Source organism: Pelodiscus sinensis, chromosome 9 (assembly GCF_052426305.1).
Source record: "Pelodiscus sinensis isolate ZL-2025 chromosome 9, ASM5242630v1, whole genome shotgun sequence".
NCBI lineage: Eukaryota > Metazoa > Chordata > Testudines > Trionychidae > Pelodiscus > Pelodiscus sinensis.
Genome location: NC_143060.1, coordinates 25,568,274 through 25,817,790, shown reverse-complemented (window position 1 = coordinate 25,817,790; position 249,517 = coordinate 25,568,274). Strand labels below are relative to the sequence as shown.

The 249,517-nt window shown below is 44.4% G+C and overlaps 2 protein-coding genes across 4 annotated transcripts; both read left to right on the top strand.

Moving 5' to 3' along the window:
* The first annotated feature begins 12,118 nt into the window (after positions 1-12,118).
* On the top strand, positions 12,119-246,922 carry SLC44A5 (solute carrier family 44 member 5). Of its 3 annotated transcripts, none has more exons than XM_075936275.2 (22): positions 12,119-12,459; positions 150,335-150,383; positions 182,719-182,792; positions 194,659-194,743; positions 198,653-198,737; positions 201,313-201,441; positions 204,616-204,676; positions 206,623-206,746; positions 208,338-208,421; positions 212,477-212,589; positions 213,348-213,479; positions 215,089-215,188; positions 218,842-218,934; positions 220,143-220,230; positions 222,303-222,565; positions 223,478-223,572; positions 224,000-224,103; positions 227,905-227,978; positions 233,794-233,864; positions 235,466-235,554; positions 237,232-237,316; positions 240,246-241,877. In XM_075936275.2, the coding sequence occupies exons 1-22, from the start codon at positions 12,423-12,425 to the stop codon at positions 240,356-240,358; spliced, it is 2,148 nt and encodes a 715-aa protein (XP_075792390.1). In that variant the 5' UTR covers positions 12,119-12,422; the 3' UTR covers positions 240,359-241,877. The 3 variants fall into 3 exon arrangements, with proteins under 3 accessions (XP_075792390.1, XP_006130469.1, XP_006130470.1); XM_006130407.5 differs by lacking the exon at positions 12,119-12,459 and adding an exon at positions 129,169-129,338; XM_006130408.5 differs by lacking the exons at positions 12,119-12,459; positions 240,246-241,877 and adding exons at positions 129,177-129,338; positions 245,335-246,922.
* On the top strand, positions 21,876-26,102 carry LOC142830565 (uncharacterized). The gene is made up of 2 exons (XM_075936273.2): positions 21,876-25,279; positions 25,475-26,102. The coding sequence occupies exons 1-2, from the start codon at positions 24,730-24,732 to the stop codon at positions 25,957-25,959; spliced, it is 1,035 nt and encodes a 344-aa protein (XP_075792388.2). The 5' UTR covers positions 21,876-24,729; the 3' UTR covers positions 25,960-26,102.
* Positions 246,923-249,517: the final 2,595 nt, after the last annotated feature.

Genomic DNA, 249,517 nt, shown 5'->3' with positions numbered 1-249,517 from the left:
CTGTATACATGTGGTGGATAATTCTACTAGCTAGAGACAGTAAATGAAGTCTGCATTCACAATAAATGTGGCATATTGCCTTATCCCCGAACAAGAATCTGCTACAGTTTGAACATTTCTGGTCTGGCCTCCTTTGGGACCTGACCAGTGCCAAACCACAGAATTTGCTGAACCACATGCGGTCAATATTGTCTAGCACAGGGGTGGGCAATCATTTTTAATGGGGGGGGCACTCCAAGATTTTGGCAAGTGATCAAGGGCTGTGCTTCTGTGGAGAAGGTGTGCGGTCTGGGATGGAGTTTGGGTGCAGAAGGGAACTTGAGATATGGAATTGGGATGCAGGACGGGGTGAAGGGTCTGAGAGGGAGTTTGGGTGAAGGAGGGGGCTGTGATCTGGGACAGGGGCTTGAGGTACACAATCCAGTAGGGGATATGGGAACAGGAGAGGATTTTGACCTGGGGAGGGCTTTAAGCAGGGGTGCAAGTTCTGGGAGAGAGTTGTGACCTAGGCAGGGCCAGCTCAAGCCATTCCTGCGCCCAGGCAGCAGGCGTGCGACGTATGCGTGGCTCCGCCCCAGGTGCACGGTGCATGTGCGGCCCCACCCCCAGCACGCTGCGCATCTTACAGCTGCAATCAGGCATGCGGCTCTTACAGTTGCCATTAGGTGCCCCCCGTAGGTTGGCACCCCGGGCAGCTGCCCGGCTAGCCCCTCTCTTAATCCAGCCCTGGACCTAGGAGAAGGGGGAAAAGGGATACTGAGGGTTTGGGTGGTGGCGTGGGGCAGGGATTCAGAGGGGAGAGGGGGGTGTGGTGCCAGAGGCAGGCTCTGGCTGGGAGGTGCTTAACTGCAGAAACCTGAGTCAGACTGTTGTCTGCAGTGTGCTTGCTGCTCCACGTGCCTACACTCTGGGCACAAGGGGGAGGGGAGGACGGAGAGAGACGGAGAAGGCTTCCCACACTGCCCCTGCTCCCAGCAAAAATTCTCAGCTCCTAGTGGCCGGAAACTGAGAGATTGGCCAATGGGAGCTGAGATATTTTGCAGGGAGAGGGGAACAACATAAGAAGTCTCCCTCCTCCTTCCCCAGCCATCCAGAGTGGAGAGCAGCTGGCTTTTTAAAGTGTGAGCTGTTCTCTGCCTAAGGGCTCCAGCAAGGCAGCCATGGGCTGGATCTGGTGGCGTGGCAGACTGGATCTGGCCCATTGGCAGCCTCTTGCCCACCCCTGGTCTAGCAGAATTACCAACATTTCCACAGCTTGTTGAGTTCTTAGAAGATATTTGGGGTAAATTAGAGCTAAATAACAGCACAGAACACTGAAATCCAGGACTGGGGGTAACAAACTTTATGGGATCATGGGAAACTTGGCCACACCCATGATACATGGACGTTCGGCTAACTAAAATTATGATGGAACATGGATGTTGCTGGACCAGACTGCCAGACTTGAGAGGTTCAATCTGTAGTTCTGTGTCTCTAAGTGCAACATTTTGGTGGAGAATTGCGGTGGGGAGGGAGATGTATTGGTGTATATTTTGGTTACTGTGAACCTGATGTGCACACCATTAAGAGATTTAAAAGAAATAGACCCCATTATGGTGGCAGATTGTATCCAAGATAAACCTCTTGTTCAGAAATTATTTTGGTTTGCTTGTTGAACAGCGTGCTGTCATACTCACATGCTGATTGTTATTTATTAGCACAATAGGAGTTCACCTTAGGGATGTTAAATTGCGGGTAATCAGCTAATTGGAAATTCCATCGACTACTCAATTAGTTGATAAGGGGGGAAACTGCGGAGCCACGGTGGGGTTAGCTCCCAACCCGAGAGCTAACTCCTCTGTGCGTCTGCTTTTTAAATGCATTAAGAGTCACTTGGCTCTTAATACATTTAAAAGGCAGAGGTGTAGCAGTGGGGACCAGGAGCGAGCCAGGACAGCTGATTCCCAGCTCACTCCCAGTCCTCTGCTATGCCTTTGCCTCTTGTGCCTCCCCCCAAGACTGGCTTTTAAGCTGCCTCCCCCCAGTACCGACTTCTGCTCCCCCTCATTGCTGCCTCTCTCTGATAGAGGCAGCTGAGGGGCAGGGAAGAAGTGACTAGTGGAGTCACTACTCGACTACCTAATAAGCATATGCATATTGGGTAGTTGACTACTTGCTTACATCCCTAGTTCACCCTGAGCATGTCAAACACAGCAGCATTATTTTGAAATAACAAAGTGAGTATCTACACAGCAAGCCCATTATTTTGAAATAATAACAGGCTTCTTATTTCAAATTCTGTAACCCTCATTTTATGAGGAATAATGCCTATTTAGAAATAGCTATTTCAAAATAGGGCGTGTGTAGACAGGGCAGCTGGAGTTATTTTGAAATAAGGGCCTCCAGGGCTTCCCACAGGTGCCCTGCTGGCTGCTCTGTCCACACTCTTCAGAACTCTATAGTTCCCGTTCTCTTGCAGCCCTTAAAGTCGCAGCCACAAGGGAACGGGCTTGTGGCACAACGCAGGCCCTGACAGCCTTGTGCCACATTGCAGCAGCCATCATAACTGTCCCTGCTGCCATGAGTGACCCCCACACTCCGTCCAAGCCCTCTACACCTGCAATTGAGCTGGCAGCCAGCTCCCAGGACCCTGCTTGGGGATGAATGAAGTGTGCACCTTCCTGGTCTGGAGCAGAGATCCTGGACCTCACTGAGGTCTGGGGAGAGGAGGCAAACCTCCAGGATCTCTTCACCAGGTGCAGGAATGCAGATATCTATGGCCGGATGGTTTGCAACCTGGGCCACAAGGACCACATGAGCACCCAGGAACAAGTGCGCATAAAGATCAAGGAGCTTAGGCAAGCCTATGCCAAGGCCAGAGAGTACAGCTCCCGCTCTGGGGTGGCACCACAAACCTACCCCCATTAACACCGGCTCCAATGCATCCTGGGGGGGGGCAGGAGCAGTCTTTCCTTCCCCCTCATTGTGGACTCTGGGCTAGAGATGCTCATCATTGCCCTCCCAGGGTCAGAGCTGGTGAGGAGGAGGAGGAGCTGGATGAGGCCAGGACCAACTTGATGCCTACCAGCCAGGAGGTCATGCTCACCCTGGAGCTGGTACCCCCCTCCCAGGATGTCTCCCAGGCTTTGTCCAAAGGTGGGGAGGCCCATCAGGTGAGTGCCATTACTTTCCCTAGACACACATGGGTGGAGATGGTGGGTGGCGAGAGGCTGCTGTGCTCTCCTTGTTCAGCCTTCTCAGCCTGGGGATTGTGCAGCAGCCTGTGTACGTGGGTGCACGTGGAGTGCCAGTCTGGGCACACAGCCCCAGGAGGCTGCAACAGAGGATCCCTGTGCTTTTGCTCACTGGGTGTCTGGAGAGGCCTGCCTTACTCCTGACACCAAAATGGACACCCTCCCCAACACCAGGGTGGGATAGTCTGTGAGCAGGGGTGGCCGCTCACTGACCCTGAGGAGGAAGAACCCCTCTCTGAGCCCATGTGGGCCAATACGGAGACTGCTCACAGAGGCCTAAGGGAGGGGCAGGATGTATAAAAGCCCAACCCAGGAGCTCAGTAGGAGGCCCAGTTGCTGGAGGGAGCAGAGGCTTCTGCTGAGCTCTCATGCTTAGACTCTGAAGATCTGGATGACTGGCCTGGACCACCAGGTCCAGGCATGGAAGAGGAGACTTTCTGTCCCCTGTCCCCACATGCAGAGTACCCGGACCCTGCGAACCCACTGCTGAACAGGAGTCAGGTACAGACGGAGGGGGAGTTTGGAAGTGGCCCTGGGGAAGCAGATGATGGTCAGGCGGACCTGATAGCCCTTTGACATATGTCAGCATGTTTTGGATTGGATTCCCCGCTGACTCCAGTGGCTGCCAAGGCTGCCACTGGTAGGGCCCTGGGCCGGAATGTGGAGGAGCAGGGAGGGCCTGTGTCGTTCTCCCCCCTTCCCTTCTCCTCCCTCACTCCACCCCACATACTGGGTGGCAGTCTCCACCTCTGCACTTGTGCTGGGAACTGTTTGTTTGTCTGCCTGGCCCTGAACCAGGGCCTGGCTGTATTGGCTGTGGACTGGTGCGAACGTTGCAGCCTGCCCCCCCCCATGTTAAAGGGGGCATCGGACTAGAAGATATAGGTCCGATCACCAGTCAGGGGCCCAGGACTAAGCAAAACCATTTACAGACACCCTCCCACCACTATAAGGAGGCTGGGGACATGGAGATGCGGGCGTGCATACACACAGCAGTGCTGCACACGGGTATGCCTGCACTCCCAGGACACTATCCACTCCCAGGGACAGCACAGCGAGGCAGAGGACACTGAGCCCCTGCCAGGGGAGCCTGCTGGGAGGGGAAGGAAGTGGAGGGGACCCCTGGAGCTCCATCACTGGCAAATGGTGTCTGCCTCTCATACACACCTCCCCCCAACACCCTGCCTCCCTCTCCTCCAGTGGGCAGGGATACAAGTCCTCTCTTTGTGCGGGATGCTGCCACTGCCAGACCCCGTGTGTGTATGATGGAGGGAAGCTGAGCCACCCCGTTTCTCCTGCACCTTCCCATTGCAGGCTCTTGGCCTGGCCCGCACATTCCCATGTCTGCTTGTCCCTTTCAGATGACCAAAGGCACCTTCCACAACAATGTGGGCCTTGCTGAGCCTGTCATTGAAGCATTCCTTGCTTTGGTCAAGGTGTCCGGGGTAGGGCTTCATTAACCAGGGGAGCAGAGGGTAGGCTGTGTCCCCTACAATGCACATCGGCATGTCCATGTCCCCAACCCTGATGGTGTGGTCGGAGAAAAAGGTACTGCTGTGCAGCTTCTGGACCAGGCTGGAGTTGCAGAAGGTTGGGTGCTCGGGGAAGATGCATGATGCCCACATGTTGATGTCAGTGAACTGGCCTCAGTGGTCCACAAGGGCCTGCAGGACTATCGAAAAGTACCCCTTGCAGTTGATGTATTCAGATGCCCGGTGGTTGGGGGCCCACATGAGGATATGGGTGCCATCCATAGCCCCCCTCCACAGTTGGGGAACCCCATGGCGGCAAAGCTGGTGACGATGGGGTCCACATCTCCCAGGCTGATTACCCTGTGCAGCGGGGCAGTGCTGATGGTCCTCACCACCTGGAGGAGACAAACAGAGAATCACAGGGTTGCCAGAGCCCTCTGGAGTTTCCCAAGCCTAACTCCCTCCCCTCCCCCACCTCCACACACCAGGAGCAACCCCAACTTGCCCCAATCCCCCAGCAAGGCTTTGTGAGGGTAGGACTAAAAAACCTCCCAGGAAGGGGGCTTCCACCTCACCTTCTCTAGGGTACCTCATTCCAGCAGTTCACCGCCCTCCTGGGACAATAGCACGAGAGTGCCATATCTGCATGAGCATGGCCCCAAAGATCCATCTTCCCACACCAAACTGGTACCCCACAGAGCAGTAGCTGTCCAGTGTGGCAAGCTTCCAGATAGTGATGGTGACCTGCTTTTGGGACATGTGGGTATCCTGTCGTGTGAGGGCAGGGACAAGCCACTCTCAGAGCTCCAGGAAGATGTCCTTTCACATGATGAAATTCTGAAGTCACTGCTTGTCATCCCACTGCTCCATGACAACCCGGTCCCACCAGTCGGACCTGGTGTCCAGTTGCCAGAAGCAGCAGTGGGAGGGTGGGTGAGGTCGAGCTGCATGTGCAGCACCTGGAGAGAGAAGAGGAGGTGCCCCACAATGGAGCTGAGGATCCTCCTCCTGAAGAGCCTTGAGGGCAACCTGCAGTAACTGCACCAGAAGGTGTAGAATGAGACGTAAGAGCCAACAATTGCAGGTCCTGCTCTATGGCTGGAGTGTTGTGGTGTCTGCAAGGGCAAACGGAGAAAAGGCTTTGCTGTCCCTCCAGGAGGTAGACAAAGGAGAAGAGCCTGAGACATGGCTGCACAATGGGGGGCCCTTTAAACATGAGCCTCAGGCAGCAGATATGGGAAGTGACTGCTATCCTTATGCTCTGCCTAAAGTGCTTCCGGGTGACCTTAAATGCGATTCAGTGTCCAATGAAATGAATAGCTCAGTGCTATTTCAATGGGCATTTGCTGTGTAGATGCACTATTTAAAAATAAGCTGTTTCGAAAAAGCTTATTCTGAAATAAGTGTGTAGTGTAGCAGCCCCCTGTGTGCTGCTGTCTCTGACTCCCTTTTGCTGCTTTGCTGTTTGGACTTATTTGTTAGCACAGCAGGAGTTCAGTCAGTGTGCTGCTGTATTTCTCTCTCTCAGCACAGCATGAGTTAGCCCTACATGCTGCTATCTCTTTCGCCCTTTGCTGTTTTGAATTGTTAGTACAGCAGGAGTGCATCCTTTATGGAGTTTCTTTGAGGCACTGCAGGAGTTCACACTACCTGCTGTTAGATCCCTCACTGCTCTGCTTGTTTGTGTAGCTACTCCTCTTGATGTTCTGTTTCTCTATTGCCTTATCCCCCAAACACGACTGAGAAAATTCTATTTCTCTAATTGCAACAATGGTCTCAAATTTTGAAGGGGGAGGCATGGTTGAATATTAAGAAAAAACAATTTTTTTAGGATTGTAATAAAGCACTGGAATGGGTTACTTATGGAGTTGATGGAATCTCCATCTTTAGATATTTTTAAGGTCAGGTTTGACAAAACCTTTGCCTGAGATGGCTTATTTGGAGCTGGTTCTGCTTCGAGCAGAGGACTAGATGACATCCTGAAGTTTGTCCATCTCTAATCTATGAGTCTATGTCTTTTGGTCACCAGTATTCAATATTGTATTTGAAGTGATAATTTTGAAGACAGTTAGAAGGCTGAATAATGATCTGCATAGAATAATAGAAAAATTAGGGCAGCTTTCATTTTTATTGTATATGAATAAGACTAATTTGCGTTTTTCCTATCCTGTCAGAGAAATCATTTTGTATATACGTACTCCTACTGTGTAAATTCAAATCAACATAGAATTTAAATAGCAAAGCAACAGTAGAGGGCAGTAGAGGGTTCTGTAGTAAGAGACTGCTCTCCGATTTCTAATAAACATTTGTATTGACATTGTCATTAGTTTAAAACAGATAAAGCAACAGATATATTGTCATTTGGTAATAAATATCAGCTACATTCTGAACAGCATAATGTAAATGGATGTTGGCTTAAATGCTGTTTTAAGAAGAATTATATAGTGAACCTCATGTCACATAAGATTATTTTTAGCAGCTGCAGCAAAGGACTGTACACAATTTACACTCAGACACATTCTGCCCTCAGATTCCTAGGTACACTTCTCTTAGTAGTAGACAGGAGTTGTGCCCATTTTTTCAGGAAAGAATGACATGCTGATACTAGAGATGTAAAGATGTAACCAGTTAACTGGCATCCAGCCCAACTGGAGCAGCCCCCTGCCCACCTCATGCTGTAGGCATGGAGTGTTCCAATTAGGCTGAGCCCATAGTGCCGAGGGGAGGGAAGCTCTTCAGTCTGGTTAGGCCCACTGTGCTGCATTGCAGGTGGCAGGCTGCTCCAGCCCAGCTGGGCTCACCACACCGTGGGGGGGCTATTCCAGGGGGCCTCCTCCATGGTGTGACATGGCATGCTGGTTAACCAGTTAAACATATTGTTTAACTGGTTAACATTTTAAATGGGATTTTACATCCCTAGCTGATATTGGTGCTGATTATTATTGTTTTTAATTGTATGACAGTGGTGCCTATAAACCCCAGCAGAGATTAGAGCCCTGTAGAGCTAGATGCTGCAAAAATAAAGAGACAAGCATTATCCAGAAATGAGAGAGAGAGAGAGAGAGAGAGAGAGAGAGAGAGAGAGAGAGAGAGAGAAATGAAGGCTGTGATTTGCAAAAACTTGATGGATACCAGAATCCCTTAGAGCTCTTTGACAATCCCAACTAAAGTGATTGGGCCAAGATCACACTGCACATAAATTAAACTTGTTTTAATAATACAAATGATGTTCCTGGGTTACTCTTTTGAGAAAATCATAGGAGTCCAGTTAAAAGTTAAAAATTAGCAGTTTATTAAATAAACAGCCAAATAATCCTAACAATAAAAGTGCTTTTGTGTATTTTGTCAGTACAGATTTGAGAGATTAAATTACAGAGAGGTGTCTCATTCTGGTAATTATGCTGACTGATATCCATTGGTATCAGATTTTGCTTTCACTTTTTTGCTCCAGCTAGATATTGCTTTGGCTTCTGGTGATGCCCCCGTCGTAGGGCTGTTCTGCAGACCTGGTTTTGTAAATTCCATTACTTCTGGCTCTAACTGTCCTTGAGAGTCAACTCCAATGTCCAGACTGAGTAACAAAAAAACACATGAGGGGAACAGGGAAAGGAATCTTCCCCTGTATTCTGTTAATTAGTGGTGGGGCTGCTCTATGGAGACTATTTCAGCTCATTGGTTAATGTACTCCTTCTCAGACCCAATGCTCTCCACTGCAGTGTGTAGAAAGCCAGAGGATCATTGTGCCATATACTGGATTATATTGAGCTGTCCCTCTCTCCTATACACATACCACCTCTTTTATGTAGCAGATAGTTTTGCTCTTAGGGGGACCTCTGATAGTAGGGTGGGTCTGGATTTTTGGTCTTTAATCATAAAACTCTTCCTGGAGCAAGATTCACGGATGAAATGGATCCTTCTGTTGAAGCTAGTAAATATCTCAATCCCTCTTCTAAAAGCCTCTTAAACAATAAGGCTGAAAGCCTATATACTGTACTGCTACACTTAAACTTAAAATTACAGCAACTATTTTCCATCCTTCTACATCTTCTATTAATTTAGAAAATGAGAGAAGGAGAAACCTGGAAAGAAATCAAACCAAGACAGAGCTATAAAGAAAGAGAGCTACGGTTGCTGGCCAGGCTCTCAACAAATGTAAGTTGTATGTCACTTGTTCTGCAAATACTGTCAGGGCAGCCACATCACTGAGAAATACCACATGCCTGTTTTATGCACTCTTCCTGCATCCCCACTATAGAATTATTGTGTTTGTCAGTTTGAGTGTTGAGTGAATATCTACATTGCCACCGGAAGTTTGCATCCTAGTGGAAGCAGGCTGATTCAAAGTAACTTGGCTCTGGCTTCTATAAGGTTGCAGTGGGGGCTGTAGTTCCTGTTTTCAGGACCCTCTGATCTCCTGGGGCTGAACTCGGGTAAAGCCTACATGCTTCCTGAGCCTCAAATTCTGCATGGCAATTTTTGGTGTTTCAGCTCTACAGAGCTAGTGCCAATCTCTGCTCCCAGGTATAGTGGACATTCATGCTTACCCTTACCCACTCAGCTAAGGTATAAAATACTGGAGTGAGTTAGGTTAGGGGCAACACTTAAGTAAGCATCTGAGTTAACTTTGCATAAAAGACAAGCACTTTCTGATTCAGCAAAGCACTGATGCATATACCCAAAGTTAAGTTCATGTTTACATACTTTAATGAATTTGGGTGACTTTGAGGCAGAGTTTCTCACTTTAATTACCATTGTGGGCTGCACATGCAGCTCTTTACATGTTATGTGGGCTGCATCCATACTATGTATTATCTCTGTGGCCCTGAGGGTGTCACATGGAGTGCAGCTGGGGGGCTGCAAGCAGTCCATACTCTGATGGCTGAGAACCACTGTTCTGAGGGAACATCCTACCCCAAAACATAGGGGTATCAATCCTTACTAACTGAGGCAAGAGGAAGGCAACCCCTACCTCCTTTCCCCTCTATGTTCCAGGCCCGACTCCTTTGAGAGAAGTTCTTCATATTGCTAGAGAAACCCGGCCTGGGCCTAAGCTAAACACACATTTCTGGGAGCTGGAACTCCTACCTGCCCATTTTCTTACCATAAATGGTGATTATACTCTAAAAAGTGACTTTATAAATGGGTATTGCAAGACTCCATGATTATTGTCTCAGTGATAGTCAGACCAACTTTTCTCAGTTTACTTTCAGCAGGCACACAGACAACCTTTTTACTTGTGGGAAGGCAGAAGCCCCCAATTAAAGTCTAAGGCCTGGTAAGATTCCAGTTGTCCATGGTGTAAATAGATGAACTTTCTAATTGCTGGCCCAGAAACAACAACTTAGAGTCTGTAGGTTAGATTGTGATGTGTTTTCTTTCTAGTTTATACATCTGGCCATTTTGGCAACAAGAATTTAGTGAATAAATCTGTTACCTGAGCCAATGAAGAATATTATTTTCCCTTCCAAAGTTGCAATGGCTCTGCAATGCTAAAAAGTAGAAACATCTAATTTGACAGCAATATAAAATGCTAGAATTCAGAATGCATACAAGTATCTGAGCTGTTGAACAGTAACTCTTCTGCACTGTAAAGAGACAACTTTGCCATAACCTGGTGAAACTTGACTCCTTCGCAATGCACAGGGATGAATGTATAGGAATCACTGATTGCAGTTATTACTTGAAGAGAGGTTAAAGCAACTGGGACTTTTCAGTTTAGAAAAGAGGAGACTGAGGGGGGATATGATAGAGGTCTATAAAATCATGAGTCATGTGGAGAGGGCGGATAAAGAAAAGTTATTTATTAGTTCCCATAATAGAAGAACTAGAGGACACCAAATTAAATTAATGGGTAGCAGGTTTAAAACTAATAAAAGAAAGTTCTTCACACAGTGTGTAGTCAACCCGTGGAACTCCTTGCCAGAGGAGGCTGTGAAGGCTAGGACTATAACAGCATTTAAAGAGAAGCTAGATAACTTCATGGAGGTTAGGTCCTTAAAAGGCTATTAGCCACGGGATAGAAATGGTGTCCCTGGCCTCTGTCTGTCAGAGGCTGAAGAAGGATGGCAGGAGACAAATCGCTTGATCATTGCCTTCGGTCCACCCTCTCTGGGGCACCTGGTGCTGGCCACTGTCGACAGACAGGCTACTAGGCCAGATCTTTGGTCTGACCCAGTACGGCCGTTCTTATGTTCTATGTTCTTCAAAATGTGTAGGTAAAATGACTGAAAACTTGTTTTCCTTGTGTTTTTTATTTAGTTTTCAGATGCATATCAGTATAATTATTTGGCACTTCTTAGCAGCTTGAAGGCATTCGGTTTTTTAGGCTTTGGATAATATCCTTACCCAAATGTTTTAGCTTTATAATCCTACAAACTATAAATGTTGAAGTTTTAAGGCACACTTCTGTCAAGAATTACATGGGGATACTGCAAAAGGCAGAAGGGGGACAAAGGAGTAGAAACATACTGCAGTGCTATATCATCTCAATGGCAAGTGCTAACATTGGACTGAGCTCTACATTTCAGGAAGAGATCTGAATACAGGGTCCTTTTGCTGCAGCATTGACTGAGCCATAACCGTTTTCAAAATGGAGCTCAACACTGGATTAAGCCTTCCCCGTTCTTTCCTAGGGACCCCTTTAGCTGTGTATTTCACTGCAGCAAGGGAAGGTTCCTATGGTCATAGGTAAGGCACAGTGCGAGATGATGCGGACACTGAGCTCGGGCATAGCTCCTTTACCTGACTCTGACATGCAGTCAGACCAGGAGACTGGCGTCCCCGGAGAAGTACCGGCTCCCTCGGCCCCGAGGCCACTCGGAAAGCGCTCTCCGGACACAGCGGCCTGACTCGTGCTAAGACACAACCCGGCCTTCCCAGACACGCATCAGCACGCGGGGGAAGGACAGCTCCACGACGGCGCAACAAAATGGGAAGGAAACTTTCCCAGGGCCACTCGCCACAGGCTCAAACAGCAACCTGCTGGGGGAACTCGGCGCGGCGCCTACGCCTGGCGGCACAGCGCAGTGTGTCCATGTGGACAGCGCCGGGGAGAGCGCGCCTGGCTGTCCTCAGCTGACCCGAGTCGCCAGACCAGCGGCTTAGCCCCCGGCCTGCCCCCTGGGAGCCAGACGGGCGTTGTAACTTCCCTCTGCCCAGTGCCACGGCCCGAGCCTGCGGAGGTGTCACGCCGCTACCTGTGCGCCCCGCTCCCCCAGGCAAGGCCCGGCCCGGCAGCCCTGCTCAGTAGTTGCTAAAGTTCCGGTGCCAGCAGGAGCCAGGCTGCAGCAGAAGTTGGGGAGGTTGCGGGGGGGAGGGGAAGGGGGGAGCGTGTCGCGCCCCCTCCCGGGCCGCCTGAGTGGTGCTGCATTGTGGGGGCGGGGGCCGTGTGCTGCAGGAGGTGTCACCCCTCCTCCCCCCGCCTTTGGAAGGGCAGCCCGGGCTGGCTCCCTCGGCACCGCGCTCCCCGGACTCCTTCTCCCCGGCCTGCCGCTGCGGACACGCGCCGCCGCGGAGTCGGCGCAGTGGCTGCTTGGCGCCCGGGCGGGACAAGAGGGGTCAGTGTCGGGCGCAGGAGCTGGGACAAGAGCGGCGGCGGCAGAGCGGAGCCCAGCGCTGGCTGCCTCCCATGCCCGCCCGGCAACAAAGAGCGCGCTGAGGAGCGGGGAAGAGGCGCCCGGGCTGCAGGCTCTGCCCGCACGGCGGGCAGCGGGGGACGATGGCCAGGAAGGGGGAAGCCGCCACCTCTCCCTACGGTAAGCGCCCGCCAGCCCCCGGGAAAGGGGCGCCCCGGCCGCTCGGTGCCGGGGATGGGGCGAGCCGGCCGGAGCGTCCGTCTGGCCTGTTTACATCGCGGCTCCAGCAAGTGACCAGCCGCCGCAGCAAGAGTTTGTTTCCCTCGGCGGCTCCCGGGGGCTGTTCCCCCCCCCCCCCCCCGCAGCGGAGGGGCTCGGGCTCGCCTGCCTGCCCCGGCGCAGGGACTGGGCTTGGGAGCAGCGGCCTCCCCGCGGCACCTCGCTGCCTCCTCGGGGAGGGGGGAAAGTTGGGGCTCGGGAGGGGGCTCGGTGGGCGCCGGGAGCGAGGCCAGAACTCCTCGGGAAGCCGCTGGGGCATCGCCGCCGCGGGGCTCGGCTCTGGCCGGGGCGGAGAGGTGCGGGCCTTGGGGGGCGGGCAGTTGCACGGGAGTGCAGGGGGCTCGGGGGACCCAGAGCTCGGGATGGGGCGGCGGGGTGGTAGCGGGGGGCTGGCTTTGGTGGTCCGAGGCGGGGAGCATGGACCGGGAGCTGGGGCTGGAGCACTGGGTTGGGGCTGGGCGTAGACAGTATTTTGGTGCAGGGGTGCGGGGTTGTGCACACGGGGTGGCCGGACGTGGGCGCGCAGCCTGCGCTTGGGGATGCGGAGGGAGGAGGATGCGGGGGGTGCGGATGGAGCGCGCTGGCCCCGGGCGACTTCCCAGTGGTCGGGGAGGAAGGGTGTAGCTTAGGGGGCTGTGACTGGGGATGCAGAGCTCGGAGCCGGGATACTGGGACTCAAGCGACCAGCTTTTCTCCTTGCCCAAGTCCTGCCAGCTGAAACGTCGCTTCCTCCAGCAGAAGGTCACTGGGGGCACAACTTTATCTCGGTGCTTGAGCGCTGCTTTAATTGCTCCCGAGTAGCTAATTCATTTGCGGCAGAGGAGAGGGTTTAGCAGGCTCCTTAATCTGTTTAAAGGCGTCTCCATGAAACCAACTGCAGTTTTCTTTTTACAATTATGCATGAGATTTCCATGGCAAAATATTTCCCTCTTTAATCTGCAGAATGAGCAGAAACCTCTTAGAAACAAGCCTCCTTTTCTCTGAATCCCAACAGGCTGGTCATTCTCCTAGATAATTTATACTAAGGGGCATCAATGGAACAATAAAACTCTTGCTTGGGTGATTTATGTGTACTGTGTGACATGGCTGTAACCCAATTTTTATGATTTACCTTTGTGGACTGAAACATGATAACTGTATCTGTTTAATCAAAAATTGACAATTTAAGTTATTCACAGGCCCTGAAGGACCAAAGCTGGTTAGCTTTCTTTGTAGACGGAGCTTGATCCTGCCTTGAGGGCAGGGGGCTGGACTCGATGACCTCTCGAGGTCCCTTCCAGTCCTATGATTCTATGATTCTATGAATAAGCACATTAGTGCTTCTCCTGTTGTGGGTATCTGAGAGGATTGCAGGATGAGTCAAGTAAACAGAGAATTGTTTGCCAAAAGGGGACATAAACAAACTTCTAGAGGGGAAAGCTGTGCCAGAAATCATAGCACTTCTGGGGAGAAATGTATATGCTTCCAAAATATTGACTAATGTCTTTAAACATATTTAACTTCTAACAGGCCCTGACTCACATGTCAATAGTTTTACTGTTAACTTCAGTGGTAATAGTCTCCAAAGTATAGAAAAGCAGACAGAAGAATACTCATCTGAAGAATCATAGGAACACAGTATTTAAAAATGGAAAACAGCTAGTAGATAGAATTCAGACTTTTGTAAATGAAGCATACCTCACTTACCAGTTATAATCAAGACATTGATTTGAAAATAAATGGAAAGAAATCTTGGAAATTGTTTTGGATTATCACACAACATCATTTTAGCTTCATTTTCAAAACATTACTTTGGAACATCTGCAGTCCTTTGTCATGCTGCTACCTGTATTTTACATGGAGAAATAGGCATTTTGGAAAAAATGTGTCATGTGTTTCAACTTGTAATTTTTCAGAACTAGAAATTTAAATAGACTAACTAGAATTTTTGCTGTTTTAGCAATTTCACATTTTTGCACATTTTTTACTTCCTTTTTCTTTCTGTTTTTACATGTGTACATTTCCTTTTAAGGAGTCATTAGATATTACTTTACTCTTCTAGTGAAGTGAAGTAAGTTTGAATTAATCTTTCTACCTTATACTGTGAAATAGAGTTTAAAGGAATACAAGTGCAATGCCTTCTAAATTCCGGATCTGCAAGACTGCATGTCTTTTGCATGAAACTGCTATACTAGTCACTCACCATCTTGATTTTATTTCTGACTCTGCGAATAGCTGGCTATTTATCTACCTATTGGTAAATGCCTGTAGCCTCTCTTCTTGGAACCCTTCTTCACCAGACCGCTGGTGATTTTACTATTGTATAAATGACAGAGGCAAACCTTTCTCAAAAGATTCAGTCAATTGAATTCTTGCATCAATGAATGCCTTAAAAGAGATATCTCAAGTCATATTTCTGGCTGACAGCAGACTCCCTGGACAGCTGTCTCTCCCCCCCCACCCCCCTCTGAGCTAACAAGCTAACAAGTTTTTTAACTGATGATGGGTTACTAGGTTTGGATTGGCTGATGGAAAGTCATCATACTTGATAATGCCTGGATGGCTATTGGAATGAACATAGATGGATAAAAGGCTTTAGTAAACATGCAGACTTTGTGTGTATAGGGGAAGGGGGGGGTCATCCTTTTCTATAAGCTGTATTGTTTTAATCATATTGTTTCTCTTCATGTTCATGAAGGGACTGTAAGATCATCCTTGGAAGCAAGCTGCTTATTAGCTTACTAAATCCAGGTAATAAGATTCATTCTTCCCTAGAACAGCTATAAGCTAGAGACAGAGATTTCTTGCCCCCAGAATGGAGAAAATAGGAAGTGATGCTGACTTTATCAAGGCTCTCTTTCCAGCAGAGATTTTTTTCAGTGTGAAAGGGAAATATCTGTTCCCTCTTGGGGAAAAAAAACTTTCAATTGCCTTCTTCTAGTGGAAAGATTAAAATAGAATACATGTTTTCCATGAGTAAAAGGACAATTACTCCTCCCCTCCCCCCATTTTTGTCTGTTTAGATGATTGCCACTGGAAATGAAAAACAAGACATTTTTGTGTACTTGCTTTCACATCATAGCTTAATGTTGAAGGTTAAAAAAAAAAAGCTCTCATTTTAAAATAAATTATTTCTGTCACTTGACTAATTCTTGTCCCTGTTAAAACCAATGGCAGAATTCCCATTGACCTCCATGGTGCATGATTAGGCCTTTAGCAATGCCAAAATTATGTGTTTGTGCCGTCACAATTATTTCCATAGAAACAAATAGTGGTCTAAAACCTAGATTATAACATCATGGAAGGCATAGTCTGGTAGAGGAGGCAGGGGCGGATATAGGGTGGGGCGAGCGGGGCAGCCGCCCCGGGCCCAGTGCTTCAAGAAGCTCTGCGCATGCGCCGTGGCGCCACCGCGCATGTGCCGTGGCAAAGCAGGGCCCCGCGAAATTGGGCTGCCCTGAGCCCCGCAAAATGGTCATCTGCCCCTGAGAGGAGGACACAGAGTTTAAAACAATATTGTTTCAAACAATATTTTAGTAAGTGGCATTAATTAGAATATATAAGGGCCAGACTTTATTATTTTTCAGTTCACTTTGAGTTAGTCTTTTTCTTGCATCTGTAAATGACAGGGAACAAGTCCTCTGAGGCAATGACTGTCATCTTTGTTATTAGTATGAAACTTAGCTCAACATATCCTTAATTGAAGTTCCTCACTGCTGCCTCCTGCAGCCATCCCAGCCTCATGGGTTCCCTCCATGTGTTGCTCAGAGCCAGTGCGTCTCTGAGGAGCAACAGACTTTGTGTACGCTCCCCTGCCCCCCAGGCAAATCCCTCCACTTTGGTCATGCGGTGCCTAGAAGGAACCACCAGCTGTTTAGAACAACTGGTGGTTCCCTCTACACGCTGTGTGCCCCTGGAGGGGGCAAGAGAGAAGATTGTGCACGCTCCCCTGCCCCCAGGCCAATCATTGCAGCTGAAGGCAGGGGAACGTGTGTAGATTAAGCTGCTGACTATTTAAAATGGCTGGCGGTTCCCTCTACGTGTTGCGTGCCCCTGGTGGGGAGCAAGAGAGTTTGTGCGTTCTCCTCCCCCCAACTGCGATGATTGGCTTTGGGGCAGGGGAGTGTGCAAAATCCCTGCCCCGCTGGGGGCTAATGGTAAGTACAGGGAACTGCCAGCCATTTTGAATAGCTGGCAGCTCTGGCTATGTGCCACACGCCCTTGGCAGTGGAGGGTAGGAGAGGCCAATCAAGGCTTGGGGACGGGGAAGTGTGCAAAGTCTCATCTCTGTTCCCCCTTCCAAGGCAGGACAGATTAACTAGCTTGGCATGCCGGATCTGGCCGATGGGCAATATTGTGCCCATCCCTGTCCTAAACGGTAAGAGCTAGGACCACCAAATTTGGTATACAGCTTCCTTTTATTATAACTTAAAATAAGGTAAGGGTTTGGTTGTGCCAGGAAAATGGAATGTGCCTGGAATGTGATTACTTCTCAGAAACCACACGGAAAAGACTCACCAGGCTGGTGAAAGGGACTGGCTGAGGATGTGCCCTCCCACCTCCAGGAGTGCCCCAGTACTGAGCCTCCCATCCCCCCAGGCAACTTTTAGGTAAGGTGGCATGGAGGCTGAAGCTACTGCCCCCTCTCCCCATTCATAGGGAGACATTGCTGGGTGTTGCCCTTTGTCAGGGACTAAAGGGAAAGTGCACAGTTGACTGTGTTTCCCACTCTGGTTGAGGAGTGTGGGGGCAGATGAACCTGGACCTGCCCCAGTTGGGGGAAATGCATCCCTCCGCCAACTGTGCCCACTGGAGCTGTAGTGGTCATGGAGAGATACTTCTCATCTGGCCCCCAGCTGCTGCAGTGAGAGAGGGCTGGGGTTGTCCTCTCTACCCCAGGACAGTCTGCATACTGAACCCCCCTAACCCCAGCCACACCCCAGAGCAATGATTTAAATGAAGCATGTATATTTTCATTTTTTTCCCAAAAAACAAATATTAATTGATTTAAGGGCCCAAGCAATGCTGGGTAAATCTTTTAGTTATTTAATCAATAGCAAATAATTATTTTAATATGATTATATCTATGTTACAACTTTATTCATTGTATAAGATGGTTATAAGCAACAATTTAAGGCTATTTGCAAATTCATTTAATACTAAAATGTCAGATCTGATTACAGTATAATGAGTGTAAAATTGATTGAAATTATTCAAGGAAGAGGAAATACATTGCAGATTTTAAGTGCATTATGTCCAGTTATCTCTGAGTTTCAGAGAAGTTAGGAAAGATAACTTTTCATTTGGACATAGCCACTAGGAATGTCAACATGTAGTTGGCTACACAAATAACCAATAAGCCTGATCTTATTAGTTAATCTGCTTGACTACACACACTCCCCCATCTCCTGCCCTTGCAGCCTCTGTATCAGAGCCCACAAGGGGGAGGAGCTGGAGCTGTTGGCCCTGAGGAGCTGGCTTTAAGAAGGCTTCCCAGGAGCACTGAATGTACCTCCTCCACCTCCGCTGCTGCCTCTGATAGAGAGGTAGCAGCATAGAGGATGAGGGGGCAGGCTGGAGCTGATTTGCATGGGAGCCTGGCTTTCAGGTAGGGTCCCCAGGCATGCCTGCTCTGCAGGCCCGCCTATTCCCCTCCCCCCCTTTGCTCCCTCCTACAGAGGTAGTGAGGGGCACAGGCAGGAGCCAGTGCTGCCTGCCTCCCCCATGCTGCTGCCTCTATCAGAGGCAGCTGTGTAGGGTGGGGGAGGAAGGATCCTCTGTCCTCAGGGAGCTTGGACCCCCACGAACAGGTGCTGCTGCCACCCCATGCTGCTGCTTTTATATCAGAGGCAGCAGTGCAGGGCAGCAGGTCTGCATGGGGAGCTGGTTTTTAAATTGGGTCCCCTGACAGATCGGCTCCTGCCTGGGGGAGCTCCCTGGGAAAGGAGCCGGGAGCACACTGGCTGCCAGCCCCACCCCTAGGGACTACTGAATAGTCATGTGACTGCTAAGACTTAAAGTGGTTACACAAGTATTCAGTTACGCAATATCTGACATCCCTATTAGTCACTACTTCTTGGGGCTTTTCAGAGAGAAGAAAACCACATGTAAAGTGCTGTTAAATTTAATGGGCTGAAATATTTTGATGACTCTTTGCAGAGAAATACTCCCAAAACTAAATCTTCATCTGGTGTAAATCAGTGTAGCTTCATTTAAGATTGGCCTTCAGGTCTTTATACACTTTGTGAACCACTAATATCCAGACAAATGTAAGTCTTTAAAAAGTAACCCAAGGAATTTATTATTTCTAGGCTTGAGTTGCCTCCCACTTTTGCCAGGAATTGTGCCCCGTCTCCTCTCGGTGACCTCAGCCAAACCAGGAAACTTTGGGCACTAACAGTCTGGTGCATCAGTGAAGTGAAAGTGGGCTCCCTTACCTGCTTTTATTCTGCACTGCTCCCAGAAGTGGCCAGAACAATTCTTGTGGCCTCTGGGGGAGAGAGGAAGTGTGTGTGTGTGGGGGGAGGTTTCTGTGTAGTGCCTCTGCCTGCAGGCAGCAGCATGCAGTGCTCCCTGACTCCCCTGCCTAGGAAAAGCTGCTGCCAGAAGGATGTATCTTCAGAGTTACACTGCCTGGGGTAAGTGCTGACCCCTTGCTCTACTCCCACAACACAAACCCTTGCCCCAGCCTAAATCCCACACACCCAAACTCCCTCTCAGAGCCCAACCCCCCTCCTTCCCACACCCAAACTTTCTCCCAGGACCCAACCTCTTCCCTTTGCTGCACCTAAAATTTCTTCTAGAACCTAATCCTCCTGCCTCCCAAACTTCCTCCTAGAGTCTGACCCCCCCCAACCCAAATTCCTTCCCAGAGCCCACAGCTGCCAAGCTTTCTGATCGGGCCTTGGCCCACCCTGCCATGAACCCAAGGCAGGCTGTCTGTGTACTGCAGCCTGAGGCCACTCAAAATGGTTGGTTGCTCCCTCTGGGCAATACAGTGGGAGCTGTGACGATTGGCCTGGGGTGGGGACAGCATGCAAAGCCTTCCCTTCCCCGCCCCGTCAGAAGTGCACAGCGCCAAGCAGCACATGGAGGGAGCCTCCAGCCATTTTGAGTAGCCCCCTTCTTTCCCTTTAAGAAACCCTCATAAGAACAGCTTCCTACGCTGTGCAGAGTCAGTTTGTGCAAACTGCAGAGACTGTCTGGGACCGAGACCGAGATTAACTCTCAGAAGCCACAACCTGCCAACATGCAGGTAAGAAAGTACCTTCCCCTTCACCCTGGCCTCAGTGCATTGGAGGTTGGATCAGGAGTGAGCCCTTCCAGATGGTGTACATGCAGTTGGCAACATGGAACCAGCTGACCTATCTTATTTCTAGCTGCTCTATCTAGTAATAGGAGCTAGAAGCATATGGAATGTTTTCTGGCAAATGGTTTTTCAGTAATTGTTACAGCAGCATTGTGAAATCTTGAATGGGAAGAACCTTGCCTCGGGGCCTCTGTTGGGCTGCTGGCTGGGAGCCGCCTAAGGTAAGTGACTTCCAGCCAGAGCCTGACTCTTGCACCCTACCTCCTGTTTCTGGCATCCCACTCCCCAACTCCCTACCCCAGGTCACCAACCCCTCCTGCCCTAGGTTACCACCCAAACCCCCTGTACTCCTCCACCCCCAGGCAGCGAGCAGCGTGAGCACAGGCTGGAAGGCTTCAGAGGAGCATGGGGCAGCCGCACAACCGGTTGGAGAAAAGCAGCACTTTGAAGCTGGAAAGTGCCACTCCTTGCTGGCTCTGCGGCTACTCAGTGCTCTTCTGCAGTCTTCCAGCCCGTGTTCGTGCTGCTGGCCACCAACTGGTGAGTGGTGGCAGCCAGCGGGCAAGGGGGAGAGTGGCTTGGGGATAGAGTGCCTAAGGCTCTCAGGTGGCCAATGGAACTGTACCCCCCTCACCTTTAGGTAGAGCACGAGTGAGTGTCTGCCCACATCTCCAGGCCAACCAGCACAGGGCCACTGGGGAGCCTGAAGCTGTCCTCCACAGCCTTGGAGATTGTGGGGGGTGTGTGTGTGTGTGTGTGTGTGTGTGTGTGTGTGTGTGTGTTGTTAAGCACCCTTATCCAAAACACTTTATTTGGAAAGATCATTAAGTGGTCCACTGAGACCCTCAGCAATTTTCAAGTGGTCTGTGAAGAAATAGTTAGACTACAAAAACAATCAAGGCACCTCACTTTTTTCATTTATTTTTTATTACTTACAATTTAGAAGGAGGATAGAAAAAAAATAGAATGAAAAATGGGAGGGGCAGGAAGAGAATGTTCTTTTTCTTGGCTGGGTCCCCAGGAGGACCCCAAAAAAGAAGCTGAGCACAGGCACTTACTACCTCTAAATCTGTGTCTGGATTGATGTTAAGTTTTTGAATAAATACAACAAAATCAGAAATAGCTCTTTAATACCATGGAGCTGGTTTCAGTAGCAGCGAGAAAATACTTTTATTGTTGTGTACTGTGCAAGCTTAGCCCAGTTCACTAAAATTTGGTTCATATTTTCAGAATATCATAACTTTAAAACGTTATTAAGTTTTAGCAAATTTATCTATGCCCTGGGATGAGACATGCCATATGACACTTCAGAGAGTTATGTTTGGGAATCTGAAGGGAAGAAATAGAAAATTGACCTCCTAGTATGGTTTCATCAACTTTAGAGCAGCTAGTGCTAAAGCTTTTTATAGATGACTAGGTGACTTAGCAATTTTAATTCAGTGGTGGTGGGGGGAAAAAGGAGGGAGGTGGAAGGTGTATGTTCATGTTGTTCAAAATCATTGCGATTTTATCTCCAAGGGTATGTCTACACTAGCCCCCTAGTTCAAACTAGGGAGGCTAATGAGGGCGACCGAAATTGCAAATGAAGCACGGGATTTAAATATCCCGCGCTTCATTAGCATGTCCCTGGGCGATTGCCATTTTGGAAATTGACTAGCCCAGAAGAACTGCCTGCATCTACACGCAGCAGAGAAGAGCGATTCCGAAATAAACCCCTTACTTCGAATTACCAGTTAAACCTCATTCAATGGGGTTTAACTGGTAATGCAAAGCAAGGGGTTTATTTCAGAATCACCCTTCTCCTGCCACATGTAGATGTGGGCAGTTCTTCTGGGCTAATCAATTTCCAAAATGGTGACCGCCCAGGAACATGCTAATGAAGTGCGGGATATTTAAATCCCGCGCTTCATTTGCAATTTTGGTCGCCCTCATTAGCCTCCCTAGTTCGAACTAGGGGGCTAGTGCAGACATACCCAAAGTTCTGTATGTTTTTGGAGAAAGAATGTTACCTATTTCTAGCTGACCATTAATTTTTAGTATATAAATTATCCATGTCTATGAATTTAATAATTAATCTGATCCATGTCTCTAAGCTTGCATCTAGACTGGCATGATTTTGTGCAAATACTTTTAACGGAAAGTTTTTCCGTTAAAAGTATTTGTGCGAGAAAGCGTCTATACTGGCATGTGCCTTTGCGCAAAAGATTTGCTTTTGCACAAAAGCATCCGTGTCCAGTGTAGACGCTCTCTTGTGCAATAAAGCTCCGATGGCCATTTTAGCCATTGGGCTTTCTTGCTCAAGAAATTAACCTGTCTGTCTACACTGGCCTTCTTGCTCAAGAATACTTGCGCAAGAGAGCTTATCCCTGAGCGGGAGTGTCGGAGTATTTGTGCAAGAACCACTGATTTTGTACAGTACAAAGTCAGTGTTCTTGCGCAAATACTCGCGGCCAGACTAGACAGGTGGCAAGATTTTGCGCAAAAGCAGTTGCTTTTGCACAAAATCTTGCCAGTCTAGACGCAGGCTAAGGGTACATCTACACAGCAGGACAAAAGTCAAATTAAAATACACAACTTCAGCTACATAAATTGCTTAATTTGACTTTAATTTGGCACTGGCTACACAGCAGGAAGTTGAGGGAAGAACAGTCTTCCTTTGACTTCCCTTACTCCTCCTGAAATGAGAGTTAAAGGAGTTGGAGTACGAAGTCCTCTATCTTGGCATTATTTCAAAATAATGCCTTGCTGTGTAGACATGTACTTTGTTGTTTTGAAATAATGTGAGTTATTCCAAAATAATGCTGTGGTGTAGACATAGCCTAAGTGACAGAGTTGTAGATAGTAAATGTTCTCACAACGCAGGGGTGTCCAAACTTTTTTCAAAGAGGGCCAGATTTGAAGAAGTGAACATGCGTGAGGGCCGTCCCCGCACTCTCAGCCCCAAGGCGGAGGGCCCGCAGGGTCGGAGGCGGGCGGAGAGCGCAGGGCACGCCAGCCTCACGGCAGCCCGGGGGCAGGGCGAACCCGCAGCCGAGTGGGGGAGCGGGGCTGCGGACGTGCCCTACAGGGCAGGCTCTAGGACCGCGGAGGCCATGGGCGGCGGCAGCGCGGCCGGAAGCGGGGCGCTGGGCGCGCCAGTTCAAAAGAGCGCCGGGGAGCCAGGAGAGGAGGCGGAAGCGGGGGCCGTATTAAATCGGAACACGGGCCGCAATTGGCCCGTGGGCCGGACTTTGGACATGTCTGCTGAATAGGGGGAAATATGGCTACAAAATTATTATAGAAAAGTGGAATAATACATGATGGGGAATAACAGTTAAACAGGTGCCCAGACAGTGTCATGAATTAGTGTACTAGACTTTTCACCTCTGTGGTGAAACTTTGGACAGTCACAAATGAAACAGAGTTTGATGTGCTATTGCAATTTTGACTATGTAAAAAAAATCACAAAAGTTGTGACATCTGCTCAGGAGAGTCTCTAGACTGGATTAATGGTAGTGCTGCGGTGCTGGTCATGATTCAGGTGCATGTGCTATGCAGGAGCTCTCACACAGCACCTGCCCACACAGTGCCTGGCTCTAGCTGGAAGTTGTTATAATTTCAGCTTCATAAGCATTAAATAAACTCTCTCACATTGGAGAAAGAAATCACAAGACCATAAATATATCAAATGTGGGTTGGCAGATCCTTGAAATTAATGCATGAGTAGGATCCCTATCTGCTACAAGTATGAGAAATGCTTGATCCCAGAAGAGGATTAGCCCCTAGATTATGAGACTGACCGCCTAATTAACACCAATTAACTATTAGCTGGCTGTAAATTGAGTACTCATTAATTTTCTTGTTCTATGGCTGTGTATAATTCTAGTGTCAGGTATATGAATGATATATTACTTAGACCACAGGGGGGAACCTCCAGACTGGGGGCTGCATGCAGCCCCTTGCTTGCCTGGATGCGGCCCTTGAAGTTCAGGGCCCCTTCCTAGCATTGGGTAGCCTGCCCTAGCACTCCAGTCCCCTTGCAGCCCCACCATGAGTATGGAAGCACAGTATCTAAAGACTGGGTCCCCCTAAGTTGTGATGTGCAAAGTAGGGAGTGTCTTTTCTCCTCAGTTGGGGGCTATGTCACTGAAGGATTGTGGGTTTTTGGTGCTTCTCACTTGTGTGCAGCCCTTGACTGATTTTTCTGTGGGTCTGTGGGTCAGTCCCCACCCCTGACTCATACTATGGAAATTCTATCCTTTGTTTGTTTACTTGTGTTTATGTATTCCAAAGTATAGAAGTATGTAGCATCATTCACTGCATCATTCTATATTATCTAGAAGGATTTAATAATTACATTTCAATGTTTAATGTTTTGTGTTACAGTTTTGTGGCTCAAATTTGCACCCCTAGGTGCATTGCCTAGGCACCTGTTTGTCATTTCTCCTGTCATGTATTCTCCCACTTTTCTAAATTAATTTTGTAGTCAATAGGAAATAGTGCTAGAAGCCTCAGGGTATGTCTACACTAGAAAGTTAGTTCGAACTAACGGACGTTAGTTCGAACTAACTTTCCTATGCGCTACACTAGCGCTCCGTTAGTTCGAACTTAATTCGAACTAACGGAGCGCTTAGTTCGAACTAGGTAAACCTCATTTTACGAGGACTAACGCCTAGTTCGAACTAGCTAGTTCGAACTAAGGGCTGTGTAGCCCTTTAGTTCGAACTAGTGGGAGGCTAAGGCTTCCCAGGTTTCCCTGGTGGCCACTCTGGCCAACACCAGGGAAACTCTATTGCCCCCCTCCCGGCCCCGGAGCCCTTAAAGGGCCATGGGCTGGCTACTCACTTTGTGCCAGTTGCAAGGCTGCCAGCACCCGTGCCTGCACAGCCTGCACCTGCCACAGGATGAGCCAGCCATCCGAGGGCTCCCAGCCCTCCACTGCTCCCCACGACCAGCCTGGCGGCTCCCGGGAGCCTGCCCGGGGGCGCAAAAGGCGGGCGCCCGCCTGGTCAAGTGCGGAGATCGTGGACCTCATCGAGGTTTGGGGGGAAGCCTCAAATGTCCACGATCTCCGCACTAGCCACCGGAACGCGGCCGTCTATGGACGCATGGCTGCCAGCCTGGCCGCCAGGGGCCACCAGCGCAGCCGGGAGCAGGTGCGCTGCAAGATTAAAGACTTGCGGCAGTCCTACTCCCGGGCCTGCCTGCCAGGGGCTGACCTGGAGGCCTGCCCCCACTTCCATGCCCTGGACCGCATCCTGGGGCCTCATGCCGTCCCTGCCCCCCGGGACGTGATTGACCCCGGGGCAGAGGGACCGCTCCTGGACACCGAGGAGGAGGAAGAGGGCTCTGAGAGCCAGGAGCCTGCCGCCAGCCTTCCCAGGACCCGGGACCCCCGAGGCACCCCACAGAGCCGCTCGCCTGCATCATCAGAGGCCGGGGAGGCGTCCACCTGTGAGTACCCTCGTGTTCCCCTTATGTGTACGGGGGGCTGGGGCGAGAGGGAGCCCCGGGACCGTGCGCCTGGGCCTTGCCCACTACGGAGCAGCAGCTGGGGATCCTGCAGGGGCCCTGGCCTTGCAGAGGGGAGCTGGGTTTCACACACCTGGGCCCCTGGGGTAATTGACCGCTGGTCTTCTTGCACCACAGCTGCAGCACCGGGGACTGCAGGGCGCACCACACCGCCTGCAGCAGCCGCCCGCGCCCGGGCAAGCAGGACAGCCAGGAACCAGGAGGACTACCAGAGGCGGCATCTCCGGTTCCTGGACCGACAGCTCCGTCTCCAGGACCACTGGGTCCAGGAGGACCTCAGGCTGCGCCAGAGGAGTCTGGAGGCCCTGGAGGAGCAGGGCCGTGCCCTGCGAGGCCACCTCCAGAGCCTGCTAGACCGCTTCCCGTTTCCTCCTCCCCCTGCTCGCCCTGCTCCCCCTCTTGCTCCCCCTCTTTCTCCCCCTCTTTCTCCCCCTCTTGCTCCCCCTGTTCCTCCTGTTCCTCCTGCTTCCGCTCCTGCTTCCGCTCCTGCTTCATCCACACCCCCTGTCCTCTCTGCCCCCCCCTCCACAACCATTCCCCACCGACGCCCCCGGACCCGCAGTGTGGCGAGACGGGAGAGGCACCCAGACTCCCACCCCTGAGCTTTCCTTTCCCTTCCTCCCTTCCCTCCCCTCCCCTTCCAGCTCCCTCGTCCCAGGTTTCCCCCTCCCTTCTCCCACCTTCATTCCTCCCTCCCCCACCCCAGTTCTCTGAAATAAACAGACGTTTTTGTTTGAAAAACAGGTGTCTTTATTGTACAGTAGATAGGGAGGGGAAAGGGGAAGGGGGGGGGGGTAGGGTGGAAGAAGGCCCCGGTGGGGCATGCAGGGAGAGGTCAGTCCTCCTCCTCCTCCACCTGGAAGCTCTCCCGCAGGGCTTCCCGGATCCGGATGGCCCCCCGCTGGGCTTCCCGGACGGCGGTGGTGCGGGGCTGACCGTAGTGTCCAGCCATGCGGTCAGCCTCAGCCATCCAGGCTGGCAAGAAAGCCTCCCCCTTCCGCTCACACAAATTGTGGAGCACACAACATGCCGCCACCACGGGAGGGATGTTGTGCTCGGCCAGGTCCAGACGGGTGAGGAGGCATCGAAAGCGGGCTTTCAGTCGCCCGAAGGCCCCCTCCACCACGATGCGGGCCCTGCTCAGCCTGTTATTGAAGGCCTGGCGGGAGGGATTGAGGTGCCCCGTGTAGGGCTTCATGAGCCAGGGCTGCAGTGGGTAGGCGGCATCCCCCACCAGGCAGACGGGCATGTCCACGTCCCCGACCCTGATGTGGCGGTCGGGGAAGAAGGTCCCGTCCTGCAGCCGCTGGCACACGGAGGAGTTCCGGTACACCCGGGCGTCGTGTGCTTTGCCGGACCAGCCCACATTTATGTCCGTGAACTGTCCCCGGTGGTCACACACGGCCTGCAGGATGACGGAGAAGTACCCCTTGCGGTTCACGTACCGGGACGCCTGGTGTTCCGGGGCACGGATGGGGATGTGCGTCCCGTCGATGGCCCCCCCGCAGTTGGGGAAGCCGAGGGCGCCGAATCCCCGGATGACGGCATCCGGGTCGGCGAGGCGGACCACCCTGCGGAGCAGCACCCGGTTGATGGCCTTGACCACCTGTGGAGAGAGACACAGCAAAGCGTCAATCAGTGGGGCGCCCGGGTGGCTGGGAGCATTCATGCCCTGGCAGTGCCCCGCGCCCCACTCCCGGAAGCAACCCCCCTGGCGGCGTGTAGTACGGCCGGGACAGCCCGACCCCTCCGGTGCGGGGCGCCTTCGCCTCCTCCCGCCCCCCCCTTTGTCCCTGGGGCGGCCCATCCCCTCCTCGCAGCCCCCCTCCCCCCCGGCTCGGTGGCCGACGAGCGCCGTACCTGCATGAGCACTGCTCCGACAGTGGATCTCCCCACGCCGAACTGGTTCCCGACGGATCGGTAGCTGTCCGGCGTGGAGAGCTTCCAGAGGGCGATGGCCACCCGCTTCTGGAGGGGGATGGCGGGCCTCATGCGAGTGTCCCTTCTTTGCAGGGCAGGGGCGAGCCACTCGCAGAGCTCCAGGAAGGTGTCCCTCCTCATCCTAAAGTTCTGGGTCCACTGTCGGTCGTCCCAGCGCTCCAGGACGATGCGGTCCCACCAGTCGCTGCTGGTGTCCAGACGCCAGATGCGGCGGGGCACGCCGGTGCCGGGGCGCCGCCGCGGCTCCTCCACGGCCCCCAGGGCGGCCAGGCGGAGAGGCAGGGGGCTGACGTTCCCCAGGTGGTGCCAGGCAGCCTCGAGCCATTGCTGGCAGGCTTGCAGTAGCAAGTCCAGAACGTGCACCAGAAGGTGCAGGGCGAGCCGTGGCTCCATGTTGCCACCTGCGGCAGTCCCCCCCGAAGGGAAGCACCGACACAGACGGGCACAGAGACCGACGCTTTGCTGTCCCTCGGCGAGGTTGGCAAGCAAGCAGGAAAAGCTGAGAACCGGCTGTCCAGGGGGGGGTCCCTTTAAGCACGAGCCTCAGATAGCCTCAGACAGCAGCCACACAAAGCAACTGCTGACCTGATGCCCTGCCAGAACCGGTTTCAGCTGCCCTTAAATGCCCCCCTGCGTCCAATCAGTGTGGACGCGCTAGTTCGAACTAGCAAAACGCTAGTTCGAACTAGTTTTTAGTTCTAGATGCGCTAGTTCGAACTAGCTTAGTTCGAATTAACTAATTCGAACTAAGTTAGTTCGAACTAGCGCTGTAGTGTAGACGTACCCTCAGTGAGAGCAGGATTAGGCCCACAATTATCCTATTTCCCCATGTGAGTTACATTAAATGATAATATTGAAAAAAAAATAGACACAAATCCCTCGCAGAGCTGTGTATGAGATTAGACACAATGGCTTGCCATTGCTTTTTAGAGAGATTAGTCTATTGTGTAAATATGTTTTTCAGGATTGTTTAAAGTATGGATTATGTAAATATATATTTAAGGACTTTAAAAATGCCTTGTATTGATATATCTCTTTGCAATAGGGTATCATATAAATATATGTACTGGGAATTTAAATACATGCATTATTGTTAGACTGTGGTGAATTGATTATTTAGGATTTGTTTTAAATGCAAATTATTTTCCCAGTAGAATGTAGAAACTTTTTCAAAGGCAATATTGCTTTTCATGTAAATGCAGGCTGAGGGCAATTTTCAAAACATTAATTGCTTGCTAACTGTAACCTTTTTAGTCTATTGGCCAATTGTGGTATTTCAGGATTTTTTGTATCACTGTCAGGGGTATCTTCAGGGCTTTTATAATCTCCATTATGGCCCTCATCTTGTAAATAGTTAAACATGGTTGGTAACTTTACTAATGTGTATTTTCACATACACTTTAATGAGACAACATCCAACTTATGCATGTATGTAAGTGTTTTCAAATCTGGCCTCAAAAGAATTCTTGATATTATATAAACACTAGCCTAAATAACTTATTTGCCATATCAACCAGCATCTCAGACAGCAATCCTTTTAAAGCCAAATTCTGATTGTGTGAAAAAAATGAGCAAATATCCCAGCTGAAGTCCATGCAATTTTTTTTTTTTTTGGATGGGCCAAATCCTAAAAAGCACTAAGTATTGGATTTAAGTAAGGAGAAAGGATTTGGCTCCTATTGCAGAACTTAACATTAGCCCAAATGGATGTTTATTTTGGTTCAAGAAACAAAATTTCTGATGCTAAATTTCAGTCCAGATAAATCATAAAAATTGTATGTGAAAATCTGGGCCTGATTCTGCCACCTTAACTCAGGTTGAAGAGTGAACACTTCTCAAGCAATCTCAGTGGGGCAGAGGAAAGGTACCACCCAATAGAAAATGGGTGACCGTGTCAGAACCCCCTGGAAACTGGGATTTCCAACTAAGAAAGATGCCGTAAATGTCATTACAGTACTTTTGCCTCAATATAAGGACAATGCACAATTCAGTTGTTGTGACTTCTCTGTGGCTTAATTTGTCTCACCAAAATAAGCACAACAGCACTGAAAGATCTCTAACAAGCAAAGAAGTTACTGAACTAGTTTACTTTCTGAGGAAACAGACTTGTCAGAAGTTGTTATATTAACATGTTAATACATATTGAGAGGAAAGAATTCTTTCCTCCAAAATATTATTTAACGGTGATATACTGAAACAAGTCTAATAACTTTACTCACATGTAGTTCTGATACATAGGTTGGAGCAGTTGCTCTCTCTCTGTACACTCTACTTATCAGTGTGGGCAAATGATGTTACCACTCGGAGGGAATTAACAAAATTGCAGCCTAAATGCAGTGGACTGAGGCCTGCTGTACGTAATAGAACTCCTTGTACGATTGGCTCTTTGTATGGCATGTTTCAGCAAACAGTGGCAGTCTTTCTCTTAGATGCATCCCTCTGAAAATAAGGGAGTACATAGAAATGTCAACAGAGACATAACTGTAGCAGAGTTATAGTTAGTACTCCTTTAATAACCCAGTGGATTAATGACTTTCTGTCAAGCTTGGTAAATCCTTCCATTTAGCAATAGCTTGATTATTCTCCCTAGACTCTTTTCTTAACCTCCTGCTGAGATTTCTCAACATGACTGTTGAACATTTTATAGATCAACTACTAGTGAATGAATCATGCTCTGTGTTTGCTACAATATGATCATTTTTACTATTCAAGCCAATACAACGAAACATACAAACAGATGTAATGGCTGCCACTAAGATCAACATGATGATAATGTAGTACTGTCACTTAGAGCCTCATTGATGGCTACATGGCACTGCAGGATAGATGTGGCCATGCTGATCCCAGGATTTCAAAGGGTATGTCCACACTACAATGTTAGTTCGAACTAACGGACGTTAGTTCGAACTAACATTCATAGCCGCTACACTAGCGCTCCGCTAGTTCAAATTTGAATCGAACTAGCGGAGCGCTTAGTTCGAACTAGGAAAACCTCATTTTACGAAGATTAAGCCTAGTTCGAACTAGCTAGTTCGAATTAAGGGCTGTGTAGCCCCTTAATTCGAACTAGTGGGAGGCTAGCCCTCCCCAGGTTTCCCTGGTGGCCACTCTGGCCAACACCAGGGAAACTCTATGCCCCCCTCCCGGCCCCGGACCCCTTAAAGGGGCACGGGCTGGCTACGGTGCCCATGCCAGGTGCAAGCCTGCCAGCACCCAGCCAGCAGACCCTGCACCTGGCACGGATCGAGCCACCCACCCGATGCCCCCAGACCACCCCCTCTTCCCGGGACCAGGCTGGCGGCTCCCAGGAGCTTGCCCGGGACCGCAAGAGGCGGGCAGCTTCCTGGGCTAGTGCGGACATCGTGGACCTCGTCCATGATCTCCACACTAGGCACAGGAAAGTGGCTGTCTAGGGCAGGAGAGCTGCCAGCCTGGCCACCCAGGAGCAGGTGTGCATGAAAATCAAGGGGGTCCACTGAGACGCCCGACCCTGAGCCCTGAGCTTACAATGGCCGTCCTGGTCAGACCAAAGGTCCATCTAGCCCAGTAGCCTGTCTGCCGACAGCGGCCAACCCTAGGGACCCTGGAGGGGATGGACCGAAGACAGTGACCAAGCCATTTGTCTCGTGCCATCCCTCTCCAGCCTTCCACAAACCTTGGGCAGGGACACCACTCCTACCCCCTGGCTAATACCACTCCATGGACCCAACCTCCATGACTTGATCTCACTTCCCTTTAAACTCTGTTCTAGTTGTAGCCTTCACAGCCTCCTGCAGCAAGGAGTTCCGCAGGTTAACTATTTGCTTTGTCAACAACAACAACTTTCTCTTACTAGTTTGAAGCCTGCTACCCATTCCTTTCCTTTGGTGTCCTCTAGTCCTTCTTTATGGGAACTCAGGAAGAACTTTTCTCAATGCACCCTCTCCACCCAACCCCTGCTTTTAGAGACCTCTATCCTGTCCCCCCTCCGTCTCCTCTTTTCTAAGCTGAACAGTCCCAGTCTCTGTAGCCTTTCTTCATCTGGGACCTGTTCCCAACCCCTGATCATGTTAGTTGCCCTCCCTTCTCCCAGCCTTTCTCTTCCCCTCTCCCATCTCCTTTTCCCAGTCTCCCCCAGTTTTTTTCAATAAAGACAGAGTCAATGTTGGAAGAAACGTTATCTTTATTTTGTACATCAATAAGAAGGGGGGCTAGGGAAGGGTAAGTGGAAGGAGGTGAGGGAGGAATGGGGTACGAGCCCCCGATGGGGAGGACTGGGCTGGCTCTGCGGGCTTCTGGGGGTGGAAGCTCTCCTGCAGCCCCCCGATTGCCCCCTCTCCCCAGATGGCAGCCTGCAGCAAGTGCAGCCGGGCTGATGGCAGAGTGGTGTGATGTGCCCAGTGTGGGTACTCCGGGCAATCCAAGCCAGGACTGGTTTTCAAGCGGGGCACCCCTTAGAACTGTCTGTCCGGGGTGGGGGTCGGGACCCTTTAAGTGCAGCCCTCGGCTAGCCTGAGACAGCATCTCCACGCTCTAAGTCCTCCTCTGATGCCCTGCCGGCATTGCTTCCGGCCATCCTTAAGCCCTGTTCAGAGTCCACTCAATGTGGACTTGCTAGTTCGAATTAGCAAAACGCTAAGTCGAACTAGTTTTTAGTTCTAGACGCGTTAGTTCGAATTAGCTTAGTTCGAATTAACTAATTCGAACTAAGTTAGTTCGAACTAGCGCTGTAGTGTAGACATACCCAAAGAGATAAGATGAGTGAGGTAACGTCTTTCATTGGACCAACTTCTGTTAGGGTACGTCTACATTGCCCACCTATTTAAAAATAAACTATTCCGGATTAGCTATTCTGAAATTTCTTATTTTGAAATACCACATCTACACTACAGGGAAGCCTCGAAGTTAGTCTGAGGCGTTTTTCCCTAATGTATACATGCTATCTTGATTTAGAGCCCCAGGAGGCACTGGGGAGGAATATCTTAGAATGGCCCTGGTGAGGGGCTATTTCTAAATAGCAGAAGTGGAGTGTCTACACATGCCTTATTTCAAAATAGCTATTTCGGAATAGGTGTTATTCCTCATAGAATGAGGCTTACAGATTTTGTCATAAGACGTCTGTTATTTCAAAATCATTTCAAAATAACGGAATGGCTGTGTAGACGCTCACATTGTTGTTTTGAAATAACACTTGTTACTCAAAATAACGGTGCTGTGTAGACGCACCCTTAGTGATCGAGACATGCAGAAGGAGTTGGTTTATTTATTACTTCATCTACCTCTTCTGTGTATGATTTTACTGTGGCACACAGCCAGGTGTGGCTTACTCTTAGATAGTCCAGCAAAATCTTTGTTTCCTATTTTCAAAACTGGCAAAAAATGTTAAATAAAAAACAGTTCCGTGTCTCACCCTCTCCCACTTCTACATGCAGTATACTTGTGTTTCTTTAGAAACCTGTTGGAATTCTCAAGACAGGAGAGGAGATTTCTACAATGCACAGGGTGAACTGACAGTGCATGATATAAACATTTCTTCTTTGTGAAACAGCCATTAAAAGAAGAATATTTTTTTCCAGGATCAGTTTCTCCAGACATACTAAGAGTTCTCAGATTTTACTTTTATTTTCTGGGCAGGGAGTGAGTCATTTCAACACCATTTCTTCCTCTTTTATTCTTCCTTTTGCTCTCGTTTCATAAGGTTTCACTTAACAGCAATTCTGTTTGAAATAAAAGAGGGCTAGACTGTGGTCTCTTCCAAGTCCATCAGTTCATCTTTGTGTGCCCTAGAGATGGACCATTAGGTTAAGGTCCTCACTCTCAGAGCCTGAGTTGGCAGGCTTCAATAGCTTTCCTCGCCCCTGTCAAAGTGAGAAAAAGGGTCACACACTGGCCATGAACTCTGATTCTTTGAGTACCAGTGTGTTTTGTTACCATTAGATCACTGGGCTGACTTGCTGCTTAGAAAAAAAAGAAAAACAAACTACACTACTGAAAGAGAGATGAGGTATCTGGGCCGTAAATCCTCATCTTCAGTAATAGTGTTGGGTTTGTCTCATTTACCTCTTCTGTCATCAGAGTTAAATATACGGAAGGCAGTGCCCAGGCATTTCTAGGAAGGCAAGGTTTGACACCTTACCTAAAATTGTTCTGGCTCTAATCTTGTGGCATGGCTCAACTATTGCCTGCCTTCCACCCTTAGATTGCTAAGATCTTCAAAATGGAAGAGTGCACTGTTCTACTTGGGAAATGGATATAGCAATTTTTTTTTTCAGACACAGAGAGTGTTTACTTTTTATCAGTGTTACTACAGATGTAAAGTGTTTCCCCATTACACTTTTGCAAAGTTTTGCATTTTAAAATTCTTTCTTGAAAACACTGCCTTTGGAAACAGTTGATGCAGTTTTAGCCATAACATCTTTTTCCAACTAATATAACCAATGAGACCTATAGAGAAAAAGTGCTGTGTGAAATAAATCCAAAACATTTTGGGTAGGATTTTCAAAAACGTTCAACATTGGCCTAACTCTGCTCCCATGGAAGTCAATGATAAAACTCCCATTGTGCCTATTGAAGTCAGTTAGGCTAATAATGAGATTCTGAATCTCACCCAGTGTACAAAGTTCATATGAAGCCACCCATTTCTCAGTTATAGTTCTAGATACATACAGCATAGCATCTGTCTGTTAAGCTCTTGCTCATACAGCTCCTTTCAGTTCAGCCCACTCTCTTAACATGGCTCTAAACAGTTCAAAAGCCCAGGAAAAAAAATCACATTAGCTAGACTTTTTTCTTAGCACATCTTGATTTTAAATTTAATTCTCACTCAAGGTATTTTAATGGTACCTTCTTAAATAGGGGAGACTATCGGTGGCAGTAGTTTTGAACATCTGTAAAATCAGTTGTATGGCCTATCAGAAGTCCACACTTACATCATCTTCAGTAGAACTCTTAACATATCCCTTTGGGCCTGGTACTAATATTGTCACAATAGCAACAAATATCTTTGAATACTAAGAATACCTAATGACTAATCAAAACATTTTGTAGCATGCTTACTGGCCATATATAGCAAACATTCAAAAAGAAGCTTCAGAAGGTAGCCGAGTTAGTCTGTACAGGATAAACTTAAAAAACAACAAATGGTCTGGTAGCACTTTATAGACTAACAGAACATGTAGGCTGTGTCTACATTGGCACTCTTTTCCGGAAAAGGGATGCTAATGAGACCAGTCGGAATTGCAAATGCCGCGGGGGATTTAAATATCCCCCGTGGCATTTGCATGAACATGGCTGCCGCTTTTTTCCGGCTCGGGGCTTTGTCGGAGAAAAGCGCCAGTTTAGACGGGATCTTTCAGAAAATAAAGCCTTTTCCGGGAGATCCCTTATTCCTCTTAAAATCAGGAATAAGGGACCTTCCGGAAAAGGCTTTATTTTCCGAAAGATCCCATCTAGACTGGCGCTTTTCTCCGGCAAAGCCCCGAGCTGGAAAAAAGCGGCAGCCATGTTCATGCAAATGCCGCGGGGGATATTTAAATCCCCCACGGCATTTGCAATTCCGAAGTGTCTCATTAGCATCCCTTTTCCGGAAAAGGGATGCTAATGTAGACACAGCCGTATATAGTATCATGAGCTTTTGTGGGCATAGCCCGCTTCTTCAGATGACCAGAGTTTTGAGTTTAGGATGCATCTTAAACTCAAAAATTCGGTCATCTGAAGAAGTGGGCTGTGCCCACGAAAGCTCATGGTACCATCTACGTGTTTTGTTAGTCTATAAAGTGCTACCAGACCAGTTGTTTAAGTTTATTCAAAAAAGTCCTTCATGATAGACGTTGTTGGAAATATAGGGCATTCTTTTTGTTTTTTTCCAGAAACAGTGCATAGTACATTGATGCTTGCACCTAAAGGCTGCTATTTGAGATAGGTAGAGATAAAAATAATTCTTTTTATTTATTATAGGTAATTATAGCCCCTTTGTTAAACACTTTTTTCAATTAATATACTTAATTTATTTGGCAGGCTGAACATCTCTTTTCAATCCTTTAATTCTTTTTGTAGTGTCACTGTTAGTAAACAAATCACTAACTAGTTTCTTGTTGGTGTGAAGAAAATCCCAGGGTTAGGAGTGTTATGCAGGGGAAGTGTCTTGTGCTAATTATGAACCCGGAGGCATTGAAGTAGAATGAAAAGTCTGAATTGTTTTAGTCCATTATGATGTGGAAGTTGGAGTTCACTTTATCCTGAATTGCAGATTCTAATAAAGTTCTGTGGAGAAAAACTTGACTTCATTTATGTAAGGGGTCTGCTGAAAACCCAGTTCTACTGGAGTATCTAAAAGAAACTAACTAGGGGTATGTCTACACTACCCCGCTAGTTCGAACTAGCGGGGTAATGTATGCATACCGCACTTGCTAATGAAGCCCGGGATTTGAATTTCCCGGGCTTCATTAGCATAAGCGGGGAGCCGCCATTTTTAAATCCCCGCTGCTTCGAACCCCGTGTAGCGCGGCTACACGGGGCTCGAACTAGGTAGTTCGGACTAGGGTCCTATTCCGAACTACCGTTACTCCTCGTGAAACGAGGTGTACCGGTAGTTCGGAATAGGCACCCTAGTCCGAACTACCTAGTTCGAGCCCCGTGTAGCCGCGCTACACGGGGTTCGAAGCAGCGGGGATTTAAAAATGGCGGCTCCCCGCTTATGCTAATGAAGCCCGGGAAATTCAAATCCCGGGCTTCATTAGCAAGTGCGGTATGCATACATTACCCTCCTAGTTCGAACTAGGAGGGTAGTGTAGACATACCCTAGGCTGATGATGGCAAGGCTGCAGGACACTTAAGAACATTCTGTATCTTTCAACTTTAAAAAAGAAAGCCAACAATCATGATCTGGCTATTCTCCTTATACATTCTACTTCTCTCCTCTGTCCCTGTCCTTGTTTAGCCTTTTTAGAATATAATTTTTTGTGGCAGGGAGTGTGTCTTCTCTTGTGACTATATAGTGACCAGCAAACTATAGATGCTACTGGAAACACATTACAAATACTACAATCAGATGTGAAATGTGGTTTGTTATAATAAATTAGCTTTAAATGGCAAAAGCAAGTGGTTTTCACTGAAGACAACTATAACTAGATTTGAGTTCCTGTCCTATCAAAATGCAAAGCTATGTACTGTATTGGCAAGAAAACAAATTAAACTGCCCCATAAATAACCCACCATGAAACATTCCAGCTATAAAGACCTGTTTCTTGCCTGTTATATCTTGTGTGCCGATGCCTCTTACATCAGAATCTGTTAGAGAAAGAGGACCCTTCAAGGTTTATGCCACTATGCAAATAAGTAATGTCAAAACTGGAATGGACATTATTTTTGGAGACAGCTAAGGACAGGAAGGAATTAAAGTTATCTATTCTGCAGTGTGTTTCTGCCAGTCCAGTTCCCAGTATTTTCTAGCCTTTTTCCATTAATTAATTGACTTGCTTTCTTCTGTTAGTCATTTATGCATCCTTATGCTTCAACAGAAAGCAAGTAGGGTAGCAAGCACAGGGTTCTCATAGATGAATGTGGGTTGATTATGCTGCTTGCTCTTGTAATCAAATCATGCTCAGTAATTCATCTTCACTTGGATATGGAAGCACTCCATTTGCTATGCACTCACTCGTGAAGTGTAAAGGTACATAGCTATCGACAGCTGCTTAGCTCTGTGTGTGTGTGTTTCTTTCTGTTGCTTTGGTACCTGTTCCAGGGACCCACAAGCTTATAAAAGCAACTACCTAGAGTATATTAATTGAGTATTTTTTCCTATCTGGATATTATGCCAAAAAATCCAGGGAGACTGAATATGCTTGATGAAGACCATTATCCTAATACAATCAAAACAGAAGCATTGATCAGGATAACATTCATGGAATTGATGTAGAACTATTAAAACACTTAAGTCTGCAAGGTGGGTGATTAGTCTGTCTCTGATGTTATCTGCAGGCTAGGCTTGAGAAATCATGGTTATTCCTGTGCTTTTAGAAGTGAACATTAATGCTGCACTCCATTTTTTTTACCTGTTGTATTTGTATTAGAGCAAAGACTAATCAAAGCATTATATCTGATTTGGACAATGCGGTGGATTGGCGGTTCCTAAAGTTGATCATACCATGGCCAGATATCAGCCACAAGTAATCGTTCTCCCTTTAGCAGATTCTTTTGCACTGCAGATGTTAGGTGGGAAATTGGATAACTTGCCCCACGGCCACGTATATTGGCCAAACTGGACAGTCTCTACGGAAAAGAATTAATGGACACAAATCAGGTATCCGAAAAGGCAACACACAAAAACCTGTTAGAGAACACTTTAATCTGCCTTGGACACTCATTAATGGATTTCCAAGTCACCGTGTTGTTTCAGGCGAATTCCACAAGCCAAATACACAGGGAAGGATTGGAACTTAACTTCATTTACAAGTTTAATTCTTATGCAAATGGTATGAACAGGGACATTGGCTGGCTCGCACACTACCTTCCACATCCTAATGACTTAACCAACCAATGGAGGCGCTAATTGTTTCAGGCGAATTCCACAAGCCAAATACACAGGGAAGGATTGGAACTTAACTTCATTTACAAGTTTAATTCTTATGCAAATGGTATGAACAGGGACATTGGTTGGCTCGCACACTACCTTCCACATCCTAATGACTTAACCAACCAATGGAGGCGCTAATTGTTTCTTTATCAGCCTCTTGTCACTACTTGAACTATCTATTCTTTCTCTCTCTCTCTTCCCCTCCCCCCCCATTATTTTTTTGGATCTGGACTTCTAATACTCCAGTCATCTGAAGAAGTGGGTTGCATCCATGAAAGCTCATGATACCATCTACATGTTTTGATAGTCTTTAAGATGCTACTAGAGTATTTGTTTTTTGTGTGCGTGCGTGCGCACGCGCACAATTTCCAATAGTTAGTTATATGCACCCACATTGCTGTGTGGCAACTGGCTCCCCAGGAGCCAGTGTGCACTAGAAGCCAGCTTTTAAGCTGTCTCCCGGCATGTCCTGGCTCCTGCGTGCCAGCCCTGATTTGAAGGAGCTGGCTGCCACCCCACACTGCTGCCTCTCTATGACAGCCAACAGCTCAGGGTGGCAGCCAGCTCCCTGGGAGCAGGGAAGGAGCTGGGAGTGGGGCCAGGAGCTAGCTGCTACCCCACACTGCCGCCTGGCTCCTCCTAAATTTAGTTGCAGCCAGGCAGCCCTGCTCAGTCTCTGCTTATGCCAGGCTGGGGACCAAACCCTGCTGTGGCTCTGCAGTTTAAAATGCAGCGGGAGTGGGGGAGCAGGTTGCCAGACTCCTACTGCCTTTTAAATTGCAGAGCCACAGTGGGGTTTGGCCTGGCACAAGCTGGGACTGAGCTGCGCTGCCTGCCCAGCTGGTGGTAGCTCCTGTCCATGCGGGGTCCCAGCTCCCCACTGGGGAGGAGGCCGCTTTACAGCAGCAGCGCTTCTGTGGACGTCCGAGTGGACCCAGCCTCCTCTGCCTACCCACTTTTAATCCAGCTTCCCCCAGAACCGGCTTCTGCTCTCCTCTCCGCCTTGTTGCTTCTGATATAGCGGCAGCCAGGGGAGGTGGGGGGAATGCAAGTAGTTGACTCAGTTACACTCTTGCACCCATAGACCAGCCTTGGTAATAAAGTTAAGCACATGCATGAGTACAGGCGGGGCAGAAGTCTGCATGTAATTGTTCATGGTAACTGATAAGCCCAAGGTTATTGGTTAACCATTTAAATGGTTATCCTATTACATCCCTATTTTGCACTGGTTCAGGAATTGGCACAGCAGTACATGATGCATTTTTGCTGTAGTAGCTAATGGAAAAAGAGGCTGACAGAGTCTTGGGAGAAGGAGAGAATAGGACTGTGATCTCTTAGATAAATGAATGTGGCCTCCTTCAGGGTCATGGTCCACTACAGGCTAAGAACTGCTGCACTGGAAAGACAAACTAAGACAGATGAGGTAATAATTATGGGCAGGCACTTTCTAAGGTTTCAGGATTAGATTCTATAAGTGATGTTTCTAATAAATAGATAATGGGAAAGACTGAAGTTCACCAGAATCCACAAAGCCGCATTCTTCCCTGCCCAAAGTGGTCATTTCAGTGCACCTAATCCTAATCAATCACTCCTGTGAAATGTTCCACAGAAAGGTGAAAACCTGCAAGCTCCTTGCCAGAATACAAGATGGGAAAATTCCTGCAGAACTTTAGATTTAGTAGTCTGTTTAATTGTGTAACAAGATTCAACATTAGTACTGTCTAATCACACGCACTTCTAGATGCCTTTACTGGTTGGACCTCCCAAAACTGGGACACCGTCATCCAGCAACATCCGTGGTCCAGCAGTAGCAGTGCTGGGACGTGGCTGTTGAAGCAGCTGTGGTAGCAGGGTGGGACCAGAGACTCAGCAGCCCCGATAGCGGGGCCGGGGCTGGATGCAGCAGCTACGGCAACACCATTAGCGGGGCCAAGGCTGGAGATGCAGCAGCCTGGTAGCCATGGCAGTTCTAACTGCTGGGGCCACAGCAGCCTGGCATGGGGGCGGTTGCAGTTAGAAGTGGGGAGGGAAGGTGGTCTGGGGAGCTGGTAGCAGGGGACCTCCTCTGGCCCAGCAAATTAACTAGCTCGTTAATTCAAGCTAGGTAGGCAAATCAGGCAACCGGGAGTTGCAAATGAAGCCCGGGATTTAAATATCCTGGGCTTTATTTGCATTTTCCCACCCGGCTGCCATTTTTAAATCCCCCTTAGTTCGAACGAACTGCCCATGGCTACACGCGGTAGTTTAAACTTAATCCGAACTAAGTCCTTAGTTCGGATTAACTGTTACTCCTCATGGAATGAGGAGTAACAGTTAATCCGAACTAAGGATTTAGTTCGGATTTATTTTAAACTGCCACATGTAGACACGGGCAGTTCGTTCGAACTAAGGGGAATTTAAAAATGGTGACTGGATGGGACCATGCAAATAAAGCCCGGGATACAGGCAGTCCCCGACTTACGCGGATCCGACTTACGTCGGATCCGCACTTACGAACGGAGCTTTCTCGCCCCGGAAGTCGGGGCGAGAAAGCCCCGTTCGTAAGCTGCTCCGGTGCCCCTGGTCTGCTGGAGACTGTCTCCAGCAGACCTGGGGCACCGGGCGGGTTCCCGCGCTTCTGAGGCTTTGCCAGAGCAAAGCCTCGGAAGCGCGGGAACCGCTGCTGCTGCCACTTGTGGTTTGCTCTTTTGCCAGAGCAAAGCCTCAGAAGCGCGGGAACCCCCGCTGCTGCCGCATGAGACCCGGTGCCTGTGGTCTGCTGGGGACGGTCCCCAGCAGACCACAGGCACCCGGACTGAAGCCGCAGCCGCGGGGGGGTCCCGCGCCTCTGAGGCTTTGCCAGAGCAAAGCCTCAGAGGCGCGGGGAACCGCCGCTGCTGCCGCTTCAGTCAAAGCGGCAGCAGCGGCGGTTCCCCGCGCCTCTGAGGCTTTGCTCTGGCAAAGCCTCAGAGGCGCGGGACCCCCCCGCGGCTGCGGCTTCAGTCAGGGTGCCTGTGGTCTGCTGGGGACCGTCCCCAGCAGACCACAGGCATCCAGACTGGAGCGGCAGCAGCGACGGTTCCCCGCGCCTCTGAGGCTTTGCTCTGGCAAAGCCTCTGAGGCGCGGGACCCCCCGCGGCTGCGGCTTCAGTCCGGGTGCCTGTGGTCTGCTGGGGACGGTCCCCAGCAGACCACAGGCACCCTGACTGAAGCCGCAGCCGCGGGGGGTCCCGCGCCTCAGAGGCTTTGCCAGAGCAAAGCCTCAGAGGCGCGGCACCCCGCTGCCGCTGCGGCTCTGCTCCCCGTGTCCCTGGTCTGCTGGGGGGGGGGGGGGCGCAGCTAGTGTGCTCCCCCCCCCAGCAGACCAGGCTTTTGTTTTGGACTCTGGGGCAGAGCAGCTGGGGCGCTGCCGATTGGTCCTGCAGCGCCCGTGGGCACTACTGGACCAACCCGGCAGCACCCCAGCTGCTCTGCCCCAGGTCCTGATTCAGCCGCTGCTGGTCAGTTTCAGCAGCGGCTGAATCAGGACGTCTGGGGCAGAGCAGATGGGGTGCTGCTGGGTTGGTCCAGTAGCACCCCAGCTGCTCTGCCCCAGGCGTCCCCAAGTCAGCTTCTGCTGAAACTGACCAGCACTGACTACAGGAAGCCCCAGGCAGAGTTGCTCTGCCCGGGGCTTCCTGGAATCAGCGCTGATCAGTTTCAGCAGCAGCTGACTTGGGGACGCTTGGGGTTCTTAAGTTGATTCTGTATGTAAGTCAGAACTGGCGGTCAGTTTCAGCAGTGTCTGAATCTGGACGCCAGTTCCGACTTACATACAGATTCAACTTAAGAACAAACCTACAGTCCCTATCTTGTACGTAACCCGGGGACTGCCTGTATTTAAATCCTGGGCTTCATTTGCAACTCTGGATGCCTGATTTGCCTACCTAGCTCGAATTAACAAGCTAGTGTAGTCATACCCCTAGAGAGGTCCAACCAGTAGTATCCAAGAAATAGCCTTCTTGCCTTTCTTCCATTGAATACCAACAAAATATGTTTTGCCTTACTTCCACGGGCAGTGGATTCCCACTACCAATTGATTAGCTTCTGGGGCAAAAAGACCCCCTGTAAATTTAAGCTAAAAATTTGTTTTAATTTTCTGGTATGTCCATTTGTTTTTTCCTGTCATTGTTCAGTTTGAATATGTTGGTACCAAGGTTTTTGTGGTCACCTTCTAGGTAGTGTGTTCAATACAAGAAAGCTTTTATCTTGCCTCTAGAATTTACCTTTTCTTATAATAACTACAATTCTTATGAAAAAGCAGAATCTTTTTCTTCCTTATTCACCCTTTCCTTGAGGCCATTTTATGTCAGTTGTTCTGGTGCTAGGAGCTATTAAACTGGGAGATTTGGCCATTGGGGAATATCTCTATCATAGGGGAAATCCCAGCAGGGCTCATACCTGAACTAAAAGTTCCGTGTCATTCCTCAACCAGTCCTGTCACAGTGGGGAAGTAGGGGGCATGAGTGAAGTGCTGACAGGCCTCAACTTTTCCAAGTTGCTGACCAAAGAACCGTTGGGCCATAGGTATCAAGTGCAGCTAGGACATCCCTGACTTTGCTCTAACTTGTACTGGGAATCAAAGCAGCCCCAACAGCAGAGGAATTGCCTGGAGGGGTAGAGTCATTTCTCCTCACTTGGTACCTTGGCTAAGAAGAGCTCAGATGCAGCAATGAATCAAGCCCCTTGGGTGTGTCTAGACTACATCCCTTTTCTCGAAAAAGGGTTGTAAGTTAGACCCTTCGAAATGGCAAATGAAGCTGGTATTTACATTTCCTGTGCTTCATTTGCATAATGGCGGCCGCATTTTTTTTCGAAACAGGGCTTTTTGATAGAAAAATGGAAGTTTAGACTGGGATCTTTTGAAAATAAATCCTTTTTAGAAAAATCCTGTAAACCTCATTTTTTGAGGAGTATAGGATCTTTCGAAAAAGGGTTTTATTTTTGAAAGATCCCCGTCTACACTGCTGTTTTTCTATCAAAAAGTCCCGTTTCGGAAAAAAAACCACGGCTGCCATTATGCAAATGAAGTGCAGGAAATTTAAATCCTGGCTTCATTTGCAATTTCGAAGTGTCTAATTTACATCTCTTCTTTGAGAAAGGGGATGTAGCTTAGACACACCCCTTGAGATGATTCTGACCAGTCACTTTTGACATTTCAGTCTTACTCATGAAGGTAATCTGAAGACATTATAATGTCTCTCATTGATACAATCAGTTTCTGAGTCAAGGAACAAAAGAGAACAAATGGAATAAAACCCAAAACAATCCCTCCCCTCCCAGCCAAATTTAGGATGTTGAACTTGCCAAAGAAGAGGGGAATTCTCATCTGGCAGGAAGCCCAATCTGCTTGTTGTTTAAAACAATTTTCTAAAAAATAATTTATAGTTCTATTGCCCAGGCACATGCTTCCCACATGGTTATAGTGGGAATCTGTTACAGACTGGGACTAAAATAATTTACAGGACTGCAGCTGTTGCAGGCAGGGGAACTCTCATTAACATGAGCTTCCCAAGTGCAACTCCATAAGGATGGCCATATTAGGTCAGAATGATGCTCCATCTATCAAAGAATTCTGTATTCTGACAATGGCCAAAGCCGGGTCCTTCAAAGGGAATGAATAGAACAAGCAATCATCAAGTGATCTATCCCGTTTTGGTCATTCTGGCAAACAGAGGCTAAGGACTCTTTTTGGGGCACAGTTTTGCATCTCTGCCCTTCCTGGCTAATAGGCATTGATGGATCTATTCTCTATGAACTTGTGTTATGAGACGGAGACAATAACATTTCCTTATTTACTTTCTCCACACCAGTCATGATTTTATAGCCTTCTGTCATATCTTTTCCCCTTAGTCATCTCTTTCCAAGTTGAAAAGTCCCAGTCTTATTAATCTCTTCTCATATGGAAGTCACTACATATTCCTCATTTTTGTTGCTCTTTTCTGTAATTTTCAAATTCCAGTATATCTTGAGAGGGGCAGCAACCAGATCTGCATGCAGTATTCAAGATGGGTGTGTCATGGATTTATAAATACGCTTCTACCCAATGTGTGTGCGTGCGGGGAGCGTGTTTCTTTACACAACTTGACATACAGAAGGAGGGAGTCATTTTGCTGAATCAGGTAGCCCACTGCAGAACCATTTGTGTGCAGCTTCTGTGACCTTTAAGATTTTGTGCCACTAAGCTTAGAAATATTTTTGACAGAATTAGGGTCCTTCATAAAAAATGTATTTTGAAATAATTGAATACCTTGAATAATGGCTCTGTCTCTTATTATTTGTAGTGGATGGTACAGTACAACTAATTGGTTTTTCATCACTTGTAGTTTTTCATCAGAGTTAGGATTTCTTGGACGTGATCCGATTATTAAAAAGCAGCTGACTAACAAATATTGTAGTAATAATACAGTATTTATTTTTAGATATTTGCAGTAGAATAAGTAGTTTTTATGCCACTGCTTTGTTGGTAGCTGACAAAGGGCAATGAACTGTATCTGTGAATACCCCCTTCTGTTGGTTTCAGTACAATGTGATATCTGTGCTAGTATCTAGACAGTGGCTACAAATAGCAAGAAGATAATAAATGCTATGTCCCTGTGGCCAACACACTTGAACTCATGTAATGTTTAACTCAGTAAGTAGTTTGAAAGAATGGAGGGGGATTTGTGAAGTATTTCGGTTTGAATATAGTCAATGCTATTTCTTAGGTGCAAATGTTCTTCCAGGCATGCTCCCTTTACTTTTAGAAACTAAAAATTACTCTTGGATATAAAAATGAAGAAAAGTTATAACCATGAAAATTAGTTTATAGGTAGAAAATGATATATGTATGTAGTGTGCATGTATGTATGAATACACCATCTGTATTTGCTTCCCATTTATGCAATTCACATCCTTTAGAATCTTGCTAATTTGTACTAATGAGTGGGAGACCTTTGTGAATTACTGAAAGTTGTGACAAGTAGAGCACGGCAAATATTCCAAGCGACCTACCTATCTGCATGGTGGGAGTTCCATCTGCAAGAGACTATTCCGTTCATATGTCTTAAAGCTAATTTTTCAATAGCAAGGAAATTTAGAAAAAAAAACACAAAATGAATGTGCTGGTGAAAGGTGCTGTTTGATACTTGTACAATGAGAATGAGAAAGACCTCCTCTTTTACAGAGGGGAGGGATTAAAACCCACTGGGATAAGATGAATTGCTTGGCATAAGAAAAACCAAAATAGTAACAGGAGTGGATCACAAGTTCAAAAAATGGACCCAAAAGGGGATAGCATGCAGAGAACTTAAGACAGTACCCACCGATTTTAAAAGGCGAGAAGGGAGTCAGTGGACACTAACAGTGCTTAATTTGTAATGAAAATTGCTATAATCAGGAGTGGCTTGAGGCAGGCTGTGGCAGCTGGTGCCACAGGTGGAACGAGCGATAGCTGCCCCCGCCTGCACAGCCATCAATGGAGTGCATCGTCATCGGGCGCCCCGTTGAAGGCGGTGCTCTAGGCGACGGCCAAGTCGGCCAATAGTCACGGGCCGCCCCTGGCTATAATAATTGATGCAGCAATCCTGCAGGTGACGGGAATGTGCACTGTCAAGTCCAGAGGGGCTGGGTGATTTGAGAGGGCCATGCCATGCTCCTGGAATGGGTGAGGCTTTAGGTGGAACGGGTGGACCCGGGGGGGCAGACAGCCCTCAGTGCTGCCCAGAGCGCACCGTGCTGTCCCCCACAGCCCTTAGAACCACCTGGAGAGTGCTGTGTGGTGCTCCAGTGGCAATTTAAAGGGCCCACAACTTAGAGTGCTGCCATTGTCATGATAGCAGCAGTGGCAGCTGAGAGCTCCAGGCCCTTCAAAACCACCAGGGCCCTGGGAAATTGCCCTCTTTGCCCCCTTCTGTCGGTGGGCCTGGTTATGTCTAGAGGTGCAATTGTTCCGTCCTGGTAAGTCATGGCACAAATTAACCGCTGGACACTGCCCCAAAGAACTGTTCCTAGATATGCAAGTTGAAAAGTGGAAAGAAGTAGGCCCCACAATCACAGCAAATCATACGTCCTCCGGTCCAGCTTCCGCTTCCTGTTTTGATATATGGTCACTTTGGCTAGTGAAAGATCAGGTTGATGAACAGGTCTGTGGATTTAGTAGGCAATTAATAGGGTTTGGATAAATCACACAAAGGGGTGGAGGAAAGTCTAGCTAGAACTTCAGCAAGATGTTCTGCAAATGAAGGAGAAGGGGCTGCAATCTCAGGAAGGATGTGCCTCAGGGTAGGAATGCTAGATAAGTGAACATTCATGAAACTGCATAAAATTTTAGTGGTTACACAACTATGAGATAGTCCCCGGGGGCAGGGCTGGCAGCCCCCGATTTAACTTGCCGCATTGCACGAGGAGTAACAGTTAATTCGAGGGAAGGGTTTTGGATCGGACTACCACGTCTACACATGGCAAGTTAATTTGGGCGACTGGCATTTTAAAATGGTGACCGGCCGCGAATATGCTAATCAAGCACAGGATATTTAAATCCTGTGCTTCGTTAGCAACTTCGGTATGTTTCATTTGCCTCCCTAGTCTGAACTAGGGGGCAAGTGTAGACATACTCTGGGATGTGGAACAGCCTCTGCGGGGAGTGCCCACGAACAGGGGCTGCTGCCACGGAGCAGCTGTGGACAGAGGCTGCTTCACTGCAGCCTCCCCTACCCTCTCTCGCCCCCCACTGCTGCTTCTGAGGCAGCAGCCAGAATGTGTGGGCGGGGAGAGTAGGCAGAGATGGTTTCCCTTGAACGCTCGTTCCTGCCTGTCCCCCTGCCTCTGTAGGAGGCAGCAAGGGGCGGGAGAGGTAGTCCGGGAAGCCAGCACGCGTGGAGAGCCGGCTTAAGTCAGATTCTTGCATGTATTGGCTCCTGCCTGGCCCCTCACTCGCCACACTGCTGCCTCCCTATAGAGATAGCAGCATGGGAGTGGAGGGGGGCAGATGGATCTGGTGCTTGTGGGGAGCTGGCTTAAAACAGAGGCAGCAAGGGGGTGGGAATGCATGTAGTTGACAGGATTAACTGATAAACCCAGGTTTATTGGTTAATCATGTAGTCATCTACATGTTGACATCCCTTCATCAGGGTAACCCTCTCGCCACAAAAAAGGCCAATATTGGCGTTAGGCGAAGGGTGGGGAATTACCCCATGGAAGGTGAGTGAATTGCATCGGTTTTTTGAGGACAGAGTCAGTTATTGAATGCTTGAGAATGGTAATAGTATTTGCCAGTACCAACCAGTTTAGGATTTGGTCCCAATAAGATAAAAGGGTTTGTATTCCATTATCAGTGCTCTGAACCATCCAGCCCCTTGTCATAGAGTCTCAGGGCTAGAAGAGATCTCAGGAGGTCATCGAGTCCAGTCCACTGCCCAAAGCAGGACCAACCCTCATTAAATCATCTATAGTCAATAGTGACCCGAATAATCAATATCCACTTATGCTTTTGCAAACAAAGCTTTTTTTGAAGATTTAAAAGAGCTGTGGGGATTAATTCATTCTGATGAGCAGAACCAAGAACTAGTAATACAGGATTTTGCTGATCACTTGGTGCAAACTCCCTTGAGATCTGTGGATCCACTACACTTACAAAGTGATATAGTGTGTCTCCAAAAACACTATATATTTTAGGGAATGACCTAGAGGGAAAATGAATGGGGATTTGTAAGGAGAAATATGATGATGGAGTATGGAAAGGTATCTTAGGGTATGTCTAAACTACAAAGACTTTTTGAAAGAGGATATGAAAATTCTGCGAGAATTTGCATATCTTCTTCAGATTGCATTTTCGAAAGAGGATCGTTCAAAAATAAAAGTAGTCTGGATGCGTTTTTTTGGGAAAAAACGCTTTTTCGAAAAACCACGTAAACCTCCTTTTTTAGGAAGAGCGGGTTTTTTTCGAAAAAGGGGGTTTTAATGGACAATGATTTAACAAAACATCATGAACTTAATTTCACAGTGAGGTTATCATTATCTGCTCTAATGTGATGGGTTGATATTTTCCTGATGGTGATGTGATTTAGTTAAAATGCACAAGATTGAATTAACAAGTTAATACTTTTTAATTTCTCAAACTAAAAAACAAATGAAAAGACCAGCCATTATTGGAATTTATTTTATCAGAGTGAGTTAATAAGCTTTAAAAGAGCAGGAGATCAATAATAAAACAAAGAAAATAATTTGAGATCGCACAGTTGCATACAATAATGAAAAATTTCCTTCATTACGCATTGTTATTGTTAACATTAATGGGCATCCTCAATTTCTGAAAAATAGAGAACTCAAGAAGGCTATTTATTCAGTGCTCAGATTATCATGAGTGTAGTTTATTCTTTAAAAGCTTTTTTTCTTTTAAAGAAATAAAGCCTTTTTTCACTAAAGGGGAAAATGCTTATCCAGGCCACTGGAGCTTTATTGCTTACTTGAAGATTTTCCTCGCATTCCTTGTATCCTTAACAGGGATGTGAAGGACTAGTCGACTGTCTGATAAGCAAATGCAAATGCTTATCAGATAGTTGACAAGATAGTCAACTAGTTGCTCCCTCCTTGCAGTCTGTATCAGATAGAGGCAGCAAGGGAGGAGCGGAAGGGGGGGGGGGGCAAGAAGAGAGGGTACTTCAAAGCAGCAGCACCATGTGGAGTCTAGGATCAGCTGGGGACTCAGGCTCCTCAGCAGCATTTCAAAGTGACAGCACTGCATGGAACCCAGGGCTACCTGTGGACTCCCAAGTTGATCGAAGGCTCCATGCAGTGCTGCCACTTTGAAATGCCGGGGAGCCTGCTGCCGGGCTCCTCGCAGCTTTTCAAAGCGGCAGTGCTGCGTGGCGCCTGGGGTCAGTGAGTCCCCAGCTGACCCCGGGCTCGACGCAGCACTTTTACCCTAGGGCTTCAAAGCAAAAATGCATCGACTATTCAGTTAGTCAGTTACCCAGTGCTTAACATCCTTAGTCCTTATCTCATTTTCTGTTTTTTTTTTGTTTTTAAAGAAAATGAAAATGCACATGCTTCATTTAAATCATTGCTCTGGGGATGAAGGGTTCAGTATGCAAGCTGTTCTGGAAGAGAAAGGACTACCCCAAACCTCTCTCACTGCAGCAGTTTGGGGCCAGGTGAGAAGCATCTCTCCATAACTGCTGCATCTCCAGTGGGCACAGCTAGGGTAGGGATGAATGGTCCCCCAGCTGGGGCAGATCCAGGTTCATCTGCCCCCCCCCCCCCCACCTTCCAGCCAGAGTGAGGAATGAAGTAAACTGTGCACTTTACCCTTTTTTTGACAAAGGGGAACAGCCAACAATGTTCCTGTACAAATTGGCCCCCTGTGCTCCCTAAAGGGCTTCTGGGGGTAGGAGACTTGGGGCTGGAGCAGTCCTGGATGGTGGGGGAAGTACTGGGGGAACACCCCCAGTCAGTTTATTTCACTCTGCCTGGTGATTGTGTCTGTTGTGCATGGTTTTATGAGAAGCAGTCCCATTCCAGGCACATCCCATTTTCCTGGCACAACCAAACCCTTACCTTACTTTGAGCTATGAAGAATAGGAAGCTGTATGCTGAATTTGGTGGTTGTAGTTCTTACCATTTAGGAGGAATTCTTGAATAAACAGACAGACAGATGGACACAGAGAGACACACAAACAGACAAACTCTCAAATATATCATATATTTTTCTTCAGAAATTTGAAACATGGCACCTGTATGTCTGTGCATAACAATTGTTTTCTGGAAGTATATAGCCATGAAGGAGGAATTTAGGTGAGGAAATGTTTAAAACCATATCATGCCCCCAGTTTGCTGGAAATTCCTATTGTTAGCAATCTGTGGCCTGATTATAGTGTCAATAGTTGATATTTATGTGGGATCATATCTTTAAAAAGACACTGTGCACTAGCTATATGTCTGTTTGAAAGAGCAGTGAAATTAAAGTTATAGATGCCAACACTTTCACACACGAGAAATGTGTCTCAGTGGGACTTCTTACACACATTACATTAAGCATACGTGAAGGTGTTTGTAGAATTGGGGCAACAGTGGCATAGTCTTTCAAAAGATTTGATTTTCTTTTCCTGTACCTCAGCAGAATGGGAGCCTATGAATTTCTATTTATTTCTAGCCCGAATGCAAAACAGAATTGAAGATCAGAGCTGATAACACAACAGGAGGAGAGTAGAGGCAGCATTTGAGAGAAACAGATTCACTGTTCCCAGATTACTGCCTCAGTTTTATTTTAAATTTTTAGTCAATACTGACAGCAGTTCATTAACATAAGGCTAAAAAGCAAATGGGAAAATAGTCTTCATGCATAGCTTGGAAGCATCGTTTTAAAACTACTAATTTGGAGTTGAATATTTTCAAGAAATGGGATATGGGAACAATAGAGACACAGTGGAACTAAGGATGTGAATAGGGGAACTTGAAAACCAAGGTTTGGAGTTAAGCACATGCTTAACTTTTGGTAAAGTGTTGACAGATAGAGGGGTAGCAGTGGGGGGGGGGGAGGCGCAAGTGGGAGCCAGTGCTCGCCGGGAACGTGCTTAAAAGCTTGCTACCCACAAGCAACCGGCTCCCTCCTGCGTGTAAACATGTAACCATGAAAAAAGTCAGAGGTTATATGTTTACACAAATGAACATATTTTAACATCCCTACTCTAGATAGAGCGAGGAAAGATTTGCACTGGGGATCTGCATCACTACTCTCCTCTTGCCTTTCTGTTTCTGTTATTCTGCCCTACCCCCACAAGCTGGGAGGATCCTTCTAGTTTTGTAGGTATACAGGATATGCAATGTGTCTTCCAGCTCTTGGCCAAATACAAAGTAACTTTTGTTTCAGAAGATAACTAATTGAAGGTAGAAGGTCTATTTTTCTAGTCCTCCATGCCAGGAGGATACTGCCAGTTATTACAAAATTTTCTTTTACGTTGTGAGGTTGGTTTGCTTTTAATCCCAGCCCCACTCAAGATTTTTTTACAAAAGACAACAGCAAAGCCAAACATTCCCTCAGGAAGAGTGGAGAGACTGACCTGCCTCTTTGGATCCATTTTACCTTCTGAATGATAATTGCTCACAAACTATAGTTTCTTTCCTTTCACTACTTTTTAAATTTCACTCCAGTGGTAGCAATAAGTTACATTTGTGGCTTTTCTCAATTTCCTCCTAACCGTCTAAGGGGAAAACTCTAGTTGAGTGTAGCTTATGTCACTGACATAGGGGGTGTCTCAGTAATTCTGATGGAGGACGCCTGTAAGAATAGAAAGAGGTATAGGTGGAGATCTTAGTAGGGAGGACATTGTAGCTTGTACTATAACTATTGTTGCTACTTCATCTTTCGTTGCCTCTTTTGTTGCTGCTGTAGATAGGGTTACCAGATGGTTTTAAAAAAAAAAAAGACACACTTGATCTCAGTTGCGGGTGGCGAGAGGACCGACCGGGGGAAGCGGGGCTGGCAGGGGGGAGGAGACAGGCCGGCAGGGAGCAAGGCTGGCCCGGGTTCATGCAGATCCTGGGGTGCTGCCTGTCCTGTTCATGGTCTCAGCGAGTCCATCACGCCCTGCTCCCGTCCCCCCTCTCTACTGCAGAGTTGCGCACTGCCTGGCTGGTAGACATGCTCATGCAGCGTGAGCGTGTCTACCAGCCAGGCAGTGCCCAACTACGTACTGATACTCATGATAATAATAAAAACGTAATTAGAAAATACTGGACATTTATATGTCCGGTATTTTCTCAATTTGTTTCCCAGAAAGAAAGCTCAAATACCGGACTGTCCAGTTCAAAACCAGACACCTGGCAACTCTAGCTGTAGACTTTGCATCTATAGTACATCTGCTTTGACTACTAGTCTTATAAATAAAAAGGTGGTTGTCCAGAGCAGTGAGGAGCAACCTAGGCTAATGAGTGTGCTGCATGAAGCGCCCTCCTTCATCTCAGTAGGCCACAAGATTGTCGTAACCAAGACAATCTCCTAGGATTGGGTAGTTTTGCTAACTGTGTTTGCAGGCTAGAATTTTCAGGGTGTGCCAGCTGGACCGTAGCAACAGTTTGACTAGATGCAGAGGGAGTGTACGGCTCTCACAATGTTGCATGCAATCAGCACACCCCTTACTTCATGCACCCTTGCTTTAAGTGTGCATCACTTTTGTAATACTGATAGGAAAATAATTATGCAGACGAAAACTGATGGACAAACAAAATGTCTTGTGGGCCACACGTAGAACTCCAATGGGTCACATGTGGTGGCAGGTTGCCAACCATTGATCAAGAGCTACAAAGGTATTTAGGCTCCTAATTTCATTGAAATTCATTGAAGGTGGGAGCCTATATAGCTTTGTGGATTAGGACCCTGGAGCTAATAAAAGGGATTCATTCCACTTCCAAATAAGTTCTATTTCTGTCATTTTTAACTGGGGGCAGGGGAGGAGATTTGTACACTTCACCTCCATTACTGTTTCCAACTCTCCAAAATTGACTCTATCTCCAAACACAAACTAATTTAAAATTAAATAGCCTTGGGGAGAATGGAGAATAAGATCTGGTGTCTTGTCCCATGTCCCTACCTATCACCCCCGCATCATCTGTTCCATGTCGTCATTGCCTAAGCGATCACTGTTTTGTTTGTAGTGATTGATGGTCACAGGGGTGAAAACATAATTAAGTTTAGGGAACAAGAGTTGTATCAAGCTGATTTTACCCTTTTATATCCAACTCTGAATTCACTGGGATGCATAACTTTCATGTATAGGGAACTCTCTTTTTGCTTATAGGAGAACTTCAACAACAAAAAATGATTGTGGGTGGGCTATTTTTGTTTTGTATCTTTCATAAAACTGGCAAAAAGCCACATTTTAGCAGATTGTCTTTACAGTTGAAAATTAATATTTGCAAACTCTTCCAAGCTCTGTTGGTGAGTAGTGATATTGAATCTGCAGAGAGAAATAATAAATATGTTGGGGGAAAATCTTAGTACAAAAGTAGGCACGTGATTAATTCATCATAGACCTTGATATGGATTATAAAAGATAGATCAGCAAATGTTTTCATAGATAAGAGAAGCCTTTAAGCACTTTGTTGGATTTCAGTGAGTTTGGTGATCAGAACAACGAACTTGCAGAGTATATGGAGGGTAGATCATATTTCAAGAAATAGAATTTCGATACTTAGTTTAGAATATAACTCTCAATACTATTCTACACTGAATTCTAGGACTAGAGATAAATTATGACAAATAAGATTGAAATTGGATGCATCTAGCTGCTATCTGGTGATCACAATACCATTTGATTTGGTATGCAGTACTTATTGGCTATAAAAACACCAACATTTTTTTACATTGGGAAAGATGAATGAGGGATAATATGAAGAATGGTTAAAAAAAAGATGCCTGAATTCTCTGAGTGGGACATATTTAAAGGGACAAAATCCTGGAGGGGCAAAATTCAAGTTTGTGTCTTTTTGTATGCATGATGATTTTTTATGTGTATTTTGAAAACTAAACTGCTTCAGTGCTCCAGTGCAGGTTGGATGGCGAGTAAGGCAGGATTTAACATGGAAGGCGACTGGGTCACATGGTTGCCAACTTTCTACAGGTTGAAATTCTCTGGTCCAGGATTCTCTGGTCTGGGAACATCTGTGGTCTGAGGCTGGCAGCAGAGCTGGGCTGGTGGCTGAGGCCCAGTGACCAGTAGGGGAGCCTGGCTAGGAGGCTCCCCTAATTTGGCAAACTCCCTTGATTATAATTGGTCTGGTCCTGAGGGTGCTGGACCAGGGAGGTCCAACCTATACTGACATAAAACTGGTCACCTTTGCCTCACTCCCTTAGCCCGCCCCTTCCCTGAACCCACATACCTTTTCACTCCTTCCCCCTGCCTCTTGTGGTTGCTCTCCCAACCCTCACTCACTTGCTCATTTTCACCCGTCTGGCTCAGAAGTCCAGACTCTGGGGCTATATCTACACTAGGGGTGTGTGTGTGTGTGTGTGTGTGTGTGTGTGTGTGTGTGTTTTGTTTTTTGGGTTTTTTTTACGGAAGAGGCAATGCAAATGAAGCACTCATTAGCATTTTCTCATGCTTCATTTGCATAATCTCTTCCGATGCTTTTTGCGCAAGATCTGTATACCTCCTTTTTTGAGGCATAAGTATCTTGCGCAAAAGGTTTTTTTGTGCAAAATAGATCCATCTGCATTGCTAGTTTTTGTGCAAAGACCTCTTAACTGTGTGCAGTTCTAACAAATGCCATTCCTAATCCATAAGGTTCTACTGGAAAGTCACCTAGGGTGTATCTAGGCTACACCTCTCTGTCGACAGAGATGTAGATTAGGCACATCGAAATTGCTAACGAAGCAGGGATTTTTCTAAAAAAACGGCAATCTAGATGTGGATCTGTTGAAAATAAAGCCTTTTTCAACAGATCCTGTAAATCTAATTTTTTGAGGAATACAGGGTTGTCGAAAAAGGCTTTATTTTCAACAGATCTGTGTCTAGACTGCCATTTTTTCGGAACATTTCCCCCCCCCCCCCCCCAAAAAACCAAAACAAACCGTCCATTTTGAAAAAAAGCGGCAGCCATGTTTATGCTAATGAGGTGAGGGATATTTAAATCCCTGCTTTATTAACAGTTTCGATGTGCTTGATTGGCATCCCTCTGTCAACAGAGGGATGCAGTCTAGATGTAGCCCTAGAGAACTGTATATTTCTTTGCAAACATTTAGGGATCATTTCATTAGTATTTATTTCCAGAAACCAGAACAAGTAATTATGCATTCTGTCAAACATATTGAATTCTTGCGGATACTGAATTTACCAAGTTATAATCTGGCATAATAGGATTCTCTTGATGAGAAAATAACCATTAGATACAAAAATTAGTATTTGCATAAGCATACATTCCTGTTAGATTATTACAGTTATGGTTAATCTCAAATAATATTATAGTTTGTCATGAAATATATCTTCAAGTCATGCCTGGATTTTATGTTCCCTCTTACTTTGTAATTCATACCATCTGTATGCAGAAAGTATCAATTTTCTACATACAAAGTGTTAATCCAGATTTTGGAATCTGGAATAATTCATCCTGTTCCTCCGCATTGCTTGCTGTCAGGATGACAGAAATACTATTTTAGTTTGATGCATCATAGCCAACTTCTGAGCATAACTGGTGGGAAACTTATTTTTTGTGATGGACATATGGACAAGCCTGCTGTTGTTCTTGGGCGCAAGATAACTCCTGTCTATACTCCTACACTTACTTTGAAATGTGTCCCCCAATGTGTCCATAGAACAAGTCCCTAACTGCATCATTCCACCACAATTGGCTGCATGAATAGGTCTTGGTTTCCAGCCATGTTGAGATGCATCCAAATCTCTTTGTAAGAACTTCTTCTCTCCAGTTAATCACACTGCACTAATTGCAGTTTAAAGGAAGGCCCAGTGTTGTCTTTCTAGCCTGAGGGTAAGTACAGTACTGAAGTTGCTGCTACAGTAAGGGAAAGAGGCGAGGGGATTGTACAGAAACATGACAAGATACAAGCTGCATGGGGAGGATTCATGTATGATAAACACACATTTACATTTAAAATGTTTAATTTAAAAACTAAATATAATTCATAAAAATAAGTGAAAAGACCTGTCTGTGCCATTCTGTAAGCAGTAGATTAGGGAGAACAGAAGCACTAACACTGTAAAGACCACATCTCAGTAGGGAAAATGTCTGACTTGTTCATCCATTCAGATTACTCAATTAACTGAACATTTGTAGTTGCTTCACAAGATTAAAATTCAGGTTGCATGAACTGTATCTTTTCCCCACAGTCAACAGCTAATGCACCTAAACTATCTTAATCAGAACATTTATTTCCTCCACCTTCTCTGTAAAGTCTTAAATTCCAGGCATAATTTTGTTCCCACTGTATATTTTTTTATGTGTAGCTTCAGTAGCCTTCAAAGACTCTGAAATAAGTGAATGAAGTTGTGACTAGGAGTCTGGGACCATCCTGATAATTCACATTCATTATAGACTAAAAGAAATAGGGCAGACAATCCTCAGACATAGTGGTTTACTCTATAATTATGTAGTAGATTCACCAGCCACAGAACAGCTTCTGCAGTACCACTCTGGTTAACCAGAAGCCAAACTTGAGGCATTCCAGCCTTTGGCTCCCATCCAGATAACCCAATCTAATATAGTGAGAGGTTATTGAAATCCCATTTCACCAGGTGTGAGTTTCTTTCTAATCCAAAAGGATTAGACATACGTCCCAGATAAAACACTGGTTTTGGGTTGAGTGAGACAGTTTTAAAAAAGTTTTTTAGAAAACATTTTGTTTTGGAAGCCCCATTTCCATATATGTTTCTTGCATGCCTATTATAATTCACAGAAAAGTTACTTCTTATTTGGGGCTATTTAGAATTTGTAACCACAGAAATTCCTTTATTTCATTAAGGATTCTTTAATTTGACACTAGAATTCCCATCACGAGGATTTATACTGATTTTACAGTTACTAAATTAATCTGAGAAATTTCAGTAGTCAGCTGACAATAGCTTAACACTGAAGTTTTCAAACATTTTTCATTTGTAGACCGTGAAGAATTTTGAATGGCGATGCAAACCCTATTTGGAAATTCAGCCTGTGGTCCCCAGACTTCTACCATAGAAGTTTTAGTCTGAAAACGGACTAACCAGAAATCAGCTATAAATGTTGCATGTATTTGGCATCACATTTGACACAATGTGAGAGAGGGCACTAAACTTCTGTGGCCCTCTACGATAATGACAGCACTTCTGGGTTTGACCTGTAGGTGGGTTAGTCACATGAAAAAATGAATGCCTTTTCTGGGAGCTGAAACTTTATTTTTATAATCACTTTTGACAGGCAGGGGTGCCATTTCAGATTTTGGTACGGGGAGACTAACCTGTGCATGCTGTGATCGGTGGGGAGTAGAGAATGAGAGCGTGATGGGGGCAGACTGAGGACAGAGGCTTCAGAAGTGTTACTGAACATGCTCAGTACAAGCCAAACACCAAATGGGGGAGGGGAGGAAACTAACCCATCCGCCTTCCCTCCGCACAAACACACATCATCTCTATCTAGGGGCTACTAAGGCACTGGAAAACTACTTTTTTTGGCAGACAGCTTAGTAGTTAGCTGACAGGATCACTGTATCTAATTTTTATATAAAAGAAAGAAAATTAAATAAATATTAAACCCACTCAGCTCTAGCACTAGCATGTACTGACATCTTTTGGCAAGTCACTTAAGGGACACTGGTTAGCCTTAAAATTTGAATATATATTCTTATTTTGTTACTAACTCTGTGGAGGGAAAGAGACCCTGTCAGGACTCCTGGGCTCTATCTCAGCTCTAGAAGGGGAATGGGGTCTAGTGGGTTAGAGTAGGAGGCAGATACATTTCAGCTCTGTATAAGAACAACAGAATGCCCATACTAGGTCAGTGTTGTACTTAAAAAGATCGCATGCAGTACTTTTAGGGGGAAAAGGCAAAACAACAAATTTATTGGTAGCACATATATCAGTCAACACTTATCATGTGCATGTGATATATTACACTCTTTCTCATATACACACACACACATACATACAAGCACACCCCGTCGTCTTGTTGTTACCAATAGTTGCTCCCCCTAACTGCACTGGCCAGGTGAGTTAAGTGGGGGAAGGGTGGAGCTGGGCTTCTGCCGATCCGGATTGATGCTTCCATGTTGACAAGATGAAACCTGGGGTTCCCCCTGCAAGATGCCTTTGATTTATAGTGTCTTCCCTCTCATGCAGATCTACACCAGTTAGTCATCACATGCATATGCATAATCTGTGAGGGTATGTCTAGACTTCACCCCTCTGCCAGCAGAGGGATGCAGATTAGGATGGGCAAAATTGCTAACGAAGCAGGGATTTAAATATCCCACGCTTCATTAGCATAAAAATGGCCACCGCTTTTTTTCGGCACTGAGCTTTGTCGGAGAAAAGCGGTAGTCCAGAGGCTGATTTAAAGAAAGCCTTTTCCAATAGATCCTGTATACCCTGTTTTACGAGGCATAAGGGATCTATCGGAAAAGACTTTCTTTAGCGATAGATCAGCCTCTAGACTGCCGCTTTTCTCCGACAAAACTCTGTGCCGAAAAAAAAGTGGCGGCCATTTTTATGCTAACAAAGCACGGGATATTTAAATCCCCGCTTCGTTAGCAATTTCGCCTAGCCTAATCTGCGTCCCTCTGTCGACAGAGGGGTTCAGTCTAGACATACCCTGAGAGTCATCATATGCATATGCAGTTAGACATCTGTGGTGCTTTCTTCTGGGTGGTGTCTCAATGCTGCCACATTCACCTTCAAAGAGGGTGCTTCTGAAAGCACGCACTTGCTGCTGATTCCCAAGGCGCGACCATATGTCTAGTCTTCTTTCAATGAGTCCACTTCACAGGTCCCATCGTTCTTGGATCTGGTTTCCATCCCCTTGCCAGCAAGTGCCCAGAGGTGCTTGCCTTTCATGCGTTGTCCATTCACATCTCATTCATTCATCAGGACAATCAATTAAGCAAAAGGGAGTACAAAGTCTACAAGGTACAAAGTTTCTATGTAAAAGGATTTAATACAACAAAACTAAAGACTTATTGAATGCTAAAATGACTTGATACAAAGTTAAAATAAAAATTTCAATGAGAAAATCATTAATACAGAGATTTATGATTAATACAGAGATTAATTAGATGTATCTACATCAGACCAATGGTCCTTCTAGCTCTGTAGTCTGTCTTCCAACAGTGGCCAGTGCCAGGTGCTTCAGAAGGAATAAACAGAAGAGACAATCATCATGATCCATCCCCTTGTCGCCTATTTTATTGTTTTAAATCTGCTGCCTGTACATTTAATTGGGTCAGTTTCTTGAATTATGTTAGTGAAGGAATGAATAACATTTCCTTATTCTATTTTCCCACACCATTCATGATTTTCTAGCCCTCTAACATATTCCCCCACCCTTTAGTTGTTTTCAAGCTGAAAAGTCAGTCTTGTTAATCACTGCTCATATGGAAGCTGTTCCTTACCCCCAAATCATTTCTGTTCTCCTTTCTGTACCTTTATGAAATACATATATCTTCTTTTAGAGGGGGTGACCAGATCTGCATACAATATTCAAGATGTGGGCATACAGTGAATTTATATAGAGGCAATATGGTATTCTGTTTTTTTACCTTTTCCTTTCCTAATGATTCTAATATTGTGTTAGATTTTTAGTTTTTAGACTGCCATCGCACATTTAACAGATGTTTTCAGGAAACGATCCACAAGGATTCCAAGATCAATTTGAGTGGTAACAGCTATTTTAGACCCATGATTTTTGTATCTATAGTTAAGATTATATTTTCCCATGTGCATTACTTTGCACTGATAAGTCCATGTTGATAAACACTGAATTCCATTTGCCCTTGTGTTGCCCAGTCACCCATTTTGTGAGATCCCTTTGTAATTCTTCAAAGTTAGCTTTGGATTAGTCACTGTTTATCCCTTTTTCAAGAACATGTATGAGAAGTTTAACAGCAGTTGTCCAAATGCAGATCTCTGCAGCACAACACTCATTCCTACTCTTTCCCCTCCCCCCATCTTTTAAGTGGAGTGTGTGTCAATGTTTTCATAATGATCTAATGATCCTTCAATTGCTTGAATGCCCAGTCTTTTGTTGTTCTTAATCACCCTGCCTCCCTCTTTTTATAACAAACTACCTGCCCCAAAGGCAACAAACTCTGTTGCATTTAAGAATGGCCTCTGGAATCCGGACACGGGCTTTAAGCAGACCGGAAGTATGAAATCCAGGGGTTCAGACTCAGGAGGGGGGGCTACTGCCCCCATCCGATCATAAATGGCACTCTTGTTTGCAGGTCCCTTAGACGTAGTCTGTAGATCTCTATGGGTCCATGGACGACAGGTTGAAAATCGCTGGCTTAGTATGTTTGCAATTCTACTGGAACATTTATTATACATTGGTGATGAGATCTACAGAGAATTGCTTTAAATCTTCAATCTGCATTGGAATTATAGATTTAAATTAATATTGCTATTCGTTTACTGTAACAAAATTCTGGTGGAGTCTGCTAAAAGGTGTCTAGAACTGACTGGACAATCTTACCTAAAGGTGATTCACACCTAATCCATTTTCAATGTGGTGGGTTTTTTTTTGTTTTTTGATTTGCTGAGCTTTTAGGTCATACCAGCAATATTTGGTTTTGGTCTGCTTTCCTGTTTCTCTTCAGATAGTTTCTCTTTGTCGCTTCCCTCATTGTTAAAACTGTCCCAGTGTGAATACTCTTAGAAGACTGGCTCCCAACCTTTTCCAGCATATGGACACCTTTTCAATCCATTAAAATTTTATGGACCCCCAAACAATATAGTTGTGCCTGCAGCCTGCACATCCCTCAGCCTGTGCTATTTCCAGAGCCACGTCCCCTCAGCCTGCTCGGGGAGCAGTGCAGGTTGAGGGACTTGCTGGCTGCCGGCACGGAGTGTTGTCCACGGCAGCACTCTCCTGCTAGTATAGCTTCTGCCTCTCATGGAGGTGGAGTAATTATATTAACGGGAGAGCTTTCTCCCATCAGCATAGAATATTTTCACCAGATGCACTATAGTGGTACATCTGCATTGGGTGCAGCGGTGACAATGTAGTGCTTTTAGTGTAGACTAGCCTGAACCTAAGTCATTTGTGTGCCTCCCCATTCCTGTGGCTGGCTGGCTGGCTGCTGAACCAATTTCAGGCATAATTTAGAGACGCTATGGAGACTCCATCATGCTCCTGGGCTTGCCCTTTCCCAGAATGCCTTCTGCATATGGAATGATGCAAGGGGCCATAAGGAAACACAACAGAAGCCTTGTTACCAACTCCAGTATAGGCAGTCGGTGTTTATTTAATGAGGAGAAAATTTAGTGCTCAAAAGCATGAAGAATTAGATACCGTTAGAGAGCGCTCTCTTTCCAAATACATTAAGAATGAGCAGTCCTGTGGGACCTTAAAGACTAACAAGTATTGTGTATCATGAGCTTTCATTGGTAAAACCCTCTTTATCTTTATCATCATCATCATCATCATCATCATCATCATCATCATCATCATCAGATGAAGTGGTTTTTACCCACAAAAGCTCATGATATAATACATTTGTTAGTCTCTAAGGGCACATCTAGACAGCAGGGCAAAAGTTGAATTCAGATTTCAACTTCAGCTATGTCAATGGCGTTGCTTAAGTCAAAATAACTTATTTCAGCTTTTGGTGCTGTCTACGCAGCAGAAAGTCGAAGGAAGAGCACTCTTATTTCTATTTCCCTTACTCCTTATGAAATGAGGGTTATAGGAGTCGGAGTAAGAAGTCCTCCAGCTCGCCATTATTTCAAAATAAAGGCTTGAAGTATAGACACGCTGTTTGTTACACCTCTGAGACTTTTTTCAGATACATATTTTTTCTGTTTTCTGGACTGTGAATTATTTCAAATCATGGCTAGAAATGTGGTATATTTAATTGTTTTTGAACTCTGCAAAAGGTGTGGGCTATTGTTCTGTCAATAAATAAAATAAATGAAGGTTTCAAAGAGTCACAACGTACAAGTCCCACAATGCCACACCTACTTCTCTCTCTGTTTTGCACATCATAATGCTTTTCAAGAACCCTACTCAAGCACCAAAACCCTTGGAATGAAAATTGCTCATAAATATTCCCTTGTTAAATTAAATTTCTTATTTCTTTATAGCACTGGTAGCTAGACAGGCTACTTCACTGGTAAGAATATTGTGCTTTGCTATGCTAAAATCCCATTGGTGCTGATGTTGATCCAACAGATTTTTTTATTAGACTTTTGAGAGCACTGACTGTAGCTTAATATCTCTTTGGTATAAGAACAGTTATTAATCTAAGAAGACCTAATTGCTGTATGAGATTAAAACTACAAGACTGAGACTTATACAGATTTCTTTCTTTCTTCAAGATGTTTTGGGGATTTTCCTTTCTAGACAAAATGTTAGGAATTGTTGATACTGATTTTTATCATCACTCATCAACATTTTGCCTTCTATTATGATTATAATGATAGCTACTTATGACAGAGAAAATAGGAAAAATATCCCACTAGAAGATATAACCAGGTGGCTTGCCTATGGGTGGGAGAACCTACTATTGTTGCAGGGTGAGCCCCACTTAAACGGGCTCAGCTGTTTCCCCTGTAATAGCAATTGGAAGCTTAAGGGGGGAAATGCTTGCAGGGACAGGGAACCTCAGACTCGGGGGCCAGATGCATCCCCCGACTTGCCTGGATCCAGCCCCCACGGCTCAGGGCTCCCCCCCAGTTTTGGGGTGCCTGTGATGGTGCTCCAGCCCCCTATGGGGCCGGAGCATACCAAATCTACTAGCCTGGGCCCCTAAGGCTCTGCTGTGTGAGGAGAATATGGGGAGTGTCTTTCTCCTTCTCAGTCGGGGGCTATATCAGTGAGAGGCTGTCTTCGTTTTTGTTGCTTCTTGCTTCTGTGTGGCCCCTGACTGATTTTGCTGTGGGTCAGTGGCCCCTGACCCAAAAAAGGCTTCCCATCCCTGGAGAACAGAGACGGCTAGGAAGTGAGCAGGCTCTGGTGTGGGTCTGGTATTAAGACTCCAATAGGAAAGGTTGTGAATAGCCTGCTAATGCAGTAGAGACTCTGACTGGTCATGGGAAAAAGTGCAAAAGATCTACAGGTGGGGAGACATGGGAACAGAAAGAAATGCTGCTTTGTGGGACTTTAATTTGAGACTTCAAGTTTTATTTTAACTATTTTCTGTTAATAAATGCAAACCAAAGTAAAGGTATTTTGACCTCTGGAAAAAGTGTGGAATCTGAGTGAAGAGCCCTTTGAAGGAGAAGTTATTAACAAGGCAGCTCAGGGACACGCCTAGTCAGCAGGGGATACATGGCAGCCAGCCAAACCCTTTTACAGAGGGAAAGAGAGGATCAAAGAAATGGTGTATCTTGTGGGGTGTCCATGTGTATATCACATGGTAAAGGATTTGGAAGGAGGGACCTGTGCAGGCGGCTGAGATGTGATGTTCTGGGGAAAGGAAGTGCTGTAACCTTGGGGATAATCTCCTCTTTTGTGCTGCCCTTCATGTTGACTGTATTTGTTCTACCCTATACAGCAGCATGGCTCTGTGAGGAGCTGCTCTGTTAATGGCCCCAGCTTTGCCTTGCTCTGCCCCATGCAGGAGTGATACAATATTTGGGAGTTCATATTTCTAGTGTTTCTATCTGCCCCAGCTCAGCTGGAAAACTTTTTTTTTACAGGGGTAGCCTGTGATTCTCTAGCATAACTGAAGTTGATAGAAAATGTTCCACTTGCACTTCAGATCCTTGTGCCTATTTCTCTGCCCTCTTGCACCTGGTGTAGTTATTTGCACTTGTGCAAAGTGACTGTAAACGTAGTTCCCTTTAAAGTGCATGCCTGTGCAGCCATGCACAAACAATTCTAGACCCCTCCCCATCTCATTTGCAGAGCCATGCAGCACTTCTCATTTTTCTGCAGGACCTTGGACGTGAGTGGCGTGGTGGGTTCTAGCTCCTATGGAAAGTGAGTGGCAGGGGCGGCAGCTGCTCCAGTTGGGGCTGCTTAGTGGGTAGAGATGGGTGGCTGCTCTAGCTCACTGGGATTGGGACCATGGCCGTGTGGTGAGCAGCTGCTCCGTCAGCCAGAGCTGCTCCAGCGGCCTGCGCTGCATGGTGAGGGAGCTGCTCCAGTGGCCCAGGTCATGTGGTGGGGTGGCTGCTTCGGCGGCCCAGGCTGTGTGAGTGGGGATGGGGGGGGAAGGGGCTGCTTTCATGGCCCAAGCTGCCTCAAAGGAATGGTATACTGAAAAGCTATCAGTACATCAGGATTATAAAATGCCCATATGATGAACCAAAGTAACCTTAATTATTTTTGGCAAAGAAATGATCAGAAGTACAGATAAGTTAATAGGTTACATGGGAATGGGAGAGGGGGAAAATACAAGAAAAGCAGAGGTAAAGGAGAAGAACTGCAGATAAGAATAAGAACAACGCCTTTTAATATTACAAGTGCATGAGATACAAAAGGTCAGTGAGTGTAGGAGAGAGGCTTAGTGACAGGGTATTGCACACATTGATTTGGAAAAAAATAGTAAACGAATCCTTTGCCTCAGTGCTCACAAAGGAGAAGAAAGGTGAAAATGCCTGCAGCAAGCAGGGCTATAACAGAATAGTGTGATTAATCACAATTAATTTTTAATTGATAGCCCTACTATGTTTGTCTTTTTGTTACAGGTTTGCCATTAGACAGAGGCAAAAGGAAAGAGATAGGAGGGTGAAAAATAAGGTACGGAAGGAAAAATTGTGTGTTTATTGGGGAAGGGAGAAGGAGAACAACAAAGTCTTAAGTCATATTTAGGATTTAGCAAGAACATTTAGGGTTGTCATCTAGGTCCTTTGCTCTGACCCAGTTTGGTCAGGACATTTCTCAGGATTAGGATAATGAAAGCCTGTCGATGTCACAGTGGATCCCGGAGTCCAAGGAAATGGTAGGGGGGATACCTATGAGTGTGAAGCTTTCCTCTTTGCCTTCTTTCAGTTAGCAATTGTTGCATTTATTTTTGTGATTTTTCTCCCAAACACGTTTAAAAAAAAAAAAAATAAAAAAGAACCCTACAACAAAGGAATGATGGATGGAACAGCTTATTCTCCCTGTGATGATTTTTTCACCAATTAGGACTAATTTCCCATGCACCAGTTTTGGTTTATTAATTTTTGATCCCACAACTTTCTTGTTTATCAGATATCATTTGTACAAACAGTCCTTGAATTGATTGTATCAGTAGTCCTTTTTGTATGGACTCATTCAGTCTTTGTCTCCCTTTTGCACTTTTTCCCACCAGCACTTAACATTCTAGATTATTGTGAGATTTTATGAACTTTCACTTAGTTTTTACAGTTTAACTCAATAGTAGGGTAAATTTGTAGACCTAATTATTACAACAGATCCCTCTGACCAATTAGGAGAGGCATTAATGGACTCCCGGTGCTCCTTGGCAGGAATTATAGTGACCACAACTAGATGCTTCAAAGTTGTTTGGTGGAGAGTGTAAAATATGGAAAAAAGGATATGGGGAAATCACAGAATTGCACCAGGAAATGTAGGTAATGTTTGCTGAGAAGAAAGGGGAAGGAAGTCAGTGGAAGGGTAGGTACCAAAATACTTTAGAGCCTCTGGGTCTAACTAAGTGGTTAGATAAGTATTTAGAAAGCAGTCTGGGAAATATACCGGTAACTGCCAAGTTTTTATAATAGATATGTCTTATTGCTGAAAAGAAAGACAGCGAAAAGCAACACAGATGGGGAAAAAACTTAACTGAGGCATGATTGTAGTCGTTCTTCATAAATGTTGGTACTATGCTTGTAAAAATCATTTCTGATTCTCGTGGCTTGATTTTCAGGAGGGTGAACACCCACAACTTCCTTAGAAATCACTAGAGCTGCAAATGCTTCATACCTCTGGAAATCAGGCCACTTTTCCCCAACATCACATGTGCAGCTTCACCTAGGATGGCATGAATGGTACTGTCAGCTTGTTTTGTTCTGAACTGAAAGCTCAACTCTGATGAAATTTTGCTGAGCTGTAATTTGCAGAATTTACTCGCTGGCATTCCTCTCATGCAGATAGGAACACTTCAAAGTATTCTTGGGCATGCAGCAATGTGGACTTGAAAGAGCACGTTTTAGGTGTTTTAAAATATATGTACTATAGATGGCTGAAAGACTGTTAATTAATGCTAAAGATGTAATGGCTTTGTATCCTACTGCTCTGATAGAATATTTCTGTGACACTAGCATAAGGCTCAGAATTTGCTATAGTTGCCAGAGGTCTAGCTCGCCTTTTTTTTTTAAACCAATGTTTCTTAATTATAGGTAGGCTAGGGAGCTGTGCCTGATCATTAGAACACACTGCCTCTTAAGGCTAGGACCAAGAGCTCTTGGATTCTCATTTAAGTTCTTAACATGTGTCTTGGGCAAGGCACTTAAACTCTCTGTGTCACTGCAAAATGAGGGTCTCAGTAGTTATCTAATATGGAGGTTGCGAGTGTTAATTACTGAAGGCCAGATCCTGAGGTAAATTAAGGTGCAATAGCATTACAATTAATGAGCGTAATCTCATTTACAAAGGTAAGGAGCTGGCCCAAAAGGTCTAAGTATATCCTCTCTTAATTAGTATACCTCTGTCCCAAACAATTGATAAATCAGAAAAGCTGGTACACAGAGAAATAGATTAAACATTTGCAAACCCCTTGAGTCCAAAGGGGATTCACTGAGTGAGTCTAGATGGTGTTAGGTGTTAAGGTAAGTTGAAGAAGAGAGGAGCCTGTTCTAAACCTGGTGGAGGAGAGAAAGCTCTCCATCTGCCATTAGCAGAGAAGAGGGAGCTGTGTTTTTCTCTCCTCCCCTTCACACCTCGTCCTTTTAAACTCTTGACAGAGTGTCAGTTAACAAGCCTCTCTTAGGATTTCCATTGCAGGGCAGTACTAACTTCTGCCAGACTCCGGAAGAACTATGTTGAAGGGAACCACTAATGGCATATTCAGCTCCTGCCCTGATCATGCATCCTTCTTAATAGAAAAGTAACTTACTTCACTGCCCTCTCCCCTGATCCAGTGAGCTACTGCATCCTCCTCCCAGAGGCTTTTCACCACCAGACCTCCTCAGCCAAAGTGGGATTTTCAAAAAGGAAGTTAGATAACCAACTCACATTGAAAGGCCATGGGAGTGAGATGTCCAACTTGCTAAGGTGCTTTTGCTAATCTCAGAGGTTATACTGGTTTGTCAGTGTAACAAGGGTGAATTCTCACATTTACTATTTGCTGTTTAACATCAGGGATGATAATAAGCAACAGTGTTAATAAAACATCTAATACTATAGGGTACTTTAAATTTATTATAAGAAACTTAATTTCCACATCACTTCAAGCATCCTGCTCTTGCTCTCTTGGAATTGATGTGCTAAGCTCTTTCATTCATTTTAAAGGGTAGCATCTCTCATTTGGGTTTTTGCAGAGTAGGATCTATTGAGAGGCTTTGTTAAATCACAAATGAACTAAATAAAGGAAGCAGGTTATCTTTGTCACAAACCACTTCTTCTAGTACTAATCACTGTCAGAATGGGATTAAAAAAACACCCCTGAAATTCAGAACAAAAATCTGAAAATTACCTTCATTGGCTGGTAATTTTAAAATGACACTGCCTGCTCCACTGACTTAGTTATATGCCTAATGGCAGAGAGTTAAACCAAGTCCAATAATCAGCAGCACCAGACATTGTCCTACACTAGAAGAACTATGAGATGTCTTTCAAAAACATATTGAAAAGATGTAGGAGGTAATATGTACATGTTAAAACTCAATTAATTTAGTGGCTCTGGGTCTCATTTCTTTCCTTTTGTTTTTCTTTCTGGGCCCAGCTCTCCTTTTTATCTGTTCTCACTAATGTGTTCCTCTATATATCAGCATCTTTTATAAGGCAGCTACACCACTTCTACTGGTGCTCTCATTTTTCCTTTTCTCTTCCTCCTCTTGCACCCTTTTCTGACTGGCATCCTCATCCCCCTCTATTTCTCTTTCTCATGCTGGCTTTCTTCTCTGGTTAACTCATACACCTCCCCTTCCTTCCTGAGTATACAGCTCTGCTATAACAATGAGGATTCCTGTGGCACTTTAGGGCACGTCTGCACAGCTGGGCTAAAGTCGAATTAAGCTACGGAACTTCAGCTATGTCAATTGCAAAGCTGAAGTCGAAATAGCTTAACTTGGTTTTTGGTGCTTTCTACACAAAGCACCAAAGGAAGAGCACTCTTCCTTCAGCTTCCCTTACTCCTCATGAAATAAGGATTACTAGGACTTGGAGTAAAAAGTCCTCCAGCTTGACATTATTTCAAAATAAAGGCTTGTAGTGTAGACGTGCACTGTTATTTCGGAATAATGTCAGTTGCTGTATAGACATATCCTTACAGACTAACAGATTTATTAGGGCATAAGCTTTTGTGGGTAAAACCCATTATCTGATGAAGTGGGTTTTACCCACAAAAGCTTATGCCTAATAAATCTGTTAGGCTGTAAAGTGCCACAGAACTATTCATTATTTTTGCAGATTCAGAGTAACATGGCTGCCCCTCTGAGACAGCTTTGTTATGTGAGCCAGTACGTTTCGGAGTGAAGGCTACAGGCCACTTATAGCCAAGTGGTGTTGGACAGCTAAGAGAGAGTTTTATAGCTACTGATGGGTCAGCTACTGGTGGGTCAGCAACCAGGAAAAGGTACACATTGTTAGGGGGCCATAGAGCAGGGTCTCAAAAAATCATCCCTGCTCAATAAAGTCCATAATTCATATGAACTTTAAGCGGTGAAAAATGCTTAGAAATTTGCATATTTTCTAGCCAGAGGTGCAGAGGATTGAAGTTGATACAGTTTAATCTTTATATTTGCTGGGTGCTAGCCTCATTTGTAACTAGGGTTATGAAAACCCTGCAAAGTTCAATTCGTGAAAAGGGCAGGAGTCTTGCACAGAGTCCGCCAGTCACTGAAACAGCCACAGATCATGTATGTCAAACCTTAGTAAGCCAGAGCCAAAGTTTGTGGAGTGACACAAGACTCATTTTAAGTGCTTTTGCCTGATGTCCATGATTTTGCTTAGCACTGGTTATGACAAAGGGGCTGATGGAAAATCTATGTTCAGAGGCTCACATTCTGGTGGACAGCATCACACATTTCTTTTTTCCTATCTCCAGGTTTTCCTACCGTGGCTTCCAGTCTCTACTAGTCTGGGGAACAAGGGACTCAAATTCTGATACGCTGCATGGTGCTGTAGGCCCTCAGTGTCAAGTCAGCGAACTGCATATTGCTTACTAAAGAGACTGAAAACACACAAAGTACCAATGTGGGTTTGTTTTCTAGTTAGCTCACAGGTCCTGTTTAGCCATGCAAAAGCTATTTTACAGATGATAAAAACTGTAACTCTATTTCTGTCTGTCAAATTGTGCACACAGAATTTTTAGACCTACCTGGGGTGATGTCTGCAATTTATATTGTTACTTTGGGCTCTGCCTCATAGACTGAGGCAGTTTGTTTGGTTCAATATATTCTCTTCAAGACCAATCAGCCTTTATTCATAATCAGACAGTTAAATCAAGTCTGTAGTTGTTTTTGTCACACACATACTGAAATGAAATGCTTAGTTATTACAATCAGTGTGTTTTTGCATTGATATGTGAACGTTTGCAAATACGAATTACCTAATTAGGTACTATAAAAATAATCCAGCTCCAAATCAAACTCCTGTTAGTAGAAGAAAGAGATTAATGTGCTTATCTTAGATCAGCCTGGGGTGGAAAGCAAAAGAGAGAGATTTCTTTTGCCATATTTTAAGTGCTGCTTTAGGGACTATGCACAGATTCCCTGTGTCACATGTTGTTAATTCTTCACATGCCAGCTGCACTGACTCATCTTGAAATATAACACATCCATAGAGATTGCTGTTACCTTCAAAGTCTTGGTGTGATGGGCAGCTGTTGTCTGGAAAGCAAGCATGCGAAGAGCAGATCTGGCCCCCAAGAGCATGGAGATCAGTTTCTAGGCAGCATCAGGCAACCTAGGTGTCCCCTAAAGAATTTCAGCTACAAGTTTTCAACGCTGTCCAGGAAGAGGAAAACAGGCAGCACCAGAGAAAACAAACTAGTTCCAGAAAATACCTCGGTAATACTTACAATATGGGACTGTGTGTGGTACAGCAGTTAAAAGAAGGAACGGTGTCATTTTGACTCTGATTGCAGTCCAGGAAAGTATTGAAGTAGGACTACTCATGTGTTTAATGTTACATGCTGTACTGGAGTGGTATCTCTGGGTATGTCTACACTACAAAGTTAGTTCGAACTAACGGACGTTAGTTCGAACTAACTTTCATAGGTGCTACACTAGCACTCTGTTACTTCGAACTTAATTCGAACTAATGGAGCGCTTAGTTCGAACTAGGAAAACCTCATTTTACGAGGATTAAGCCTAGTTCAAACTAGCTAGTTCGAATTAAGGGCTGTGTAGACCCTTAATTCGAACTAGTGGGAGGCTAGCCCTCCCCAGGTTTCCCTGGTGGCCACTCTGGCCAACACCAGGGAAACTCTATGCCCCCCTCCCGGCCCCGGAGCCCTTAAAGGGCCACGGGCTGGCTACACAGTTTGTGCCAGTTGCAAGGCTGCCAGCACCCGTGCCAGCACACCCTGCACCTGACACCCATGAGCCAGCCACCCGATGCCACCCAGCCCTCCCCCTCTTCTTGGGACCAGCCTGGCGGCTCCCAGGAGCCTGCCCGGGGCCGCAAGAGGCGGGCGCCTGCGTGGTCTAGTGTGGAGATCATGGACCTCATCGAGGTTTGGGGGGAAGCCTCCAATGTCCATGATCTCCGCACTAGCCACAGGAACGTGGCAGTCTACGGCTGAATTGCTGCCAGCCTGGCCGCCAGGGGCCACCAGCGCTGCCGGGAGCAGGTGCGCTGCAAAATCAAGGACCTGCGGCAGTCTTACTCCCGGGCCTGCCTGCCAGGGGCTGACCCGGAGGCCTGCCCCCACTTCCAGGCTCTGGACCGCCTCCTGGGGGCTCATGCCGTCCCTGCCCCCGGGACGTGATAGACCCCGGGGCAGAGGGACCGCTCCAGGAGTCGGAGGAGGAGGAGGAGGGCTCCGAGAGCCAGGAGCCTGCTGGCAGCCTGCCCAGGACCTGGGACCCCCGAGGCACCCCACAGAGCCGCTCGCCTGTGTCGTCTGAGGCCGGGGAGGCATCCACCTGTGAGTACCATCGTGCTTCCTTTGGCTATGTCTAGAGTGCAGGCTTCTTTCGAAAGAGCAATCCGCTTTTTCGAAAGAGAGCACCCAGCGAGTCTGGATGCTTTTTTTCGAGGAAGCCCTATTTACGTTGAAGAACGCCTTCTTTCGAAAGAGGAACTTTCGAAAGAAGGCGTTCTTCCTCGTGAAACGAGGTTTACTGCCATCGAAAGAAAAGCCGTGTTCTTTCGAAATAATTTCGAAAGAATGCGGCTTGAGTCTGGACGCAGGGGAAGTTTTTTCGGGAAAAGGCTACTTTTCCCGAAAAACCCCCTGAGTCTGGACACAGCCCTTATGTGTACGGGGGGCTGGGGTGAGAGGGAGCCTTCCTTCCTTCCCTCCCCTTCCTGCTCCCTCGTACCAGGTTTCCCCCTCCCCTCTCCCACCCTTCTTCCTCCCTCCCTCCACCCCAGTTATGTAAAATAAGACGTTTTTGTTTGAAAAACAGGTGTCTTTATTTGACGGTAGGTAGGGAGGGGAAAGGGGAAGGGGGGTTGGGTGGAAGAAGGCCCCAGTGGGGCATGCAAGGGAGAGGTTAGTCCTCCTCCTCCACCAGGAAGCTCTCCCGCAGGGCTTCCCGGATCCGGACGGCCCCCCGCTGGGCTTCCCGGACGGCGGCGGTGCGGGGCTGACTGTAGTGTCCAGCCATGCGGTCAGCCTTAGCCATCCAGGCTGGCAGGAAAGCCTCCCCCTTTCGCTCACATAAATTGTGGAGCACACAACATGCTGCCACCACGGGAGGGATGTTGTGCTCGGCCAGGTCCAGACGGGTGAGGAGGCATCGAAAGCGGGCTTTCACTTGCCCGAAGGCCCCCTCCACCACGATGTGGGCCCTGGTCAGCCTGGCATTAAAGGCCTGGCGGGAGGGATTGAGGTGCCCCGTGTAGGGCTTCATCAGCCACGGCTGCAGTGGGTAGGCAGCATCCCCCACCACGCAGACGGGCATGTCCACGTCCCCGACCCTGATGTGGCGGTCGGGGAAGAAGGTCCCGTCCTGCAGCCGCTGGCACACGGAGGAATTGCGGTACACCCGGGCGTCGTGTGCTTTGCCGGACCAGCCCACATTAATGTCCGTGAACTGTCCCCGGTGGTCACACACGGCCTGCAGGATCATAGAGAAGTACCCCTTGCGGTTGACGTACCGGGACGCCTGGTGTTCCGGGGCACGGGTGGGGATGTGCGTCCCGTCGATGGCCCCCCCGCAGTTGGGGAAGCCAAGGGCGCAGAATCCCCGGATGATGGCGTCCGGGTCGGTGAGGCGGACCACTCTGCGGAGCAGCACCCAGTTGATGGCCAGCAAAGCGCCAATCAGTGGGGCGGCCGGGTGGCTGGGAGCATTCGTGCCCTGGCAGTGCCCCGCGCCCCACTCCCAGAAGCAACCCCCCTGGAGGCGTGTAGTACGGCCGGGACAGACCGACCCCTCCGGTGCGGGGCGCGTTCGCCTCCTCCCGCCCCCCCTTTGTCCCTGGGGCGGCCCATCCCCTCCTCGCAGCCCCCCTCCCCCCCGGCGCAGTGGCCGACGAGTGCCATACCTGCATGAGCACTGCTCCGACGGTGGATCTCCCCACGCCGAACTGGTTCCCGACGGATCGGTAGCTGTCCGGCGTGGAGAGCTTCCAGAGGGCGATGGCCACCCGCTTCTGGAGGGGGATGGCGGGCCTCATGCGAGTGTCCCTTCTGCGCAGGGCAGGGGCGAGCCACTCGCAGAGCTCCAGGAAGGTGTCCCTCCTCATCCTGAAGTTCTGGGTCCACTGTCGGTCCTCCCAGGGCTCCAGGACGATGCGGTCCCACCAGTCGGTGCTGGTGTCCAGACGCCAGATGCGGCGGGGCACGCCGGTGCCGGGGCGCCGCCGTGGCTCCTCCACGGCCCCCAGGGCGGCCAGGCGGACAGGCAGGGGGCTGACGTGCACCAGGTGGTGCCAGGCAGCCTCGAGCCATTGGTGGCAGGCTTGCAGCAGCAAGTCCAGAAAGCGCACCAGAAGGTGCAGGGCGAGCTCTGGCTCCATGTTGCCACCTGCGGCGGCCCCCCCCGAAGGGAAGCACCGACACAGATGGGCACAGAGACCAACGCTTTGCTGTCCCTCGGCGAGGTTGGCAAGCAAGCAGGAAAAGCTGAGAACCAGCTGTCCGGGGGGGTCCCTTTAAGCACGAGCCTCAGATAGCCTCAGACAGCAGCCACACAAAGCAACTACTGACCTGATGCCCTGCCAGAACCGGTTTCAGACGCCCTTAAATGCCCCCTGCGTCCAATCAGTGTGGACGCGCTAGTTCGAATTAGCAAAACGCTAATTCGAACTAGTTTTTAGTTCTAGATGCGTTAGTTCGAATTAGCTTAGTTCAAATTAACTAATTCGAACTAAGTTAGTTCGAGTGTAGACGTACCCTCTGTCACTAGCTTACTGTTAGCCTTGGGCAAATTGTTTGGTCTCTTTGGGCCTCAGTTTCCCGGTAAAATGAGAACAATGCTTGTCTACTTGCATGTATTGGGCTATTTGAGAAAGTCACATGAAGTGAGGCATATAAGTACAAATTGTTAATAATAATAATAGTCAAGAGATTTTATCTGAATTAAACCAATTTCAGACTCTGAAGAATTCCAGGGATCTCTTTCATTTTATGAGAAGACAGTAAAGGCAGAGAATCTGATGGGAGAAATAATAATTTTCTGTGTTGGCCCATTTGTATGTATTTAATGGAAGATAACACTGCAGAGTCCTAAACTCAACTAGTAACATTTAGAAGGCCCCTACAAGCAGTTATATCACCACATCCAAAGCTTGTGGCCATCTGACTGACCCCCACTGCTATATAATGGAATCAGGGCACAAGGTTGGGGTGTGGAGCGTGTAGGATTGTTATGGCAGGAGGCTGGGGATGTGGAAGTTTGAGGGCCTCAGGGCAGGGGGTTCAGGTGTATGATGGGCTCAGGGTTGGTATGTGAGGGGGTGCATGAGTGTTATGATGCTGTGGCCAAAATGGGGGCTGGGCCCCAAGCAAGGGCTTGTTGGCCAGGCTTCATTTTTAAATAAAGTAAAATATTATGTCCAACATACAAAATTTCAACATTGTCTTTATTTATGGCAGGGGTGTGGAACCTTTTTTTTGGTCAGCGGCCACTGACCCATGGAAAAATCAGTTGGAGACCACACAAGTGAGACCTCACGTCCCCAGCGCTCCATCCCCATGGGTGGGGATAAGGGAGGACTGAGGTTTAAGGCTTCAGGCCAGATTAACTCTTCTGGGATTCTAGGGTTAGTGGATTTTGTGGGCCTCCCTCAGGGCAAGACAGTGTGCAGAACAGAGCTGCTAGTGAATGGGATAGGGATGGGAGTGCAGGATCTGGGTGGGAGGTAGGGTGCAGGAGCAGTCTTGGTATCTGACCAAGGGAGAGGGGGCAGGAGCAAGCTGAGGGGTAGGTGTCTGGCCAGGGGAGAGGGGACAGGAGCAGGGTGCTGGTGCTGGTAGGTGTCTGGCTGGTCAAGGGGGCAGGATCAGGCTGGGGGTGCAAGGTCTTGGTGTGGGGGAAGGAGGGTCTGGGTAGCACTTACTTACTTTTTGCGCCTTTGCTGCTCTCAGGGTCCCTGTCCCAGGCATGGTTTCTCGCTGCGCCATTGGCTGGATTCTGGCCAATGGAGCAGCAGTGGGATCTCCAGCTTCGGAGTCAGCCATGAGCAGAACCTGAGTTTAAGGCGCCTCGATGAGACTGGGCCTGAGACAGCTCCAATGGTCCCCCTCAACCTTGCACACATGGCCCTGTGGCAGCCCAGGAGCAGCAGCAGCATCCCACTCCCATTGCCTCCCCAGCTTGACTGGCACCTGCTGGTGTCTAGGGACAAGTATCTCTCAGGCAGGATCTGCAGGCAGCGCTGGAAGAAGCACACGTGCTGCTCCTTCATGAAATCCAGCTACTCCTCATCTCCAAAGCCTGGATCCTCTGCCGCCATCTTAGCCACCATCTCCACTAAGGCCTGGCGCATTCAGTGTGCATCACCACCACATCCAGCGCAGCTGGATATGCTCGCTCACATGATCTTGGCATTCATATCTGCTGAGACGAGAGACGCTTCCTAAACTAAAAGATTATTTTAAAGTCTAGGAAAGCTCGAGGCTTTTTCCACCACTTCCTGCCTCTGCAATAAGCCGGTGTTGGTTCCAATCTTTCAGGATTCGATTGCCAGTACGAGTTCTCCATTGCAGCAGACATGGGGGGGCTGAGCTCAAGGTGTAAGCCATATTTATCTCCTAAGTGAGCCATAGATTACCAACCCCTGCTATAGATGATACAGACAACCCCCATTTATTTATCTGGGGGTATGTATACACTACAGCGTTCTTTTGAAATAACTTATTTCAAATTAACTATTTCAAAATAAGATATTTTGAAATAACGTGTCTACACACAAAATGCATTTCGAAATAGTGTTTTGCTATTTTGAAATAGCGCATCCACACTGAATGGATGCTGAATCGCATTTAAGGCCGGCCGGAACCAGGTGCGGAAGGGCATCAGGTCAGGAGTTACTTTGTGTGGCTGCTGCCTGAGGCTATCTGAGGCCTGTGCTTAAAGGGACCGCCCCAGATGGCCGGTTCTCAGGTTTCCCTGCTTGCTTGCCTACCTCGATTAGGGACACCACAGCACCCTGCAACATGGAGACAGAGCTGCCCTGGGGCACTCTGGTGCTTCTCGTGGATGCATTGCTGTGAGCCTGGCTGCACTTTCTGCAGGCTACCATCAGGGCACTGTCAGTATCCAGGAGGCCCTGCGGGAGAGCTTCCACCCTGAGGAGCACTAAGAGCCTCCCTGGTCTGCCCCACTGAGGGCTTCTGCCTCATTCCTCCTTCATGTCCTTCCACTTACCCTCCCTGACCCCCCCTTTCTGATGTCAAATAAATTACACGTATTTTCATGAACACAAATTCTCTTTATTTAACAAAACGGGGGCGGGGGGAATGAAACTATGGTAAGACTGGGGAAAGAAGGCGGGAGAGAGGAGAAAAGAGGGTGGGGGAGGGAAGGGAGAAACCTGGGAGGAGGGAGCTGGAAGGGAGAAGCAAGAGGAAGAAGAGAGAGGGAAAGCTCAGGGCTCAGGCTTGGGGGTCTCGCCAGACCAACTTGATTTTCATGCAAACCTGCTCCTGGGTTCGCATGTGGCCTTTGGTGGCCAGGCTGGCAGCTATCCTGCCATAGACGGCTGCATTCCTCCATCTAGTGCAGAGATCACGGACATTGGGGGCATCCCCCCCAAACCTGAATTAGGTACATGATCTCCACCCTGGACCAGGAAGGCGCCCACCTTCTCCAGCCTCTGGTAGGCTCCTGGGAGCTGGCAGACTGCTCCTGGGGAGCAGTGGAGGGCTGGCTGCCAGTGGCTTGCTGGCTTATGTTTTGGGGCCACTGGGTCAGGGGCAGTGACTGCCGGCTTTGGGCTGGCAGGCTTGGAGCTGGCACAGGCACTGTGGCCAGACTCTACCCATTTAAGGTCTCTGGGGATGGGGGGAGGGAGAGGAGTGTTTTTGGTTGAGGCTGGAGTGGCCACCAGGGTACCCTGGGAAGGGCTGGAGGCCCCCTATTTCGATATAAGTGTCTACACCACACTTATTTAGACATAGCTATTTCGAATTTGGCATTATTCCTCCTGGAATGAGGTTTACCAAATTCGAAATAAGCACTCTGCTATTTCAAATTAATTTTGAAATAGCGGTTTGGCTGTGTAGACACTAGTAAAGTTATTTTGAAATAACAGCTGTTATTTCGAAATAACTTGGCTGTGTAGACATACCCTAATTCCAACTTCAGCTTCCATGATGCTCTTCTTTCCTAGTTCACTTCCTAGCCTGCTGACTGCTCCTGAAAAATTTTCTTTCTCTCTACAACACACCTAGGTTTCCTATCTCTCTAAGTATTCCATGATCCCTCAATCCCCTCATTTTTTCTCTTAGCACTTGTCATCAGAGTGAATTTATCTGCTTTTGTTGCTTCATGAAACACTTTTATTCTCTTGACTGTCACATCTAGATTTCTGCCATTGAGCCTAGATTCTCAGCCCTATTAAGGGCCTAATTCAAAGCCTGTTCAAGTTAATAGACTTCCTCTGATGTCAGTGGACTGCAGATCAGTCCCTCAGTCCTTTTTGAGACCCTGCCTGGCTGTCTACATCATGGGTCTGATTTCTAAACCTTGATAACGTGGTGCACATTAAATGATTAAAAATATAAATCAACCCCGATATTAAAGCATACCAAAATTAGGGGACACTTTTGCACGTTTTATTGCTAATCTCTGTGTTTCTGTTTCCAATCTATAAAATATGAAAAATGAAACCACTCTGACTCATTTGGCACTTGAGGATAAATTCACAAACATGTGTAATGTACTCAACACTATGAGGAGAGTCATGGGAAAGCCCACGAGCATATTAGTAATTTAGTGCAGCAGATAAAACTTGGGACCACACATTTCAGGCTCAGTTGTGAAACTTGCTTATGTGTATGTACAAGTATGTGGTTAAAACTGTATATTCTTAAAGTGCTTTCCTGGATTGCATCATTAATGAAGATGGTAAGAAAATATTGCAACAGCTGCCTCATTCACTGAATATTTCCCTCTGGTGAACTAAATGAAGCAGGGTCTTGTTAGGGAAAACAGTATGTTATTATTATGTATTTAAAGATGGTATCAAATGCATATGCATAAGAGAGGCTGGATAAAATTGCAGAGGCAATCTTACTTCTGACATTCCCTAATTTTCTGTGCTTGTTTTTTTTAATCTGAAGTGTGTTTTATGACATTTTAATATATATACATCTTATATGGTTGTGTAAACATTATAAACAAGTCAATTGATTTTTTTTTTTAGTAAGTCTAATTTTATTAAGTGTTCCTTCAGACACCAGGAGCATGATTCATTGGCATCAGTTTCTCAGAGCCATGGCATCTGATTAAGTCAACAATTGATCAGTTGGGAGAATTATTTAACAGGGGCTTTACTTAATAACATCTGCTATAAGTTATTTCTTGCCAGAAGAATCATGTTATGCAGTGCAGCTGTGTAAGGTTGTGTCTAGATTGGCAAGTTTTTCCGCAAAAGCACTTGCTTTTGCGGAAAAACTTGCCAGCTGTCTACACTGGCCGCTTGAATTTGTGCAAGAACATTGACAATCTAATGTAAGATTGTCAGTTTTCTTCCACAAATACTATGATGCTCCCACTCAGGAAAAAGCCCTCTTGCGCAAATGCTTTTGCGCAAGAGGGCCAGTGTAGACAGGTAAAAACTGTTTTGCGCAAAGAAGCCCCGATAGCGAAAATGGCGATTGGGGTGATTGGGGCTTTCTTGCGCAAAACCACATCTAGATTGGCACGTATGCTTCATATCAGCGGATAACTGCATCAACGGATACAGATATCTGTGGACCATTTTCATGGATAGGAGAGCAGACACCCTGTTTTGATTATCCCTCTGCATCTGGCACCAGCTTCCAGAAACCAGGACATTTGGCTTGATGGACCATTAGTCTGACCCAGTATGGCCATTCTTACGTTTGTAAGAAGGATTAGTGTTTGTCTTACTTTCAGTTCTTCAGAATTGACAGGCGTGAAAACTTACTATTGTAACTGAAGTTGGTAGATATGATTCTAATGCACACAAAGATCTTGGGAAGGGGTCTGTTGATTAAAAAAGTGCATTTTAATACAGTGGATCCATGTTTAAAGATCTCATAACAATTAAATAAAATGCTGAAGACTGCAAAATATTAAATAATTGTAAAGTTATATGGAATCATGTGAAAGTTTTATCCCTCCCACACATTTCCGTTTAGGAAGACGAATTGTAGTTAAAAAAGGAAAGAAAGGAGAAAGGCTGGCTAGTTGATCCTAGTGTTCTCCAGATTTTCAAATTAAAACTGGCTGGTCTGTAAATGTACAGAATTGACATCGCCTACGTTTGTTGCTAATTCTTTGTTTCAATACTTTAGGAATAAACATTTTTTTCTATTGCCAGGTTTTCTGATTATTCCTGATAATCAGACTTGCATTGACTCACTTAACCCCCTCATATTTGGTACAAAATAAAACATCTCAATGATTGTTCTGTCACTCCTTGTTTCCATGGATACTCTTTGAATGCAGTTATAATTAGCACTCTGCAGCCACAGTAGTTTGTCCTCTGAAAGAAATAAGAACATCCTAGGGAGGATATGCTGAACTGTCAATGCCAGCACACTTAAACTTAAGTAATTTTACCACTGCAGGGTTAAACTATGAGGTTGAACTATGAGGTCAAGCTATTAAAAAGAGTGCTGGGGCTTAGGAGTTTGGGTGAAATGTTAAATCAGCTAGAGCCAGATAGACCAGCTACAGTTGTTGGCAATACTTGCTAAAAGTGATTTGGTGCCTTACAGAAAATAGGATCAAGCTGAACCCCAAGATCCTCTTGTCAGTTTCCAGGATTACCACAAATGGCAGTTTCTGTAAAAAGCTACTGCCATGGTGAAATAGTGATGTCACTATGCAAGACCACATTACAATATTGATAGATAATTTAAACAGTCTTAGCTATTAAAATACGTAACTGCACAAGTAAATTACTGCTGCATGACTGCTGAAAACCCTGCAGTGGTAAAGTATTATCTTTATTTATTAAATAGAGGAATGTGAGGCACAGGATAATTAAGTGATTTCTCAATTTTTGCCGGGGGGGAGGGGGCAGAAGAGGAGGAAGAGTGTGGTAGAGTAGGAAACAGAGTCCACATCTGTTGACAACCAATCCTAACCCTATGTCAGTCCTGCACAGAAAGTTCCATTCTGAAAGTTTTTGAATGCTCTTAGCTCCCATTGAGAGAAATGCTAGTGGGGGCTTTCACAGTGTCATAGAATCATAGAACTGGAAGAGACCTCAGAAGGTCATCAAGTCCAGCCCCCTGCTCTAGGCAGGACCAATTCCAACTAAATCAACCCAGCCAGGGCTTTGTCAAGCCGAGACTTAAACACCTCTAGGGATGGAGACTCCACTACTTCCCTAGGTAACCCATTCCAGTGCTTCACCACCCTCCAAGTAAAATAGTTTTTTCTAATATCCAACCTGGACCTCTCCCACCACAACTTGAGACCATTGCTCCTTGTTCTGCCATCTGTCACTATTGAGAACAGCCTCTCTCCATCCTCTTTGGAACCTTCCTTCAGGAAGTTGAAGGCTGCTATCAAATCCCCCCTCACTCTTTGCTTCTGCAGACTAAACAGACCTAACTCCCTCAGCCTCTCCTCATAAGTCATAAGCTCCAGCCCCCTAATCATTTTGGTTGCCCTCTGCTGGACTCTCTCCAATGCGTCCACATCCTTTTTGTAGTAGGGGGCCCAGAACTGGACACAGTACTCCAGATGTGGCCTCACCAAAGCCGAAGAAAGGGGAATGATGACATCTCTGGATCTGCTGGCAATGCTCCTCTTAATGCAACCTAATATGCCATTAGCCTTCTTGGCTACAAGGGCACACTGTTGACTCATATCCAGCTTCTCATCCACTGTAACCCCCAGGTCCTTTTCTGCAGAACTACTACTTAACTGGTTGGTCCCCAGCTTGTAACAATGGTTGGGATTCTTCCGTCCCAAGTGCAGGACTCTACACTTGTCCTTGTTGAACCTCATGAGATTTCTAGTGGCCCAATCCTCCAATTTGTCTAAGTCACTCTGGACCCTATCTCTGCCATTAAGCGTATCTACCTCTCCCCCCAGCTTAGTGTCATCCGCAAACTTGCTGAGGGTGCAATCCATCCCCTCATCCAGGTCATTAATAAAGATATTGAACAAAACTGGTCCTAGAACTGAACCTTGGGGCACTCTGCTAGAAACCGACCGCCATCCTGACATCGAACCATTGATCACTACCCGCTGGGCCCAGCCTTCTATCCATCTTTCTATCCATCTTACCGTCCATTTATCCAATCCGCATTCCCTTAACTTGCTGGCAAGAATATTGTGGGAGACCATATCAAAAGCCTTGCTAAAGTCAAGGTATGTAACATCCACTGACTTTCCCATGTCCACCGAGCCAGTTACCTCATCATAGAAGCTAATCAGATTGGTCAGGCACGACTTGCCCTTTGTGAATCCGTGCTGACTATTCCTAATCACCTTCTTCTCATCCAAGTGCCTCAAAATGGATTCCTTAAGGATCCCTTCCATGATTTTTCCAGGAACCGAGGTAAGACTGACCGGCCTATAGTTCCCTGGATCGTCCTTCTTCCCTTTTTTGAAGATGGGCACTACATTTGCCTTTTTCCAATCATCCGGGATTTCTCCTGATCTCCACGACTTTTCAAAGATAATAGCCAAAGGCCATAGCAGATCTGTGTTGGTGCTTGGTTCGATAAAATGGCAGGAGTCCCAGAGGCTTTAGGCCAAATACCCAGTGAAAATACAGAATGATGGCAAGACAACAAATTTTGCTAAAGAAGGAGTGATTTATTAAGCTGAACAACTTCCTAATATTTACTTAACATTTACCTAATATAATGAACAACTACCTAATATTTACCATACAACAACTTTTAAACCCTACCTAAGTTACAGCTAAGTCAAATATATACACACTTAAAAAAAAAACTGTTTCTTTAACAGTGACAATAGCAAGGGTAAAAGTTACCACAGAGCAATATTTTTTCTAACCTGGCTCTTTTAAACAACTTAACAACAGTGGGGGTAAATTAAATACTTACAAACTCAGCAACAACAACACAAAGACACACAAGGAAATGGAGCCTGCTCAGATTTGTACACCCCTTTTTAGACTTTTTAGATTCGGTGGGTGGGAGGGGGCCTTTGGGTGATCAGTCCTAAGCCAGACTCAGATTCTGTCTTCCAATATCCGGGAGTCCTCCCCTAGCTAAGGGCAGATGTTCTTGCCTATTACCATATTTGTGTTGTTTGTGCTCTGGGAGTGGCATGGGAGTGGTCTGGGTGTGGTGTGAGGCCCATATATGGTGTTGAGTGCTGGACTCTGACAAGCTCCGTTTTATTGGTAGATAAGCCTTGTTGCTATCCATGTGACGTGGTGAGATTGCTGAGGTAGAGCTGCTATAAGCTAGGCCTGGCCAAGAGAACCCATACTTGACAATCTGTTATAGCAAATCAAAAGCTTGGGAACCAGAAAGGGAAAGCCTGAGGTTCACACTCTTAATTCAGTCATTTTCTTAAAGAGCGAAGTCACTTGCTTCTAACACTAGGTATTGTCAGAATTATTTTTCTTTTCTGCCTGTATCAGTCTCTTTGCAGCTTTCTTTGAAATTACCCCTGTGTATACTGATGGCTACATGAGTACAAGTTTCTCTATAAGTACTCTGTGTTTTAGTTATTAAAAAGAGCTGACAGAATGTAGGAGTTCTTGAAACAGCTGAAGTTTATCAACTATTCTCTTGGGCTAAATCCAGCTCTCATTAAGTCAATGGCATGGCTGTCATTTACTCCAGTTGGAACAGTCCATGCACTCCTCTTTTAGAACTGAAGTAGAAATATATCCTTTAAATTAAAGCTGCAATTAGCTACAAAAGAAACAAGACCATTTTTACAGAATACTTGGTATGCAAACATGTAAACAGCATTACTAAGAATAAAGCATATTAAACTTAGAAAAGTGCTGACAATTTTTAAGGTCCAAATGTTCAGCCTGTGTAAATCGGTGGAGCTCCATTGAGTGAATAGATCTATGCTGATTTATACCAGCTAGTTTCTGGCCCTAAATCTCTGAAAAGAAGCTAAAGATAAAATAGGTCTCAACTCAAGGGTAGTTATTCCAAATCACATTGGGAGCATATTTAAAAACATAAGAATGACCATACGAGGTTAGAGCAAAGGTCCATCTAACCCAGTATTCTGTCTTATGACAGTGGTCAATGCCAGGTTCCCCAGAAGAAATGAACAGACAGATATTCATCAAGTTCCTTCCCCTTTTGCCAATTCTCAGCCCTGATAAACAGAGCTAGGGACACCATCCCTGCTCACCCTGGCTAATAGCCATTGAAGGACGTATTTTCCATGAACTTACTCAGTTATTTTTTGAACGCTGTTAAAGTCTTGGCCCTCACAGCATTCTCTGGCAGGGAGTCCCATGAGCTGACTGTGCATTCTTTGAAGACATATTTCCTGTTTGTTTTAAACCTGCTACCTATTAATTTCAGTTGTTGACCCCTAATCCTTTTGTTAAGGAAAGAAGTAAATAACTTCTCCTTATTTACTTTCTCCATGTCAGTCATGCTTTTATTGCCCTCTATCATATCTCCCCTTCCTTGTCTCTCTTCTAAGCTGAAAAATTCCAGTCTTACTAATCTTTCCTCCTATGGCAGCTATTCCATACCCTAATCATTTTTGTTGCCCGTATATCTTTTTTGAGATGAGGTGACCACATCTCACACCGTATTTAATGTGGGTATGCCATGGATTTATAAAGCAGCAATAAGATATTTCCTGTCTTTTTAGGCATCCCTTTCTTAATGATTCCCAACGTTCAGTTTGCTTTTTTGACTGCTAATTGCACATTGAGTGGATGTTTTCAGAGAACTATGTGTAACCCACACACCTAGTATGGTTACTGAGTACTGCAAGTGGCATCTAGACCACTGCAACAGTTAAGATCAAGAGACCTCTACAGCATGGGCTGGGAGCCAGCTGTTTTTTAGCTCAGAGGGTAGAGGTTCCTATAGTCAGCTCCCGAGGTCCCAGGTTCAAATCCACCTTGGTGGTGGTTACAGATGCACAACTATCTTTCTTGACTGGTAAAAGCTAATTCAGACCCCATTATTTTATATATATGTATAACTGGGATTATGTTTTCCAATGTGCAGTATCAGTATTTTGTATTTATTAAAATTGAATTTCATCTGCCATTTTGTTGCCCAGTCATTCAGTTTTATGAGATCCCTTTGAAGCTTGTTGCAGCCTGCTGTTGACTTAACTATCTTGAATTATTTTATATCTGCAAATTTTGTTAACTTAACTGATTACTCCTTTCTCCAGATCATTTATGAATATGTTGAATAGGATCAGCCCCACTTTGGAACCCTGGAGGACACCACTAGTTAACTCTCTCCATTCTAAAACTCACAATTCTGTTCTTTACTATAGTTTCAACCAGGTTTCCCGGTACTGAAAATAGATTTACCAGCCTGTAATCGCCAGGATCACCTCTGGAGCCCTTTTTAAAAAATGGCACCACATTAGTTATTCTCTAGTCATTGGTACCGAGGCTGAATTAAAGGATTGGTTACAAATCACAGTTAGTAATTCTGCACTTTCACATTTGAGTTCTTTCAGAACTCTTGGGTAAATACCATCTGGTCTTGATGACTTATTACTGTTTAGTTTATCATTTTGTTCCAAAACTTTCTTTAATGATACCTCAATCTGGGACAGTTCCTCACATTTGTCACCTAAAAAGAATGGCTCAGGTTTGGGAATGTTCCCCACATCCTCAGCCATGGAGACTGATGCATAGAACTCATTTAGTTTCTCTGCAATGACCTTAATCATCCTTGAGTGCTCCTTTAGCATCCATCCAGTGGCCGCCACTAGCAGTTTAGCAGGTTTCCTGCTTCTGATATGCTAAAAAAAAAATTGCTATTGATTTTTGAGTTTTTTTTGTCTATCTGCTCCTCAAATTCTTGTTTGGTCTTCTACATTATATTTGTACACTTCTTTTGCCAGAGTTTATACTCCTTTCTGTTTTCCTCACTAGGGTTTACTTCCACTTTTTAAACTATGCCTTTTTGTGTCTCACTGCTTATTTTACTTTGTTGTTTAGCCATGGTGGCACGTCTTTGGTTTTCTTTTCATGTTTTTTAATTGGGGAATATATTTAAGTCGAGCCTTGATTATAGTGTCTTTTAAAAGTTTCCATGCAGCTTGCAGGGATTTCATTTTTGGCACTGTGTCTTTTAATTTGTTTAACTAACTTCCTCATTTTTGTGTAGTCTCCCTTTCTGAAATAAAATGTGACAATGTTGGGCTGCTATAGTGTTTTCCCCACCAAAGAGATGTTAAATCTAATTACATTATGGTCACTATTACCAAGCAGTCCAGCTAGAGCCACCTTTTGGTGGCTCCTGTGCTCCACTTATAACCCCCAAGAGGAGAGGCAATTATTGATTTATTCCTAAGACTAACTTGTTTGGACAGAGTGGTATAGCTTTCACTACAGCTGCCTTTGAGTCCCTTTTAAGTGGCCAAATAGAGGACTTCAGTCTCTAGGGCTTCCTTAACTACAACATTTTTATTTTTAAAAAATAAAAATAATAAAAAAAATATTTGAGTATAGCATTATTTATTTTATATTCCATGTGTCATTATAATAACAATGAAAGTTCCTTGGTTTGCTAGCCAATCCTTAACATATAGGCTACGTCTACATTGGCCCCTTTTCCGGAAGGGGCATGGTAATTTTTGAAATCGCAATAGGGAAATGCATCGGGGATTTAAATATCCCCCGCAGCATTTAAATAAAAATGTTCGCCGCTTTTTTCCGGCTTTTAGAAAAGCCGGAAAAGAGCGTCTACACTGGCCCCGATCCTCTGGAAAAAGCGCCCTTTTCCGGAGGATCTTATTCCTACTTCAAAGTAGGGGCCAGTGTAGACGCTCTTTTCCGGCTTTTCTAAAAGCCGGAAAAAAGCGGCGGGCATTTTTATTTAAATGCTGCGGGGGATATTTAAATCCCCCGTGCATTTCCCTATTGCGATTTCAAAAATTACCATGCCCCTTCCGGAAAAGGGGCCAATGTAGACGAGCCCCTACTGACTCACTAGTTCTCTAAAATAAGAAGGCTATTTTGTGCTGTTTCGAAAGAATAATATTGTATTATGTTATTAAAGTCACGAGGAGCTGTAAACATTCACTTCATTAACATATGCTGTAATTTCAAAGGGGCTGGAGTGGAAGTGATCTTTCAAAATATTGCAACACTCAGGTAGGGAGAGATTTAAGTAGATTGTTCCAAAATAGTATACACCAAGCTTTTTTGATCTGAACTCACTGTGTGTGTTTGAACAATGAAATCAATACAGTGAGGCCTCCATTTTAGCTTGGGTTTCTAAGTACTTCCATGATAATATGAAATGAAGCAAAAATAGCTAAGTGAGCCAGAAAGTTTGTCCAAAGAAGTGGAATCAATTGTAACATCATCATTTCATTAAGTCCTTTGTTATAGCAGCCAAACTGATTTTAGATTATATTTTAAAAGGTATGGGGACGGCAGCTGTTAATTAATGGCTTTTGATGTAAGCACTTCAGTGAACCAATAAGCAGATTGTATAGTATGTGTATTTGTATACATTTATAAACATAACATTTGGTCTTAATGATGTGCAGCAGCAGTAAGCTAAGCTCTAATTCATACTACTGTCTCTTCAGAAAAACGGAACAAGCCCCTAGTTGGTATTTCTTTAGCAATGACTAAGTGCAGTCTGTTTCCACGAAATTACACAAACTTAATTAAACCAGTGGGTGTTTCATAAACAAATTAAACAAATTTAGGGTCAAATTTTACTCATAGCTAAATAGGCTTAAATCTGTAGCAAGTCAGTGGCATTCATGCATAATTATACCTAGAGCAGACTCTGGCTTTGAGTGTTTAAACTAGAATGTTAAAACTAGATATGGGCTTGAATCATACTCCTGAATCTATACACATCCTCATCTTATAGTTGCCAGCTTTCCAGACTTGTCCTGCAATCTCCAGAAATTAAATGTTAATCTTTAATTAAAGATTGTCCTGTGATGAAACCTTCAGGAGCACATCTAACCAAAACTGGCAACTTGATCCCAGTTTTTGATACAGATTTAAAACTCAGTGGCTTGGAGCCCATCACTTGCCATGAATATGAAGAGTGCTCACTGCAACTCTGTGCAGTGAGGCTTTGGCTGGCCAGAAGAAAAGTGGCCGTTGACCATTGCTTGTGCAATTGGTAGCATGGGTGGAGGAAGGGGGAAGTTTATCTGGAGGGTGTTAGGTAAGAGCAAATAGTGGGTGTACCAGATGAGGGTGCTCTCCCCTTTGAGCTGACAGGAAGGGGGGATGGCATTTGTACCCTGTGCAGTCCTAGGGGGTCCTCTTTCACTTAGATCAGGTCAGCAGCATCCATTTTCCTGCCAATTTTGTCTAAAAAAGGTCTAAATGGACCAACTTCCTTTGTGATCCACTGTGGAAATCACACTAGTTTCTGTTTTTCTTTTGGGCCTGGGAAGGAATGTTTCTCTCACTGCCAGATCAGCTAAAATGTGGTGGTATCTTTTTTTTTCTTTTGCATTCCTAACAGTAAATCAGTAAATTTGGGACCCAGTGGCATGGAGCTGGGGCTTTAGGTTATAATGCTGCAATGTAGTGTATTAATGCAGGTATTCAGTATGGAGGGGCTATCATTACTAGATATAAAGGAAGCTGAGGAAGGGGATTTGGGGCTCCTACATCTGGTACAGCAGGGAGTTGACCCTCCCCCCCATATCTGTATAACTCTCTTGCCCTTCTTAAGAGAAAGGGACAGCACTGTCCCAACTATTGGGTGGCTGGAACCCTGTTGGGGATTATCTGTAAATTATAAGGAAGCAATGATAATCTGTATTGGACAATTTATTGCTGGTTACTGTCAGATACAGAAAATGAATAAAGTTGTGGCCAGATTAAACCATATCCTTTGCCTCCTGGCTTTCCTCCAGTGTGAATGGACAATTCCTGTATATGATTTACAGATCAAAGGGGAAAGGCTGGAAACTGAACAAAATTCAAAGGAATGGTTAGTTAGATTAAATAACTGAACCTTTGCTTTGAAATTGACTGGCCAGCTGTGGGGCTATTCCAAAGTAGAGGTTTGCAGTTGCTTCAAACTCCAGAGGAAGAAGAACAAGACAGCATGATTTACATATTTAGATCACTGACATTCTGCTCTAGGATGGGACTGAGGCATTCACCATTTGACAGTTCTTTCAGTCCTTTAAAATTGTTCTGTAAAATAATATTCATACGAATACATGTTTGGGGTGATGATCAAGCTAAAATAAGGAAAAGCAGGGCCCTTAGATTTATTCCAGACACTGGGAATCAGAGACTTTGAACAGGAAAATGCCTAGTCTGTTTAGGTTAAGTTAACTTGATCTTGAGAACTCTCTAAAGCATTAGATTAGACTTCTGATGTTTCAGCCTTTTTTCTCCTTCAAAGAAAAAACGGGCCTTACTCTGCAGATCTAAAAAGATAGAACCACCATACAGATTTCTGCCGCAGCCACAGCGTACACAGGAAATGCCACAGTGGACACAGGAAATGTTGGCCTTGTTCCTTCAGCTGCAACTTGGTCTCAATGGAGGTTTTTTTTTCTCCTACATCTCTTCATTAGAGCTGGAAAGTTTCCAAACATAGTATTTTGGCTTGTCTGCATGGAGACTTAGTGCACGGCAAGCCACATTGAATGCATAGTGCAGTAGCCTGCTAGGGTTACTAACCCTCCTAGTTTCATCAGGAGTCTCCCAGATTTGGGCTCAATCTTCCAGAGGCTAGTGCAGCCAAACTAAGACATTTTTGACTACTAAAAGTCCAGCTCTGCAGCGCAGTTAAAGCAGACTCCCTGCTTGTCCTGTCCCTGTACTGCTCCCAGAAGTGGCTGGCACATCCCTGCAGCCCCTACTCAGAGAGGGAGAGGACTCTATGGACTGCCCCTACTCTGAGCACCATCTGCACAACTCCCATTGTCCGGGAACAGTGAATTGGGGTCAGTGGGAGCAGTGGGGCTGGTGCTGGCAGGGAGGGGTAGCACACAGAGCCATGTGCCACTACAGGGAGGTGCCAGCTGCTTCCAGGAGCAGAGTGGGGCCAAAGCAGGCAGGAAGCCAGCGTTACCCTGCTATGCTGCTGACTAGGAACCAACTGAGGAAAATACTGCCAAAAGGAGCCCACATCCCTCACCCTCTCCTGTACCCATCCTGAGCCTGCATCCAGAACCTCCTTCTAAACCCCAGCCTTGAAGCCTCTCGCAGAGCTCACACCCCATACCCTCCTCACTCCAGCCTCCTGTCCCAGCCTGGAGCCCCCTTCCACGTCCCAACCTCCTGCCCCAGCCCAATGAAAATGAGTGAAGTTGTAGGAGAGCAAGTGATGGAGGGAGAGGAGATGGAGTGAATAGGTTGGGGCTTCAGGGAAGGAGACATGGCAAGGGTGTTTGGGTTTAGGTGATTAGATAGTTGTCAGCCCTTTGGAATACCAGAACACTAGAACTAGAAGGGACCTTAAAAAATCGAGTCCAGTCCCTGACCCCATGGCAGGACTAAGCACCATCTAGACCATCCCTGATAGATGTCTCTCTAACCTGCTCTTAAATATCTGCAGAGATGGAGATTCCACAACCTCTCTAGGCAGCCTGCCACAAATTAAATTACCGCATGGAGCCTGGTATCACATATTAAAAGTTCACATAGTAGAACAACTGTCCTGATTTGCTGTAAGTGCACTTTGGAACGGTTAATGTATGATTGTATAGTCCACCCAGGTAGGGTTGCCGGGTGTCCGGTATTCCCCCGGACAGTCTGGTACTTTCGGCTCCTGTCCGGTAAAAAAAATTCAGAGAATACCGGACACCTAAAATGTCCAGTATTTTCTGAATTTTTCCCCAGCCAGGAGGTGAAAATGCCGGGCCCCTGGCAACCCTACAAACACTCAGCTTATGGCAGTAATGACTTTTACAATACAGTTGCCTGTCACTAGTTGTTGGTGTATAGTTCATTTTTCACTGCTCTGGAAGCAAGTATATTAACAAAACTGGTAAAACTCTTTGTCTTTAGTTGGAGCCCAACATAATTTACATTTTTTTTTACAACTAAATACAATTTTATTTAGAACTTTTCCATTTAACAATGCATATATAGCTTCACATTATCTTGAGTGTGCTGAAAAATGCTTATGAGTGATTTCCATACAGAATAAAAAAATATATATATATTTAAACCTATCCATTGTGTTACTGCTTTACTATATGGCAGTATTTTACTTCTTTTAATGTTTTGCTATTAGCCTTATTGAATTATTTTTACACCTGTCATATCTGGCCTGAAAGGAATGTCATGTTTAACAATCGATATAATCCATTGTTCCTGCTCCCTTATCCTCCATAGATTGCTATGACAGAAACAATTAAAATTCACACTCCTGACTAAGATGATATGAATGGCTTCTACATTTATTGCAGACAGGATCAGTTGTTACAATCATTGTTCTTAATGATTAAAATTTTAACTTTTAACAACTATGGTGGTGTTGTGTGCTTACATTGTTGAAATAATTGATTTTCCACAAATCTGTCTTCTGAGGCTGTTTAGTGTCATGTGATAAAATTAAATCAATTAGTATCACAGTTAATGTATCTTACTGTTACAGTGGTATAGGAACTCCAGAACAAAGAAATCAAAGAAGAAATAACTCAAAGTTACTTGAAGGCAGATTTGTCTTAAACATAAAAGACAATACCAGAATCTTGCTTGGAGATCTCTGGATTTGGATTGGGTCTGCAGTGTTTGCATCCCTCATGGACTTGCCAGACAATTAGAATCATTCAAATCAATGCTCTAGGCTTTGGGGAGAGACAAGATAGGTGACTATTTCTAGTTAGTGAGAGAGACATGCTTTCAAGTTGCACAGAGCTCTTCTTCAAGTCTGGGACATATACTAAAAGTGTCTAAGGTTGGAAGTCAGCTATACTATTGCAGCTAGCTGGTATGGAAGGACTGAATTCCCATGGAAGATATATGATCGTTCCAAGGGCTTAGTTTCAATACTGTTTTTAAAATCTTTTTATAAGGCTTTGATTACAGATACTCCTCTTCGGTTATAAGCATTTTTGATACACTGTCTGTAAAGCACTACTTTTACTGCAAGCTTCACATTATCTTGAGTGTGCTGAAAAATGCTTATGAGTGATTTCCATACAGAATAAAAAACCACTAAATAGAATGCAAAATAGGAATTCAATCAAGTTGTATTCTAAAGCTGAAAAGTACAGTTTGAATGGTTTATGAATAGCACCACAACAGACATTAAATTACAGCCCGTATAACCATGGAGACTATGAATGAGTAGATGCATAAAACACTTTTATTGACAGTTACCTATAAGGTTGAGCAAAATGAAAATCCATCTTACAGGAGCACAGCAGGATTATAATATATATGTGGAGGAGAAGAGTTTGAGATTCAAAATGGAGGAGGATTTCAGGGCATGTGATTTAGGAAAATGAGGAGGATTACAGGAACATATGATACAGGAGGAAAGGGATTACAGTGCATGTGATGTTGGAGGACACAGATTACTGGAACATAAAACATAAACCCTCACACATTTTATTTATACTTTAAGCAGTGGAACTCCCTGGAGATCTGTTTTTTAATAAGGGAATGTTATCTGAACAGAACAGTCATTTTAGCAGAGTTAGAAAGGAAGCGTGTAGAGTTTGTTAGCTAAGGTATAATGATGGAAGTGTTATCATGCAATAACACATGGACACATGTCACTCTGGGGTGTAAATAGCCTATATCCCAATGTAAGTGCCAAGAACCTGACTGCTAATTGCAATTTTTACAAAATTACAGAAACCAATTATGTTGGTAAAATATGACCACTGTAAAATTGCTAGTTAATAGTGATTTTTTAAAAGTTGGCAGGGATTACTGAACTCTTTGCAATACTTAATGCCTCTCCAGAATGATTTTTTGCTTTTCCTCCCCTTTTTAGAGAAAGTGGGTTAATATAATGCTGAAGAAGGCAGGCCTAGCATACATAGGCAATGTGAAAGCTTCCCCTCACAACCTGGCCAATCCAGACAGGCAAAGTTCTTTGCTATCCCAGACCAGAAGCTCTTCCGAGCCAAGACTGCATTGCGATGGTTTAGCAATGAAGAAAAATTCTTACTTGAGGCTACCAAATTTACTTTAATGTGGAACCTTGGGTCCTTTATTAGCTTTTTGCGGAAGAGATCTTCTGCAAAAACTTCTTGCACAAAAGCGCATGCACACCTCAAAAACACATCGCAAAAGCGATGTGCTTTTGCACAAGAGCGCGTGCACACTGCATGGATACTCTTGCGCAAGAAAGTTCTGATTGCCATTCACAGATTGGCCATCAGAGCACCTGTGCTTTTCATGATAGGCTCTTTTTGCACAAGAAACCCTGCTGCGTGTCCACACACACTTTTTTGCACAAGAACTCTTGCGCAAAAAGGAGTTATGCCTCATAGAAGGAGGTATACCTACACTGCAAAAAGCCCTGTGTTCTGTCAATTGACTGTAGATTTTCTTGTGCAAAAACGCGCTTGAGGTATGGACACTCTGTGGGTTTTTGTGCAAAAACCCTGTAGTGTAGACATAGCCGTGTATAAGAAATTGGAGGCTAAAGTAGAATGTGATCTTTAGGCTTCCCATGCAAATATTAAGCCTTTTAAGCTAATACAGTAATACCAGTAGTTTCAGCCAGCAATCTCATATATATTATCATTTTATTGCTTAGTGTTCTTCTTCAAGCATAAGGGATTATATATTGTGCATAAAATTGAGACGGGGGGATATAAAAGGCTTATTTCCTGGGACTTTTTAGTTAAGTGCACTTCATGAAGCATGTTTCATTTCTAAAGATGGGAAGGAGCTGTCTGGTCTACTGATAGGAACATAAGTTTTATTTTTCTTTGTTTTCATCTTCTCTCATCTTTTCTCTCATTTAAAAAAATCTTTTAATTGTCACTTAAAAGACTAATTGTTCTTAAAATCTCCTTACCCACTCTTGATTTAACCCAGGCTTGAGCAAAATACGGCTTGTGGGTCAGATCCGGCCCACCAAGCCATCGGATCTGGCCCGCGGACACTGCAGGGAGCCCCAGGCAGGCTCCCCACTTGCCTCACCCTACCTGCACGCCACTCAAAAATGCTGCAGCAGGGTGGTTTCACTTTAAAAACTATGAGCCCAGAGGAGAGGGGGGGAAGCTTTAGCAGTTGCTCCCTCCCCCAGCACAATATCACTGGCCAGCTTCTGGCCAGAAACTGACCAATGGGAGCTGCCTATTTCAATAAGGGGCTCGTAGTCATTCACAGATCGCATGGATATAGCCTATGCAGGATTGGGGCAGGCAGGAAGGCTGATTCACAAACGGGCTGCTGGCTGGTGTCTCCTGGCCAGAGCCTGCCTCTGGCACCCAAGTTGCTCTCTTCCCCAACCATCTGCCCCCCACTCCTATCCTCTACTCCTCATACCCAAATCCTCTGCCCCCCTCTTGTACCCATATCCTCTCCCAGATCCAGCCTCCCAATCCTCTGCTCCAGATCACAGTCCCCTTCTGCCCTAGACCACAACCCAACCCCCTGAACCCTCTTCTGTACTCCAATTCCCTGCCTTAGGTCACAATCCAACCCCCTGCACTCCAGTCCAGTGCCCCAGGTCACAACTGCCCCCTTCACCCAAGCTCCCTCCTGCACCTAGACCCTGCACCACATCCATTAACATCATGGAAGAGTGCGGCCCTCGACCACTTTCCAAATTTTTGGAGTTGAACCCCATCAAAAATTATTGCCCACCCCTGATTTAACTTTTTGGGGGTATGTCTAAACTATGCTCTATTTTCGAAAGAGGATATGCAAATTGCATGGGAATTTGAATGTCTTCTTCTGATCTCACTTTCGAAAGTGAAAGGATTTTGGATGCATTTTTTTCCAGGAAAAAACCCTTATTAGAAAAAAAACGCGTAAACCTCATATTTTAAGGAAGAGATCTTCCATGAAATTTGCATATTCTCTTTCGAAAATAGAGTGTAGTCTAAACATGGCCTTGGTCTTTTCTCTGGAGGTTTCCTCTACTGCAAGTCTTATCTCTGAGGGTATGTCTACACTACAGTGTTATTTTGAAATATCTTATTTTGAAATAGTTAATTCGAAATAAGTTATTTTGAAATAACGCGTCTACACACAAAATGCATTTCGAAATAGCATTTTGCTATTTCGAAATACCGCATCCATACTGAGTGGACACTGATTCGGAGTTAAGACCAGTGTCCACTCAGGGTTAGGGCATCAGGTAAGGAGTGTCTTTGTGTGGCTGTTGCCTGAGGATAGCTGAGGCCTGTGCTTAAAGGGATACCACCACCCCCCCCTTCCCCGGGCAGCCGGGTCTCAGGTGTCCCTGATTGCTTGCCTGCCTTCCACGTACCCCTCCCTAACCCCCCTACCTGATGTGAAATAAAACACACATATTTTCAAAAGTATAAACTCTCTTTATTTAACAAAACTGGGGGGGGGGGGATGAAACTCTGAGGCGTCTGGGGAAAGGAGGTGGGAGAGGGGAGAAGAGAGGGTGGGAGAGGGAAGGGGAAAAACTGGGAAGAGGGAGCTGGAAGGAGGAAGCAAGGGGAAGAAGAGGGAGGGGAAGCTCAGGGCTCAGGAGTGGGGGTCTTGCTGGGCCAACCCTTGGCGTCTCTGGGGGGATGGGGAGGAGGGTGTGGAGGTTGAGGAGGGAGAGGCGGGAGGGGGAGAAGGAATGGGAAGAGGAGCAGGCGCTGGGGCAGCAGCAGGTGCTGGAGCGGCACGAGGCAGCATGCTCTGCACCAGGGTCTGCAGATGGGCACAGATGACATGACCCTGGGCAAGCAGCTCCTGCCGGAACTCCCGGTCGTCCTGTACCCTCTACTCCATGGTGCGGTGCAGGGTTTGCAGGGCCCCCAGCTGCTGGTCTCGATATCCCTGCAGTGTTCGGGTGGACCTGTTGAGCCCCCAGGTGCAGGAGGATGTCCCGGGCGGGGTGGTGCACCCTGCACGCACAGCTGGTGCGGCTGTGGAAAAAGAAGAGAAGTGGTCAGTTCTCCCTGGGGACACAGTGGGTGAAGCGCAGCCCCCCCTGCGAGGTGAGGATGACCGTGCCCTGCACCGTCACAGCCACTGTGCTTGCACAGAGACTATGGTCGGAATGTCTGGCTATCCCCAGGAGTGGGAGCTGCCCCGAGACGGCACCCATGCCCCTGTGCTGTGTATAGTGCGGACGAGGTTGGGGGGAGATGTTAGAGCGGGCTTGTGAAGGGAGGGCGTCCTGCTGTGTCCCGCCCCGGGGTCAGGAGCATATCAGGTCTCTTCACACACACACATGTGGCTATCAGGCCATGGCCCCTGTGTGGCAGGCAGCTGGAGCCACCTGCCCAGGGGTGGCACGGCATGTGCTTGCACATGCACAGGTTGCTGCGTAATGCGTAGTAAGCAAGGGCCACATCGGCGGTCCCTGGTCTCCCTCCCCGCTCCCCCCCCCCGGGAAGGGGACAGTGACGGCACTTACGTGGTGTGGCCTCCCTGGACAACCCTGCTGACTCCTCTCCTGGGACTGCTCGGGGGTCTTGCTGGCGTGGCAGCTCTTCCTCCATGCCCTGGTCAGGGCCCTCTGGTCCCGGCTCGCTGCCCCCCAGGGTGGCACAGACCACACCGCCCCCCAGGATGTAGTCCAGGGAGTCAAAATATGGGCAGGTGTCTGCCCCTGCTGCGGAGCTGCCCCAAGCGGCCCTGGCATATGCCTGCCTCAGCTCTTTGACCTTGAGGCGCACCTGCTCCTTGGTGTGCCTGTGGCCTTTGTTGCCCATGGTGGCGAGTTCCTCCCTCTAATGCGGAGATAATGGACATTGGGGGACTGCCCCCAAACCTCAATGAGGTCCATGGTCTCCGCACTAGTCGAGGAGGGCATCCGCCATTTACGACGCCTGGCTCGCTCCTGGGTGCTGGGGGACTGGGCAGGGGACTGCTGACTGGCTCTGGCTGCCTGGCTCATCCTGGGGCCACTGGGTCAGGGGCAGCGACTGCCGGCAGGCCTGGATCTGGCACGTGCAGTGTGGCCAGAGTCTACCCTTTTAAGGGCTCCATGGCTGGGGGAGAGGAGAAGAGTTTTCCTGGTTTGGCCCAGAGTGGCCACCAGGGGAAACTGGGAAGGGCTGGAGGCCCCGTATTTCGAAATAAGCATCTACACAGTGCTTATTTCGAATTAGCTATTTCGAATTTGGCGTTATTCCTCATAGAATGAGGTTTAACTAATTCGAATTCAGCGCCCCACTATTTTGATTTTATTTCAAAATAGCAGTTTGCCTGTATAGACGCTATTAAAGTTAATTTGAAATAAAGGCTGTTATTTTGAATTAACTTTACTGTGTAGACATACCCTGAGACAGTGTCTACAGTGTGCTTTGCAAAATGTGTGCTATGCAAAATGCGTGGCCTATTTTGATGTTATTTCAAAATAGCTTATTTTGAAATTCAGCGCTGAATGCACAAGACTTATTTTGAAATAAATTGCTATTCTGAAACATCCTTTGCTCTTTGTATAGTGAGCTTTATAGGGACATTGGACTAGCAAGCCCATTATATTTCAAAATATTGGGCATGATCAAAAGACAAGAAACAGCTGTTTCAGGATACCTCCTGTCTCCCGAAATAGCACTGCTGTGTAGACATTGCCTGAGAGGTGTATTCAGGCCACCTCTCAATCATTTAACATCAATTTGTTCATCTAAACAGAGAGTTAAGACTTCAGTGAGAACAGGATTGGACTTTTTTTGTGTCATTCGTATAAAAAGTTGGGAGAAGCTGTCAGAAGTGTTTATAGCACCTCGGAGAAAGAATTTCTTCCTGCCTAGATAATATCCTAAATGCGCTTTAACCAGAATGTCAGAGCTGACAAATTCTCATATTTTGGGGCAGTCAAACATCTGAATTTGGTTCCCCATTTTACATTTTCAGCCCTTGTCTGATCCCATTCCCACTAAAGTGAGTAGCAGAAATACCACAAAGGGAAAAGAACTGGGCTGGATTTGTAAGCAGCTGTCCCGAATGAGATTTTTTTTAGCTTTTCATTCATTCCTTATTGTAGAAAGATAGTTTATGTGTAATTTTCTCTTTACCAATTCTATATAATGTTTTTTTAAAGTACTCTTACTATATTAGTTTGGAATCCCATAAACTTTTGAGAATAAATTAAATGTGTATACACACCATTACACTGCAGCAATATTAAGGTAGTGTATTGCTTTAAATATGTCAGTTTTTAAACCGATACAACTGTTCAAAAATTGTGTTCAGACAAGCCCTACTTTGCACTGAACAGACTCTAATGTAATCTGCAAAGTGTTTTGCTTCCGAGATCACCTGAATATTATAGAATAGATGTAGTGTATCTACTTTGATGTCAAAAAGTAGATCATCACCCAGCAACAAATGCTTAGATAAGTAACACTGCATCTGCCACTGTTAGAGGAGCAGCTGACATTTTGGCATGAGGTAATGTGGATCCTTGTATGTACAGCTTAGCCTTTTGGAGAGTCTATAGGTTAAAAAGCCTCTCGTCATATTAAGTGCACCCTACATGAGCTTTAAAAAACTTTACGTGCTTGATATTATTAACTCCACCCAGTCAAAACAATATTCAGATAACAAGGACTTTTTTATTTTGAAACCAGTAACAATGTATAATGACATTACTTCCTAGAGCCAGGTCTACACTAGGAAACTATTTCAAAATTAGTAAATTCGACTTAATAACTCCTGATTTAACAGATTTGAACTAGCATGTCCACACTACAGGGAAGCCTCAAAATTCAGTCTGAGGCAGACTCTGCTAATGTGGATGTTCCAGGTCAGACTTAGAGCCTCAGGAACCACTGGGGAGTAATTAGTTTGAATTACTCTGGGGAATAATTATTTCAAAAGAGTGGAACCGGAGTATCCACACTACCATTATTTCAAAATAACTATTTTGGAATTAGCAGAACTTCTGATGAAAAGCAGGACAGATTTCGAATTCTGCGGCCTGTTATTTTGAAATAATGGGCTTGGCAGTATGGATGTTCTGTTTATAAATTCGACCGGATTGGGGGGGAGGAAGGGACAGGTTATTTCGAAATAAAATTTTACTGTGGACCAAGGCTATATGACATGATACTGGTAACTTGGTAATTGTTTCTGTTCTAAAATGCTTTCCTGGTCGGAAAGAAAACTTGTGTGATGTTGGACTATTTAACTTTTAATAGTCACATGTCCCTGTAACTGAGCCTGGTTGAGAGATATATGGCAAACTACACCATAGAGCTTTTTCTGAAATAGCAGTTATACTCAGTGGGAGAGGGGCCTAGCCAGATAATGGCAACTTTAACAAGATGTTTCATTTCTATAAACACACAAGTTTTGTTTAAATTCAAGCTTCTTGTTTTGGGTGAACTTTATTAAAGACGATAGGGGGAAGGCAGATTGAAGACTGTTTTTTGTTAGAGTTTAGTGAATGGAAAATCTTGGAATAAAGGATCATTTCTGATCATTACAGTGTAACTCTAAAGGTTTTATTTGATCAAGCAGATATTTAAATTCAAATTAGTCTGTGTTATCATTTTGTGAACGCTGTATTCACTGTTACACTAACAGAAGAACTGTGTGGCTAAGACTGTACAGTACATCTTTAATAAATAGCAACCTTTCAGAGATGAAGGCAAAATAAATGTAGACTGTGTTCTAATATGGCTGCATTAAAATATTAGAACAAATTAACATAATGTTACAAGCTCCACTTGTAACTATATGCCTAGCAGTTCAAGCACAACCATTCAGAACCATTCAGTGCACTGTTCATTGTAACGGACAATGTGTTGCACATGCACCATTCAGAAAGGCTAATGCTCATATTCATGCCATTTGTATGTGTTATAGAGACATTAATTTTAATACAGTTGCCCTCATTTTTAAGAACATCTGTTAAAAGAACAATAGACTTAAAGTCCACACATCTCCAGAGAGCCATTATCTGTATGCATGGTGGTAATTCCATTTTTAAAGAACTCTGCCTGCTTATAAAAATATATTGAAATGGTAATTATCTAATGGTAGACCTTTTTTTTTAACTCTTATGATTGATCCATCGTTTCCCTAGTCTGAATTTCAAAATTCTACACAGCTTTGGATAAAAGTGCATGTGCAGTTGCATTCCTAATTTGCATGTACAGTTACTGAGTACGCAAACAGATGTATTTACATATGCAAACAGCCAGTATGCAATTTGAATATAGCAACAAATAATGGTAACTAGAGGCAAAACTAGGCATATAGTTGTGCACATGCAATTGCATATGAATTGACATTTGCAGACTTTAAAAAATCAGGCCCCCTAAGAAAAGTACAGGGACAATAAAGCATTTTAGAACTTTTAGGAAACCCGTCCGGCCATCAGCACCAACACTTTTGCAATTTGAAAGCTGTCCAGACTCCTATTGTGTAATTTACTAGACAGAGGTCTGCATGCAAGATTTAACGGTTTTTCATAACTATCCAGGCAAAGCAACAGTTCAAACGCTTGTGTAGCATGTTCTTATAAGGGAATATAATTGTACTAATTCTAATTTAAATAAACTTGAGTTTTCATTGTGTAGTTCTGTGGAAATTAGTTATACCCTGTGTAATTATTTTGCATTGCTTTTAGTCCAGACACAGGGAAACTAACACAGCACAGCACAGATTATCCAATAAGTCCTTGGACTACACTGGAGACAATTTCTTTTTCAGAAGAAAAACTTAAAAAACAATGAATAGTCTAGCAGTATCATGGGGTATGTCTACACTGCAAAGTTAATTCGAAATAACAGCCATTATTTCGAATTCACTTTAATAGCATCTATATATGCAATCCGCTATTTTGAATTTAATTTGAAATAGAGGAGCCCTTAATTAGAATTTGGTAAACCTCATTCTACGAGGAGTAACGCCAAATTTGAAATAGCTATTTCGAACTAAGTGCTGGGTAGACCTGGTGGCCACTCTGGGCACAACCAGGAAAACTTACTCTCCTCTCCGCCAGCCCCGGAGCCATTAAAGGGGTAGACTCTGGCCACAGTGCCTGTGCCAGCTCCAAGCCTGGCAGCCCAGAGCCAGCAGTGGCCACCGGGGCCCTTGATCCAGTGGCCCCAAAACATGAGCCAGCAAGCCACTGGCAGCCAGAAATCCACTGCACCCAAGGAGCAGTCTGCCAGCTCCCAGGAGCCTGACAGGGGCTGGAGAAGGCGGGCGCCTTCCTGGTCCAGAGTGGAGATCATGGACCTTATTCAAATTTGGGGGGGATGCCCCCAACATCCGTGATCTCTACACTAGATGGAGGAGCGTGGCCATCTATGGCAGGATAGCTGCCAGCCTGGCCACCAAAGGCCACATGCGAACCCAGGAACAGGTTAGATCAAGTTGGTCCGTCGAGACCCCCATCCCTGAGCCCTGAGCTTCCCCTCCCCCTTCAAAAGCAAACTATAGAAAAAGATAGAAAGTATGGCAACAGATCACCTTGGCTTAATGAGGAGATCTTACATGATCTAAAAATCAAAAAGAAGTTCTATTAAAAAGTGGAAACTAATTCAAATTACAAAGGATGAATATAAGCAAACAACACAGGTATGCAGGGGCAAGATTAGAAAGGCAAAGACAGAAAACGAGCTCAATCTAGCTAGGGATATAGAGGATAACAAGAAAACATTCTACAAATATATTAGAAGCAAGAGGAAGACCAAGGACAGGGTAGGCCCATTCCTCAGTGAAGAGCGAGAAACAATAACAGGAAATTTGGACATGGCAGAGATGCTTAATGACTTCTTTGTTTTGGTTTTCACTAAGAAGATTGATGGTGACGAGATGCCTAACATAGTGAATGCTAGTGAAAATGGGGTAGGTTTAGAAGCTAAAATTAAAAAAGAACAAGTTAAAAATTACTTGGCAAAGTTAGATGTCTTCAAGTCACCAGGGCCTGATGAAATGCATCCTAGAATACTCAAGGAGCTGATAGAGGAGATATCTGAGCCTTTAACTATCATCTTTGAAAAATCTTGGTAGTTGGGAGAGATTCCAGAAGACTGGAAAAGGACAAGTATAGTGCCTATGTATAAAAAGGAAAATAAGATCAACCCAGGAAATTACAGAGCAGCCAGTTTAACTTCTGTGCCAGGGAAGTTAATGGAGCAAGAAATTAAGGAATTCATATGCAAACACCTGGAAGATAATAAGGTGATAGGTAACAGTCAGCATGGATTTGTAAAGAACAAATCATGTCAAATCAATTTGATAGTTTTCTTTGATAGGATAACAGGTTTTGTGTATAACGGCGAAGTGGTGGACATGGTATACCTAAACTTTTATTAAAGCACTTGATATGGTCTCACATGACCTTCTTATCAATAAACTAGGGAAATACAACATAGATGGGACTACTGTAAAGTGGGTGCATATCTGGCAAGATAACCCTTCTCAGAAAGTAATTAATGGTTCACAGACATGCTGGAAGGGCATAACAAGTGGAGTTCTGCAGGAGTCTGTTTTGGGACTGGTTCTCTTCAGTATCTTCATCAATGATTTAGATATTGGCATGCAGAGTATGTTTACAGATGATACCAAGCTGGGAGGGGTTGCAAGTGCTTTGAAGCGTAGGGTCATAATTTAAAATGATCTGAACAAACTGGAGAAATGGTCTGTAGAAAAAAGTAGGGATGTTAAAATAATTTAATCAACTTGACTTCTGATGATAGGAGAAGAAGCAATGGGCTTAAATTGCAGCAAGGGAAGGTTAGGTTGGACATTAGGGAAAACTTCTTAACTGTCAGGGTGGTTAACACTAGAATAAATTTCCTAGGGAGGTTGTGGAATCTCCATCACTGGAGATATTTAAGAACAGTTTGGATAGACATCTTTCCGGGACAATCTAGATGATGCTTGGTCCTTCTGTGAGGGCAGGAGACTGGACTTGATGGCCTCTTGAGGTCCCTTGCAGTTCTAGTAGCCTACTTTGAATAAGAGATCCTCCGGAATAGGGCTTTATTCCGGAGGATCGGGCCAGTCTAGACGCTCTTTTCCGGCTTTTCTACAAGCCGGAAAAAAGCGGTGGACATCTTTATTTAAATCCCACGGGGGATATTTAAATCCCCCGCGGATTTCCCTATTACGAAGTTGAAAATTAGCATGCCCCTTTCGGAAAAGGGGCCAGTGTAGACGCAGCCTTGTGTGTTAATACGCCAGCAAACAGTTCTTGGTAAGACTTTGTTGCTCTGTAGAGGCTGTATGCTTGGTGGGTCTATGTGGCTAAAAGTCCTAAAAGAGAAGGAGCTGTGTGTGTCTTTATAAGGAAGCAAAGGCTAAGAGCCAGCAGCTTCTTGGGCACTGGATTGTCTTTTTCAAGAACAGGATTTTATATCTGTTTCTGTCAATAAACAGATTACATCAGGGAATACTGCAGTCCATCTCACTGGTTCCTCATCCAGCAAATAGTCCTCAAAGACTGGATTCCAGAGAGGTTACAATATAACATCTGCAAGGTTTTGTTTGGACCACATTTTACATTGAATCAGTCAAACAGGAGACCTTTGATTGTGCTAAATATAATATAATATAATGAAGATGATACTGTACAGAGCAGAACTACAACTATAAATACTTTCTGATACTTCTTCCCCCCACCCTCCCCAGGATTCGGTTGAGGGCAGGGAAGTAGGGGCAGGTGGCAGCCCCTGCTGCAGCCCTGCTCCTGGTGGCCCTGGCGTACGCCTGCCTGATCTCCTTTACTTTCAGGCGCACCTGCTCCTGGGTGCACCTGTGTCCCTTGTGGGCCATGGTGGCTGCTATGCGGCCATAGACGGCGGCATTCCTCTGACTGGTACGGAGATCATGGACATTGGGGGCCTCTCCCCATACCTCAGTGAGGTCCATGATCTCCGCACCAGTCCAGGCAGGTGCGCGCTGTCTACGGGACTGGGTGGAGGACGGCTGGCTGCCACTGGCTGCCATTGTGCGGCCATTGGGTGAGGGGCTGCAGCTGCTGGCAGCCCTGGCTCTCGCATGTGTCCAGTGGCCAGACTCTACCCCTTTAAGGGCCCTGGGACTGGGGGAGAGGAGAGGAGTTTTCCTGGATTGGCCCAGAGTGGCCACCAGGGGAAACCGGGAAGGGCTGGAGGCCCTCTATTTCCAATTAAGTGTCTACACAGCACTTCGAATTTGGCGTTACTCCTCATAGAATGAGATTTACCAAATTCGAAATAAGCGCTCTGCTATTTCGAATTAAATTCAAAATAACGGTTTACATGTGTAGACCCTATTGAAGTTAATTCGAAGTAATGGCTGTAATGTAGACATACCCGGAGTCTCAGATGTAGAGAGATTTAAAAAAAAGTACAGATAAGAAAAATAAGTTAGTTGGTTGAAAACATTTTTGGTTTTGAGATTTCAATCTGAAACCAATTACTGTAGGAAAACGGGAAAAAGCAGGTTGTCGTTTTCTTGTTTTCACTCCGGTGAAGAGGGAAATTGATCAGTGCTCATGTAACACTCCCTGTCAGTACCCAGCCTGGGCTAGGGAAGCTAATGATTGAGCTGGTGGTCCAAATTCAGTGATGAATCCTGGTTTTATGTTGCCTGTGACACATGGTGCATACACTAAGAAGAAGACTTCTGTGAATCGAAAATGTACTCATTTTGGGAAATTAAACATTACTGACATATTATGGAGCAATAAGATACAAATGGTGATTATAACTATTTTGCATCAGACAGTCATGCACCATTTATCTTTTATGATGTCTAAAGTCTAATTTTCACAGAGGATCCCTGCTGGTACAGCTCATTGAGAAGGACTGAGGACAGGCATTGCAGACATTCTTAGTCTAACTTGCTTGTCCTTAGAATAGACAAGCAAACATAGACAAAGTGTCAAGGTTTCCCATTTCTGCCAGATTCTTACTGTCTGATGCTGGGTAAGTAGAGCCCAGTTATTCAAAATTGTGCATTCACATTTGTGCACTAGGCTTCTACATGTAATTACTGAGATGTTTGTACTTATGAATCAGGTAACTGTGCGTTCAGATAGTTATGGCTCTTGCTGGCCATTTGCTGGAACAATTCTGCAATGTACATGTGCAAATGCAGTAATGCCATATGCATTTTTGCACATTTAGTTGTGAACATCTGGCCTTGATGATATATCCCGCATGCTACAGTATAAAATAAACTGTAAAATAAAGTAGATAGGAAATTACAGCACAAAGAAATTACGTCTACACTGCCACGCTATGGTATCCTGAAATAGCTATTCTGCGTCTTTCGAGCACTCCCAATATTTCAAAATATAATGGTCTCGCTATTCTGACATCCCTGTAAACCTCATTCCATGAGTAGGGGACATTTCAGAGTAGCGATTTATTTGGAATTAAGTCCTGTGTAAACAGCGCCAAATTTTGAAATACGCTATTTTGAAATAACATCGAAATTAGATACGCAATTTGTGTAGCTCAAATTGCGGCTCTTATTTTGACCTATGGTGCAGTGTAGACTCACCATAAAATGTGGATCTGCATCTGACAGGCTATGTCTACACTTCAGAGAAAAGTTGGAAAAAGATACTCAAATTGCAAATTGCAATTTGCATAATTTTTTCCGCTTTTTTTTTTTTTTCCAAAAGAGGCTTTTCTGAAATTTGGCCCATCTACATGGGGCCATATTTTGGAAAAAACTCCTTTTTTGGAACATCTCTTATTCCTCTCACTGAGAGGAATACGGGGATGCCAAAAGAACACGTCCGCTTTTTTGGAAACTGTTCCAAAAATGCGGACGTGTTCCTTGGATGTGGCAGAGCCCCGGAAAAGCTCTGCAGTCTAGACATTATAACACAACCAGGGCCAGAGACTCATATGAGGGGTAAAGGTGTAGGGATAACATATTAATGTATTGAAAATGATTCCTCCAAATGGAAGTGACCCCCCATAATTTGTTCCCCACAACTTAAAGTGTTTAGATTTATTATTAATTCTGTTCCCCACAACTTAAAGTGTTTAGATTTATTATTAATTCTCCTTTTTATTATTATTTGTTAAGATTGTTAAATGTTTAGATTTATCATTATTATTGCCCCTTTAGAATATAATGTATTAGCTCATGTAACTTAGAACTGTTAAGAATATAATCCTATGTAGCCAGAAACAGCCCCCCCCCCCCCCCTGTGCTCCAGGGCATGCTCAAGCTTGTGCAAGGGGCTGCTTGAAATTGACATTGCAGAGATACATTGTAAGGATGCATTGTCAAGCCACTAACTCTGCTATGGGAGCCAAGCCCTGTAATTAACTAAGGGCATTGTTACATAATTCACGCCTGTTCTCTTTAAAACTTTGTAACTTTATTCAGCACTCAGAGAATGTTTTAAGCAATACCACCCAGAAACTTTCTGTAACTACAACTTTTATTATTATACAAAATACTGTATGAATGTATGTAAGAGAGAGAGAGTGCTTGGATGATGAGTGAATGGTTCTGAGAGGTGCCAGCCTGAGAATACAGCAACAAAGGGCTGAAGAAGGCGTCAGGTGCCAGTGCAACCAAAAGGTGTCAAGTGGAGAAACTGGAGGTCCACCCGATGAGATCACTGATGAGCACCTGGCAGCCACCCTGGAGACATCAGCATGATACAGCAATTTCCATAGACTGGCATAGGAAGAAATTCCTATAAGAACTGGACTAAAAAACTATGGAATCAGAGTCCAAGGTTCTGCTGCCAGCCCACCAGGAGCTTCAGATGCGCATCTGATCAGGACTTCGCTCCCCACTACCATCACTTGTGTACAGAGTACCTGGCCAGTATTCTGTCACAAGCAACTTCCAGGCTGGTAACTATACACAGAACTTGAATGAATGGATGTATGAATGAATGGTTTTATATATATATATATATATATATATATATATACACACACACATACACATATATATATATATATATATATATATATATATATATATATATATATATATATATATATATATATATATATATATTACACAAGTGTATAAGGGTTAAGTAGTGATAGGAATAAGTAGTTAAACAATGTTGTTTGCTTCTATCTTTTCTTTATTTTTATTATTATCTTTACAATAAATGTGGCTTTTTGCCTTATCCCCCTCATAAGATCCTGCTTGCTTTTATTTGGTACAACATTTTGGTGGAGAATGCGAAAGGGGGAATATTGGTAAAAAGCCTCAGGTATTGTGAACATTAGTGTGCACACAGCTGACTCTACAAAGAGCAGTTCTATTTTTTTTTTCTTCTTTTTCTTTCTTTTTATTTTGGTTAACCAAAGCCTGCTGACCTCCAGAGGGTAGAGGCTTCACAAAAGAGCTCATAGTAAAAAGAAGCTACAATTATTGAAATAATTTAGGCTGTAAATAGAAGCTATGGTTATTCATTGAAATAATCTAGGCTGTGTAAGAAGCTACGATTATTCATTGGAATAATCTAGGCTGTGTAACTAGAAGCTACAATTATTGAAATAATTTAGGCTGTAAATAGAAGCTACAACTATTATTGGAATAATCTAGGCTGTGTAAGAAGCTACGATTATTCATTGGAATAATCTAGGCTGTGTAACTAGAAGCTACAATTATTAAAATAATTTAGGCTGTAAAAAGAAGCTACGATTATTAATTAATAGTCTAGGCTGTGTCACTCGCTGCAAGGGTTCAGGGGTGATAAAGGAAACTACACAAGTATTAAAGATGTTTAAGAAAAGTCCAGGGAAAGCGGTCTCAAAGGGAGGAATAAAGTTTGAAGGAGCTCAAACCTCACCTTTTATAAAGAAATAACACCCTTTAAACAAATCCTTCAAAAATATGGGCACAGTCCTTGGACAAGCCCTTGAAGATGTTTGTAATATTTTGGACCTAGAGGATAGATTGGCACAGTATATCCTCATGTACAAACCTTCTAATGCTGCCAAAGGATATGCAGCAGCAATTTGGCTATTATGGGAGGCATGTAATAACAGTTACCTCCACTTAGCTACCTGCAAAGAAGAAAAAAAAAAATCTCTCTCTGCAGGAAAAGCTAAACCCAAAAGAAAAAGGGAAAAGAAAACCCCACAGATTCAGTTTGGCTCCTATAAAACCTGTAATAAGGTGTTCCTCAAATTAACTAATTATAAAAATTAAAATATAAAACTGCAAAATGTAAAAGTCTCTGCTGCAAAAGCAAAAAGGTGGAAATGTCTGTCCCTCAGTACCCAGACACAGTTAGATTCCCTTAAGGATGGGTACTGAGAGTTAAAGTAGCACTCTCAAAGTTTTCAGGGATATGCTTAAGGAAAAGAACCAGGAGGTGTGGGGTTTAGTGAACAAGGCCACCCTCCTTGCTAAACTGGTAATGGGACAAAGCCTGTGTCCATGGAAAAGGGCCATTCAGCAAGAAAAACAGGATCAGGCCCAAACAAGCAGGCAGGCAAAAGATAGATTAAAGGCCTTGTGGTAAAACTGGGAAAAAGCAGTAAGTACAGGCACTGAAAATCTAAATTCTTAAAACAATACTTACAAGAAGTAATATCTGAAGCAAGGCCAGTTTTCATTTTAAGAAACAAGAAAGTGTTTTAAGAAAGAAAGAAAAAAACACAGAAAAGTTAACTCTACAGAGTCTGGAGGAAATTGAGCAGTTGTGAAAATGCTAAAATGTTATAGGAAAAGAATTCTTGGTTTCTTTGCAGCCATTCTGAAGGAAAAAGGGGCCCCTTTCCAAAAGAGTGTCTGTAAATAATCCAAGCAAATTTAACTAAAGAACTTCAAGAGGGTACTATTGGGAACTTAACTACCCCCAAATAAATAAAAGTGAATGTAATCTTTGTACAGGTATGTAAAAATAGTGTTAAAAATATTCAGAGAATATATGCATGTATCTGTGTGTAAATATAGTGTAAATAGTAGGTGAAGTTTTTAAAATCCAGAACTCCTGTTTTGTAGGTTAGTAAACTGTTTTGTATGCTTAAAACAAATTGGTTTGTTTTGTTTTCAGTAAAGCCATTTCATACCAAGTGGTTTAATAAAAGTATAGGAAAACTCAGTGAGCATAAAAGAAATAGTTACACCCAATGCAAAAATTAATATGGCTAAATAACATTATAAACAAAGAATGCACATTTTCCTGTAACATGCAATGTATATTGTAAAAGGAGGTAAAAACTGCAAACAAATTAAAATCCCGGGAGGGCTCCAGGAGCCACAACAGGATGTAATTTCCTTTTCAGGTTGCTGTAAGAGAGAGCAGGACTTAAAGTAAAAACTCAAAACTGTAAATCTCTGGCAAAAGTTAGTGTGTCCCTTTTTAAAACAAAGCTACAAACAGCTTTTAATCTAAAAGCAAGCCAGAAAGTGTCTGTGGTGCAAATGCCCTAGCTGGCAGCACAAAAAAAAAAAAAAAAAAAAAAAAAAATGTTTGCAGGTAAATAAATAGTTTGATTAGCAAACTCCCTGAGACCAGAACAAAAAGGGATCTGCATATGGAAAAATTTCAAGATGGTTTTAAACACACTGGTCTCAAAGCTAAGTTGTCTAAATAAAAGGCATGCTATCACAGGATACTTAAACACCTATTGGTAAGATCCACAGGGCTACTTGTTATTTAATGCTAATGTTCATAAGTAACCCTGTAATATGTACATGATTTTCTTTTTTAAAAAAAGAAAAACCTTTAAAATGTTAAAATAATCATTGGAAACACATCTCACACTTAAAACCCTCCCAGCATTATAGTAATAATGCTTCTTGGCTACTCTCTATTCATAAACCTAACACAGCAGAAACTTACTAACTTAGTCTGCTGTATAAGAGGAAAACTAAAGTACACCTCCTAAATTTAATAATTACACAGTGGGGTAATTCACCCACAAGAAGGGGTAAAAACCATTGAAACCTGTTTTGCTACAAAACAAAAATATTTAACTATAGGAGTAATTGTAAGCAAAGAGACATGAAAGCATATTTGTAAAATAAAAAGAGAAAGTATGTAAATAATAATGCCACCCCCAAAGGGGTAGAAGTATGTTCTTGTTTTGTCTTTCAGAAAATCAGGACAAGCTGGTACCAGCTAAATACCCTACAACACCATGGATGTATTGTTGCAACAAAGAATGTTTTGTGTTTGTCTCATGTCTGTCTGTCTAACTAGCTAGTATACTGTGTTAAAGATAATCTGCAGTAGGCAGGAAAGGTTCAATAAGCATTAAACATGTTAACTGCATTTAGAAAAACCCAGTGTAAATGGCTGTGGAGAAATCTCAGAGGAACTGAGGGTTGTTTCAGAAGAGGCAGAATCAGCCAGGGAATTGGAGCAGTCTGGCAACCAAGTGACTGGGTACGACCAGCTTGCTGGGAAGTCAGTGTGTTTGGGACAGGAGTGTTCCCAGGCAGGGGAGGCACACCCAGCCAGGCCTTTTGTCTTTGAAAGAGGGAGTTTTGCATTTGAAACCACAGGGCAATGGGGCAAGACCTATGTGGCCAAGGAAGGCTGCAGATTTTTCAACCTAAAAACCCAAAATTGTCAGCGTACATTTGGGATGGATTTGTTCCTGCTACTTATGCTAACTTTCATAACCACTGTACTGCAGTTACTAAGAATGTAACAATGTTCAATGTGCAGGATTTTGTACCAAAACCCTGGAAATGGTTAAAAAAAATGTACCCAAGAGCACATTGTATGTTCAAAAACCTTGTAACACTGGTATTTTACTGTTAGTACTTGTAATTAGTGTTGAAGCTTCTCACCTGAGAAAGGGGAATTCCAAAATTGGTGTGTGATGTGAAAAGGGAAACTGAGGCACACCACCAATTTTGTTTTCAGGGCTAAATGCAAGGATGCCTACACTATATGGGATGAGAGCACATAAATTCATGCACTGTTAATTGGGTTTCAAACTGTTGCCCAAGCTGCCCTGGATAAAATCACTATTTTCTCTCGCTCTGGGCAAAGTCACCTAACCTGGATAAAAACAATATTTGTTACATTACAATCACAAACACATGTTGCCTCACGATACCTTCTCTTAAACAGATTAAATACAAAGTGACACTACGAGTATACCAGATATCGTAGTGTCAAAAGGGGGAGTATGTAGGGATAACATATTAATGTATTGAAAATGATTCCTCCAAATGGAAGTGACCCCCCATAATTTGTTCCCCACAACTTAAAGTGTTTAGATTTATTATTAATTCTGTTCCCCACAACTTAAAGTGTTTAGATTTATTATTAATTCTCCTTTTTATTATTATTTGTTAAGATTGTTAAATGTTTAGATTTATCATTATTATTGCCCCTTTAGAATATAATGTATTAGCTCATGTAACTTAGAACTGTTAAGAATATAATCCTATGTAGCCAGAAACAGCCCCCCCCCCCCCCCCCTGTGCTCCAGGGCATGCTCAAGCTTGTGCAAGGGGCTGCTTGAAATTGACATTGCAGAGATACATTGTAAGGATGCATTGTCAAGCCACTAACTCTGCTATGGGAGCCAAGCCCTGTAATTAACTAAGGGCATTGTTACATAATTCACGCCTGTTCTCTTTAAAACTTTGTAACTTTATTCAGCACTCAGAGAATGTTTTAAGCAATACCACCCAGAAACTTTCTGTAACTACAACTTTTATTATTATACAAAATACTGTATGAATGTATGTAAGAGAGAGAGAGTGCTTGGATGATGAGTGAATGGTTCTGAGAGGTGCCAGCCTGAGAATACAGCAACAAAGGGCTGAAGAAGGCGTCAGGTGCCAGTGCAACCAAAAGGTGTCAAGTGGAGAAACTGGAGGTCCACCCGATGAGATCACTGATGAGCACCTGGCAGCCACCCTGGAGACATCAGCATGATACAGCAATTTCCATAGACTGGCATAGGAAGAAATTCCTATAAGAACTGGACTAAAAAACTATGGAATCAGAGTCCAAGGTTCTGCTGCCAGCCCACCAGGAGCTTCAGATGCGCATCTGATCAGGACTTCGCTCCCCACTACCATCACTTGTGTACAGAGTACCTGGCCAGTATTCTGTCACAAGCAACTTCCAGGCTGGTAACTATACACAGAACTTGAATGAATGGATGTATGAATGAATGGTTTTATATATATATATATATATATATATATATATATATATACACACACACATACACATATATATATATATATATATATATATATATATATATATATATATATATATATATATATATATATATATTACACAAGTGTATAAGGGTTAAGTAGTGATAGGAATAAGTAGTTAAACAATGTTGTTTGCTTCTATCTTTTCTTTATTTTTATTATTATCTTTACAATAAATGTGGCTTTTTGCCTTATCCCCCTCATAAGATCCTGCTTGCTTTTATTTGGTACAACAAAGGCATCAGCAGCTCCCCTTTTCTGTTGGATTAACCAAAGAAAAGCAGCCTGGTTCCAGAAGTAATCCCTGCTTTCACATCCTGAGCTCCTTCCCAGTTTACCAGCAACTGCGTCTTAGATCTGTAAAAGTGCTTTCTCTTTCAGAAAGGGAGAATGTGCTAACCCATGAATTGGAGCAGATGACATTTTGGAATAAGATTTAAGATCTATATAAAGTATGTATACAAAAGAGACATCCCTGTCCTGCTGGATTAACACTTAAATACATTGGAACAAGGAGGAGATGTAAGAGTGGCTTGTAAAGCAAGAAAATCCCTCAAATGATCAGCCTCCCACACAGTTGCAAATGACCAAGACTCATACCCTCTCTAAAGTGCAACATTTAGATAGACTTAATGCCACTGTCCTCACTTTGGCTATACTCCTCTTGATGGTCTCTTTCATGTTCTGTTGATGCTCAATTTAAATTTTGATAAGAAGTGATCCAGAAAAAAAAAAGAACACTGGAACATGTGCAGATAATTTGGGTGCTCTTTCCACCTCCACATCCATGTTGTTGAATGCAGTTTGGCCTATGTCAAATGCCTAGTGCAGTCTGGTGCAGGTTCATTAGCAGTTTTTTGGTAGTTATCCAGTCTTCTGGAAATAGCTTGAATTGTTTCATGCCATAAATGAAGAATAGGAGCTTCTGTTGGGGCAAAGAATAGTTTACATCCCAAATCCTTTTTTTCAGAGTGACAGATGAGGCATTTCAAGGTTACAAGGTTCTGAGGCACTGGTATTTTGAGTACTCCTTTTCTTTGCTGTTACAATAATTCTAAAGATTAAATTCCAGCTCTTGTGGATCCACATGGGCTTTAACCTTCACACAGTCTCTGGCAGAATATTTATTTAATGCTAGGCTATCCACTTTAGGCAGGGAAGAGTTCTACTGCTCTGTTGTTCCAACATGGGGGGACCTGCAACACCATCCTGATCCCAAATATTCAGTTTCCCTTAGGGGAACTCATTGCACTTCAAGGTGTCCCTTCTCCCACAGGAATCTTTCCTGCAGACCTCTGTAAGAAGTTAAATTAAATTAAAATTAATGGAGATTGCCCATCTCCTAGAACTGGAAGGGACCTTGAAAGGTCATTAAGTCCAGTCCCCTATCTTAACAGCAGGACTAAGTACCATCCCTGACAAATTTTTGCCCCAAATGGTCTCTGCAAGGATTAAACTCACAATGCTGGGTTTAGCAGGCCAATGCTCAAACCACTGAGCTATCCCTCCTCCCACATGGGTACTGCTAGAGCTAGCTATTACTCTCAGCTTCACTAAGGAGGGATCATTTGACATTCTGTTTGAAACTCTGCTGCTAGGGCAGGCAGAGTAACCTGTCCATCCTGACGGGCTGGAATCTGCGTAACAGTATGGTGTCACCATGCCTCAGTTTCCCTACTTCTGCAAGAAGTCTCAGTCTCAGCTCTGTCCAGCTCTTACCCAGGGAGTTCATTCCCCCAAGCCAAAGGTAGCAGCTTTTTAGCCCCATGCTTGCTGATCCGTGACGCTAGATAAAGACTAGGTAATGTTCTGTGGCTCCTGGTAAGAAGTAAGTTGCTTCAGTCTCTGCCAGGTTAGTCATCCAAATCATTTCCCATTAGCACTTCCATAGGTAACTGATCATGTACCCAATGTGCCTCTTCTTGGTACCTCATTTCAAGTATATTTTTGGGTCAGGCACCTTAACTAGGGATCCACACTCCTCCCTCATGGTTAGATATTCATTGCGTACAAACTTATTGGGGTCTGCTATGTCAGGCTGTGTCAGCTATCTCAGCACTCATGTCCTACAAGCCCGGGACCCTTGTTCCATTCACCTCTATGCCCTGACCCCACATCCCACCCCCAAGATTCCCATCCACACCTGCTACTTGATCTGAGGAAACCTTGTGAATTTGGTATACTAGAGCCTAATCCCACTACCCTCACTTTGGCTAAACTCCTGTTGTTGTTCTCATTCATGTCCTGTTGTTGTTCAATTAAGCTTTGTAGTCTGAACATCGTATCCCGTAGAGGAGCTAGTGGGGAGCCTCCCGCTATCTGGATTCTCCATTATATTGTGAGTACCAAAGACCTGAAGAGCTGACATTCCTTCCAGCTGGATTTTTACTCAAGTAACCCTTTGTGGGCCATGGTCAGACCCCTGGCATCTGGACCTGAGGCACTCTGCCCACATATGTCCAGGCCCAACTATGTGGCATGGCAGCTGTCAGGGAGTCTGCTAGCCCTGCTTCGCAGTGCAGTGGCGCCTCCAACTAGACTGTCAGGCTACGTCTACACTGCAAAACTTACAGAGTGACTACACTGCATGTGTGTTTTTGTGAAAGTAAATTTACAGTAAAGCATCGAAACAGAGGGCTTCTTGAGCAAGAGTTATTCCTCTGCCCACGAGGAATAAGCCCTCTTGCGCAAGAAGGCAGTGTGGACGGGCAACAGGGGTTTGATGCCCAAGAAACGCCTATGGCTAAAATGGCTGTCAGAGCTTTCTTGTGCAAAGGAGTATGCAGACTGCCACGGATGCTCTTGCGCAAAAGCACATGGCAGTGTGGACGCACTCTTGTGTAAGAACTCTTGTGCAAAATAGTTTTTGTGCAAGAAACCTGCAGTGCAGAAATAACCTCAATGTCCTGGTTAGTGATGCTGACTGGAGCTTCTAGGATCTCTTTTTGATTGGTTGTTCTGGTCCAAAACCTGACATATCATCACTCTGCTTTTGATTTAAGCTTGGTTTTAGTGTTGTGGTCACTTTCTGCAAAACACTATTATTACAGAAAGCATCCTACTGCTACCACCAGCTGTCATCAATTTCTGGGCATGCTTTGGACCCATCTCCATGAAATGTTTTGGCCTGGGCAAAGGCTTCAGGCAAATTGCCATGGATCTTTAATGGTGAATAGAGCCTTAAGTAATGAGTGACAAATGGGTGATAGCTGTGATTCAAGCTGACATTTTAAGACCTGAAATGGGGCCTCTTTAAAACAGACTTGTTTTACCATTTGAAATCATCCTAGAGGCCCAAATTATTGGGGTGCACCAACAGAGCTAATTAAACAATTGCTTTATAACTGAGATGTGAATGTTGAAGGTTAATGATGATGAACACTTTCATTCTGCAGTACGCAGAATTTTATTCTGAGTTGGTAGGCAAAGAGAAAAATGGATGAAATGTTTTACTCCTGAACAAGAGTATTGGGGAACATCTGATAAGCAAGCTCAGAAGTAGTTCTAAGGAAACTCTGTATATAACCCCTATCCTTAGGTTGTTATTGCAAACACTATATAATTTCATGTTGAAAAGAATTTTGTAAAACCTGCACTAGCTCTTGATGTTCTTGCTAGCCTTATGGGATTACTATTCCATGTTCAGTTATATTGCAGTTTATGAAATGCTTTAATATTCAGTTCTGTGCTTCCTGTGGTGTCAGCAGTTAAGGCGGCATGTTAAAAATCTGGGTGGTATCCCATGATGTCTTTCATTTCAGAGGAATTTTAGTGTGGGAACTTGGAACTTTGGCCACATGGGACTGGCCACGCAGGATGAGGCTGAAATCCTGCTCAGTCTGATTTGAAAAGGGCATAGATCCATGCAAGAGGATTGTCTACTCCTCATTTATACAGCAACTAGGTGGGGATATGATTATTTGCTGTCATTCACTTTGCCTTGTGACTGAGGTGCAGAGGGTGACACAGCCTATTGCAAACATATGATTCATGTAGGACAATACAGTGAAATAATACACTGATACACTGATACAGAGGCAGCAGCATAGAGTGGAAGGGGGCTCCTTGGGAGTGGGGCCAGAGCACACTAGCTGCCAGCCCTGCCCCCGGGGACTATAGAATAGTTGAGTAACCGATAAGAATTCATGAGGTCACTTGGCTATTCAGTTAACCAATATTTAACATCCCTAATCTGAGAGCAGCAATGCCTAGGAGCTGAGATGCCAGAGAGCACAGGGAGCTGTACATAGCAGCCACAGAAGAAAAAGGACTTTAGTTCAGATGGCCCTGGCCTCCTAAAACCTCTGCTAGATCATGGAACTTCACCTGTTTTTTCCCTCCCTTACCACTCCTGCAGGCTCTATTGCAGAAAGTGCTTTTTCTCCCCCTTAGGGATGCCAAGCACCCTCAGCTGCAGTTAAAGTCACTCAGAGCAGCGAGGGCACTCAGCATTTTTGAAAATCAGGTACCAAAGCATGGACATAGGAGTCTAAGTTTAGGTGCTTATATTTGAAAATCCAAGCCAAAATTTGTCAAATGTACAGCTTGACCCTGAGGAAGACTGAGCACCAGTAACTGCTGATGTGGCAGGCACTGTAATACCAAAGAGGCTGTGTCTACATCGCTCTGTCGGCAGAGGGATGTAAATGAAGCACTTCGAAAGTGAAAATGAAGCCGAGATTAAAATATCCCACGCTTCATTTGCATAATCACATAATGGTGCTCTTTTGAAAAAGCGCTATTTCGAAATTGAAACCACAGTCTAGATGCGGTTCTTTTGAAAATGGGGTGCTTTTTCGAAAGATCCTGTAAACCCAAGGGGCTTTCGAAGTGCTTCATTTACATCCCTCTGCCGACAGAGGGATGTAGTCTAGACATAGCCAGAGACAGAAACTGCTCACCCTGAGGTAGCAGATGGGCAGCATCTTACAGCATGGTCTCAGTGCCACTGTTATGTGTACCATATTGCACAATATGCTGCAGATAGCCACTGTACAGAAATGAAAATGAACTGGTGTTGGCTTGTGTTTTTGACACATCTAGTTCGTACTAGATGACTTGCACAAATAACTTGCAAAATATTTGTCTTAGGAAACTAGATGAGGCAGCATTGTCATGTGAGAGGAGTAAACAGCTTTAATCATTGCTGACAATTTACCTTTATACTTGTTAAGTCAGTCTATAGTGGTAGCCAGTTAGATCATTTAAAAGCATGGAATGTTAGGAGGTCGCAGCAAGAGGCATAAGAGAAAGTGCTTTTGAGTAAACTTACTGCAATTGAAGGAAGCTCAGTGTTGAAAGGAAAACTTAACCTTGAGATGTACTGCATTATGTAAATTGCTTGCTTAAAAATTAAGAGGAGGGGAAAAGCTAGTTTTCACTGTTAGACAATATTAGCTTGACATTGAACCATTTTGTGTCTTTCTGTTATTTATAGATGGACAAGTAAATAATGTCCATCATGTCAGCAGCATGGAAGAAGAGCCACTACTAAAATCCAATTTAAGAGCTGAGAGTTTTTAGCAAATATTGAGCATCATGCTACCTTTATTTTGTAAATAATTAAAATATCATATGACTGAACTAGGGCCTTGATCTTTAGAGCCCTGCGCAAAACAAAAATGAGGCATCCATATCCATATCCATATCCATATCCATATCCATATCCATATCCATAGATGTGGATACCCTCAGATATAAAGCGGATATGCATGGATTTGCAGGGCTCAGTTGATCTTGCAGTGAGTTCTACAGGGACAGACCCTCTGCATTCACATGGATCTCCTTGATCTCACTAGATCACTAATTCTCATCTTGCCATTTTTGCTCTTTTACCCCTTCTTCACAACTCTTGTACATACCATTTGTTGAGCTGAAATAATTAACATTTCACCCAGCACATGCAATGCTATTAAATTTCTGTAAAGGCAAACAGCATACAGTACTTCAGATCACTATATTAAAAAGCTCAATTTATTAATTCTTAATGCATAAACCAACCACACCACGTGGGGACCTGTGGGAGTATCAGGAAACAAGTGAAGTACCTAATTAGCCACAGCATCATTCTCTACAACAATTTTAATTAACTTTTAGAGCAATAATTCATTAGCACATTCCATAACAACATATTTTAATGATCTTTAAAAAAAATGCATGGTACAGTCTGCAGTACTGAGATTGGAAACACAAACTTCAGACATTCAATGACTACCTAGATTGGGGGACAAGTGGACTCATGGCTTTTGCACCAAATTGAAAGCCTCAGCCATTGGTTCTTTTGGAAAATCTCCACCAGCTCTGTGTAGCATTAGGGCTGACACCCTTTGTCTAAAGGCTTGAGCAGATCTGTTTACTTCCAGTAGAAGGAATCAATGTGCATATGTACTGGTTCTACTACATTTCTCATTCATGTGTACTTACAGGCAGTACTTTTTCTAGCCACATAGTGGTGTCATGAGAGTGTCATTGTGACTCAAACTTCAACAAACCAATAAGACATTAATAGAAAACATCATTCATTAGGATTGGTTAGTAGCTTACTGGTAAAATTCTAAGCTAGTGTATATTTGTGCTTAGCAATGTCTGTTCTGTGATTTCCAACATGCCCCTCAGTATTCTAAATTTACTTTGACAGCTGGTAAAATGTATGATTTGTGCATAAATAATGACAGTGCAATGTATGATTTGTTGAAGCAGACTTTGAATGAGAGAATGGAAACAGAGCCAGGCATACATAACAACTGCAATTGTTTGACTACCCTGCTTCTTTAATTCCATTCTCCCAAAGCAAAGCATAGCAAAGAGGTGGGGAAACTGGGCACTTATGGTTGGTATAATGAAGAGAACTCACTCATAATGAGTTTGGCTCACATGCAATGACTGCCAGATGCAAATGATCCTTGCCCTCCTAAAAACTGCTAGATCTTGGAACTTCACCTGGGTTTTTCCTCCCTTAACCCTCCTGCAGATTTTACTGCAAAAAGTGCCATCTTCCCCCCTTAAAGATGCTATTTTAAAATAGTTAAAAATCTTAGAAAATTTCCAGTGGCTTACCTGGTAAATCATAGTGTTCAATATAGTTTAGACAGCCTGGATAAATGATAAGCCACTTGATTAGTAAATATTACAATGCTCTAATAAATCTGTTAGGGCATGTCTACACTACCCCGCTAGTTCGAACTAGTGGGGTAATGTAGGCATACCGCACTTGCAAATGAAGCCCGGGATTTGAATTTCCCGGGCTTCATTTGCATAAACTGGGCGCCGCCATTTTTAAATCCCTGCTCGTTCGAACCCCGTGCCGCGCGGATACACGCGGCACAAACTAGGTAGTTTGGACTAGGCTTCCTAGTCCGAACTACCGTTACTCCTCATTCCACGAGGAGTAACGGTAGTTCGTGTCGCGTGTAGCCGCGCGGCACGGGGTTCGAACGAGCAGGGATTTAAAAATGGCGGCGCCCAGTTTATGCAAATGAATCCTGGGAAATTCAAATCCCGGGCTTCATTTTCAAGTGCGGTATGCCTACATTACCCTCCTAGTTCGAACTAGGAGGGTAGTGTAGACATACCCTTAGACTGTAAGGTGCCACAGAACTCCTCATTGTTTTGGCAGATACAGGCTAACATGGCTGCCTCTCTGAGACAGTTCTGTTATGTGAGCCAGTAAGTTTCGGAGTGACGGCTACAGGCCACTTATAGTAAGTAGTGTTTTCAGTGGTAGAATGGGTTGTGGTTTCATATAGGGATGTCAACGTGCAGTTGACTACATGATTAACTGGTAAGCCTGGGCTTAACATTTAATTGTATTGACTACATGCATTCCTCCCCCCCTTTCTGCCTCTGCATCAGAAGCAGCAAGTGGGGGGAGGTGGGAGCTGGTGCTCATTGGGAGTCAGCTTTTAAACCTGCTCCCCATGAGCACCGGATCCTACAGAGCAGCAGTGCAGAGGGTGAGAGGAGCAGGTGAGAGCTGGTACAGGCGGGAAGCTGTCTTTCAAGCTGGCTGCCTGCATGTATCGGCTCCCGTGGAGCCGCTTCCCCCTCCCCCCCTTGTTGCTGCCTCTCTCTCAGAGGCAGCAGCGTTGTGGGGACAGGCAGGAGCTGATACATGCAGGGAGCCAGCTCCGTGGAGCCACCTGCCCACCTCCCTGCTGCATCCCACAGAGGCGGGAGGGGCAGGTAGGAGCTAGTGCTCAGGGGAGCAGGTGTAAAATCTGGCTCCGCACGAGCACCAGCTCCATGGAGCCGCCTGCCTCCCCCTTCCTGCACACTGCTACCTCTATAAAAGGCAGCGGTGCGGGGTGGGGGAGCGTGGGGGAGACTGTTGCGGAGCAGTCTCTGTCCATGGTGGGCCCAGGCTTGTCGCAGACAGAGGCTGCTCCGTGGGATGCTGGCACAGCCTCTGTCCGTGGGGAGCTCAGACCCACCCAGTTGACAGGGGCTGCTGCCATGGACAGAGGCTACTCCATGGGATGCCGGAGTTTTCCAAAACTTGCACGCGCTGCCTTCTTTTGGTTATCTTCTTTCCTTTCACACTAAGGGTACGTCTAGATTACATGCTTCTGCCAACAGAGGCATGTAAAATAGGCTACCCGACATAGTCAATGAAGCGGAGATTTAAATATCCCTGGCTTCATTAAAATAAAAATGGCTGCCGAGCTGTGCCGGCTCAGCTGATCTTCGGCACAGCGCGCGAGTCAAGATGCAGATTGGTCAACAGCAAATGCGTTTGCCTACCACTCCTGTAACCCTGATTTCACGAGGTATAAGGGAGCGGTCGACAGAGACGTTCCCTGTCGACCGATCCACGTCTTGACTCATGCGCTGTGCTGACGATCAGCTGAGCCGGCACAGCGCGGTGGCCATTTTTATTTTCATTAAGCCGGGGATATTTAAATCTCCGCTTCATTGACTATGTCGGGTAGCCTATTTTACATGCCTCTGTCGGCAGAGGCATGTAGTCTAGACATACCCTAAATGAAGAGGAAAGGAAGAAGTCATTAGATTGACAGTGTTTTCCCTCTGTATCAGAGGCAGCAGTGCTGGATGGCAGGCGGGAGCCAGTCTGCACAGGGAGCTGGTTTTTAAACCAGGGGCCTCCCCAGGAGGGGGGCCAGGAGTACAGTTTTGATGCAGTTACACGATTATTCCATTAACTGATATCTAACATCACTAGTTTCATATAACATGCCATGTTTAGCTTTATTCACATGGCTCTGGTGAACAATAAATGAGATGGTTTTGCATCATTTACCCCAGATTCAGGCAATAAGGTTGACCTTATTAAGCAGTCTGTTAGCATTTGGTTCTGTGTAGTTTAATCCAGACCTGTTGTGTAAAATTGTCATGGGAATTAACAGTGCTGTGTGGGTGTGTTTTACAACAGAAATTCCAGAATTGGTGTTTTAATCAGATTCACTACAAGTAAAACTGAAACTAGATACCACACAGAATTGCACATGGGGAATTTACTCTCAAGTACAGAACATGCCTAAAGGGAGGTGGGGCTAGTTTATTTAAAAAAAAAACAACTTCAAGCATTTAGATTTGCCACAACAGCTGCAATTTCACACAACAGCTGCAAATTCTTTTGCTCATTTTCTAATGCAGATATGACAATCCCTAGCGCAAACAAACCAGACATATTTTCAGTGGCTGCTGTTCACAGGGCATTTTGTATTGTATTTTACATCTGTGGGAACATAGTGTGAATTTCAACCCTGTTTTGTGTATTTTATGTGTTTCACAGAAATCTGAAATGCCCACTACATAAGAACAGCCAGTGTTGGTCAGGGTAGTGGTCCACCTAGCCCAATATCCTCTTATGACAGTGACCAATGCCAGATGTTTCAGAGGGAATGAACCAAATAATTACTAGGCAGTCAATGAGTGTATGTCTACACTGCCACCCTAGTTCGAACTAGGGTGGCTAATGTAGGCATTCGAAGTTGCAAATGAAGCCCGGAATTTAAATATCCCAGGCTTCATTTGCATCTTGCCGGGCGCCACCATTTTTAAATCCCCCTTAGTGCGGATTCCGTGCCCGCGGCTACACGCGGCACGGAGTAGGTAGTTCGAAATAGGCTCTCTAATTCGAACTACCTACTCTGTGCCGTGTGTAGCCGCGGGCACGGAATCCGCACTAAGCGGGATTTAAAAATGGCGGCGCCTGGCAAGATGCAAATGAAGCCCGGGATATTTAAAACCCGGGCTTCATTTGCAACTTCGAATGCCTACATTAGCCACCCCAGTTCGAACTAGGGTGGCAGTGTAGACATACCCTAAGAGGCTAGACACACCCAGAGCATGGGGTTGCACATGCATGACTATCTTGGCAAATAGCTATTGATTGACGTTTTCGCCAGGAATTTATTAAATTGTTTTTTGAATCCAGTTATGCTTTTGGCCTTCACATCATCCCCTGGGAATGAGTTCCATAAGAACATAAGAAGGCCATACTGGGTCAGATTAAAGGTCCATCCAGCCCAGTATCCGATCTGCCAACAGTGGCCAATACCAGATACCCCAGAGGGAGGGAACACAACAGGTAATGATCACATAATCCGTCCCCTGTCATCCATTTCCAGACAAACGGAGGCTAGGGACACCATTCCTACTCACCCTGGCTAATAGCCATTGATGGTCCTAACCTCTTAGAATTTAGCTAGCTTTTTTTTGAACCTTGTTAAAGTCCTAGTCTTCACAACATCCTCTGGCAAGGTTCCACAGGTTGCTTGTGCATTGTCTAAAGAAGTTCATCCTTTTGTTTGTTTTAAACCTGCTGCCTATTATCTTCATTGAATGACCTTTAGTGCTTGTGTTATTTTCTTCACCTAGGGCTTGTCTAGACTACATTCCTCTGTTGAAAGAGGAATGTAAATGAGCCCGATCAAAAGTGCAAATGAAGCGGAGATTTAAATATCCCATGCTTCATTTGCATATTCGCGGCTGATTACTGTTTCAAAAAAGGGTTTTATGTAAGTGAAACCGCAGTCTAGACGGGGCTTTTTTGAAAAAAAAACAACCCCTTTTTCAAAAGAACCCATATTCCTGAAACCTGTTTTCGAAACAGTGATTAGACGCGAATATGCAAATGAAGCGTGGGATAGTTAAATCTCCACTTCATTTGCACTTTCAATTGGGCTCATTTACATTCTTCTTTCGACAGAGGAATGTAGTCTAGACAAGTCCCTAGAAATATTTTTCTAGACCTTCCTCCTCCATGACTCTCTCCTGATGGATCCATTAAAGAGGACATACAAAAGTGGCTCCTTCTGGGATAGCTTCTTATTTTGTACCTTTTTGCAGACATGTTAGTATCTAGGCTTTGCATTTCCAAAACTTGCCTGCACTGCCTGCTTTTGGCTGTCCTCTTTCCTTTCACACTAAATGAGGAGGCAGGGAAGGATTCATTAGATTAATAGTGTTTTTCCTCTTAATTGGAATAATTACACTGACTTAGAAGGAACTACTTGGAGTTGGCCATCCATGGATTATAATGTACAAAAGCACAATTATTTTTGAGAATATAGTGTCTTGTCTTCAGTAGGAGAGGCTGAAGGATTTGGGCTTATTTAGTCATCAGAAGAGAAGAGTGAGGGGGGATTTGATAGCAGCCTTCAACTTCTTGACGGGAGGTTCCAAAGAGGATGGAGAAAGCCTGTTCTCAGTGGGGACAGATGGCAGAACAAGGTGCGATGAAGTTGCAGTGGGGGAGGTCTAGGTTGGAAATTAGGAAAAACTATTTCACCAGGAGGGTGGTGAAGCACTGGAATGGGTTACCTATGGCGGTGGTGGAATCTTCATGCCTAGAGGTTTTTAAGTCACAGCTTGACAAAGCCCTAGCTGGGATAATTTAGTTAGGGTTGGTCCAGGTAGAGGACTGGACTCGATGACCTCCTGAGGTGTCTTCCTGCCCTAGGATTCTATGATTCATTTAGTAAATAAACAATCAGTCCATTTCACAGACAGCAGAATGTGGTGCATGCACAAATATACCCAGACATTTAGTCTTTTCCCAGATCATATGCAATAGCATAATGATCTAAGACAGTGGCCACCAACCAGTAGATCAGGATCTACAGATAGATCCGGGAGCCTCTGACTGGTGATCCTGACTGATTTGGCCAGGAAGCTATCAGACACTGGCACTTCAGCTGCCCCTCCACCCACTGTCATGCTGCCCCTGCCCTCTGCCTTGGAGCTGCCCCCCTGGGAGCCTCCTACTTGCTGTGCAGGGTGTGGGAGGGAGAAGGGGGGGACCGATGTCAGGGTGTCCCTCCCCCTCACTTCTGTAACCTATCTCCATACAAAGAGAAGGGGATGGAGGGAGCTTGGCAATGCAAATCTCTGTCATTCTCACAAGTACACACTGTCCTTCACTCTCATCTCCCGACCCAACACATACATGGGAGGGGGAGGGGTGATATTACTTCTGTTACTGCTTGCAATGTGGGTTATTTTGAGTTTTGACTGGTCTGTGCATTTCACAATTTTCATTTCTCTCTTATGCTTAAATTTAATTATTTGAGAAGTGAGTTCTAAAATGCCTAACCTGTCATGGCTGGACTAATTATCCCTGTGATAATTGCTGCTCCTGGAAGTGGTTGGCATGTCCCTGCAGCTCCTGAGAAGGGCAGAGCAGGGGGTCTCCACATGCTGTCCTTTCCTGCAGACACCACTCCTGCGGTTCCCATTGATCGATAACGGGGACTGTGGCCAGTAGGAACTGTGGGCTCAGTGCTTGTAGATGACGGGCAGAACATAGCGCCATGGAGCTATTGCTGTACATGCCAGCTGCTTTCAGGAGTGGTGCAGGGCCAGGGCAGGAGTAAGCCTGCCTTAACTCCATTGCTCCACCACCCAGAAGCCATCTCAGTTAAACGGTGCCCAGCCAGCTCCTGCTTCTTGAATCCCTTACCCAGCCCTGAACCACTTCCTGCACCTAACCTCCTGCCCCAGACACGAGTCCCCCTGCACCCAAACTCCTTCCCAGAGCTGAACCCAAATCCCCCACTCTGGGTTAAGTGCACAGCCCCTCCCACACTCCCAACCCATTGGCCCAAGACCAGAACCTGCACCCCAACCCCCTACCCCAGCTTGGTGAAAGTGAGTGAGGATGGGGGAGGTAGGGAGATGGAGTGAGCAGGGTGAGGCCTTGGAGAAGGGGTGGAGCAGGGTCAGACCTCAGGGAGGGGACAGGAAGGAAGTGGGGAAAGGGTATTTGGATTTGAGGTAAGTCTTACATTGCACTTAAATTGAAAAAGTGATCTTGTGGTTAAAAAGGTTGGAGAACACTGATCTAAGAGTTTCTAATGCAGGAGCACTTCGTAGGCAATGAAATAAAACACCCAGTTTTGCTTTCAGCATTCTTACATGCTGTGCAGCTAGTTTAATAAACAAGAATATTCAGAGTATAGATTAAATAGGAATTAAAAAAAAATGTGCATGTTTTGATGTGCTCGTATGGAAACCAATACAAATTCTTTTTTAGCTCACAGTTGGTTCATAGCACTATAGGTATTTTGAATTCTGTGTGTGTTAGGGTGTGTCTAGACTACAGGGTTTTGTCGACAAAAGTGGACTTTTGTCAACAAAACTATACCTGCGTCTACACTACCGCCGAATTCTGTTGACAGTAAGTCGACGGAATGCGGCAGTTTTGTCGATGGCGGTAAACCTCATTCTACGAGGAATAATGCTTTTTGTCGACAGAACTCTGTCGACAAAAGGCGCTATTGCATCCACACAGTGCTTTTTCAAAAGAGAGCGTCTAGACTCTGTCGAAAAAGCAGCTTGCTTTGTCGACAGAACTGGCTGTAGTCTAGACGCTCTTTGTTGACAGAGGCTTTGTCGACAGTATCTGTCCACAAAGCCTCTGTTGACAGAAACCTGTAGTCTAGACGTACCTTTAGTGTGGAGATATGAGTAAACGTAGCAAAAAGCTGTCTGTTGTTAGGAGCTGTTGCTCTTGTGTACTTAATGGAGAAATAATCCATACTTTTATAAAACTTTTAAAAAAATATAAAAAGAAGAAGAATCCTTCTACCCATATTTGACTTTCATGTATATACCTTGCTCTAAATCTAATTTATGCAAATGTGTAACCATTCACAGGATTGTTCTTAGGAATGGATATCTGGATGTGCAGATATAAAATCTGTAGAAACAACTTAACTGTGTGAATAATAATAATTATAGCTTTTCTATTTTGTTTTAAGCCATATGGATTCCAAAGTACTTCAAAATCTATGGAGCTAATTCTCCTTTTGTTCACACTTGTGCAAGAGCATGATTCAAAGCTTGTTGAAATCAATGGAAAGGGCATAAGTCAGGAGTAATTTCAGTGAAGTCATTGGAATTTCAAAAATGTAAGAGAATTGCAAATCCACAATCTCAATCCCTTTATTAATATACAAAAGCTCCATTGTGAAGCATTCAGAGTAGCTACATATAAGAGTACCTAACACACTCCAAAGGCAAAGAAACTAAAATTAAGACTAAGAGTACATACTTTCTCCTCCTCGTCCTCCCAGCTATGCCCATCTTACCATTGCCACAGTTACCGACCACATACCACAATCCTAACTTTAGCCTCCTTTTGCACTTCTAAACATACCTTTTTGGAGACTTTGGTTTGTTTGTTTGTTCCCCCCAAATACTGGTATTTGTGGATGTCTGGGGAAGCAGTTATGTTGAGAGAGGGGTGTTTAGTAAAGGATTAGGTGGGAAAAGTCAGTGTGAGGGGATGAACTGAGCCCAAAGGCCCCTTACTGGAGACTTCAGGGCTCTGCCACACCTATCGCAGGCAGGGAGGTCCTTCAAGTGTCTGCACAGGAAGCAACCAATCAGGGCCCAGAGGGCCATATAAAAAGGGTGGCAGAACAGAGCAGAAAGTGGTAAGAGCAGTTGGGCTGAGCTACTACCAGGAGCTGGACTGGATGCCCAGCTGTCTGAAGTAATTACAGCCTAAGAAGAGCTAAGCTGGGGACAGGGACCAGTGGAGCAAGAGGCTTCTGGCTGGCTGCTTGGACTAAGTGAGGAATGAGCCTGGGGAGGGCCCCAGGAGATTAATATTTCCAAGGGGGAAGCTCTGGGAATACAGCCCAATATTGGGGCTGAGTTCATTTAAAGGCAGAGCTTCAGAGGGGCTAGAAAACTGCCAGCAAATCATTAAAGGGGTTGCCAGAGAATAAAAAACATAAGACAAATACAACTGGAGGGGGTGCTTATGAGAGGTGGGGTTTGCCTTGTCACAGGCATTTAAGGAGAGATGATAGGTTGGCATCCTTAGAAGTCAGAGTTATGTCTATAGCAATCCTCTATCCCTTTCCTGAGAAAGAACTCAGGAGGACTGCTGGTTCTTTGCCAGGCTACCTCTCCATAGGGAAGAACTTCTCATACCAGCAAGCCACTGTTCTTGCTTTACAGAAAGCCACTGTTCTTGCTTTGTCACTGTTCTCTATTGCCCTGGCTAGACTCCTGGGGTACGTCTAAACTACATGCCTCCATCGACAGAGGCATGTAGATTAGCCAGATCGGCAGAGGGAAATGAAGCCGCGATTAAAATAATCGCGGCTTCATTTAAATTTAAATGGCTGCCCTGCTCTGCCGATCAGCTGTTTGTCGGCAAATCGGGGCAGTCTGGACGTGACGCACCGACAAAGAAGCCTTTCTTGATCAGCACAGGTAAACCTGGTTTCACGAGGCATACCTGTGCCAATCAAGAAAGGCTTCTTTGTTGGCGCGTCGCGTCCAGACTGCCCCGATCTGCCGACAAACAGCCGATCGGCAGAGCGGGGCAGCCATTTAAATTTAACTTCAGAAATAATATTGTTTGTCCGTGGAAAGTTTGTATGAAGTCCACAGGAAATTGTTACCTTTCTTAATCTTAATTTTATTTTCTCCTGGTTCTTCCTTGCTACAGCATGTACAGTCCTTTAAAGGGCAAGCCTGGTTCTCCACACTTTAGACAGGAAACGCACAAATGCCACAGCCCCTGGAGAAGTGGCCCATGCAGAAAACCCAGGAAGATGATGTGAACAGGGGTGTGTCTAGACGGCATGTAGTCTAGACACACCCCTGTTCACATCTTCTTCCTGGGTTCTCTGCATGGGCCACTTCTCCAGGGGCTGTGGCATTTGTGCGTTTCCTGTCTAAAGTGTGGAGAACCAGGCTTGCCCTTTAAAGGACTGTACATGCTGTAGCAAGGAAGAACCAGGAGAAAATAAAATTAAGATTAAGAAAGGTAACAATTTCCTGTGGACTTCATACAAACTTTCCACGGACAAACAATATTATTTCTGAAGTTGCCCCTTGCCAAGATCTGAGCTGCTACACAAAAATAGATTAAAAAACACTAAAAGATATTGGCACTTACATGCTTTTCATGAGATCTGTGGGATTCCTTCAAGAACCTTTCCTATCGACTCCAAAGAGCGGTATTTATGGAGCCAGCCAGAAGAGATATTTTCAGGTTTACACTGCTCAGATACATTGTCTGCATAGAATCTGCTAGCCTGTGGGATTAAAAGTACATGGCCCACTGACAACTGCAGGAGTTGAGGTTGAGGACTGCAAATGAAACTATGAGTTCCACTGTATACCTTCAGGACCTTTATCAAATCAGCATAACTGAATCTTATGTGACTTTCTGTGATATCTGTGACTTTCTGTAACAGTTTATTTCATTTTAATATTGGCCATTAAAGTAGAATAGTATCTACAGATCATTATCTTTAGGTTTTAACTATGTTTCCCATTCAGCTTCACAGTAATAAATAAAACTTGTTGACTAGCTCATTAATGTTTGCACAGTCCTTATTAAGCCTCTTGTCCTGTCTTAAGTTAAATGAGCACCTTTGGGTACTAAGAGACTAGATGCAGACAGGTGTCCTATGGTGGAGATTGAACATAAGAATGGCCATCCTGCGTGACACCAACAGTCCTTCTAGCCCAGTATCCTATCTGCCAACAGTTGCCAATACCAGATGCCCCAGATGGAGGGAATAGGTAATCCTCATGTGATCCCTCCCCTGTCACTCATTTCTTGAATTGGGAATCACAAGTCTTCATATGACTCCTTGGTATTGCAGGGTATCTCCAACTCCTCAGAAGTTCTTTAACCGTCTACATGTTTTGTTAGTCGTTAAGGTGCTGCTAGACTATTCATTGTGTTTTAAAATTTCCCCAGAAGTTAACAGTACTGTTAACAGTACAGTACTCTGAATTTGGGAAGTACCTTATACTTTATGGGCACTACCACTGTATTAATAAATATTAATAATTAATATTAATAGAAAAGTTATTGCAACTTAAGGGATGGTATTTTCAAGCTGTCTTTCAGAGTTAAAAATATAGAGTAATTTTTCAGATGTAACAGCACCCCTAAACAAAGAAAACCTTTCAAACAATCCACCCAATATTAATTGCCATATATAAAAGCTCCCCACACTTGAAAGCAGTTAGCAACAAAATTTTATTTCTATATAGACACAATTTGTATGGTTTCAAAGCAAGATAACAGGAATGTGTGAAATTAATTACTCAAGGTGAGCTGAAAGCTGTTACTTTCTACTTACCTGGAATTGGAATGAAAATCTTTTGAAATCCACAATGAATTGACATTGGCACTCATCGTAGAAATTTTTTTCAGACAAATGTCTGAGCCATGCTTAACTGACAGTTTCTTTTTGGCTCCCAATTACCAGCCCAAAGGCAAAACAAAACAAAAAACAAAACAAAACAAAAACATCGTGGAATTACAGCTGTTACAGAATTATAATACAATCTGGAAAAATGTATGTGTGTTGCTATTACATACACGTGAACTCTCATAGAGTTCACACATGCATGGAATAGTAAGATACACACACACACAAACATACACACAATCTTCCAGATTTTATTTTAATTCTGTAACAGCTATTCCATGCATATGTAAACTATGAGTTGTAATAGCAACACACACAATTATTTTACCAAGAACAGCAGAATTTACACCATTAATGACCTTACTTTTTCTTTGCTGGGCATTGATGCTTATATCGTCCCAAATACTTTTGATTTTACCATGTGTTGCCAGTTTCTGTCTCTGCTTCTTTTTCCTGTTCTTTGTCAAGGACCCATGGGGGAGGCTCCATAGCACTGGTTATAAGGCTGACTTTGATCCCCACTCTCACTTTCTCAAATGAACTCTCATCCAGCTGAAGCTTTGTGTGTTCTCCCCCTAGAAATACGGTAAAATTTAGTAAGAGCTTTAAGAATGCTTCTTTGTGACATTTATAGCACCAGGCTGGCTGGAGTAGGTAGGTGGGGCAGTGGGTGATATCATTTTTCTATTAGCAGAAAGCCCTGCCTCCCTTGTAAGTTTCCATTCCTACTGGTGGAGCCTAGGCCACTCCAAGCAGCTTTATTTTTAAAGCTGGTTAAATAGTATCTCTGTGGATTAAGCCTATTGGGGAAACTGCTTCTAGCACAGAAGTTTGTAGTAATACACCTCCTCCCCTCTTACACATAACTTGCTAAACTGATCAAGAAGCAGTAATATGGCTACAGAAGAAGAAAACTACTATGGGAAACATGGTAATTTTTACCTACATGTTTATATTCTAAAAAGCTGAAATGTTTTGTTAGGGCTCTAGCCAATGACTACTGAAGTCAACTAGAGTCTTTCCATTGACTTTTGGGGGCTTTGGATCAGGCCCTATATGGTTTTAGTTAAGTTCCCTCATTACTTGCAAAATCATGTGTTCTGACATAGTATGGAGCTTGCAGCTACAATGAATGGTAGCTCGAAAGTAGAATTGGTATAAATATAACTGATTTTCATTTTAGACAAATGATTTAGTTTAGAAAAATCATGCAGTGTAATGAAGTATGACAGAAGTAATTTTGTTTATTATTTAGATTTTTTTAGAATTGGAATCGGCCAGATTAATCTCATGTGAAGTATTTATTGTAATGGAACAGTAATTCAATCTAAGATTCCTATTATAAAATGGCCTATGAAATAGATGTCTACTCTGTGAAGAGTAATTATCATCTCAATTTTTAATCCTAGCAAGAAAATGACTATGTAATTATTCCATACCAGTGGCTACTTCCCCCAAACCTCCCAAACTCCTAAAGGTTTTAATCAGCTTTCAGAATTAAATGTTTTGTTTTTGTTTGCAAAATGTTGCTAATATGACACGTAGCAAGTCAGTTGTTCACCGAAAACAACAATAAAAACTCCTTCCTAAATCTACTCCCTCTGTTCTTTCTTTAGAGACAGCTTCAGTCATTAGATAGAGGATTTGATGTGTCACTTGGAGACGGATAATTAGAACAAGAAGTGTGTGCACATAGTTGTTACATTAAATTACCATCATAGGTGTATGTGTGTTTTAGTGAAGAAATTCCTATAATACTGTAGCTTACTTTTGTCAATGAATTTGCATGTGTGTTTGACTTAGAATGTATTTACTGTTCCTTATGAAAACAATCATATTCCATAATGGATTTGTGGCAAAGTTTAGAAAAAGACTGGCTGAGTGCTGTTCTGTTGCTTTGTGCCTCAATGAGTATAGTGACTTTGGTGGTGAGCCATATCCCTTGGAAGGAATTTGTAGTGCAGTGGTTTTATTTTTGTTAACCGGTGTCACTGTTAGATAACATTCTCAGTTTGATTGCTGGAGAAGAAACTCTCCATTTGAGTTAGAGATAATTTTCTGGAGCACTTTGTCTATTTTTATCCTCTTGCCTATAAATTAGAAGATACTGATTTTCATTGTTGAGTTTTCTTACGCTCAGATGGGATCCACAAATGTGTATATATATGTTCCAAGGTGCATTTTCTTTTCACCAAATCAAAATCTATATGGGAATGCTGTAGATAACACAAATGAAGCCAATTACCATGATGGATGTACGGCTAATAATGATGATGTTTGTAGAAAATAGCCCACTTACTGCAACTCTTTGTATTTTGCTCCACTGGCTAAGTTATCAAACCATTCCACTGAATGCAGACGTCCTGAGTACACAGGAAATTGTCCATATTAACAAGCTTCATTAGTACAATGTAGGCCAACTGTAAGACTGTGTATAAGTAAAGTAAGTCCTTACTGAAAATTCATTATGCCTTTAAAAACCAGGTCTGCTGCTATTTTCAGGGTTCAGAAATCTTGCCTGCCTGACAGGTAAATTATATGTAATATTTGGGGAGGAGGGCAAGGAACAATCCCATTAAATATATTTATTACCGGCCATATCTTGGCTGCCCCAAATGTGTCAGTGCAGAGGAGGAAAGGAGAGAGTGACCTCATTTCCCATGCAGACTCCCAACATCTGGATTCCAGCTGCTGGGAGAGCTAGAGATACAACAAGGGTTGAACACCTGGTACTCTACCCCAGCAGGTGGGTGGGAATTGGGTAGCTCCTTGGGAGGGAGGCGGGGGTGAGAGAGAGAGAATAAACTGTACCTAGTAGAGCACAGGATGTAGAATCCCCCCTTTCTGAGTCCCATTTCCTTTTGCTGAGACACTTTTGGGTGGTGGGTAGTGGACTCTGCCTTATATCCAGGACAATAAATTCGGCCTAGTGTCCCGTAGGTAGTAAGCTACAGTGTGCTGGCATATAGTGAAGTTACAAGTTCTAAATCATACCAGAAATGGGTTATATTTTTACATGTGTAATTGGTGAAAGACCTTATGCTGTAAAACCAGTATAGAGTGTGTGCCTCTCCAGAGCACACGTTAACAGGTTTCTCCTCCATATGCCGTTGCCTTCTGTTCTGGACTCATTCTTGTTTTAAGTGGCATCAGTGTGACGACATGATCTGTGTCCTGTACTCACTGGCAATATTGCCACACACTCGGCTGTTCTGGAGCTATACATTGCCAAAGTCCTTTTGTGGTAAAAATTGCATTTTAGGGGCTTGCTGGGGTGGAGGAGAACAAACAGAGTCATGGGGTCTGCTGTGTTTATTGTACTGAGCCTGGGAATATTTTGATAAGGTTTTTCTGATATGAGGCATGAGACCAAAGTCTGAATTTAGTTAATGAGTAAAGGCAGCTTTAAACATATATTTCTTCAAACTCCGCTCTAAACATGGTCCTTTGTTTTTAGTTTTTATTTTGTAAACTTTTCCTAAGAACTTAATTTTAAATTTTTGTAATAAAAACTGTTAACTTCACAGTTTATAGGGTAATTACTGGGGAACAAGAAAGAAAAAAGCAACAAATAGAGAAAAGTAAGAGTATTGAAAGTCAGGTTAATGCTGTGGCTTTTTCATGAACTGTGCATTAACAGTACATATACATATGCATGCATATTTGTATCTTTCATTACATTGCCTTCTTTTAACAGACAGTCTTGCATTTATACTTGGACTAATTTATTATTAACAAACACATCCACCTAATTTAATGGGTTGGATTTTCTTAGGATACTTAATATGTTCAGGTACTTGAGTAGTTCAAAAGTTGGGTGGAAACTGGTAGGATCTGAATAATACCAATTGTAAAACTTGGGGACTTCTTGATTTTCCTTTTTACTGATTTTTACTAAAAAGGACTTTTATCTCTAATCTAACTGCACCAAAATGTGTACAGTAAGTCTTTTCTGTCACCTAGTCTCTCCTTCACCTGGAGAACTCCTGTGCAAAATTTCTGTTTGTTGCTCCTGTTCTCTAGGCAGGGACATTTTCTTGGGAACAGTGCCTTGCATGTTGTTCCTGGTGCATGTACAAATACTGAGAAGCCAAATTAAATGAAGAGCCTCCTGCCATTTGAGGAAAAGAAATGCCACAGTCAGTGCCAACGTTGCCAGAGTAGGGAGCTCTGTATCCTATGGAGTGACCTCAGTCACTCTTTGTGGGAGGGTCTGTTTGTACTAGGGATACAAAATCCCGGGCTGGAGCACACACACAGACCCCATGGCTGATGGGGAGCTGCTCCATCCCCCACAGGTTAACTGGAACTGAAAAACCTTCAGGGTGGGGCTTACCGGTTAACCACTCACATCCTAGTTTGTTCTGTGTTTGTACTGCACCTCGCACCATGGGATCCTGGTCCATAGTTGGGGCCCCAGGTAGCTATGGTAATACAAATAATAAATACTAGTAATGGTGACGATGAAGTTGAATGGAAGGCTAATAGGAGTCGGACTAATGAGCAAGAATAGCATACACTTAATTTGTTTGAAAAGACTGCTGATAGGAACAAGGGGAGAGGAAACAATCGACAAAGGGTAGAGAGGAAAGGCCAGGGAAAAGAGCACAAGCAGTTTATGTCAGAGGAAGTGCAAGAGCAGAACACCAGCTGGAGGCAGTGCAAAAAGACAGTGACACAGACTGGGGGGAGGGAGGGCTGCTGTACACTACAGAATTCAATCCATCCAGCTACATTCCTTGGGTCTGTGAAAAATCCACCCACCCACCCGGGGAACATAGTTAAGAAGACCCAAATCTCCATGAAGATGCCACTAGGTCAACAGAAGAATTCTTTCATGGAGCTAGCTACCAACTCTTGGTGATGTGGATTACCACAGTGATGGGAGAATGTCTCCCCTCAGCCTAGGAAATGTCTACACTCAAGTGCTACTGTGGTACAGCTGTAGAGTTTCAAGTAATGTAGACAAGCCCTGAGTAAGATAACATAGGGTATGTCTACACTACAAAGTTAGTTCGAACTAACGGATGTTAGTTCGAACTAACTTTAATAGGCGCTACACTAGCGCTCTGCTAGTTCGAATTTAATTCGAACTAGCGGAGCGCTTAGTTCGAACTAGGAAAACCTCATTTTACAAGGATTAAGCCTAGTTCGAACTAGCTAATTCGAATTAAGGGGTGTGTAGCCCCTTAATTCGAACTAGTGGGAGGCTAGCCCTCCCCAGGTTTCCCTGGTGGCCACTCTGGCCAACACCAGGGAAACTCTATGCCCCCCTCCTGGCCCCGGACCCCTTAAAGGGGCACGGGCTGGCTATGGTGCCCGTGCCAGGTGCAAGCCTGCCAGCACCCAGCCAGCAGACCCTGCACCTGGCACGGATCGAGCCAGCCACCCGATGCCCCCCAGCCATCCCCCTCTTCCCGGGACCAGGCTGGCGGCTCCCGGGAGCTTGCCCGGGACCGCAAGAGGCGGGCACCCGCCTGGGCTAGTGCGGACATTGTGGACCTCGTCCACGATCTCCGCACTAGGCACAGGAGAGTGGCCAGCTTGGGCAGGAGAGCTGCCAGCCTGGCCACCCAGGAGCAGGTGTGCATGAAAATCAAGGGGGTCCACTGAGACCCCCAACCCTGAGCCCTGAGCTTACAATGGCTGTCCTGGGTCAGACCAAAGGTCCATCTAGCCCAGTAGCCTGTCTGCCGACAGTGGCCAACCCTAGGGACCCTGGAGGGGATGGACCGAAGACAGTGACCAAGCCATTTGTCTCGTGCCATCCCTCTCCAGCCTTCCACAAACTTTGGGCAGGGACACCACTCCTACCCCCTGGCTAATACCACTCCATGGACCCAACCTCCATGACTTGATCTCACTTCCCTTTAAACTCTGTTCTAGTTGTAGCCTTCACAGCCTCCTGCAGCAAGGAGTTCCACAGGTTGACTCTTTGCTTTGTGAAGAACAACTTTCTCTTACTAGTTTGAAGCCTGCTACCCATTCCTTTCCTTTGGTGTCCTCTAGTCCTTCTTTATGGGAACTAATGAAGAACTTTTCTGTATGCACCCTCTCCACCCAACTCCTGCTTTTAGAGACCTCTATCCTGTCCCCCCTCCGTCTCCTCTTTTCTAAGCTGAGAAGTCCCAGTCTCTTTAGCCTCTCTTCATATGGGACCTGTTCCCAACGCCTGATCATTGTAGTTGCCCTCCCCTCTCCCAGCCTCTCTCTTCCCCTCTCCCACCTCCTTTTCCCAATCTCCCCCAGTTTTGTTCAATAAAGACAGATTCCATTTTTGAACACAATTGTCCTTTATTTTGTACATCAAGAAAAGGGGCTAGGGAAGGGTAAGTGGAAGGAGGTGAGGGAGGAATGGGGTACGAGCCCCCGATGGGGAGGACTGGGCTGGCTCTGCGGGTTTCTGGGGGGTGGAAGCTCTCCTGCAGCCCCCCAATTGCCCCCTCTCCCCAGATGGCAGCCTGCGGCAAGTGCAGCCGGGCTGATGGCCGAGTGGTGTGATGTGCCCAGTGTGGGTACTCCGGGCACTCCAAGCCAGGACTGGTTTTCAAGCAGGGCACCCCTGAGAACTGTCTGTCTGGGGTGGGGGTCGGGTCCCTTTAAGCGCAGCCCTCGGCTAGCCTGAGACAGCATATCCACGCTCTAAGTCCTCCTCTGATGCCCTGCCGGCACTGCTTCCGGCCATCCTTAAGCCCTGTTCAGGGTCCACTTAATGTGGACATGCTAGTTCGAATTAGCAAAACGCTAATTCGAACTAGTTTTTAGTTCTAGATGCGTTAGTTCGAATTAGCTTAGTTTGAATTAACTAATTCGAACTAAGTTAGTTCGAACTAACTCTGTAGTGTAGACATACCCATAGTGAAGATGATAACCTCAGCACTGACGTTAAACTGATAGTTCTAATTCAGCTTTGATTGATCAGCACTAAGGGGATGCTCAATGAAAAATCATAGATTCAGAACTGGAAGGAACCTTAAGAGCTCATCAAGTCCGTCTCCTGCACTCATGGAAGCACCAAGCACCGTCTAGAGCATTCCTGTTTGTCTAACTTGCTACTAAAAATCTTCAGTGATGGAGATTCCACAATTTCTCTAGGCAGTTTATTCTAGTGCTTAGCCACACTGACAGGAAATTTTTCTAATGTCCAACCTCAGCTTCCATTGCTGCAGTTTAAGCCTGCTGCTTCTTGTCCTTTCATCAGGAATTGCAGAGAATAATTTTTCTCGCTCCTCCTTGTAACAGCCATTTAGATACTTGAAAACTGTTATCAAGTCCCTTCTCAGTTAGTTGTCTTTTTCCACACTTTAACAAATTCAGTTCTTTCAATCTCTGTGGCTCTTCTCTGGACTTTCTCCAATTTTTTCACTTCTTTCTTGAAATGTGCTGCCCAAAACTGGACACAATACTCCACTTGACGCCTGATCAATATGGAGTACAGTGGAAGAATTACTTCTCATGTCCTGCTTACAACACTCCTGCTAATATATCCCAGAGTGATTGTTTTGTTTTGTTTGTTTTGAGTTTTTTTGCAACAGTGTTTTGTCTCATTTATCTTGTGGTTCACTATAACCCCTAGATCTCTTTCCGCAGTACTCTTTCCAAGGCAGTCATTTATAATCCTCTGTACAGTAGCATTGTAGTAACAGCTTGGAGTGCAGTGCTCCCTATAGTCAAGAGAAATATACGAGGTAGTCACACTGACGTGGTGCTGTATGTGCCACTTGGTATAAGTCAGTGGGTTTGTTACTACTGTGCTCACAGCATTTAGCACAGTGGTCCCCAACCTATAGAGGCTCCCGGGTGCCTGGGGGCGGGGCCACTCATGTGCCGGGCGCCCGGGGAGTGGGGCCACTCATGCGCCGGGCACCCGGGGGCGGAGCCACGCGTCCTGGGGCACGCCAGGGGCAGGGATGCCCTTGCACCCGGCGCCGGCATGTGCCCCAGGGCCGGGGCCACCCGAGCGCCTTGTGCCGTGGGCCCGGGGCCGGTGCCGCCGCCCGAGCTGCGCGCCCGGGGCCGGCGCCGCGCGCCCACATGTGCCCCGGGGCTAGGGCTGCCCGAGTGCTGCGCACCAGGCGCCGGTGCGTGTCGCGCTCCTGGGGCCGGCGCCTCCAGTGCGCCGCACTGGGGGCGGGGCCAGCTCATGTTGTCGGCGGGTGCACACAAATGCCCAGACGGGCGCCATGGCGCCCGCGGGCACCGCGTTGGGGACCACTGATTTAGCACATGATCTGATGTAGGGTGACTATTCCCTACATGCAGCAGATATTTTTCAAGCTTTGTTTTTGACTAATTCAAATGTAAATGAGCAGATGGCTTCAGTCCTTGCTAGGCCCGCTTTCCCCTCCACAAGATTGTAGAGAATGTTGGGAACCAACTAATATTCTTGACATCCAACCCAGGACTGAAAGGAAACTTTGAAAATGGATGGGAGGGAAGATTAAATAGTTATTTGTTGCCCCTTTGTCAAGACGAAACAGATTTGAGAGCTTTGTTGGTCAGGTGTCTGTTCAGAGCAGAAGTTGGTGACATGGAGTCAGACAAATTCTGCTAAGAAAATACCAATGTATAAAACGTAAGATCTCAGATTCTCTTGACTAGCAGTGCCAGCGAACTGTGCATGGGCTGCTCTTTTCTGCAGGTCAGGCACTACTGCCTTGTTCCAAGAAGTAGCTGCCTTCCTCCCCATCTCTTTCCAAGACCACACAAAACTCAAACAGTAACCAACTTGTTAAACATACCCTAGGCCCATTTTTCACCTGCTCTCTCTTCACTTTACACTTGGAAAACCTCAAGCCCAAGGTTCTCCTCAAATGAATGGTCCGGTACAGGTGGCCGGCCATTAATTCTCCTTTTGTGCAGCAGTTGCTTTTGCAAAACAAAGGCTGCTCAGGCTATGTTTATACTAGAAGAGGCGTGCTTGGATAGCTAGGCTGACAATGAAGTGTAGTTTATACCAGCTGAAAGATGCATTTTCCAACATAGCCTAGCCTATGCTACTTCCCTCTAGGCAAAATATGCAGTAATATAGCTGGTATAACTGTGTCTATATTAGGATTTCTTCCAATATAGAAATGTCTTTAAAATCCCCTTCCCCAGTGATTTTCCTTTATCAGCAAAAGTTTCTGGTCCTCAAAAAAAAAACAACAACAACAGATTATCCAAAGAAGAGTGTCCAGACTCATACATTACCATTAACAACAGCTGTGTGCTGTTGTATCAATGATCTCTACTGTGCAAGCCATTAGCACCTTTCACCATAACATGGTAACTTTTACAGCTTGATACTGGAAGGTTCTTATCAGCCTTTCTTCCTTGATGGGAAAAGAGGGGACTGTCTATCATGGAAGGGTTTTTTTTCTTATTATTATTTCCAGCACAACCATATTTAATGGATACTGGCTAATACAATTTCAGGGGTTGTACTGGAAATGCTGATGGAATCCTAAGTTCATCAGCATTAGTGGGTGGCACAATATTTAAACATTAACAAGGAAGTTAAAATGCACATTAAAACATACACGACTATTACATCCTGACTTTATCTTCATTATCTTCAAACAGGATGTTAGACATTTGTCTTTTGCAGCAAGGCTTTTTAAATGTAAATGCAGATCAACTTTTAAAGTTTGAACTCTTTGTTTGTGGGAGCAGCTCTGAGATACCGGAGTGAACAATACTATGGAAATGTAGCTTGCAGCTTTGCTGCTGTGAAATGATTGACAGGAGTGGGACAGAACTGAACAAACAGCTTTCAAAGATGGTGGATTTATTGGCCCTGAGTCTGGAGAGACTACAGACTTAGTTGAGGGTGGCAGCTGTGTTAGTCTGCAAAAACAACAAGGAGTCATGTGGCACCTTAAAGACTAACACAGCTACCCTCTGATATATATTATGTAATACAAATATGCATATAAATAATTCATTCCTATTGGCACAGCAGCTAAAATCACATAGATCTAAAGGTTTTGATTTTGAGCATTGTGTGGAATTGATGCTGCTCCTTAGTTATTTTATTATAGAAGATGACTTATTGGCTCTGTCGCTTGGATGTTGTTGCTGGTTTAATGTACTGAAGTGTTTATTATAGGTGGAGTCTAACTTTCAGACTTACCGTTACTATCTTCAGTATTACTTCAGTTCACTGCAGTGCAGCCCCTATGACGTTTTCTGTGTTGAAACTTTGGTTGTAGTACAGCACTCCTCTGTCCAACAAAGTATCACAGGCAATGAAGTAAACATTATTTGACATGGGCAGCCGTTGGGAGCATGAAGCACCAGAAATATGCACAATTCTACATTTCCTGTCTATATATTTTTAACAAAAACAGTGACATTTTCAGGGATCTTTATCTTAACTTCTTTTCTGAATTGTAGTGTGAACCAGAACTGATAAACTGGAAACTGTTTTAATTTAGTTCTCATGTAGAAGATGGGAGATTTCTAGAAAGATGTTATCACTGTAGAAATGCTTTGTGAGCTTGTGATAAATTGACTCCTAAACATGTTTCTTTAGTCACTCTTTTGTGTATAGTTGTAATGGAGGAATTTTACTTTTAGCATAGTTATTTTAAAAGTGGCCCCCAAAACAAGTAAGCTAGGTGAACAAACTATCTATCGATCTCACATTTTTCCTTTCAGTGCTTTCTCATGTTATTGCCAACAACGTTATTGTCAACGATGTAAGAGGTACATCGGAAACCACTAGCTTTGCTGTGCTTGTCTGACTAAAATATCCTATTTATGTACAGTTTACATAAATATCCTATTTATGTAATGTGTATGTACTGCAACGATGTACCATTAGGTACAACTATGTGTGCTTATTTTAGGGCAGAACTTCCCCCAAAGTTAATACAAATATTTTTAAACGTAAGTCAGGCAGAGCAACAGCCAATACTATACATAGTGCTTTGCACCTCCAAACCGACACAGTATATCTCCATTTAGACCCATATGTATAGTGACCATATTTTCTGAACCAAATTAGGAACACATTAGCCAGACCCACTGCCACAAGAAGTCCCACCCCTAGAGGTAGTACTCAAGGAGTCAAGATGGACACATGACCAGACGTAAAGGGTGTCATGTGATCCCACCATCCTCTACCAATAGGGGTGAGTTTGGCCTTCACAGGACTCCCCATGCAACTATCCTGAAATTGCATTAACCCAGCTTGCATTGCATTAACTCAGGGAAGGAGGCTGGGGAAAGTATCCCCACTAAGATTTTCCTCCCATGAACAGAGTGAATTCTGTCTTGTACACCAGCATTGAGTTAATGTGTGCTTGTTTGGATGTGTGCCACTGTGGCACCCAAGTTTTTTATAAATATCTTATAAACCTCTTCTTTTTCCCTCTGCTACCATGTCTCCTACCCTTCCCTTATCCCATCTGCTCCCCTGGTGCCTGCTGCCTCTCTCCCCCCTCACCCTCCTCTGCTATCCTGGCTCCTGCCCTTCTCACTCCCCTCAGCCCTTTGGGGACCTGTCTCCTCTCCCCTGCACCAGCCCTTCTCTTTCCCTTGTATCCACTCCTCCTCTAGCTGCACTCTGATAATCTGTAGCTATCCCTTCCTGTCCCCTCTAACACCTCCCTCTACCCACCTGCCCGGTCTCTCTCCTCTGCCCTCTGGTGCCCATCCCTTCCCTCCACATGTCTGCCCTTCTGCTTCACACCCACAATCCCCTGGCAACTGCACCTTCCCTTACTCCTGCACCTTCCTGGTGCAACCCCCTTTCCTCACTGCCCCTTCTCTCCTTGCCCTTTTTCTCCTTGATGCCCACCCCCTCACCACCTTCTGTCTCAGTTCTCCTCACAGCCCTCTGTGACCTCACACATGTCTTGCTCCATCCTCTGCCTTCCTCATGCCCACCCCTCCTTTCAACCCTCTTCTCCTGGTATACACTCCTCCCCTCTCCTCTTCCTTCCCCCTCTTGCCCTTCCCCTCATTGTCTCCTCTTGGACCCCTGGCATTCATCTCTCTTCCACTTTGCGCCTTGGTGCCTTCCCCTTTCTTCTCCTGTCCTGCCCCCAGCACAAACCCTTTTTTCTCCTCACCTCCACCTTCCCCTTAGTTCTTCCCTGCCCCTTCCCTCACCTTCTGCCTGCCACGTGAAAAGCAGTTTGCAGGGTTGGAGCCGGGCTACGACACTTTTTAGTACAGTGGTCCAGCCCCAGCTGCTCACGGGGCGGGACTGCATGCCACGACTAGAGCAGAGGCCACCCACCGTACTATTTTTAGTACCACAGTCCCAGTCTTCACAGGCAGCCCAGCTTCAGCTGGAATCAAGCAGCAGCTGCATGAGGCCTGTTTTGGTTAGGCTGCCCCGGCTGGAAAGTGCTTTGTGTGACTGCCACTTGACTCCAGTTGAGCCAGGGCAGCCCGCTGGGATCCAGACTGTGGTACTAAAAATAGCACCACAGGTGGCCTCTGCTCCAGTCCTGGCACCTGCTGAGCCCAAGCATACCCTGCCCTGCAGTGCCCCCACTGGTCCTTGTGCGGCTCCTGCCAGGGCTCAAAGGCAGCTGTGTATACCCATATGTATTCCCCTCATAGATCAAGAGAGAGACTACTTTACTTGTTTGGAGAAAGAATAAAATTACCTTTCCAAAAACTCATGCCGTTGCATACTGAATTGTTATCATTTTAAAATACAGCTGTAAGGTTCTCTGTTTAAAAAACAAAATACTGACTTCAAAACACACTCCTCTTCTTTGTAACATGAACTGAAATGTATATGTTTTTTCCTGCATTAACAGTGGTTACTTTTTTCATTTTTTTATGTGTGCACAACTGATAACAAAGCAAGAAGTCTCACTAAATGCTGACTTTTACCAGTTTACAATCCAAGTCTTAAATGTACAAGTATGCCTTGAAATATACAAACAATTCAGTGTCTCTCTTTTAGAAATCCCTAGTCTCTATGCAGACCAAAGTTACCCACTAGAAACTTCTGACTGAAACCAGTAGACCTCAGGTGTGCTTTGTATGCAGCAGACTAAGGTAGTTTAGTGGGCCTAGTCACAATAGTAAACACCTACCCCTGTTAGCGAGGGTCCAGGGACTGAACCAGGCGAGGGAATGTGTACAATCTATTGCACTGGGAACGTCTGTTCTGTAACTGGGGCATGAGAAATAGCTCATGAGGACTTGTGTACAACATCAACAGAAGAAAAGTCTCTAATGATTAAGATCAATATTGGCATTCTGCCGGAGTAGTTCAAAAAGCAAGCTCAGTTGCTCTCAGAAGACTAGTATTTAATGTTTATATCACATCTCTCATCCAGAAGGCAGGGTACCAAAGTGCTTTACAGACTTATATTTATTTATTGTCTGCTGTGGTGTTATAGCTGTGGTGGTCCTTGATCTAAAGCAAAGCTTTGTGAAGCTCAAAAGTTTTTCTCTTCACCATTAGTAGTTGGTCCAAATTCCAATGTTACCTTACTCACCTTATATATTAATATTCACTGTGGCAAATGCTCTGTTTAGGTTATATTGTGAACCTCCATTACTACCTCTATATTTATTTGCTCATGTCTTTTAGCTTCGAGGCTAAAACTTTCTGTGCTTGGTCTCAGCCTAAAGGGTAATTTGTGTGGTTTTGATTTTCAGAAATTTTGGGGCTAGTCTTTTCAGCCATATTTGAGCTCTGGGAGAACAAAGAGTGGTAGGGAGAAAAGCAATCTTGTAGCTTTAAAAATATAGGACTTAGATGACCATCCCTACTAGTGTGCCAGTTTCAAACCAGAATTTGTCTAGTTTTGCATATCAACATATGTCCCATCTTCCTGGTTATAAGTCTGCTTAATGATATATGCTTATTCATTGCATAGTTACAGTTTGACAGCACTTTCAAAGCAGTATGAATAGCTGTAAATGAACTGAAAGGAGAATGTAACAATCCAGGTAGAGTGTAGTTGGAGAAGTTGTTTTGCCATCATCTGTGGGGAACAGATGGCTTTTAAAGGAGGACTATGCTTTATTTCACAACTTCATCCTCTACCCTTTTCCTGTCTTAATTATATTTGTTCGTTTTGATACTTGTCCATCTGTGGTATTGATTACTGTGTCTTAAATCTTCAGTATGCTTTCTAGTCAAAAATATGTGACTGTGTCAATGATTATTCAGGCAATTTGATGTAAACATTGTGAAATGGACAATGTTCTGCAAATTTACTGTGGTTAAAAGCGGTGCGCCTAGAAATATCTGGAATCCTCAGACCTATTTGATCCTATATAATTAAGTTTTCATCCTAGGTATGTTTGCTAATGACTGCACTGGCTTCATCAACAGATGGTCTTTTTTTTATGATATATCACAAATATCCAATGTCTTGCAGATCTTAGCTCTGTGAGATGCCCTTTTCAAACTCTTGGTGTTGATACCATTGTAGACCTTGCCAAGATAGAGTAGAATAGATTGGCTCTATTCTTTTCTGTCCAAAAGGAATTGCAGAGAGATAAACTTGACAGAATTTAATTTTTATGACTTTATAATTTGGAGGGATATTGTCAATGTTTATTTACATTTTTAAAAACAATTATTTAAATTTTCTCACACATAAAATAGTGGGTTTTATGCATTTTTTAAATTTTTTTTCTTTTTAAGTTTTCACAGTAGTGGGAAATTATGGAGGAGTCAGACAATAATTATTCTTCCATGATGGAAGAAGTTAAGATGTAAAAAATTAAAGCTTGATAATTCTCCTAGCACCAATTGTCACATGTTGAAATATACGAAGTAAATTTCCTTAAATCAAATTCTTAAGTTCTCTTTTTTTTTTTCTTGGCCAGTATGTGTATATAGTGAAATCATCATGTACAGTAGTGACATATACCAATAAAAACCTAATCCTTCCAAGCCTACATATGGATTCTATTCTGTTACTCTTTCTATTTAGTTTGTATGGGAAAGCCATAGGGGACAGAGGTGGTATGGACTGTGCTGTCTCTAATGCATAAATGATGCAATTAGATGATTTAGCTTCTTCCTACACTAACTAGGATCAAGGCTTTGTTGAGTGAGAGCTGATGAAGGCTTAATCCAGATGAAACTGGCATAAAGGTGTTAAATTGGAGAAGGTATTGAAAGAAGAGCTGTTGAGTTGGCTTCCTCAGTTGAAGCATTTTGCAAGCCTTTCATTACAGAAGTTTGCAATATGGGTGGGAGGACTTTATTTGCTTCTCTAGATGTCCAGATAGTAGCATCTGTCTGGAGTATTTCCATCATTTCCGCTCTTCTAAAAAGCTGTAACCTTTCCTTTTAGATGTGGCCCTTGCCACAAAGTGCTATACTGCACCTTCATAGCAGAATTACTGCAGTGTACTCTATATTGTGTCTATATCTTAAGTTGACTCTTAATTTGAGACAGAAGTAATGGCCTTTGTGCTGAATGTAATTTCGTGCAGTAAGAACACTGTACTTGTGCTTTATAAGCTATAATTTAAGGTGCTGATTCTAACAGAATGCCTTAAATGATTTGGATCTTGAGTGCTTAGACACCACCACACGCTTCTATTCATACCATTGGACTTGGAGATGCAAACTGTTTTCACTGATGAGTGTTTTTTACCTTAGAACTTGCCTACCTGATGATGTGCTAGATCCTGAATTTGATGTCCTTGAAAGCCTAGACTTTTTCCTTTTTTAAAAAAAATAGAGGCACATTGATGAAGGTAAATAAAGAGTATTGGGAGAGAAAGGGTCTGGAAGAATTTTACTCTGAACATTGTGTCTGGTTGTATTAACTCTATGACTGTATTAACTCTATGAAAGTATGAGTACATTTTTAACGAATAAAACAAGAGTTATGAAAAATGTAAAACCATTTTGTTGAGCAGTAAATTAGGAGAGCTTCTTTATTAAAGGCATATTGTGTAAGTGCCTTTCTAAAAGGAAAGAGCATTCCTTGCAGTATCTTTGGTGGATGCTTTACATGTCAGTATATTGTATCAATGTAAATACAGTCCTGAATCCTTACAATTCCACTTACCTTTCAGGTATTTTTCTGCCTGGCAGGCTGAGTCCCTTGAACAGTGAATTAGTGTAAATGAAGATACCAGTCTTCATCCACAATATCTAACATTTCAAGATTCCAGGATTGCTTGTTGATTTTTTAGACATTGCATGAGATTGGCCTTCCCTTAAAGATAGATTCTGGGGGCCTAAGAAAGCACTTCTAAAAGACAGAAGCCTCAATTTTCAAAGAGAGCTATTGTTTTGTGGTGCCCTCTTGAGACTCTTTCGAAAGTACCCTCTGAAAATCAGGCCTTGATCAGGCCTCTTGGGTTAAGCACTCACAGATTGAGCCACCCAAAGTTTTCAACTGTATTAATGTCAGTGAAAGCAGAATAATACCATCAAGACATGTATCCCGTCTTTCACCATAAGCTAGGGTCATTGCTGGCATCCATATGGTTACTGAGCATAAATATTCTATTAGTCATACACAATGTGTAACTGCACTAGGGAGAGTAATGCCCTGTGCTGATGGGCAAGAATGGAAGAATGCAATTTACAGTCCATTGTCTCCTCTCACAAGCAGCTGTGCCATTCAGAGAGAAAATAGAATTTTGTAAATGTCATCATTGTAAGGAACCAGCATACTTCTACCACGCCATTCAGCTTTGATTTTAGACCAGTTAAGTGAATGGAATTTATTGGGAACAAATTTGGTCCACAATCTTTTTCTGAGCATTAAGCTTTAGAATGCAGACTAAGGCCCTGATGCTGCAAACACTCAAGCATTTGTATTGTTTTAGACACAAGAACCTAATGGGGCTACTCACATGTGAATTTCCTTGCATACATAGAGTATGCAGAATTAAGACCTAAGGAACTAAGAGTCTGGATTCACAGGAGAGTTAGCCTGACAACTAGGGATGTGAACAACTAGTCAACTATCTGATAAGCAAATAGGGTTACTAGGTAGCCCCCCCCCCAAAATACCGGACACACTTGATCGTAGGCGGGAGGGGAAGGGACCGGCCAGGAGGGGGGCTGGGCTGGCCGGGAGGTGGGGCTGGTGGGGGGGAGGGTCGGGGACCACGGGGCTGGCCGGGAGGAAGGGGGGCGGAAGACAGGGCTGGCGGGAGGCGGGTGGGGGCCGCGGGGCTGCCCAGGAGGAAGGGGGGGTGGGAAGTAGAGCCGGGGGGATCAGGGCCCGGGGGGCGGCTGGCTGGGAGGAGGGGGGACGGAGGAAGGGGGGCGGGAAGCAGAGCTGGTGGGAGAGGGGGTGCAGCCACTGGCCGCAGCCAGAGTCCAACAGGCCGCGTCCCCGGCAAGCACTCCCTGTAGTTGCTAGTAGAAGCTGGGCAGGTGTGGGGGGAGTGTCTGGGAGCCACTCCCCCCACCCGGCTTCTGCATGCAACCAGAGGCTCCAGCTGGGAGGCGGGACTGCAATTGGCGCTGGGAGCCTCTGGTTGTGTGCAGAAGCCGGGCGGGGGGAGTAGCTGGGAGTCCCAGCCACTTCCCCTGCCCCACCCGTCTTTGCACGCAACCACAGGACTGCCAGCGACAATCACGGCCCCGCCTCCCAGTCGCTCCCCTGCTCCCTCCAAGCTTCTGTCCAGCGCCCAGCTGGAAATTCAGAAAATACCAGACATTGCACATGTCCGGTATTTTCTGAATTTTTCTACCGGATAGAGGGCGCAAATACCAGACTGTCCGGTAGAAAACCGGACACCTGGCAACCCTATAAGCAAATACTTATCTGATAGTCGACACACTAGTTGACTAGTCGTTTCCTCCCCACTTGCCGCCTTTATCAGAAAGAGGCAGTAAGGGTGGGAGGGGAGAGAAAGGAGGTGGTTCAAAGTAGCTCCACATGGTGCTTCCGCTTTGAAATGCCCTGTGGAGCTCGGGTCCCTAGCTGGCTCTGGTCTGCACGCGGCATTTCAAAGTGTCAGTGCCATGTGGCGATGCTGCTTTGAAACGCCAATGGGAGCACAGGGCCAAGAGCCCTGGGGCTGATGCTATACTTCAAAGGCGCATAGTAATAGAGATGTAGCCGTGTTAGTCTGGTCTAGCTGAAACAAAAAACAGGACTATGTAGCACTTTAAAGACTAACAAGATGGTTTATTAGGTGATGAGCTTTCGTGGGCCAGACCCACTTCCTCAGATCAAATTGTGGAAGAAAATAGGCATGACCATATATACCAAAGGCGCCCTTATGAACTAATCGAATAGTCGATGAAAATGACTATTCGATTAACCAAGTAATTGAAATTTTACATCCCCGCTGACCACTGCAATGTCTTTTAGACCCCTAGAAAATCATTGGAAGAACAATGGGATCCACAAGGCCTAAAACTCAGAGCCACAAGGTGTGGCTGTCTACAGAATTAGGCAGTAGCCGAATTAGGCAGAATTAGGTTTTTGCTGTTCTCAGGTTTAAATTTTGGGATTTAGATGTTTAAGTACCTCTCTGGATCTGGGTCTTGAGATTTGACATTATCAAGTGGGTTTCACAATGGCATTAATTGAAGTTATTACTAATATTTCTCATGACTAGTTGACATCAGAAATGGGAAGTCGGGCAATAGAATTATTATAAAAATTCAAAATTTTGTTAAAGATCACAATTAAAATGAATTCTGGATTAAATGACATGTTGGGTTAAATAGCACAAGTAACCTTTTTAGCTGTAAAACACTGGAAAACAAATGCCTTTACGTATGGTGTTGCGTAAACTTGGGGATGAGATGAGCTGTTTTGAACATCGATACTGCTTATATAAGGTATTTCAGCAGAGAGTGAGGAGAGCGCAAGTAAAATTTTACATGTGTAGTTTACTTGTAGTCTTGGGAAAAGACTTTTGAGAAGACAGTCACAAATCTTGCGTACTGTATTTTTATGTATTCATTTTTTCCCATTTGTATGAAAAATAGGTTAGCACATGTGTATATAATTGTATTTTACTGGATCAGATAGATGTGGGAATTTGTAGTATAGTAAAATATATATATATAAAGTATTGTGTACAAAGCTGTATTTTTCTTCATGAAAAAATGAGTAATATATTCTAAAATATTGTAATGCTTTAGAGAGTAGTAGGCTGTGTTTTAGATAACACAAGAACAGGCTGCTTTGGGATTTTGACTGTCCCTTTAGTGTAAGACTGGTTGAGCCTTAGGTAATCAAGATGCTGGCAGAATAAGAAGAAGCAAAGAGAGACCAGGAAAATTATCAGAACTGCTCTTTTGGAAAATTTCTACTGATGGTAATAGACAATTAAATAATTTCTAAGGAACGCTGCAGTCACACCATACCATTTTACGACACGATAGGGTTGCCAGATGTCCAGTTTTCTACTCAAATGCCTGGTCGAAAAGGGACCTTGGCGGCTCTGGTCAGCACTGCGAACCAGGTTGTCAAAAGTCTGGTTGGCAGCACAGTGGGGCTAAGGAATGCTCCCTGCCTGCTGCCAGCATGACTCCCAGAAGCAGCAGCATGTCTCCCCTCTGGCTCATACGTGCCCTCACCCCAGGTGCCAGCTCTGCAGCTCACATTGGCTGGGAACCTTGGCCAGTGGAAGCTGTGGGAGCAGCACTGGCCAGCAGAGACACCTGGCTGCACCTCTGCATAAGAGCTGGAGGGGGGCATGCTGCTGCTGCTTCTGGGATCTGTTTAAGGTAAGTGCTGCCCAGAGTCAGCATCCCAGAACTCCTCCTCCCTAACCTACTTCCCCAGCACTAATCTCTCTCCAACCCTCCAAACACTTCGATCTCAGCCTGGAGCACCCTCCTGCACCTGAACCCCTCGTTCCCAGCTCCACCCGAGAGTCTGCATCTCCAGCCAGAGCCCTCACACCCCTATGCCCCAGCCCAGAGCCCTGGCCCACACTCTCAATCCCTTATTTCTGGCCCCACCCTGGAACCTGCAGCCTCAGATCAGAGCCTGTATCCCTTTCCACACCCAAATGCCCACCTGATGCCAGAGCCCCCTCCCATACTCCAAAGCCCTTAGCTTCGCTCTCCGCACCTAGCTTGGGGCCCTCTCCTGCACCCAAAACCCCTCATCCATGACCCCACCCCAGAGCCCACAGCCCCAGCTGGAACCCTTGCCCTTCTCATATTCCAACCTACTGCCTCTACTCAGAGCCCCTTCCCACACACTCTGAACACCTCATTTCTGGTCCCACCCCAGGGCTTGCACTCCCAGCCGGAACCCTCACCTCCTCCTGCATCCTTGAAGAATTGTCATTTTTGGTTTCTTTCTAATAACACATTCCCTCTTCCAAACCCTCTGGGGTTTATTATGAACAAAACCACAACTTCAGCAGCAGATTTTCAGCTTAATTTGAAACCTGGATTAATCTGCAAAATATCAGGTATCAAATGTTTTTTTTAATTGGGATTGGGGTAAGAGAGTTTCAAAAAAGCATTTTATTTCAAATTAACACTTGTAATTATATTCTTAGTAAGTAGTTTTAGGAATAAATAACTACAAGCCCCAAAGGAATTAAACAGCATTGAACGTTTTCTCTCTTACTAAGCATGGATCTAGAAGAAACAAATTGGGAAGAGTGCCTTGTTTTAAATAACTGCAGAAATAAGCCATATATTGAGTCTTAAAATATTACTCTACTTTCTTTATTTTTGCCATATGTATTGTATAACAAAACGTATGCTCATAAGACCTCTTTGATTTTTTTAATAAACACCCAATAACAATGAAAAACGATTGTGCTCTATGCAATGTAAGAGGAAGACAGATTATTATATGAATGTTGTGGCTTTGTGAATGCTTCTGTGTAGCAAGGAATATCTGGTTATAGTTACTGGTATAATTTATATCACAGCTGATGATTATTTCTGTTGCTGTCATTCTCAACCCCATTTATCAGCCTAGATACAGTTATGCTTTTGTTATAAAACATGCCACTTTAATAGGGTTGACATTCTCTGGTGTGAGGCTTGCTGACGACCATGCACTTATTTCTCATGCACTGCACCCACTGATGTCTTTGGAGGACTTCGTTGTCACAGCAAGGCCTGCTGGGCCAGGCAGAGTAAAGGAGTGTAATTGGGCAGGATGGATTGCCAGATGGATTAGCAAAAACCTTTAAAAAAACAACAACAAAAGTTGTGCATGTTCTTATTGAGCAGAGCATTCGGCAAGAAACATTTTTAACATTTTAAGTTAGGCAGTATAAATGCTAACTATTTCAAATAGTAAGATAGAATGTTTCACTCAGTTTACACTGGTATAAATGGCTACAGAATATGTAGGGCCATGGAAAATCAGAGCCATTTAAGTTTCCTTCCTGCCTGCTGGGCAACTTGACTGGCCTGGAGTCTCTAAGCTTGCCTCATCTCCTATGAGCACCTATGCAAGCGAAGGGCAAACTGAGCTGACTGTATGATATGGCTCCGATAAAAGTTATTGCATGGGGTAAGACCCTGGAGTGAGGATAATTTGGTTAGCCTCCATAGAGATTCTGCGGTTGTATGGGAGCTGCAGTCATGGCTCCAGATCATTAACTTTCTTGAAGGGTGACCCAATGGTTAGGACACTTGTCTCTTATTCAGGAGACACGGGTTCAGTTATATGTTCTGCCACAGACCCTTTATGACTTTGGGCAGATCAGACTCTCTCACATTCGTAGCTGTAAAATGGCGTATCATCATTTCCCTACCTCATAGGAGTGTTGTGAGGATGAAGCTTGTAGGTACTATAGTAATGGTGCTGTCTAAATAAGTACCTATGAATGATAGATAGATACCCAAAGCTCTGACCTCTGCTGCAATCAGAGCAGACCAAATTAAGTGATGAAATGCTGGTATTGTTCCTAAGAACAAATTTACTTGAATGGGTTACACTGGGCATCTTGGAAGGATGTTTCTGAAGGGCTGCTGCCAAAATAATATAGTTAATATTTTTACCATGATCTGTTTTTTATAATATCTTATTTTAAATGCAGGTGAACCAAGGAAATTTGACCCAAAGTTCAGAGGACCTATTCACAACAGGTAAATATCTTCATTTAGTATGTTAAACTCTGATTAGTTTTACTGTGAATAGAGAATTAAGAATGCCATTAATGGAGTCATGATGTTTGATTTGGCTCATATATTTTTCCTTTTACCAGGAGAAAGTGCTAGAGTTTATTCTTGCTATAATTACAAAGTACCAATTGCTGGGGGAATGAGTGAGTGTACTCTGTACTCTGACAACTTCCAAAATCCATCCCATATCCTTCATTGTACAATACCTTCCTTATAATTTTAGTGTGACTACTCCTGTAGCAAGTTACTACTTGGTATGAATTAGGCACACAACCATTGCACTGATACCAGGGCCTGATCTTGGCAGCTCTTACTTACATGAATATTATATAGGCACATGAGTAGTCCCATTGAAGTTGGAGGGCCTACTTAGGAAAGCAAGGATTCCACAATCAGAACCCAAATGTTCCAATCTAATCATACGGTTGGTGTTATCCACTTATTTATAACATACTACAAACGTGCAGTTACCATGACAATCTCTGCCACACCAAGTATTTATGCTATTCTACTTGTAAATTTTATTTCAGCTTTTTAAAGAAACCTCTGTGTAAGCTCAGTGAATTTTATAATGCTCTGGGGAGAAATGCAATCCAGAGACTTGATCTTTTTCCTGATGTCTTAAAAGCCTTTTGCTTTTAAATTAAATTAGAATTTATGGAGTTTCACTTTTTCCTAATATTTATTTTTTTCAGAATAAACAAAGCAGCAAATGGGAGGACAGATTCTCCTTGGCATTTTTTTCTTCTGTTCATGTTTGTCTTTTGACAGTAATTCCCTATATCAAAGAACCAGCTCTGTACATTCCAAATTCTTCATGTATTTTTTTCAGTTTCTAGCTGTAAAAAGGGTGGATTCCAGTGGCCACATCGGTATTACTATTGGCTGAAACTGTTCTCTACCCCAAATCGTCCCCTTGTGCTCTCACACATTCACTCTGGGCTGGTGGTTAGAAAACTAGCTTAACACTTGGAAGACCCAAGCTCAGTTCCTTGCTCTTTCACCTGTTTGTTCTAGGACAAGTCAGTGAGCCATTCTGTGCCTCAATTCCCTGCCATAATATAGGCATAATAGCACTTCCCCATCTCAGAGAGCAGTTGTGAGGATAAATATATTCAAGACTTTGAAGTGCTCAGATAATGCTCTGATGGGCACCATATAAGTATCTCGGCTAGAAAGATAATGTACATAATAGGAAAATGATAGAAAACAAAATGTTTACGTTACAGAAAAAGCCCTCTGATATTTCCCTCTTGAAGGGGGTGTAAGAGGTAAGTATGGAGCTGGACCTAACAATCTACACCAAAGTTCCAAGCTAATGCAATCCAGCTAGTGGCTCCAGTGAACCTGGTGATTCCCAAGAGAAATTCCCTACAGTCACCAGCAGTAAAGAGACATTGTTTGTGGAATTTGTTTCTGGCCCAGGGATTTTGGAAGTTTTTTACTTTCTGTAGGAGAGCAACACAGGAGGTGTAAACGTACCTTTTGCCTATATCAGGGGTTCCCAAACTTTTTGTCATGGGTACCAGTAAATCCATTCATGAGCTATTGGAGGACTGGTAACATTCATTTGCATATTTGCATATTCATTAAGCAAATGATGAATATTCAAATAAGTTGTTTCTGGTCCTCCCAAAGACCCCAGTGCCAGCGTTAGCAAAGCTTTTGATACAGTCACCCACAATATTCTTGCCAGCAACTTAAGGGAATATGGATTGGATAAATGGACTGTAAGATGGATAGAAAGCTGGCTAGATCAGGGTTTCCCAAACTTTTTTACTTTAGTTGGAACCCTTTTTTTTCAGTACTGTTTTTTGCAGCCCAAAAATATAAATGCATATAAAAAAAGAATGAAAAATGAATACATTTTCAGTGTTTCACCTGGCTGCATCCTCCACTCAGCCTGGGCCGGGGCTTGGGGGACCCAGCGCCGCATGGGCACTCCAGGAGTGGGGAGCAGGAGCAGATTGGGAGTAGGGTATCTGGCTAGGAGGGAGGGTGCAAGGAGGGGTAGGGTTGCCAGGTGTCCGGTTTTGTACCGGACAGTCCGGTATTTGAGGATTTTGTTTGGGAAACAAATTGAGAAATTACCAGACATATAAAATGTCCGGTATTTTCTAATTAGGTAAGTTTTATTATAATTAGGTGTATCAGTCCTTTGCTGGGAACTGCCTGGCTGGTAGATGTGCTTATGCTGCCTGAGTGTGTCTACCTGCCAGACAGTTCGTAACTACTCGAGGGAGGGTATGGGGGGTGGGGAGGGGACAAAATGGAATCCCCAGCCAGACTCACTCGTCTGCCAGGGTCTGTGGGGACTGCATGTGCCCGGGTCAGTCCCGCTCCACATCCCGCTTCTCCTCCCAATCACCCCTGTCCAGCCCTGCTTCCGGTGGCCAGTTCCCCCTCCCCCCATCTCCCCCGGTCAGCCCTGCTCCCCTGACAAGTCTCCCCTGTGACTAGCCCCACTTCCCCCGTCCATCCCTGCTTCTGGCAGCTGGTTCTTCCCTCCTCTTCTTCCTGATCTCCCCCGGCCAACCTCCCCCTCCCCCCCAGCCCAGCCCTGGTTCCGCCACCTGCCCTCCCCGATCTCCGCGGGACAGCCCTGCAGCCTCCAACCCTGCTTCTGCCGCCCATCTGCCTGCGTGGATCTCTGCAGGACAGCCCTCTTATCCCTAGCCCTGCTTCTGTTGCCCGCTCGCCTGCCTGCCCAGATCTCCGCAGGAAAGCCTCGCTGCTCCCAACCCTGCTTCTGCTGGCTCCGCCCGCCCAGATCTCTGCCGGACAGCCTCACTACCCAAACCCTGCTTCTGCCAGCCAGCCGCCCGCCTGCCCTGATCTCCGCAGGACAGCCCTGCTGCCCCCAATCCTGCTTCCCGGCGGCCAGTTCCCCCCCGCCACCTCCTCCCAGCCTGCTCTGCTCTGCCCCACTCTGCCCCGCTCTGCTCCCGTCCCAGCAGCCACCAGGCATGCTGAGACCCGGTATTTTTTTCCCGCGGCCCAGTAACTGGGCCGCGGCCCATAGTTTGGGAAATGCTGGCCTCTATGAACAAGAATTCTAAAAACGTGTGGTAGGCAAATCTGGTCTTCATTTGTACACACTTGGCTACAGAATGTGTAAAGCTGTATTTGAATAGTGGGTGGGAACAAATGCATTTCTAGTAAATTCTGATAAACAGACCGGACTGGTCGTAATTTCATAGGTTATCTGTGTAGTGATAGGAGAACAAAGCTGTGTTTTGTTTTGCATATGGGAGGTACCAGAGACTCCCAGCTGCCAAGTTGTTCTTGGCAATATCTGAAGGTGTAGTTGCAAAAATAGTCATAATAGTGGCCTATCTTGTGTTGGCTGCCACAGAAGCTGATAACTCACAGAAAGAGAGAACTGTAGATTATTTTATACATATCACTGCATCCCCCTTAATTAGTCACCTGAACATCAGTTTGCAACCCTTACTCCTTCTAAATTCTCAGTTGGACAAAAGGATCTGCAGATGTGGAGCTCCACTGAGAACTGGGGCAAAGGAGCCTCTTTAAAACAGAGGCCCAGGAAGGTTTCTTCTTCTAATACTCCATGGCTACATCTACATTGGCATCCCTTTCCGGAAAAGGGATGCTAATGAGACGGGTCGCAATTGCAAATTCCGCGGGGGATTTAAATATCCCCCGCGGCATTTCCATTTACATGGCTGCCGCTTTTTTCCGGCTTGGGGATAAGCTGGAGAAAAGCGCCAGTCTAGACATGATTCTCCAGAAAATAAGCCCTTTTCCGGAGGATCTCTTATTCCTACTTGAAAGCTGGAAAAAAGTGGCAGCCATGTAAATGCAAATGCCGCGGGGGATATTTAAATCCCCCGCGGAATTTGCAATTGCGAAGTCTACATTAGCATCCCTTTTCCGGAAAGGGGTGCCAATGTAGACACAGCCCATGTGTGATTGTGCTCTGCAAATAATGGTGCAAAATTGGCGTTCATTGTGTTTCAATGATTCCGTATAAAATGTACTTCATTCACAATACAAAGATTTTGTTTTGAGTCTAACTGCTAGGGGTACAACAGATTTGCAGACATGATAGTCCCATCATGGTCTGTGAAATCTGGTCTCCAACAGCCCAGCTCTGAAGGCATAATGGAAAGCAGCAGCTCCTGGCAGGGGGCCAACATCTGAAAGCAGTGTTGCTCCTAACAGCAGTACAGAAGTAAGGCTGGCATGGTATGGAATTGCCACCCTCCTGTGCCATTGCTGGTGGCAGCGCTCCTTTCAGAGGTTGGTGCCGAACCAGAAGCCACTGTTCTCCGGCTGCCCAGCTTTGGGCATCACTGCCACTAGGCGTGGCACATGAGTAAGAGTGGCAAAACTGGTATGTCGCTATAATAAGCTTATGCTCCTCTTTTGGTTTGGAGCCCCTAGTTTGTGAAATGCTGCAGAGAAATCACTCATTTTTTGTGGGCTGGTCACAGCATAAATAGCTGCAAAATTTATGTCATGACCAACCCACCAAAAATGTGAGATTTCTTTACAATTTAAATAGACCCCAGCTAGTTGCCAGTTCTGTAAATGTTACCTGGCATCTGAAAGTCATTCTGAATCCTAAGTATATTGTAGTTCATCATCATCATTATCATCAATACAGGGTAGGCTGACCTGGGAAGTGCCTGTTTTCTGTTGCATACTTTCCTGGGAAGTGGATAGAAGTGCAATCAGAAGTAGCTACTGATAGAACCAGCAGTAACTCTCCTCTGCACCTACTCTCCTACCCACATCTTGTTATCATGTGGAGTTTAGGACACAGGTGTGACAACAGTGGAAAGGAGGCAATGAAAATCAAGGCTTCCAAAGAACGCAGTTGTGAGGGCGGAGAATGTAGGTTGAAGAGAAATGTGGTTGCTTCACTGACCTGGATCCATTCCTTTTACAAGCCACGCTCAGTACCTCTGTATTGAGATGCTTGTTTTACCATTCCATGGCTTTATCTTCAGGAGAGCAGAATGTGGCACAGGGACTGAGGTAGATTTTTCTGCCATGAGTTCATTAGCTGGGATGATCCCTGGGTTTCCATTTCTTTTTGCCCTTTTAAAAGGAGTAATGTGATTTCACATACTTAAAATGTTAAGTGTCAGTGGGTGAATGGAATGGTAAAGTAGCTTAAGGACAAGTCTAGACTATACAATTATTTTGACCTAAGTTACACTGATATGCAGCCACCACAGTAATCAAACTGCTTTTGCATGGCCACAGTATGCTCCATGTGTCAATGGTGCATATCCTCACCATGAGCGTTTGCACCAGTTCAGCGTGAGGCATTGTGGGATGACTTCTGAAAGGCACCAACAACCCATGTAAACGTACACTGACACTATGTTGACCTTACTACATCAACCTACGTCAGGGGTGGGCAATAATTTTTGGTGGAGGGGGGCCACTCCGAGATTTTGGTAAGTGGTCAAGGAACACACTTTTCTGTGGAGGGGTGCAGAGTTTAGGTTGAAGGTTGGGTGAAGAAGGGTGCATGGGGTCAGGGACTGGAGTGCAGGAGACAGTGTGGGGTCTGAAAGGGTGTTTGGGTGGAGGAGGGGTTTGTGATCTGGGTCAGGGGAATTGGGGTGTATGGTCAGGGAGGGAGTGTGGGTGCAGGAGAGGATTCTGGCCTCAGGTAGGGGTGTAGGAGGAGGTACAGGATCTGGGAGGGAGTTGTCACCTGGGGCAGAGGGTTTGGATGGTGATCTAGGGGAGGGAGTTGAAGTGCCAGAGGCAGGCACTGTCTGGGAGTAGTTTACCTAAGGGTATGTCTACACTACCCTGCTAGTTCGAACTAGCGGGGTAATGTATGCATACCGAACTTGCTAATGAAGCCCGGGATTTGAATTTCCCGGGCTTCATTAGCCTAAAGCCGGCGCCGCCATTTTTAAATGCCGGCTAGTGCGAACCCCGTGCCGCGCGGTTACACGCGGCATGGGGTTCGCACTAGCCGGCATTTAAAAATGGCGGCGCCGGCTTTATGCTAATGAAGCCCGGGAAATTCAAATCCCGGGCTTCATTAGCAAGTTCGGTATGCATACATTACCCCGCTAGTTCGAACTAGCAGGGTAGTGTAGACATACCCTAAGTGTCTCCAGCGGGCAAGCTGGACTCCGCAGCCACAGCCTACTTGAAAATACAGGCTGCTCCCTCCATGTGCCTCTCAACTGCAGCTGCCCCAGTCTCTCAGGCCAATCTCTCAGCTCTAATTAGCTGGCTGTATCCAGCCAATAGGCGCTTAGAGATTGGCTGAGGTCAGTTCTTATTGACCGGTTGTTTCTGACCTATAGGAGCTGAGGATTGGGCTTGAGGAGGGGAGATCGCACGAAGCCTCCCCCTCCCTGCAGAGTAGAGAAACGCAGGGACCAAGTTTTAAACCACAGCAGCTGCATGTGCCTGAGGGTCCTGGCAGAGTGGCCCGGATCCTATGGCTTAGCAGGCCAGATCTGGCCCCTGAGCCATATTTTGCCCAGCCCTGACCTATGTGCTGCACCTCTTGCAGAAGTGGAGTTATTGAGTCTGTAGTGGATGAAGTGCATCAGTGGGAGCTGCATTTTCGTGTACACATTGAGCCCTGGTCTACAGTAGGGGGATAAGTTCTAATTATGATACGCAATTTCAGCTATGTTAATTGCATAGCTTGAGTTGAAGTATCTTAACTCGAATTTTGGCACCATCCACACTATGGGAAGTCAAAGGGAGCACACTCTCTCTTCAACTTCCCTTAGTCCTCATGGAAGCAGGACTACCAGCACCAATGGCAATGCCCTCTCAGCTCAAATTAGTGTGTCTTTACTAGACCCACTAATTTGAACCCCGGAAGATCAACTGCAGCTGCTTCAATCTTATCTGTAGTGTAGACAAGACCTTACAGAATTAGGTCAAAGTAAGCTGTCTTATGTTGACCTAGCTCTCTCGTATAGACCAGGGCTAAGAGTATAGGCTTGGTCACTACTGTCATTTATGGGTATTTTGTTTTATAAAAAAGCTATTTGAATTAAAATGTAATTGTTGTGCTGAGTGACTCTTGGTCAAACATCTCATGCTAATTTTAAGATGATGTTATAAAGAAGACATCTTTAATTGCTATCCTAACATACTGCCGTCCTCTAAATTTATTCAGTTCTCATTCTGTTCCTTCTGAGACCGCCTGCCTCTGTCCTCTGTCAAAACATGCAGCATAAAATGGAAATGTCAGGAAAAAGAAAAGGGCTGTATCCATCCTAAAACTAGAAGAAATATATTAGTTCTGAAACATGTTACAAAATCTCCTGTCAGTACAATCTGACCCCAGTGTATTTAGTGGTCAGTGCTGCAGGGAAAAGTGTGTCTGTTAACACTCAAGTGGGTTGAGTAGGAGAGAGTAAAACTGGGTTGAATACAGCAATTTCACACCATCTCTTTGCTAATTTTTTTCTGAATGCAAATGCAACATGGAAAATATATTTGACACTGGCATTTACCACCTTCTTGGTGAACAGAGTAAATAACAGAGAACCATCAATTATTTATCAATTTTATTTTTCTCAGCAGGAAAACTGATGACAAAAATGAAAACTGCAACATAGTTATATTCAAAACTGTCCCTAAAACATGCACCATTCTTTTTCACTCACAAATGTATTCTCTTCTTTTCCTTTCCCTTCCAAAAACTGATAGATTGGAAATAAATGAAAAATCATGAATTTTAGTTTAGGGAATAAATCCCAATATAAGAGTTGTCTTCATAAATTTGGCAATGAGACTTTGAATGGGTATCTATCTGTGTGTGTACAGAGGAATTTAAGTGTCAGCTTTTGGAATGTTTTACCATATTAAGTGCAATACATATTAATATAAAAATATAGCCTTGTAAGGCTTTATATATTGTAAAAGTTACCAAGGTCCCTCACTGCAGTAAAAAACCCCTGTAGAATCTAGGATCAAGGACATGAATTGAGATAGCAGTAGCCTTCGCTTTCCATTTCCTAGATTTTTTTTTATTGTCATCCTTTTGGGGGACTAGATTGCTCATAAGTATGGCCATGACATGTAAACATGAAGTTACATAGAGGATGTATTTGTAATTTAAGGATTTCATAAGGGGTAGTTTGGATGGAGTTAAGTAAGAAAGGTATGCATAAGAGGAACTTGGCCACTGGGGGAGAGATAAGAGAGGACATTGCCTGCTCCACTATCTTATGTTTTCTGTGCTTTTATCATTTTTTTGTTCTCCATTTCTAACCCTCCCACCTCCCCACACACGTTCTGTCCCTTCCCCACTCTGTCAGTCTTCTCCCTCTTTCTCTCCACTCTTGAGCACTCCACATCCTGTGCCCCTTCCTGCTTCCCTCTTGCATTCACTCTGAGTCCTCAACATATTGTTGCTCAACATGGTGCAGCAGAGGTGAGCACAAGCATGGATACCAGCCAAGGGTGGGTCTGCTATACTATATACAGCCACCTGTATAGAGTAATACTGGTACAAATTAGTTGTCTGCAGGCTCATTATTCATAGCATTGTCCAGACTGACAGGACATGGATCTGATTCTGCCTACAGAGGGATAGAGTGGCCCGGTGCAGGCCCATCAATGAGGGGGCCAGAGGGGGCGGGAAGCAGATGGGATCCGGGGCTCTGGACCACTGCTGCCACAACTGCAGCAGTGTATGGTGCCTCAGGTCCTTTAAATTGCTGCTGGAGCACTGCTCCATGCAGCTCTGGGTGATGCTGAGGCTGGCTGCCTGCAGTCCTGCCCTTTTGACTGAGGCCCTGTCTGGGGGTGCAGAGATAAGGCAGGTTCCCCATCTGCCCTGATTCTGTGCGGCTCCCAGCAATTGGCCAGCAGGTTTCTGTGGCCCATAGGCACATGGGGGGGCCAAGAAGGCTCTGTGTGCTGACCCTGCTCTGAGCAGAGGTTCTGCATCTCCCATTGGCTGGGAACCGCAACATATGGGAGTAGAGGCAGTGCCTGTGGGCACAGGCTGCATGCAGAGCTCCTGTGACCTGCCAGCCATTTCTCGGGAGCTTCCATAGATAAGCGCTGCCCGAACTCTGCATTCCCTCCTGCATCCAACTGCCATTCAACCCTGAACCATTCCCTTACCCTGAACTCTTCGACCCCAACCCAGAGCCCCCCTTGTATCCCAAATTCCTCATCCCCAACTCCACCCAAGAGCCACTTTACATGTTCTATTTGGTTTCTTATCATGCTACTAACCAGATTTTTCACTGAGGGAATCGAGCAGAGTAGAGTATCATGAGTGCTCTGCTTAACGACAGTGTACCCCGCAGAAACACATTGCTAAAGGTAAATAGCTAACCATAGTTATAGTGGAGGATAAATGGGAAGTTAGTAATGGCACTATTGCATACTCAAATGGCATTTTTGCATGTGTGGGGTGGGAGCAGGGGTGCTTCTCTCAATAATTGGGTGAGCACATGTAACCACCACCAGGTAGATTTGAACTAGGGACCTCTGGAGCTGAGTATAGGAGCCCTCTGAGCTAAAAAGCTAGCTGGCTCCTAGCCCATGCTGTAGAGGTCTCTTGATCTTAACTGTTGCTGTGGTCTAGGAACCACTTGCATTGCTCAGTACCCACACTAGAGCTATGTCTACACTGGCAGGTTCTTGCGCCAGAAATATGCAAATGAGGCTAAGCGTGGAATATCGCCGAGCCTCATTTGCATATCTAATGAGCCGCCATTTTGCAGTAGAGGCTTTTGCGCAAGAAGGATCTGTCTACGCTGCCTCTTCTTGCTCAAGAAAAACCCTCTTGCGCAATGCCGTTATTCCTGAAAATAATCAGCGTAGCGGCATTGAGCAAGAGGGCTTTTCTTGAGCAAGAAGTGGCAGTGTAGACAGCTCCTTCAGGCGCAAGAACCTCTTCCGCAAAAATGGCCACTCATTAGATATGCAAATGAGGCTTTGATATTCCATGCTTAGCCTCATTTGCATATTTCTAGCGTAAGAACCTGCCAGTGTAGACATAGCCCAGGTATGTAGGTTACATACTTCCCCTAGATGAGGAAGGGCCTCCTGAGTTTCAGAGACCCAGTTGAGATCCCGGATGAGCCCCCACTTGTAACCGCCACCAGGCAGATTTGAATCTGGGACCTCTGGAGCTGAGTATGGGAGCCTCTACTCTCTGAGCTAAAAGCCAGTTGGCTCCTAGCCCATGCTGTAGCCGTCTCTTGATCTTAACTGTTGTTGTGGTCTAGGTACCACTTTCATTGCTCAGTAACCACACGAGGGCTATGTCTACACTGGCGGCTTCTTGCACAAGAACATCTTGCACAAGGGTACTTGTGCAAGAAGTCTTGAGCAAGAAAATGTTTACACTGCCATGTGCGAGCTGTGCTTTTGTGCGAGAGCACCCATGGCAGTGTGGACACTCTCTTGCGCAAAAAGGCTCTGATGGCCATTTTAGCCATAGGGCTTTCTTGCGCAAGTAATCCCTGCTGAGCGTCCACACTGCCCTCTTGCGCAAGAGCTCCTGCGCAAGAGCGCTTACTCCTGTTAAAAAAGAGCGTAGCTCTTATGCAAGAAGCCCTCTCTTACCACACCATATTGTAAATTTCCTTGTGCAAGAGCGGGCAGGCAGTGTGTACGCTCTGCGGATTCTTGAGCAAGAACAGCCATACTTGTGCAAGAAGCCGTGAGTGTAGACATAGCCTAGGTATGTGGGTTACACACACACACACAGAACTACTCCTGTTCCTGGTCTGTGAAGGGGAGAGCAAGAGAGCTCCTCACTCCACTGCTGCCCTGGGAGAGAGAACTGCTCCAGGCCTAAGGCAGAAGAAGTTCCACTGTGCCTGCTGCAGCTGTGGTCCTAGAGGAGTTTTGTGGAGTTTGCTCTCCCTTCCTACCCCCCATTCACTAGAAGAATTCTGCATCCCTCACCAGCATCCCTTCCCCCAGTGGTAACATTTTAATTTCTGCACATGCAAGGTGAATTTTTAAGGCATGCGCGCGCGCACACACACACACACACACACCCCTTAGTGCTGTGCTGTTCATCTATAGCTGGATGTCTCTTCTCCAGCTTGTAGTCAGCTATGTGTCAGAATCACACACACACACCCTTAGTGCTGTGCTGTTCATCTTTAGCTGGGTATCTCTTCCCCAGCTTGTAGTCAGGTATGTCAAAATCCCACAGGCACAAACCAGAAGGTGCTTTTAAGTTTCTTCACCTTTAATTTAGTGTTATTCAGTTGCATGGGGTAGCCCAGTTCTAGGATGCATGTGTAGGATTAGGATAAAAGGTTGCAATGTTGTGATCCATGACCTGTAATAAAAGATCAGGTGGCGGTGGGGGAGTTTTTGTTTTACTGATATCTAAACCAGGAGACAATATTTGAACTGTTGGCTATATGGGGTTATATGTTAAGTATGGATGAATTAGATCCCTCTCAAGTTCTAATACCAAATGTAATTGTAAAACAGTAGAGTCATTTGAAACATGTATTCAAGTTAAACAAGAAATGAAAATGACAAATGTAAATAGAAACCAATATCAAATTAGATGATAACCTTTTCAGGGGAGAGACCTGTGTACAGTGCGGAGTTGCAGTGGCATCCTGTTCTTGACAGAGGACTTTGGGCCCTGCTACTATATTAATTAGAACATAAGAATTCTTTGATTCCAAGGCCAGAAGGGGCCATTAGATGTAGTCTGACTTCTTGTATAATACAGGCCATAACATTTCAATATAACAACCAAAGTTGCAAAATGTTTTCTCAAATATGAGAGTTGTAGAAGTTTAAGTTAAGGTTCCATATACTAGGAACTGCCTATTTTGGAAATGTTTTCATAAGCCAATTTTTGTTTTAGGGATATCACAGGCATTGTTGAATTTGTGGATGCCAGTAAAGAAACATGTAAACAATTTGGACTGTGGCTCCATAAACAATCCACATTTCTTCACTGCTGCAGCTAATCTTTCCAAGCAATATTTAATAAAATTATCCGATTTTTACGGAATATTAAATGTTGTTCACAAAATAGAGTGCCTGACACAGTACAAGTAGTATCTATATTTTCTGTATGCCTTCACTGAACTTCTCAGAACCAGTAATCAGAAGCAAACCTATTAAATTAAATTAAATAGATGTCCTCCGCTGCCATCTGATGGACTGCAAATAAATGGTTCGGTTCAGATTCTTTTTAGACACCACCTGTGCAGGGTTTAACTGTTTGGCATAATGTGACTGGTAACCTACCCAGTACCCATGCAAAACATGTTGGTATCTACAAGAAGTTTATGATGGGAACTTTAAATGACAAGCCTCTGAGACTATGGATTTCAATCTGTGGTCCATGGACCGCTGCAGGTCCTGAGACTCTGATTTCCAAAGGATCCACACCACAATTCAGGTTTTTATTGGGGGGGCGGGGAGGGGGGTTGCACATGGTGCTCAAACCAGGGTTTTTTGCCACCCCAAGCAAAAATTTTTTTGGCTGCCCCCTCCCCCCCTTTTTGTTTGCTTTTACACATTTGCACTTTTCAATTTTTGTTTTTGTTTTTGTCCCAGCATTTTAGCCCTATAAATAGCAAATATCATTTTAATAATTTTTTTCCATAAAGGCAAAGGCGCTTCAAGTAAACTCCCCCTCCCCTTTCACTCATTGCTGGATCACAACAGCCTTTTCCCTGCCCTGTCCAGCCCCTCCCTATGGACAAGCACCCCTCACTCATAGACTCATAGACCTTAAGGTCAGAGGGGACCATTATGATCATCTAGTCTGACCCCCTGCACAGTGCAGGCCACAGAATCTCACCCACCCCTTCCTAGAATAATCCTCTCACCTATATCTCAGATATTGAAGCCTTCAAATACTCTGAAGACCCCAATATGCAGAGAATCCTCCAGCTGTGATCTGTACCCCATGCTACAGAGAAAGGAGAAAAACCTCCAGAGTCTCTGCCAATCTACCCTGGAGGAAAATTTCTTCCTGACCCCAAATATGGCGATCAGCTAAACCCTGAGCATGTGGGCAAGACTCACCAGCCAGACACCCAGAAAGTTCTCTATAGTAACTCCTATCATCCCCTCCATTGACCTATTTACCACTGATAATGAATGGTCAATTAGTTACCAAGATCATGTTATCTCATCAAACCATCCCCTTCATAAACCCCTTTGAGAGACCGCTCCCTGCCAGCCACCTGCACACAGGGGGAGCAGGGTGCAGGGACAGTGCAGAGCTGGGGGGCACGGGGAACAGGAGGAGCAGGGTTCACCGTGGAGAATCGGAGGCGCAGAGCCAGAGGAGCATGGGGACTGAAGGACATAGGAGGGCTGGGGGTCTGGGGTGCGCAGAGCCAGAGGGGTGTGGGGAATAGTGTGGGGCTACAGGGGTGGTACGGGGAATGGGAGGCGCAGAGCCAGAGGAATGCAGGGACTGGGGGGATTGGAGTGCAGGGGACACATGGGGAATGGGAGAACAGGAGGGGCAGAGGAATTGGGGTCCAGGGGCAGTGAAGGCAATGGGGGGCACAGACCCAGAGAGGCGCAAGGAAAAGGGGCTGCAGGGTGCAGAGGGGGCACAGAGCCAGAGGGACATGGGGACCGGGGTGCAGGGGCAGCGCAGGGAATGGGTGGCGCAGAGCCAGAGAGTCGCAGGGAACAGGGAGAGCAGGGGGACCGGGGAGCAGGGTGCAGGACACAAGGATGGCACGGGGAACGAGTGATGTGGAGCCAGAGGGGCGCGGAGCGGGGCGGGCACAGCAAGCCAGGCAGCTGGCAGGGAGCGGTCTCTCACTGGCAAAGGGGTCTGGGGCCATGGCAGGACTGGAGCCAGTGGGGCGGGGTGGAGCCTGGCCGCGCTGCACTCCGCAGCCAGCTCCTGGGGACACGCAGCCAGAGCCGAGCTCCTGTGACCCTTTAAAATCAGCGGTGTGGGGCAGGCAGGGCTGCGCATTGCCGGGGGCGGCTGCTCACCTGGAAATGCTGCCCCTGGAAATGTGCCGCCCCAAGCACATGCTTGATTTGCTGGTGCCTAGAGCCAGCCCTGGCTCAAACAGAACTAGTTTGAAATTAAGTATATGGCTATAAAGGATAAATTATTTCTATTAATTAACACATCCCAAGGTGTCTTTTCCACCTTTTTACAAATTGCAGAGATAGTGAAGGAGAAGCTATATTTTATTCTGACAAGGTTAGATTTGTTAAGTGTTGAAAACCTTTCTGTTCAACTTAAAGCCACAGTTGAGTGACTTATATTTTAAGCATGACATTTTCTTATTATTTTTATAATGTATTCTTCCCTGGGTTTACTGGGCCACAGTTCCACACTATACCATCATGAGGGTAGGGAAATTTGGTACACGTATCTGATTATAAATGACATTACCATGTATTGGAAGCTTGTTAGTGCTTCCCCCTCCCCAATCCCTGAATCTCTAAGGCTACATCTAGACCAGGGGTGGCCAACCCGTTACAGGCAAAGACCCAAAATAGTTGTGAATATAGTGCAAAGAGTTGGGGGGGGAGTTGTCGAGCAAAAAAAAAAAAAAAGGCCTGGCCTTTTAAGAAACACGTTTAGAGGCTTTTTGGCCACATCAGTTCCCCGCCAGCTGACGCCATCTTAAAAATGCCATTTTTAATGGCCACGCTGGACGGTCCCCCTGCCCCGGTGAGCACAGGGAGCAAAGAGGTGGGGGCCATTTCCAGGGGCACAGGGGTGGCTTCACGAGCCGCAGGGCGGCTTCACGAGCCACACCTGGAAGGGAGAGGGAAGAGCCGTGGGTTGACCACGACTGGTCTAGACAGTGGGGCTATTTTGGGATACCAAAAATAGCAATTCCGTGTCTTTAAATATGCCTGTTATTTCGAAATATCTTTTCAAATAACGGGCATGGTGTCCTAGCCCTCATTTCAGGAGGGTTAAGGGACTTGTCGGAATAGCGCTCTATTTCACACAGTGCCAAATTTCTAAATAAAATTTAAATAAGCTATGCGATTTGTGTAGCTTATTTCAAGTTAAGGGGACTGTGTAGATGCATCCTAAAGGAATTAGTTGGTGAAGTCTGCTGGAGAATATGAGCAGCAGACTCGGTAATTGGAATGGAAGAAAGGCCTTAAAGATGATAGGCACCCAAGAGAAAATATTGTTCAGTCCACATGGTTATGGAATGTTAAGGAAAGGCCACTGTCATTCAGTGATTTATCGGGTATTCTTAAACTCAGAAAGGTGCATCTGCTAACAGTAGGTGGATAGATTTAGCACCTCTCCTGATCAGGCCATAGACCAGTGGTGAACATGCTACCTAGTTTCACAATGCTAAATGCTAGTTTTCTCCCAGACACTAAATCGAACTTTTTTACTGATGTTTTGGTCTGCTTTCTCAAATGAACTGGGTTTTTTTTAATGGTCTCAGTGTGTCTCACTAACAAAGGCAGTTGATTATGGCGCACAGAAGGCTAGCCAAACTGCATTTATAAGAAGCTCAGTAATCCATTCTGTGCTTATTTAGGAATAAAGTTTTATTCTCCTACCAATATCATTTTGAGATATTTTAATTGGTTACTAAATATAGCCTCGAATTCAGTGCTGTTAGGTGCCCTCTTCACTTGGTGCAAAACCACAAAGTTCTCCTAATCTGCAGTTTTTCTTCCAATTAATAGACTATTTTCTTGTGTGAAATGCATTGTCTTCTTTCCATCCAGATTTTCTTTAAATTGCAGCAAGGGAATATCTCTAATGTCATAGCATATTTTTGAAACTGCTATTGCATAACTGAATCATATGACTACTTTGGAACTCTCTCTCATTTCAGAGTTGATTTGAAGTATTCCCCTATACTCCTTGGTTATTTTTCCTTCCTCTTTTATGTAGTTTCTTTTATGTCGTTTTTTTCCCCCCATATGTTCATACTGGAGAGTCTTTTTTTTTCTCATGCATTCCTCTATGCTTAGTGGTGTTCCTTGTTATCTCTTCAAGGACGCAATTTCTCGTTGATGTGGTTTCTAGTTCTTGCTGTGCTTGAAAGCAACTTTACATTTAAAACCCACAGTCCAGCTGACTGATGATCGTAAAACTGAGCTACTTGGCTTTTTGGCATATTTAACTTGGTAACATGTTTGACATTCATGAACACATTTTCCTTGTTTGTAAATGAATGTCTCTTAGTGATTCACTCTTAGGATCATGGTACTTCAAAGAAAAGTTGAGGTCTTGTAAGAAAGAGGACTCCCAGCTTGGTAATCGGGAACAAAACTTCACCGTGTTCTGTCAACAACAAAGTGGGCAGGGTCTACCAGAAAGGCTTTCATATGTAATTTTTTTTTCCTGCCTGCCTATCCCCTAGTAAATTCCACTAGTTGTGATTTAATTTCATTTCCACTATAGCGATGGACTCCTCTTTCCTTCCCTACCATTATGCTCTAGGAAAATGGCAATTTCCTTTTTTTAAAGACTTTTTCTGTTCTTCTTTTACTTATTTCTAGCATACTTGGGAAAGATCATTTCAAGGTGAAGCCAAAGACTAATTCTTAGAATATCCAGGTTCTGTCCTTATCTCTACCTCAGTTTTCCCATATGTAAAATAGGAACAATAGTTCTGAACTACTTGTACTTATAAGGTTTGTAAAGCACTATTGAGATGCTGTAGAAGTGCAAATATTTTATCATCCAAGGTTCAGACCTTGGCCTGGAACCTTCTGTGCCGCAGAATTTTACTTGCTGCCTCTGCAACGGCAGATGGTCTCACCCTACACATCTGCTACTTCCTAGATTTAAATTAGAGCTACTTCCTAGATTTAAATTTGGGTACTAGACCAAACAAAGAAAAAAAATCCAGTTTGATCTTAACTGGAACAATTTTTTTCAATATTTTTTATCAAATTGAAAAAACCCCAAAATAATTTTGAGTCAACAGCGATTTGACCTTTTAGGTGTTCTCACCCTTATTTGTGAAAGGTTTTTGTATATTGACCACATTTCAAATAAATGTTGTTTTTAAGTGCTCAAAATGAATAGTTTTGACTTTTTTTCTAACAAAAAGTATCCATTTTTGTGTGTGTGGGGCATACAAGCTGGGTCATGCCCTCAAGTGAGAGACAAGCCACAAAGAGGCAATCGGCCATTTTAGATTCATAGCCCATTTTGGGGCGGCTATTCTAAACTGAAAACAAGTAACTAGATATCATTACCAGTGTTAATCCTTAAAATTAAAACCCTTACATGTTTGAGCTGGGTAGTTAAAGGATGAAGAGACTGTATCAGGAAAGACACAGCATGAGGATAAATAGTTTTACACGTGACTACATGAAGGAATGTTCTTGCTAAACTTATTGCCTTAGTTCTTTTACTACTAATTTAATAAGGATTTGTAAACAGCAGTTGAAAGCTAGAGAGTGCTGTCTTTAGGGCTCTACAAAACCTTTGTCCTTTTGTTACACTTTAGTTGGCAGCGTGTAGTGCCTAGGCATGCTGTTGTTAAGTAAAGACAACATAACTCCCATATCAATAAATAAATACATAACATCTAATTTTTAGACTCAGTTTGCTCTCTTTTGATTCTCCCGTTTTCTTTTGTTTCATAGATTTTAAAACCATTATGATAATCTAATCTGACTTTCTTGCCAAACAGAACCTCGACCATTAATTTCTGCATAAAGTCTATAACTTGTGTTCGATCTACTGCATGTCTTTTAAAAATATAACCAATCTTGATTTAATGATTTCAAGTGGTGAAGAATGTACCACAGCAATAGGTAAGTTGTTTTAACAGTTAATTACCTATAGGCTATGTCTACACTGGCATGATTTTCCGAAAATGCTTTTAACGGAAAACTTTTCCGTTAAAAGCATTTTCGGAAAAGCACATCTAGATTGGCAGGATGCTTTTCCGCAAAAGCACTTTTTGCGGAAAAGCGTCCGTGGCCAATCTAGACGCGGTTTTCCGCAAAAAAGCCCCATCGCCATTTTCGCAATCGGGGCTTTTTTGTGGAAAACACTACTGTGCTGTTTACACTGGCCCTTTTGCACAAAAGTCTTACGGAAAAAGATTTTTGCCCAAACGGGCGCAGCATAGTATTTCCGGAAAAGCACTGATGATCTTACATGAGATCGTCAGTGCTTTTCCAGAAATTCAAGCGGCCAGTGTAGACAGCTGGCAAGTTTTTCCGCAAAATTATCTGATTTTGCGGAAAAACTTGCCAGTCTAGACACAGCCATAGTGTTATTCTCCCCACCCCCATTTCCAGTCTGAATTTGTCTAGCATCAGGTTCCACTCAACAGATCACATTAAACTTTTTTCTGCTAAATTGAAGAGTTATCGTCTATGCAAAATCTTGTCCCCACATGGATGCACTGTCACTTTTTGTCCTCTTCTTGGATAAAGTAAATAGATTGCAATCTGAAATCTCTCACTGTACAACATGTTTTTCTGGAGTTTGAATAATTCTCGTAGCTCTTTTCTGAAACCTTTCCAATGTGTCAATATTCTTTTTGAAATGTGGCCACCAAAACTGGACACAGTTTTCTTGTAATGGGCTCATTAATGCCCTTTACTCTACAACACACTTGTTCTCTCCTCTGATCCCATTAAAACGCCACCGGTATTTTCCTTAACACATAGGTCATAGTCCCCAAGAGAGGTGTCTAGAGTCAGTTATATTTCAGTATGCTTATAGCACTGATTTGAATCTAGAGGGAACTCCTGGCCCCATTGAAACCAATGGAAAAACTCCCATTAATTTCAATGGAACCACGATTTCATCTCAAAACACTGTCTTCCTGCATCCTACTTACCTGACTGCACTAATAAAGTAGACAGGAGTTGTTTCTTCTTTTTATCGGTGTAACCATCTAGAAAATAAACTTAGGACCATATGATCTGTGAAAGGCTTTCAAGATCATTAGATTTACAGGCAGATTTGGTGATGGTTTTTATTATAGCTTCAGACAGAAAATCTGTCTCTAGACTAAAATGCTGTTTTTAATATACACTGCAACAGTTATCCAAGTTGGGTTTAACAGTCAGACACCTTTTGGTTGATCTAGACTGTGAAAAATTACTGAGCCATCAGAATATGAAATATGTTATTACCTTCTGATAAGATCTAACAACTTACTATTTTGTTAGAATTTATATCAGCTCAGTCCCAGACTCTTCTGGGAAATGAATCTTCGTTTGGTGCATTGTGCTGTATAAGGTTTATACAGCTTTCAGCATCCCGAAGTTAATCTTTCGGGATGTATTTAATATTTAATACTTAGTAGTTGCTGAGAAAATGCAGTTTTTGACATCCATTTCAGTCTGCTGATGAGTAGCACAGACATAAACATAAAATAGAGAGGAAATTATATGCCTTGGACTCATGATCATTACAATATTTTATTAGAATTGCCTCCAATTTTTTAAACATCTCAGAAAATATAAAGGCAAATGTTAGCAATAGAAGAGAAGATTGCATGGAGTGTCTGTGTCGCAGCCTCTGTGTCTGGAAACTTAGATTTCAGTCATGAAATTAGGTCACAAGTCAAATTAATTCCATGGTCTTACCCTATATAGTTCTCATGAACACTTATTCACATTACACAAAATGCTGCACTTCAGCACAGTGGGCAAACTCTGCTCAAAAGAGGCTTCCTAATGGAGTAAATGGGGTCTGGCAAGTCAAGAATGTATTTGCAGAGTTGTGGGAGGAACCTTGTACAAAGCATAGCCATATTATAGTTGGCTGTAGCCAACTCTTTTCAGTTCTCCTCTTCACTGAAGCTAGGTCTACACTACAAAGAAAAGCTACAAACTGCAATTTGTGTATCTTTTTCTGCTTTTCTTTCAAAAGAGACTTTTTCCAAAATTTGGCCCATTTACATGGGGCCAAATTTTGGAAAAACTTCCTCTTTCAGCATATCCCTTCTTCCTCATACAATGAGGATTACAGGGATGGCAAAAGAACGCATCTGCTTTTTCGGAAATTGTTCCAAAAAAGCGGACGTGTTCCAGTCTAGACATAGCCTGAGCATTAAAATTGCACATACATTAGAACAGGGCTACTCAACTTTGGAAGCCCCAGAACCCCCAATGATACTCACAGCACATGCTGAGGGCCGCAACTTAAGTGTGGTTGCATATACATGCAAATATGAATGCAAATATAGGCAAATAGCTTCTTTCACACTGATGGGCATGAATACAAAGATTAAGGCAAGACTATACAACAGTCCCCATTTAAGTCAGTTCTGCTGATATTAATAAAATGCAATATTTACCAGATTTCCACCCGATCTTATTCCTACTTCCTACTTATTCCTACTTATTCCTACTTCGAAGTAGGAATAAGATCCTCCGGAAAAGGGCGCTTTTTCCGGAGGATCGGGGCCAGTGTAGACGCTCTTTTCCGGCTTTTCTAAAAGCCGGAAAAAAGCGGCGGACATTTTTATTTAAATGCCGCGGGGGATATTTAAATCCCCCGCGGATTTCCCTATTACGATAGCTGAAATTGACATGCCCCTTCCGGAAAAGGGGCCAGTGTAGACGTAGCCCATGAGTATATGCTTCATATGTAAGCAGGGACTGTAAATTATTAAGGATCACATTTTACCCCTAGTCTGTGTCTACATTGGCAAGATTTTGTGCAAAAGTGACTGCTTTTGCGCAAAATCTTGCCACCTGTCTACACTGGCCGCGAGTACTTGCGCAAGAACACTGAAGTTCTAATGTATAAAATCAGTGCTTCTTGCGCAAATACTCTGACATGTCCGCTCAGGATTAAGCCCTCTTGTGCAACTGTTCTTGTGTAAGAGGCCAGTGTAGAGAGGCACCGTTAATTTCTTGTGCAAGAAAGCCCGATGGCTAAAATGTCCATTGGAGCTTTCTTGCGCAAGAGAGCGTCTACACTGGCATGGATGCTTTTGCACAAAAGCACATCTTTTGCGCTAAAGCACATGCCAGTGTAGACGCTCCCTTGCACAAATATTTTAACGCAAAAACTCTTGCATTAAATGTATTTGCGCAAAATCTTGCCAGTGTAGATGTAGCCCTAGTGTAAAATAAACTAACAATAGAGACAATAGTTTTGTGGCAAAACATGAACAAATAAATGCTTTAGGTCTTAACCCTTTCTGTACATTTATTTGTGTAGACAGATGCATATGACTATACTACACACACACACACTCCCCTACAAAATTGCACTGAAAATAATATTGAATTATAATATCATTTTCCAGAGGGGTGGAGTCATTCCCATTCAATGAGTCTTGTTTCCTTATTTATCTCTAATTTATTTTAAATATAAGAACATATCTTGAGCATGTATTTCTGATGTGCTCAGATTAAAAAACTAATTGAAACAAGCTAAAAGCTCCCTGTCCCCAGAATAACACTCCAACTGGTAGATTAATCCAGGGAGTGTTTGAAGTGGTACTGTGATTTCAGTCCTCAGTCTTTCTTTGCATAATGACTTCAGGCTTGATCCTCAGCTGGTGTAAATCAGTTTCTCTTTATTGACTTCAGCTTTAAGTTGATTTCCACCAGCTGAGTTGTTGGCACAGTGATTATTTTCGGATGTTTACAGATCCAATAAACAGTATGAGAACCTCAGAGAGCTATTCAGAATTTTCATAAATACTGTATTTCACATTTGGGAGGGGGGAGTCCAGTCCAGTTGAGGGGAGTGTCATCGCCTACTTTTTAATCTTGAGTACCTCAAAATACTTTGCTGGTTTTTACTCCCAACTGCAGTGCTCACAACCAGCCAATCTGCACACACGGATAGTCTGTGTGTTAGTTCGGCATCTCTGATCTCATCAGCAGTTCTGCAGTACCACTCTGGCTTCCCACAGCATTGGTTGCTATTTTCTGTGTGACCCTGTGACAGGGCGTTCGCCCTGCACTGGCCCTTTAAGAGCAAACCCCGGCCAGAAGCAGGGTCTGGGAGTTTGGCCCCAGCTGAGGCCATGTTAGATGATTGGGGCCCAGCTGGGAACCATATAAAATGATGGGCTGCTGCTCCTGTGGGAGGGCAGTGAGAGCCTGGCTGCTGGGGGAGAAGGAGGCTCCCTGGAGCCAGGGCAGGGCAGGGCAGGGCAGGGCAGGGCAGGGCAAGGCTAGGCTAGGCTAGGCTAGGCTAGGCTAGGCTAGGCTAGGCTAGGCTAGGCTAGGCTAGGCTAGGGGAGCTCTGGCCAAACAAACCCCCAGACTGCGGGGCCTGAAGAAAGGCCTGCTGAGGAAACAACAACCCCCGGAAGGGGGGCTTAGAGACTGCTGTGGGCACTGCCGGAGGGCAGTGTCCTGAAGAGGATGCCGTGGCCGGAAGAAAAGAGAGGAAACACCACTGGAGGGAAGGTACCCTGACACCAGACGTAGCTAATTCCGTGGACAGTTGGAAGGGGGTGCTATGGTGGTGAGTGAACCCCCTCACAGACCCCAACATACTTCCTGTCACAGATTTTTCTAAAATTGTTTGCTTAGCAGTGTCCAGTCCTCTCTTGGACAGGTCAGAAAAATAATATGGTTGGTTTGTTCCTCTAAAGACACAAAAATACATGGCAATTTATTAACTTAAGTAGGGCTAAATACACTCCTCCCTTTAAACCTCACACTGAGTTGGTTCATAGTAGGGATATAATAGTGTAGTCGATTAACCAATTAACTGATAAGCAAAAGCTTATAGGTTAATGCTATACTAAATGCATTTCCCTCCCCCACACACTTGCCAGTACATTTTTTAGCAGGTGGGTCAGCAGCTTGGCTCAGTTCTGGCTCAGGCAGGATCCAGGAGCTCAGACCCTCCTCCTTCCCCCTTCGACAGAGGCTGCTGCCACCTCACGCTGCTGCCTTTTTATCAGAGGTAGCAGCACTGGGTGACAGGCAACTGGTTCACAAGGGGAGCTGGCTTTTAAACTGGCTCCCTTCATGGGCCATCTCTCACTTGGCACCCTGCGCTGCTGCCTCTGATACAGTGGCTGCCAGCCCCGCTCCTGGGGACTAGAATAGTCAACTAACCGATAACAATTCATGAGGTTACTCAACTATTCAATTAACCAATATTTAACATCCCTAGTTTATAGTAAAATAAAATACAAGTTAAGTGATGCAGAATAAAAGGAATGAAGTTGGAAAGGGTTGCTAAAAACTAAAAGTCAATCTAGCAATCTTCTTCCAAATCATGTCTGGCTTTCTCCTTTTCCACAAAAGCACAACAATCTGGCTTCTCTTTTTTTCTTAGACGAAAAGCCTTTGCCTAAGCAAGTTTCTCACCTCTGTTCTATTCTAGAGACTTCAACTCCACCTTGGTGGATCCATCTTTCTCAGCTTGCAAGACCTCTGGCGTATTATGTCTGTGCAGTGACAGTGCCAAAAATGGCTTCTGTAACTTCTTTATATCTTCCAAGGTTCAAAGAAATGGTGTTAAGAGGCAGGATGACCTCATGTTGTTTTTTCCTTCTTGTGGGTTTCCCATCCTTCTGAATGATTTCTGTGTAAATGGAGCTTCCATTGTTTCTGATTCCCTTGTGCTTAATTTATAAAAGAGACTGATAGCTGGCACATTCCCTCTTGTATGGATAGACTATATAGCTTAATACCAATGAGAATCCATAATTCCTTATATAATGTTAATATGTATAGTTCACAATTATATGAATTGTCCATGTGACATTAGAAAGGATCTCACTCACTGTACACCAGAGATGGTTAACCTAGAGCCCGTGCACTCCATTGGGGTTCTATGTGTAGCTCTTGAGACATTTTATTTACCATTGCCCATGTATAGGGTTGTCAGATTCCACTAGTTTCCGTCCGCATAGTTTTTTCCCTACTAGTATTGTAAAATGACACACATGTAAAGCAAGAGCATGTGAAGTTAGGTGCATGCTGATTGATTGCACACAACATAGACCATGAAAGCCGTGCGTTCCCAAGGCATCCAATCAAAATGCTGCTATGGTTCAATGAGCACACCCCACAAACTCTGGGTAGGCAAGCTCAGTTAGCAAAACTACTCTGTCCTAGAAAACAGTCTTGGCTGAGACAATCTTGCGGTCCACTGAGATGGAGGGTCAGTCATGTGGCCCACTCACTAGCCTACATTGCCCATCATGGCTGTATACTTTTATGATATAGTGATATTATATACAATTGGATGATTCAGTTGTTTATCGTTTGAGATTCAGCACCCTGTCTTTAGAGACAACCAAGCCTTTGAAATGGATTCTTCTAAAAAAGTAAAACCCAGACCAACCTCTCTCTTGATGGGTGTAGACCAGTCTTTCTCAATCTTTTGATACCAGGGACACAGTTTGCTATGTTTCTAAACTTTGTCTGGCAAATCTCAGGGACTGGTGCTGATCCATAGATGGATCATTGAGAAACACTGGTGTAGACAACATACTGCCTTCTCTCTCCCTTTTGTCAGGTTTGCCTCCACTTCTCAGTACTGCTTAAATTAAGGTAAACATAGTTTCCTTTGTTTAGGGTAGAGCTGTTTAAAAATTCCCCCTCACATATCTGATTTGTATGCATTTTTATTGCAGTTTCTTACATGTGGCTGAGATAATATCTGAAGAAGAGCCGTGTAAGCTCAAAAGCTTGTGTCTCTCATCAATAGAAATGGTTCAATTAAAGATATTACCTCGCCCATCTTGTTTTCTAAATTCCTGGTTGAACTCATTTTAGTTGTAGTTTGAACAGGCCTATTGTGCACATACAACACACACGTGAATATTAATGATCAGTGAAGTACTAGTTTTCAGTAGGGATGTTAGCGTGTAGTTGTTACATGGTTAACCGATAAGTCTGGGATTATTAGTTAATCATAACAAGTACACACAACTCCCCCCTTATTGCCTCTGTATTAGAGGCCAGCTAGGGGTGGGGGTAGGTGGGAGCTGGTGCTGGCTCCTGCAGAGCTCACTGCCCAAATGTCCAAAGGACCACATCTGCACTGGAGTGGCATGTACATGTGTGGAGGCCTATTGACTGTTCTATTCGAGGGCCCAGAATTGCTGTGAGCAGGTCTGACTCCTGTGAAGTGTTTGTAGCAACAAAGGAAGTAACTTATAATGGAAAAGTCTTATTTATGTGCATTAGCATAAAATCATGAGTAATAAAGGTTTTAAGAATAGCTGTTAAGAAATGATGTAATGTTTCAGGCCAGAATCATGCATTTTTTTGTGTCATGACTCTGCCACTATCAAGAATCTGATATAAGTCACAGGCAGGTGACGTTTATAAAACACAGCATTGCATCATAACAATGATTGGTACCTAGTTACAGAGTCAAGGCCAACTATCACTTATGTTGGATATCCACATCCAATCCCCTTCCTATTTTCCCCACTGCTAGATGGGTGTGTGTGTGTGGTGTGTGTGTGTGTGTGTGTGTGTGTGTGTGTGCGCGCGCGCGCTAGATGGGTGTGTGTGTGTGTGTGGTTCTGTTCTTAGCCAGCTCCCTTTTTTATCTTTGCCCCCTTTCTCTAGGTCTTGTCCATCCACACAGCTTCAACCAGCAACTTTACACCAGTGACTCTCAAATCAGTCTTGCTACTCCTGACCTCTGTTGTCTGTTTGCTCTCATATCTCAACTTGTTTTTCTGACTGTCTGAAAACTTGAGTTCTTTAAATCTGTGCATTCATTGGAGCAAGGCCTGTGTTTTCTGCTGTGATTAGAAAGTGCTGAGCAGTTTATGGGTGCTTCTGAAATAGCCACAAGATCACTGAAATTTATCTATCTTCCTCAAGGGTCAGGCTGAAGGGGAAAAAAACATAACTGTTCGTCATTTCCTCCTGAGCTCGATCTACAACACAAACTCTGCTGATACCATTATTGGACCTAACCAAGTGAGTTATAAGATCAAGAACACATATTCCTGCACATCCAGAAATATAATTTATGCTATAATGTGCCGAAAGTGTCCGTCTGCTATGTACATTGGACAAACATCTCAGACACTTCGCCAAAGGATTAATGCCCACAAAACAGATATCAGACAAGGTCACAAAGAAAAAACAGTCTCTTGACATTTTAACCAGAAAAGACACTCTCTCAATGACTTAACCACCTGCATTCTGCTACAAAGACCTTTTACATCTGCACTTGAAAGGGAATCCTCTGAACTGTCATTCATGTTAAAATTCGACACTCTCCGGGAAGGACTGAACAAACACTCAAACTATCTTACCCATTACCAAGATAGCTTCCCCAATTATCACCTCTAATACCATTAGCTCACAGACATCCCACTCTCCCCACCTCTAATATCATCAATTCACAGACACTTACCTTCCTTCCTCCCCCCCCCCCCGCATCCCTCTCCTGTTCTGAAATGTGATTTGTCCTTTTCATATGTGTTCCTTTTTTTTAATTGTATCCTTTGGTATATATGGTTGTGACTGTTTTCTTCCACTATTTGATCTGAGGAAGTGGGTCTGGCCCATGAAAGCTCATCATCTGATAAACCATCTTGTTAGTCTTTTAAGTGCTACATTGTCCTTCATTTTGCTTCTGCCCACTTGTGACTCTATAATGAGGCCCTGCCCTTTGCAGATTATGCTGATCTTCATGGTAGGATTGTCTCACCTCTGCCTTGAGAACTGTGGTCAGTTTAAATGTCAACATTGTTATCATCAAGCTTCACAGCAGTCTGGAGCAAAGGAGTGCCGGCAAGAAACATCATTTCTTAGTGCTAATGAAATTTTAAGCAGTGCTTATGTCTTGGGCAGCATGCTGGGATTTTTATTGATATAGTACGTTATCCACCTCACTGAGAAGAATGGGCAGTTCCACTTTTTTTAGACTCCTGTTGCAGGCTCTTCACATCACTTCACTGGCTTACTTCTGGTTCACATTTTGCAGATTTTCTTCACAACCATAAAATCTGAAGTAAGAATCTAGTGTTTAGGCTGATTGACTAACAAAGCACCTTTTGCGTTAAAACCTCATCAGTTCCTTTCTCATGGACGTTCTATTCTCCGCAGTAGGAGCGGTAGGCTCAAAAGACATCTCTGAACCTGCAAACAACTCGCATATTTATTCAGTTTTGATGAATAGTGCCCATTGGCCTGGCCACCCTGTCTGTCTCGTAAAAGTGTATCTCTTATCAGTGGCCTCAGTGCTTCCAGGAGCGTGAAGTCTGCTCCCCAGCCTTAGCTGAGTGCCAGTTGACTCTTAGAGTATGCAGTAGAGGCACACATGGCTTTAGCCTCTAAGGTCACAGGTTCTATCACACCTGCCAAAGGCTCAGATCCATCAGCTTTACAAAAGTACCAGACATACAGTTTACCTCCATTTCAGCTGAAATGATCACTCAGTTCAGGCTACAATCAAGTGGGGGATCTTGACTTCTATTCATAGCACTAGACAATAAAACAAAGATTATTTTTCCTACAGTGTAATTTCTTAGTGGGATTACAAAACATAGGCATCAATCCTGGAGAGCATTCTGTGTGAGTAGACCCCTGCACTCAGGCAGATCTCCATTACCTTAAAAGTGTTCACAAAAGGATGATGTTTCCCAGGGCTGGCTTTAGGCTGATTCGCCTGATTCCCTCAAATCGGGCCCCGCTCCCTAAAGCCAGAAGTGTACTGGCGTACCAAGTGCACTGCGGGAGAGGGCATCGGCCCCAGAGGAGGAGCGTGGCGGCTTCTCCGTGCCGTGGGAGGGAGAGTTGGCCCCGGGGCTTGGTGGGAAGATGGGACTCTACCCTGTAGCTGGGGATTTAAAGGGGCTGTGACTTTTTTTTTTTTGTTCAACAAAAAATCTGGTTGCCGGGGCCCTGTCGAAACTGTTTGAATTGGACCCCGCACTTCCTAAAGCCGGCCCTGATATTTCCTATTGTCTATATTGCTGCACATACATTGTAAGCTCTCTGGGGCAGAGGCTGTCTCTTTGGTAAGTTTGCACAGTGCCTAGCACAATGGGATGCAGGTCTGTAGGTGCTATTGTAATACAACTCTAATATTAAGAATAATGGTTTCTTGCTAGTACAACATTTTGGACAGAATTGCACGAGACATTATGAACTGTAGAATTGGAGGATGAAGCCATCAGAAGCATGTAGTCCCCCAGAAAAAAACAAATCATGAAATGCATGGTTTGTTAGTGAATAAGTGCTTCCTCTCTCATACAAATTATGCTATCAATATTGAGTATCATTATTTATTTATCTGTATTTTATTAACACCCCCTACGTACTAGACACGTTACTATCCTCCATGAAGACACAGAAATAAAGTGTTTTCTTACTATGTGCTGCCACATATGATGAAGTGAGTAAACCAATCCATTTCTGAAAGGTGATAGAAAGCAAAGCAATACCCATAAACTAAACAAAATGACAACAGTAGGCAATAAAATCTAGCATGGGAGCCAGAAATGTGCACTTATCAAATGAGATTATTTTATTACTTCACCTGGTTAAAATGAATCTGATGGTCTTATCAGCAATTTATTTCTGTGGAGACAGCAATGTTCAAGCAGAAGAGTTCGGCTAACAACGAAACTTGGACAAGATCTTGGAGTACACCCGAACTGCAAAGAGGCAAAAGAAGATTGCAAATTTCAAATACAGCCATGCTTTCACACACACTTTCATACTGACCAGTGCATTTTAGTTCATGACACAACAGAATCATTATAAATATTGTCTCTGTGCATTATCACACTCTGATACAACACCCAGTTGTCTGTGCAGTCATTGCTGCTGGAAAAAAGGTTTGGATACAGTTTTTGGGGGGTTGAAAATTGGTTGTTTTTCCTGTTGTAATTTTTGTGTTGTGTATCCCACAAGGATAGTGGGTACTTTTTTTGTTTGTTAATCTTTATATGTGAATGTACAGCTATATTAAAAAAACTCAGCAGTTATATCCATGTGAAAGAATGCAGAGGCCAAAAGATAAATTGCATTTATCACACACTCTCTCCTCAACATAACTGCCCCATGATCCATCTTCCCTAGCATTTATTCTAATATTTCACCCCCTGGGCCGCGTCCCGCAATTTCCTTGTCTTAAATACAACAACAAAATCAGCTTGTCACCAAAATATGTATATTTTCCCTTAAATGTGAGCATTTCTGCAAAACCAGGTCAAAGCCCAGCACAGGCAGTATTCAGTCCTGGTTACAACAAATCAATGTAATCTCCCTCTATCTTGTGACTCTTCTGGGCCAGAAATGGGAGCCACATCCTTTTGGGGAGGGGAGATTCCCACCATTCCATTTGCTCCAGTTCTGAAAAAACGCAGTGACATTAAGAGAATAATATGGTACATGTGGAAGACTTAATTAAGGTCATTTGATGAGGTGTTTTGTTTTAGTATTTTCTCCTGCTGAGACCTTGGATTTCTAAGGTAAAACCCTGTCCTCACAACGTCAACAGGACTTTTGCCACTGACTTACATGAAGCCAGGGTTTTACTCCTAGTAACAAAGAAAGGCAGCTGGCTGCACAGGCAAAAGGATGCAAGAAATAGTCCCAATAGATTACTATAACACTCTCCAAGTATAGTTTCTGTGCAACTATTATAATTATTTTATATTTATATTATGGCAGCACCCAGAGGCCAGGATTGGTTGTGCTAAGCACTATAAAATCTGTGACCTATCTAGCTCAGAAAGTGGTGTGAGGAGGTAGAAACATTTGACACTTGAGTAACTGTACAATGTTAAGGGATGAGCTGGCACACATGTGTATAGCCTTAGATCATGCATAATCATAAATACCATGTGTCCACAAGGACTCTGACAAAACAAAAGACCTAAAGTATTGCAGTGTCTTACTTCTCCTATATTTTTACTTGAAGCATCTTTTATTAAACACTGCACCATTTAACAGCCACTCTGCTAGCGTGAGAAACTGAGCCTGAGTGTCAGAATTGGTGTGAAACAGATGTCACCCTTGTATTTTAAAAGGTTTAGTGCTTCTCCTGGGTTAAGCGAAGGAAGCAGGTGAGCCTATTTCCATTCATTATTTATCCATTTTGTGAAAGCAAATACTATTTAGCTCTTCAGAGTGAAGCTTTTCTCGTAACTGTAACATGCTGTCATTTATCCTCTGGGCAGATACTCATTACAGGGCTTGAGAAAAGCTTCATCTGTGACAACTGCAGCAAACAATAGCTTAAAGCAGGGGTTCTCAGTCAGAGCGATAGGGCTCCCCAGGAGGCTATGAACTGGTCTTAGAGGGGTCTGCCAAAATAAACCGCAGAGCAGGGCCATCGTTCAATCACTGGGGCCCAGGACAGAAAGCTGAATCTTGAGCCCTGCTCCTTGGGGCTGAAGTTGAAGCCCAAGCCCCACTCCTCAGGCTGAAGCCAGAATAACTTAGGATTTGTCTACATTAACCCCCATCTTGTCTGCAGTAAGGTTGGCGGGGGCTGCTCACCTGTTGACACCAACTACTCTTTTTGTCCTGGTGGATTAATGGAGTCGATGGGAGAGCACTCACAGATCAATTTATTGCATCTAAACAGGTGCAATAAATTGACGACCGGTGGATATATTGCTGTAGTGTCGATCCCAGTGTAGTTGGAGACAAGCCCGTAGGTTTATGGGCCCCCTGTAAAATAAAGTGCTGGGCCATTGCTTTGCTTGCTACCCCCTTATGCCAGCATTGGCTTTTAATCTACAGAAAATCAGTTGTGGACATAGGTAGGCTGTGGAATTTTTATAGCATGTTGTGGGCAGGCCTCAGACGGGCAAAAACTCTGAGTCTTCTGGCTTAAAGGACAAGTAGGTCTTCACTGTCAATTCTTTCATAAGAACAGCCATACTGGGTCAGACCAAGGGTCCATCTAGGCCACTATCCTCTCTGCTGACGGTGGCCAATACCAGATGCCCTAGAGGGAGGGAACACAGCAGGTAACCCTCACATGATCCCTCCCCTGTCACCCAAAATTAGATATTTTCAGTTTAACAAACTCAACTTCATTAGTTTACCTCAACATAATCGCCTAGTCATACTGACCTGGAACCTTCGACTCCTTCACCGCATTAGAATTCTAATGCTGAAATTATTTCTCTGTGGGGAGACAAATGGGTCATTCACTCTTAGTTCCATTTTCTCACCTGGAAATAACTTCTCTTCAAGTTTTCCAGTTGTTTAACAGTTGTGTGAACTTTTCCCCCCTTCCCAATCATTGGGATCTGGATCTTTATTCTCTTCTTTCGAACCCATAATTGTCCCCCTATCTTTCATATTTTTCAAATTGTCTTTTCTAATGGGAATTATTTTGGCCAGAAGAGTCAGAGAGCCATAAACCCTTATATCTAATACTCCCTTCTTAATTTTTAAATATAGTATTTCTGGGCTTTCACCAGTCATGTATATGGCAGCTGAATGATGGGACTTTTATAAAACTCTGGTGAGATTTCTTCAGTCATTTGGGGTGGGGGAGGGAATTGGGCAGGGTTGTTGGAACAAATCGAATAGTTAGCATACTGAGAGCCCTTGAATCAAACTGTAAGTCCTGTGCATGATGGAAAACACTTCAAGCCTTGGGTTGCACCCCAAACGCTCCTAATTGCAGCGCCTTATATTTCAGAGTGAATCCTTCCTCCACACGCACTTTATTCACTTGACAAGAGAAGCTCTAATTTATCTTTTCTGTATGGGACTGTGGCAAAAATAGATGTTGAAACTCAAAACTCAGCCTGGCAATACCTCTCATTGAAGAATAGTGCCTCTTCTTATCTTGAAAAAATGTTTTTAATTTACCAGAGTTAGTTTGTAATTGTATCCTGAACCTGTGCAATAGACAATTTTGTTCAATATATAGATACATACAATAAATATCAAGACATTAAAGAGTACCACTAATTAAGCATACACGTGTCAAAACAAACTCACCATAAGGGTCCAATCTTCTTCTTGACCTTGTCCAGTGTTGGCTTCAATGAAACTGTTGCTTTACACCAGTGGCAGCTGCTACCTGTTTGGATCTTAATTCACATCTGCTAGTGTTGACTCCTAGGTCAGTTTGGAAGTGTTTTGTTTGGTGGCGCAAGTTTATTAAGAAGTGGAAGCTAGATAAATTCAGACTAGCTAGACCATTAAATATCTGTGCCTTATTTCTAAGTAGCTATTGTGAAAATTTAGGTTGGATTGTGATGGATTCTCCATCATTGACAGTTTTTAAACCAAGATTAGATGTTTTTTCTAAAAGGCATGGTAAATGTCAAATAGGAATTAATTCAGGAAAGTCCTGTGGAATATGTAATACAGAAGGTTAGATTATATGAGATCTGTGGTCCCTTCTGACCATATAATGCATGAATCAATCATTTACAAGGAGGAGTCATTTTGCACACCTTTCTAATTCTTTAAAATGTTCCCTTCTCTCTAGGCACTGTACGGATGTTCTGTGCTGTGTAATCTTCATAGTCGTCATTCTGGGTTACATTGCATTAGGAATTCTGGGTAAGTAAACACAGGTACACTAGTGGTATCTCTTGCAGGGGTGAATAAATAAGTGAGTCATTATTTTTAATTGAAAAGTCCATTTAGCTTTATAATCAACAAACAGTGTCTTTCCTAGAAGAAAATCATGAATGATCTGCTCAGATTAAATGTCTGTTATTATCAGGGAAAGGTTGAAAACAATGTGTTTATTTATGGAAAAACCCAAAGTAAAATATATTCAGGTAAAAATCCCATGGTTCATATTTTCCTGTCATAAACTATAATTGAGACAGGAAAATTCTGGCACTTGTTACTCGTCAAAACACAAATGCTAGAGAAAAATATTCCTTTTCTTAAGAGGTTTTGCATTCTTTAAAATATTAGAGAGAGAATCTATGGGAGCAATGAATGGAGCATGAAATGAGATTATTTCATTTAATTGTGGGACACAGAGAAGTTTGCTTCTCAGGATATTCCTTAGTGACCATTTTAGTTTGCTTGTCTGAAAGAACTTCACTGAGTGTCTAAATGAGTGAGGGCAAATGCCAACTACCATGAAAGTACTGTCACTGCATGTTTGCATATTTGGCTGAACTTAATTTCCTAATAAAAGGCCATATGGCCCTGGCTTGCACACAAAAAATGTAATTAATCTTTTAACTCCGTATTAGTATTTTCTCTGCAATACAAAGCCAAAGCCAAACTTGCTATATGTGGTGTCAGATGACAATAAGTACAGGCAGTCCCCGGGTTACATGGATCCGACTTACGTCGGATCCCTACTTACAAACGGGGTGAGGCAACCCCGCACTAGCTGCGCCACCCCCCCAGCAGACCGCCGAGACGCGCCGCGGTCCCGCCGCCCGCGTCCTCCGCAGCGAGAAAAGCCGCTCCGCGTCTCCCTGGTCTGCAGGACTGAGGGAAGTGAGGTGTGGAAGAATAAAACTGAGCTCTGGAGAAATGTTTGGCTAGAGTTTCCCCTACAATATGTACCAGTTCCGACTTACATACAAATTCAACTTAAGAACAAACCTACAGTCCCTATCTTGTACGTAACCCAGGGACTTCCTGTATGGCTGATTTTGCACAACTAGTAGAAATCAGTAAGAAAACAGGAATGTACATCAACTTCTCATTAGAATATACTACTGGCACAGCATCCCAAAAGTCATAATTTGTACTGTGTCTCATCAGCACACTCTCTCTCTCTCTCTCTCTCTCTCTCTCTCTCTCTCTCTCTCTCTCTCTCTCTCTCTCTCTCACTTCACCCTGTAGTATTTAAGCTAGTGGTGGGCAATAAAACAGCAGCAGTTCACCAGCATTAGCCCTTGGTGGGCCTCTACCGCTGTATTTATCTGCATCTCGGCTGATTCAAGCAATTGCAGCTCCCATTGGCCAGGAATGGCAATCCATGGCCACTGGGAGCTGTGATCTCTAGTACCTGTGGAGATGCAGGTAAATACGGCTGAATGGAACCCTGGCAGACCGGATCCAGCCCACAAGCCAGTATTTGGCCACTCCTGATTTAAACACTGAACAAATTTTCCTTCTTCTCGCTCCAGGTGCTCTTATGTATGTGTTATTTTTTCCTTTATTCACACATACATGTTGTCCTTTCATGGAACACCATGCTTTTAGTAAAGAGGAAAGGAAATAAAGTGAATATACTTGAAAGCAATAGCTCTCTAGGAGATCATTGCAGTTAAAAGTAGTACCACGCGCTGACCCCATAACAGGCAGCTGGGGTCTAGTGGATAGAGTATGATGCTGGCAAGCAGGAGACCCACATTCCACTAATGAGTGTCACTAAGTTGCAATGTCAGGCAAATACTGCAACTTCTCCGTGCCTCTGTTTCCCTGTGTGTAAAACTGAGAGAACACCTAGCTTTAAAGTGCTTTCAGATTTGTGGAAGAATAAATATCTGTATATTGGCAAAGTGTAAACTAATAAACTATTATTATAGGTCCTGTGCCTGTGTGCCATACATGGACCCAGTACTTTAATGAGTTCATTAGCTGTGGGGTTCTCCTTGGGGACAGTAGTGGGTATAAGATGAGGGAGAAGACTGTCACATTCAGATGAGTTTATCTTCAGTCCTTTGGCTTCCTTGCCTAGGTCAGACTCTGATGCTTGCCGGAACATCCTATTTTGGGATGGGGATCTGGCTGGTCTGTATCTGCTGCTGCTACTGGAATGTATATGAATGAAATTTTGCACATGCTCCTCTCCTCTCTGCTTCCTCTTTTGAGCCTGCTGTTTGTACTCTTTGCTATAGAATCATGCTACGATCAGAATCCCCACCCCACACTTTGATTGTCCATATCTCACTGGCATCTTGTTTCATTCCAGCTGATACCAGCACTCATTTGGCATGTGTGTGAGAGAGAGCGTGGGAAAGGGAAAAACTCCATTCCTAGTTGTAATAGGCATGAGGAGGAACAGTTGTCAGAGCGTGGCACAGTATGAGTTATCACCCATTGGGTCAGAAAATGGCAAAATGAGATGGCTTAGTCCTGGCTAGCAGCAGTATCAGCAGGACTGCACACTGCACTTGCAGACTGGCCAGGCTTCCCACCGGAAGCAGAAGTAAACCATATTTGGAATCTTTTAATTCCCTGCTCCTCTTCTAATGTTCTATCAGCTCTTCCTCCCATCTCCCCCTATGCATGCTCAGCTGATGTATTATTGTTTTGTTCTTGTCCTTCCTTCACCTCTCAAACATGCAACCTGAGTGGATGAACTGGGCTTAGATCATTGGAGCATTCCTTGTTCTCGTTAATATGTGAACAGTCCCCTGACAGGTGAGTGGCCCCTGCTCTGGATGTTGTGTCCAACAGAGTATTGGCACACTGATGAGCAGACAAAGAAAGGCAGAGGCAAATGCTGGCAATTTATAGTTATGCCGCATTCTTGTACATTTCTTGCCAGCCTAAACAATCTCCCTCTCACACTGCACAAATCTCTCTTAATCCTTTGGCTAGGCCTTTGTGGCAGCTTTGCATGTCCAGTTTCCAAACATCGAATTCTGCATAAAATAGGTTGCAGAAGCAGAGGGAAGCAAAAGATGAGTGATTAGCCAGATTCCTCTTTTCCCTGATTCTGTGGTCTCAAACAATAGGATCAGTGTGGTGTGTGATGGTGAATCTGTCCTTGGAATCCTATTAGGAAAAAAGCCTTCTAAACAAACCCTTAGGTATAAAACATTGAGTGGTTTGGAATCCTGCCCTGGATCCAGGTCCACATTTTGTGGCTGGCCACTATTTTTATCTGTGATGGGTGGATCCAAATTCTTGGATCTGAATACCCATAGTTCAGATCCAAATCTAGACCCTGCATGTGGGGTGCTTGTTTTTTCTTTGTTCTCAGTTTATGATTCATCCTACCTTTTACTCTCTCTCATTTTAAATTAAAGATGAAATCAGACAGGGTCCTGCTCCAAAGGCCAGTCCTGCTCAAAATGCATGAGGGTCAATAAAGTTCATCCTTTTGCCAGGTAAAGCCAATAGCAGCCAGGGATGGCTTCAACATCTAGGGGTTCCTCTCAATCAATCAAACACAACTGGTTCGACCTCCAACCCAGTGTGCCTCAGACCACCTCTGTGTGCCTCAGAAAGACAATGTTTCCCCACCCACAAGCACAGACTGAGCATAGAAAAGAGATTTTTAATAAAAGGGAGGGAAATAACTTAACATTTAATAAACAGGGTCCATAAATATAAATCACGAGTAACAGTCCCACCCCAAGTAGGTTGGGCAATGTCCTTTTCCTCTTAGGTTCTTAAGTCCTGCAATGTAAATGTCCCCTTCGCATGCCCAACCCTTCTCTGCTCCCCACACACAGTTACTCCCCTTGGTCAGTGTAGACCCAGAGTTCAGAGGTACATCCGCAGAGTTTGCCTCCCACCCTGGATGAGGGCAGATAAAGAGGCATCTTACTCACTCGGCTTGTCTCATGCTATCCACCTGTTTGCTGCTCTCTGGCGCCACTCTGCTGACCATTTGTCATGCTTTGCCACTGCTGCCCTGGTGGCTGCTTGTTGCACCACTGCTGCCCTGCTGGCTTTGTGTTGCATCACTCCAGTGCCACCCTGGCTGGCCTTTCATCACATCCCTCCGCCACTGCCCTGCTTTCTGTCAGTCACCATCCACTGCCATCTACTTATTGGCTGTGGCTTCTGCATATCAGTCTCCAATGATTGGTAACCATATTTTAGCTATCTCTGCATTTAATGCAAAGATAGCTGGTGTTGGGACACAAATTAAGTTGCTTACAATGAATAAAATTCCACTCCATTTGCTGAATATCTAAGAAATCTAAACAAAGCAGGAGCAAACTGTATTTGCATAGACACGCCCAGAGTCTCTTCCCCCTTCCAGCTAGCTGAAAGGGGAAAATCCCTCAGATCCTGCTTACATCATGAAGAGAAAATAGATTATAAATCAGTTCTTCATCTTGAGTTATGTCTTAAGGCTTATTATAGAAATAAAAAAGTCAATTTCCCTGGTGTCTTGCCTGGTGTCAGAATAGCGTCCTCATTTCACATGCCATTTGTCTGGCAGAGGTAAAAGTAAGGGGGTGCAGCCTGGTGTACAACTCTGGCAAAGCTTGGCTGAGTTGTGGTAAAAGCCATCAGGGAGCTATTTAAAGAGCTAGCAAGGACCTGGGTTGCAATAAGACAGTACGGCTACGTCTACATTGGCATCCCTTTCCGGAAAAGGGATGCTAATGAGACGAGTTGGAATTGCAAATCCGCGGGGGATTTAAATTTGCATTTACATGGCTGCCGCTTTTTTCCGGCTTGGGGATAAGCCGGAGAAAAGCGCCAGTCTAGACGCGATTCTCCAGAAAATAAGCCCTTTTCCGGAGGATTTCTTATTCCTACTTAAATCCCCCACGGATTTGAAATTCTGACTCTTCTCATTAGCATCCCTTTTCCGGAAAGGGATGCCAATGTAGACGTAGCCTACCTGTGAAAAATTTTTAGTTACTTTCACTGCTACACTAAAGGGAAGATAGCTCCACCTATCACTTGGAGCTGCTGCTGACTGAAAATCCGAGACCCACTTTCTACCATCAGCTGTGTGTGCACTTATGTAACCACAGGTATAATTTTGCTTGATGTGTGTTTTTAAAGAGGGCTGAAGTGGGGTCTGGGTTAAAGGTAATAAAATCTCCTTGAAAGATCAGCTTCATCCATTTATGGTAATAACCTGTCTCCATCCTGCTTCAGCAGTGGTTTCTGATGATTGATTATACTGAACCAAAATATTTATTACATGAGTTATTTCTTCTATCAGTGTGTTAACTTTACATATGAAAGAAACATGCCAGTTTTAATATTCGATGAAAATTTAATTCCTTAGAGAACTAGTTCAATCCTTCCTGTTTATTTGAGAGACTTTGGGCTTCTCAGGAAGAGACTTTAAAAAAAACCTACCAGACAGCTTAAAATCTATGGTAGTTTTCATTCAGCAAACTGCATGTGAAGGGCAGCTAATTAACTATCATAGAAAGAGCTCAAGACTTCAAAGAATGGAATAATTCAAAAGGAACAAAACTGAGTGTAATTTAGATTCATTCCTGGACCATAGTTCATATACCAACCTGATCACAGCCTCCAGAAGTGTGTCTGATACAAAGAAAAATCAATCCCACCCCCATTCCCAACACTGAGGTTAAAATCAATAGCTTCACCATTTTATTTGCAAGAGCGCATTTCTCCAGATGTCTCTCTTATATCAAAGGAACAATGCTGTTTTTATCCTTCACTGCTCTTAGCCAAGCCAAGAGTTATGATCGTGTATCAAAGTAAACCATCTCCACAATGTGTAAAATCTTATCCTCAAGGATCCACTTCATGTTTAGAAATTCTTCTTACATTTTAACATAATTTTGTCTTATAGTAAAGGGTTGATGGATTTAGATTCTAAACGCAAATTTGAGATCATCATGCTTGTTCTTCAGCTAAGATGCTCCTTGCTCTTCATGTGTTTTCCCCCCACCCCGCACATTTCCATAGCTCTAGCTATGAAACATTTATTTTTCTAAAACAGATGATGTGTGTTCAGGGGCATAACTGGAGATTAACCACTGGGCTGGTGGACCACCTGTAAAGTAGTAAACAATATTTTGCTTATGAAGTAGTCCTGCTTCTAGGAATGCTTATGTAACAGCGGTGTCATCAGCATGGGTTTACAAATTCAGTATCACATGTCCTATTATCTGCTTCACTGCCTTTGTAAATTGCTTGTATTAAAAAGCCATAAGCATGGTTGGGTAGGCCTGTTCTTCCACGTATCAAAACATTAAAAACATATCTTCAAGGGAAACAAAATAACGCTATGAAAGCCTGCATTCCTAAGAAGCACACTGTTGAGGGATTGACTCAGATAATCTAAATAGATTATCCGTTAGTTTTTAAGTGTCAATGGAAGCAGTTGTTCTAATCACAGTTTCTCCTTTTCAGGGAGTTTTCAGTATTTGTATCCAGTGACTTAATCACACAGGGAAAAAAAAATAGTACAGGTGAACCTGTCAAGTTCTGCATCCTCAGGACCTTATCAGTGCCAAACTAGGGATGTGAATGTTTAACTGGTTAAGGATAAGACTTACCAGTTAAGGTTATTCGGTGGGGGCTGGAATCTGCAGCAGGTGAAGTGGGGGTGCTCCAGCTCAGTGGTAGGCAGGGGGGGGGTACTCCAACCAGGCTGGAGCAATTCCCCCTTTGCCCGCTCTCCCCTTTAATCGGTTAACTGGTTAAAAAATACTAAGGGACTGAGCCCCCTCCTTGCTATGCTCACCATCCCCCCTCTCTCTGGGGTAGGTCTCTGGCTGGGGGGAGGGTGCAGGAGTGGGCTGAGGGCACAGGGTCTTGGTGAAAGGGCTGAGTGAGGGGACTGGGGTACAGGGTGTTGGTGGAGGGGATGCAAGGGGGATTAGGGTGCAGAGTCTCAGCTGAGAGGGTCTGTGAGGGGACTGGGGGGTTTGCAGTCTTGGCCCTGGGTGCGTGTGAGGGGACTGGGGATGTGGGCGGAGAAGCTTCATGGCTCTCGCCCCACTGGGAGGGGAGGCCTCGCAGCTCCCCACCCCCAGAGCACGGGGGAGGCGTCATGGCTCTCTCACACCCCCAGAGAATGGGGGAAGAGGGAGGTCTTACAGCTCCCGTCACCCCAGAGCACAGGGGAGGAGGGAGGCCTTGTGGCTCCTCCCTCACCCCCTCCGGCGCACGGGGGAAGGAGGAAGCTGCGCAGCTCTTCTCCTCCCCCCCCCCCCCCAGCATTGTGGAGGAAGGAGGCTGGCAGCTGAGGATGGAGGGGCCTTGAGCCCAGAGTGATGATGTCACTCTGTCATCCCAAAGGAAAATATATAAGATATTTAACCGGTTAACCAATTAAATGGGAATTTACATCCTTATGCTAAACCAGAGAATGTGCTGAACCACAGGATTGTCAATATTGTCTAGCAGTATTAACAACACTTCCACTGCTTACTGGGCTCTTAGAAGACATTTAGGGGCAAATTAGAGCTAAATAACAGCACAGAACACTGAGATCTAGATGTGGGCTGTAAACAAACGTTATGGGACATGGAAAACTTGGCTACTCCCATGATAAGTGGCCATACAGCTAACTAAAATCATGCTGGATTGTGGATGTTGCTGGACCAGCGTGTGCTGGTGTAGAGAGGTTCAACCTGTATTTGATAAACATTTAAAATGACAGATATCAGCCATTTCTGATATCATTCTAGTTTACTTGATCCACTTCAGTAACAGAACTGTAGCTGTCCTAAATGTGGATCCCCGTCTATCAACTACTATGTCTGGGGAGGGATAGCTTAGTGGCTTGAGTATTAGTCTCCTAAAATCAAGGTTGAGTGTTCAATCTTTGAGGGGGACATTTAGGGATCTGGGGCAAATCTGTTGGAGATGGTATTTGGTCCTGCCTTGGGGGTAGGGGACTGAATTGGATGACTTCTCAAGGTCCCTTCCAGCTCTTAGGTATATGCTGCCTCACTCCTGCACTGATAGTTGGTTGATTGTATTTGTTTCATCCTAGCTGTGTATGCTAGCATTCAAAATATGATTTTATAAACATCAGACCACACAGAACTTTTTGCTGGCATTAAAATTATATATACCTAAATTCCATTTAATGTAGTACTTGATATTAGGTCACCAGTAGGGCTCTGCAACAAATAAGATATAAATAGTACTGTGTAAGGCTAATCATTACAATAACCATCCATGTCAATGTAGACTGCTGGTACAATTCTACATTGAACAGAATAGGAGATGGGATTCTTCCCCAACTTTGTTCTAACTCACAAAGAAAGAAATAACTGTTTTTTTCTCTTTTGTGCAGCATTATTAATCAAATTGTAACTATTCATCATTTATAATGGACCAATTCTTCTCAGTTTCTCTCTGCAAATTAGTTGTGATGTACTTTCCCCTTGCCCCCTTCCACAGATGTGATTTCAAACTAAAGGAAACCAATTTTACAAAAAATCCAGATAAATCTGTTTTCTAGATAAGCTTTGAGTCAAGTAAAGTTGGTGAGAGCAAGTGCTGACAGAGAAAAGCTTGTTTACTATATTTTTTAAACCGGGTTTCTCTAAAATTGGTTTAGTGCCCCAATATGACTGAGGAAAGCTGCAACCAAGTTTGAATAGGTCTGCACAATTGGATGAAGGAAACTGGACGGGAATCCCTAAAGACTGGAAATACTTTTCAGATTACTTTGCAAAAAAAAAAGTGAGCAAAATGTTCCAACACTTGAATTTCACTAATGCCCACAAAGCCATTGCGAAGGATCATATTAGTGTTTTAGGCCCTAGTCCTAAGCTAATGAAACCAGTGAGAGTCATTGGAATGACTTCAGTGGGCACTGGATGATGAATAATGAGAAATGATAAAACAGCAAGAATAATACATAACAAAATATACTTTATCTGGATATAATTTTATAGTATCCAATTTTTGTCATCTCCATGTAAATCATGTTCTGAGATGGTTGGCACAGTTACACCACAGTCGTCGTCTTTTTTTTCCGAATTGTGTTTTGATATAGGGGGGAAGTAATTGAAGATAAAATATCCTACCTATAAATGGGATATAGTTTGCAGTAGCAGATAATTGCAAATTATCTTTACAATGCAGAAGACATTTTGCTACTGAAATCTCAGCATTACATTGAATCTGATTTGTTTTATCCATGCTGTGCTAGTGTAAGGGAAAATATAGTCAAGAAGGGAACAAATGGTTTCTTTTAGTAATCTTCAGATACTTTTAAAAACTATTTTTGGTGGCAGAAAAGCTGATAAAGAAAACCCATCTAAGAACATATAAATAAGGGGTTAAACACATTTGGTTTCCACTGAGAAAACTGATCCATTTGGTTTTCTCTTTTAACTTCATGAGATGGTTGGGAAATATTAAAGACTAAAGAATGCTCCCTGTTACTATATAGTCACGAAGAAGGAAAGCATACAGTACCACACAGAAACAAGCCACTCATTCAAAATGTATATGTTTACTACATTAGATGTGTATACATTTGGCTTATGAAAAGACTTTATGGATTCATCTAAGGAAGTTCACATCTAATACATTAGGTTACATTACTGAGTGACATCTCACAGGTGCAGAATTTTTGTACTTTGCTGATCCAGGGCATTAATAGATAAGGAAAAAATAGACAGCCAGCATTTATTTGAATGTCTAGAAAGTATCTGAGTTCAGCTAGCAGATCGGTTTTACAAATCAAAAAGCATGGTGCAATTGAGACATATTAAAAAACTAGGTAAAGGGCCAGAAATGAAGAGTGCAAGTAAAATAAAACGATTTAGGATGAAAGATAACACAGCACATTCTGAGTAGGTATATAGTGGTGCAGCTATGTTAAAGTCAATAGAGAGTATATTGCAGATCTAGCCCATAATCTGTAAGGATAAGCATTACATCTATTTTTCTGTGACTTGCAAAGGATAAGTATTACATCTGTTTTTCTGTGACTTCCATTCTAGCTATCACTGTAGTATCTAAGTGCCCCTACAACTGCAATGACCTTAAGGAAGATTTAATTCCAAATATGACTAAATTTTTAGCACCTCAAAATCAAGAGAAAAGTGGGGCAATTATGGAGGAACAAGTTGAAAATAATTTGTATAGATCAGAGCCTAAAGTGTATGCTAAGTGGCTCCTGACATTCCATGTACAGTCTGAGAGGAGGAAACTAGGGACTAAAAAGAACCATAATGGCCATAGTCTCTTTTACACACTACAGGACAAAGACTGAGGAATGATCACAGTGAATTAAAGTAATGCCAGCCACATTTTACAGCAGTTGTATTAGCAGCCCAAATCTAGGGATGGGGGGGGGGGGGCATATGGCCTACTGATATGCTGGCACTATCCTTTACTTGTGAGGTGAAGTTCTGATTGTTTTGTTTTGTGGAGGATAGAGATAGACATGATAATGAAGAGTCCTGTGGCACTTTAAAGATTAGGAGATTTATCTGGTTATAAGCTTTTGTGACAAAGTGGTTTTTACCCACCCAAATAAATCTGTTAGTCTTTAAGGTACCATGGGACTCCTTGTTGTTTTTGCAGATACAGACTGACATGGCTTCCCCTCTGAGGGTACGTCTAGACTACAGGCTTCTGTCGACAGAAGTTTTGGCGACAGATACTGTCGACAAAACTTCTGTCGACAAAGAGCGTCTAGACTACATTGAGTTCTGTTGACAAAGCAAGCTGCTTTGTCGACATGGTAGTGTAGACGCAAAGGACAGTTTACATGCAATAACACCTTCTGTCGACAGAAACTCTGTCGACAGAAGGCGTTTTGCCTTGTAAAATTAGGTTTACCAGCGTCGACAAAACTGCTGAGTTCTGTCGGCGTTATGTCGACAGAACTCAGTGGTAGTGTGGACGCAGGTATAGTTTTGTTGACAAAAGTCCACTTTTGTCGACAAAACCCTGTAGTCTAGACACACCCTGAGACTTGATAGAAATTATGATTGCCAAGGGCAATCAAAATTATTCAGAGCTTACTGGGGAGTTGTGAAAATTAGGTCTGACCTCGGTAGCTAAGAAAAAAATATATAATAATGGTGATTTTTCCTAGTGGTGTACTAGATCCAGAACAGGAGAGGACTGTACTAATCGAAATAATTAGTTTGAGGAAAAAGACTGTCAAGAATGAGAACTCCTTGCCTGAAGTTGAGGAGGAATAGAAGTAGTATCCTCCAGTTCAGGCTGAGGATCTGTATTCACACAGTTGAGTCTCTACTGTTGTGTAAAGAACAAATTGGCATGGCCAGCCACAGCACTGAGAGCTGAGCCTACTGCTTTTATATCCTTGAAATTGGGGGTTGCATCCCTTGTTAATGTGACTCAGTGTCTGCTAGATTGTCATCACTGAATCCTGCCTTCTCACACATCCATGTAACCCCATTCATTTCAGTGAGGTTGTGGGTATGAGCAAAGGCTCAGTTTGGCCTGTGAGGCTTAGCTCCATAGCACTGTGTGGCTTTAAGCCAACAAAGGTTTTGCAATGCCTCCTCTTTCTCTTTTGAATAATCATTAATTTCTAAGTGCATTACCTCATATTCTGGCTACAACCCAGACGTGTGCACCCTGAAGCAAAAAGAAAAATGTTTTACTATGTGACTCATTGATCCATATTTTATTTTATTTTTTCATGATGAAATCTGCAGTTTAAGGAAAATCAATTCTCTTTTAGTAGCTGTTGGGAGAGGTTAAAATAGTACATGGCAGACGGTGCATTTTAATTGCTAAAGAAATTGAACTATCAGGCGGCTGCTGCTGGACACTTGGAATAAGGTGTGAAAAGATCTATTTCTCTATATATTTGCAGCTTGGGTGCATGGTGACCCCAGGAAGGTGGTCTATCCAACTGACAGCTATGGGCAGTTCTGTGGCCAGAAGGACACTGTAAATGAGTGAGTACTCAGAGCATTCATTTAGCTTTCTTTCCCATGCAGTGTGAATGAGAAATGAGGCATCAGCCCTCAGCCTCCTGGTAATTAAATTGGGAGCCTGAAAAAGAAACAGTCTCCACCCTCACCTTTCTGCATTTATTCCAGTTAAGGTTTCTGAAAAAACTCAGTTGATCAGTGGAGATTTAGACCTGATTTATTACCATAATGCAGCTGTTTGCATAGTATGGAGGCTGTGATTAATAAAATATCATTATAAAGTATACCTTGTGTCATTAGGGGCAAAAAGAGCCATATTTTAAAGTCTCTTTATAAGAGATGAAGACTCTGATTAGCTGCAACTGCTCAGGTTAGGACATTTAACTAATATGCCCTTTGAGAAATCTTTATGTTCATCCCTGGGGAGGAATAACCCCAAATTATGGCAGACTGCTTCTCGCTTTGTATAAACTAGCATTTCCTTGCTCAGCAGGTATTAAGTACCAAACAGCTGCTGAAAGTAAGAAGAAGAGAACTCTCATTGTCAGTTGCTAGCTACCTGCTGACTTTTTTCTTCTACAGGGACATGTGGGCTGAGTTCAGGTTTGGGAGACAGACAGCTCTGACACTGACTCCCTTTGTGGCCTTGGGCTAGCATCTTAAACCAACTTTATTTTCCAAGCTCTAAAATTTGGGTGGCAATTTCTAGCACAACTGGGGGACTGTGCGGATTAGTTAATCTGTTAGTATCTGTGAAGTACTTGCAGATTAAAATAGCTAAATATAGTATGTTGAAACATTATTTCTATGAAAACCTAAGTTGGATCCACAAAACCGCATTAAAGGGAAGGGTTTTTTTAAGTTTGCATTAAACACCCTTCACTTCATTATCACTGATGCTAAATCCAGTTCAATGTAGGCAGCAAGGAAAAGCCCACAGCTGATACAGCTTTTCTGCTGCCTCTTATTTCTCCTCCCATTCAGCTTACAGGAGTAGAACAGAAGAAGTAAGTGTCCAGAATTGCAGCCAGAGGGGCTTCCATCAGGCCCAATGCATGGAGACAGGGAGGGATGTGCAAGACCACCTGGGTTAGGATTCCCTCCCAACAGAGAAGAGAGCAGAGGAGAAGTCTGGTGGCAGTCTGTGCCACTTGCTCCTGCAGGATCCTGTATGGAGCTGGGGAGAACTGCAGGGAAGGTGGCCAGAAGGATTTCCCTTCTCTTGCATAGGGAATGAAACTGCCAGGAGAAACTGCCCCAGGCCGGAGTTATAGGGGGATCAGGAGAGGTAACTGGGACAGAGGCCAACCCTTCCATGGGCCTATGCAAAGCAGAAAGGATGCAGAAACTGGACTCTGCCTCTCACACCTGCACAATCCACCACAGGACTAGGAGAAGGAGAAACAAGTAGTGACATTGGTGGCTGAGGGCTTTCTTCCCCTTGGGAGAAGCAGAAGGATTCTTTTGCATTCACCCCATTTTCTGTTGTCCATTGTACGTGTTCTCTATATCTGTTGTTTGCTCGCTCACTTATTTTCCTTCTCTGTTACTTGGCTCTTCCTCTTTACCTGTATGTCATCCTTTCCCTGGTTCATACAAACACAAATCCTCTTTCCCTCTCTTTTCCCTTCCTAAGAGGCTTGGGGCTGGGAGCTGGCACTCAGTTTCCATGTTGAGGAGCTTGCTATAAATTGGTAATTCAGAAGTGACACGGGATCATTTGGCCAGTGGCCACCAGAGAGCTTATGGCAGCACTAGTGTCAGAGGCAGCCAAAGGAGCCCCTCTAAACAATCACAAACCAGCTTTTCACAGGCCCCAAGGACCAGTCCTGCACAACTGTAGTATCAGGCATGACTTCCTCAACATTTATTTTAAAAAAATCCCCTGATCAACTTTCATCTCTAATGACAAGCTGCCAAACCCAGGGGTCCTGCAGTGCCTTCATTTTTCCCACTGAGTAGCCCACAACATAGCCCCCATGGGGGGTGGGGTTTGTAGAACCTAAAAGTTTGAGCTAGGTTAGTGGGCCTCCCAAGCAGGCTTTGATATCTGCATGCTGCTTTCCCGTGGAGAGTGATGGCAGTCTCTTTATTATGAGTCTTGTGCCTATATTAATAGCTTCAAACATTCAGCACAAATATTGCATTGAAGTCCATATTTCAGAAATCATGTCACATAAAGCCAAGCCTGGATCCATAGATCATCTGACAAAACAACTGTGCTGCAATGAGTTTCACACAGTCAAATTAATTCCACCTTGTGTTGCCTTCTGTATCTCTCTAGGGGAATTCTGCACCTTTTCATTTCACTGTACTCCACCCATTCATCTCCATATAATCTCTCAATTTGTTGTGCTTCATATAGAAAATAATGCTAGCACAGAATATAATATGCTTTAAAGGAGTCTGCCATACACGTTTAATCTTCGTTGTCTCCACTAATATCAGCGGTCAGTCAAACACATCAAAATGAGAGTAAAACAATGTGTTAATAGCATGAGCAGCTCACAAATGGTACACACTCCAAGAGAAATTATACAGACATATGATATTTCAGCCCAAAATTTACTTTGTTGATTTGAAGACACAACAGCTAAGGGTTGGGTTATATTTGTCAAGAGTGTATGACTGCTTTCTTAACTAGTATGTGACTGAGCATGAGTGAGTGAAAGCCTCCTGACCTCTAAAATGTCAGACCAGATGAACTATTCCCAGTTGCACAGAGAGTTGCAGTTTGCTACGCTTATGTATTAGGGGTCAGAGTGGGTCTTGAAGGTACAGCCATGTAGTGGGGGAGAGGCAGCTGTGTTGTCAGAGGGTTCTGGAGGAATCTCACGCATCAGTGGGTTCTCCATTACTTTTTCAAAAGTTTCAGAGGAGTAGCCATGTGTTAGTCTATAACTGGAAAAACTTAAAAAACAACAAATAGTCTTGCAGTACCTTAGAGACTAAAAAAATGTAGATGGTATCATGAGCGTTCATGGTTAAAACTCACTTCTTCAGATGAATGGAGTTTTGTGGGCTGTGCTCACAAAAGCTCATGATACCATTTACATTTTTTGTTCGTCTCTAAGGTGCTGCAAAACTTTTTTTTTTTTTTAGTTTTTCCGTTAGCATGCAGTCCCTTCACACACAACTAACTTTGCTGCCTACTATGGAGGGGGAGGACCATGGCCTTGTCTAAACCGGCTCCTTTTGCAGAGGTTTCCCATAGAGCTGCCTGCAGTACAATTCTGTTGCACAGCAACTTTTGAGATTTCAAAATTTGTTTTCATTTTACATGGCAATAAAAATGTTCTGGCCAGCTCTTGTCTCCACTGCTACTGATACAAGTCTACTGCAGTAGCTGCATGCCCAGACCACATTGTCCTGGTCCTGGCATAAAAGTGAAGGGTCAGAAGGCTGCTGCTTCTTCCTTTTCTCCTTATACACTGCCAGCCACAGTCTCACCCTTGCTTCTGGCCAGTACTTGGGTTTGTAAGTTGCCTAGGTGTTCCTGCTTTCCTAGGCAGCTGCTTCAGGTTTTGAGTAACAAAACACTCTTGATTGATTTTTGGTGCCACCTTCTGTGTGCTGTATGTACCAGCATATGCAGGTGTACAACAGAACATGAAAAGGTGGTCTGGTTTGCCATGTAGCTAGCCTACCAGTTCTGGGCCATCCTCTAAGAACAAGTGGATGTCAGCTAAGGCTCCTGTGGAGGAAACCACTTCTCACAATGAAACAAAGGAATTTGACTAAACATACATATAAGTTTGGGCACTTCTGTTTTTGCTTGATTTTCATTTCTCACCTGGAATTTGCAGTATCCTTTTAGGATAAGAATATTTAAAATTGATCGTGTCCATTGTAAATCTGTCTGTGGTATGTGAGTACTATGGATATTAACCAATACATATTCAAATAGTTATTTTTATTCCTATTTCTCTTTAGGAACAAGACCATTTTGTTTTACTTTAACATTCTGAAATGTGCCAGCCCAATAGTGCTAATAAACCTACAGTGCCCTACAACACAGGTAGGTGAAAAATAAGAAGAAAACATTCTCACTGCCTTCTCACTTATTCTTGCTTAAAACTTGACAAAAGTTATTTGATTAACTAGTTACATTTTGTACAATATAGTTTGTATTGTAGAGTTCAGTGTGTATAAACACGTTCCAGAGTACACTGCGTAGCATATTCAGTGTATATTGTTAATGAATAGCAGGAGAAAATAAATAGAAATGCATAGTAGTGTTTGTTTTTGGATTTAAAATGGAAAAAATTCCCAGGATGAGTGTGAGTGAATTTGACTAGCTGGCATTCATGGATATAACATGAGTGATTGTACAGCAATATAATTAGTGCTTGTTGTTATAGCCATGCTAGCAGACTTACCCAGCATTGTCGGGTCCTTCAGGGCAGGGCCTTGGGGATGTGTGTGTATGTGGGGGGGGGGGGGTATGTGTAGGAGACCGGCAGTGGGAGCAGGGAGGAAGCAAGATTGAGGGTTGGGGGCCGAGGAAGAGCTGCCAAGAGCATGTTCTTTCCCCTTCAGGTGTGCTCCACAGGGCTGAAATACTGAAACCTCTCTAGTCCTGTTGAGCAGAAGCTCTTACTCCCACACCCAGTCCAGTGGGTGGAGAATGAATGGGGTGGGGTGTAGGGCAGGGATATAAAATCCCATTTAATTGGTTAACTGGTTAATCGTAATGTTGAATGGTTTACTGATTAAAGGGGCAATGGGCGGAGGGGGGTCTTCATCCCAGTTGGAGCGCGCACACACACGCACACTGTGGACAGGGGTGCTCCAAATGTCCAGTAGAGCCCTGGCTTGCAGCATACCCAGGCCTGCTGCTGGCAGGGGCTGCTCCAACCAGGCTGTGTGTTGATTTGTGGTGCTGTGGCCTTGATTTTACTACCTAGCATGCTGGGGCAGTCTCTTAGGTTACAGGGAAAACTGCATAATATTAAGAAATACAGAAGTTAGTGCTACTGCTGTTGTGCAATGCCCTCTTGGATAGTGTCTTGTGCTGTAATTAAGTAGTCACTGCTGTGAAGCAAGCCAGGTGGAATGTTTGTCATAACCAGGTTGTATCTTAATGTATCTATTTTCAGGTTCACAACAGATCTGTGAACCTGGAGAGGGGTTTTTGACCTTTTCTAATCTTTGGATGATAATTCAGATGAAAGGTTTTAATCTCCAGCTGTTGTGAAAATGCTGAAGACCCACTTTGACTAGACACTTCACATGGTGACTTTTAGAGGAGGTTGTGGTGGTCCCCCAAACTAGATCATTTACCTGAGTGAGCCCAGGCATGAGAATCAGAGAGGGCCTGAGTTTTGTTCATACTTGTGCTAATGCTGCCAGGCCTTGTTAATACTCTGGGTTATAGACAATGTTTTACAGACAAATGTTTAAATGTTGCCTTGCAAACCCCCTGTGTGGCAAATATCAGTGCCAGTTTTACAGATGGTGATTCATTGTCTGAACAAGGATAGAGTTCAGGTTTCCTCATTCCCTGGCCCAAGGCTAATCCTCTAGACTTTTGTATCCACCAAGTCCTGGCCTGTGGCTTAAAATTCTCTTTCTGGTATGGACATTTCCTCAAATGTTCATTATGTTAAAAAAAATTGCTTAAGGCTCTTGCACGCTATGTCCTTAAGGGTAAATTCAATTCTTCCTCCTGTAAACCGCTGAAGTGGAGTGGGTCCAGACAGAGTAGCTTTGTAATGAGTGCAGTTTTTCTGAAGCCACTGCTTTCTAGAGAGGCGGGCTTTGTGTGTGCTCAGGCAGAACAGACCAGCGGCCCATTGATCCACAAGGCCTGCATAGTGAGTGCTTTACTTATTCCTGGCTCTTACTTTCTCACACACATCTTGCTTATTTTGGCTTTCGTTGGCAGAGATGTGACTTTCATCCTTGGTATGTGTCGCTTTGACATGGGTGGGAACTCTGCAAGGGCAGTCGACTGCCTTTCATTTGGAACAATCCCGTAAAGATTGCTTCACTTGACCAGCATCATTGAAAGTGGATTTGACTGACGCTCCTGTAGAAGAGAGTGAAGCAATTTTAGCTTCATGAGATTTTATTGATCAAAGTTGTCTTTATAAGTGCACTGAAAAAATGTCTTGTGCCATGCCACATGTCTTGTGCTGCTGCACCACCATATTCATATCTAGGGCTGCCTGTGCTTAGGGAGTTAGATCAAGGCCATTCAGAGAATTTTTTCATGTGTGTGTTCAATACAAAGTTTTAGTAAGTGAAATTAAACTGTCCATGTGTATCAGAATGTATGGAGTTTACCAAGATACATGGAGGTGGAGTGGTCAGGAGAGAGAACGTGGGGAGAGATTTGAAATGGTCTCTTCTCAAAAGCTTTAAAAAGTGTTTATCTAGAGAATCTAACAAGAGACAAACGACAGTGTCCCTTTCTAAAAGCTTCAGTAAGCATTGCTCCAGGCAATTTGATAAAACTGGCACTTTTATAGATGGCCACTTTTTATCTTGCTGTTTTGATGGTATGAGTAAATTGTTTCAGGGGGGCGTGAGGATGTTGTTTTTTGTTTTGTTTTTTCCAATATATCATTATGCAGTTTCTTTTCTTACAGCTTTGTGTCTCGAAGTGCCCAGACAGGTTTGCAACATACATAGACATGCAAGCTTCCTACAGATATAACAAAAGTTACTGGGAGTACTACAGGCAGTTCTGCAAACCCGGTTTTAATAAGCCTTTGAAGGTGCGTATTCATATATTAGTACAGAGGGAGCATTCTGCTTTTAACTATACAGGACCCTTACTGTGTGTAACTGGGTCTACTGCCATCCTAATCAGTGGAGCTGTGCCAAATTATCTCAACTGAGGATCTCTTCTGTATTTCAGCTCTGATTTTATCAACAGCTAAGGTCTACTAACCAGGCAAAATCCCCAAATCTTTAAGTGATTACTCAAGGCTCAGTTCAATGGAAAATAGCTGCAGACTTCCCTCGTATGAATTTCGGTGCTATAGGGAATGTCTACCCTGCAGTGTCAGCCCAGATTAGTGGGACTCAAGTCAACTGATCCTGGGTTAGAGAACCCAGAATTTGAACATCTAAACTCACTGCCTGTTAACCCTGTCTGGCATCCACACTTCAGTGCACAGACCCAAGGAAAACTAGGGTCTGTATCCCAGACTCCCTAGTGCCCTCCCATAAGGTGGACCCTCTACCATTTTGACCGTGGTGCTCTGTTCACCTTGCACATTACAGCAAGTTTGAACAGCTGGCCAACACAGCCTTCCTAGCAGTCTTTTTGTCTGTGCGCACCCAGCTATGGAGCCAGCAGCATGGAGAAGGCACCTTTTCAAGCACTTCTCTTGCATGCATTTTCCTTCCCGTGTCAGGAAATGGGCAGAGCTCCCGTGAGATGTTAGGGGTCATTTTGATAGCATTTTCTGACCCACCAAAGGCACCTGACAGAGCAGCAGGAGGAAGACGACTTTGTGGATAACTTGCCCCAACCGCCAGTTTAAAGACACATACATAAGGTCAGCCTGTCTGGAAGCTGTTTTCTATAACCATCTGTAAACTAGCTGCCCCAGACTGCTACAGGTCAGGTGCCAGCCATTTTGGTGTTGGTTTCTGAGGTAGTCAGGCACCGAAGTGACAGGCATAAAAGTTATTCCTGACGTAACTACTGGCTTAGAGAGAATGGGGTTTCCTAACTGGGGCCAGTGATAGGACACGTGTTCCTCAAGGAGCACAAACACATAAACCACAAGGGATGCCCCTCTTTTGTTATGCAGACCTTCATGGACAACAGAGAAGGTCAATGTGGATTGCAGTAGATAGGTTCCTGATGCCAGTGTTTTTTGACAATTGAGAGTCGATATTCATGGACAGGCTGGGATACTATTCCCACAAATGATGTCATAAAATGGAGTTGCTGTCCCTTTTTCTTGAGGGGACTCCTTTTGCCCTGGCTTATGAAACTGTGCCATGATTTAAGGGGACTTGGCAAAAGATGGTTTTATTATGCTGTCAGCAGGTCCAGAATGGCTGCTGAATGTGCTTTTGTCAGACTGAAATCCCATTGGAAATCCACTGTATGCAGCCGAAGCTTTCAGACCTATCATGACTGAACAGTACGGCTGTGTCTACATTGACACCCCTTTCCGGAAAAGGGATGCTAATGAGACACTTCGGAATTGCAAATGCCGCGGGGGATTTAAATAAACATGGCCGCTGCTTTTTTTTTTCGAAACGGAGCTTCTTCGGAAAAAAACGGCAGTTTAGACGGGGATCTGTCGAAAATACACTCTTTTTCGACAGATCCTGTATTCCTCAGGTTTACAGGATCTGTCAAAAAAGGGTTTATTTTTGACAGATCTGCGTCTAGACTGCTGGGTTTTTTTGTTTGTTTTTTGAAAAAAAGTGGCCATGTTTATGCTAATGAAGTGTGGGATATTTAAATCCCTGCTTCATTAGCAATTTCGATGTGCCTAATCTAGCTATATCTCTCTGACGACAAAGAGGTGTAACCTAGACATAGCCTCAGAGAGGATTCTCTCACTCAGAGAGAGTGCAGGTTCTCGCAGGGTGGCACTTACTTCCAGCAGCTCCAGGTTAGCAGTGCAGCAAGGCCAAAGCAGGCTTCCTCCCAGCCTCAGCCCCACACGAGAGCCCTGTGCAGATACAAATATCTATCTGTGGATAGACATTGGTATCTGCTGCTCCACAGGGCTCTGTTTCCAGGAGACTCTGTGGCCAGAAAAGAGGAGCCAGTGCCTTATGCTGGCAGGTCCTCCCAGCTGTGCAGCTGCACTGCACTGAGCCTTGTCAGTAGTCGCTTCTCCTGTCCGGAACTGGACAGTCCCACTGGCGGTGGGGCTGGGAGTAGTGCAGATGCACTGTCAGGAGGAGCTGCTGGCATGGGGTGCTGACTCCTGGGAGCAGGGGCACTGTGCTCTTCTTCTTTGGCTGCAGTGTCTCCTGGGAGCAGAGCCCTGGGGACCAGCGAGTACCAATGTCTATAAGTGGATATTTGTATCTGTGTAGGGCTCTACATGCTGCTCCCAGAAGACTGTGGCTCAAACTCTGTGGTCTCAGGGCTGGCACCACCCCATCAGCTCCCACTGACCACGGTTTTCCATCCCCAGCCAATGGGAACTCTGGGGAGGAGGACAGTGCTTGAAGAGACTGCTGCCTCCCTGCCTTCCTCTCCACACACACGAGAGTGTGCTGGTTGCTCCTGGGCATGGGCCAGCGGCATGAGGCCAGAGCAGGCCAGGAGCCTCCCAAATGCCAATTGTGGTCAACTGGGAGACCAGTCAATCACGATTAACCAGTTGGTGACTGCTACCCTAGAGGGTTTTACATCTGAATCAGCAGGCATTGTAGGAAGTCACCTGTATCTTCGCAGTAATTATTTTTAGCAAGAAAGTTACTCCAGCTTTGCAATGAGATGACAATTTTGAAATACTGTGGGTTTGCATTTGAACATAACTTAATATCCCTCTGACAATAAGAACATCTTGCAACTCTGACATCAGCCTGAGATTAAATTTACCACTTATGTTACATCAGACTTTTTTTTTCTGAGAGAGAGGGACAAAAACATTTGCCCAGCCACCTCTAATTCTGAGACGGGTCTGATGCCTCCTGTGTAGTTTTTTTTTTAAATCTTATTACCATTAGAAAAGTCATCATAAGCATATTTTATTCCTGATCCATGATCATCAAGGGTTACTTAGGTCTCTTACTTCCATTCTTAGAGTGTTACGCAGATGCACCAGTCAAATCATCCGAAGAGATTAAGACACAAATGAAGGAAAATGGGACATTTTCTTGATTGTAAAGATGTCACAGATTGAGCAGGTTTTATTTGTTCTGCATTATATTCCACAACTTCTCTTTGGTTTTTTTTCTTTTAGTCTGTTGCTCAAGTTATCCGTGATGAAGACTGTCCTTCGATGATCATTCCAAGCAGGCCTTGTAAGTAGTTATACTTTTTGCACATGTCTCAGCGGAGGATTGGTGTGAATATTATTAAAGTGAAGCTCCACTCTGAAAAGATACCCTGATATTGGCACCATGGGGCTCTGCATTGGCTGTCAGAGTGGTCAAGTCAATGTTATACAGTAGACTTCCGATAATCTGGAACCTATGGGACCTAGGTAGTGCCGGATTATCAAATATGCCGGACTATCAGGAGATACTATAAGATGGTTATATATCTACTGTATACATTATATACTGTATATAAAGTGTTCTTAACCCTTTTTATTGTACATACTGTACACAGTATACTGTAATGTGTTCGTTTTTTAAGCCTTTTTTACCCTTTTTGCTCAGTTCAGCTGCTACCGCTGTTACCTTGTGACTCATTTTTTGCCAAAGCTCACTCACTAGGCTCTTGCCATTTTGATGCCGGATTATCAGGAGTGCCGGACTATTGGATGCCGGACTATTGGAGTTTTACTGTACTGTGTAAACATATAAATGTGTTTTTTCTAATATCCATCTGTAAAATCTCAACCTGGGATCAGGTCAGGCTGTATTCTTTCTGCCTCATGAATTATCCCCAGTAATGAGGACTCTGCAGACTGATTTACACCTTCAGAAATACGTGGGCAAACAGCCCTCTTGTCTTTGGTGAAGAGCATAGGTTCAGTAAGGGCATAATATGGCCCTGCAATCACATGTACATGTGGAGGTGCAGGCATAATATGGCCCTGTATTTGGAGTTTAGATTATTTTGGAGATTAGATCATTAGGCTTTAACCTTCTATAGCATTATAGGCTCTGCAGGGCTGAGAGGTTAAAAAGGAGCATTGAGTTTTTGAACATAGGTTGTACATCTATAAACAGGGACTTTCTGGTCCGGCAACATCTGTGGTTATTTCAGCATCAGAGAGTCCCAGTGTGCTGGAGTGAAGGAAGGGGGACTGAGTTCAATGTGGGCAAATGAGGGGAGCGGAAGGAGCAGATGGGGGGAGGAAGCCAGGAAGCCCGGCGCATGGCTCAGCTGGGCTGCCAAGTGAGAGAGAACTGGGAAGCTGGTGTGCTGCTCAGCTGGGCTGTGAGGTGGGGGGAAGGTCAGGAAGCCCAGTGGAGTGGCAGGGCAGGGGCAGGGGCCGGCAACAGGTGGGCCATAAATGACCTCGCCTGGTCCAGCAAAATTCCTCACCCAGACCAGAGGATGCCAAACCAGGGAGGTCCAACCAGTACATACACCAGGTCCAGTACTGATCCCAGTTACAGGAGTATGATCCAAGAGTCTCTTGATGCAACAAGTCTTTAATTATTTAGCCACAATGGAACAGTTTCAACAGCAGAGACTGAGAGAGCCCTGCATCTGTATATCCCCTAGCTAAGTGGTTAGAGCACTTCTCTGATCCTAGCTCAAATCCTTGCTTTATGGGAATTGCACTTGGGTCTCCCAGATCCCAGGTGAGTGCTCTAACTCTAGACTAGAAGTCATAGCCTGATCTGGCACCTGATGGCCTCTGAGCATATTGGACCTCAGCGTGAGATAGGCAGGGGAGTGCCTACCTTCACCTGATTTGTGGATTGCACTGGGACTTACATGGGAGATAGGTGTCTGGATACTTAAAGGGAGACAGGACTTGTCGCCAGCAGAGACAGAAATTCAGGCACTGAAGGAACTTTACCATGAAAATTTAGGAGCCAAGTGAGTGCCGGCTACAAGGCTAAGCATCTGCCAGCTGGGAAATTTGTGGATTGTAGTGATGTCTAAAAATGGCACTTAGGCACCTAGCTCTGGCATTTAGGATACAAAATACCTTTGTGGATCTGGGCCTCACTGGTGATCTGGAATGATTTACACATAGCTATAGGTGGATTTGGTGGCAAAAACAAAGTGGAATTTGACAAGAGGTAAATGTATGTTATTACCCACCTTGTTCATTATTTAACAGTTCTTAAAAGATGTTTTCCTGACTTCTCCACAAAGAATGGGATTCTGACGGTGGCAAATCAGACGACATTCAAAGATGGAATAGGGAAAACACGAAACGTAACTGATCTCAGGGAAGCTGCAAAGTAGGTTTTTCCTCCCTCTCATATGTTTCTTTTGTGTGATCCCTTTTGTGTATGTTTCAGGTCAATGAATTAATGTATAGGTAGACAAGAAATCAAAATGTAGCAGATGACTGAAATTAACCAAGTGAGACATTGTAATAAAGTGACAGATCTGTATTCAATGCTTTTAAAATTCAATACCAGGAAATTAGATGAGGAGCTTTTTATATAGCACTTTTCCATTTAATTTGGAGGTGTGTTGTTTCTGACACATTAGTTTTAGGAGCAGGTCCTCACTGACATCAATGGAGTGATGACAGTTTACACCTGCTTAAGGACCTGCCCTCTGATTTTTAACACCTGTCACAAGGAGTGGGTATCCTAGCCAATGATGTGGGACTGGTGGTATTTGGGAACCTCTCAAACCTCTCCAGGTTAAAAGCCAGCAGAGCGGTGGGCAATACAATGGTGGTGGTTTGCCAAGGTTAGCCCTTGGCAGGCTGCTGCTACTATATTTATCTATGCCTCCACTGGTACAGGCAATCAGTTGCAGCTCCCAATGGGAGTGGCAGGAAACGGTGCAGACCAGGACACCGCTTCTCACATCTCCCGTTGGCTGGGAACCGAGATCCATAGCCAACAGGAGCTGTAATCACATATACCTGTGGAGGTGCAGGTAAAGATAGCAGCAGTGGCCCTCCAGGGGCTAACCCTAGAGAACAGGATCTAGCTTGCGGGTTCGTACTTGCCCACTCTTGCACTAGCATCTATCATTCTGGGCCTGAGCCAGGAAACAAGGGAACTGCTGGCCCAGAGCAGCTTCTCCAGCTTCTATCAAATCCTCCTTCAGTCTAGCTCTTCCCTCAAACCTAACAATGCCCCCTCTCTTGCCTCACCAGTCCTGACTTCAGAGCTCACAGTTTGCCAAGGCCTTTACTCCAACTGTCCCCCACTATCATAAAGCCCTAGCTTTATTTCTGCCTTGCATTGTCCTGGGGAAATTTTTCAATGTCAGCAACTAAGCTGGGGTTGGAAAAAAAATCTCCTATGGGGTGGTTATTGTTTTACTGTTTGCTATCTGGGTTTTTATTTTGGTTGGTTGGGGCTTTTTTGTGCATGTGAATCTTTGATACTTATAATATTGGAGCCACAACTGTCGTTTGGCTTTGGGAGATTTGTAGCAGAACTTACGATCAGTTGACTATATTTTTGTGATTGATACAGTGTCTGGTGATACAGTGTCTGGTGATTGAACTGTGTCTGGTGATACAGTTAAAGCTGCTTACTATATTTTTCCCTAGAGCTGTACAAATGCTAATAGTTTGGGGGATCTTTTAACCTCCAATGAAATATCCTTCCCTTATTATTACTGTAACTGAGGTTTGTGCATGGAACCAGAACAGTATTGTAATGTAACTATTACAGGCAATGACATTTCAAACTGTTTTACTGAAAAACCATATGCCACAAATAAAGGCATGTTCTAAAAATGTTTTATAGATTATATCATATATTCACTTGTACATTCTTAGTACATTAAGGACCTATTTGCTTCTTAAGTAGGATTTTTGGTATCCCATATAAGCCAAACTTATTTTCTGTTTTGTTTAAGTGGTATCAATAATGTCCTTGATGCAAGATCAGTTGGGATGAAAATATTTGAAGACTATGCCAGTTCCTGGCATTGGATTTTAATGTAAGTTTATTTATAAATATTCCTGGGAAGATACAAAATATAGAAGAACTATTCATTCATGTGTATGTCTGACATCCTACTGTTAAACATCAAGAATCTCCTTTTATCACATACTTGTATCATGGCACTTTTTCATAGATCTTATACATACGGTGAGACTAATCCAGTATTCTGCTATGTCATCCTTAAATACAGCCTCATTGTTCAGAATGATCCATACTTTTGAATCTGTTGGATGATTTTTCTTTATATTTTGCCCACACTTACTTGTTTAACTGCAGAGTAGTCTTGCACTTTTGACTTTTTGCACTTTTCAGACTGAACACATGTGTAGACTGTGTCTATAGAAGGGGTGCTAAGGGATGTCTGCATTGCAGTTAAACACCCATGGCTAGCCCCGATGACCTGACAGGCTGTAGGTCTCTAAAGTGGGGATGTGAAAATTGGGTTTGAGCTTGAGTTTTGGGATTATTCCTTACAGGAATGTGGGGAGGGGAAGGGGAGAGAAGAGTTCAGGGGAGAGTCCCAAAGCTCAGGCTCCAACACAAGCTTGAATGTCTACACTGCAATTTTAAGCCCTGCAGCCCAAGCCCCATAAGCTTGAATCGCTGATCTGGGCCAGTCATACGTGTGTAGATCTGCCCTAAGCTTCTTCCTACGCTGCCTCAAGAGAGGGCAGTAGAGGGCAACTTCCTTGTATACTCGTAGGGCTTGATTCTGCTCTCTCTGAAGCCAGTGGCAAGAAAACCACACAGGTGTCAATAGGGGAAGAGTTGATAACTCCCACTGAAATAAATGGGCACAAGATTGGGTAAAAAATTATCCACACCTAAAATCATGAATTTATTTGCTACCTCTATAGGTAGGCCACGAGTTGACAAGGGGACTTAACTATACCAAGTGTGGGTAATTAATTTTTGATGGAGGACCACTCCAAGATTTTGGAACATGGTTGAGGGCTGCACTCTTCCATAGTATTAATGGTGGAGATGCGGGGTCTGGGGTGGAGCTTGAGTGCAGAAGGGAGCTTGGGGTAAGGGATTGGGGTGAGGGGGGGAAACGGAGTCTGGGAGGGAATTTGGGTGAAGGAGATAGTTGGGACCTGGGGTAGGGGACTGGAGTTCAGGATTTTGGGATATGACCTAGAGTAGGAAGGGATTGTGATCTCAGGCAGGAGATTGGAGTGCCAGATCTGGGACAGGGTATGGGTGCATGTGGAGTAGTGGGGCAGAGCGTTGGGGAAGGGAGAGGTTCAGGTGTGAGAGGCAGACTCTGGTCAGGAAACTTACCAGCCAGCAGCCAAACCAGCCTGCCTGCAGAGCTAAAGGCTTGCAGAGCTTAAAATGTTTCTGTCTGTTCGGCCATATGCTTGAGTGAATAACTGAGCAGGAGGGTTGTGCTTTGTGGCTGCCTGTTATTCAAACAGGCAGCTCCCATTGGCCAGTTTCTAGCCAGAAACTGGCCAATGGAATTATGCTGGAGGAGGAAGCAGCATCTGAATCTTCCCCCGTCCCCTCTGGACTCATAAAGAAAGAACACCCTGCAGCAGCATTTCTGAGGCTATGTCTAGATAGCTTTCCTCTTCCAAAAGAGGAAATGCAAATGAGGAAAGATGAAATTTAAATGAAACACTGATTAGCATATTCTTGCACTTCATTTGCATTTCCTCTTCCGATCCTTTTTTCGGAAGAGGTTTTTTTCAAAGAAAAAAAAGCAGTCTAGACAGGGTTTTTCGCGCAAAACCTCCCTTTTTCGAAAGAACCCTATAAACCTCATTTTTTGAGGAAGAAGGGGTCTTTCAAAAAAGGGGGATTTTGCATGAAAACTCCTGTCTAGACTGCTTTAAAAAAAAAAAACAACTCTTCCGAAAAAAGGATCGGAAGAAGATATGCAAATGAAGCATGAGAATATGCTAATAGGTGCTTCATTTGAATTTCCTCTTTCCTCATTTGCATTTCCTGTTTTGGAAGAGGAAAGCAGTCTAGATGTAGCCTGGGAATCCTGCAGAGCAAGCAGGAGAGTCTACCTGGGGCTCCTCACTGCCTCTGTGGATAGGATCCAGTGGTTTGGTGGGCTAGATGCAGCCCACAGGTGTATTTTGCCTAGGCCTGAACTATCCAAAAAGTTTGACGCTAGAGAGAGACGAAGTAAATGTTATACAAAAGTCAAAGTTTCAAATTTAGTCATTTTTCAGAATGATCTGTACTGCTAAAACCTTTGGATGCATTTTCTTTGTACTTTACAAAAACTTCCTCCTTTCAGTTCAGAGAAAATCTGGTAGTTTCCAAACACAATTCAATTTCCAGGCCAGAGTTATGGGTATGATGCTATAGGGCTTTATAGTGCTTACAACGTTAACTACTGAAAGGCTCCTGCTTTCCCATAATACCCAGGAAGATCTTCAGCTTTCAGTTCTCAGATCCCAATTTAAGGAAACATGTATGTTCAGGGTAGCTCTGAAGACTGATTAACTTCAGACACATGCATAAGTCCTAGTGAAGACAACAAAAATTAAGCCCATGCCTAAAGTGTGTATACATAAATGCTTTCCTGACTCAGGTCCCCAACATCCAAATAATCCAGGGTCCAGCTAACATTTTTTGGACATTTTTGAACGATGAATCATTCCGTGAAAAAGCATGAGATGTCTTTGAGTGAATTTGGAAAGGGATTGACCGTGCAGGGCAGAGGGGAAATATTTGTAAATGTCTTGTGCAGATGATGGTAAAGAGATCTCTAGAGCAAGATGTGGCCCTTTCTTTTTCACTGTCTGCAGCACAGATATAAGGTTTACGAGCCCAAAGAGAGAACTTAACCCATTACACTCATATGGTCAAGAGTCTGATCAGCCTCACATCTTTGATAAACAGGTAGATGTGTGGGGACATTTTAGAGAGCGGTCCTTAAACAAACTTTAAATTAATGGTTGTATTTCAGTGGGTACATCTTCAAAGTCCAGGGTTCATAATCACGTATTTTGTTTTGGTGTCTGCTAAAGTCATTGAGAAATTAAATATTTTACTGGTGTGTCCGACCTCTAGGGATTATATGTGAGAGGAGACTGGCTGTTATCTCCTATGGATCTACATTCAGATATCTGTGTGCATGAGTCAAGGCTGATTCCCCACTCTGGCATGATGAATGCATCAGTGGGGGCTCACAAAAGTACCCCAAAACCTTATCTTTCCAGGCTTTGGTATAAAACTTCCCCCCAAAATCCTAAAAACCTAGATTTTTGGGGATAAAATCTGCTGCCACCACCCAAGTAATAGTAAGAAAACCAGGGAAGAGATCACTTGGGAAATCTCAGCCCTAAAGTAAAACCAGGACACAAAAATTAATCAATACTAGGTTAATAAAAAAGAAAGAACTTTCATTATCACCACAATACTCCTGTTACATACATAATGACTAGATGGAAAGGTCACCAATTAATATACTCATGGGGGACTCCCATGGGCCAAAAACTTAGTTACAAAGGAGGGAAAACCCATTTTTAAATGCACAGACATCAGATTCCCATTCCCAAACCATAAAACAATAAAACCTAATGGTTTTATCTAAACTTTACCCTACTTACTAATGGTAAAGAGTCTTTTCTTGGAGAGAGTCATATTGTCTGTCCCCCTCAGTATCTGGAGAACCAACTGCCCAGGGACAAAGGAGGGGAAAACCTTTGTCCCAGTTTGAAATCCCTATCTGCATTTCTATTGGCATAGTCACTGCATTGAAGCTATGCCAATTTACATCTGCTGTGGAGCTGGCCCATCATTTATAAATGTGTCTGTGAAATGTAATCAGACTGCCTAAACATTTATTGCCCAATAGTTGATGGTATCCTAACTTAAAAACACTCACCCACTCATTAGACTTTCAAAAAGAGGTTTGAAATAAAATTTTAGACTTGTCATTCTGTATTGTGTGAAAGAGTAATCCTCCTTTATAAAGAAAGATTGATAAACACTGGCATATTAAATGGGACAGTACATAGAATGGGCCAGGCAGACGGATGCTTATGCCTATTTCCTTTATGTTCCTGTCTTCTGTCTTTCCAGTGGTCTGGTCATTGCAATGATTATGAGCCTGCTCTTCCTTGTGCTCCTGAGGTTCACAGCAGGGGTCCTCTTCTGGATTTTCATCCTTGGTGTTATTGGAATTATAGGATATGGTAGGTGTTAGCTCCTACACTCTCTAATGAGGAACTGCGGAAAAAAATTGTTCTTACAGCTGATGATAGTACAAGGAAATCTGTAATTAATGCCAATTAAATATAACTTAATCAGGTAACAATAGTACATAGATTTGACAGGTAATTGAGTTTTTTATTTTTTTAAAGAAACTTCTACTATGGCCCCAATCTAGCAAATATTTATCACCCGGTGTATTGCAATAGGACTGCTCAAACATTTGCAGGAGTAGACCTTCTCTATTTGCACCATGATTTCTTTTTTGTTCATGTGAGCTTATAAGCCACTACATGTTGAACCTCTCTAGTCCAGCACAGTCTGGTCAGGCAGCATCCATGGTTCAGCGTGATTTTAGCTAGCCAGATGTCCACTTATCAGGGGTGGGGCCAAGTTTCCTGTGGAACCATAAAGTTTGTTTAGAGCCACCAGTCCTGGCTCTCAGTGTTCCATGCTGTTGTTCAGCTCTAATTTACCCCAAAATGTTTTGTAAGAGTCCAGCAAGCAGTGGAAGTGTTAGAAATGCTACTAGACGATATTAACTTTCTATGGGTCAGCAAATTTTCTGTTTTGGCATCAGTCAGGTCCTGAGGGTGCTAGACTAGAGAGGTCCAACCTATGTTCTCATGATCACCTCTAGTATTTGCCTATATGGCATGTTGGAGGCAAAGAAACCAAAGACTCATTCGTATTTACAGATTCTTCAGAAACACTCAGCTCTTCATGGCTTGTTTCTCCAAAGGTATCTGGCATTGTTACTGGGAGTATGATCATCTTCAGGGGACACCTGGTTCTGACCTCACAATCTATGATATTGGCTTCCAGACTGACTTCAGAGTGTACCTGCAGCTGAGGCAAACATGGTTAGCATTTAGTAAGTGCCTTTTCAAATTAGTCTCTGTTAATGCTCAACTAGGAGAATGAATTATCAGCTGATTGGTGCAATCTATGCTGTACCCCCTTCCTTGTTACAGTTGCTGAACAAACACCTTCCTTTAGATACATTTCTGAGACCTCAGAGCAGTGACAGCATTTTATGATGTTGCCCGGTTTTCAGGATTACTAGTTTATCTGGCCTACTGACAAATATGGAAAACCTGCACAGTTGGTAGATACTAAGACCTCACTCGTACTGTGAGGTTCCTCTTTGTCTTCTAGGTGGTGGTGAGGGAGAAGGGTTTGCCGTAATTAGCAGAGAGCACTTCCTGGGGTCCTGGCCAGGTAGCAGGGGAGAGGGGCATTTGCCTCTTCTCCTCAATCCATGTATCAAATTTCCTGTATGGGCACCATGTGCAGTGTGAAGGGAGGAAGGGACTGAGTGGGCCATTATGTGATTGGCCAGTTCAAGAAAGGTGGATGATCATAACTGGGTAGCTGCACTCCATTCTCACTGGAAAGTGCCCAAGCAACACCCACTCTTTGGGAGTTATTGGGGCTGAGGGTAGCAGAAGTTGGTCCCCTGCATGCTGTAGGCCCTAAGAAGATCAGCTATCAGGGCATTAGGAAATAATGTTTCCTCTGGACAAAATTGGCTGAATGAATAAGAAGGATTTTTTTAACTTCATCACAGCATGTAGGAAGCCTGATTTGGTGGGCACAGCATTTGTGATGAAGCTTTGTCATCAGTGTCAAGCTTAGGGTATCTCTGGGTATCAACATAAGCATAAGACTCGGGCATTTATTGGCCAGAGTTTGGTCTTGATGGGGTAGGGATGGTCTCTTAGGTCTAGTGCAGACTGAGGCATTCCCCATCTCTGCTCTCATTCTTTTGAGCCTGTTGATCTCATCAATTGGCTGAATCCCAAGGATCCAGCCTGTCCGTAGCTCCCTGACTCCAGATTTTGTGACTGTGGCATAAGGCTATGTCCTCCCACATGAGACCCTTGCTTTGCCTGCTAAAGGTTGGCGTACCCTCAGCCTCTTTGTTAAATTGATTTAATAAAACTGTGAAGTGCTGCATACAACCTATGTGCTGTATCTCTGTTTTGTCTGGGCTAAGGGGGACAGCACTCACCATTGCTGAGTTGAATCCCTTTAAAGTAATGCCCCTAAGAATATTAGCATTGTACCTTGCATCCTTATTCCTTCCTTGTACCTCACTGAGGTGCTAGTTTGCCCTATATAAAACTCGGCAATGGACTCCAGTGGAATTACTTCTATATGACAGCAGTGTAATGGAGATCAGAATCAAGCTCTCCTAATTAAAAGGCTAAATCTCCATCTATGTTTTATTTATTTCCTATGTCTGGAGACTAAAAATTAGCAGCAATATAGTATAACCATTACAATGCTTGTTTCTGAATAAGCAGATGTTTACTTGAATGCATTCCATTAAAGATAAATGATATTTTCTGTGAAGTGCTACAGACACTCCCTAGCATAGCATTCATGACCAGGATTGTAAACTACAAGGTGGCAACCATCAATGTAGAAAGGCAACACGTTGGCTTCATTTTAAATGAGCTTAATTTTTGTGCTTGCAGTGATAATACTTTGTATTGTGGAAGTCATCATCATACTTATGCTGATCTTCCTGAGGAATCGGATCCGGATTGCTATTGCACTTTTGCAGGAAGGGAGTAGGTATGTTTCTCTGATTTACTGGTTTTTTTTAATTGTACTACCCGCCTTGTTATATTCTGCTGGGACTTGATCCTGCACTGTCTGGGGCAGAATACGGTGGATAAAACCACAAGGGGACTAGTCCTAAACAGGGAGTGCCAGTGAGCCTGACTCTGCATGAATGAGAGCATGGCTTTGCAGGTTCTAGGTTACTCATGCCTAGTGTCAGGAGAATATGTAGTGAGGCCCAGCATGTGCATGCTGAGGTACTGCACTTAAGTCCTTATATCCTCAAACACACCTATTCTCTGCATCCACCCCTTTGCACTCTAAGGGGGTAGACATACAGATGCCTTCAAATATATGTTCATTCAACATAGAGGACAACATCTAGTGCTGAAGCTTGCTTGTGTCAACATGGAGCTTCCTTTCATATTTGCAAAGGGAGCAGAAAAACCTTGTGTGGCCTACTGTGCACCAGACAAGGGTCAAGACCTTGGCATCCATCATAAATAAGGTTAAGTTTCACTTGCAACTAATAGTGGGATTTTAGTAACCCAGTCCTCTGGATTGAAGAATTTTTAAAAAATCTTCTGGAAATTTGAGTATGCAGAAAAAGTACTGTTTGAGAGTAAACACCATTTAAATGTCTCTCTTAAACATTTGGGGTGTGTCTAGACTACATGCCTCCGTCGACGGAGGCATGTAGATTAGCCAGATCGGCAGAGGGAAATGAAGCCGCGATTAAAATAATCGCAGCTTCATTTAAATTTAAATGGCTGCCCCGCTCTGCCGATCAGCTGTTTATCGGCAGATCGGGGCAGTCTGGACGCGACGCGCCGACAAAGAAGCCTTTCTTGATCGGCACAGGTAAACCTGGTTTCACGAGGCATACCTGTGCCGATCAAGAAAGGCTTCTTTGTCGGCGCGTCGCGTCCAGACTGCCCCGATCTGCCGACAAACAGCTGATCAGCAGAGCGGGGCAGCCATTTAAATTTAAATGAAGCCGCGATTATTTTAATTGCGGCTTCATTTCCCTCTGCCGATCTGGCTAATCTACATGCCTCCGTCGACGGAGGCATGTAGTCTAGACGTACCCCCAGATTACTTCTGTGATGGGTTTAACTGTATTTTATAGAGAGGGATAAGGAAAGGGAGCTTGATATAAACCATTTGGAAGGCTTAGTTCCCCTCTGACTTAGCTGACTGTCCTATGGGGAAAAAAGTAACTAACATGGGTTAAATTTTGCCTTCAGATGCAGGTGTGCTATATTCACTGATTTCAGTTATTGCTGAGATGAATTAGTAGCAGTGATTATAATTATGTGCAATAATAGAGTACTTAACACTTCTTCCTGTAACAGTTTTACAGGCAGTCTCCAGGTAGCAGTCTATAACTTCCCTGCATTTATTTGGTCCTTTTAATAAACACATTGCAGCAAATTCTCTCAATCCATGCAGCCCCACTAATGGATTTGTACTGGTGTGAATGACAGCAGATTTTTTGGTGGGTTACATGTTTGTAACCATGTGTGAGCTACACGTGTAACCAAGAACAGAATTTAGTATAGAGAGCTACATGGTTACAGTCACAGTGCTACCAGATTCATCAGAGCAGTGCCATATGTGAATCTGAATTATGACACCTTCATTCCCCTATTTTTCTTTTACATTCCTTGGCGTCCCGGTGCCCATAGTATCAGGACTAGGGAGTCTTCTTAGGAACTAGGGAAAGCTGAAGTTCAATAATCAACCTACTTTTATTCCCTTTTCTATAGCTGTGCATGCAGGGAATAGCAATTGATTTTGGCAACAATACACTCTATCCTTTGGATCCTGTTCATTATAATTCAGAAATATTTTACACACTAAAACACTTTTATTCAAGAATGTGACAGATAGAAACACTTCAGAAATTTCATAAACTTCCTGCTGAGAGGTAATAACACCTTATAGTTTTTCAGCTACACTGAAAGGTCACTTGAGGGCAATATTTTTATACTCATTTATAACGCATGAGGTGAAACACTGTAAGTAATTACTGTACATCTAACAGACCGTGCCCTGTATTCAGGATGATGGGAAATAAGTTGCTAATGACTGGGGATCAAATTATTTTTTCAGTACAGTTGAACTGTTCTTTCAGTAAAAATTACAATTTATAATAGTAATAAGCTCTTTGATAGAATCGTTAACAAGCAGTTTGTTAGAGTAAACTGTCTGTAGCTTCACTATTAACTAACAAGCCTATCATTAACTGCTGAAAACTACTGATTTGTGATTATTTCTTAAATAACATAAAATTATGCATGTCTGTATGACTCGTAAGGCACTTACCGTGCCTGTAGATCTAGGTATGATTTGGCAGTATGAAAACACTACTAGAATGTCGCCATTGACCTTGTTATTGCACAAGACAGGTTAAGTTCTCCCCAGAGTCATCTTGTTTAACAGCGGCAGTGAAATAAATTTGTCTTTCATTTGCTTTCTGGGAAGTGGCTCTTGGAAGGCAGCTGGCAGCAGGAGTGAACAAGTCAGGGGAGAAGCACAATGGGGATTGGTGGATGGAGAGGGAGAAGGGAGAATGGAATGGTCAAAGGAGCAAGTCAAGGGAGTGCTGGACAGAGGTTCAGAGGGAGTGGGATAAGGTGGGTTCAGTGAATGAAGAGAAAAATGGGAGGGCAGTATAATCAGTCCACATGCTTTAGATAACAGGCACACTTTCTATAAATCAAATGCAGGGAGCTGCCTGTACAATTATTTCCTATCCCAGCACCATGATAGTATCCAAGAACTAACCATCCTAATTATTCCCCTTTGTGATAGATACAGTCATTTTCTAGAGAGGCACTGAAAGCTTAAGTAATTTATTTAATGCCACAGAGGGAGTCATGTCAGAAAGGGGATTAGCATGTTCCTAGTGCCCATGGCTCTAAACTCACCTTTTATTCACTGTGCTGAGTATCTGGTTTGACAGCTAGGCTATGTCTAGACTACATCCCTCTTTCGAAAGAGGGATGCAAATTAGACATATCAAAATTGCAAATGAAACCAGGATTTGAATTTCCTGTGCTTCATTTGCACAATCGCATCATGACGTTTTTTCAAAAAACACTTATTTCGAAAGTGAAATCACGGTCTAGAAGTGGTTCTTTTGAAAAGAAAAGCATTTTTCAAAAGATCCTGTGAACCTCATTTTTTGAGGATATATAGGGGCCAGTGGAAAGAGCAGGTCTAGGATTTGAGTAGTTTGGAGACATGGAGAAGATAAGCCGTGGGAAGGGCAGTGTCTGAGAGAGATCACAGCTGGGGGACTATGGGAACAGGATGTGTTTCTGACCCAGGACTGAAGGAAAGTAGCAGGGGTAGAATAAAGGAGTGCAAAACCAGTGGAAAAAAGGGAACTAGAAACAACATATAGCAGAGATTTGAAGAGCATTGCCAGATGGAGGGGAGAGGTTATGTTGCTGCTAATAAGGAGAGGAGACAAAATGAATAGGTGACAGAAGCAAGGTGGTAAGGAGATGGCGCTGGCAGTGCTCTGGCATTCCAGATCTACCAGTGACACTACCAGTATCGTTGAAGAGAGAAATAAAAGTGTTAATGCTAAAGGAATAATAAAAGTGAATTTTGTTATTGTTCTATATTTCAGCCCTATTTTGTTTCCTTTGCAGGGCTATTGGCTACATAATGTCCACCTTATTTTACCCAATTATCACCTTCATTCTCATTGCAATCTGCATTTCCTATTGGGCAGTGACAGCTGTGTATCCTTCTATATGTCTAATCCTCATTATCACAGCAGTATCCTAATAGCTCTCCAAATAACTGTGTGCAAAGGTTCACCTTAGCCTTCACTTACATCGAGTAATATAGCGCAGGTGGAGGCAAAATCCTTACACAAGTGTTTTGCACTAAGGCTCTTCTCTTGATGGCTGATATGGAATGAAGCCACTGTGGAAACCCTCACTTTGCAATATTGAAATCCCTTTGCGCTTTCTTAGGAGGCTCTGAAGAAGACTTAACACCAAGAGATTATATTTTTCACAGACATCATAACCTGGAGACATACTTCACACCTGCATATGTGCCTTTCTGCTTACACACGGAATAATTAAGTGCACTTTCCTTTGGCCTTACTTGTAACAAAGTGTCAGATCTGGCCGTGCTGGGTGGTTGTAAATCCAGTGGACAATACAGTGGGAAATGTCCTGCATCTGGGTGTGTTTTACCTCTTTGTCTCTCATATCTTTTGAATAGGGTGCGTAAGTTGCTTTGTGGTGCTCCTAGCTCATTGAGCTGTTCTGTTTCACCATCTTGACTGATACCGTATTAGATCATCTTCATGGACTCATAGATGTTAGAACAAGCTCTTAGGTCACTGAGTCCATCTCCCCGCCACCAAAGGATTGTTCTCTACTGTATACTAGACAGTGTACAAGTAAGATTCCCACAGATCTAACATGCATGTCCACATATTTGCAAGGTTCTAGATACAACATTTGTATCTGCATCCATATCCACACAAATGAGCTATGGATACCCATGGATTTCAAGGGCTCTAGTTATTTCTGTTCTGAGCAGCATTAACTCATCCCCTCTGACCTCCACTGCAGCAGTCACCAAGTACAGGAGCTGGCCAAGAGCTGCTTGAAGTTTGGTCATTGGCTAGTCCATGCTGTCATAGGGATGTGTGCAGAGGAGACTGACAAATGCAGAAGCAGCTCCTTCCCTGAGTCTGGTCAGGGGTGTGCAGACTTTGGAGCTAGGTTCTCTAGCATATGAGGAAAATTTAGGTGTTACTTGTTAGCCCTTCTGCTTTTATGCTGGTCACATGCATAGGAAGAGGTGCTGCTCTGAATCTCCTTTCAACCCACACTAGTTTCATGGTTAGTGGTCCCCTGTTGTGTTTTATGTATGATGGAATTTAAGGGCCAGTGCTTCTGTGAGTTCCTCCTTAATACAATTCACTCAGTTTCCTGTCTACATCAGGGGAGCCTGTGTATAAAGTAATGGCTAATCAAACACTTTGCAAGTATGCCAACATGACCTGTGACCCAGAGGTAAGCATGACTAGTAACTGCCTGAGAATTAAAAAGGGGGGCATGCTAATTATACTAATGTATTGACATTCCGCATATGCTCCAATGCTCATTTAAAGACTATGCATATTTGTATCCCACCTATTCTTTGTGTTAGGTGACATAATGCTTAGCATTATAGCACTGCATGTTAAAAGCACTTTACAAGTAACAGGTAATTAACCCTGACAACACCTGTGTGAGGAGGATAAGTATTAATAGCCATGTTCAACAGGCAGGGAAACAGAGACACTGATAAAGGCTTAAATTTTCAGACATGTCTACTCACTTTTGGTACTTCAATTTTTGGATGTTCTATTTAAAAGATACCAAAAGGCATCCACAATTAGTGGCCCATTTTCAAAATTTGGGCCTTAGAGACTTGACCACGACTTCTGGGCAGGTTAATGGTAGAACCCAACTAGGAACCAAGTCTCTCAGATTGCTATCATATGTTCTTGCTAGCAGACAATATTGCCATGAGGATAAGTTAAGAAAATTTACAAAATGCTTATCAAATCTTTTGGGAGCAATGAGGTTATGTTGTGCTCTGAGTTTGTTTTGAGAGGTTTTTTAACCCAAAAATGTTTATGAATCTTAACATTAGTAAAATATTTCCAGATATTTTAAATATCAACAGAAACAGCTTGTTTTGAGTAATAGCACACTTGTGAAACGTATGCCTACCAGACTACAGCATTCCAGTCTGACCATTATGTTTTCATTGTTCAGGATAGATAAAGGGACAGAGTAAACAGCACACATAGGACGCGTCTACACAGCACCCTACACTCGAAATAAGATACGCAATTTGCACTATGCAAATTGCATATCTTATTTTGAATTTATTTTGAAATTTGACTTGTCTACATAACACCAAATTTCCAAATAACATGCTATTTCGAGCCATCCCTTAACCCTCGTGCAACAAGATTTACCAGGATGGTGAAATAGCATGCCCGTTATTTCGAAATATATTTCAAAATAACGGGCGGCTTGTGTAGATGTAGAGTAGCAATTTCAAGATACCTCCAGTATCCCGAAATAGCTGTGCAGTGTAAACATACCCATAGAGAAAAATAAAACCGGTTCTAAAAAATTTTATTGTTATTATAATCTACAGGGAGGTGAATAAGAAATTCTGTGAGTGGCTCCTCAGCTGGCGTAAAAAGTCATAGCTCCATTGACTTCATCTGAATTATTTATTTACATAAGTTAAGGATCTGGCCATGAGTTTAAATAAATATGGCTTTAACGTGACCTGCTGCTCTGTAAGGAACCTGAATAAGTAATAAATAAGAAATTGAATAAGTTGTGTATCAGGAGAGGAGATTTGTGTAATTGAGATTCTGAATCCTTAGGCCCCGGCCATGAAAAGACTTGTGTTTGTGCCTACATTTGTGCATGGTGAGCATGTAGCCTATTGATTAACCATAGAGCATTAAGTTAAGCATATGTGTGTATCTTTTTTTTTTTTTTTTTTTTTTAAGTACTGGAGTTTTAATAAGGCCCTACTTGAATCAGAGCCTGATTGTCATATAATTGCAGCTGACCTGCAGAGAAGACATGGCAAATCACAGAAAATTAACAATGGTCCTTTATTAATTGTGGTAATTTGGAGAAGCCAGAGAAGACCTATTTGTTTAAGAAAATGTTGCTGGAACAGTATAAACTCTCAAATATTATGTTATGCCTACTAATTTTTTTGATACGAGGCATTTTGCTACACTCTATTCCAGTCATTCATGTGCGGGGGTGACAGCGGGCTCTCTGGCCGTCTGGGCAGCTACAAAAATTGTGGTAAAACACAAATATTGCAGGATCCACAATTTATACTATATCACAAACTAATTAAGGCTTTAATTTTTAATTGTTTAAATGATTTTTTTTAAATTTGCATTGTAGTTAGACGTTAGCTTAGGATTGAATGAGTTAGTAAAACACCCAGCAGAATATATGACATTTTTATGCTTCGCCATTTAATTTCAGAAATTTTTCTGACACAGTCTGTTCATTGCTTATGATTATTTTTGTGTGTTTTTCTTTCTAAACAGACTTTTAACACAACCAATGTGACCAAATTATGTCTTGGTGCTCAATGTACTTTCGCTTTCTATGGGGGAGAAAGCTTGTATCACAAGTACATCTTGATCTTTCAACTCTCCAATGTATTTGTCTTTCTCTGGCTGGTAAACTTTGCAATTGCACTAGGTCAGTGTACCCTTGCTGGTGCCTTTGCCTCCTACTACTGGGCCTTTAGAAAACCTGCTGATATTCCACCATGCCCACTCTTTTCCTCATTTGGACGAGCAATACGGTAAGGACAAGAATCTGGAGTTTAATCTTTTCATGTTTCATAGCTCTGTTCATAACTCATATGGAAATAATTAAATTATGTTTAGAATATTAAAGGAAAACAATTATGTAGAAAAGCTTAGTCATTAAGCATGCAATCATCCTCCTAATTACGGAGTAGGTGTGCAGATCAGGTCCAAATTCATTGAATGCCTGAATTTCAGAAGAGTAGAAGCTCTGAAAAATTGTGTGCCTAACTTATACAAGCAATTACTGAACCTGAGTATTCAAAGCTGTTATAATAACCCTGTAAGGGATGTTGGGCACCTCAAAATACAAAAGATCTCACTGTGAACACAATGTAAATTTGTGGTGCTATACCTGTTTGTGCAAGGATCTGTGCTTTTTGCTTCATACAAAATCAGGAGCATATTGACCTATTGTGTAATTATTAAAATAACTGTATAGATTAAATTAAATCCAACATTTAAATCTGTACATTTATGTTCTATTGGTAATAACCTTTAGTTAAAAATAACAAATGAAAACATATTATGGATATAAATATTTTTACCACAACACAATTATAGGCCTATTATAATGATTGTATCTTTTATTCATGTTGTATCTAGCAGAGCAAGTTCTTCAGCTAATGCTAAGGTTATTCAGAAGCATTTAGCAGAGGCAACATTTCACAATCTTTTGTCAGGAATCTTAGCAAATTTTGTATCGTTGCTCATCTTTTTCAAAATGCTCTTCGCAAATTTCACAATCTATAAGATAGGTTACTGTGTGTGATATTTGCCGTCAGTTCAAAGGAAAACAATTATGTAGACAAGCTTTGTCATTAAGCACGCAATCATCCTAGTAATTGTATCAGTTACATAGTGCTGTCTCCTGTAACATGCCATAATATCTCTTTGCTTTGTATTAGATATCACACAGGTTCACTAGCATTTGGATCATTAATTCTTGCAATAGTCCAGCTGATTAGAATAATCTTGGAGTACTTGGATCACAAGCTGAAAGGTGAGACTTCTGAACCTGCTGTAAAATATTAAGAACTCTTCTTATCTTCCTTTCTTTTCCAGGATGGTTCTTCAATTATGAAATATCCAAGAGGCTGGTATAAATCACTGTAGAGCCATGTGAAATCAATGAATCTATGCAGATTTACGTTGACTGCGCATTTGTCCTTGAAAGTTTAATATAAGAATTCATGCAAGAGCTGGATGTAATACAGTATAGGGTCAGTGGGCTAGATTTGCTCTGGAAAGGAAGAGAAAATTGTAACTTCTTGCTCCAGTGATGGGACAGGATTCTATCCTGAGGGATAACAGGCATCGTTTCAATCACAGATCTCTCTCTGCGGATCCAGACATTATGGGAAGCCCCTGATATTTAAAAGACCATACATTATGAGTCTTAATGATCTGTTCTCCCTCCTTTTCTGCAGGTACACAGAACTCTTTTACGAGATTTCTGCTCTGCTGCCTCAAATGCTGTTTTTGGTGTTTGGAAAAATTCATCAAGTTCATCAACAGAAATGCCTACATCATGGTATGTATTATCTCTCCCTGCATGTTCTAGCATTCTACTTGGGGCACTCCAATCAGTATCTTAGACATGTGCCTCAGGTATGCCTACACTGAACACCTCTGGTAGGGCCATGTAGGGCAGATGCCACAGTGACAAGTAGGCTGTTTCCACTTTGTTGTGTATAACTACATAGGGCAGTGAAAGGCTCTGGCATTGGGTTGCTGCCTGAGCCTTTCCCTGTTGCTGGAGCATTACATGAAGTCGGGAAAGTCTTTAGCAGCATAGTGACCTGCTGCTCAAAATAGCAGTGGAGACCTGAGAGGCACCGCTTGGGCATGTAGAGAGCTATGCAGGGTAGGGATGTAAAAGAGTAGTTGACCAGTCGACTATTCGCATTCCCCCCCCCCCCCCAAAGTGGGAGGAAGCAGGAGCCAATGCTGGGGGGCAGCTGGCTTAAAAGCCGTTTTCCCCCAGCACCATCTCCTCATTGCCACCCGTTCTACCACCCCCGCTGCCTCTGTCAGAGGTTGGGGTGGGGGGCAGGAGCTGCTTCACGGCACCAGTCCCTGTGCACAGAAGGTCCCAAATCCCTGCTGGGACCCCCGTGCACAGGGGCAAATACTGGCTGGGCAGGCAGCCCTGCTGAGTTCCAGCTCAGGCTGGGTGCGGGACCAAACCCACTACGGCTTTGCAAGTTAGAATGCAGTAGGAGCTGGGGAGCAGGCTACCCGGCTCCTACTGCCTTTTAAATTGCAGAGCTGAAGTGGGGTTTGGTCCTGCACCCAGCACGAGCCAGAACTGAGTCGGGCTGCCTGTCAACTAATTGAGTAGTTGATAAAAATTGCATCGACTACTTGATTAGTTAAATTCCCACACTTTAACATCCCTAGTGCAGGGTACATACCCTAAGGTACTGGAGTGTCTTTACTCACCTAAGCTGTGCCTTGTCATCTAAACTGCTGTATATTCCTGTGCTAGGGGGCGTACAGTGTCTGTACTCTACAAGCTGCTATAAGGAATGTGCAGTGTCAATGTACCTGCTGTCCTCAAGAATTTAATGTATTGCTCTTTAGCTTTGGCTACAGTCTGTCACTGTGACTCTAGAAGGTAAAGAATTGGAATTTGATGACTTTGGAGGAATTCATATGCCCAGTTGATAATATCCTTTTCCTCCACCCCATCCCTCTTTTTCCTCCCTACCAGTATCCATCAGAAGTGGGGATACAGTGTGCAGTCACTGAATACTACACACTGACATGATGCTTTTGTTAAAATGTGCTGCTGTGAACAAGGAAGCTTCCAAACACTCAGCACTTATATTTGCCAGTAAAATCATCGAGCCAAATTCTGCTCTGAATTCCCGGGGTGTAATTGCAGAGGTGCTGCATTGGCTTCAGGGTTACATTCTAGATTTACCCTCTTGTAAACATGAGCAGAATTCAACCATGTTATCTTGCTGTGACCTGAAACATTTTCAGGAAAAGCATTTTACTGTCTCAGAGCACTTAAAGCAGGTGACTGTGATGGTTTCATTAAAACCTTATGCACTCCAAAGGGATCTCAGAATTAGTGGTTTTCAGGAGATGAACATTTTCTTTCAACATTCTTATCTGCATGGGGAAAATTGACCAATATTAATTATTGTGGTATTATGTAATTATTCCAGAATATCTCCCCCATGTGGACACTCTGATCTGGAATAAAAGTGAGTTTATTACACTGTCTAAACAGGGAAATTACTCTGGAATAAAATCACTTTTATTTGAGTCTACACACAGGCAGCTTTCCTACAACATCTTGTAGAGAATTCTGCACTAGCTAGGCCAGTCAATTTTCCAATATAGACAAAGTAAGCTTGTTTTCTGTGTATGTGTGGTTTTTTTAAAGCACTAAACAATATACATTAAAATAATACTGAGGTTGTCCAAGAAAAGCAAGGCATGTGCCTATTAGAACTGTTGCCCTTCTTTCCACCTTTTTGGACACATTGTGTTTTCATATACACAAATGAAAATCCAGATTAACTAAATTCAAAGCTAATTAGAAGTAGTAGTGAGCTGAACCTGGTCCCTGATAATGCTGTAGTTTTGCAGAGCTGTGAACAAGTAGGGCCTGTTTTAATCCTGCTACAGTATTTCGCTGACATAATGCCATTCAATGAAATTACTCCTGATCTATGTTGGTGTAAGATCTCAATGATGTGCAGGGCATCTGATTTGAGGAGGGATGTGATAGTGTAAATGGTTACCCACAGCCTCCTCCCACATGCTGCTGCCTCTGTATCCATAAACCATCCCATCTGAGACCATGGCAGCAGCACAGGGATTTGGGGGGAAGCAGGTGGCTCCGCAGAAGCTGGCTCCCTGTGAGCACCGGATCCCACCTGTGCTGCCCCACCTCCACCCCCCGCTCCTGCCACTGATACATTTCAGCAGATTCACGTTTACCAAAAAACACACATTTTTAACATCCCTAGATCCGAGTAATAAGAACAGCAGTATTAATGAATGGGAGGTTGCCTTAGATGGATTTTATTGGTTTGTGATTCCACTAGCAAAAGACTGAGCTGTAGAGTTGAAATCTAGACTGAATTTCCACAAAGGTGAATTTCCTCAAAGGTGTGCCCTTGTAGCCAAGAAAGCTAATGGCATACTAGGGTATACTAATAGGAGCATTGCCAGCAGATCTAGGGAAGAGATTATTCCCCTTTATTTGGCACTGGTGAGGCCATATCTGGATTATTGCATACAGTTCTGGCCCCCTCCCACCCCCATTGCAGAAAGGATTGGAGAAGTCCAGCAGAGGGCAACAGAAGTGATTAGGGGGCTGGATCACATGACTTACGAGAGAGGCTGAAGAATTTGGACTAAATAAGCATCTACAGAAGAGAAGAGCGAGGGGCTGTGATATCAGCCTTCAACTACCTGAGGGGAAGGGGGGAGGTTCCAAAGAGGATGGAGAGAGGCTGTTCTCAGTGGTGACAAATGGCAGAACAAGGATCAATGGTCTCAAGTTACAGTGGGGGAGATCTAGGTTGGATATTAGGAAAAACTCTTTCACTAGGAGGGTGGTGAAGTACTCGAATGGGTTACCTAGGGAGGTGGTGGAATCTCCATTCTAGAGGTTTTTAGTCCTGCCTTGACAGAGCCCTGGCTGGAATGATTTAACCCCCTGAAGCTTCTGGAATTAGTTAGGATTAGTCCTGCTTTTAAGCAGGAGTTGGACTCGATGACCTCCTGAAGTCTCTTTCAGCCCTATGATTCTATGAAAGGTCAGCAGCATTTGGAGCCTGGGTTTTGCTTCTGGCTCATCTGTAGCCTTAATCTTCTTTTAAAGCAGCTTTTTGCATTGAGTTATCATGCACTAATCCTTGCACAAATCACAATAGTGGTGTTAGGCTTGTTTGTGAAAGGAGAGACCACAACAGTTCCCCTTACATTCCCCGCAACTTGTCATCCTCAGTTCCACAACTGTAGGCAAGCGGTGGCAGGGATTGTGTTCCACAGCTGCTCTATTTGCATAACTAAGTATGGTCTCCCCCTGCCTTTCCCTCCTGCAAGCAGCTTAACAAGAAGCTGGAGAGCTTCACAAACACCTGATTTGGAGAAGTGGGTGGGCTGGGAAATGCGTCTGGTGAGAAGTAATAGGAAGTGTGAAGTGTGCTGTGGGATGATTATGGATATGTGGAAGTGGATGGGTTTGATCACAGATAAGAAAGAAATGTGTAGTGCCCTCCATGTGTTAATTTGCATAGAGCTATAGAAAACTTAGGATTCTCCTTGACTGTTCTTATATAGCTAATCAGCGTTTACTGTTTTGCAGATTGCGATATATGGTAAAAACTTCTGCACCTCAGCAAAGGAAGCGTTCTTTCTGTTAATGCGGAATGTGGTGAGGTAAGAGAATGTGTTTCTTAGTGCTGCTATTACACTCTGAAAACTCACTTTTTCTCCCTAGAAAACTAATGGTTCTGCCTTTACAGATAGCTTTCCCTTTTAGCAGCTTCTCATGCATCTGGCAAGCCAGAGCACTAGACAGTCAGTAGCCGGAGCTAGGATGATTTTATCCAACCTGACAGACAGCTTTGCTGTGGAATAATTGGTTGACATTGTAGGTGGCAAGGCATCCCTGATAGCAGCAGCAGGGCTGTCAAGAAAGCAGGGGGCAACTGAGAACATTTTTGTTGATTTGTTACATATTATAGGGCACCCATTGCCATGGTTTCTGGGGTCAGCTTGTCAGGCTTAACGTTGGGTTCACATTTTCTAATAATAGACACAGCTTGATCTAAGCCTCAAAATCCCTGTAAGGAAACTTGGGGCGGGGGCAAGGGAACGGAGAGGGAGATGGAAGGGTGGTAGGGAGGGAGGGAGCGAGTCTTTTGCTTTTAAAACTGAAGTTTTTTAATAGGTTTTCTTCCTAGAATTGAACCCCCACCCTCTTGCTTCATTGCTAGGGCTGCTGTTGAATTCCTTCTGCTAATCAGCACTCCTCTTCTTCCGTGCTCCTGGCGCTTCCTGTAATACAGGAAGATCAAAAAGAATGGGAGCAGGTGCTAATTAGAACACACCCTTAGGAGCACGCCATGTTGGAGTCTAATTACCAGAAAGAGGCACATTGGAGGAAGTTAGGCACTTAAATTATTCAGGGAAGGATAAGAGGGTATGGACAGTGAGGAGCAGGGTGGGAGAGTGTGACGTAGTGGGGGTACCTGGCTGGTTTCTATGCTGCTGGCTCTGGGGGAACCCCCACTGGCTGTCGTGGGGACCACGACCCAGCAAAACAGGATGAGTCACTATGCAAACCAGTGGCCAGACACCCCCCATGGAGAGGAACAAAGGAAGGTGGAATGCTGCCTTGGCTGGGGGGCAGGGCTGGAAGTTAGGGAGTTGGTTGCTGGCTGTCGGAGGGCATGGAGGAGAGCCTAGGGGAAGGGGCTGGAGTTTAGGGGCCCAGTCTCCCCCATCTCAAGGGGGCCTGAGGCATCCTAGCCCAGTTCCTGTGACCAGACTACATCTGAGCTGCGCTGTGCTGGAGGAGCAATAAACCACCCTCAATTCCACTGGCTGGTGCAGTCTGTTTGTGCCATTTCGGGGTGCAGGAGACGGGGAACCCCCAACGCGCCGTCACACTGGTGTCAGGAGCGGGATGCACTGCACCCCGTGGATGGAGCTTCCAGCGGCAAGCGACAAGGCGCAGTAGAAGCAAGAGCCCTGGAGCCAGGCGTGCTGGAGACAGAGCGAAGCGGTTCCTGGGAATCGTGGGGCGCTGCAGCACTAGACTGGTGAGTCTGAGGGGCCCAGCGGGCAGATGGCCTACGCCCGACTCTTGAAGGCAGAGCTGGTGGGGCTGTGCAGAGAGAGGGGCTTGCCTGTGCAGAAAGCAACCAAGGCCCAGCTGATTGCCCAGCTGGAAGATAATGACCAGCCACAGGGCCAGGATCTTGTCCCCAGGGGAAGCAGCCAGACCCCCCCTGAGAGTGTGTCAGGCTCAGAGAGGGGGAGGAGCGCTGGAACCCAACGGAGAGATGAGACAGCGTCTCCCGGGAGGCCTGCAAGCCGTAGCCCATCTAGGGCAGGGGACAGCCCAGCGGAGCTGCGGCGCCTGGAGATCCAGCTGCGGATCAGGGAATTGGAAGTAGAGGACCGAGAGAAGGACCGCCAGGACCGAGAGAAGGAGCGCCAAGATCGAGAGAGGGAGCGCCAAGATCGAGAGAGGCAGCGGCAGCATGAGCTGGCCATGGCAGAGCGGAGAACCGGCGGGGCACCGGCTGCGCCAAGTGCGGATGGGCCCCAGGGTCCCAGGACTGCCAGACGCTTGGAGAGGCCCGTGGTGGCCCAATTGAAGGACATGGGTGACATAGACGGGTTCCTCAGTACCTTTGAGAGGGCCTGTGGACTGCAACGGGTTCCCCCAGCTGACTGGCTGCAGGAGCTCATCCCCGCACTGAGCCAGGAGGCGGCCGGAGTGCTCAGTCAGCTGGAGGACCTACAGCCAGGGGATTACAACCGAGTCAAGGAGGCCCTGCTGCACAAGTTCGGGCTGACCCCCGAGATGTACAGGAAGAAGTTCCGGGGGGTACAGAAAGGGCCACGGGAGACCTATGTGGACCTGGCTTCCCGCCTGGCGCAATACTGCCGCAAGTGGGTGTCTGGAGTCGGAGCCCAGACCGCAGAGGAGCTGCTCAAGCTGGTCATGATGGAGCAGTTCTATGAAGCGTGCCCACCCAAACTGAGGCTGTGGCTCAAGGACCGGAGACCAGAGAACCCCCAGGAGGCCGGGAGACTGGCGGATGAGTTCACGGAGAGCCGGTCCGGGTGTGAACGGGAGTCCCGGAGAGAGAGGGAACCGCGCAGAGACCGGATCTCGGCTGAGCGACGGAGGGAGTCAACTACGGGGCGAGACCAAGGAACAGGTCATCTGTGCCCCAGAGAACCAGCCAGGGCCGGGACAGAGACAGCCCAAAGCCTAACTTGCCATCGCTGTGGGCAAAAAGGCCACAAGAGGGCTCAGTGCACCAGGTCCCAGGACCGGGGACTTTCCAGGGTTAACTGGCTGGGGCGGGAGGAAGGGCAGGCTGCCCCAGAGGCAGGGGCTGGCAGGCAAACCTCAGCTCAGAGAGAGGGGAAGGATGCTCAGTGCACCTCCCCTGGGAGGTCTGATTCTCAGGAGGCGGATTTCTCCGTGTACCGGGTGGGGGCAGGACGGCCCCTGCGGAGCGAGTGCCTCATACCCCTGGAGGTGGATGGTAGGAAGGTGACGGGCTTCTGGGACACGGGGGCGGAGGTGACTCTGGCCCGATCCGACATAGTGGCCCCGGAGCGGATACTACCCCACGCGCAGCTGACCCTGAAGGGCATAGACGGGTCCCCGTTTAAGGTGCCTGTAGCCCGGGTGCATCTGAAATGGGGGGCGAAGGAAGGCCTCAAGGAAGTGGGGGTGCACCCGCACTTGCCCACCGAGGTGCTGATGGGGAATGACCTAGAGGAGTGGCCCCATGAATCCCAGCGGGCTCTAGTCACTACCTGGAGCCAGAGCCAGCGGGGGGCTGACAACGTGGGTCCAGGGAAGGACTCCTGGCAGCATCCTCAGGGTCCCATCCCAGTGGACACGGGGTCCAGCCAGGCTGGGACTCCGGACCTAGGCAGAGGTGGGGGACAGGCCCCGATCCCTGCCTCAGCAGCTGAATTCCAGGCTGAGGTGCAGGCAGACCCCTCCTTGCAGAGGCTGAGGGACCAGGCTGGCCTCCATGCAGCTCAGCCCCGGGGGAGAGGTGGCCAGGAGAGATTCCTGCGGGAGCGTGGGCTCCTGTTCCGTGAGTGGCTCCCCCCCAGGAAGGCGAGGGCATGGAGGGTAGAGCGGCAGCTGGTCGTCCCCCGAAAGTATCGCCTCAAGCTGCTGTATTTGGCCCACGATTCCCCCGTTGGGGGCCACCGGGGGATCCGGAGCACCCGGCTGAGGCTGCTCCAGCACTTCTATTGGCCGGGAATCTTTACAGCCGTGCAGCGGTACTGCCGGTCCTGTGACTCCTGCCAGAGGGGCGGGAAGGCCCAAGACAGTAGGAAAGCGGCTTGGGGGTCTCTACCCCAGATAGACCCTCTGGGCTTGCTGAGAGAGTTATGGGAGGGGAAGTCCTCCCTGGATGGAGCATCGGGGGTGGAAGCCGCCCTGGCTGTCCAGAGAAGGCTCGCTGGGCTCATGGCCCCGGCCCGAGAGACCCTGGCCAGAGATCAAGGCCAGTGGAAGGGTGGGTGTGACCCCCGAGGACAGGCCTGTGCCAGTCGCCCTGGAGCGGGGCGGCGAGTGGACAGAGGGAAGCCAATTCATGTGGGGCCTCGCCACGGCCGGCCCGAGTCAAGGGGAGCACCCATGTCCCCAGGGCGGGTTCCCACGCAGAGGACCCGAACTTCCCTAGGTCACGAGCAGAGTGACCCTGCTCAGTTCGCTCTCGGAGGGGGGAGAACTGTGACGTAGTGGGGGTACCTGGCTGGTTTCTATGCTGCTGGCTCTGGGGGAACCCCCACTGGCTGTCGTGGGGACCACGACCCAGCAAAACAGGATGAGTCACTATGCAAACCAGTGGCCAGACACCCCCCATGGAGAGGAACAAAGGAAGGTGGAATGCTGCCTTGGCTGGGGGGCAGGGCTGGAAGTTAGGGAGTTGGTTGCTGGCTGTCGGAGGGCATGGAGGAGAGCCTAGGGGAAGGGGCTGGAGTTTAGGGGCCCAGTCTCCCCCATCTCAAGGGGGCCTGAGGCATCCTAGCCCAGTTCCTGTGACCAGACTACATCTGAGCTGCGCTGTGCTGGAGGAGCAATAAACCACCCTCAATTCCACTGGCTGGTGCAGTCTGTTTGTGCCATTTCGGGGTGCAGGAGACGGGGAACCCCCAACGCGCCGTCACAGAGAGACACTGAATAAGAAGTGAATGAGGTTAAAGACTGGGGGAATGGAGTTTCTAGGCCAGGGATAGCCCTGATCTGGGCATTACAATCTGCAGTGCTGCTCTGGGTTTGGCCCATCTGCCCCTCTGTAGATGAAAGCAGACAGGCCAGACCTTATTGGTACTGACACACCATGCACTAGGTTGCAACACTACTTAATTCGGGGCCTCATCAATATGTTTTTACAGTCATTTCCAAGATTTCACAGACTTTACCCCAGCTTTGATTACCATGACCTCCGTGACAAGTTCATGGCCCTAGCTATCACTGCCACTCCTGTCCCTTATGCTGCTTTTTGCTCTTAATGACGAAGAACAGCAGCTGGGAGCAAAGCAAATCTTGTATTGTTTTGAATTGGAATGTTCTGCTCTGTATATTCTAGTTCTAACTCCTAACGGGTTTATGATGGTTTGTTTGAATGTTTATTTCACGCTACCAGGTACATTGCAGTACTATATCCTGAGCCTTCATTGCTGTCAAGTGTCTCACGATACAGGCCTCACCTTCCATGCTAGGAGACAGGCAGGATTTTGAATGGAGGCACCCTACAATAAGCCCCTATTCTGGCCTCTTTTCCTTCCTGTTGTTTTCAGTCTGATTACAAGGAAGTCTGAGCAACACAGACTTATCTGTCAGTTTTTCTGACTCTTTGCATTCGTTCACCTGAGGCTGACTGCCTGCTTTGAGATTGCCCCCTGTTGTGCTGTGCTGCGACACTTCAACAAAACCTGGAGGTTTCAGCCCGTTTTGAAAGCAGAGGCAATGTGGCTTTTGCAAGGACTGAATGAAATAGGCCAAAGTCTACAGACAGCATGTACAAAGGCTAGCTCTCTTATGTTGGGGTGCCCAATTCACCTCCATCGAGGGCTGGCCTGTCTGTGATCCTGCTGTGAAGAAAAGGCTGAAACAGAGAAACATGCTAATTTATTTAATCCACAAGAGCAAAAACCAATGAATAGTTTACAAGTGCTGTATGGCCACCGTTGAGAAAGGTGCTGAGTGTTCTCACCTTTAATTGATTTCATTAGGAGTCAAAGCTCCTTAGCCCCTCACAAGGCTGGATATTTAATAGCAAGAATTCTAAAATATCACCCCCCTGTTTCTTCCCCATGTTGATTTCTTGCATTGTTATATGGATGGCCAAAGGATCAGTGCAAGACAATGATATTTCTGAGCCAGTTTTATCAGCCATGGATTTCATAGACTATGAAAAGAGTTGCGATGTTCTGCTTTGAGGTGCTCAAACATGGTTTGTCCTCTGTTGAATAGAGTTGCAGTGCTGGACAAAGTTACAGACTTCTTGTTATTCCTTGGGAAACTTCTCGTTGCTGGTGGTGTAGGTAAGTCAGTTATTTCAGTGTAATGTTGATTCTTACTCCCTACTAGCTTAGAAAGTGCTAAACTTGTGGTGCTCAGACAACACATTGAGTACATGCTCTTGTAAACCTTGATACTGTCAGCACAAATCACATCAGCAAAGAATTTCAGTGTTGAGCCCAAAGAAACCTATTTTCCCCTCCTTTTTTTCCAGTTCACTTTGTATATTTCATAACATTTTTTGCATAACCATTTACACTGTTCTTTTGTGGCTGTGTAATGGCAGCCATCTTAATTGACACACTGAGGATTGAACTGGGAACTTCCAGAATTAAAAACATTAGTTCAAAGTGTAGGGACTTAAGTTTCCTGCTTGGATTGTAACAGGTTCATAGTTTCTGTGAATCTGGCATGGAGAGAAACCTGTAATAGGCCATTCCCAGTGTGTTACAGATGCACACCCTTCCCAAGGCTAGGCCTGTGGTGTGCAAGAGGGTATGTACCAGCAGCACTATAACTGAAACTGAACTGTCAGCAAGCAGACTGCAGATGTGTGCACCGAGAGAAAAGGGAGTGGAGGAGGAGATGTGGTGCACCTGAGCATCTTTTGTGCTATTGCACTCAGGGCTGTCTAAATCCTTCCAAACAGAAGCAGGGGAGCAGACAATACGTTTTTCTAACCCTTTTACAGTTCCTTTCATACTAACGAAATTCAGGACATGCTGTTCAGTGTGCTGTGGCAGAAAATGGATTTTTTTTTAAATTGTCTATTTGAAAAATTGAAGTTGTCAGTGCCTTTTTAAATTGTCACTCGAGTTTCAAAACATGATTTCATTGATGCCCAGTTTTTATATGCTGTGGGGTTTTTTTTAAATCTTAAATGGATTATTTTTACCAGCAGTGAAAATTAGAATTGCAATAAAAACTGTAATGTTTTGTCATTACTGTAGACTGACTTTCAAAATGGGAAGGCAAATGTGATTTGAAACTCAGTCTTTAAAGTGTAAGCCATGAAATGCTAAAAATGGCTCATGTTTTCCTCCGTTTTTAAGGATTCATTCTATAGGATAATTCATTAACATGCCTTCTCTTTTCTGCGTAGCACAGATATGATGAAGAATTACTGTATGTAGATATGGATTTATTGTTAAGTGTATTTATTGGTAGTTATGCTATTGCTTTTTTTTTAATCTCAAATAGCTAAATGTTCCTCTAAGGGCTGAAAGCTAAAGCTTCAGGCTTTTGCTCACATATCTCTTTTTATTTATTTTAATTAAAGATCAATCTTATGGTCTTTTTATTACCATACACTTTATTGTATGGTAGGTTCTTATTTATTAGTTTTGATATAAAACCTAGTCTGGCTCATTAAGTAAAACTATTGATTCAAGTCTTTCTGGACCCTCAAGTATCTTTATGATAAATGCATTTATATGCCATTTCTGCTCTGATCAAGAATACAGATCTGTGGATAATTAATATCTAGAGAGTTATTGCTCACAACCTCCTGTATAAGCTATGCCTGAGTGTGTTTTCAGCTGTGCTCTCTTACTGATGCCTCATGAGTGATGAAGTTCCAGATACGTGTGTGAATAACTAACAACCTGTACTCTGTTTCTCGCAGGTGTCCTAGCCTTCTTTTTCTTCACACATAGAATACCAGTGTTCACACAAGAAGCACCAACGTTAAATTACTACTGGGTTCCTCTTTTGGTAAGGATGCAGTTTACATTCTTAGGACAGTGGGGGAGTTTTGAGGGGCAACTTTGGGTCAGTTCTTGGGAATCACCTACCGGCAACAGCAGTTCCCCCAACTACTGTCAATGGGTGCAGAATTCTCTTCTGTGGCTAGCCAGCTCTGCCAAACTCTGTCACTCCCTGATTTGGTTCAGGTAGCTTTATACCATTAATGGAGCTGCAGTGAGCCTCGAGAGACTGCTTATGTTCTGCAGTCAGGAGAGTTTGATTCCATGCTGGCGCTGTACTGCAGCCAGAGCCTGGTGTGGATGATGGGGAACCAATTTCAGTATCTCTTCCTAAGGGAGAGCAAAAAGAAAGCAGCTGGCTCCTATGTAAATGCTTTCCCTGTAGATTCTCCCATTACCCAAATGGCTATCTGTGGCTTCTGGTGCAGCTCCCAGGGAACTGCCTGCCGCCCTGTGCTACTGCCTCTGATACAGAGGCAGCAGCTAGTGCGTGGTGGAAAGCAGCTTAAAAAGACAGCACACCGGCTTCTGGGGATCGGGCTGCCACCCCGTGTATAAATGTATAACTGCTGTACTTTATTCAGTTCTATGCATTTTAATGTCCCTATCTTTGAGGTGCTATTGCCATGACGGTATCAAATAAGGATGTTAAAATGTGGTTAAAGAACCTGTTGGGGGAATGTAGAACTCCGGCACAGCCCGTGGCCAGTGGGAAGTCCTACTGACTCCAGGCTGCACGCGGGTGCCTGCTTTGAAATGCACAAGAGTCCCCAGTGGGCTGACCCCAGGCTCCATGCTACATTGCAGGCCACTAGGAGCCTTGGGTCAGCTGGGGAATCTGTGCAACGCTTCCCCGGAACCTGGGGTCAGCTGGAGACTCCCCAGCTGATCCCAGGTTCTGGGGAAATGTCACGGGGAGCCCAGGGTCAACTGGGAGTCCCCAGCTGATCCTGGCCTCCACAGCAGCTGCCCCTTTGAAATGCGATGAGGCAGCGTTTTAAAGGGGCAGCTGCCGCACAGCTGATCAGAGGAAGTGCTGCGCAGAGCCCGGGGTCAGCTGGGGATCTCCCCAGCTGATCCTGGGTCTTGGGGAAATGCCACGGGGAGCCCAGGATCAGCTGGGGAGTCCCCAGCTGACCTCGGGCTCCAGGGCTGCCCCTTTGAATTGTGCAGAGATGGCATTTTAAAGGAGCAGTCCGCTGCACAGCTGATCTGGGGATCAGCTGTGCGGCGGTTGCCCCTTTAAATCTCCACATCCGTGCATTTCAAAGGGGTAGCTGCTGTGGAGCCCGGGTCAGCTGGGGACTCTCCAACTGATCCCAGGCTCCCTGCAACATTTCCCCAGAACCCCAGATCAGCTAGGAAGTTCGCAGCTGACCCCGGGTTCCACGCAGCACTTCCCCGGAACCCCAGGTCAACTGGGGACTTCGCAGCTGATCCCGGGTTCCGGGGAAATGCCGCGGGGAGCCCAGGATCAGCTGAGGACTCTCCAGCTGACCCCAGGTTCCAGGGTGCCACTTTGCAGAGGCGGTGTTTTAAAGGGGCAGCCGCTGCACAGCTGATCCACCGATCGGGTGTGCAGCTGCTGCCTTAGGGTTTCAAAGTGGCAGCGCTGCTATGTCTAGTTAACTTGTCTTTAACATCCCTGGTGTCAAATGTATGTGTGTTTGGGTTTTCATTACAGACTGTCATTATTGGCTCTTACCTAATTGCACACGGGTTCTTCAGCGTCTATGCAATGTGCGTTGATACGCTTTTCCTCTGCTTTTGTAAGTATTGAGTCCTCTTTCATTGGCATTCCAGTGACATGCAGGTAAAGAGCCATCTTGTCACATTCCTTACAGAATTCATGTAACATGCTGGCATATTGTGGGAATGAGGAATTGCTGCTGTTCTTAATACAGCTGCTTTAATTTTACTACCAAAGGGATTGTAAAGCTCAGTGATCAGCTATGCCTTCATTAGCCAATTTGTCAAGCTAATGAAATGTATCTGGCTTTTTGTTTATTAAAGGTTTCCTAATTTTTGCTAACAATTTGCTTCTGGGTGCTTTGTAACCAGCTGTGTTCAGCAAGTTCACTCAAACATCTTACTAATGCCAGTGGGCTTTGCAGTCAGGTGTTTTCCTGCAGCAAATGCTTTATGTGGCTGATAATGTAACTGTCCTTTTGGTTTTGTACTAATAACCACGACAAAAGCTTCATGCTGATTTCACATGAAATTACCTTAAAATACCAGTTTAAAACTGTCAGTCCCTTGTGACCCCAGAACAAACATTTGCTGACTCTTGAAGGGGAGGCAATTAGGGGCAGGTTTGACGGGAGAATACTCAAATCACCAGAGAAATCAATTGGTCTCCGTTTAAACCCTAATTATAAGAACAAGGTGTGCTCGCTACAGGGAGCTCATTCCATTTGCCTGACTTAATGAAACTTAAACCATAAAGATTGGATTCTGCTGTAATGAGAGCAGTCCTGGCAGGTCAGAGATGGAGTATGTTGTCCTGGGCAACATTGCATCTGGCTGCATTATTTTCCTGGCCAAGGATTCCGAAGTGCACATTGTGGCAATGGGACGCTGAGGCAGGTAAGCACAACTAAGGGGCTTAGTCTCCTTCCCCAACTCCATCAGGGTAAATTTAGCCCCATAGGTAGAAACAAAGTAGTGAATTGGCCCCAAGTGTAGCCCTTGCTATGTGGAGCCTCCGTTCCCTTGGAATATGCCAGAACCCCAGTGACACATGGCTTGGAGCACATTGGCATGCTGGGGTGTCACCAGAATAAGGCAAATTGATTAGTTTATAAGGCATCTCCACCTTTGAAGTGTAGCAACAGCTCTAAGGACTGCATAGAGCCTGAGGTCAGTAGGGACTCCCCTGCCGATCCTGTGCTGAGTGTGGTACTGCTGTTTTGAAACACCGCGAGGAGTGATCCTGGGCTCCATGCAGTACTGCTGCTTTGAAATGCCAGGTGCAGCCTAATGCTGGGCTCCCCACAACATTTCAAAGTGGCAGCGCTGCATGGAGCCTGAGATCAGCGGGGGAGTCCCTAGCTGATCCCTGTGGTGCTGCTGCTTTGAAACACCGCATACAGCCTGGGGACACCCCAGCCGGCCCCAGATTGCATGCAGCATTTCAAAGCGGCCGCGCTGAGTGGAGCCCTGGATCTGGCCCCAGGCTTCAGATGGCACAGCCACTTTGAAATACTCCCTCCGCTCCCTGCATGATAGAGGCAGCAAGGCGGGGGGAAGCGACTGGTCGACTAGTCCTTCACATCGCTACCTCCAACCAGCTTTAATAACCATCAGTATTTAATTGTTGTAATGGGCCTGTTTTTCCTTTCACACTAGTATAGATCAGGAGTAATCCACTGATCTAAGAGAGGAATCGGAAGGGAGGAGTTCATTGGCTCACAAGAATCAATCGGTTTTCTTCTCCATTGGTTCAGAACAGATCCGCTTGTTGAAGGAGTGAGCAAACAGGGCAACTGCCCAATGGCCAGGGTGATTTAAAAGGGCTTAAGGGCTCTGGTCATTGCTGCAGTAGTGATGGCAGGGAAGCACACGGGGCCCTTTAAAATGGTCAAGCATGCTACAGGCATGGGTGTGAGTGGTGGGTGGATCGCTCCTTGGGAGAAGCTAACAGTTCGGCCTTGGAGTAGGGTTAGGTGTCAGGAGACCAGAGGGTTTTTTTTTTAATTTGATCTGTGCTACTGATTCATTGTGACATTTAGACTTGAATCCTGAAAAATGATCTACACAAGCAGCCCCATGCAGATCACATGGCTCAAGGTCCCATTTTCCCACTCAATAAAATTCTCATCTGTCTTTGCAAACTGCTGTAGGATCTCTGATGCAAGTGTCTGTATGCACATGCAAAATATTACAGTGCAATCAAGGCACAGCAAATCTATTCAGACTTGAGCATTCTTCAGAAGAATACAAATAATTCTGTTATAACCTGTGGTGGTATGGAGTTACTGCTGGTTATTATTGTCACAGCTCTGTAGATAGTGCCTAGTTTTCACTAGTTCATTCACTGTTTGAACCTCTTTTTGGGGGAGGAGAGGTAGAAGGGAAATGCATTAAAGTTAATGGGAAAATTAATATTTTTCCTGTAAGTTTCTTTGCTAGTATAGCAAAACTCTGAGTCTTCATGCCATTATTTGAACCCTGAGTTCTACTCTGCTTCCCATGTCATTTACAGCTGTGTATTATAGGAGCAAAACATTGTGCACTAATGGGGGAAGATTTTCAGAAGAGCTCTGCTTCCCTTTAGGAACAGATTTTCAAAAGTGCTCAAATTTCAGCAGTTTCTTGTATCTCACTTTTGGACAGATTTTAAAAAACAACGCACCACAATGCCAGGCTCCCATTGTCCTTCTGTGCAATTTTTAAACAAAAGAACTGGAAGAATTAAAAGGATTGATGTGCATAACTTTAGAATGTCAGTGTAGCCCTGCACTGATGTTTGTTTTGGTGTAAAATCTCTCCTGACTTTGGAAAAAAAAATTGAACCTTTTTGCTTTCCCAGTGTCCACTAGCAACTTAAAAGTGGCAGTTGAATTGTCTGATCTCAGATTTTCTAATGTTGGTTTTTCTGCTTTTTCCCCTGTTCAATTCTCTACCCTTTTATGTTTGTATTTTGTTTGATTGCATTGCTGCTTGCTGCTTTGGCTGCTTTTGCTGATGTAAATTCAGGTGAAGATTTGGAAAGAAATGATGGATCCACAGCAAAACCCTACTACATGTCAGCTAGCCTGCACCGAATTCTGGGAAAGAAGGAACTAAGCCCTAAGAAGGCAATGGGATAATTTTAAAAAATTGATGAAAATCAAAACAATGTTATTTTAAGTGGGATATGTATAAACTAGACAAAAGTTAAAACTGTAAATGATGATGCTTCTGGTTGATGGGCGATTTTTTTTTTTTTTTTTTTTTTTTTGCTTGTATCTAAAATCAGTTAGCAATTTGGTAACATCTACTCACATAGGGAAATGCTTAAACTAAGAGCTGTGAAACAAGGCTACATTTTAGTTCATAGAGTGCCTATGAAAAATCTAAATTCGAAGCATTTTTTTATCCATAGCTAATGGTGTTTTTATAACTTTTGTAATACAGATTGCTGTTTCAAATGACAGCCATTTTGATAACATTTCTTTTTATAAGTGTATATTTGTAAACGATGTTCAGGCAATTTTTGAAAGCACTACAGTGTAATCTAATTAGCCATAAAAATAGATTAAGACTCTAGCAAACCAGCAGATGGTACTAACTTTGTAAATATGGTGCTATGGTTGTATTTTAACTGTACAAGCTGGTTGACAGCTATTTAAACTGTGACTATGTATGTACTAATGGTTCCCTATATAGATCTTTTGATCACTTCCATTACCCTTTCATTTATTAACATAAATAGTTTGTATTACACAGGTTCAATGTCCAAGAAGGTAGCCAGAGTAGACTACAGCTAAAACTGCTTTATAATGAAGTCTGTTATAACAAAACTCCTTTTTAAAGCAGAAGTTAGATTAAACATTAACCTCATTGTAAGACCATTCCTCTGTACATCAAGAACATGGTTTGTAGTTCCTACAATCTTTCTATTTCCAACTAGGGCAAGATGAAAAATATATAGGTTTCAGCTGGTGTGGATCAGAGAGGCCCTTCTTTTAGTATCTCCCAATGGTTCTATGATTTTTTTTCCACATGATGTTGAGCTCCACCTGAAGTATGAAAAGGAAAAACTGAAATGCAGCCATTTTCCCTGGTTGCAGCTCTTCATAGCCCTCTAAGCACTAAGGAATTCTTATTTCCTGTATCCATCCCTTATGGATCCCTCCTTCCTTCCAAGGACTGAATGCATTTTCTCTGCAGGACTCTCTGCTCCTATTAGCCCATGGAATAAGTGACCAGGGCTAGAAATACAATCCGAGTCTCCCACCAATCATTTAGACCAAGGAATCTGGCCCATCATGTTTGAAATATATTTAAATAATTAAAATTGCATGATTATACATGTAAAGGCTAGTGTAGCTTTGTACTATTAGTGCAGTACATCTTAATATTACACTTAGGGCTGATCTACATGGTGTAACATATCAAAGGGTTTTATAAATCTCACCTCTCCAGGTGCTGTGTAGGCAAGCCCTAAAACCCCAATTCTGCAAGCCTTCCATACATGCAACCACCACTTGACTCAATGACAGTCCCACTTTGTGTAGAGCTCACTGGATCAGCTCAACACTTTATCTGCAGATTCTGAGGAGTAATACAAAGAACACATGATGGCTGTGTCTACATTGGCATCCCTTTCCGGAAAAGAGATGCTAATGAGACCAGTCGGAATTGCAAATGCCGCGGGGGATTTAAATATCCCCCGCAGTATTTGCATGAACATGGCTGCCGCTTTTTTCCGGCTCGGGGTTTTGCCGGAGAAAAGCTTCAGTCTAGACGGGATCTTGCAGAAAATAAGCCCTTTTCCGGAAGATCCCTTATTCCTACTTGAAAGTAGGCTGTGTCTACGTTGGCATCCCTTGAAAGTAGGAATAAGGGATCTTCCAGAAAAGGGCTTAATTTCCGCAAGATCCCGTCTACACTGGCGCTTTTCTCTGGCAAAACCCCGAGCCGGAAAAAAGCGGCAGCCATGTTCATGCAAATGCCGCGGGGGATATTTAAATCCCCGCGGCATTTGTAATTCCGACTGATCTCATTAGCATCCCTTTTCCGGAAAGGGGTGCCAATGTAGACACAGCCGATTACTATAAGTAGGAAGAATGGGGTTATCTTTCTAGGAGATGATTCTTTTGTGAATTGGGCTAAAAAACCCCTTTAATCTATTTAAATAAAAATGTAGAATAATTGTTCTAAAGTTTAAAGGGGCCCATCCAAAGCTAGTGAGGCTACATCCTAGACTTCATGGGCTACAGGATTTTGAATTAAGTATTCCATGGTAGTCCACTAAACAAGGGTAGAATATGTAGCATTATCCAGCTTTGTTATTACAGGTTCGACCTTTGTGGTCTGGCACCCTGGGAACCTGACTCGTCAAAAATGAGGGAGTTTCCTGGACCAAGGATAGTCAATTCTGGCCCCTCTGCTGCCAGTTTCTGGCTCTCCCCACAGGCTGACAGCCCTCATAGCCACCGATTCCCCTGCTGGCCCTGGCCACCAGCTTCTGCTGCTGGCCCTGGTCAAGCTTCTGGCCCCCAGCAGGGCACAAAGCTGCTGGCTCTCTCCTCACCCAGCCCCTCTGACCGAGCTCTGACTCTGCTGTCAGCCCTGACTGGGCTCCGAGCCTCTGGCCACAGGACGAGCCATGCTGCCCCTGATCATGGAACTGGCTTCATTCCTGGCCCCTGGTTCCCCAGCAGCTCCACTGCTGGCCCTGGCCACTAGACTAGTTCTACTCCCAGCCCTGCTCTGCCTCTGCTCCCAGCCCCTCCACTGCCAGCTCCTGCTCTCAACCGCCAGGGCTATCTGGTCCAGGGGCAGGGATATTGCCAGGCTAGAGTATCCTGGACCAGAGAGGTTCAACCTGTATTACAAAATCGAGCTCCTGGAACCGACTCTGGAATGAGAACCTTAGGGCATGTCTACACTGCGGAGTTTTTTCAGAAAAACAGCCATTTTTCCAAGAAAACCTTGCTTACGTCCACACTGCAATCGCATTCTTTCGGAAAAAAATCAAAGGAACAGAGGGTTTTTTCTGACATTGGTAAACCTCTTTCTACGAGGAAGAAGCCTTTTTACGAACTGTGTGTGGATGGGGAAGAGGGAGTTCTTTCACAAGAAGAGGAAAGAACAAAAAGCATAGGTGCCCTGGTGGCAACTCCTTCCATAGTAATCACAGCTTAAATGCGAGAGAGAGTCCATTCAGTGTGGATGCTATCTTTTGAACAAGCAGATCGCTTTTTTGATGCGCTTTTGCTGTGTAGATGTTCTTTTTCAGAAGAAGTTTTTTTTGGAAGATCTTCTGGAAAAGCTTCTTCCGAAAGAAGCCTGCAGTCTAGACATAGCCTCAGTGTCAGACCAGAAGGCAAATTCTTTTCCAGTTGACTAAAGGTCAGTCATATGGGAAAGAGTTTAAGAACCCTACTTGGCTCCCTGGAGGACAGCTCTATTCCCAAGGTCAACCAAGAAGCAAGGCTTGGTGCAATATAAAAGAAATTCAAGGAGGGCCTTCTTCCATCCTCCCATTGGGTGAATGGAAAGGGAATAAGAAGCTCCCATCATACCTAAGTTACTTTGTTTATTAATACAGGCCCCTAGGTTGAATCCACAGCTCAGTTAACAGGTAGTGATTTCACCCATATGTTTGCTGTAATTCCTAGGGAATAGAAAGATCTTGAGATCTTGTGGTGTGGAATACTAGACATAAGTAATTTGCATATATTTTCCCTCCTTCATTCAGTAATCTCTGAAATTCACTATGGAGTAGGAGTGAGGAGTTGAATTTGAGACTTAAAATATTTAAAATAAAGTTCTATGTTTGAAAAGTAGCTAGCACTTTTGAGGGCCTTGATTTTTGAGTGCCCATCTTGAGACACTTTAAAGGAGCTTGGCTTTCAGAAAGTGCTGAACACCCACCCACAGAAAACCAGGCTCTATGTAAATTGCATACCCAAAAATTGAGAAGCAAATATGCAAGTCTCTTTTAAGCATTTAGGCTACAATGACTTTTTGGGCTGAGTGCAATCATTCCATTACCTAAAAGTCAGCTGATCTGCTATTCTGGATCAGACCCTAATGTATTATATAGGATGGTAGTGTAATTGGTTCATTCGTCTGCAACTAGAAAGACAGAGTAATCTATAGTTCTGCAGTGGATTGAAGAGTTTTACTGGGTGCTCTACTGAAAAAGCATATTTCTGAATAGAATGTGCTTTTTGCCATATGAATGTAACCATAGAGTTTAATAGGAATGCGACATACTAGAAATAGTAGTAATACAGTCATTATTAGAAGTTTTTTAATAAACCTATGCATTTGCTAGAAGAATTTATAAAAGTTTTAAACTGAATTGATTGTTTATATACCATAGATATATATAGATATATATATATAAAGTTCCTCCATCCATTATTATTTTGTGCAAATTATTTAGACTATAAATGAACGTTTCTTAGAAGAAAATATAAAAGCCATTTTAAATGAAGCTATTAAGAGAACTGTGAAAGTGCAAAGCATATCGCTTAAATTCAGCAGTCAGTAAATCAGCTAAAATACTTTAAATTATTTAAAATTGGTAAACTGAATATTTTTGAATGTTAGGCAGAAATTAATAAAAATAATTTGAAAAAATCATTTTTATTTCTAAGAATGTTTGTCTGACAATTAAAATGATACCTAACTAATCCATAGGGCCAAATTATATCAATGCACAAGCTACACAATCCCAGTGAAGTCAGTGAATCTGGCTCTTGATTTGCTATAATGCAAAGATAAAACTTAATTACTATGTACTTCCTCACTGTAGGGAAGTGGAATACTGGGCTAAGTACAGTATAATAAGATTGTATATTATATAGATTTTGATCCTACACCAAGTGACATCCATGGGAAAATTCAGTTGATTTCAAAGGGTAGAGGCGGGCCCACATGGTGACAAAAAGCTGGTTATTATTCAAATTGTTTACTGTGTAATAAATGCCAAAACGTCAAGTACCTGTACTGAAATAAACCTAGAAAGCTAAGAGAACTGTTATGCATGAAGAGTTCAGCAGGTGGTGCTGTTACTTTTCTTATTGTACTGCTTTGATCATTTATTTTGTGCCATTCTTGCTCCTAGTGGAAGATTTAGAAAGACATGATGGCTCTCCAGAAAAACCCTATTATATGAGTAAATCTCTTTTGAAGATTTTGAACAAGCAGAATGTTGAAACCAAGAGACATTAGAAAATGCCCAGTGATGTTTATTTAGTCCTGGTTTGATGCATTGTCTTTTCAATACAGTATTAATTGTTGGCTTTTATTTGCATGTTTTATACCAAAGTGTCTATGTAAAGCCATCAGAATTGGTAAGGAAACAGTTTAAAAAAACAAAAAACCCAAGATGGGAACATTTTTATACGGAGATTTGTTCCTTTTTTCAAGCGGTATTTAGCTTTTAATTCTAGAGGCGTGGCTGTTTTAAAGATGCTGAATATTCTTTTCAATATAAGCATTTTAAAAGTATGAAATGGTTTTTTTTCTGTTGCATATTCTGGCATAGGACAGTAAAAAGATTTTAAAAAATCACCATGTTATGCTTATCCTAAAAAGAGGGTCTTTAAATAATCTTCTAAAAATAAATGACCATAAAAACAATTACACTTAACATATTATCTCAGTATTGTTGTTGCCAGTCACCCAGCCTGTACAACTGTGTCCTCTATGACAAAAGTGCCTTACTGGCTATTATTATTACCCAGTTTATATCTTAAAGTTTACACACATCATGTAAGACTACAAAATAGAATTGCTAGATAGGAAAAAAACCAGAGTTTTTCAGCTTAGTTGAAATTAAATGTTATAAAATCAATTGCATTTTAAATACATGTGACATTTTTGCTAAATAGTGCAGTAATTTCCCTGTTACTGTTGTCAGATCATGAAAGTGTACTTTATGCTCCCAAAAAGAAAGCAAAAGATAATGGTTGTGTTACAGAAGAAAATCATGCAAGAATGTTATTAGCTTTAGTTCTCTTTTCTAATTCTAATTTAGGTGACACTGAACTCTTTAACTGGGGCCTATTATGTCTTCAGGTTCAGAGATAACTCATTGTGTCTGGGGAACCGAGGATAGAATTGGGCCCTTGGTATTTAAAATAGAATAAAAAGGGAAGTTAGTAGATGTCTGTTACGCCATTGCTATATATATGTATTTTTATGTTCCCAAATGTAAAATAGATGCTTCATTTTAAGACTGTTTATTTACTATTCTGGAAGTGTTTATAAATGGCCTGTAATTTTGTAGTTTTTGATACAGATTATTCAAGGTTACTGGTGCAATTAATATAAAAATGGATTGTCTATTACTGTATGTTCCAGAAGGGTCCATAAGCATGTATCTTAAATAAGAACATGTATAATCACAAAAAGGCAATTTTAAAGGTTGAGAAATTAGAAGTAACTGTCATTTTCACTTACCACATTTTCTTCTTAATGTGGCTGAGACATTATCAAGTATCATTTTCATGCCAAAACCAAACTAACGTGAGCACATGACAGTCTGAGCTCTAAAACCTGTTTGCTTCTGCTGTGCAGAAATATTGGGAATGTATTGTTAAATATCTTTGATAACTAAAATGTTTAATATTTAATGAAATTTATTGTTACTTATTGTTTTACAGCTCTTGGGTTTGTTCTAATAAAGATTTAGATATAAAAGAAGGACACTTCTCTGTGCTGTTGCTTTTATTTTTGGGTATCGTTTTTTAGGAAAATACCTTCATGAAAACTCACTGTATAAATATTTTAGCTAAATTTATATCATACCACACAAGTGCATCCATCTCACATCCTGGGCACCACTGACATCTTAATCTTCTTAAATAAACAGACTCTAGCAATTATTCTCAGAAGCACAGCCCTGGCAGCAACATGATTATTATAAAGCTTGTCACCCCCAGAATGATGCATCACTGCAGTGTGGCAATGAGGAGTATTGAGCTCTTGGTTCAATCCAAAAGCTCTCCTTAATTTGATTTATGTGTTTTAGCGTGTGTTTTCATGCCTTGTAACATCTTGTGTAACTTAAAAAATATTAAAGGATCAATATCCACAACATGAAAGTTAGGGGGCTGACACTGAAGTAAATAAGTGGTGAATTGAAAAAACAGCGATGACAGGGAAATTTAGTGGTATTATTCATATTGCACTAGTGACAAGGGCTCCCAATCAATGATCAGGGCACACTGTGCTTGGTGCAAACACATAACAGAAAGACAGACCCTGCCCAGAAAACCTTTCAAACTAAGTAAAGAGCTTAATGTCCTTACTTCAGTTAGATCCCCATTCTCATGAGGGACTGAGAGTGACCCAGTCACAAAGGCTCAATTGCTCAGTTACAGATGCTCAAAAAACATGAGCTGCAGATGTTATAAGTGAGATGGATGCCTGCAGCAACTCTCAAGCATTCAATAAAAGCTAAATACTGTCTCATAATCCTAATACTTATTTTAACTACACTAACACACAGGTGAGCCAGACTGGTTCCAGCTATGTATTTGTCAGTGCTCAGTTGAGCCATGGGGACCTTAGCATGTGCTGGCACCTGGTTAGCCCGCATCATACATTAAATCATGAGACTGACTTCAATCCTAGCCTCCTAAGTCAGAAATGAATCTCTCACTGAGTTCAAGGATAAAAGAAAATTTTGTTTTTAAAAAAGAGTAATATGTAGGAATAGCCAACTCCTGGCAGTAACTTTCTCAAACTGCAATGTAACCATCTGCCCAGAGATGTACATAAAGCCTCCCCAAGGCACCCCTGTTTCCAAGGGTGGGACCCGTTGATTTTGCTCCTCTTAGAGACCCACTTCAGGCCAATGGGTGCTGGATGCTGTCCGAGCAGTGCCTCCAAATGTAGTGCCACTCCTGCACTGCTCTCTGATCACCATGACTGGCTGGGTGCGAGCTCAATGAGAAGGGCTAGTGTCCCTTGCAGCTCTCCCATTCTGTCTGAGTCAGTCCTTGGTTGCTGCAAGCCTAGGCCTTCCCCTTGCAGGGAGCCCGCTCAGATAAAGGTAGACAAAATGGAGTCTCAGGTACTCTGTGACAGAAAACAAATTAGAAGCTGCATCTTCTGCAGCTGCTCTAAGCTTCCTACTCCCAGCTGTCTCCACCCCGTGGGCCCTCTCAGGCTCAGGTCCCATGTCTGAGCCCTGGGCAGGCTCTCCTAGTTGTTCGGGCAGGCTCCAGTTTGGCTCTCCAGGGCCTGCAGTTGGCTCCTGGTCCCCTAACAGCCTGTGAGTGTCCCTTAAGCACAGATAAGGGAGGTAGTTAGGGATGCCAGGTGTCTGGTTTTTGACTAGAAGGTCTGCTCATAAAGGGACCTGGCAGATTCTGGTCAGTACTGAGTGGACACCAAAAGTACCAGAAGGGCAGAAAGAGCAGCTGCAGCTGGAACTGGAGAAGCACTCAGGAACTGCCTGGTTCCAACAGATAGAGGTTTCAGTGACCAATACCTAATGGGTAGAGATGCTGAACTGTGTGCCATTTGAGGACTGGGGTCTGTGCCTAGATTCGCTATTTGGCCTCCTTTCCCAGCCTCCTTTGCGCCTTGCCCCTGTCCCCCCATCCTGCTTCTAGTCACCCCTCCACTTCTGGCATGCTCTCGCTCTCTCTTCTGAAGCCCCCAAATTGGCCAGCAGGCCCAAAACTACTCAGTCTGCACACACAAGTTTAGGTGCATAAATTTCAGGGTTATGTGCCTAAGGCCTTGTGCCCAGCACCACGGCAAACCTCAAAACTCCCACTTGGCTCCCAGCTAATTCAGTCAGTACCAAAACTCACCTGGTGCCTCCCTTTCCATTGTCAGAGTTCCTGAGACCCCCACATTTCAGAGCCTGGGGCATGCACACTGCTGGCCCATGCTAAAGGTTGGGACGCCTGTGTCCCACTTAACCCCAGAACAATTTGTGAACTGGTGGGCATAGGGTTGCCAGCAAGCCCTTATTACAGGAGAAGTCCTTTATAGGTGCTGCTGCACCCTCCTCCCCGCCTCCCACCTTGAAGTGGCTTCCATCATATTCAGGCTTTACAGTTTGGTTCAGTGGCCTTCAGCATCCCCATAGAAATTGTTCCATTATCCTCGATGCACTGTATTTTTTCATTGCAGTACAACAAGGTCTGGAGTTGCTGAGTGCTGCAAAAAGCTGCAAGATAATACCCTTAGCGACTGTTGGTGAGTACTGCTTAGTATTAGTATTAATATAATATCAGGAGGCGGAGTGGGGATGGAGTGCTAAACAGCCAGCCCCTTACTGTTGA

Excerpts from the sequence above, each read along its gene's own strand:
- SLC44A5 (XM_075936275.2), top strand. The coding sequence starts at position 12,423 with ATGGCCAGGAAGGGGGAAGCCGCCACCTCTCCCTACG. Across the intron at positions 198,738-201,312 it reads TACAGTGCCCTACAACACAG|CTTTGTGTCTCGAAGTGCCC; the intron begins GTAGGTGAAAAA and ends CTTTTCTTACAG. Across the intron at positions 227,979-233,793 it reads TTAATGCGGAATGTGGTGAG|AGTTGCAGTGCTGGACAAAG; the intron begins GTAAGAGAATGT and ends TCTGTTGAATAG.
- LOC142830565 (XM_075936273.2), top strand. The coding sequence starts at position 24,730 with ATGAGCCAGCCATCCGAGGGCTCCCAGCCCTCCACTGCTCCCCACGAC. Across the intron at positions 25,280-25,474 it reads GGCCGGGGAGGCGTCCACCT|CTGCAGCACCGGGGACTGCA; the intron begins GTGAGTACCCTC and ends CTTGCACCACAG.